The following is a 249,488-nucleotide window of genomic DNA, read 5'->3' as shown; positions in this document are numbered from 1 at the left end:
CAAGAAGGAAAGAATTCTTGCTATTTTTTTTCATAATTTACTATTTATGATGTATTTAAGTGTTTTATTAAGGACACAGTTCTGTTAGGGGTGGGAGGGAATATTTGAGGGAGGGCTGGGTCTTAGGGAAAGGAATGGGGGATCAACATTTTATGAAGTGTCACTATTTGCCTCTACTTTGTATTGTTCAGAAATGGCAAATACAATATAAAAGTGATACATGGTTTTAATGTAATAAACTTTAATCGGTTATTTAGATCTCTTATTTCTTCTGATTCTTTTTCATATACCATCTGCTCACCCTCCTACTCCACCACCCAGGCTCAGTTTTGTTCGTGTTGCCCTAAACAAAGGCTGCATACTTTCCAGCTTGCAACACTGCAGCTTCACTCTTAAGGCTTTATGTCCGTATGTCCTCTTCCTCAGCAACCCCATTGTCTTCACAAGGAAAAGCAGTGAATGAATATGAGGGGAATTACTGTAGGTCTCTTGCCTAGGTTGCAACCCAGTTTAACAGGGATTTGGAGATTCAAAACTCATTTTACTCAGGTTTAAGAAGAAAGGAGAGGGACAGTGGGAAAGGTAAGTTTGAGGTTGCTGGCCTTAATGATTCCCTCCCTTTCATTCCCTTGACCTGGCCCTAGGGTGTCACTCTTAGAAGATCATAGAGATTGCTTTCTTTAGCTGTTTTCTTTTGTGAAGTTGAGCTGAGGTTCCTTTACTTTGATGGGAAACTAGACAAAAAAGTAGGGGCGGGCCAGGCGTCATGGCTCACACCTGTAATCCCAGCACTTTGGGAAACGGAGGTGGGTGGATCACCTAAGGTCAAGAGTTCGAGACCAGCCCAGCCAACATGGCAAAACCCTGTCTATTGAAAATGAAAATTAGCAGGGGATGGTGGCGTGTGCCGTAGTCCAAGCTACTTTGGAGGTCAAGGCTGGAGAATCGCTTGAACCTGGGAGTCAGAGGTTGCAGTGAACAAAGATCGCGCCACTGCATTACAGCCTAGGCAACAGAGTGAGACTCTTGTCTCAAAGAAAAAAAAAGGGGGCGGTGAAGCTCATTCTGAGGCATGAAGATAGGGAACCTTTGGAGAGAAGCAGTTAAGCAAACACAGCTGCTTTTCATACCACTATTCCGTATCTTGATAAGGTCATTCTGCAAATATTTATAGAGCAGCTAATGAGCAATGCATGGAGTAGTTGGAGATCAAAGAAATAATTGTCCTTCAAGAGTTTCTAGTTTCCAGGAGGAACACAAATACACAAAAACAATGTATTATATGTGAGACAGCTACTTAAGCTGTCTGAAGGTGGCACAGAACATAAAAGGGGGAAAAATTAACAGTTATGTGGGATAAAAGTGTTAGAGAATGTTTCACTTCCAGCACGAAAATGGCCAGTTTTTGAGAACAAGGAAGAGATCATGGTGAGAATATTGGAATAGGTATAGTTAGAGGCAACATTGGGAACCGTGAAACATTTTTTGCCCCTAATAGGATGCGATACAAAATAATTGAGAGACTAACAAAGTTTCATCAGAATTAATAGAGGATTGACCGGGTCCAGTGGCTCACATCTGTAATCCCAGCACTTTGGGAGGCCAAGGCAGGTGGATCACTTGAGGCCAAGAGTTAAAGAGCAGCCCGGTCAACAATGTGAAACCCCATCTCTACTAAAAATACAAAAATTAGGCCAGGCGTGGTGGCTCACACTCGTAATCCCAGCACTTTGGGATGACAAGGCAAGCAGATCACCTGGGATTGGGAGTCCGACCAACATGGAGAACCAACATGACCAACATGGAGAAAACCCGTCTTTACTAAAAATACAAAAAATTGGCCAGGCGCGGTGGCTCAAGCCTGTAATCCCAGCACTTTGGGAGGCCGAGATGGGCGGATCACGAGGTCAGGAGATCGAGACCATCCTGGCTAATGCGGTGAAACCCCGTCTCTACTAAAAAATACAAAAAAACTAGCCGGGCGAGGTGGCGGGCCCCTGTAGTCCCAGCTACTCTGAGGGCTGAGGCAGGAGAATGGCGTGAACCCGGGAGGCGGAGCTTGCAGTGAGCTGAGAACCGGCCACTGCACTCCAGCCCGGGCGACAGAGGGAGACTCCCTCTCAAAAAACAAAAAACCCCCAAAAATTAGCCGGGCGTGGTGGGTGCACGCCTGTAATCCCAGCTACTTAGGATGCTGAGGCAAGACAATCGCTTGAACCTGAGAGGCAGAGGTTGCGGTGAGCCAAGATCGAGCCATTGTACTCCAGCCTGGGCAACAAGAGCCAAACTCCTCAAAAAAAATAAAAAAATAAAAAATAAAAAAATTAGCCAGGCATGGTGGCGGGCACCTGTAATCCCAGCCACTTGGGAGGCTGAGACAGGAGAATCACTTGAACCCGGGAGGCAGAGGTTGCAGTGGCTGAGACTGCACCATTCATTGCATTCCACCCTGGCAACAGAGTGACACTCTGTCTCAAAAAAAAAAAAAAAAAAAAAAAAGGGGGGGGGGGAAGCACGTACTTGGATTGGAAGAGGAATGGGGATTCTCAAAGTTTCTTTTTCTTTCTTTCTTTTTTTTTTTTGATACAGAGTTTCACCATGTTTGCCAGATTGGTCTCAAACTCCTGGCCTCAAGTGATTTGCCCACCTTGGCCTCCCAAAGTGCTAGGATTACAGGCGTGAGCCACCGTACCCAGCCCAGATTCTCAAAGTTTTGAATTTGATTTTCCCACAGCCCCAGCCAGTCCTCCTTTTGTCTGAAGAAGGAGAAAACTTTTTTCCCTAATAGAAATTGGAGGTTAACATGTTTTAGGCATAAATGTTCTGCTTCCCTGACCTTGTCACTCAGAGTGTACTCAACTACTGAGTGGGGTGGTGTAGATAATCCTCTTATGATCAGAGGGTCCCTCTAGCGGTGAGCAGCGACTAGCGCTTATTCTCTAGCTATATCCTCTAATTTATATTCAGATACAAGTAGGGTCTATTAGTATAAAACTTCTAACTAAAAGAGAAATTAAAATCATAGGATAATAAAGTTGGAAATCGTCATCTGCTCTGACATTTTACTCTTAAGCATGTCAATCTCAGCTATTCTGAAAAGTATTCAGAGATGAAGTCTCATTCTTTATTAGTTTTTCTTTTTTTGAGACAGTTTCACTCTTGTCGCCCAGGCTGAAGTACAATAGCACGATCTTGGCTCACTGCAACCTTCGCCTTCCGGATTCAAGTGATTCTCCTGCTTCAGCCTCCAGAGTAGCTGGGACTATAGGCACCCGCCACAACACCTGGCTAATTTTTGTATTTTTAGTAGGAAGGGGTTTCACCATGTTGGCCAATATCTTCTCGATCTCCTGAATTCGTGATCCGTCTGCCTCGGCCTCCCAAAGTGCTGGGATTGCCCAGCCTTGGTTTTCTTTTTTAGAGTCTTGTTCTATCACCCAGAGCAATCCCAGCTCACTGCAGCCTTGACCTTCTGGGCTCAGGCAACTCTCCTACCTTAACCTCTCAAGTAGCTGGGACTACAGGCCCACACCATCACAACCAGCTAATTTTTGTATTTTTTTGTTGGGACGGGGGTATCCAGGCTGATCTCGAACTCCCGACCTCAAGTGATCTGCCCACCTTGGCCTCTCAAAGTGCTGGTATTACAGGTGTGAGCCACCATGCCCAGCTGGCCTTTATTTTTCATTATGGAAATTTCCAAACCAAAAGTAGAGTAGTATGGTGAACCACTGTGTACACATAACCCAGCTTCAATAATTATCAACATAAAAGGCCAGTGTGGCCGGGTGCAGTGGCTCAAGTCTGTAATCCCAGCTTTTGGAGGCTAAGATGGGAGGCCCGGAGTTTGAGGTTGCAGTGAGCTATGTATGATTGCACCACTGCTGCATTCCAGCCCAGTGAGACCTTGTCTCTTTTGTTTTATTTAACACCCTGTCTCAAAAAACAAAACAATTTGTTTCTTCCAAAGGATTAAATCCCAAACTTCATATACTTTTTTTTTTTTTTTTTTTTTTTTTTTTTTTTTTTTTTGGGACGGAGTCTCGCTCTGTCACCCAGGCTGGAGTGCAGTGGCCAGATCTCAGCTCACTGCAAGCTCCGCCTCCCGGGTTTATGCCATTCTCCTGCCTCAGCCTCCCGAGTAGCTGGGACTACAGGCGCCGCCACCTCGCCCGGCTAGATTTTTGTATTTTTAGTAGAGACGGGGTTTCACCGTGTTAGCCAGGATGGTCTCGATCTCCTGACCTCGTGATCCGCCCGTCTCGGCCTCCCAAAGTGCTGGGATTACAGGCTTGAGCCACCGCGCCCGGCCTATGAATATAACATATAACCCTTAATAAAGATTCCTTTTATAATGGTGACAACTTTAACACCATTATCATGCCTAAAAAATTATTTAATATCAAATATCCAGCTGATGTGATGGCTCACACCTGTAATCCCAACACTTTGAGCCTTTTTTTTTTCAGAGATGGGGGTCTCACTATATTGCCTATGCTGGTCTCAAACTCCTGCGCTCAAACCATCCTCTCACATCAAAAAATTAAAAACAAATTAGCCAGGCTTGGTGGCATGCACCTATAGCCCCAGCTACTCAGGAGGCTGAGGCAGGAGGATTGCTTGAACCCTGGAGGTGGAGTTTGCAGTGAGCTGAGATCAGGCCACTGCACTCCAGTCTGGGTGAAAGAGCAACACCCTGTCTCAAACAATAAAATTTTGTAGAGATAGAGTCTGGCTGTGTTGTCCAGGCTGGCCTCAAACTCCTAGCCTGAGTTGATCCTCCTGCCAGGGCCTCCCAAAACGCTGGCATTATAAAACCTAAGCCATTGCATCAGGCTTTAAATGTAATTTTTGATTAACAAACCAAAATGGTTTAGTGGTTTGTTCTTTGGGAGATTAATATTTAATTGAGTTGTCAAATCTTTTCTGGGCTTAGGGAATTGTAAAGATTAAGACACGTTGCTGGCCAGGTGTGGTGGCTCACGCCTGTAATCCCAGCACTTTGGGAAGCTGAGGCGGGTGGATCAACTGAGGTCAAGAGATCGAAACCAGCCTGGCCAACATGGTGAAACCCCGTCTCTACTAAAAATACAAAATTCGCCAGTCATGGTGTCACGCCCTTGTTGCAGTAAGCCTAGATCGAGACACTGCACTCTAGCCTGGGTGACACAGCGAGACTCCTTCACCTCAAAAAAAAAAAAAAAAAAAAAAAAAAGACATGTTGCCTAGTTAAATGGGGGAGGAGATAAATATACAAATAAATTCAATTCAAGGGTATAAGGGCTTGTTGAATTAAAATTCTACAGGGAACTGAGGGCTGTAGAAAGTCATTAGTGATCTCTACACTGTTTTTTTTTTTTTTTTTTTTTGAGACGGAGTCTCACTCTGTCCCCCAGGCTGGAATGCAGTGGCGTGATCTCTGCTCACTGCGATCTCTGCCTCCCGGGTTCAAGCGATTCTCTTACCTCAGCCTCCAGAGTAGCTGGGATTACAGGCGTCCGCCACCACGCCCAGCTAGTTTTTTTTTTTTTTTTTTTTTTTTTTTTTAAGATGGGGTCTCACTCTGTTGCCCACGCTTGAGTGCAGTGGTGCAATCTCGGCTCACTGCAACCTCCGTCTTCCGGGTTCAAGTAATTCTCCTGCCTCAGCCTCCCGAGTAGCTGGGATTACAGGCGTGCGCCACCATGCCCGGCTAATTTTTTGTATTTTTGGTAGATACAGGGTTTCACCATGCTGGTCAGGCTGGTCTCGAACTCCTGACTTCCTGATCCGCCCGCCTTGGCCTCCCAAAGTGCTAGGATAACAGGCGTGAGCCACCGCGCTCGGCCGATCCCGGTACTTTTTAAAAATGACGAAGCTGGAACCGACACAGCACTTTCAAAGGTTCCTCCATAGCTCCTCTGAGATCCGGCCAGCGGGAAACCCCAACTAACTGCAATGGCAGGGAAAGTAGAGGCTAGATCCTGTTTTTTGTGTTACCGCAATTCCCTTCAACTACCCACAAGAAGCCCATTTGTTTGGCGGCGCCTACAACTCCCAGAACGCAACACGGGGGACGGAGGCGGAAGCTGCTGGCCAAGCCGAGGTCTGTGATTGGTGAAGAGCGATGGGCCAATTGGAGGAGTTGTTGTTAGGCCGTCCCGGAGAACCGGTCGGGAGGGAGGAAGGTGGCAAGATGGTGTTGGAAAGCACTATGGTGTGGTGAGGAGCTACCTCGGGGCAGGAGGGGTACAGCTGGGTCCCGGGCGCGTGTGGCGCCAAGGCAGGGCGGGCCTGGGGTGGGGGCCGGGGACTCATGGGCGAGAGGCGGCCCTGGGCCCGGAGGTTAGGAGCCCGCTGGAGTCCCTGAGTCATCCCGGGGCCGTGGAGTGGCAGACAGTCCCTGGTTACCCCTCTCACCCCCAGGGGGACGGTCATTGACCGGTCATTCCTGCTGCCTTTCTCTGTTCTAGCGCCGTCTTCTCTAAAGCACCCCGGGTCTGTCCTTAGCCACAGTTCTGCTTCTCGGACTCATCGTAATAGTTTTCTGCCCTCCTTTCTTCGCAAAATAATGTCTATTAGGAAAATAGATTATTAATCCCTTCCTCTCCCCATTCCCTCGTCTCTAACTTCATTACCTTTCCCTGTGTCATCTTCAAAGGTACCATTTACAGATTGCTTTTTATGTATCAGTCATTTTGTTTATCTCACTTAAACCTCACAACCACACCTTAAGGTAAATTATCTCTCCATTTTACGGTTCAGGATACCGAGTCTCAGCGATTTTAAGTCATTTGTCCAAAATCACACAGCTAGTTAAGTGGTGGAGTCAGGATTTAAACCCAGGGCTGTCTGACACAAAGGCTTTATCCGGTGAGGTAGCTGTCTTCGCCAGTCTCAGGCTTGGGCTGAGTACCTATCAGGAGTCACATTAGATGGGGAGCACATAAATTTTTGCAGGATTTCAAGAGTTCCTTCTACCTGTAATCATTGAATGTAATACAGAATAGTTGACGAACACAAATCACCAATTGGGTGAGACAGACACTTATGAGATTTCGTCTTTTTAGTTTTTGGGGGGAGCATAGCGTTGCCAGGTAACATACAGGATGCCCAGTGAAATTTGAATTTCAGATAAACGATGAATAATTTTTTTTTGAGACGGTCTCGCTCTGTCGCCCGAACTGGAGTGTAGTGGCCCAGTCCGGCTAACTGCAGCCTCCGCCTCCTGGGTTCAAGTGATTCTCAATGATTGAACTAATTTACACTTGCACCAACGGTATACCAGTGTTCTCTTTTCTCGCAACCTTGCCAGCTTCTGTTATTTTTTGACTTTTTAGGATAGCCATTCTGACTGGTGTTAGGTGGTATCTCATTGTGGTTTTGATTTATTTGCATTTCTCTAATGATCAGTGATACTGAGGTTTTTTTCATATGCTTGTTGGCCGTATAGTATGTCTTCTTTTGAAAAGTGGCCAGGCGCGCTGGCTCAGGTCTGTAATCCCAGCACTTTGGAAGGCCGAAGTGGGTGTATCACCTGAGGTCAGGAGTTCCTGACTAGCCTGGCCAACATGGTGAAACCCTGTTTTTACTAAAAATACAAAATTTAGCCAGGCGCGGTGGTGGGCGCCTGCAGTCCCAGCTACTTCGGAGGCTGAGGTGGGAGAATCGTTTGAACCCCAGAGGTGGAGGTTGCAGTGAGCCGAGATGGTGCCACCACACTCTAGCCTGGGCGACTGAGTGAGACTCCCTCTCAAATAAATAAATAAATGTAAAGTATCTGATGTCTGTTTATGTCCTTTGCCCACTTTTTTTTTTCCTTTTTGAGATGGAGTTTTGCCCTTCTTGCCCAGGTTGAATGCAGTGGTGCCATCTCAGCTCACTGCAACCTCCGCCTCCTGGGTTCAAGTGATTCTCCTGCCTCAGCCTCCTGAGTAACTGGGATTACAGGTGTCCACCACCACGCCCAGCTAATTTTTTGTATTTTTAGTAGAGACGGGATTTCATCATGTTGGCCAGGCTGGTCTCAAACTCTTGAGCTCAGATGATCCACCCGCCTCAGCCTCCCAAAGTTCAGGGAATATAGGTGTTGAGCCACCATGCCTGGCTCCTTTGCCCACTTTTTTTTTTTTTTTTTGGCTCTTACTGCCCAGGCTGGAGCGCAATGGCATAATCTCGGCTCACTGCAACCTTCGGCTCACCGCAACCTCCACCTCCCGGGTTCAAGCGATTCTCATGCCTTAGCCTCCGGAGTAGCTGGGATTACAGGCATGTGCCACCACACCCAGCTAATTTTGTGTTTTTAGTAGAGACAGGGTTTCTCCATGTTGGTCAGGCTGGTCCCAAACTCCCGACCTCAGGTGATCCACCCGCCTCAGCCTACCAAAGTGCTGGGATTACAGGCATGAGCTACTGTGCCCGGCCCATCTTCCAGAATTTTTATAGTTTTGAGTTTTACAGTAATTCTTTAATCCATCTTCAGTTAATTTTTGTGTATTGTGTAAGAAAGGGGTCCATCTTCAATCTTCTGCATATGGCTTGCCAGTTATCCCAGTACCAGTTATTGAATAGGGACTCTTTCTCCTCACTGCTTTTGTCAGCTTTGTCCAAGAGCAGATGGTCATAGGTGTGCAGCCTTATTTCTAGACTGTCTATTCTGTCCCATTGGTTTCTGTGCCTGTTTTTGTACCAATACCGTGTGGTTTTGGTTATTGTAGTCCTGTAGTAGTAGTTTGAAGTTGGGTAAAGTTGCCTCCAGCTTTGTTCTTTTTTTTTTTTTTTTTTTTTTTTTTTTTTTTTTTTTTTTGAGACGGAGTCTCGCTCTGTCGCCCGGGCTGGAGTGCAGTGGCCGGATCTCAGCTCACTGCAAGCTCCGCCTCCCAGGTTTACGCCATTCTCCTGCCTCAGCCTCCCAAGTAGCTGGGACTACAGACGCCCGCCTACCTCGCCCGGCTAGCTTTTTGTATTTTTTAGTAGAGACGGGGTTTCACCGTGTTATCCAGGATGGTCTGCGATCTCCTGACCTCGTGATCCGCCCGTCTCGGCCTCCCAAAGTGCTGGGATTACAGGCTTGAGCCACCGCGCCCGGCCTCCAGCTTTGTTCTTTTAGCTTAGGATTGCCTTGACTTTTCTGGCTCTTTGTTGGTTCCATATGAATTTTCAAATAGTTTTTTCTAGTTCTTTGAAGAATGTCCTTGGTAGTTTGATAGGAGTAGCATTGAATCTGTAAATTGCTTTGGGCAGTATGGCTTATTTATTTATTTATTTATTTATAAGACAGAGTCTTGTTCTGTCGCCCAGGCTGGAGTGCAGTGGTGTGATCTCAGCTCACTGCAACCTCCGCATCCCAGGTTCAAGTGATTATTGTGCCTCAGCCTTCCAAGTAGCTAGGATTCCAAGCACCTGCCACCATACCTGGCTTATTTTTTGTATTTTTAGCAAAGATGGGGTTTGGCCATGTTGGCCAGGCTGCTCTTGAGCTCCTGGCCTAAAGTGATCTGCCCACCTCAGCCTCCCAAAGTGCTTGAATTACAGGTGTGAGCCACCATTCCTGGCAGTATGGCCATTTTAATGATACTGATTCTTCCTATTCATGAGCGTGGGATGTTTTTCCACTTGTTTGTATCTTCTTTATTTGAGCAGTATTTTGTAATTCTCATTGTAGAGATCTTTTATCTCCCTGGTTAGTTGTATTCCTAGGTTTTTTTTTTTGTATGTTTGTTTTGTTTGTTTTTCTGAGATGGAGTCTCGCTCTTGTTGCCCAGGCTGGAGTGCAGTGGTGCCATCTTGGCTCACTGCAACCTCCGCCTCCCGGGTTCAAGCGATTCTCCTGTCCCAGCCTTCCGAGTAGCTGGGATTACAGGCGCCTGCCACCATGCCCGGGTAATTTTTTTTCTGTATTTTTAGTAGAGATGGGGTTTCATCATATTGGTCAGGCTGATCTCGAACACCTGACCTCAGGTGATCCGCCCGCCTCAGCCTCTCAGAGTGCTGAGATTACAGGCGTGAGCCACCACGTCCAGCCAAGATATTTTATTATTTTTGTGGCAGTATGCACATAGTTCTTTTTTTTTTTTTTTTTTTTTTGAGACGGAGTCTCGCTCTTGTTGCCTAGGCTGCAGTGCAATGGCGCGATCTTGGCTCACCGCAGCCTCCACCTCCCAGGTTCAAGCGATTCTCCTGCCTCACCCTCCCTAGTAGCTGGGATTACAGGCATGTGCCACCATGCACCGCTAATTTTGTATTTTTAGTAGAGACAGGGTTGCTCCATGTTGGTCAGACTGGTCTCGAACTCCTGACCTGGTGATCCGCCCTTCTCAGCCTTCCAAAGTGCTGGGTTTACAGGCGTGAGTCACCACTCCCGGCAGTATGCACATAGTTCTTGGCCCCATGTGGGGCATCATGGGGAACCTGCTGTTGATGTGACTGCCCTACACATGTGCCATTGTATTACCCTTTTTGAGTGTGCTTTTTTTTTTTTTTTTGGGAGACAGGGTCTCATTCTGTCACCTAGGGTGGAGTGCAGTGGTGTGATCTTGGCTCACTGCAACCTCGACCTCCTGGGCTCAATTGATCCTCCTGCCTCAGCCTCCTGAATAGCTGGGGCTATAGGCACACACCACCATGCCCAGCTAATTTTTGTATTTTTTGTAGAGAGAGGGTTTTGCCATATTGATCAGGCTGGTCTTAAATTCTTGGGCGGCTCAGGAGAGCCTCCCTCCTTGGCCTCCCTAAGTGCTGGGATTATAGGCATGAGCCATTACACTCAGCCTGTATTCTCTTTTAAAATAAAGGTTTTGGCGGTAATCCCAGCTACTTAGGAGGCTGAGGCAGGAGGAGGGGTTAAGCCCAGGAGTTTGAGGTTACAGTGAGCTGTGATTTCACCACTGCTCTCCAGCCTGGGTGACACAGCAAGATCCTGTCTCAAAAAATATGTGAAATGGCCAGGTGCGGTGGCTCACACCTGTAATCCCAGCACTTTGACAGGCTGAGGCGGGCGGATCATCTGAGGTCAGGAGCTCAAAACCAACCTGGCCAACGTGGAGAAACCCTGTCTCTACTGAAAATACAAAAATTAGCCGGTGTGGTGATGCATGCCTGTGGTCCCAGCTACTCGAGAGGCTGAAGTGGGAAGATCTATTGAGCCTGGAAGGTTGAGGCTACAGTGAGCTATGACTGTGTTTGAACCTGTGCCTGCGCTTGAAACTGTGCCTCAACACTATCCTAGACAGGTTGAGTATTCCCTATCTGAAATGGCTAGGACCAGATGTGTTTCGGATTTTGGATTTTTGTCAGATTTTGGAATATTTACATTATATTTAACCAGGGGAGTATTCCTAATCTGGAGGTCTGAAGTGCTCCAGTGATAATTTCCTTTGAACATCATGTCAGCACTCAAAAACTTTCTGATTTGGGGCATTTTGGATCTCAGTAGTTTCTGATTAGGTGTACTCAACCTGTATTCCCTTTTCTATTAATACTTGTTTTTCAGTACCTTCTTAATTACCTCTCTTTACCATTTTTGATTTATTGCCAGACAAAGCATACTAAAGAAAAAAAATTGCCCCAAGCTCCAATTTTTCTTGCCGATAGAAATGAGATGTCTTGGCCAGGTGCTGTGGCTCACACCTGTAATCCCAGCACTTTGGGAGGCCAAGGCAGGCGGACTGCATGAGTCTAGGAGTTTGTGACTAGCCTGGGCAACAAAGTGAGCATCTCTGTAAAATGAAAAATAAATGAAAATTTTTTTTTATAGAGACCGGGTCTCCCTATGTCGTCCAGGCTGTTCTCCAACTCCTGGACTCAAGCGATTCTCCCTTCTCGGCCTCCCAAAGTGCTGGGATTACAGACGTGAGCCACCATGCCCAGCCTAAAAAATAGATAAAATTTTAAAAAGAAATGAAGGCCAGGTGCAGTGGCTCACACCTATAATCCCAGTACTTTGGTAGGTTGACATGGGTGGATCATCTGAGGTCGGGAGTTCGAGACCAGCCTGACCAACATGGAGAAACCCTGCCTCTACTAAAAATACAAAATTAGCGGGGCGTGGTGGTGCATGCCTGTTATCCCAGCTACTTGGGAGGCTGAGGGAGGAGAATTGCTTGAACCTTGGAGGCGGAGGTTGCGATGAGCCGAGATTGTGCCATTGCACTGCAGCCTGGGCAACAAGAGTGAAACTCTGTCTCAAAAAAGAAAGAAAGAAAAAAAAAGAAAGAAATGAGGTATCTCATCTAGGGCACTGCTTCCGTCCATTAGCACAGGTAGAACCTTAACTATTAGAGCTCTTAGGGACCTCAGAGGTCATCAAGAATTGATCCTTATAGGAGCTTATATAACTGCATCACTTATCTGCCTTCTTTTGGTCTTTGAGAAACTCGAGATTATATGTCACATTATCTGGATCCTTTTAGATCATGAAAAGTTGCAGGGATCTAAGGTGAGACTTCACATCCACAAAACCTCATTTTTACCATTCACTTCAGCTGTTGAAGCTGTTAAGCATTTAATGAGATGATTGGATTGTACTTTTCTGCACTCAGTGCTGCCAAGTGTGTTATTTTATAGACTTTTTTTTTTTTTTTTAGGTAGTGGCACGATCTTGGCTCAGTGCAACCTGCCCCTCTCGGGTTCAAGTGATTCTTCTGCCTCAGTTACCCGAGTAGCTGGGATTACAGGCGCCCGCTACCACCCCTGGCTAATTTTTATATTTTTTAGTAGAGACAGAGTTTCACCATGTTTGCCAGTCTGGTCTCAAACTCCTGAGCTCAAGTGATCTGCCTGCCTGGGCCCCCCAAAGTGCTGGGATTACAGGTGTGAGCCACCACGCCTGGCCCTATTTTATAGATTTTTTTTTTTTTTTTGACGGAGTCTCACTTTGTCGCCCAGGCTGGAGTGCAGTGGCGTGATCTCAACTCACTGCAAACTTGGCCTCCCGGGTTCAAGCAATTCTCCTGCCTCAGCCTCCTGAGTAGCTGGGACTACAAGTGTGTACCACCACGCCTCGCTAATTATTGTATTTTTAGTAGAGACGGGGTTTCACGATGTTACCCAACACTGGACGCTAACTCCTGACTTCAAGTGATATACCCGCCTCCACCTCCCAAAGTGCTGGGATTGCAGGCATAAGCCACCATGCCCAGCCTATTTTATAGATTTTTTTTTCTTTTTTTTTTGAGACGAAGTTTTGCTTTTGTTGCCCAGGCTACAGTGCAATGGCGTGATCACCGCAACCTCCACCTTCTGGGTTCAGGCGATTCTCCTGTCTCAGCCTCCCAAGTAGGTGGGATTACAGGCATGTGCCACCATGCCCAGCTAATTTTTAATTTTTAGTAGAGACAGGGTTTCTACATGTTGGTCAGGCTGGTCTTGAGCTCCTGACCTCAGGTGATCTGCCCGCCTCGGCCTCCCAAAATGCTGGGATTACAGACGTGAGCCACCACGCCCAACTATAGATATTTTTAAGTTACCTTCTTCATTTCCTATATTTGGATTACTGCCATTTAATGGGAGGGTTAAATTATCCATGACAAAGCTTAGTAGCACTTAAGTACAGCTTATAAGAAGGTGCTGTGGTTCATCAGTAGATCACCACCTTTGGAGCTCATCAGAATCACTTTGTAAAGATTTAAAAATTTTTTCGGCTGGGCACAGGTGAAACAGGTGATTATCTGAAACACAGATAACAGGTGGCTCATACCTGTTATCCCAGCACTTGGGGAGGTAGAGGCAGGAGGATCACTTGAGCTCAGAAGTTCAAGACCAGCTTGGGCAACATATTTAGACCCCTGTCTCTACAAAACAATTTAAAAGGTAGCTGGGCATGGTGGCTCGCACCTATAATCCCAGCTACTTGGGAGGCTGAGGTGAGAGGATCACTTGAGCCCAGGAGGTGGACGCTGCAGTGAGCCATGAGTGCACCACTCTACTCCGCCTGAGTGACAGAGCAAGACTCTGCCTCAAAAAAAAAAAAAAAAAAAAAAAATTCCTCATTGGTTATTCTGAGTCAATAAATGTGGGCTAAGGCTTGATCATCTGTATATTTAAAAAAGGAAAAAAAAGCTACATGTGATTCTATGAAGACTGAGAGCTGCTGCTATAGGGGGCCCCTGGAACTGGAGAGAAGGTTTTGGAGAATTTCTACATTTCTTCTCTCTTGTCCTTCAACCCTAATCTGACAGTGTGGACAACAGTGAGTATATGCGGAATGGAGACTTCCTACCTACCCGGCTGCAGGCCCAGCAGGACGCTGTCAACATAGTTTGTCATTCAAAGACTCGCAGCAACCCTGAGAACAACGTGGGCCTTATCACACTGGCTAAGTATGAGGGACAGAGGAGGAGGGGACTCAGTAGGTGGGTGGTGGTTACATGCTACTCTTCTGTAGATTCCTTGAGGCTGCTTTTGCCCATCACCTTCCTAGATGGCCTTCTTCACTTTTTAGTGTAAATGTTAATAGCAACTTGTTTTTTGTATTAACCTGCTTGGTTTAATTTAATTTAATACAGTACAGAAGCTAAATCTCCTGGGGTGAAATTTCTGTTTCTTTTTATTGTTTATTGGGCAGGGCTAGGGTAAGGGGTGAAATTTCATAATATATTTTAAAGTCAGTGAAAAGTGATTTTGGGCTGCGCACAGTGGCTCACGCCTGTAATCCCAGGAGTTTGAGACCAGCCTGGGTAACGGCAAAACCCTGTCTCTACTAAAAATACAAAAATTAGCCAGGCGTGGTGGTGGGTACCTGTAATCCCAGCTACTCAGGAGCCTGAGGCAGGAGAATCGCTTGAACCCGGGAGGCGGAGGTTGCAGTGAGCCAAGATTATACCACTGCACACCAGCGTGGGCGACAATGAGACTCCATCTCAAAAAAAAAAAAAAAGAAAAAAGAAATTTTTGGATTAGAGCCCCAGGCATATATCACACATCCTTTTACCCTAAAAGTGTTTTGTTTTAGGAATTGATAATTCTTAAATGAGTAGCGTCCCACTCCAGTGTACATACTGTTAGCTGGGAAAATGGGTCTGGAGGTGGAGAAGACAGGAGAGATACAAAGTAGCATCATTATTTTGGTGGATTCTCAGGGCCCTGTGAGCCTTTAAAAGGAGTTAGGGGAAAACATTTGGAAGTAGAGGGCAGGTTTCTTACAAAGCCAACCACTTAATTATTTCTGTGCTTGGTTTCCATTAAATACTAGATGTTTGATTAAGAAGAATAGGGAGGCTGAGGCAGGAGAATGGCATGAACCCAGGAGGCGGAGCTTGCAGTGAGCTGAGATCCGGCCACTGCACTCCAGCCCAGGGTGACAGAGCGAGACTCCGTCTCTAAAAAAAAAAAAAAAAAAAAAAAAGAAGAAGAAGAATAGAGGCCAAGCACAGTGGCTCACACCTGTAATCCCTGCATTTTGGGAGGCCAAGGCGGACGGATCACTTGAGGTCAGGAGTTCGAGACCAGCCTGGCCAACATGGCAAAACCCTGTCTCTACTAAAAATACAAAAATTAGCCGGGCATGGTGGTGCACATCTGTAATCCGAGCTATTCAGGAGACTGAGGCAGGAGAATCACTTGAACCCAGGAGGCGGAGATTGCAGTGAGCCAAGATTGTGCCACTGCACTCCAGCCTAGGTGACAGAGCAAGACTTTGTCTCAAAAAATAAAAAAGAAGAATAGAGATCACAGTTAGAATAGAAATAGTGGTTATTATCCAGGTCTCTAAAGAAAACTCGGCCGGGCGCGGTGGCTCAAGCCTGTAATCCCAGCACTTTGGGAGGCCGAGACGGGCGGATCACCAGGTCAGGAGATCGAGACCATCCTGGCTAACACGGTGAAACCCCGTCTCTACTAAAAATACAAAAACTAGCCGGGCGAAGTGGCGGGCGCCTGTAGTCCCAGCTACTCGGGAGGCTGAGGCAGGAGAATGGCGTAAACTCGGGAGGCGGAGCTTGCAGTGAGCTGAGATCTGGCCACTGCACTCCAGTCCGGGCGACAGAGCGAGACTCCGCCTCAAAAAAAAAAAAAAAAAAAAAAAAAAAAAAAAAAAAAAAAAAAAAAAAAAAGAAAACTCAGACACAGTTTAGAGGTACTTATGCTGACCTGAACTCACTGAAATGCTTTTCCTACATCCCAGTGACTGTGAAGTGCTGACCACACTCACCCCAGACACTGGCCGTATCCTGTCCAAGCTGCACACTGTCCAACCCAAGGGCAAGATCACCTTCTGCACTGGCATCCGCGTGGCCCATGTGAGTCCTACTGGGTTCCCTGGACTGTTTCTCCCTGCTCTGAGGTCCTGCCTCCATCATACTCATTTCTCCCCTGGATTCCTGAGCTAGGACCAGAGCAAGAGAAAGTTAACTTGGCATAGAAAGTATATGGGGGATGAGTCAAGGGTAGTTAAGGGTTGTGAAGGGAAAATTCCCTAGAACTGAGAATTAAGGCTGGGTGTGGTAGCTCACGCTTGTAATCCCAGCAGTTTGGGAGGCCAAGGGAGGAGGATTGCTGAAGGCCAGCAGTTTAAGACCTGGGCACATAGCGAGACCGTGTTTCTCTTTTTTTTTTATTTAAAAAAAAAAAAAAAAAAAAGGCTGGGCACGGTGGCTCACACTTGTAATCCCAGCACTTTGGGAGGGTCACCTGAGGTCAGGAGTTTGAGACCAGTCTGCCCAACGTGGTAAAACTCCATCTTTACTAAAAATATTAAAATTAGCCAGTACTCGGGAGGCTGAGGCAGGATAATCGCTGGAACCCAGGAGGTGGAGGTTGCAGTGAGCCGAGATCGTGCCATTGCACTCCAGCCTGGGTGACAGAGCGAGACTCCATCTCAAAAAAAAAAGAGAATTAACCTCCCTTCTTTATGCATAGAGTCATAGCAAAAAGGGAGGAATTGGGGGTGTTAAATCTTGTGTGAGCGTGATGGTAGATGGTATACTTGAGGTAGAAAGAAACTAAGAAAAACGGAACCGAGTGACAGAGGAAAGAGCTGAGTGATTTCTCTGATTGACTCTGAGAACTTCCTCTCCCTTTACAAGCTGGCTCTGAAGCACCGACAGGGCAAGAATCACAAGATGCGCATCATTGCCTTTGTGGGAAGCCCCGTGGAGGACAATGAGAAGGATGTGAGTCCAAGTGGCAGCTGGGGAATGTGGGCAGCCAGTGTTTGGGACTGAGGTCTTTCATCCCTCAGGAGAACCTGGCAGAGGCATCAGGCTCATCACTTTGGGGAAAGGTGAATGTGGAGAATTCAGTTTTTCTGTTGTAGGACCTTGGGGAGGTCAATAGAGTTCTGTATGCTTTTATGTGGCAGGTCCTTTCCCCCCTCGAGTATGGAACAGATTTCTTGATTTTTCTCCCCTTCTTCCCAGCTGGTGAAACTGGCTAAACGCCTCAAGAAGGAGAAAGTAAATGTTGACATTATCAATTTTGGGGAAGAGGTGAGTAGGGACTGATTGGAGGGCATTGACTTAATTTGGTTATAAACAGAATGGTCCTTAACCCTGAGGAGTGCGGGCACTGGAGCAGAGTAGTATGGAAATGGCAAAGAACAGGGAGCAAGGCCTGAAGGAGGGCATCCTGTGTTCTTTCCTCACCAGGAGGTGAACACAGAAAAGCTGACAGCCTTTGTAAACACGTTGAATGGCAAAGATGGAACCGGTTCTCATCTGGTGACAGTGCCTCCTGGGCCCAGCTTGGCTGATGCTCTCATCAGTTCTCCGATTTTGGCTGGCGAAGGTGGTGCCATGCTGGGTCTTGGTGCCAGTGACTTTGAATTTGGAGTAGATCCCAGTGCTGATCCTGAGCTGGCCTTGGTGAGCAAATGTTGACCCCAGGTAGAGCCCAAAGGCCCTTTTTTGTTCTTTTCTGGCACACACATCACAGAGCTTCTACTAGGCTGAACAGTCCTAGACACTCCCAGTACCTCATATTCCAAGACCTCCTTTTGCCCCCTCTTCCCTATACTTCTGTCTGATCTCTAGGAGCACCAATGTCAGACGCTTTCTTGTTCACTCCTCCTAATGAAAACCAAGCCTTCTCCCAAGTCCTTTTTAATCCCATACCACTGCTTATCCCTCCAGCTTCTCTGTGTGATAAACCAGAAGCTGCACCTTTATGTTCCTTTCCTACACCCCAACTGACTTTCCCAGCTCCCTGTAGGAGTGAGGGCAGGGGAGCCCTGATTGTGCCCTGCTCTTCACCAGGCCCTTCGTGTATCTATGGAAGAGCAGCGGCAGCGGCAGGAGGAGGAGGCCCGGCGGGCAGCTGCAGCTTCTGCTGCTGAGGCTGGGATTGCTACAACTGGGACTGAAGGTGAAAGAGGTGGAATCTGAAGTCCTGGGACTGTGGGATGCTAAACATTGAAAGCTGGGTGTAGGCACTGCAGGGAGAGTGTAGAGGTCTGACAGAGTAGGAATATGTGGGAGGGCCGGGCTAAGGGAATGGCTTTGGAGGCTGGCCTGTGTGGATATGGCATCAGTTCTACCCTGCTCCTCTTTTCCTTTTCCCAGACTCAGATGATGCCCTGCTGAAGATGACCATCAGCCAGCAAGAGTTTGGCCGCACTGGGCTTCCTGACCTAAGCAGTATGACTGAGGAAGAGCAGATTGCTTATGCCATGCAGATGTCCCTGCAGGGAGCAGGTGAGCCAGAGCCTGGGGGGTGCCTAGGCAGAGGGCTGGGATGAAGAAATGTAACTGAACAGAGTGACCTCTCTTCCTCAGAGTTTGGCCAGGCGGAATCAGCAGACATTGATGCCAGCTCAGCCATGGACACATCTGAGCCAGCCAAGGTGAGACCCAAACCTGCCCCCCCGTCAGGTTTAAAGTCTTTGAATTTAGATCCTCATCCCTCTGAGGCTGGGAGCATTTCTACCATAGCTAAGTCCTTTGAGGAGCAGAGGGAAACACATGGATATGCCTTTCTTACATGTAAACCTTGCTAAGGTAGCAATGCTAGTGGGCAAAGTTGGAGAAATGTCCTCATGTTCTGTAATTTTCCTTCCTTGCTGGTGGGAGCAGCCTGGGCAGTTCTCCAGGATGTCTACCCAGGAGGGAGAAAAGAGGGTCTGGGAAAAAGAAAAAGGAGAACTGGGTGTCTTGAGAGCAGGAAACCTCAGTGTGATGGAATCTGTTTTTCTCCTCAGAGCTCAATTAACAGAGTTCTCAGCAGGCGCCTCCTCTATTTGGTCAGTAATAACTGTTTGCATTCATGCCATATAAAGGATTTTGCTGATTTGTCCTTTCCTTACCTCGGCCAGAGGTGCCCGAATCCCCACACAGTCAGAAGGCAGGGGAGCTCCAGCAGCGGCATGCTCCTGTCCTTCACACCTGCTTACTCCCTGCTGCTCCACACCCTCCCCTGAGCTCACACTGCCTGTTTGCAGGAGGAGGATGATTACGACGTGATGCAGGACCCCGAGTTCCTTCAGAGTGTCCTAGAGAACCTCCCAGGTGTGGATCCCAACAATGAAGCCATTCGAAATGCTATGGGCTCCCTGGCCTCCCAGGCCACCAAGGACGGCAAGAAGGACAAGAAAGAGGAAGACAAGAAGTGAGACTGGAGGGAAAGGGTAGCTGAGCCTGCTCAGGGGACTGCATGGGAAGCACGGAATATAGGGTTAGATGTGTGTTATCTGTAACCATTACAGCCTAAATAAAGCTTGGCAACTTTTTTTCCTTTCTTGCTTCAAATAGTGATGGTTTTGAGTCTGAGAGAGGGGAGGAGCACCTGGCCTAAAGGAGAGCCTTCCTTGTGGAGTTCTCCATGTCTCTCTTTCCACCTATCTGGGCCTCCTAATGTGCCGGGATTACAGGCCCAGGAGCCATGTTTCCATTTCTAATGAACGAAGACCTTGTTTAAACCACCTTCTTGCCAATAACTTTTACTCTGCACTCTGACACAGCTGAACCCCAAGCGTGGAATGGCACTCAACCTTTTCAGTTTTTTCATGTGTACTTCTTTTTTTTTTTTTTTTTTTTTTTGAGGCGGAGTCTTGCTCTGTCGCCCAGGCTGGAGTGCAGTGGCCGGATCTCAGCTCACTGCAAGCTCCGCCTCCCGGGTTCCCGCCATTCTCCTGCCTCAGCCTCCCAAGTAGCTGGGACTACAGGCGCCCGCCTCGTCACCTGGCTAGTTTTTTGTATTTTTAGTAGAGACGGGGTTTCACTGTGTTCGCCAGGATGGTCTCGATCTCCTGACCTTGTGATCCGCCCGTCTCGGCCTCCCAAAGTGCTGGGATTACAGGCTTGAGCCACCGCACCCGGCTTTCATGTGTACTTCTAAGGTTCAGCAAGTTTAGGTTATTTGGCCAAGGATATTTAGCTAATGAAGAGGTAGAACCAGGATCAAAATCCAGACTTGTCTCAGACTTGTCTCACCAGTTGAGTCACCACCAAACAGTAGTTTCCCATTGCTCGCTGCCTTCAGTGACCCTGGTCAGCCCTGCAAGTCAGTTCCTTGTAGCAACTACTATACCTTCCTCTACTCCCCCATTACTCTCAACAGAAGCCTGACATCTTTACAGAGTCAAGGCCTTGAGGCAGGAAGCTCTGGCTCCCTCCCTCCCGCCAGCACCTCCCTGCATCAGTTATGCTGTTTCCCGAATATCTGCTGTCCTAAACACCCTCCTGGCGTTTTCCTCTCAGTGTACACGCATCAAATCCACACTACAAGTAACCTTACCTTGAGACTTTATATCATACTGTTTAAATATTTCACAAGGAACATCTATTCCCTTTATAATTTTTTTTTTAAGTATTTTTTTTTTGGCTGGGTGTGGTGGCTCACGCCTGTAATCCCAGCACTTTGGGAGGCCAAGGTGGGCAGATCACAATGTCAGGAGTTCAAGACCAGTCTGACCAATATGGTGAAACTGTCTCTACTAAAAATACAAAAAAAAAAAAAAAATTAGCTGGGCATGGTGGCACACGCCTATAATCCCAGCTACTCAGGAGGCTGAGGCAGGAGAATTGCTTGAACCCGGGAGGCGGAGGTTGCAGTGAGCCGAGATCGTGCCACTGCATTCCAGCCTGGGTGACGGAGACTCTTGTCTCAAAAAAAAAAAGTATATTTTTTTAAATTTTAAAGTCTGTGCTCTGTCACCCAGGCTGGGGTGCAGTGATGTGATCATAGTTCACTGTAGCCTTAACCTCCTAGCCTAAAGGATCCTCCTGCCTCAGTCTCCTGCGTAGCTGGGACTAAGGGACACACTACCACACCCAGCTAATTTTTTTTTTTTTTTCTGAGATGGAGTCTCACACTGTCGCCCAGGCTGGAGTGCAGTGGCACTGTCTTGGCTCACTGCAACCTCTGCCTCCCAGGCTCAAGCGATTCTCATGCCTCAGCCTCCCAAGTAGCTGGGACTATAGGTGTGTACCACCATGTCAGGCTAATTTTTAATTTTTTTATAGAGATGGGGTCTGTTTCCCAGGTTGGTCTTGAACTGGGCTCAAGTGATCCTCCCACATTGGCCTCCCAAAGTGCTGGGATTATAGGTATGAGCCACCGTGCCTGGCCTATACAGTTTTAAAAGTTAGATTTGTAATAAAAATTGGTAGGGTCCTGCCCCAACCCTCTGCAGTGTTGAGGCCTACTCCCAGAAGTAATTTAACTTCTTTAGCTAGCTCTTCCTGTACTTACTTCCTTATTCCCAAAGAATGAACTTATATGGCTATTTCTTAATTTTTCCATTTTAGCCATTATCTATACTATTTACTATAGAATATTATAATTTATTTTTTGTTGTTTTGGAGGCAGAGTTTCGCTCTTGTTGCCCAGGCTGGAGTGCAATGGCATGATCTCTGCTCACTGCAACCTCTGCCTCCCGGGTTCAAGCGATTCTGCTGCCTCAGCCTCCCAAGTAGCTGGGATTACAGGCATGTGCCACCATGCCCGTCTAATTTTTGTATTTTTAGTAGAGACGGGGTTTCACCATCTTGGCCAGGCTGGTCTTGAACTCCTGACCTTGTGATCTGCCTGCCTTGGCCTCCTGAAGTGCTGGGACTACAATGCCTGACTAATTTTTATATTTTTTTTTGTAGAGACATGGTTTCGCCAGGTTACCTACACTGGTCTCAAACTCGTGAGCTCAAACAGTCTGCCCACCTCAGCCTCCCAAAGTGCTGGAATTACAGGCGTGAACCACCACACCCAGCATTGTTTTTGTTTTTATTCTTTTACTGTCAGAAATAGAAACCTCCTCTCAAATTGGTCAAATACAGTAGGTAACCTGTTAACCTCATGTGATGGCCTCCTGAGCTTGCTCCAATGTGGATTGGTTGTCCTAAACCTGCTGCAAAGTTGCAGTTCTGGCCCTTCCCTACACCTTCATCCTGGGAATCACTTATTTCCTGGATGCCATGTTTTGGTTTTCCTTTGTTTCATCCTCTGTTTTAGCAGAATTTGTCATCCAGTAGCTTCCTGAGAAAGGCGCACAGCAAGTTTATTTTGTGTATGCCTGAAAACATCTTGGCAGAGTATAGAATTCTACATTTAGGCCGGGCGCGGTGGCTCAAGCCTGTAATCCCAGCACTTTGGGAGGCCGAGACGGTCGGATCACGAGGTCAGGAGATCGAGACCATACTGGCTAACACGGTGAAACCCCGTCTCTACTAAAAATACAAAAACTAGCCGGGCGAGGTGGCGGGCGCCTGTATTCCCAGCTACTTGGGAGGCTGAGGCAGGAGAATGGCGGGAGGCTGAGGCAGGAGAATGGCGTGAACCCGGGAGGCGGAGCTTGCAGTGAGCTGAGATCCGGCCACTGCACTCCAGTCCGGGCGACAGAGCGAGACTCCGCCTCAAAAAAAAAAAAAAAAGAATTCTACATTTAAAATAATGTTTCTTTAGATTTTGAAGGCATTGCCTCATTGTTTTCAGTTTTCTTTTTGTTTGTTTTTATTTTTCTCAATGTTTCAGCATCCAGAGGAATCTTGTTTGTTGGTGTTGAGACAGGATCTCACTTTGTCATTCAGGCTGCAATGCAGTGGCAGGAACACGGCTCAGGCTGACTTGCCGCCGCTACCTCCGAGGCTCAAGCAATCCTCTTGCCTCACTATCTCAACTATATGGGACTACAGGTGCATGCCACAACGCCCATCTGGACTTTGTATTTTTTGTAGAGATGGGGTTTCACCACATTGCCCAGGCTGGTCTGGAACTCCTAACCCTAAGTGATCCGCTCACCTCGGCCTCCCAAAGTGCTGGGATTACAGGCGTGTGCCACCTCTCCCATGGCCTGTATTCTAGTTTTCAGGGGGTATTATTAAGAAACTAGGGCTGGGTGTGGTAGCTCATGCTTGTAATCCCACACTTTGGGAGGCTGAGGTGGGAGGATCACTTGAGCCCAGGAGTTCAAGAACAGCCTGGGGAACATGGCAAGACCCCATTCCCCCACATTTTCTTAATTAAAAACAAAAAACAAATTAGCTGGTTGTGGTGCAGTGCACCTATAGTTCTAGCTACTCATGAGGCTGAGGTGGGAGTATCACTTGAGCTCAGGGGTCCAGGCTGCAATGAGCAGTGGTCACGTTACTGTACTCTAGCCTGGGCAACAGAGCAAGACTGTCCCAAAAAACAAAAAAAGCATCCTGTTTTTGTATCATGGGTGCAGTATCTTCTCTTGTATACATATATTTTTTTGATACAGAGTCTCATTCTGTCGCCCAGGCTGGAGTGCAGTGGCATGATCTCAGCTAACTGCAACCTCTGCCTCCTGGATTCAAGTGATTCTTGTGCCCTAGCCTCCCGAGTAGCTGGGACTACAGGCATATGTCACCATACCTGGCTAATTTTTGTATTTTTAGTAGAGACAGAGTTTCACCATCTTGACCAAGTTGGTCTTGAACTCCTGACTTCATGATCTACACCTGCCTCGGCCTCCCAAAGTGCTGGGATTGCAGGCGTGAGCCACCGCGCCTGGCCAATCTTAATTTCTACGGATAGTAATTGCAGTTTTAGGGTATTTTCTTCTGGTCCCTTCATTATCTGTTACTCTCTGGGCTCCTCCTCTTTTGGCTTCTTTTTATGTTGGAGACTGCCTTCAGCTCTCAGATGATTCTTGGCTGTCTGTCCCCATTTAAGAGAGAGCTGCCTGGAAACTCCATGGATGGGGTGCACAGAGACTGTCATATGTGGGCTTCCCTGGGAGTAAGGACGGAGAGAGCAGCCTTTGAGTTCCTGTCGGCTTCTCCTGAGTCAGTCATCTCCAAAAAGGAATTTTCCAGTCCTCCTTCCCCTGCTTTCAGAGGACCAAGGACTTCTCTGTGCCTGAGCCTTTCGGTTCTAAGACTGATTATTTCGTTCTTTATTGGCTCTTCACTCCCTACATTATGAGCAGAACGGAAAAATCCCCAAACTTAAGTCGGTTATCTTGCACATCTGGCTTTCCATTTATCAAACTAAATCTCTCATTTGCTGTAGTCTTCTCTTTGTCCTTGTGCTTTTTCATGTCTTAGTTTTTGTTTACTTATTTTTATTTATTTATTTTTTTGAGACAGAGTCTCGCTCTGTCGCCCGGGCTGGAGTGCAGTGGTTCGATCTCAGATCACTGCAAGCTCCGCCTCCCGGGTTCACGCCATTTTCCTGCCTCATTCTCCCGAGTAGCTGGGACTACAGGTGCCCATCACTACGCCCGGCTAATTTTTTGTATTTTTAGTAAAGACGGGGTTTCACCGTGTTAGCCAGGATGGTCTTGATCTCCTGACCTCATGATCCTTGGCCTCCCAAAGTGCTGGGATGACAGGCGTGAGACACTACGCCCGGATATTTTTTGAGACAGGGTCTCACTTTGTTGCCCAGGCTGCAGAGCAGTTGTGCCATCATGGCTCACTGCAGCCCTGGCCTCCCAGGCTCAGGTGATCCTCCCACCTTAGCCTCCCTAGTAGCTGGGACTATGGGCACATGCCACCATGCCTGGCCTTTTTCACTTCTTTACTCTTATTTTGATGTGATTTCTAGGGTGAGCCGAGATAAGCTCAATTCACGACATATAACTAGAAACTCTTCCTTAAGTTCAATTACCTAATTCCTCTAACTCATAAGGTGGTTGTGAAAATTAAAGGTGGTTATGTGTGTGTAACAAGATGGTGAAAGGTTTTTCTGGTTGTGTTGGAGTTTGAGCTGAGTCTTAAGGACAGAAGTGCACACAGAAGTGTATTTTTTAGTAGAGACAGGGTTTCACCATGTCAGGCTGGTCTCAAACTCCTGACCTCAGGTGATCCACCTGCCTCGGCCTCCCAAAGTGCTGGGATTACAGGCGTGAGCCACTGCGCCCAGCCTTCCTTTTCTTTTGAGACAGGGTCTCATTCTGTCACCCAGGCTGGAGTGCAGTGGTGTGATCCTGGCTCACTGCAACTTCTGCCTTGTGGGCTCAAGTGATCCTCCCACTTCAGCCTCCTGAATAGCTGGGACCACAGACAGATGCCACCACACCCAGCTAATTTTTGTATTTTTTGTAGAGATGGGGTTTGCTATGTTGCCCAGGCTGGTCTCAAACCCCTGGGTTCAAGCAATCCGCCTGCCTCGACCTCCCAGAGTTCTGGGATTACAGGCGTGTGCCACTACATCCAGCCTTAACTGCTTTGTAAGGCAAAATAGGGAACTATCTGACTAAGTGCTTCGCAGGTACTAAGGGTTACCAGCTTTCCAGCCTGTACTGGGTATATCATTCCTGATAACTGCCTAACCCACTTTTCCTAAGCCAATGCCAGATTTTATTTATTTTTGTTTGTTTTTGGTTTTGTTTTTGAGACAGGGTCTCACTTTGTTGCCCAGGCTGGAAGGCAGTAGCGCAATCTCGGCTTACTGCAGCCTCTGCCTCCTGGTTTCAAATGATCCTCCTGCCTCAGCCACCTGAGTAGCATGTGACACCACGCCCAGCTAATTTTTGTATTTTTAGTAGAGACGGGGTTTTGCCTGTGTTGCCCCAGCTGGTCTCGAACTCCTGAGCTCAAAGCAATCCGCCCACCTCGGCCTCCCAAAGTGCTGGGATCATAGATTACAGTCATGAGCCATATGCCCGACCCCTATTTTATTTTATTTTTTGAGATAGGGTCTCACTCTGTCCCCAGGGCTGGAGTGCAGTGGCATGATCACAGCTTACCGCAACCTTGACCTCCCAGGTTTAAGCAATCCTCCCACCTCAGCCTCCCAAGTAGCTGAGACCTACAGGCAGGCACCACCATGCCCGGCTTATTTATTTATTCATTCATTCATTCCATGAACCAGCTAATTTATTTATTTTTAATTAATTATTTATTTTGAGACAGAGTCTCCTCTGTTGCCCAGGCTGGAGTGCAGTAGTTCGATCTCGGCTCACTGCAACCTCTGCCTCCCAGGTTCAAGCAATTCTTCCTGCCTCAGCCTCCCGAGTAGCCAGATTACAGGTGCCTGCCACCACGCCCGGCTAATTTTTGTATTTTTTAGTAGAGACAGGATTTTGCCATGCTGGCCGGGCTGGTCTTAGATACTCTTACTTGACTACTTACTTGCAGTACTAATTATGAATCGACTTGGAATTGCATTTATGTTTGTAACAGAGACTAGAAGTAACAGAGACTTAAACAAGATGGAAGTTAATTTTTCTCTCAAGGTAATGAAATCTGGATGCAGGCAGTCCAGGGCTCATCTAGTGTCCCCAGGAATTCATCAGGTTCCCAGGCTGCTTTGCATCCTTGAAGACCTCTGTTTTTCTCCCTGCTCTGCCATCCTTAAAGGCCTGTGTTTGGCCGGGCACAGTGGCTCATGCTAGTCCTAGCTACTTGGAAGGTTGAGGTGGGAGGATCTGGGAGGATCCCTTGAGCCTGGGAGGTTGAGGCTGCAGTGAGCCTCGAACGTGCTGCTGCATTCTAGCCTGGGTGACACAGTGAGAACCTGCCTCAGAAAAAAAATGCTTTGGCTTTCTCAATTTGCCTGAAAAATCACAAGATCACAAGATCCTTTAACCATCAGGCCTGTGTTCTAGACAGGAAATAAATAGGAAGGGGAGAGGAGAAAATGATTGAAAGAATTAAAGGGAGCATATGCCAGCTGCTTGACCTTCTTTAATTTTTATTTTTATTTTTACCTTCTGGTGCTCTCCTTGTCTCCCTGCCTCTACAGAGACAAAAAATAACAATAATGATATAACAATTAGCTGGGCATTGTGGCATGCACCACTAGTCCTAGTTACTCAGGAGGCCAAGGTGGGAGGGACTGCTTAAGCCAAGGAATTTTTTTTTTTTTTTTTTTTTTTTTTTTTTTGAGACGGAGTCTTGCTCTGTCGCCCAGGCTGGAGTGCAATGGCCAGATCTCGGCTCACTGCAAGCTCTGCCTCCCGGGTTTACGTCATTCTCCTGCCTCAGCCTCCCGAATAGCTGGGACTACAGGCGCCTGCCACCTCGCCCGGCTAGTTTTTTGTATTTTTTAGCAGAGACGGGGTTTCACCATGTTAGCCAGGATGGTCTCGATCTCCTGACCTCGTGATCCGCCCGTCTCGGCCTCCCAAAGTGCTGGGATTACAGGCTTGAGCCACCGCGCCCGGCCAAGCCAAGGAATTTGAGGCTGCAGTGAGCCATGATGATGCCAGTGCACCCTATCTTTTTTTGTTGTTTTTGTTTTTAGTAGAGATGGGGTTTCACCGTGTTAGCCAAGATGGTCTCGATCTCCTGACCTCGTGATCCACCCGTCTCGGCCTCCCAAAGTGCTGGGATTACAGGCTTGAGCCACCGCGCCCGGCCAAAGTGCACCCTATCTAAAAAAAAAAAAAAAAAAAGAGTTTGAGGGGGCCAGGTACAGTGGCTCATGATTATAATCCCAGCACTTTGGGAGTCTGAGGCCGGTGGATCATGAGGTCCAGATCAAGACCATCCTGGCCAACATGGTGAAACCCCATCTCTACTAAAAATACAAAAATCAGCTGGGTGTGGTGGCATGTGCCTGTAGTCCTGGCTACCCGGGAGGCTGAGGCAGGAGAATCACTTGAACTGAAGAGGTGGAGGTTGCAGTGAGCCAAGATGGTGCCACTGCACTCCAGCCTGGTGACAGAGTGAGACTCTGTCTCAAAAAAAAAAAAAAGTTTGAAGCTGAATTATTAACATACAGGTTTAATTACTGCATCTTCCTAGTGAATGGAAACATAACAATGTAGTAACTCTTCATGACTAGTTAATACTTTTAGTCTTAAATTTTATTTAATCTAATATTAACACAGCTATACCAACTCTGTTTTGTGGTTAGTGTTTCCCTGGCATATATGTTTTTCTATTCTTTTACTTTTAACCCCTCTAGTTATTTTTCTTTTTTCTTTTTTTTTTTTTTGAGACAGAGTCTCACTCTATCACCCAGGCTGGAATGCAGTGGCATGATCTTGGCTCACTGCAGCCTCTGCCTCCCCGGTTCAAGTGATTCTCCCGCCTCAGCCTCCTGAGTAGCTGGGATTACAGCCCTGAGTAGCTGGGATTACAGGCGCCTGCCACCGCACCCTGCTAATTTTGTATTTTTAGTAGAGACAGGATTTCACCATGGTAGCCAGGCTGATCTCGAACTCCTCAGCAGATCCGCCTGCCTTGGCCTCCCAAAGCACTGGGATTACAGGTGTGAGCCACTGCACCCGGCCAAGCCTCCAGTTTTCTTTGAGAATGTTATTCTAACCCACCCTGCGTGGCTAATTTTTGTATTTTTTAGTAGAGATGGGGTTTCACTATGTTGGCCAGGTGGGTCTCGAACTCCTGACCTCAAGTAATCCGCCCAACTCGGCCTCCCAAACTGTTGGGATTACGGGTGTGAGCCAACACGCCTGGCCAGATACTATCACTAGTATCTCATATAAGCAATGTTGATGTAGCTTTACCCACAAATCTGCTAATCTTTTTCTCACCAATTATTGCTTCACAAACCATTCTGGGATAATTTTTATTTTTCTGGAAGTAAATCCTATTTTTTTTTTTTTTTGAGACAGAGTCTCTGTCACCCAAGCTAGAGCGCAGTGGAATAATCTTGGCTCATTGCAACCTGCAACCTCTGCCTCCTGGGTTCAAGTGATTCTGCTGTCTCAGTATCCTGAGTAGCTGGAACTACAGGTGTGCACCACCACACCCAGCTAATTTTTTTGTATTTTTAGTAGAGATGGGTTTCACCATGTTGGCCAGGCTGGTCTCGAGCTTCTGGCCTCAAGTGATCTGCCTGCCTCAGCCTCCCCAAAGTGCTGGGATTACAGGCATGAGCCACCACACCTGGCCTAAATCCTATAGTTCTTTTAGTGAAGATATGTTGGTAGTCAACTTTCTCAGTTTTTGTTTGTGTAAAATGTCCTTGTTTCATCTTCATACATAAATATATTAGATATAGAAATTTGAATCTATGAATATATTCTCCCAGCACATTGATGATATAATTCTACTGTTGGGTTTTCACTGTTGCTGTACAGAAGTCAGGTATCAATCTAATTGCTATTTTTACTTTTATTTTTATTTTTTTGAGATGGAGTCTCTCTGTCACCCAGGCTGGAGTACAGTGGCGTGATCTTGGCTCACTGCAACCTCCATCTCCTGGGCTCAAGTGATTCTCATGCCTCAGCCTCCCAAGTAGCTGGGACTATAGGCACATGGCACCATGCCCAGCCTCTAATTGCTATTTCTTTGTAAGTCTTTTTTTTTTCTCCTGAGCTGATAAATGATTATAGTATCTTTGTTTCTGATGTTCTACACTTTCAATATAATGTGTCTGGGTATAGATTTATTTTCATATGTCATGCTTGGGATTTGTTGGGATTCCTGAAACTGAAGACTAATGTCTCATCAATTTCATAGTACTATTAGCCACTAACTCTTTTTTGAGAGTTGGGGTCTTGCTCTATTGCCCAGGCTGGAGTGCAGTGATGCAATCATGCTTCACTGCAGCCTCCAACTCCTGGACTCAAGCAATCCTTCCCACTTCAGCCTCTCGAGTAGCTGAGATTACAAGCGCATTGCACCGTGCTTTGCCTTTTTTTCTTTTGAAGTGATGTCAAACTTACATAAAAGTTGCATGTATAGTCCAAAAGACTTTTTTCCCCCTGAATCATCTGAGGGTAAGTTGCCAACTTAATTGCTCATTATCCCTGAATACTTTAGTATATATTTCCTAGAAAAAAAAGACATTCCATTACATAACTAGAAGACAATCACACAAATCAGAAAATTAGCACTGTTATATTACCACCATCTAATCCTCAGATTTATCAACTAGCCCAATAATGGCATTTATAGCAAAGAAAGGAAAAAAATACAGTTTAGAATCTCATGTTGCATTTAACTGTCACATCTTTCTAAATTCCTTTAACCCAGAAAAGTTCCTGATCTTTCCTTGATTTTTATGACCCTGACACTTTATTTTTATTTTATTTTATTTTATTTTATTTATTTATTTTTTGAGATGGAGTCTCGCTCTGTCGCCCAGGCTGGAGTGCAGTGGCCGGATCTCAGCTCACTGCAAGCTCCGACTCCCGGGTTTACGCCATTCTCCTACCTCAGCCTCCCAAGTAGCTGGGACTATAGGCGCCCGCCACCATGCCCGGCTAGTTTTTTGTATTTTTTTAGTATGGACGAGGTTTCACCGTGTTAGCCAGGATGGTCTCACTCTCCTGACCTCGTGATCCACCCATCTCGGCCTCCCAAAGCGTTGGGATTACAGGCTTGAGCCACTGCGCCCGGCCTATTTTATTTATTTATTCATTTATTTTTTGAGACAGAGTCTCGCTCTGTCGCCCAGGCTGGAGTGCAGTGGCGCGATCTTGGCTCACTGCAAGCTCCGCCTCCTGGGTTCACACCATTCTCCTGCCTCAGCCTCCCGAGTAACTGGGACTACAGAGGACCGCCACCATGCCCGGCTAAGTTTTTTGTATTTTTAGTAGAGATGGGGTTTTACTGTGTTAGCCAGGATGGTCTCGATCTCCTGACCTTGTGATCCGCAAGCCTCGACCTCCCAAAGCGCTAGGATTACAGGCATGAGCCACTGCACCCGGCCTATTTATTTATTTTTGAGACAGTCTTGCTCTGTTGCCCAGGCTGGAGTGCAGTGGCACCATCTTGGCTCACTGCAACCTCCATCTCCTGGGTTCAAGTGATTCTCCCGTCTCAGCCTCCTGAGTAGCTGGGATTACAGGCACCTGCCACATGTCCAGCTATCTTCTGTATTTTTAGTAGAGTCAGGGTTTCACCATGTTGTCCAGGCTGGTCTCGAACTGCTGACCTCAGGTGATCTGCCCGCTTTGGCCTCCTAAAGTGCTGGGATTACAGGCGTGAGCCACTGTGCCCGGCCAGACCCTGACACTTTAGAACATTACAGTCCAGTTATTTATTTATTTATTTTTTATTTTGTTTTATGACGGAGTCCCGCTCTATTGCCCAGGCTGGAGTGTAGTGGCGTGGTCTTGGCTCACTGCAAACTGACTCCTGGGTTCATGCGATTCTCCTGCCTCAGCCTTCTGAGTAGCTGGGAATACAGGTGCCCGCCACCATGCCTGGCTAATTTTTGTATTTTTAGTACAGCCAGGGTTTCACCATGTTGGCCAGGCTGGTCTCGAACTCCTGACCTCAAGTGATCCGCCTGCCTTGGACTCCTAGAGTGCTGGGATTACAGGCATAAACCTGTAAAATAACTGGCCCCAGACAGTTATTTTGAATTGCCCCTTAATCTGGATTTGTCTGATGTCGGATTCAGGTTATGCATCATTGGCAGGGATAGCACAGTGATGGTGTTATTCTCGTTGTGCTGTATCAGATAGCACACGGTTTTAATTTGTTCCATTTTTTCATAATAATAAGGGGTGAGTGGGCAGAGTACAGATAAAATAATATTGGCCCTGATTTGACAATTGCTGGAGCTGGCTGATGATTACCTGGAGGCTCATACTTTTCTGTTTACTTTTATGTGTTTAAAATTTTTCAGAATATTGAAATATATGTTTTAAAATCTGAAGCAAAGATATTTAAAATATTTTATCTAGCATATTAAGGCACAGTGGTACCAAGTGGGATTTCAATGTTGTTGCATTTACTATAATGCTGGGAAGGGATGATCTTCAAATTTAAAAAATATATGTATGCAGTCTAGGCTCAACCCATAGGTCCACAGTTTGTAGTTTTTGTCCTAGAAAATGAAAGAGTATGGACAGTGGCTCACGCCTGTAATCCCAGTGCTTTGGGAGGCTGAGGCAGGAGGATAGCTTAAGCCCAGGAGTTTGAGACAGCCTGGGCAACATAAGGAGACCTTGTCTCTACAAACTATATATACACACATATATATTTTAATTAGTCAGATGTGGTCACACACACCTATAGTCCCAGCTACTCAGAAGGCTGAGCGGGATAATTGCTTGAGTCCAGGAGTTCAAGGTTACAGTGAGCTATGATGACACCACTGAACTCCAGCCTGGGTGACACAGCAAGACCCTGTTTGTTAAATAAATTGAATAAATAGGCCAGGTGGGCTGGGTGTGGTGTCTCATGCCTGTATTCCCAGCACTTTGGGAGGCCAAGGTGGGTGGATCACCTGAGGTCAGACCAACCTGACCAACACAGTGAAACCCCATCTCTACCAAAAATACAAAATTAGCTGGGCATCATGGCGCACACCTGTAGTCCCAGCTACTTGGGAGGCTGAGGCAGGAGAATCGCTTGAACCTGGGAAGCTGAGGTTGCAGTTAGCCAAGATCGCACCACTGTACTCCAGCCTGGGCAACAAGAGTGAAACTCCATCTCAAAATAAATAAATAAATAAATAAATAAATAAATAAATAAATAAATAAATAGGGTAGATGTGGTGGCTCACACCTGTAATTCCAGCACTTTGGGAGGCTGTTGTGGGAGGATCACTTGAACCCAGGAAATCGAGAGCAACCTGGGCAACATAGTGGGACCCTATCTCTACCAAAAATAAAAAAATTAGCTGGGCATGGTGGTTCATGCCTGTAATCCCAGCTATTCGGGAGGCTGACATGGGAGGATCACATGAGCCAAGGAGCTCAAGGCTGCAGTAAGCCGAGACTGCACCACTACACTCCAGCCTGGATGGTAGAGTGAGACCCTCTCAAAAAAAAGAAAGCCAGGCCCTCCCATGGTGGCTCACGCCTGTAATCTCAGTACTTTGGGTGGCCGAGGTAGGCAGATCACGAGGTCAGGAGTTCGAGACCAGCCTGGCCAGTATGGTAAACTCCGCCTCTACTAAAAACACACATAAAAAATTAGCCAACCATGGCAGTGGGCGCCTGTAATCCCAGCTACTCTGGAGGCTGAGGCAGGAGAATCGCTGGAACCCGAGAGGTGGAGGTTGCAGTGAGCTGAGACTGTGCCATTGCACTCCAGCCTGAGTGAGAGCGAGACTAATAATAAGAAACAGTCACAGCTCTCCTTGCTCGATTACTTTCTACAGGAACATGGCGGTTACACCACTGAGGCATTCCTCAGTGCCCAGCAAAATTTTGTGCAAAGTTGTGCTGGGTACTGCTTGGTCTGCTACCTGCTGCAAGTCAAGGACAGGTAGGTGACTTCTGCTGCTCATCCTAACATTTCTCCAGGGTTCTCTCAGTCCCTTCGTGTGTAGTTCTCAATTACTTATTACTGCCCTCCATGGCAAAGATGTGAAAAATGAAACAATATATTTTAAGCAAAGACAGGTTTGTGAAGACTATAATAATAATAATAACAATCAAGAATGAGGATAGGAGTAGTATAGGACAGAGTGGGGTGAGGCAGAAGATGGCTGCAACAAGGAAAGGTGGTGGGTGCTATTAACAGAAGGTGCTGCACCATTAATCTGGGGGTCTGTGTGTCTGTGTGTGCATCTCCAAAGATTCCTCCTACTAGCCAGGCGCAGTGCCTCACATCTGCAGCCCCAGCTACTTGGGAGGCTGAGGTGGGTGGATCACTTGAGCCCAGAAGGTTGAGGCTGCAGTGAGCTGTGATTGCCCCACTGCACTCCAGCCTGGGTGACAGAGCAAGACCTTGTTTAAAAAAAAAAAAAAAAGTGTGTGAATGTGTGTGTGCATGTGTGTATATATATATATATTCCTCTTACCCTTTCCCAGGCAATGGTTACCACAATTCTGCTACTATCACCATTGATTTACTTTGCCTGTTCTTGAACTTTATTTTTTATTTTTGTTTTATTTTTTGAGACGGAGTCTTGCTCTGTCGCCCAGGCTGGAGTGCAGTGGCATGATCTCAGCTCACTGCAACCTCTGTCACCCAGGTTCAAGCGATTCTCCTGCCTCAGCCTCCCAAGTAGCTGCGATTACAGGTGCGCGCCACCACGCCTGGCTAATTTTTGTGTTGTTAGTAGAGATGGGGTTTCAGCATCTTGGCCAGGCTGGTCTTGAACTCCTGACCTTGTGATCCACCTGTCTCAGCCTCCCAAAGTGCTGGGATTACAGGTATGAGCCACCATGCCTGGCTTGAACTTTATATAAATGGAATCATACTATATATATATATATATAGTGTATACACACACACACACATATATATAAATGGAATCATACTCTCTATATATATGAAGTTCAAGAATTTTATTTTTATTTTTATTTTTTTGAGTCAGAGTGTCACTCTTGTTGCCCAGGCTGGAGTGCAATGGCACAATCTCGGCTCACTGCAACCTCCGCCTCCCAGGTTCAAGTGATTCTCCTACCTCAGCCTCCCGAGTGGCTGGGATTACAGGCACATGCTACCATGCCCAGCTAAGTTTTGTAGTTTTAGTAGAGACAGAGTTTCTCCATGTTGGTCAGGCTAGTCTCGAACTCCTGACCTCAGGTGATTCGCCTGCCTCAGCCTCCCAAAGTGCTGGGATTACAGGCGTGAGCCACTGCACCCAGCCCATTCCTGTTGATTTAAATATCCAGGTAAATGAGTCTTCCAGGCCACTGGCCTCTCAGTCTCTTGATCTCCCCTCCTAGTCCATTCCTCTCTCCTGAATGCCTATTTCCTACCTTTTTTCTCCTCAAACTCCTAGTTTCTTCATCATCCTCACTCTTAGAGGCTGATCTTGATTTTTTATTCTTACAGAGTTTGACAACACGTGCTCTTTCTTATACCACTGGACAACAGAAACAACAAAGAGATATCCCACAGCTCCCCAGCTCCGTCGACCCATGCCCGCTCACTCTGCCTTCTCTCCCAATTATTATTCGAGAACTGTTCCTGCCCCTGTGTAAGGCAATTCCTCTGTTTGTGAACTTGACCCTCTCACTCACCTTCTGAAGAACATGGCTCCAGGAACTTTCCTTATCGCTCTGCTACTTCAGTTTTTCCTGTCTACAGGATCCTCCCCACCCGTGTACTAACATACAACTTCTTCATCTTCAAATAGTTCTTTCCTTGGGTCAGTAGAACCTGATGAGAAAAAGAGATAACTATTAAAAGAAATAGTCCTTTCTTGGTCACTCTTTTTCCTCTAGTTGCCATCTTTTTTCTCCTTCCTTCCTTTGAGAGTTTTATAGTGACTTTTCTTTTTTCCTCCTCCATTCTTTTGAACCCATTCCATGCAGGCTTTTGTCCCCACCAGTCCATCAACTCTCTCCTTATCATGATCACTGGTGACCTCCATTATGCTTAAATCCATTGGTCAATTCTCAGGTTTCATCCTATTTGATATTTTAGTGGCATCTGACTATCATTCTCTCTTCCTCTTTCTTGAGATACTTTTTAAATTTAGCTTGAAGGTTACAACATTCTCCTGGTTCCCTCCTTTCTCTTTGCTGTTCTTCTCATCTCCTTGACCTTTTAACTTTGGAGTTTCCCATGCCTCAGTCCTCCCTTGGCGATCTCATCCATTCTGACCTGGGTTTTAAATACTATCTATAAGCTGATGACACCTACATTTGTATCTCCACTTGGATGTGTAATACCTCAACATGACTAAAACTGAGCTACCGACCTAACCCCTAAAACCTGCTTCTCCTGTAGTCTTCTCAGCTCAAGAAATGGGCAATATCATGCTTCTACTTCCTCAGCCTCCAAGCTTTGGAGTCTTTTCTTTCTCTCACACCCCACTTTCAACCCTTTTAAAACGTAAGTCAGCCGGGCGCGGTGGCTCAAGCCTGTAATCCCAGCACTTTGGGAGGCCGAGACGGGCGGATCACAAGGTCAGGAGATCGAGACCATCCTGGCGAACACGGTGAAACCCCGTCTCTACTAAAAATACAAAAAAACCCTAGCCAGGTGAGGTGGCGGGCGCCTGTAGTCCCAGCTACTCGGGAGGCTGAGGCAGGAGAATGGCGTAAACCCGGGAGGCGGAGCTTGCAGTGAGCTGAGATCCGGCCACAGCACTCCAGCCTGGGCGAAAGAGTGAGACTCCGTCTTAAAAAAAAAAAAAACAAAAAAAACAAAAAAAAAACAAAAACGTAAGTCAGGCCACCATGTCATCTGTCTCCTTTTGATGGCTTCCTATCCTACTCTGAGAAAATGAGAAAGAACTTCCCATAGCTTCCAAAGCATCCCATGACCCAACTCAGTCCTCCCTCCCACTCTGGAACACACTCCCCACCTGAGCACCTTGTACTTGTTCTTTCTTCCTGGAATGTTCTTGTCCCAGATAGCTGCATGGCTCACTCCCTCATCTCCTTCAGACCTTTACTTAACCACCATCTTCTCGGAAAGGCCTTCATTGTCCACCCTATCTAAAATTGCAACCCTCCCACACTTACTGTCATCCTTCCCTGCTTTTTTTTTTTTTTTTTTTTTGAGACGGAGTCTTGCTCTGTGCCCAGGCTGTAGTGCAGTGGCGCAATCTCTGTTCACTGCAACTTCTGCCTCCCGGATTCAAGCGATTCTCCTGCCTCAGCCTCCCAAGTAGCTGGGACTATAGGTGTGTGCCACCATGCCCAGCTAATTTTTTGTATTTTTAGTAGAGACGGGGTTTCACCGTGTTAGCCAGGATGGTCTTGATCTCCTGACCTCGTGATTCACCTGCCTTGGCCTCCCAAAGTGCTGGGATTACAGGTGTGAGCCACTGCACCTAGCCGCCTGCTTTCTTTTTTGATTTTGTTTTTAAATTAATACTTTATTTTTTACAGCATTTTTAGGTTTACAGAAAAACTGAGCACAAAATGGGAGTTCCCACATATCCTCTCTCCAGTTTCCCGTTGTTATTATTTTGAGACAAGGTCTTGGTCTTTTGCCCAGGCTGGAGTGCAGTGGTGTGACTATACTTCACTGCAACCTTGACCTCCAGGACTCAGGTGATTCTCCCTCCTCAGCCTCCCAAATAGCTGGGACCACAGGCGTGCACCACCATGCCACACTTAAAAAAAGTTTTTTTGTAGAGATGGGGTCTCTCCATGTTTTTCAGTTTACTCCATTATTCATTAATATCTTGCATTAGTGTGGTACATTTGTTACAATTGATGAACCAATATGGATACATTATTATTAAGAGACAGGGTCTCACTTTGTTGCCCAGGCTGGAGTGCGGCAGCAGGATCATAGCTCACTGCAGCCTCAAACTTCTGGGCTCAAGGGACTCTCCCGCTTCAGCCTCTTGAGTAGTTAGGACTACAGGTGTGCGCCACTGTACTCTGCTAATTTTTCTAATTTTGTTGTTGATCCTCCCACTTTGGCCTCCCAAAGTTCAGGTATTACATGTGTGAGCCACCACGCTCACAGGGTTCAGTCTTTGTGTTGTACATTCCGTGGCTTTTGACAAATGAATAATGCCATGTATTCACTATTATGGTATCATACAGAATAGTTTCAGTGTCCTTAGAGTCCCCTGTGCTCCATTTATTCATCTCTCTCCCTCCACCTGAACCCTTGGCAACCAACCACTGATTTTTTTTTTTTTTTTTTTTTGAGACGGAGTCTCGCTCTGTCGCCCAGGCTGGAGTGCAGTGGCCGGATCTCAGCTCACTGCAAGCTCCGCCTCCCGGGTTTACGCCATTCTCCTGCCTCAGCCTCCCGAGTAGCTGGGACTACAGGCGCCTGCCACCTCGCCTGGCTAGTTTTTTGTATTTTTTAGTAGAGACGGGGTTTACACGGTGTTAGCCAGGATGGTCTCGATCTCCTGACCTCGTGATCCACCTGTCTCGGCCTCCCAAAGTGATCTTTTTACTCTCTCTAGTTTTGCCTTTTCTAGAATAGGCAAATAGTTGGAATCATACAGCATGCAGCCTTTTCAGATTGGCTTCTTCATTTATTCACGTGCATTGAAGATTCCTCTGTCTTTGCATGGCTTGAGAGCTCTATTTTATTCCTTGGCAGCTATCATTTCTAATATTTATTGTTTGTCTTCTCTTTAAGAATGTGTGTTTCATGACAGGGCTTCTTGTCTGCTTTGTTCACTGCTGCATCCCCAGTACCTGGAATAGTACCTCCTTCCATGGTTGTGCTAAGGATTACATGAATTATTAATGATATACATAAAGTTTTTCTTTGTGTGTGTGTGTGTGTGTGTGTGTGTGTGTGTGTGTTTTGAGACAGGGTCTCGCTCTGTCTCCCAGGTTGGAGTGCAGTGGTGCGATCCCAGCTCACTGCAGCTTTGACTTCCTAGGCTCAAGCGATCCTTCCATCCCAGCCTCCCCAGCAGCTGGGATCACAGTCGCCTGCCAACACCCCTGGCTAATTTTTTTTTTTCCAAATATTTTGTAGAGGCAGAGTCCTGCGATGTTGCATAGGCTGGTCTCGAACTCCAGGGCTCAAGGGAGCTACCCACCTAGACTTCTCAAAGTGCTGGGATTACAGGCGTGAGTCCCCCATAATATTATGTGTATATGAGTAGTAACTGTTATTCCGTATAGGGAGACCAGAAGAGGAAGTGGAAATGGAATGCCGGTTGCTTACATAGGGACCCTTAAATAGTCCTCAGAGAAGGAAGAACACCTGAGCTGGAGCGACTGGGAGCAAATGCAGGCGGACTGAGCACACAGGATGCAAGGCTCCAGGAGGAAAGGCACACTAATCCCAACTGCCAATTACTTTACAAAGCACGTTTACATTCTAAAATCATTTAATCCTCACAAAAATAATATTGTCAGGTGGTATTATAATCCCCGTTTTACCCATGAGAAAACAGGATCTGGGAGGTTGAGCGACTTGCCCATTGCCATCATAGGGCAAGTGGTGGCTCCAGGATTCCCATCCATAAGTTCTGACTCATACTTCAAAGGAGCTCGGAAACTGCCCGGGCCCGACGGGGAGTCCTGGTTCCGGTGTCCTGGGACTCCTGGGCAGGGTAACAAAACCACTTTTTTTGTTTTGTTTTGTTTTGTTTTTGTTGAGACGGAGTCTCGCTCTGTCGCCCAGGCTGGAGTGCAGTGGCCGGATCTCAGCTCACTGCAAGCTCCGCCTCCCGGGTTTACGCCATTCTCCTGCCTCAGCCTCCTGAGTAGCTGGGACTACAGGCGCCCGCCACCTCGCCCGGCTAGTTTTTTGTATTTTTAGTAGAGACGGGGTTTCACCGTGTTAGCCAGGATGGTCTCGATCTCCTGACCTCGTGATCCGCCCGTCTCGGCCTCCCAAAGTGCTGGGATTACAGGCTTGAGCCACCGCGCCCGGCAACAAAACCACTTTTAAAAACCCTGCCTGGCGCGGTGGGTCACACCTGTAATCCCAGCACTTTGGGAGGCTGAGGCGGGTGGATCATTTGAGGTCAGGAGTTCGAGACCAGCCTGGCCAATATGGTGAAACCTCGTCTCTACTAAAAATAAAAAAATGGCCGGGCGTGGTGGCTCACACCTGTAATCTCAGCACTTTGGGAGGCCGAGGAGGGCAGAGCACGAGGTCAGGACATCCAGACCATCCCGGTGAACACGGTGAAACCCCGTCTCTACTAAAAATACAAAAAATTAGCTGGGTGAGGTGGCGGGGGCCTGTAGTCCCAGCTACTCGGGAGGCTGAGGCAGGAGAATGCCGTGAACGCGGGAGGCTGAGCTTGCAGTGAGCCGAGATCGCGCCACCACACTCCAGCTTGGGCGACAGAGCAAGACTCCGTCTCAGAAAAATAAAAATAAAAATAAAAAAAAATTAGCTGAGCGGGTAGTGTCTGTCGCACACCTGTAATCCCAGCTAGTCGGGAGGCCGAGGCTGGAGAATCGCTTGAGCCTGGGAGGTGGAGGTTGCAGTGAGCCGAGGTCCCGCCACTGCACTCCAGTCTAGACTACAGAATGAGGCCCTATTTGAAAAAAAAAACAAAAGACAAAAAAAACTTCGCCAAGGTAGGGAGCAAGTGGCTCACGTCTGAAGGATCGCTTGAGACCAGCCTGGGCAACATGGCAAAACCCTGTCTCTACAAAAAATTAAAAAACTAGCGGGGCGTGTTGGCTGTCTCTTGTAGTCCCAGCTACTCAGGAGGCTGAGGCGGGAGGATCACTGGAGCCTGGGAGGTTGAGGCTGCAGTCAGCCGTGATCGCACTACTGAATACCCATCCGGGCAACAGAGTAAGACTGCCTCAAAAAAACTATTAAAAAAAAAAAACACCATGCAGTTAACGAGCGGCTGCGTGCGCGAGGTGGCACACTGGGTTTGCAGACGAATTCTGCCAGTTAGTGGTATTAGAACATTAAAGAGATTCATTTTCCGAGCGACTCCTCCCTTTCCCCCGCCTGCAGGGGGCGTGGCAACAAAGCGCGGGAAAACTCGACCTTGACCCCACCCCCCACTCCTTGCTGGGGGCGGGGAAAAGGGGAGTTCTTAAATGGGAAATGGAGCTGGTGGGGTCCCTCCAGCCCATACTTAGGAAGCCTATCAGTTGCCCCTTTAAGACCTCTTTGGAAATGGCCCAGGCCACGCCAGCACTCCTAACGTCGCCTCCCCCGCTTCCGGTCCGCGAGCACTTCCCAACCTTTAGGTACCGATTCCTTCCACGCTCGGAATCCCGTGCCCCGTCCACGCCCTCCCGCAGAGGGAGGAGCGACGGGTTACGCTGTACCCCAGGAGCTGGCCCGTGCGAGGACCCCATCCATCAGATTATATGGCGACTTAGACGGTGGGAAGACAGCGAGGAAATGGTCAGCGGATGACGTAATGTTTGGGGTGGCGTCCCATTCTGTGACTTCTGCCCGGCATTAGTGACACGGATTTAGCTTGAAACAGCGCAAAAGGACCTACACTTCCGTCCTGCACTCTGACTCAGTGCGGTTCTGCTCAAAGCGCCCACCACACAGAAGCTGGATTCCTTCGATTCGCGAAAGTGAACTGCAGCTTCAAGCTTCGAGCGGCCAATAGGGAGCGAGGGGCGGAGATGCACCTGGGCGCTCCCCTCTCCAGTAGGAAAGCCGGGAGCAGGCTGGCTTCTTTCTAAGCGACAGTGGCGGAGGCCAATCGTTTCCGTGACTTGCAGATGGGGCAGACGGACCCTTCCGCAGCCAATGGGGAGAGGTATCTTCAGAGGGCCTCGGCCCCTTGCCCAATGAGCATAAGAGGACTGTGCGGGGCTAGTTCCGAGCGGCAGTACTTAGGGCCAACCCAGTGCGGGGCTGGGAGGGGCGCAGGGCTGAGCGAAGGGGGCAAGGGCCAATGGCGAGTGCGAAAGCGGGCAGCCCAGACCGAGAGCGCGGAGGGAAGAGAGGGAGGGGGGGAGGCTGAACCGGAGAGAAGCAGGAAGTAGCGGCGGCCGCGGGGAGGGCGGCGGTGGCGGCGGCGGCTGGAGTAGGGTAGAGACTGCCGGGTCTCGGCCCGCACCAGGAGCGGAACAAGTAAGCGTGCCTGGGGTAAATACCCGCCCTTGGCTCCGCCCCCTGGGGGGGGCGGGTAAATACCCCCGCCCCTCCCCCACTTGGTCAACTACCCCCTTCTCCGCGCCGCCCCCTGGGGCGGCTTCTAGGAGGGCCCAGACACCGCCTCCATCCATTGGGGCGGATGGGCAAAACTCCAGGCCTGTTGAAAGCACAGCCCCTAGCCGGGTAAACCCTCAGGAAGGTCGAGAACCCCAAGTCCTGGCGCCCCCAGCTCGAGAGGCACCCGAAGTGCGGCCCGGAGATTGGAGGCTGCGGGATGTCGCGACCTAAAATGGTGTCCGTTCCCGGGTATGGGGGCGGGGGGACTGGGCCAGGCCGTAGCGGAACCTGCACCCCGACTTGGCGCGGGTCAGCGTCCGGGCCCGGGCAAGACTCAGGCTTGCGCCCCTGGCCCCATGTGCACCCTCCGATCAGTCTCCCGTGCTCTAGCAAGCCTCCGGGAGTCCGCCGCGGAAGGAGCCTTCGCTGCGCCCGGAGGCGAGGGGACGAGGTCCGAGTTGGGACGCGGACCCCGGCTAGAGAGCTGAGAGTCGCGCAGAGACCGCCCCCTCTCTCCTCCCCTCTTTCCCGGCTCCCCACCCCATCCTGTGTAGTCCTGGGTCCCCAGGTGCTGCGCAGCAGGTACCAAAGGGCCTGGCCCTGGCTGAGGCCCGGCCTTCGCTTCGCACGCCGGTGCGAGTGAGAGAAGCGCCGCGCGCCTCAGTTTCCCTTGTAGTTTCTCTTGTGTACACCCCGCCCCCTCCTCGCAACCCAGGACTTGCTCCCCGCGCCGGCCCTCGGCAGATGGCAGGGACTTAATTCCGCCCGCTGCCCAGCTTGGCCACAACCTAATCGCCGCCAGCCCCTCGCCCTCCTCTGTCTGCGCTGCAGGCCTTGGGCCCGGGCAAAGGGCAGTGGAGCCCCCACTCGACCTGGGTCTGTTCAGCCTTTTCCTGTTCAGCCTCTGGCTTTTGGGGAAGCACAGAGGGAAAGGGGGCGGGGGAGATAGGAGCCCTAGAGACAGGGCTCAGCAGTCGCAGGAAGGCCTGATCTTCCTTGGCCTTGAGCTCGGCGACTTGCTTGGTCGACTGCTCTGAGTGGGTGGCCATCGGATGACCTCTAAGTCACTGGGACTCCCAAGAGGGAGGTGGCTGGCGGCGGGGGGGGGCGTGCGGCTGAGTTCGCAGGTGTTTTCTAGTCTTCGCTGGTCTTCGCTGTACCAGTCCACTTTTCTGAGTACCTGAATGGAAGGTAGCTCAGGCCTCTGATCAGGAGGGAGCCAGGCTTAGGAGCCAGGCCCATAGGGACAAGGGGTTTTGTTTAAACCCAGAGTCTGCAGAATTAAATAGGGTGGGAGTGAGAGAAGGACTCCCCCTTTGTCTGGTTGGTATCCTTTGCCCCCACCCCCACCTTAGTCCCAGGAATCCCAGCTGCCACATGCTGCGACTGTCTCTAGTTACAGTATGAAGGCTGGAGAGAAGTGGGAGAACTGGCTTCGAGAAATGGCCTGCAACCTGGGCACGGAATGGATAGGGATAGATTCTTTAGTTGCTTCTTCGTAGATACAGATACACTCATGGGGAGACACTGGTAGGGGACAGACCTGGGTCTCCCACAAACTCTGAGCTGGCCTGCTTGTTTGATTAGTGCCACAGAATTTTTGTGGGATTTTTAATTTTATTTTTTGCACTTGTCTAGGTTGAGGTTAGGTGAAACTTCCTGGGCTACTGTTGCCACAGGAAAATGGAAAGGGTGAGGAGTTTAAGTTAGGGAATGGAATGGGGTGAGGAGCTCGGAGCAGAAATGATGGGTGAGGGGTGAGGGAGCCTGGCTTTTCCCCCCTGTGGCAGCTGTGCTGGATAAGTGTGTACCCTGGGAGTTTTAGCCTCGAGAGAGCAAGATGGGGAGGGATGGCGAAGGAGGGGCTGGCTAGGGGAGGGCCAGGCACTCTGGGGAAGGTAGTGAGCGAGCAGCAGGTGTTTGTGACAGGAGAAGCCTAGGCTGGGGCCCTTGTGACCAGGCTGCCATCACCATTTTCCCCTCTGTCTCTTCTCTTTGTCTCTTTCTGTTCCTGTGTCTTATTTTTTCCATCTTGATCTCTTGGGTAATTTCCTTAAGTCCTTTTCTCCCTGCTGACCAAGCTAGATCTCCAGGTGCCAGTGATGGCCCCAGGTGCCCTAGACTTGATCCTACATGACCCCTGACTCTTGCCTTTGACCCCAGCCCTAGAGTTCCAGGGGTTATTCCTTTCCAGCTCCTCCTTGACCTGACATGTCCTTGCTTGGTTCATCTGGAATAGTAAATCGTATTCTCGGTGTGATTCTTACATTAGCAATTTCGTATCGTGCTCAGAATAACCCTGTGATATATAGATTCACTTGTGCTTTCTGTCTTGTCTTTTCTTTTTCTTCTTTTTTTTTGAGACAGGGTCTCACTCTGTCACCCAGGCTGGAGTGCAGTGGCGTGATCATGGCCCATCACAGCCTCGACCTCCTGGGCTCAGGGGATCCTCCCACGTCAGCTGGGAGGCATAGCTGGGAATACAGGCATGTGCCATCATGCCTGGGGAGTTTCACCATGTTGCCCAGGGTGGTCTTGAACTCCTGGGCCCAAGTGATTGACCTCCCAAAGTGCTGGGATTACAGGTGTGAGCCACCACACCCGGCCATTCGTGTCCTCTTTCAAACAGCAAAAGTAAGGCACTGAAGAAACTTGCTTGTACTGCAGGCCCCTGATAAAGCTGAACGAGGATCATTTCTTAAGTCTTGGCTTACAGCCTTGCCCCTTTGTACACATAGCCTTTCAAATCTCTGTGGACCCCGGAAGATCCATGAAGAATATGAATTGATTCCATGAGGACATGAATGAGCCCTTAAACCTAGAGGATCATGTACATCATCCTCCTTAATAATAGTATCGATTATTTGGTTCTGTGCCGGGCACAGGAGGGGATGAGCTGGTTTCCACCAGGATGCTCACTGAGCTCTATTACCCTTCCCTGTTCCTGTATTTCTTCTTCTTCTTTTCTTTTTTCCCTGAGATGGAGTCTTGCTCTGTCGCCCAGGCTGGAGTGCATGGCACAATCTCGGCTCACTGCAAGCTCCACCTCCCGGGTTCAAGCAATTCTTTTGCCTCAGCCTCCCGAGTAGCTGGGACTATAGGTGAGTGCTGCCACGCCCAGCTACTTTTTGTATTTTTAGTAGCCACAGGGTTTCACCAACTTGGCCAGGATGGTCTTGATCTCCTGACCTCGTGATCCGCCTGCCTCTGCCTCCCAAAGTGCTGGGATTACAGGTGTCAGCCACTGTGCCTGGCCCCCTGTATTTCTTTTTGAGACAGGGTCTTACTCTGTCCAGGCTGGCGTGCAGTGGCATGATCTTGGCTCACTGCAACCTCAACCTCATGGGTTCAAGTGATTCTTCCACCTCAGCTTCCTGAGTAGTTGCTGTTACAGGCATGTGCCACCACACCTGTCTAGTTTTTTGTATTTTTAGTAGAGACGGGGTTTCACCATGTTGGCCAGGCTGGTCTCAAACTCCTGACCTCAAGTGATCCACTTGCCTCAGTCTCCCAAAACACTGGGACTACAAGCATGAGCCACTGCACCTGGCCCCTTCCCTGTATTTCTGAGAACTCTCTTTTCTCCTGGTTTCTCTGGATTTTGGAGCCTGCCAGGGTATGGACACTAACCTTCTTCTGATTTTAGGGTTTGGCAAACCTAGCAGCTCTGTAGGATTCATGCTGTGGTGGAGGTGTACCTACGTTGGAGTGCATATGGGTTCTGAGAGAGGATAAATATGGAGATGCTGAGGAAAGAGCTCCAGGATCTCTCTTCCAGACATCTCAGTTTCTCCTTATTCCTGTTTTCATCAGGTCTGGGACCTGCCGATATGGGGGACATGAAGACCCCTGATTTTGATGACCTCCTTGCTGCCTTTGACATCCCTGACATTGATGCGAATGAAGCCATCCATTCTGGGCCAGAAGAAAATGAGGGGCCAGGAGGCCCAGGGAAGCCAGAACCAGGTGTGGGAAGTGAATCTGGAGACACAGCAGCAGCCTCAGCTGGGGATGGCCCTGGAGTTCCAGCCCAGGCCTCTGATCATGGCTTGCCACCGCCAGACATTTCTGTAGTCAGTGTCATTGTCAAGAACACTGTGTGTCCTGAGCAGTCTGAGGCCCTGGCTGGAGGCTCAGCAGGGGACGGGGCCCGGGCTGCTGGGGTAACTAAGGAAGGGCCTGTGGGGCCTCATCGAATGCAGAATGGTTTTGGGGGCCCTGAACCTCCCCTCCCAGAAACCCCCCACTCTCCTGCTCCTCCCAGTGGGGGCACCTGGAAAGAAAAAGGCATGGAAGGCAAAACTGCCTTGGACCTGTTTGCTCATTTTGGCCCTGAGCCAGGGGACCACCCGGATCCCCTGCCTCCCTCTGCACCCTCTCCCCCTCAGGAGGGGGCTATGACCCCACCTTCTTTCCCCTCTTCCTTTGAGCTGGCCCAGGAGAATGGCCCAGGCATGCAGCCACCTGTTTCTTCCCCACCGTTGGGGCCCTTGAAGCAGGAGAGCTGCAGCCCCCATCAACCCCAGGGCCTAGCCCCACAAGGCTCAGGCTCCAGCCCTGAGGCCACGGACATCCCTGCCAGTGCCTCGCCTCCCCGAGTTGCTGGGGTGCCCTTCTTCAAGCAGTCTCCAGGGCACCAGAGCCCTCTTGCCTCCCCCAAAGTGCCCGTCTGTCAGCCCTTGAAGGAAGATGATGATGAGGGGCCAGTGGACAAGTCTTCCCCAGGAAGTCCCCAGAGTCCCTCTAGTGGAGCTGAGGCTGCAGATGAGGACAGCAATGACTCCCCTGCCTCCAGCTCCTCTAGGCCTCTTAAGGTGCGGATCAAGACCATTAAAACATCCTGCGGGAATATCACAAGGACTGTAACTCGGGTCCCCTCAGATCCTGATCCACCTGCCCCCTTGGCTGAGGGGGCCTTCTTGGCTGAGGCTAGCCTCTTGAAGCTATCCCCTGCAACACCTACTTCGGAGGGGCCAAAGGTGGTGAGCGTACAGTTGGGTGATGGTACAAGGCTGAAAGGCACTGTGCTGCCTGTGGCCACCATCCAGAATGCCAGTACTGCCATGCTGATGGCAGCCAGTGTGGCCCGCAAAGCTGTGGTGCTGCCTGGGGGGACTGCCACCAGCCCTAAGATGATTGCTAAGAATGTGCTAGGCCTGGTGCCCCAAGCCCTGCCTAAGGCTGAGGGGCGGGCAGGGCTGGGGACTGGGGGACAGAAGGTGAATGGTGCCTCAGTGGTGATGGTGCAACCTTCAAAGACAGCTACTGGGCCGAGTACAGGGGGCGGCACAGTGATCTCACGGACCCAGTCCAGCCTGGTGGAGGCCTTCAACAAGATCCTCAACAGCAAGAACCTGCTCCCTGCCTATAGGCCAAACCTGAGCCCACCAGCTGAGGCTGGGCTGGCCCTGCCTCCCACCGGCTACCGCTGCCTGGAGTGTGGGGATGCCTTCTCGTTGGAGAAGAGCCTGGCACGGCACTATGACCGCCGGAGCATGCGCATCGAGGTCACCTGCAACCACTGCGCCCGCCGCCTGGTCTTCTTCAACAAGTGCAGCCTGCTCCTGCATGCACGTGAACACAAGGACAAGGGGCTCGTTATGCAGTGCTCACATTTGGTCATGAGGCCCGTAGCCCTTGACCAGATGGTGGGGCAGCCGGACATCACACCCTTGCTGCCTGTAGCTGTCCCACCTGTCTCTGGACCTCTGGTCTTGCCTGCCTTGGGCAAGGGTGAGGGGGCCATCACCTCCTCTGCCATTACTACAGTTGCTGCTGAGGCCCCTGTCCTGCCACTCTCCACTGAGCCGCCTACTGCCCCTGCCACCTCTGCTTACACGTGCTTTCGCTGCCTGGAGTGCAAGGAGCAGTGCCGGGACAAGGCTGGCATGGCAGCTCACTTCCAGCAGCTCGGCCCCCCTGCCCCTGGGGCCACCAGCAATGTGAGTCACCTTTCACAGCCCTTCTGTGGGGACAGGATCTAGGAAGGCGTTGGGGGCTTGGTTAGAAGTAATAGAGACAAGACACTCTTCACCGACTTTCCTTGTTTAACCCACTCGACAGGTGTGCCCAACCTGCCCCATGATGCTCCCCAATCGCTGCAGCTTCAGCGCCCACCAGCGCATGCATAAGAATCGACCCCCCCATGTCTGTCCTGAGTGTGGGGGCAACTTCCTGCAAGCCAATTTTCAGACCCATCTCCGGGAGGCCTGTCTGCACGTCTCTCGCCGTGTGGGATACAGGTGCCTCTCGGACCTTCCTCCACAGAACTGGAGGGTTTCGTGTGTCCTAGCCTCAGCCTCAGATGGCCTTTCAAGATCCCCCACCTTCCCCACTGTATCTCTCAGCCCTGTTGTTTTGGCAAACTCAACCCTGAGATAGTACATTCTGCTTTCCCATCGTCCCCCATGGAGATGGGGGCAAGCAGGGCCACCTCTGGAGCTCCAGCTGTCCCTCGGCAGCCTCCCTTGGGGAATGGCCTCTGCACCTCTCTCATTTCTGCATCCTGCTCATGCTCCACTACTGATTTCCTTCTCGTAGTCTATCCAGTCCCAGAGAATAAATGTGTGGTCCCAGGTTGGGCATGGAGATGCCTCCCACCTCACCACAGGGCCTCCTGCTTCCTCCCTAGGTGCCCCAGCTGTTCAGTTGTGTTTGGGGGTGTGAACTCCATCAAGTCCCACATCCAGACGTCGCACTGCGAGGTTTTCCACAAGTGCCCCATCTGCCCCATGGCCTTCAAGTCTGGGCCCAGCGCCCATGCCCACCTCTACTCCCAGCATCCCAGCTTCCAAACTCAGCAGGCCAAGTGAGGCCCCGGGGGAGGGATGGGCTGGGCCAGGGAGGCAGGGCTGGTGGGGTGCAGGAGGGGAGGGGCTGCACCCGCCCCTGCCTGATGTCTGCATTGTCCTCACCTCAGGCTGATCTACAAGTGCGCCATGTGTGACACAGTCTTCACTCACAAACCCCTCCTCTCCTCACACTTCGACCAGCACTTGCTGCCCCAGCGTGTCAGTGTCTTTAAGTGCCCATCTTGTCCTCTGCTTTTTGCCCAAAAAAGGACCATGCTGGAACATCTCAAGGTACAGGAGCAGAGGGATGGGGGATGGGGGATGGGTGCTTAGCTGTACTGACCTGGGACTGGGGCTACATACTTCAGAAGTGGGGGGCTTTGGCACAGCCAGGCCCTCTCCCACAACAGCAACCTCCCTTGTCTCTTCTCACAGAACACCCATCAGTCTGGGCGCTTGGAGGAGACTACTGGGAAAGGGTCCGGGGGTGCCCTGCTGACCCCCAAGACTGAGCCTGAGGAGCTGGCTGTTTCTCAGGGAGGGGCAGCCCCTGCTACTGAGGAGTCGTCTTCATCTTCAGAAGAGGAGGAAGTACCCAGCTCCCCTGAGCCCCCCCGTCCAGCCAAACGGCCTCGGCGGGAACTAGGGAGCAAAGGCCTCAAGGGTGGCGGTGGGGGGCCTGGAGGCTGGACCTGTGGCCTGTGTCACTCCTGGTTCCCTGAGCGTGACGAATATGTGGCCCACATGAAGAAGGAGCATGGCAAGGTGAGTGAGCCCCAAGGGAGTACCATGGGCTGGGGGCAGCATTGGGACTGCCAGTGTGACAGTGGGGACGGGGTCCTGGAGCCTGGCTCTGACATTTACCCATGCTCTCCTAGTCAGTGAAAAAGTTTCCCTGTCGCCTTTGTGAGCGCTCCTTCTGCTCCGCCCCCAGCCTGAGGCGTCATGTCAGGGTCAATCACGAGGGCATCAAGCGAGTGTACCCCTGCAGGTAAGTCTTGCTCCCCGCTTTCTCTCCCTGCCCAGCACGTGACTTTCCCTGTATGCCAAAGTACCTTTGCACCTGCGACGTGTCTAAGTGGCCTGATGGTTGGGGTCTCCCTCTGCTCCAGCAGCCCCCTCATCAGGAGCAAGGACCTTGGCCTTCGGGCTGTGCCCCTGCTGCCATCCTGTCCTCTCCCATTTCAGGTATTGCACAGAGGGAAAACGCACCTTCAGCAGCCGCCTGATCCTGGAGAAACATGTCCAGGTCCGGCACGGCTTGCAGCTTGGGGCCCAGTCCCCTGGCCGGGGGACCACTTTGGCTCGGGGTTCCAGTGCCAGAGCCCAGGTAGGCAGAGGCCCGGCCTGCTGTGCTAGGGCTTTGAGTGGGAACCTGGAAGGTAGAGACTGTGGCCTCAGGAAGCGAGCGTGGGGGTGCCAAGGACAGTGGGGATGGTGGTAAGGCCCAGTTTCTTCCACTTTTCTTCAGGGGCCAGGTCGGAAACGCCGCCAGTCCTCTGACTCTTGCAGTGAGGAGCCTGACAGCACGACACCGCCAGCCAAGTCCCTCAGGGGCGGACCTGGATCTGGAGGCCATGGCCCCCTGCGCTACCGGAGCAGCGGCTCCACAGAACAGAGCCTCATGGTGGGGTTGAGGGTGGAAGATGGTGCCCAGCAATGCCTCGACTGTGGCTTGTGCTTTGCCTCCCCTGGCTCCCTGAGCCGTCACCGTTTCATCAGCCACAAGAAGAGACGGGGTGTGGGTAAAGCCAGTGCCCTGGGGCTGGGGGATGGGGAGGAAGAGGCCCCTCCATCAAGGTCTGACCCCGATGGTGGAGACTCACCCCTGCCTGCCTCTGGAGGCCCACTGACCTGTAAGGTCTGTGGCAAGAGCTGCGACAGCCCTCTCAACCTCAAGACCCACTTCCGCACGCATGGCATGGCGTTCATCAGGGCTCGGCAGGGGGCTATTGGGGATAACTAGGCCCCAAGCCTGGGACTGACCAGCCCCTTCCTCTTGGAGCCTGGTTTTCCCTGCTGCTGCCTGATCCCCTGGCTGGGGAGTTTCATTAACATTAACATTTTGTTAATTCCTCTCTCAAACCTGAAGAAAAGCTTTTGAGGATTATTCTAGTTATTTGCAACCTCCCTTTGGGTTTGGCCCTGGAGTCCTAGTAGAGGGGACCCTCCATTCCTCTTTTCTGAGCCCAACACTAATTACGCTCCTGCTGCAGAACCCCCAGTGTGGGCCTGGGGGTGGGAGGATGGGACTTAGGTATTCCTGCTAGACAGGTTCAGGGAAGGACTGATGGGGGTGTCACGGATGGACACATCCCTCCACAATTCCTTCAGGCATGGACTGGAAATTTCCTCCTCTGGGCCAGGCCCTACCCTAGTGCCCCCTCCCCTCCAACTCACTGGCACTCAAGCCCCCTACCCCTGCAGTGCCTTTCACTTCTTTTTTTCCCCAGAAATCCAGGGGGGGTGGTTGGTGGGGATGAGTCCTGTCAAGGGGGCCACAGGAGAGGAGGGGACAGGCTCTCAGGAATCCTTTATTCTTGTAGTAATAATACTAACAGTGGGGGAACTAGGGAGAAAACCAGACCATTAAAACTGTTTTTGGTCTAATCTCCATTCAGGCCTCTCTTTTTCTGTTACTTGGACAATGTGAACTTGAAGCGGGTGAGAGAACATGGAAGGCCCTTTCTTCTCAGGGAAGAGGTGGTGGTGACCAAGACAGGCAGGGAAAAAGCAGACCTCTTTCTGTGTGGTGCCTTTTGTATCTTGGACACTGAGGCATCTGTTCATACCTCATCACCCATCTACCCCCAAAAAACCTGGAAATGACACAAGTGGCTAACTAAGGACTTTATTTCAAACAAAAATTAAAAATAAAAAATTGAGCTCTTTTCCCTGGGTTTGGGGAAGGAGTCAGGGTAGGGAATTCCCCATGGCTAGGCCAGAACCCTCAGAACACTGGAGGGCTGTGGGAATTCCCTTCCTTGCCCATAATGGGGAACCTCAGCAAGTGCAGGGCCCACGCAGCGCCCGCCAGCAAGGGGAGCTCAGGCCAGGGGTCGGTCCCTGGGAGGGGTAGAGCTGGGCAGCAGCATGGCCAGTGGCCAACCACAGGATCAAGTCCTAAGTACCGAGAACCTACTCTTCCCCGCTTCCTGGGCCCCAGAACGGAATAAGAGGATGGCCTGTGGAAAGAACCTCTCAAACCCCTATAAGGAGAAGAAAGGCCCTGGCATCCCTCACATTCGTCGCCTCTGTTTTCTGGAGGGCAGTGAGTCCTGGAGTCTGTCCGGTGGTAATACTGACACAGAGCAGGAGGGGCAGGGAAGCCCCAGCAAGTCTGGACCCCACAGCTGGCTCTCCCACCCCCTGGCAAGCTCCCGCAGTTACCACATGATCCTTTGTGTTTCTTGCCTTCCATTTCCCTTGGTTGGATGGTTGGGTAGGTGGGGTTTCCTGGTTTGGGGTTTCTCAGACAAGGGCCCTCTAGGGAGGGTGCCCCGGACCCCCCAGCACTCCTGGGCTGAGGAGCGTGTCACATGATGCCGTTGGTGAGGTACTGGAAGCCGTCATAGAGTTTGGTGGTGATAGACCGCATACTGCCATCCACCATCTGCTCCACCAGCAGCTGCAGCTGCTCCTCAGTCATGCTCATGTGGAACCTCTCTTTGAGGTTTCGAATGGTGCTGGAGCCATGGAAGCAAGGAAGCTGAGAACCTGGGGGAAGCAGTGGGGGTTCTGGGTCATGGATGGATAAGAGGGAGGGGCAGTGGTGCCAGCCACAGCAAATAGAGCTGGGGTATCTGAAGTGCCCTTTCCCTCCCACCTCAGGTCCTTGATGGTGTGGGTACAGTTTTGCTTGGGCAGAGAGAAGGAACCAACAGGACCCCTCATCATCCCACACCTAAGCCCCTCTGTAGGTGAGGGCATGTGGGCAGAGGAGGGAAGGGGACCAACACCACATCTCCCTCAGTAAGGGTGGAAGGGCCCAGAGGGCAGGCTGGGAGGAGGCTGAAGGGAGTGGGCCCTGAGCTGGGCACTTATCTGGTTGCAGACCTCTGCCTATGCTACGTCTGACACTCACAGATGACCTGGGCCACCGTCATCATGGGGCCAGATGGGGATGATCCTGAGCAACGGCGACAACCTGTGGGGTAGGGTCAGGAATGGGGAGGGGGGAGACTGGCAGCTCAGACCTGGTATACACCTGGAGCCTTGAGGAGGGGGATGAGGACAGAAGGGGGTCCTGAGCAAAAGACTAGATGGCAAGACTGTAGTGGAAGGAGATAACGATGAGAGGAGAAGTACTTCTCAGAGCTGAACAGTGGCAGAAGACAGGGCAATCAGAGGTCATAGTGGAATGGAGAAGAGAGATGGAAGGAGACTGAGAAACTCAGAGCTGGACAGGGGTGGGGAGGTGAGGAGGGACCAGGAGGCTGTAAATGAGCCTGTTTTCTCCCTAAAAATGCCGAGGAGGCGGGTGCTGCTATCCCCTTCCCCAACCTCCTGGACTTAGCCTTACCAGGGTCAGGAGGAATGTCCTAAAAGAGAAACAAGGCACTGGACCAGAGCTAGGAACCCTCTGGGAACCCCCCTCCCTCAACCCGAGTCTTGGGGTGGGATCAGCTTTCTTATGCTCCAGGGCTCCGACTTAAAGGGGAAGCCTGAGGCACTATGGCACCGACCTCACCCCAGCCCCACCTTGCTGCATGATCTCCACGATCTGCACCACCTTGTCCATGTGTTTCCGAGCGGCAATCAGCCCTTGCAGCATCAACATCTTATAGTAGTTGAACATGTCGCCATCCAGGCCGCCCATCACCTGGAAAGGGAAGAAAGTGTTGTGTGCACAAGGGGACTTACACCAGGGATGGTCCCTGTCCTCACTGGCCTACCAGAACTACTCCTCCTCTTGGGGCCCTGTCATTTCCCCCCTTATCAGGCAGGAAGCTCCCAGGAACTCCTGCCTCACCCCTAATTACTGCCTGTTCTGTTCATCCCTAATTTGCAGGGAGCCCATCAGCTCCCCCTCCCATGACAGAGAAAGAATACAATGACCCCAGAGGCACCTCTCCTTCTTGACTCACATCCACAAACTCTGTGGTCAGCTTAAAGGCTGACGTCTCAAAGCCCAGATTTCGGGGTGAGCTGGAGAGGATGAAGCCAAAGTCGATGTGGATGATGTGTCCTTCTGCGTCCAAAAGGATGTTCCCATTGTGTCTGAGGAGGGGGAATACACGAGAGGAAGAGGCAGTAGTAAGTCTGACTGAGGCTGGAACCTCAAGCAGCAGTACACTGGCCACATGACACCAGGCAGGGGGGTCCCCTGCCATGTTTCCTGCTGCCTGTAACTCCAATCTCCTGTGCAGTTTCCTAGGACCTAAAGCTATCAGTGGAAAGAAAGGAAATCAGAAAAGAAAACTGCTAACAAAGGCTATGGGGTCTGAAATTACTATTAATAATTTAATAAAAATAGTTTAAGATTCTCCCAATTTCCCAGAAATTGCACTTCTGGCACCCAAACTATCCCAATCTAGTAGATAATCCAGAAGCAAGGAAAGAGGGCCTCTGAAGCTCCAGCCAGCTGTCACAGAGGCCAAGTGCGCTATCCAGGGGAGGCTCCACTCAGAGCCTGTTTACCTGTGGGTTATTTGTAACTCCTGTCAGCCCACTGCAGATCAGTGGCCTCACCAGAAGGGAGCAACAACAGAGGCAAGCGGGCTGAGTGGAGCTGAAAGGTAAAATAGAGTGGGGGCTTCAAGGGGTAAGTTTTAAATCACTTACGTAAAAAGTCTCAGGAGGCAGTACTACAGGGCAGCTGCAGAAGAGTTAAAGGGAGATAAATTCCAGGTCTTTGTGATTCCCACATGAATGGCCAGTAGCAGAAGGAACAATTAACATGCTAAGCATGTGAGGCCTGGCCTATTCAACATAACCGGCCTCCTCAGTGTCAACAGAGGCTTTGTTAGGCTAAGAGCTCATGGTCTGAGGGCCACCTTCTCTGGGGTTGGTTTGGCCAAAAAAGCAGGGACAAAAGGAGAACCTACTCCCACCTGAGTTCTTCCCCTCTCTGGGAAAACACTAAAGATTTAGCAATCCACGCACAATCTTGTGAGCCAGAATGGTTCTAGGAGTTGTCATGATTCAACCTCACATTTTACAGGTGAAGAAACAGAGGCTCTGAGAGAGGAAGTGATTTACTTGCCCAAGGTCCCAAACCCTCTCTTTTCACTACCAGAGTTAGCTCCAGCTGGAAAGCTGCTTAGGACTACTTCTGAAGTAGTTAAAGAGATCCTAAAGCCTGACTCCAGTATGGCGCGTCATTCATTGTTGCCACTTCTTTCCAGTGGTTGATTCCATTCATGGCTTGACTATATTCTTTTTTGAGGTACTATGAACGGCTTAACAGCTACCTGCCCTCCTCTATCCCTCCTTTTTTAGAGGATGGACTTTCATCTTCCAAACATACTAGTTTCCTAAAGGAAAGCCCTGGGGCCTGACTAGTGCCAGCTTCCCTGCCACCCATTTACTCAATCCCAGGACTGAGCTCTAGGCTCCCTGGGCCCTGAGTTCAAAATCCTGACACTTCGAGATAGTCTGAAGCTTGCAATCAAATTCCTTATAATTACATTCTCGGCTGGGCACAGTGGCTCATGCCTGTAATCCCAGCACTTTGGAGGCTGAGGCAGGTGGATCACCTGAGGTCAGGAGTTTGAGACCAGCCTGGCCAACATGTTGAAACCCTGAAACCCTGTCTCTACTAAAAATACAAAAATTAGCTGGGTGTGGTGGCACATGCCTGTAATCCCAGCTAATCAGGAGGCTGAGGTGGGAGAATCACCTGAACCCTGGGAGGCTGAGGTTGCAGTGAGCCGAGATCACGCCACTGCACTCCAGCCTGGACAACAGAGCAAGACTCCGTCTCACAAAAAAAAAAAAAAAAAAAAAAAAAAAATTACATTCTCCTATAGCTCTCAAATGCAGAGCCTGGGTCCATTTGTAGGGCTGGCAGGGTGGAATGAGCACAGAGTCTAATAGCTACCTGACTATTTCCCTCATGAGGAAACACGTATCTGACAGGGTTTTCATCTGGTTGAAATATAAGAATGTCAGGCCATGGAAGAACTTAATAGATGCTAGATTTCCTTTTTTTTGAGACGGAGTCTCACTCTGTCGCCCAGGATGGAGTACAGTGGTGCGATCTTGGCCCACTGCAATCTCCACTTCCTGGGTTCAAGTGATTCTCCTGCCTCAGCCTCCCGAGTAGCTGAGAATACAGGCGCCTGCCACCACACCCGGCTAATTTTTTATTTTTAGTAGAGATGGGGTTTCATGGTGTTGGTCATGTTGGTCTCGAACTCCTGACCTCAGCTGATTCGCCCACCTCGGCCTCCCAAAGTGCTGAGATTACAGGCGTGAGCCACCACGCCCAGCCTAAGACTAATTTTTACTTTTATTTTTTGAGATAGAGTCTTGGTGTCACCCAGGCTGCTGTGCAGTGGTGCAATCTTGTCTCAATGCAACCTCCACCTCCTGGGTTCCAGCAATTGTCCTGCTTCAGCCTCCCGAGTGGCTGGGATTACAGGCATGCGCCACCACGCCTGGCGAATATTTGGTATTTTTAGTAGAGATGGGGTTTTGCCATGTTGGTCAGGCTGGTCTTAAACTACTGACCTCAAGTGATTCACCTGCCTCAGCCTCCCAAAGTGTTGGGATTACAGGCGTGAGACATTGCGTCCGGACTAGATGCTAGATTTCTAATAAGCTGCTCTGTTAGCTAGCTAGCTAGCTAGTTATTTTGGTATTTTTAGACAGGGTCTCGCTCTGTTGCCCTTAACCTCCTGCTCAAGTGATCCTCCCACCTCAGCCTCTGAAGCAGCTGGGACCACAGCTGTATCCCACCATGCTCGGCTAATTTTTGTTTATTTTTTTGTAGATAGGATCTCATTAGGTTGCCTAGGGCTGGTCTTGAATTCCTGGGCTCAAGCGATCCTCCTGCCTCGGCCTTGTTAGCTAGATCTTCTTTTTTTCTAAGACTTGCCCTGTTGCCCGGACTGAAGTACTGTGGCATGATCTTGGCTCACTGCAATCTCTGCCTCCTGGGTTCAAGCAGTTCTCCTGCCTCACCTCCCGAGTAGCTGGGATTACAGGTGTGTATCACCAAGCCCAGTTTATTTATATATATACTTTTTTATTTTTTTTGAGTTTGAGTTTCACCCTTGTCGCCCAGCCTGGAGTGCAATGGCGCCATCTCGGCTCATTGCAACCTCTGCCTCCCGGGTTCAAGTGATTCTCCTGCCTCAGCCTCCCAAGTAGCTGGGATTACAGGCACCTGCCAGCATGCCCAGCTGATTTTTTTTTTGTATTTTTAGTAGAGACGGGGTTTCACCATGTTGGCCAGGCTGGTGTCGAACTCCTGACCTTACGTGATCCGCCCACCTCAGCCTCCTAAAGTGCTGGGATTATAGGCATGAGCCACCACCTAGCCATTGTTAGCTAGATCTTTTTTTTTTTTTTTGAGACGGAGTCTCGCTCCGTCACCCAGGCTGGAGTGCAGTGGCCGGATCTCGCTCACTGCAAGCTCCGCCTCCTGGGTTTACGCCATTCTCCTGCCTCAGCCTCCCAGGTAGCTGGGACTACAGGCGCCCAACACCTCGCCTGGCTAGTTTTTTGTATTTTTTAGTAGAGACGGGGTTACACCGTGTTAGCCAGGATGGCCTCGATCTCCTGACCTCGTGATCCGCCCGTCTCGGCCTCCCAAAGTGCTGGGATTACAGGCTTGAGCCACCGTGCCCGGCCTGTTAGCTAGATCTTAATGGGCCACCATGTTACTGGAAACCCCAGCAGCACCGGCCACTGCATTTCCGCGTTCCCAGTACAGCTGCCCTATGCCGAGGCAGAGACGGAACTCGTGGGGGCATTCAGGGCAGAGACCCTGGGTCACTGTTGGGAGAAACTCTGAGAAGGCAGGGCCTAGGTGGCGTAATTATCTTTGTACATTATCTGCCTCACCTACATGTGTAGTTAGGTTTCATCAAGGTCATGTGATATTGAAAAAAAATGACAGCTCTGGGCAAAACAACAGACACTTAAAAGCTGTGGAAATCATATGCTGGAATAAGAAGTGAGAAGAGTTCATGGCTGAGAGTTTCCACTTGATCTCCATCATGTTTCTCCTTTCTGCTCTCAGTCACTAACCACTACCCTTAGTGCCAGGCCCTATTATCTCTCGCTTTGTTGCTAAACGCCCAATTACATCCCCCTTCACCCACCATGCCACAGGGCATTTACTCAACACAGACTGAATCATGTCATTCCTCTGCCTGCAAAATAAAACACCTAAGCTTCACAATGAAGGCCCTTCTTCAACTGGCCTCAATTTACCTGCCTGATGGTACCACCTCCTATTCCACTGCCATGCAGTGCAGTCTGTGCTTTAATCACATTCAATTATTTCTTCTAGCTGGGATGTACCTTCTCTGAAGCTTCCTCTGTCATCATTCTCCCTTGTTCTTGAAGACCCTGCTCACTCAAACCCTTAGTCCTCCCATAAATCCTTCATTTCTTTGCCCTTTTACCCTAGTTCTTATTAGTCTGCCTCCTGACTTAATGTCATGTGAACACATCTGTCTCTGCTTAAAATATATTGTTCCATTTTTCACATCTTTGCCATGGAGGGCAATAATAAGTAATTGAGAACTACACACGAAGGGATGGAGAGAACCCTGGAGAAATGTTAGGATGAGCAGCAGAAGTCACCTACCTGTCCTTGACTTGCAGCAGGTAGCAGACCAAGCAGTACCCAGCACAACTTTGCACAAAATTTCGCTGGGCACTGAGGAATGCCTCAGTGGTGTAACTGCCATGCTCCTGTAGAAAGTAATCGAGCAAGGAGAGCTGTGACTGTTTCTTCACCTGATGGATGGACACAGCATTGACCACTGGTTCAATCATGCCACTATCAGCCGAAATCACAAGAATCTTGTATGGCTTGATCCAAAGGGGCACTCGCTCCTGTTCCCAAATGGACTGTGAGGAGACATGGAGGATACAGGACTCTTATCTTTCTCCAAACTAGAGAAGGAGGCTAAAACACCTCCCTTTCTCTAACCTCTCTCCTTGCTGGCACTGGATTCCAAGCCACCAAGTGAGTAAGACTCACTTAACCCAGTGAGAATCAGGGAGTTTTGAAAGGAAGTCTAGGGCCTGACAAAGTCAGGAAACTACACTTAGGTATGTGGGAAAAGGTATCACATAAGTAGAAAGTCCAAGAGAGGCAGGGAGAACAGGGAACTTCACTATCCCCTCTCAAGCAGGGAGAATGGGAGCTGTAAGTTCAAATAATAAGAAAAAAGAGGCCAGGTGCGGTGGCTTATGCTTGTAATCCCAGCACTCTGGGAGACCAAGGAAGGTGGATCACCTGAGGTCAGGAGTTTAAGACCACCCTGGCCAACCTCAGTAGAGAGTGAAACCTTGTCTCTACTAAAAATACAGAAATTAGCCAGGCGTGGTGGTGCATGCCTGTAATCCCAGCTACTCAGGAGAATCGCTTGAACCCAGGAGGTGGAGGTTGCAGTGAGCCAAGATTGTACCACTACACTCCAGCCTGGGCGACAAAGCGAGACTCTCACCAAAAAGAAGGAAAAAAAAAAAAAAAAAAAAAAAAAAAAAAAGAAAGGATTTAGGTCCAGAGAAGACTTCTCTGGAAAATGAAAATATTTATATGGTATAAAGAACAGTATTTAGGCCGGGCGCGGTGGCTCAAGCCTGTAATCCCAGCACTTTGGGAGGCCGAGATGGGCGGATCATGAGGTCAGGAGTTTGAGACCATCCTGGCTAACACGGTGAAACCCCGTCTCTACTGAAAAATACAAAAAGCTAGCTGGGCGAGGTGGCGGGCGCCTGTAGTCCCAGCTACTCGGGAGGCTGAGGCAGGAGAATGGCGTAAACCCGGGAGGCGGAGCTTGCAGTGAGCTGAGATCCGGCCACTGCACTCCAGCCTGGGCGACAGAGCGAGACTCCGTCTCAAAAAAAAAAAAAAAAAAAAAAAAAAGAACAGTATTAAGCAAATTAAGTGGCTTGCAGGTGACTAACCCAGGGGGATCAGAAGATCAATATTTCAGCATACTATAACCTACCTGCTACAGACCATTTGGGAAGTTTTTTTTTTTTTTTTTTTTTTTTTTGAGACGGAGTCTTGCTCTGCTGCCCAGGCTGGAGTACAGTGGCCGGCTCTCAGCTCACTGCAAGCTCCGCCTCCCGGGTTCACGCCATTCTCCTGTCTCAGCCTCCCGAGTAGCTGGGACTACAGGCGCCCGCCTCGTCGCCCGGCTAGTTTTTTGTATTTTTTAGTAGACGGGGTTTCACTGTGTTAGCCAGGATGGTCTCGATCTCCTGACCTCATGATCCGCCCGTCTCAGCCTCCCAAAGTGCTGGGATTACAGGCTTGAGCCACCGCGCCCGGCCTTGGGAAGTTTTTATGTTGTTTGTTTTTTAAAGGGGGAGGACCAAATTATTATTATTTAAAAATTTGGGCTGGGCATGGTGGCTCACGCCTGTAATCCCAGCACTTTGGGAGGCCGAGGCGGGTGGATCACGAGGTCAGGAGATCAAGACCATCCTGGCTAACACAGTGAAACCCCGTCTCTACTAAAAAATTAGCTGGGGAGGCTGAGGCAGGAGAATGGCGTGAACCCGGGAGGTGGAGCTTGCAGTGAGCTGAGATCACACCACTGCACTCCAGCCTGGGTGACAGAGTGAGACCCTGTCTCAAAAAAAAAAAAAAAAAAAATCGATTACAACCAATTATGTTGGCATTAAAATTAGAGGCATTAAGTTTGAATAATGGATATATGCCAAAAACCAGAAATTGAGTTTGGCAAAAACAGGAAAGGAAGTCTTCCAGTAATTTCAGTTTAGAAATCAATTTAGAGAAATGAACCCCATGTTTACAATGATCGTGCCACAGATTTAAACTTCAGTAGTGCATTAGTAAACTTCACATTTAGATGTTCAGTTTGAGATCTGATAGCATTTCTTGAAAAAATCTCAGTGTCTTGTATAAATAAATTGGTCTTCATGTGCCTTAGCACACACTTAACACTAGGAGAAGGTGGGTCACTAAACTTTGCCTTAGCAAAATTTTGTTTTTGGCTCACTTCAGTTAGAGATGCTGATTTCTTCGGCCAGTCGTGGTGGCTCACACCTGTAATCCCAGCACTTTGGGAGGCCAAGATGGGCAGATCACCTGAGGTTGGGAGTTCGAGACCAGCCTGGCTCACATGGAGAAACCCTATGTCTACTAAAAATACAAAATTAGCCGGGTGTGGTGGTGCATGCCTATAATCCCAGCTACTTGGGAAGGCTGAGGCAGGAGAATTGCTTGAACCTGGGAGGCAGAGGTTGCGAGATCGCGCCATTGCACTCCAGTCTGGACAACAAGAGCAAAACCCCATCTCAAAAAAAAAAGAAATGCTGATTTCTTCAATTGGTCTTACTATGTTGATCAGGCTGGAGTGCAGTGGCTATTCAGTCTCGATCCTTTTACTGATCAGCACAGGAGTCCTGACCTGCTCCATTTCCAACCTGGGCCAGTTCACCCCTTCCTTAGGCAACCTGGTGGTCCAGGTCCCATATTGATGACGAACTTAGCGCGGAAACCCAACTGGCATAGCGGACTATAGCCCAGAACTCCTGGGCTCAAGACATCCTCCCGCCTCAGCCTCCTGACTAGCTGAGATTACAGGCCCATGCCAGGGTGCCAGCCCATCTTGGAAGTTTTGATCTAAAAGGCAAACACAGCACTCTAAAGTTCAGACTTGGAACAGGGCAGATGCAGGTCACAAAAGGGCCAAAAGAGGCCGCTGTGGAGTTGTTCCTATGGCTATTCTTCCCAGGGGAAGTTGCACTAGCTTTTCTTTACTCTGCTTTTGTTTTAGACCTGGGCAGGAAGGTGGTCCCCAGCAGAATAATCTGTGTAGTCACCTCAGGTTAGCTGGAGTTGGGCTGAGTTCCCCTCCTCTCTCCTTTTTTTTTTTTTTTTTTGACAGAGTCTTGCTCTGTCGCCCAGGCTAGATTGCAGTGGCGCGATCTTGGCTCACTGCAACCTCCACCTCCTGGGTTCAAGCGATTCTCCTGCCTCAGCCTCCTGAGTAGCTGGGATTACAGGCACCTGTCACTGTGCCCAGCTAATTTTTGTATTTTTAGTAGAGACAAGGTTTAGCCATCTTGGCCAGGCTGATCTTGAACTCCTGACCTCGTGATCCAACTGCCTCGGCCTCCCAAAGTGCTGGGATTACAGCCACTGTGCCTGGCCTCTCCTTCTCTTCTCTTACCTGCAGTTGCTTCAACACCTGAAAGGCCAGAAGCTCTTGCCGAAGGTCATCCCCACACTTGACAATGACTGACAGGAGCCGCCAATTGGGGAGATGGCCATAGGGGGAGCCCTCTCTGATCCGCCTGTGAAGAGAGAAGTAAAGGGTGTCAAAGGTTGATGCCACAGTGAGGACAAGAGACATAGGTTCCACAAAAAATCCCAAGCAAATGCCCCATAGGGCAAGGACCCAGACAGCCTGCGAGTCTGACAGATTTTTTTGGAGGCTGATGGACAATAAAGTTGGTACAGTGAGCCCTTGCAACTGCCTCTGAGCTTTGAGAGGTGTTCAGAGACCCACACCGAACTCACCGTACTTTCTCCTGCCAGGGCTCTTTGAGAGCAACTGCAGAAGGATCTTCTGGGTCTCGTTTGAAGGCTGTCGGGGTATGAGCCAGCTGTTCCGAAAGGCGCCGGCTGTCAGGAAGAAAATACATCATTTGCTTGGAGGAGCTACCCACAAGCCCCATGCCCAGTCTATACTGACATTTCCTGCACTGTCTCCTGGATTCTGGGCACACGAAGGTAGGAACCCAGGCTGAACGGGACTCATGGAAGAAAACATAACCAGTGACAACTTTTTGCTAACTTAGTGATTGTAGTCATGTTAAAATTAAGATTACCAGGCTCTCCATATTCTTCTACCAAGACTGATTCAGAATGGGTGTCTCTAGAATCTGCATTTTTTTTTTTTGATAAGAGTTTTGCTCTGTCTCCCAGGCTGGAGTGCAATGGCGTGATCTCAGCTCACTGCAAGCTCCGCCTCCCAGGTTCACGTCATTCTCCTGCCTTAGCCTCCCAAGTAGCTGGGACTACAGGCGCCCGCCACCACACCCGGCTAAATTTTTTTTTGTATTTTTTTAGTAGAGACGGGGTTGCACGTGTTAGCCAGGAGTCTCGATCTCCTGACCTTGTGATCCACCCACCGTGGCCTCCCAAATGTTGGTATTACAGGTGTGAGCCACCGCACCTGGCCTAGAATCTGCATTTTCAACAAGGCCTCCTTCCTCCCTCTGGATTCTGACAAACAGTTGCTTTGAGACCCCACTTTGAGACACACTGCTCGAACTCCTTCCTGGGGTGCTTTTTTTTTTGAGATGGAGTCTCGCTCTGTTGCCCAGGCTGGAGTGCAGTGGTGTGATCATGGCTCACTGCCAGCTCCGCCTCCTGGGTTCATGTCATTCTCCTGCCTCAGCCTCCCCAGTAGCTGGGACTACAGGCGTCCGCCACCACGCCCGGCTAATTTTTTTGTATTTTTAATAGAGGCAATGTGATCTGGCCATACCGGATGTCCCCTGCTGCAATGAACACAGGCTCCTTGCTCTCCTGGCTAGTGATGCTGTCCACAGAGAACTGGGAGATGTTGTCACAGCTGTTGGTATGCACTTCGGGGAGCTGGAGATAGCAGGGGAGTGCTGGTCAGAAGTGCTAAGTATAGGTCTCCTGTCTTTCCCCTCCTGCTTGCTTGCTATCACTGCAGCATGCTCATCCCTCCCTTTCAAACTCTGCTTATACACCATGTTGATTACTTGGACCCCAGGCTGCCCAGAGCAGCATTTCTCAACATGTGAACTACCTGCATCAGAATTACCCAGAATGCAGACTCCCAGGCCCCACCATCAATCTGAATTAGAATTACTGGGAATGGGATCTGAAAGTCTGAATTTTTAACAAGTTCTCCAGAAGACTTCCAATGCACTGAAGTTTGCAAACCCCTGCCAGGACCATCATAGGAGCTCAAAATTTCAGCCTCACTGAGAACCCCTCAAGGTTAGGGATGTGTTCTCCCCTAGAGTCCAAAGCAGACCCTCCGCAGACTAGCTTCTGACAGTTTTTCTTCAATCTAAGTCATTCAATCTTATCTTCTCATCTCTCTCTAACTACAGAATATTCTACCAGACCCCAAGGCCCATGTCAAGTCTCTTCTCTCCTTTATACCAGAGAATTTCTTCTCAACTCCATTTGTCACCTAGTACACACTGCTTTGTTGTATATCTAAATTTTTTTTTCTTAAATGTCTAATTTCTCCAATTGGACTGTAAGCTCAAAGGCAGAGATTCTGTCTTTTGGCAGAGTGAAACCTGGCTGTGGGGTTTTGCTCCACCTCCCGGGTTCACGCCATTCTCCTGCCTCAGCCTCCCGAGCAGCTGGGACTATAGGTGCCTGCCACCTCGCCCTGCTAGTTTTTTGTATTTTTTTTTTTTTTTTCAGTAGAGATGGGTTTTCACCATGTTAGCCAGGATGATCTCGATCTCCTGACCTCGTGATCCGCCCGTCTCGGCCTCCCAAAGTGCTGGGATTACAGGCTTGAGCCACCGCGCCCGGCTGTTTTCTTTTTTTTTTTTTTTTTTTTTAAGATGGAGTTTCGCTCTTGTTGCCCAGGCTGGAGTGCAATGGTGCGATCCTGGCTCACTGCGACTTCCGTCTCCCGGGTACAAGTGGTGATTCTCCTGCCTCAGCCTTCCGAGTAGCTGGGATTACAGGTGTGCGCCACCATGCCTGGCTAATTTTTTGTATTTTTATTTTTATTTTTATTTTTTTTAATTTTTTTATTTTTTTTATTTGAGACGGAGTCTCGCTCTGTCACCCAGGCTAGAGTGCTGTGGCCGGATCTCAGCTCAGCTCACTGCAAGCTCCGCCTCCCGGGTTCACGCCATTCTCCTGTCTCAGCCTCCCGGGTAGCTGGGACTACAGGCGCCGCCACCTCGCCCGGCTAGTTTTTTTGTAGTTTTTAGTAGAGACGGGGTTTCACCGTGTTAGCCAGGATGGTCTCGATCTCCTGACCTCGTGATCCGCCCGTCTCGGCCTCCCAAAGTGCTGGGATTACAGGCTTGAGCCACCGCGCCCGGCCTTTTTGTATTTTTAGTAGGAATGGGGTTTCACCATGTTAGCCAGGCTGGTCTTGAACTCCTGACCTCAGGTGATCCGCCCACCTCAGCCTCCCAAAGTCCTGGAATCACAGGTGTGAGCCACCACGCCTGACCCTGGCTGTGTTTTTGGTTTGTTTTGTTTTAAGACAGGGTCTCACTCTGTCAGTCAGGCTGGAGTGCAATGCTGTGATCTTGGCTCCCTGCAGCCTCCGCTTCCCAGATTCAAGTGATTCTTATGCTTCAGCCTCCCAAGTAGCTGGGATTACAGGTATGCTCCACCACACCTGGCCTTTTTTTTTTCTTTCGAGACGGAATTTTGCTTGTCACCCAGGATGAAGTGCAGTGGCGTGATCTTGGTTCACTGCAACCTCTGCTTCCTGGGTTGAAGCAATTCTACTCCCTCAGCCTCCCGATTAGCTGAAATTACAGGCACATGCCACCACGCCTGGCTAATTTTTGTATTTTTAGTGGAGATGGGGTTTCACCATGTTGGCCACACAGGTCTCGAACTCCTGACCTCAGATGATCCACTCGTCTCGTCCTCCCAAAGTGCTGGGATTACAGACGTGCGCCACGATACCCGGCATAATTTTTCTATTTTTAGTAGAGATGGAGTTTCACTTTGTTGGCCAGGCTGGTCTTGAAATCCTGACCTCCAGCGATCCACCAACCTCAGCCTCCCAAAGTGTTGTGATTACAGGTGTGAGCCACCGCACCTGGCCAGCTGTGTTAATAGCTCTACATAAAATTCTGCTCTGGCTCTTCATGCCCCAGAATAAAGTCCAAGTTTCTTTCCCCAGCTTACAGGGTCCTTCCTGTAGTCTGGTCCATGCCCACGTGTCCAGTCTTATTCTTCACCACTTCTTACCCCACACCTGCACATCACAGCCAGACAAAATTTCTTTCAGTTCCTATAATGGCCCAAGCTCCCTTTTGTCTTCTGGCCTTTGTACGCAGTGTTCCCTCTGTCCAGCAGTCTTTGTCCAGCTAATTCCTACCCATGCTTCCAGCCTCAGCTGAGAGATTATTTCCTCCAGGAAATCTCTTGTGATGCCTGCCCTAAGTCTGGTGCTCCTATAATGTCCTATCCTTTCCACCATGACCTGGCTCTCACCACACTACAACTCTTGCTTACTGGCCTTGTTCTCTTTCCAGTTAGGTCATACACCCCTTGTAGGCAGGGGCCAAGTATTGTTCACTAGCACATAGCACTCAGGTCCGGCACATAGAAGGCCCTCAATAAATATTTCTTGAATGAATTAATGTATGACTTCTCATCCTCTGTTATTCTATGACAATTTTATATAGGTGTTCAATAAATATTTTCATTAAATTTCCCTCACTCCCCTTGGCCTAGAAGTTCCTCTTTACATTTAAATCTGAATTCTTTCACCAGGAAAACGAGCTCTACCTGAATCTATTCCAGACTACAGTTGTTCAGAGCTTTCTCCCTCTTACCTCTCACTACCTACACCACTCATTTGGGTACTTGCCTTACCCTGCCTTGGGATATGCTGCCTTGTTTCCAACATAGTGACAGCTCCTGGAGAAAGCTCCTGTGCCCCAGCATTACCTCCTTGAAGCTTCCTCACCTCCACTTGCAGCTCGCCTATGTCATCCACCGACCAGGCCTCATCATCGTTGTCATAGTTGGGCACAGTGCTGAAGCTGCCAGCTCGCTGCTCATGAGTAATACCACATTCGGGCAAGTTCTCTACGGACCTCGTACTCCGAATTCGGTTCTCAGGGATTCGGGCAGGGACACTGGTGGTGTCAAAGTTTTCACATTCAAGGACTTCCACATAAATCAGGTAGGGAGCCTGGGGGAAGAGTGAGAACAGTATTTGCAACTTACTTCCACCACTCACCCCCAAATCTCAACTCCGTTAGCAAGGTTCTTCCTGCCGTCCTTTCTCCTAGTTCCAGCCTTCCTCCAATAGTCCCCTGAAACTACGAACAAATGTTTCAACTGAGCTCCAAAATGTACAGATGATGCATTTGGGCCAAACCACTCTAGACTATCAATTACAGCCTGTAAGGGAGGCCTAGATGCCTCTGTGGGCTTGTCCTAAAGACAGGGCCCAGGGAGCTACAGTGGACAAAAAGACTGGGACAAAGCTGGGTACTGTCCCAAGGAGCATCCCAAACTTCAATATTTCCTTTGAAAGAAAAATATGGGCCAGGCACGGTGGCTCATGCCTGTAATCCCAGCACTTTGGGAAGACGAGGCGGGTGGATCATGAGGTCAGGAGTTCAAGACCAGCCTGGCCAAGATGGTGAAACCCCGTCTCTACTAAAACTACAGAAAGTAGCCAGGCACGGTGGCAGGCGCCTGTAATCCCAGCTACTCAGGAGGCTGAAGCAGGAGAATCACTTGAACCTAGGTGACAGAGGTTGCAGTAAGCCAAGACTGCGCCACTGCACTCCAGCCTCAGTGACAGAGTGAGACTCCGTCTCAAACAAAAAAGAAGAAGAATCTGAACCATGAATATCATGAATATTCCAGTCAGCATACACATTCAGCTAATTCTCTCCAGTGTGAATTGGGCATCCTTCTCTCCTTCTGTCTGCTCACTCTGATCAGAAAAGGTCTTAGAAACAAAATATTTCTCTATGCTTATGGTTGCTGTATCTGCAAAGCTCAAGAATTATAGAAGGGCTGGAGAAGAGCTACCAAAATGACCATAAGGTGTGGTGAAGAACAATTCTCCTAAGACACAGCAAGAAGGAAGCTAAAAAGATTAGGTTTCTTTGGTCCAGAAAAACAAAGCCCAAAACAAAGGAGGGCTCTCAAAATCACAATCGCACTGAGACAGGGTCATGGTCGACATATGCATCATGAACTATGACGGGAGACTAGGATGTTGGTGGGGGCATCACTGGTCATACACACAAACCCTGAACAACCATGGGTGAAGAGTCACATCCAGGGTAGGGGTTTGGGCCAGAACCCATCTACCTTGTCCTTGGAGTTGAGGACAACAGCCTGTGTGTGGGGTACACGGACCACGTGGTGGTCAAAGCCAGCAGTGGGCAGCCAGACTCGGGCAGGGAGCTTATGGTTGAGCAGGGAGAGCTCTGAGATCAGCCTCTGTGTCTTCTGCTCTTTGGTGGGGAGTGTGGCCAGCCGCTTGCCGATCGCCATCAGGGACTTGATGAATTCTCTCTCAGGAGCCAGTCGAACAGGCTACAGGGGTTTGGGGTAAGACAAAAGATAGTGAAGAAACCATATAATACAATGGCCCACCCACTCAGTCACTCCTGGCCATGCAGGCCGGGGACCCCAGTATCTGGAGAACTTCCAGAAAGGAACTGCTTTTTAGTCTTAGTAGGCGCTTCCACCCACCCTTCACAGCTCGAATTGAGAATAGCCAGCACATTCCTTCCCTATAGGCTATCCTTGAGGGTAAGGGAGGCCATGAGTCCAGGTAACTAAGATGCACCCCTCTTCTCTTGAACTTGGGTTCCTTAAGGACTGTACCAAGGCTTCAGAGTGAGCAGGGGGACAACATCTGGATAGGTTAGCCAGGGGCACAGACAGAAGAGCTGCTTACATCTGAATTGTTTCACCCTTCTCAAGAACAGGGTTGTCCCTCTCCCCATCTGGATCCCTGGGCTAGATCTCTGCCGAGGGGCTCTGTCAAGTCCCGCAAGGCTAGAGAAGGGAGCCCCACATCAATATTTCCACTTTCTTTTTTTTTTTTTTTTTTTGAGACGGAGTCTCGCACTGTCGCCCAGGCTGGAGTGCAGTGGCTGGATCTCAGCTCACTGCAAGCTCTGCCTCCCGGGTTTACGCCATTCTCCTGCCTCAGCCTCCCGAGTAGCTGGGACTACAGGCGCCCGCCACCTCGCCCGGCTAGTTTTTTGTATTTTTTAGTAGAGACGGGGTTTCACCGTATTAGCCAGGATGGTCTTGATCTCCTGACCTCGTGAGCCGCCCGTCTCGGCCTCCCAAAGTGCTGGGATTACAGGCTTGAGCCACCGCGCCCGGCCCAATATTTCCACTTTCAAAGAGGGAAGATGCTCGTCATTCAAATTACTTCTGTTTATTTCCATGGTATCCCCCTGTCCATCCCCCAATCTCTTACAAGGCATCAGTGCACATGCAGGGGATGGAAAGAGTATGAGCCGATGAGCAGACTTTGCATTAATCAAGGAGAAAGAAAAAGCAGATGGAAGGAGGCAGGTGGATGGAGAAAGCAACAGCTCCTTTTAGCCCTTGATGATGGCCCTGAAGACCTGTCTCTTTTAGTGACTCCTCTTTGGGTCCTCTTCCCCTACCTCTCAGTGACTAGGTTCCCCATATGAATTCCCTGCTGTGAGTTTGGCTCCTTGTGCTGGGCAATTCAGTCATCCTCAGAACGAGCAAGGTTGGTCTGGGAAGTAAGGTGCAGGTGGGGAAAAAGAGGGACTCAGCTAGACATGAAGAAGGGCTCTCTTCCCAGTCTAAGCCCTTCTGCTGTAAGGAGCATTTTATCAAGATAGCCACCCAACTCCCTATCCCATCTCCCCTCAGCTGGATAAGAACAATCTCTCCTCCTCTTGTAGAAACAGCATGTGACTCACCAAGCCTTTCTCTCCCTTTCCATGTGTCTTGCTTAGTTTCTGGATTGAGAATTTCTATCCTTGCTCCCTCGCACTCTAAAAGAGCTTCTTTTGAAAACTGGGAAGTATCAGGTCTACCTCTCCATGTGCAACAGTGCCAGGATTCAAAGGAAAAGCTCAGCGTGGCCTTTGCCTCTTGGGAGATGACTCAGAATGCCACATAGGGAATGAAAGAGGATGTCTGAATCCTTCAGGAATGCTTTAGGTGACATTGTTGGAAAGAGAAAAAGAAAAGGAAAACAATGGAATTGGGTTTCTAAGGTCCCTGAAAATATCCTGGGGGTAAAAGAGAAAGAAAATAAGAGGAAATTTGAAGACTCACTTCTTCCTTCATCTGAATCCACTCAGATGGCAACTGATCTCTGTCCCAAGGACCCTCTACCCCCAACCAATTCATAATCATCTTAGATTAGAAAAGGCAGAATTCCTTCCCATTCTCAAATCAGCATTTGGGTTAGGGGCCCCTAAGTTACGTGAGCATGTTGGAAATGTGACCCCAGGCCTCAAGAGAGAGGCTCTGCCACGTGGGAGGAGATAGGAATCATGACTGAAAGGGGATCAGCACAGAACAGAGAAAACTGATTTGATAGACAAATCAAATAGAAAATATAAAAAAAATCATCCAAACTCCCAGAGGTCCTGCATTTCCTCTCAAGTCTTTGCCCAGCAACAAGGTCCAAGACTCTGTGGGACCAAAGGGTCATGGTTAGTCCAGAGGGAACAAGAAAGGAGAGGGGATTATGGAACATCCTGGGCAGTGAGCTGGAAAAAGGGAAGAACTCAGACCTGGAAAAAATGTGGTTGAAGTTAAAAAAGAAAACCAGTTGTGGGGAGGCAAAACTTTCCTTCAAGCCAAGTCCTATTTGTTTTTGGAGTCAGCTCACCAGCACAGGGCCTCACATTTAGAAGATTATTAATAAATATTTCATAATCTGATGGCAGAAGCCATGGGGAAAGGGTTCTGGGTGGGAGAAACAGGACACTGGGGGTTTCTGCTAGGCAGTTTTTGGCTCCAATCCAGGAGTGAATTCTACCTCTCTCCCAGCTGTTTGCTCCAGACACTCAGGAGCTGGGGGCTGAGCAGCACTATACTCCAGCTGTCTCTGAGAGAAGGATCAGCTGAGCCTGGGCTCTGGCTTTCCACCACAAAGGTCAGGGAGAGCAGATCTGGGAGGTCTGGGAGGGAGGAGCTGATCTCCCAGGAAGAAAAGGGGCATTTTAACTTCAGCCTTGGCCTGGGGGCTCAGAAGACCTGGGGACGGAGAGGAAATGCAGCCATTGGGGGAGCCTGCCACCCAGTCCCAGCCTGACCCCACTTACGGAACTGAATGAATTATCAATACTCTCGGTGCTGGAGGAGAGCTCCTGGGAAAGGGCCAGAGGGCAAAGGGAGAAGGAGGGGGTGGGAAGGGAGGGGAGAGAGACAAAGGTAAAGAATTTAGCTCCAACTTGGATCGTAACTGCTTCTCTAGTGAAGTTCTACCTTTCTGCTTTAATAAAAGAAAGTCAGCTCAGACATGCTACTTGCCCAGATGCGTGACCACTTGTGGGAGATGCTGGAAGGGCAGCTCAAACTTTAAGGTCAGAAGGACTGAAGAGACAAAGCAGCCTCTGCTTTTCACTTTACTCCCTTCTATTCTCAACTGAGTGGATCTTCCTTCTAGGCCAAAGCTCTACAGCTGGGTCCCTAGGGCAGTAACTGTACTGCCAAGCTTCCCTGCTCTTTTTTTTTTACCCACTCACATGCTGTCAACCAAGTCCTTCTCCATGGGAATCACCACAGGACTGAACTTAACAAGCTGCATGGCTCCCATAATACTGGAAATCCCATGTTCCTTCAGCTTTTTGGAAATCTCAGGGAGGAAGAAAAGCTGAACTTTCAGTGGCAGGTATACCTCTTCTCTAATTAGCCTCATTATCACCCTGGGAAGCTGAATCCCAACCTTGAACCTGTGTGACAAAGAGCATGCTAGACCAATGAGCCCAAAATCTCTGGGCTGGATGCTGATGGGAGAGAAGGATAAATCAATCTCCTATCTACCAAAACTCCTTAGGCTTCCTATCAGGCTATCCACATGACAATCAATATATTACAATTTTTGATATAAGTTGGGGAGTTAGGTCCTAGCTATATCCATCTAGGCTGGATAGTCAGCTGTCCTATTTCCAGCCCAGAGGATTTATCTAAACATCACCCCATTCCTGTGTCATACGTGTCTGTGTGAAAAACAGGGGAAAGAGATGGTGTCAAACTCTCACTCAGCAGCTCTGAGGAAACACTCATACACAGGGTTCATCCTGGGTTCTGTCCAACATTGTCTACCAGGGCAGGGAACGGGGCAGCACGTGTGCACAAATCTAGGTTGGGAGGACGTTGGTGTTGGGGGGTTGGACTTAAAAGACAAAGTCCTAAGAGCTCCCAGGGCAGGAGGGCAATGGTCAGTGAGTTTCTACTCTGAAATCTGCTGAGTAGATTCAAGCATCCACTTGAACTCAGTTCCATGGTTTCAGTTCTATTCTAGCTGGAGGTCCTATAGTCAGGTCCTTCCTTCAAGAATGTGGGGACTGGAGCACTTTGAGGGAGAAGCCACACTTGGAAACATGCCCCTAAGGCAACAACTCTTCCATTTTGGGTAGAAGATGGTGGGAGAATTAAGGCAGTGAGGATGTCAGAGTCTATTATGACTTAGTGGTTCTATTTCTACCTATGAGCTGGTTGAAGAAGGAACAGCAGGCAGGATATTGGCTCCCCAGCAAAGCTCCAGCTGATTCTCACAGACAGGTCCTGTCTGACTCATTAACAGCCCTGGGGGAAGGGAGGTATATCATAACCTGCTCCTCTCCTCCTACTCCCTGGGCTTGAGTCACTCATACTGAGTCAGCTCCAGGGAATAAAGATGAAGCAAGAAGCTGACATCACACCACATCAAGCTAGAAGGCCTACTGGGGCTTCTAGTGTGACATGTGGCAGATTTCTCTGTACAAAGGTTGCAGTTCTGAAAAGACAAAGCTAATCTACTAACAGTGTCATTATGTGGGGGAGGGTGTGGTACCTAAATCACTCTCTCCTCTTAGCTCCCCCATTCTATACCAAAACATTTGCCATTTGGTTACAAATGGGAGGACAAACTGCCTGAGCAGAGTTCCCCAACTAGGCTGACAAAATGGCTTTGAAGAGGCAGGCTTTGAGGAGCAATGGTGGAAAATGTGAAAAATCAGCGCAAAGCCTTTTGACTGTGGGAGACAGTGTAAAGGATTCCTCATAGTAAGAAAGAGAACACTGTGAGAGGTGAGCAGAGAACAGCTCTGCAGGGAGACCATGGGCAGGAAGAGAACTGTACATGCTGACCCTGAGCCTCTTCTTTGAGGCCCGACCTCACCCTTGGGAGCTCCTCTACTGGTGGTGGGAGCACAGTATTAAACTCAGAACCTAAAACGAAAGCAAGAGATTGGAAGCAGAGTGTTAGGGTCTACCTAGAGATTCTCCTAAAGTATCTCCACTCAGGCGTTAATTATGTGCCTCATTTCAGTAAGCTGTATACTTCCTGCTTATGGCAGAAAACAACTTTTTCAAGAGAGTCACAAACTAAACAGTTCCCTAGATACTGGGGTTTTCATTATTACTTTACATGTTCCGAGAGGGAAGGATAACATTTTATCCCCCATCCTCCACAGCCTCTAGCACATGGCTTTGCACATTGTACAAGGTCAATAACTACATGTTGAGTGAATGAATGTTACTTGAAAGGGAAGAAGGATAAGTAAACGGAAAACCAATTCCTTTGGTATTTAGGGGACAAAGGCCTTGACAGACATATCCTCAAAATGCCAAAGGGGCTGGGTCTAGTCACTCATGCCTGTAATCCCAGTGACTTGGGAGGCTGAGGCGAGAGGATCACTTGAAGCCAGGAGTTTGAGACTAGCTTGGGCAACACAGCAAGACCTCATCTTTACAAAAAATTTTTTTTAATTAGCCAGACGTTGTGGTACACAGCTGTAGTCCCAGGTACTTGGGAGGTTAAGGTGGGAGGACTGCTTGAGCCCAGGAGTTAAAAGCTACAGTGAGTTATGACTGTGCCATTGCACACCAGCCTGGGCAACAGAGCAAGACCCTGTTGCAAGAAAAAGGGCGGACAGACAGATGGACGGGTGGGCGAAAGGAAGGAAGGACGGACGGACACACAGAAGGAAGGAAAAGGGTTGGGAGAGACCCCTGTGCTGGAGACTCTAATGCTTAGAAACCTAGTGATATTCATGTTTCTCTCTGTCTCTTTCTTGCTCTCCCATTTTCTGAGGAACCATAGTGAATTCAGGTATTTCATTCTGTCAGTATCAGATAACACTGGAGTGCCTGGGAACATAGTATCTCCTTCCTTTCCTGGATCTAGTGACCCAAGATAAGGAGTCAGGTTGGAAAGAATGGCAGCTACAGAACCCACCCTAAATGACATAAGTATTCACCTAATACCTGCCTCTCAGTGCCATCCATAATCTTATCCTGGAGTGGGAGTTAGATGCAAGGGAAGAGGGACCAAGGATCAGCAGAGTAAGAGAAGTCCTGAGGCCTCATATTTTCTGGTCCTAAGACGAGCGCTACAAAATGGATACAGAGAAAAGCCAAGCCTGACAAGAGGCAGCAAGGAATTCACTTCCAGCTGCTCACCCTCTGCTACAGGTTTGACCCCAAGATGAGACAGCTATCCAACCCTTTATGTTCCACCAGAATCTGGATGACTCTTCTTGTTCTGCAGCAACTTCCCTTCATGACCCAGGGCTCTGCTGCCAAGCTCAACCAGAAATGAAAATGGTCCATTCTAGCTCTGACAACAGTTTTGGCTTTGCCTGTGCATGGATGTGGAAGCTTACATGGCCATAGCCTGGGCCGTTCTTCCCCACATGGCTTCTAACAGCTGGGGACCTCGGGAAGTACATATTGAGAAACAACCAAGGCAGTTCAGCTGAATGATTATGAGCACCAGCTGGAGATTTGAGTCCTGGTCTGACATTCACTAGTTGAGGGACCTTGGGCAAAACATCTAATCTTTCCAAGCCTCAGTTTCCTCGTTGGTAAAATAATACCTGTGTCTCAGCATGGTTGTGAGGATTAAATGTAAAGTACTTGGCAAGATGCCTGGCACATAAGTGCTGAATAAATGTTAGCACTTTTAACTTTACCATTATTAAATTATCCTAACAAAATTCCAAATTTCCAGAGAGCAGGCTCTATAGTTTCCCTCCCTCTCCCTTGTCTCTAGTCACTCTGACTTCCCTCTATTTGAAAGAAGTCCCATTGTATCAAAAACATGGGTGGGTTATATGTCCCACAGAGGCAGATGCCAGGACCATAGCTATATGCATTTTTCAAAAAGTGCAAATTCCTACTTTTTTTCTCCCTTCTTTTCTAGGCTGGGCTGGAGGCCAGGAGGGAAGCCTGGCCAATGGTGAGTCAGAGAGGAGGACTGGAGCACCATTGTCTGGCTAGGACACCAGGTCACTGACACTTGGTAGTTCACTGGGCAGCTTTCTCTGCTATCTGTCCAGATGTGGAGTGAAGAGTAGGTATAACCTATTCACGTGGCCATCTCTTTCCTGCTCTGTATCCTAAATTATACCTCCAACTGCTGTTGTAGCTTCCTCTTCTTCCCAGCCTCCAGGTCCTTGACTAGGTACTAGATTTACTCTATACTAAGAGTGCTTTCTCTTCCCTTTGTGCTTCTCCCAAATGGTATGGGAAAGATACCAGCAAGGCACTCTTTCCCACAAGGAAAGGCAGGCAATAAAGGCATTCTCCAGATACCTCAGTGATAGAGAATGAACCTTACACTTATGTCAACAAAAGGTAGGATCTTCAGAGGGTAGTGAAAAGGGATTAGATTGTGAGTAGGAGTGGCCAGGAGAATGAAGCTGATATTCTATCTAACATCTCCCCTACCCCAGCACACACAAAGACAACAGCACCTTTTCCTTTCCCACAGATGCTTCTCTGAGAGCTATCTCAAGTCTCAGGTCAGGGTGTGGAGGGCTTCTGACACAGTTCTCATTAACACAATAGGTGTTAATGGAATGGCAGTTTGTTTGTTTATTTATTTGAGACGGAGTCTCACTCTGTCGCCCAGGCTGGAGTGCAGTGGCGCGATCTCTGCTCATTGCAACCTCTGCCTCCTGGGTTCAAGTGATTATCCTGTCTCAGTCTCCCAAGTAGCTGGGATTACAGGCACCTGCCACCATGCCTGGCTAATTTTTGTATTTTTAGTAGAGGTGGGATTTTGCCATGTTGGCCAGGCTGGTCTCACACTCCTGACCTTGTGATCTGCCTGCCTCAGCCTCCCAAAGTGCTGGGATTACAGGCGTGAGCCACTGCGCCTGGCCAGTGCAGTTTAATAAAAATGATTTGGGACACCATCAGGAGCATCAGCCTTACCATTACCTACATGACCTGAGGCAACTCACTTTCTCTCTCTGGGTCTGAGTTCCTCCTTTGTAAACTAAGGCAGTCAAAATACATGAATTCTAAGGTCTTTCCATTTTAACGTTCCGTGCTTTTATCAGTGAAATGAAACAGAGGGAGGACAGAAAGAAGAGCATAACCCTGTGTGTATATAGGAGGCATCATGTCTCCATGAAGCCCTCCACCACCTTTTGTCTCTGGCCCTCCCCAGAATTTTACCTCATCCTCATTCTCCACTTTAGGGTTGCTGGCTGTTCGTTTCAAGTTGCTGCTGAGACTTATGCTGGCAGTGGCATCTGACTTAGAGCGCTGGTGAGTCCTTTTGGAGGGAGAGAGCCCTGTGTCAGGGGCCGGGCTCAAGGAGGGCAGCTCCCTCTTCCTGTGAGCTGGCTTTAGCTCATCTGAGAGGATCAGCTTCCGTAGCTTGGTCCCACGGGAGTGTCGCTGAGTGGAAATGTGCATGTCTGAAGAGTAGGCCCCAAGCAACAGGGCACACTGGAGGGAAAAGTTAATGCTCTGGCGGCAACGGTGGACTATGTAGGGCTTAATGGCATCACCCACGTCCTCATCCATGTGGATGTACATGTTAAGCAACTGGGGTAGATAGAAGTCCACGTCCTCATTGCGGAAGTAGAAGAGCCGGTTGCCGATGTAGGCTTGTACTCCAGGCTCCTTGGAGTTATACAGGTATGAAATGGCCATGGAGATGTCAAACAGTTTTGACTCAAACAGCCTCAGGAGCCAAGACTGTTTAGCTGAGTTGTTCTGCCGCCGTCTTCTTGCTCCTTTGGCTGTGCCTGAGGCCACCGTGGCCCCCATCTCATCTTCCTCCTCCCTGATCTGGGCAGGTGGATCATCTAGGCAACGGATCTCACTGTCCACACCATCCCCATTGACCAACTCCAGTGGGGTGCCTCTGCTAGAGACTGCCACGCCTCCACGCAAAAGCTTGACCTTCTCCAACACCTCCTGGCAGGCCTTCTGGGCCACCTCAGGGTCAATCACTGATAATTCCCCGACCCCCTCCGTGATGACACTTAGCAGGGACCCCCCATTATTCCCTGGTGGGCCAGAAGTGGGCTCAGAAGTTGGCTTCAGGGTGGCAGGCTCCACTACTGTATCTCCCATGGCCACAGCCAGACTTCGAGCTTCCAAGCTACAGGAAGAGGGAGAGAGAAAAGAACAGAAAGGGAGACACATACACACACTGGTTAGTGGTGCCATCCTCAGGTCTTCCCTCTGCTATGACACCTTCCCAGGCACCTCCTCTTTTTGTCTTCCTGGACTCCTTCAAAATCAGATAAGAAGACATCTCCTAGGAAGCTTTCCTGACTACTTCCACTTCTGATTACATTACTCATCATTCCTCCTGTACTTAGTTACTCAGCTTAGCCTCTGTTCTTAGCTTATATATGTGAAATGTTGTTTTGTATAGGTTGTATTTATATAGATTTACAAATTCTTTTTTTTTTTCTTGAGCCAAGGTCTTGCTCTGTTACCCAGGCTTGAGGGCAGTTGCACAATGTGGGCTCATTGCAACTTTGACCCCTGGGCTCAAGCAAGCCTCCCACCTCAGCCTCCCAAGTAGGTGGGACCACAGGTGCACACTACCATGCTTGGCTTATTTTTAAAATTTTTAATCTTATTGTTTTTGAGACAGGGTCTTGCTCTGCTGCCCAGGCTGGAGTGCAGTGGCATGATCAGAGCTCACTGTAGCCTTGATTTTCTGGGCTCAAGCAATCCTCCCATCTCAGCTTCCCAAGTATCCAGAACTACACACATGTGCCACCATGCCTGCTTAATTTTTTAAATTTTTCTGTAGAGACAAGGTCTCACTATGTTGCCCAGGCTGGTCTTGAACTGAGCTCAAGCAATCCTCCCTCCTCAGCCTCCTAAAGTATTGGAATTACAGGCACAAGCCACCATGCCTGGTGATTTACAGATTCTTTGGGTAGACTGAGAAGCAATTCAGGTGTTATTCCCTTGTTCCCTAACTCTTCAAATACTTTTCTATCCGCTTGCTCTTCTTGTCTCCCTTTAAAAGCCTGCTATAACCTTTTCTTTTCCTCTTTAGACTATATTTCATTACTCATATAACATTCTACACACAGGTCCTGTGCATCTCGAATCTTTATTTTTGTTTTAGAGACAAGTCTTGCTCTGTTGCCCAGGCTGGAGTGCAGTGGCGTGATCATAGCTCACTGTAATCTTGAACTCCTAGGCTCAAGGCATCCTCCTGCCTTAGCCTCCCGAGTAGCTAGGAATACAGGTGTGTGCCATCATGCTCAGCTAATTAAAAAAAAAAATTTTGTGTATAGATGGGGTCTTGCTGTGTTGCCCAGGCTAGCTCTGAACTCCTGGCTTCAAACAATTCTCCCGCCTCAGCCTCCCAAAGCACTAGGATTACAGGCGTGAACCACCATGCCCAGCCATCTTTATTTAATATTAAAATCTTGGCTGGGTGTGGTGGCTCACGCCTGTAATCCCAGCACTTTGGGAGGCCGAGGCGGGCAGATCACGAGGTCAAGAGATCGAGACCATCCTGGCCAATATGGTTAAACCCCATCTCTACAAAAATATAAAAATTAGCCAGGTGTGGTGGTGGGTGCCTATGATCCCAGCTACTGGGGAGGTTGAGGCCAGAGAATCACTTGAACCTGGGAGGTGTAGGTTGCAGTGAGCCGAGACTGCGCCACTGCACTCCAGCCTAGAGACAGAGTGAGACCCTGTCTCAAAAAAAAAAAAAAAAAAAAAAATTAAAGTCTTTATATATTTTTCTAGTAACAGGTATTTTTTACCTTCCCTTTTAAACTCAAAGCTTCCAGAAAATAAGGGCCAGCAAATATCATGCCAGGCTTCACTTAGAAGAAGGCAGCTCTGAAACAACTATCATCAAGCCTGAAGAAGCTGTGCCATTTCTCTGGTTGTCTGACATCATGACATCACACCCTCTTTCTCCAGTGCTGTGGCTGCTGACATATAATGGAAAGAGTTCTGGACTTGAAGGCAAATAGGCTGGGGTTCAAAATCCTCATTCAGCCTTTTAGAAATGTGCAACTTATGCAAGCCATGTATCCTCAACTGCAAATTGGGAAAAAACACTTCCTTCTCATTGTTGCTGTGTGGAACAAATACCATCAGGTGTACGAAAGAATCTAGCACAGTCTTTGGTACACAATAGTACTCAATAAATGCTAGTTGAGGCTGGGCGCAGTGGCTCATGCCTGTAATCCCAGTACACTGGGTGGCCGAGGTGGGTGGATCACTTTGAGGTCAGAAGTTCAAGACCAGCAAGACTCTGTCTCAAAAAAAAAAAAAAAAAAAAAAGAGAAAAAGAAAAAGAAATGCTAGTTGAATCCTCATGACCTAAAAGGTTACTAACCAGTGTGTATGTAACATAGAACTTATATTGTTCTATAAGGGAAGTGAAGAGTTCCAACTGTTTTGAGAATCTTCCAAAAATACTTATGACATTATGACAGCCTTCTCTGCCCCAATACCACTCCCTCCACTGTCATACACACATTCTAACAACTGGAGGGGCTGTGAAAAGGCAAAAAGAAATCAGGCTAGGACTTATAGATCTAGGCCTTCCAAAGAACAGGGAGGAACAAGAGTCACAAAACAAAGAACACCTCCTCTAGAGGAACTGTTGGAAGTTTAGTGAAGGAACACTGCTGACCAAAGCCACTGCTCTCCAAGAGTAATCCTTCAGGGCCTCACCAAATCTGGAATCAGTGCAGAACAGGGGGAAATTTCATCAGATCAACCTGGCTCCAGAATCTGACTATAGCTAACAAAGGACTCAGAGGTCTCTTCACAAAAATGCTAATAGAGTGAGTCTAAGACACACTCAAGAGCATGAGCAAGAGGAAGAATTTTGTAGAGTTGGAATACAGGTTAATTTCCAAATATTAGTGACATCACCTTCAACACAGGTGAGGCTGGATGCAAATACTTTGGGTAGGTGGAATAAGGAGGCCTAGAGATTCTTTAGTCCTTCTGGGAGGCAGTTTTCCACCACCACCCTTCCAGTGTCTGTTCTTGTACCTCTGAAATGTTAAGGTTACTTTTTTTTTGAGACAGAGTCTTGCTCTGCCGCCCAGGCTGGAGTGCAGTGGCGCAATCTCGACTCACTGCAAGCTCCGCCTTCTGGGTTCACGCCATTCTCCTGCCTCAGCCTCACAAGTAGCTGGGACTATAGACGCCCGCTTCCACGTCCGGCTAATTTTTTGTATTTTTAGTAGAGGTGGGGTTTCACCGTGTTAGCCAGGATGGTCTTGATCTCCTGACCTCGTGATTCGCCCGCCTCAGCCTCCCAAAGTGCTGGGATTACAGGCGTGAGCCACTGCACCGGGTCCAAGGTTACTTTTCACTGCCCATTATCATATAGTCCAGCTCCCTGCCTCCCAGCAGTCACCACTAAAGTTTTGCAGAAAGATGGATGGGGAACTCTTCTGTTCTCAGAGAACACCAAAAAAGGCTACTTCCGTTTCTTTCTGCCAACTCTGCCAAGCAAGTTCATTCCTGAATTTAATATCCCTGATGTAGCTTGAGCTTGGTATTGGTAAGAAGGTGGCAACTCTTTCACTATGCTCTCTCCCAAAATTAGGTAGTGCCCTGTGAGCAGTAGAACTAGCATGGCTGCCCATGTGGATCTGTCTCTACTCGCAACTGTGAGTTGCACGGCAATAGTAAGAAGGAAGCTTTAATCATTCCCGGCCACGCCTTCGTAGGGCACTCTCATCAGAGGGTCACTGATTCAACTGGGACCACTACTTTTTAGGTCTGCTTAGAAACTCATGTGATAGCCTCAATCATCTTTAAACAATCAACTTCTTTTTCTCAGTCTCTATGGTTGGTACATCCTTTCCTCTCCCTCTATTCCACAGACTTTTAAGTCACTGAAAGCTCCTAGAAGTCCACTTTTCAAAATTTTCAGGGGAAATATAGTTCACACATTCTCCCACATATAGTGTCTCAGACCTCACTAGAAAGTTTAGCAGATGCCTGCCTCAATTAACTACGATTGGGATTATTACCAGCACCAGGAAGGCAAATAAGGATAGTATCACCTCTTTTATCTCACAGGCAAAAGAAAAACTCCCAGGGCTCAACTAAGAATCACATCACAGTATTCAGAGGATTTTGCTATGGAACAGACTCTCCCTCCCGGCAGCTTCTACTCCTCAGGGAGCCAGACAATGTTGAGAGGTGCAGGAAAAACAGACTCCTCTCCTATGTAAGCAGCTCTGCCACTAGAAACCACCCAACTGGAGCTGGGCCTCTTCCCTGGCCTCTCAGGAACCCAGGCACTGCCTGCATCTGAAGCAAGTCATATGGAGAAGAAGGTGTTGAAGGGAATAGGGTTAAATTGCTTTCTATTTTATTTTATTTTATATTTTATTTTATTTTATTTTATTTTATTTTATTTTATTTTATTTTATTTTATTTATTTATTTATTTTATTTTATTTTATTTTATTTTATTTTATTTTATTTTATTTGAGACAGAGTCTCGCTCTGTTGCCCTGGCTGGAGTGGAGTGCAGTGGCACAATGTCAGCTCACTGCAACCTCCGCCTCCTGCGTTCAAGCGATTCTCCTGCCTCAGCCTCCCAAGTAGCTGGGATTACAGGCACCCACCACCATGCCCAGCTAATTTTTGTATTTTTTGTACAGACAGGGTTTCACCATGTTGGCCAAGCCAGTCTCAAACTCCTGACCTCAGGTGATCCGCCTGCCTCGGCCTCCCAAAGTGCTAGGATTACAGATGTGAGCCACCGTGCCTGGCCTTATTTTTTATTTTTTTTGAGACAGGGTTTCACTCTGCTGCCCAGGCTGGAGTGCAGTGGCATGATCTCAGCTCACTGCAACTTTCACCTCCCAGGCTCAAGCAATTCTCATGCCTTAGCTTGAGTAGCTGGGATTACAGGCACGTACCACCATGACCAGCTAATTTTTGTATTTTTAGTAGAGATGGGGTTTCACCATGTTGGCCAGGCTGGTCTTGAACTCCTGGCCTCAGACTCCCAAAGTACCCGCCTCGGCCTCCCAAAGTGTTGGGATCACAGGCATGAGTTCCTGGCCTATTTTTTTTTTCCTTTTTTTTTGAGACAGGGTCTGGCTCTGTTGCCCAGGGTGTGGTGCAGTGGTGAGATCATAGCTCACTGCAGCCTCCACTTCCTGGGCTCAAGTGATCCTTCCACCTCAGCCTCCCAAGTAGCTGGGACTACAGGCATGCACCACCACACCCAGCTAATTTTTGTATTTTTTTGGTAGAGACAAGTTCTCGCCATGTTGGCCAGGCTGGTCTCAAACTCCTGGGCTCAAAGTGATCTTCCCGGCTCAGCCTCCCAAAGTGCTAGGATTATAGGCATGAGCTACCACACCCAGCCTGCTTTAGCAATTTAAATAATAAAAGATGGCCAGTGTGGTGACTCATGCCGGTAATCCCAGCACTTTGGGAGGCCAAGGCAGGCAGATCACCTGAGGTCGGGAGTTCCAGACCAGCCTGACCAACATGGAGAAACCTCGTCTCTACTAAAAATAAAAAATTAGCTGGGCTTGGTGGTGCATGCCTGTAATCCCAGCTACTCGGGAGGCTGAGAATCCCTTGAACCCAGGAGGCGAAGGTTGCAGTGAGCTGAGATCACGCCATTGCACTCCAGCCTGAACAACAAGAGCGAAACTGTCTCAAATAATAATAATAATAGTAGTGATAATAATAAATAGGCTAGGCACGGGTAATCCCAGCACTTTGGAAGGCCGAGGCAGGTGGATCACAAGGTCAAGAGATCGAGACCATCCTGGTCAATATAGTGAAACCCAATCTCTACTAAAAAGACAAAAATTAGCTGGACATGGTGGCACACTCCCGTAGTCCCAGCTACTCAGGAGGCTGAGGCAGGAGGCTGAGGCAGGAGAATCGCTTGAACTTGGGAGGCGGAGGTTGCAGGGAGTCCAATCGTGCCACTGTGTGCTCTCCACCCTGGCAACAGAGCAAGACTCCATCTCAAAAAAAAAAAAAAATGGGAAAGGGATTCTCCAAAACCAAAATCCAGATATGGTTCTCAACATCAGTTCATTCATTTTCTTTAATTTTTTTTAATTTAAAAAATTGTTTTATAGACACAGGGTCTCGCTCTGTTGCTCAGGCTGGTCCTGAACTCCTTGCCTCAAGCAATCGACCTCCCAAAGTGCTAGGATTACAGGTGTGAGCCACTATGCCCAGCCTGGTTCATTTATTTTTGAATGCCAAGAAAATATGCCTCTGTGGGCAGGACGTGGTAGCTCTCGCCCGTAATCCCATCACTTTGGGAGGCCGAGATGGGCAGATCACGAGGTCAGGAGATCGAGACCATCCTGGCTAACACGGTGAAACCCTGTCTCTACTAAAAATACAAAAAATTAGCCGGGCTGCTGGTGGGCACCTGTAGTCCCAGCTACTCGGGAGGCTGAGACAGGAGAACGGTGTGAACCCGGGAGGTGGAGCTTGCAGTGAGCCGAGACTGTGCCACTGCACTCCAGCCTGGGCAACAGAGTGAGACTCTCTCAAAAAGAAAAAAAAAAATGCCTTTGAGGGTAACTGTTATAAAGAAAGTGAAAGGACTAGAAAGCAAAAGAAAAAGTGAAGGAAAAAGTCCTGTATTCAACAGCCTTCCCCTTCTAAGTCAGAGGAATAAGAAAAAGTGACAGAAGACAATCTAAATTTTTAATATTAAATGACTCCTATGGCCTTCAAGGGAGTTCAGACAACTGAGGCTCTACGCTTCACACTGGGAACCTAAATTCTCCTTCCAGTTAGAATGGAAGGGAAATGGAAGAGGCCGCCCTTGTTCCACAGCCTAACAGCTGGCCCCTAGGAAAAGGGAGTGGAAGATGGGAAGTGTTGACAACTGACTGAGTTCCACAGCTCCCAACTGGGCAAAGTAGGGAATTCTGGTCTGAGTGACAAGGAATTGTTGCAGGCCAGGCAGAGCAGCAGCTGGAGAAAACAGAAAAGATATACACTTATATCGGTTAACCTAGCTCCCCATTTCCTATCACCTCGAAAGATTCTAGGGAAACAACTTTCTACTGGCCTCCACTGAAGGACTTATAGGATCAGTCTCTGCTAGGACAGAAGGGTAAAGAGCCCCAAATCAATCCCCTCACCCAGTTAATCACCATTCTCTTTTGCAAATCTTTTTCCATGGACTAGATAAATATGGATTGGTTTGAGCCAATTCTGATATTTTTATGTTCTTATATTTTCATATAATGGCTTTAAGAGATCATCTGATATAGTGAGTGCCCTGCTTCCAAGCAGGCAGGCAGGCTCAATTTTCCTCCTTTTAAAGCATCCTTTATTTCCCCACACCTCGCTTTTTTTTTTTTTTTTTTCCTTTTTCTTTTTTAAGAGACAGGTTCTTACTCTGTTGCCCAGGTTGGAGTGCACTGGTGGAGTCACGGCTCACTATGTGATTTCTGGTTGGGGATGCTTACAAGGAGGAAAGCTTCTTCCTGGCCTCAAGCTATCCCCACCTGGGCCTCCCAAAGTGCTGAGATTACAAGGCATGAGCCACCACAATAGTCTCCGCTATCCATTTTTTATACATCTTATAATCCTCTGACATGGATCCACAAGAAATGGAAAAACAGGTAAGGAAACCAATATCTGACATTCATTCTACAAGGTGAATTAAGAGAGACTGTCAAAAATTAATGGAAAAGAAAGAGAGGTTCAAATATACTAAATATTATTTAAAGTTACACAGGTGTCCAGTAGAAGAAATAAAAACGATGACATAATTACGTAAATGAGGGGTATATCCTCTAAAGCTAAATCCTCGTTTGTAACAATAAGTAAAGAAATAGAGGAACAAAGAGCCAGGCGCAGTGGCTCGTGCCTGTAATCCCAGCACTCTGGGGGGCTGAGGTGGGTGGATCACCTGAGGTCAGCACTTTGTGATCAGCCTGGCCAACACGGTGAAACCCCGTCTCTACTAAAAAATACAAAAAATTAGCCAGGCGTGGTGGTGGGTACCTGTAATCCCAGCTACCTGGGAGGCTGAGGCAGGAGAATCACTTAAACCTGGGAGGCGGAGGTTGCAGTGGGCCGAGATCGCTGTAATCCCAGCACTCTGGGAAGCCAGGGCGGGTGGATCAACTGAGGTCAGGAGTTTGTGACAAGCCTGGCCAACATGGTGAAACCCCATCTCTACCAAAAAAGGCAAAAAATTAGCCAGGTGCAGTGGTGGGCACCTGTAATCCCAGCTACTCAGGAGGTTGAGGCAGGAGAATTGCTTGAACCCAAAGGCAGAGGTTGCAGTGAGCCAAGATCCTGCCACTGCACTCTAGTCTGGGCGACAGAGTGAGACTCCATCTCAAAACAAACAAACAAACAAAAACAACAAAAAAACAAAACAAAAAAACAAAGAAACAGAGGAACTAGCATTTTATCTAAAGCTATGCTGACAACCTTCAGAACACTGAGATAATTAAAGAGGTTAACTCTGTGAGAATAGGAGTAGGGATGAACAGAAACAGGACTGTTGTTTTTCTTCATAAACTCTTTGAGTACCATTGGATTTGTTACCAAATGCATGCATTCCTTCAAAAAAATTTTTTTTTGAGATGGAGTCTCGCTTTGTCACCCAGGCTGGAGTGCAGTGGCGCCATCTCAGCTCACTGCAACTTCCGCCTCCCAGGTTCAAGCGATTCTCTGCCTCAGCCTCCTGAGTAGCTGGGATTACAGGCACATGCCACCACACCTGGCTAATTTTTGTATTTTTAATAGAGACAGAGTTTCACCATGTTGTCTCGAACATGCCAGGCTGGTCTTCAACTCCTGACCTCAAGTGATCTGCCCACCTCGGCCTCCCAAAGTGCTGGGAATACAGGCATGAGCCACGGTGCCAGGCCCAAAAATAATTTTTTTTTTTTTTTTTTTTTTTGAGACGGAGTCTTGCTCTGTCGCCCGGGCTGGAGTGCAGTGGCCGGATCTCAGCTCACTGCAAGCTCCGCCTCCTGGGTTTATGCCATTCTCCTGCCTCAGCCTCCGGAGTAGCTGGGACTACAGGCGCCCGCCACCTCGCCCCGCTAGTTTTTTGTATTTTTAGTAGAGACGAGGTTTCACCGTGTTAGCCAGGATGGTCTCGATCTCCTGACCTCGTGATCCGCCCATCTCGGCCTCCCAAAGTGCTGGGATTACAGGCTTGAGCCACCGCGCCCGGCCCCAAAAATAATTTTTAAAGAGAGGTTGCTCCTCAAAAGAGACTCCATATCATCTTTGGCTGCCTGTTCTGCTGTTGAGGAGTATCTCCTCAAGTTTTAAGGTCTAATTCAAACCTTCCTTTAAGGATGTCTCATCTCTCCCCTTTGACCTCAATGGTAAAGGTAGAGATTGAGCACTCCTTTTTCCTTACAGAAACTCAGGGCCCGGCAGTCAAGCCAGCTCCAGCCCTACCAGGATCCAGGTAAATGCTGACACAAGGCCCCAGAGAGTGTGGGCATTAGAGGAGAGGGCATTCTCAAGCAACTAGCAGGAGGGTAGGGAAGGCAGTGGTCTCATGGTAGTTAAGTCAATATTGATTCAGGCTGAGAACTCTGTGCAGAGCCATGGAGCTGGTATAAGCAGATTCCAGCCGGACAGCCCAAGCCAGCTCTGGGAGCCACTACTGAAACAGATAGATGGCAAAGAAAGCAGCCTGCGCACTCACCTCTCTCTGAATTGTTCCTCCCTACTGCGGGTCCCAAATACACTTAGACTGGGTCCCCTCTTGTCCCATGCCAATTATTGAAGGGTTCCTCCCAAATCTCTTCCCCAAATCAAGGAATCTCAATTTGCTGCTTTGCATGGTGTTCAGCATTCTCATGGAGTGTGGACCCAACTCTAAGAAGAAAGCAGGGAAACGAGAGGAAATATGATTTCTGGTTGGAGATGCTTCCAAGGAGGAAAGTTTCTCCTTTTTTCTTTTTTTTTCCCCCCGAGGCAGAGTTTCACTCAGTCACCCAGGCTGGAGTGCAGTGGCGTGACCTCGGCTCACTGCAATCTCCGCCTCCTGGATTCAAGTAATTATCCTGCCTCAGCCTCCTGAGTAGCTGGGATTACAGAAGCCCACCACCATGCCTGGCTAATTTTTTGTATTTTTAGTAGAGACGGGGTTTCACCATGTTGGACAGGCTGGTCTCGAACTCCTGACCTCGGGTGATCTGCCTGCCTCAGCCTCCCAAAATGCTGGGACTACAGGCGTGAGCCACTGCGCCCAGCAGGAAAGCTTCTTCTAATAAGGGGAATTATGAGGAGATTGTACCATGGCTAACAACAAGGAAGAGAAAGGAAGTGGGATAAGATGACATAACTACTCCCAAACAGGCCTAGAATCAGAAACTGAATGGAATCTTATGTGCCCTTTCACTATCACAGGCTGAGAGAGACATGACAGCAACTAGTTGCCTAAGTCTCAGTTCACTCCAAGTTCTCTTTTCCAGCCAGTTTCCTCGAAGTGCTTTCCCACAAACATACTTTCCACCTATAGAATCTGGAGTTATGGATCAAGTACAAGAGGAACAGCACAGAAAATCAGCCACTTAATGCACTGGGCGAAAAAGCAAAGCAGATGAAAGAAGCAGGCCTGGAGCTTGTCTTTCAAAGTGACTTACACCCCTGGTTGTGGACTAGAAACATCCGACAAAGATCAAGGTGAAGGAAAATTCTCTAGATGACTAAACCACTAATAAATACCTTTTGCCTGAGGAACCCAAAATGTTTTGTAAACAAATAAACCAAATCTGATTTTTTCCCCCCAACCCACGTCCTGCTACCAACTTATTACTGCACTGATGCCTATAGAGAGTGGGCCACTTTCCAAAAGGATCGCTTTAGAGGTCAAGTGAGGAAGTCACATGCTGAACCCAGGAGTCCTGATTCTGAATGTATAAGCTCTTTCCATTGTCTCATGTTCCTTTTTCCAGTCACACCCTTACCCCACTCCAGGCCTGAGTTCTTATGGAACCCCAACCAAAACTATTCTAGTAAACCACAAGAGTAAACTGATTCCTCATGGATCTGGACAGGGGTGGGAAGGCACTCTATTCTGTGATTCCTTTAACAAAAGCCTAAAATTAAATAATCTGAAACAAGATTTCTCACAATCTCATTCCATTTCCACGCAGGCCTGTTCATCCCTCCTAGTGGCTGCTCCGGAGTAGTCAACCAAGTGTAATCTGATAGGGACTTCTTCAAAACTTGCTCCGGCCTTCAGAAACACCCTTCTGTCCTGAATGGCCTGAGGCAGCTGAGGCTCCCCCTGTTCACAACACATTTTTCTTCTTAGTTCAAGGTTTAGTTGATCCTGAAATAAGTGGTATGTGGAGATAAAGAGTGTGACAGAGAACGCAAGAAGACCACGGGAAAAACAGAGCCAAATGTCACAAGGATCAGCAAAATCCTTGAAACTCGAGGGAGGTGTCAAAGTTAGAAATCCTGAATGGGAAGGGCACTGTCAAACCTCTCCCCTACAGACAGAAACCTCTAGAAGGTTGGGTGATTGAGGAGGGACAAAGAGAAGCTAAAGAAAGTTAAGGGTAGGGATCATAATGCATCCCAGAGAAGGGTGAGGACGAGGTTCAAAGTAAGAATATAAATGGTACTTTGGGATTGATGACAAGGGCCCGAGATCCCTTGAGGAGAAGGGAACGGGCAATTCTTGGAAGCCAGGAGCTGGCTGGGTGGGTGGGTGACGGTGAAGTAATGGAATCAGAAGCAGCACAGGAAGACAGGGATACAATCTTTAGCTCAGGGAAATGGGAATCCAGTGCTGGAGTTGCACAGGAACATCGGAAGAAAAGGGCAAACCAGGAAAAGAGATAAAGGTGGAGTCCATGGAATAGGTTTGGGGCAGGGGCAGAGACGACGAGGAAGGACAAGGATGGGCCTATGGGAGTCGTCTGATGTGGAAAGGGTTCATGACTTAAAAAAAGAATAATTCGAGATGTAGGCAACAGGGATAAGAGTAAGGGAGGGGGGAATCCCCGAGGCAGAGGGAGGAGCTAATAGAAGAGGAAGCCAAAAAGCGGAGGAAGACCCCAGGCCTGAGAGGAAAGGGTGGAGAAGGAACCCGGGGTGCAGTTGACACCAGGAGGACAGTTTCGTAGTCGAACTCAGGTGGACAAGACTGTGCGGGACAGGGTGGGAGAGCGACCACCCTCCCAACAGGGCAAAGGTGACTCATGGAGGAGGAGTAGCTTACCTCTGGGGGACCCCCGCGGAGGGGGTGCGGGCAGTCGCGGTCGGACTGCCGACACCGCCGCCTCAGCAGCAGCGACCGCTCCCGGGTTCCATTGGCCGCCTGCGCTTCCCTGACAGCGGCCGCAGCTGCTGCACCAGGCCCCGGCTGCGGGGCTGCCCGCGTCGCCGCCTGAGGGGGCCTTCAGGCTGCCACAAGTTCGACCGGGCCACACAACCTCCTCTTCCTTCCTCAGTACAACCACGACCAAAAAAATAAAATAAAATAAAATAAAATAAAATTCCCCAGCAGGTCTCGATGTAGTATTCTTCTCCTGAGTCCAAGCCAAGCCCTTCTTCCCAGGATACGCTTTCCTGCTTCTCCAACGCTCAGGACCCTACCAATCCCATAGTAATCTAAGGAGTCGGATGAGCTGCCCGGAACATGCCTGTTCAGAAATAGAAAAGGGGACGGGGAAAAGATGTTTGGAAGCTCGCGAGGGAGAGAGGGCGAAGGGAGGAGCTTACGGGTGGGAGGAGGGGACAATCTTTAGGAAGCGGGCCTAAGCGATAGTGTTTGCGAGGCTAAAGAAGCCGAGAGAAATAAAATTTGCTGCATAAGTAGGGTGAGCTGGCGGGCGTGGGTGCCCTGTTAGAGAAGTATGGACATATGCATACTTCCAAAATTATATTAACATGCAAATTATATGTAAATGACCGTTTGAGTAACCAACCAAATTACCGTAATCAATGACTTTTCCCCATCCCCTACGCTACAAGACTCCCTTAGTAAATCAGGCCGTGGGATGGACGCTGGGTTTCCAGAAGGGCGAGCAGGAAGACGGCGGACGGGGAAGAAGTTCTCCCTCACAGCCCTTTTCCTACTCATCTTTGAGGACGATGCGGAGGTTAAACCCCTTAACGTTTCGGGAATGGCGCGGTCCGACCGCGTCAGTCTTTCGCCGTTAGAGAGGCCCGACTCGAGGCCGTGGTTCTGCCTCCGAGGTCACCACCAGCCTGGGCAGCCTGTGACCTCCAGCATCCATACGCCGAGCCTTCCTGGGAGGGGCTGGACAGGGCCAGGTTGGGAGAGGTGAGTGAAATGACAAAGGCTTGGAGGGCACAATCCCTTCTTCCAAACAAAACGAAGCCATATTAGGCGAAACAAATAAACAAAAACACGCCATGCAAAAGGCCTCTGGTGTTGCTTTTGCGTAATTTTCGTTTGTTTGTTTTGTAAAGACAGGGTCTTGCTATGTTGCCCACGCTGGTCTCGAACTGCTAGCCTCAAGCAATCTGCCGACCTCAGGTACCAAAGTGCTGGGATTATAGGCCCGAGTCACCTCACCCAGCCAGCTTTGTGTATTTTTCGGTTAACATTGTTGATTTAGAGCCCTCTTTGTCCTCAGAACCTCTGTCTCAGCGTCTTTCCTAGGGCTTTACTTAATATTCAATGCCCCTCATTAGGGCCTTACATAATACATTGAGGCTAGTTATTTGAGCCCGGGTCTTGAATGTCATCGTCCCTGCCACTTACAAGCTGTTTGATTTGGAATAACTAATGTAACCTCTTTGAACCTCAGTTTCTATGTCTACAAAGAAGACATATGGATGAAGTAATATTAGCTCATTACAGGGTTTTGTGAGGATCAAGAGAGTACAAGTTGCTACTATAATACTTTATTATTAATTATTGGGACAATCATACAGGATAGATGATGAAAGATTCACTACTACAATGTTTAATTGGAAGGCAGAATAAAGTGTAATAGCTTGAAAATGCCTGTGTAAAACATGCAGAATGTACAACAGAACAAATGGGGTACCTAACCTAATTGTTGAAGGAACATAGTAGAGTTTAAGTTAATTTGGAAGGCCTATATGTGTATGGACACACACACACACACAAACACATCCGTATATGGTAAATGAATGAATGGAAGGCTTCTTAGAAATATTGTGAGTCAGGTCTTAGAATAGATATTGGATATAACCCAGCAAATTAAAAGACGAGTGAACATTCTGAAAGCAAAAAAATTGTATGTTGAAGAATAGAAATGGGAATTTGTTCATTATCATGAGGAGAGGGCAAGCAGACAAGCTAGGTTAAAGTGGGAGTACAGTATGATAGATGAACAAAGAATGGGGACAAGAGTGCCAAAGATAGTTTAAATTTGTCGGCTGGGCACAGTGGCTCACACCTCTAATCCCAGCACTTTGGGAGGCTGAGGTGGGCGGACTGCTTGAGCTCAGGGGTTTGAGACCAGCCTGGGCAACATGGTGAAACCACGTCTCTACAAAATATAAAAATTAGCCTAGCTAGCATGGTGGCATGCACCTCTAGTCCCAGCTACTTAGGAGGCTGAGGTAGGAGGATCACTTGAGCCTGGGAGACAGAGGCTGCAGTGAGCCAAGATCATGCCACTGCACTCCAGCCTGGACAATGGAGTGAGACCCTGTCTCAAACAAAATAAAAAATTATCGGCCTGGCATGGTGGCTCACGCCTGTAATCCCAGCACTGCACTCCAGCCTGAACAATGGAGTGAGACCCTGTCTCAAACAAAATAAAAAATTATCGGCCTGGCATGGTGGCTCACGCCTGTAATCCCAGCACTGCACTCCAGCCTGAACAATGGAGTGAGACCCTGTCTCAAAAAAAATAAAAAATTATCGGCCTGGCATGGTGGCTCAACACCTGTAATCCCAGCACTTTGGGAAGCCAAGGTGGGTGGATCAACCAAGGTCAGGAGTTTGAGACCAGCCTGACTGACATGGTGAAACCCCATCTCTACTAAAATACAAAAGTTAGCTGGGCATAGTGGCGCATGCCTGTAATCCCAGCTACTCGGGAGGGTGAGGCAGAAGGATCACTTAAACCTGAGAGGCGGAGGTTGCAGTGAGCCAAGACTGCACCATTGCACTCCAGCCTGGGCAACAGAGCGAGACTCCATCTCAAAACAACAACAACAACAATTCTCACCACTGGTCTGGAGTGGGGGGAATCAGCAGTCCACATGTTAGGCCCACTAGCTCTTGGCCAGTTTCCAATCAGCTGTCCCGCAAATATCATGAGGCGATGACCCTGCTTTAGCCTAGAGTTTAAAATGTCATGTATCCCCTCAAGGGATAGCTTTCCAAACAGCCACAAGACTAACCTTTTGAAACACTGTAGAAAGACATGTGACAACCTTTTTTATAGTAGGAATTTTTCTTATTTTCCAATGACAGAAAAAATTTCAGGAACATCTCTGTTCAAATTTGAAGCAGGAACTTTTTATAGCTAGTCAGCTATAGACCACCCCACTAAAAATACACACACACACACAAACATAAATAGAAGAGTTTAAGTTTCCTATTTATAGCTCTAAGGGTTCATATGTGTAAATTCTTCCCTTCCCTCCCTCCCCCTTCTTCCTCCCTCCCTCCCTTCCTTCCCTTCCTCCCTCCTTCCTTCCTTTGCAGAGTCTCGCTCTGTCACCCAGGCTGGAGTGCAGTGGCGCGATCTTGGCTGAAGGGATCCTCCGCCTCCTGGGTTCAAGTGATTCTCCTGCCTCAGCCTCCTAAGTAGCTGGGATTACAGGCATGCGTTGCCATGCCCAGCTAATTTTTGTATTTTTAGTAGAGACAGGGTTTCATCATGTTGGCCAGGATTGTCTTGATCTCTTGAATTTGTGATCCACCCGCCTCGGCCTCCCAAAGTGCTGGGATTACAGGCGTGAGCCACTGTGCCAGTCCCATATGTGTAAATTTCTTTGCATCCTTTTATGACTGTCTTTCTGCCTTTTTCTGGAGGTTTTTGTTTGTTTGTTTGTTTTGTTTTTTTATCATCTTCTGTTTTTTGTTTTTGTTTTTTTCTGAGACAGGGTCTTGCTTTGTTGCCCAGGCTGGAGTGCAGTGGTGTGATCTCAGCTAACTGCAAACTCTGCCTCCCGAGTTCAAGCGATTGTCGTGCCTTAGCCTCCCAAGTAGCTGGGATTACAGGTGCACGCCACCACACCCAGCTAATTTTTGTATTTTTAGTAGAGACAGGGTTTCACTATGTTGGCCAGGCTGGTCTCGAGTGATCCGCCTGCCTCGGCCTCCCAAAGTGCTGGGATTACAGATGCACAGCACCACACCCAGCTAATTTTTGTATCTTTAGTAGAGACAGGGTTTCACCATGTTGCCCAGGCTGGTCTCGAACTTCTGACCTCAGATGATCTGCCCACCTTGGCCTCCCAAAATGCTGGGATTATAGGTGTGAGCCACTGTGTCTCTACCAAAAATCACAAAAATTAGCTAGGCGTGGTGGTGTGCATCTGTGGAAAGACTTAGGCAGAAGAATTGCTTGAACCTGGGAGGTGGAGGTTGCAGTGAGCTGCAGTCATGCCACTGCACTCCAGCCTGGGTGACAGAGTAAGACTCTTACACACACACATACACACAGATTGAATGCAGAAGCAGATATGAGAACCGTCTGACATGAAAGAAATTTCCCCCTTTAAAAACAATGCCAATTGTCTCACTGATTTTTTTTCTTGTTTTGGAAAATATAGTTATTTTTCGAAAATGATTTAGTTAAAATATATATATGTATATATATATATTTTTTTCTTTTTCTTTTTTTTTTTTAAATTGAGACGGAGTCTCACTCTGTTGCCCAGGCTAGAATGCAGTGGCGCCATTTCAGCTCACTGCCAACTCCATCTCCCGGGTTGGAGCCATTCTCTTGCCTCAGCTTCCTAAGTAGCTGGGATTACAGTCACCCACCACCACACCTGGCTAATTTTTGTATTTTTCGTAGAGACAGTGTTTTACCATGTTGGCCAGGCTGGTCTCAAACTCCTGACCTCAAGTGATCCACCTACCTCATCCTCCCAAAGTGCTGGGATTATAGGCATGAGCCACCACGCCCAGCCAAAAATGGTTTTTAAATAAATATTTTGACTAAGTTATGTTTTCCTTCCCCACATTTGTCTTTTTTCTCCTCGGTTGTCAAATTGTAAAACTGAATGCTATTCTTTCCCCTCATGTTAAATTTAAAAGCATAACATTTGTGGCTGGGAATGGTGGCTCATGCCTGTAATCCTAGCACATTGGGAGGCTGAGGTGGGTGGATCACCTGAGGTCAAGAGTTCAAGACCAGCCTGGCCAACACGGCAAAACCCTGTCTCTACTTAAAAAAAAAAAAAAATACAAAAATTAGCCAGGCCTGGTGGTGGGTGCCTGTAATCCCAGATACTCAGGAGGCTGAGGCAGGGAGAATTGTTTAAAACCAGGAGGCAGAGGTTGCAGTGAGCCGAGATTGCATCACTGCACTCCAGCCTGGGTGACAGAGTGAGACTCTGCCTCAAAATAAAAATTAAATTAAATTAAAAAGCTTAACATTTGTGATATGCTCTAAAATTTCTCACTTCACTGAACCTATTTTTAGAAAATTATCTTTTGATTAAAAAAAAAAATCACTTACCTCTATGTAAGATCCCAAGGAGCCACTATAGGTGTAGATGGTTTTGCACTTGGATGGTGGGTGACCCTATGGGAACCTATGCTATCCTGTGTACACATGGAGCCTCTAGCTTTGGTAGGAAGGTATGTATGTTTTGCACATTGAGGTGTGGGGAGGGCAGGAAATTACCAACAGAGTAAGATAATGTCATTTATTTGTCTTGTTTACAAACTGGGGAAAGAAGTTGGCTTATTCAAAAGTCAGTAAAATACGACTCTAGTTATATCTTTTTTTTTTTTTTTTAGGACAGAGTCTCACTCTGTTGCCCAGGCTAGAGTGCAATGGTGCAATCTTGACTCACTGCAACCTCTGCCTCCCAGGTTCAAGCAATTCTCCTGCCTCAGCCTCCCGAGTAGCTGCAATTACAGGCATGAGCCACCACTCCCAGCTAATTTTTGTATTTTTAGTAGAGACAGGGTTTCACCATGTTGGCCAGGCTGGTCTCAAACTCCTGGACTTGAGATCTGCCCGCCTCAGCCTCCCAAAGTGCTGGGATTACAGGTCCGCGCCTAGCCTCCAGTTATATTTTAAACACCCTTGAGTTAAAGAAACTTTTATGAGAGTGAATTTTTTTTCTGAACAATATGTGGATACTTAGATACATAGGCTTTTTTTTCAGGGTAATGAAAAAGAAGCCAGCAGTTATTGCTTGAGCCCCCTGCTGTGTATGAATACAAACATTAACTCATTTATTCCTCATTACAAGCAAATGAAACAGATTTTATTCCATTTTATGGAAACTCAGCTTCAGAATAGTTAAGTCACTGTGGGTTTGTTGTTGTTGAGACAGGGTCTCGCTCTGTCACCTAGGCTGGAATGTAGTGGTGCCATCTCGGCTCACTGCAGCCTTGACCTCCCAGGCTCAAGTGATCCTTCCACCTCAGCCTCCTGAGTAGCTGGAACCACAGGCACACAGCACCACGCCCAGCTAATTTTTTGTATTTTTTTGTAGAGATGAGATCTCGCCATGTTGCTGAGGCTGGTCTCGAACTCCTAGGCTCAAGCAATCCTCTGCCTCACCTCCCAAAGTGCTGGGATTACAGGTGTGAGCCACGCTGTCTGGCCTGATTATTCCAGTAAACAAATGCCTCCCTATGAACTTTTTTATTTTTAGAGATGAGGTCTTGCTCTGTCTCTTAAGGCTGGGGTGTAATGGCACAATCATTGTTCACTTCAGCCTTGAAATCCTGGACTCAGGCAGTCCTCCCACCTCAGCCTCCCAAGTAGCTAGGGCTACACGTGCATGGCCCGTTGCCTGGCTTTATGAACATTTCTTTTCTTTTCTTTTCTTTTTATTTTAGACAGGGTCTTGCTCCTTTGTCACCCAGGCTGGAGTGCAGCGGTGCCATCTTGGCTCACTGCAGCCTCTACCTCCTGGGCTCAAGCACTCTCCCTACTTCAGCCTCCCAAGTAGCTGGGTCTACAGGTGCACACCACTACGTCTGGCTAATTTTCCTGTAGAGATGGGGTTTTGCCATGTTGCTCCTAGGCTCAAGTAATCCTCCCACCTCAGCCTCCCAAGTAGCTGGAATTACAGGCCTGGCTCCACTGTACCCAGCCTGAGCATTTTTTTTGAGATAGATTCTCCCTCATGTCGCCCAGGCTAGAGTGCAGTGGCGTGATCTCGGCTGACTGTAACCTCCACCTCCCAGGTTGAAGCAATTCTCGTGCCTCAGCCTCCCGAGTAACTGGGATTACAGGCACACGCCACCATGCCAGGCTAATTTTTCTTTTGTATTTTTAATAGAGGTGAGGTTTTACCATGTTGGCCAGGCTGGTCTTGAACTCCTAACCTCAGGTGATCCGCTCGCCTCAGCCTCCCAGAGTGCTGGGATTACAGGTGAGCCACCATGCCCAGCCAACCTGAGCATGTCTTAAGAAATACTGTGAGATATATGTATCTGTATCCAGCCAACTCTCCGTATAAAACGCTGAACAGATTTTTCACATAGGATGGAATCAGCAGGATGTTTCTGGATGAAGAAGTAGTGCTACTGAGAAACCACAACATTAAGTAAAACACTTAGACAAATATACAGTGACATTAATTCCCCCATTTATTATGCTGTGTGAATGTAGCATTTGCTTTAATTTCTGAAGAAGGCTGATTATTAGCTACAAAAATAAATAATAGATTCATTCATTTAAGGCCATAGACTACACATATAGTGTTTGCCTTGGTTTAATAGCAAAGGTTATTTCAAATTCTAGCAAATTTATGATAGAACTAAAATGAATGATAGAACTGGAAAAGGTAATGGGAGTGGAGAACGGGAAATTGTGGAGAAGAAGAAGAGTGAGGAATGGTAGGGAGGAAGTGGCACTCCCCCAAATCTTAGTTTAGGCCTTCATCTAAAAAACTGAAGATTGTTTAAACTACAGAAGAATAACTTGTTTCATATTTTTAAAATAGGGTGGAAAAGGTTACTTTAAAACCCTGTAACACTCATTAAAATCTCAAAATCATTGAGTGCTGTGGTATTCTAAAGTGAATGGATTCATCCTCAATCTCAGTCACGGTAAGGACAATATTTCTTTGAATGCGTCTATCTATTCTATCACCAGTGGTTTATTTTACCATATACCTGTTACCTCTCATCTGTCTGCATCGTGGTCCAGTCCTTCATCTCCTTCCACATGGATAATGGCAACAGCTGCCTGGCTCATTCCTTTAACTCCAGTTCCTCCATCCTTTAATGCAAACTTCATGCCTTTCATTCATTCATTTACTCAACCAACAGATAACTATAATGGTTGTTTATTCTGTTTATTTTACTTTAATTAATTATTGAGACAGGGTCTTGCTGTGTCACCTAGGCTGTAGTGTAGTGGCACCATCTGGGCTCACTGCAGTCTTTTTTTCTTTTGAGATGGAGTTTCACTCTTATCACCCAGGCTGGAGTACAATGGTGCAATCTCAGCTTACTGCAACCTCCGCCTCCCCCGTTCAAGCGATTCTCCTGCCTCAGCCTCCCGAGTAGCTGTGATTACAGGCGCCCCCCACCAAGCCAGGCTAATTTTTTTTTTTTTTTTTTTTTTTTTTTTTTTTTTGAGGCGGAGTCTCGCTCTGTTGCCCGGACTGGAGTGCAGTGGCCGGATCTCAGCTCACTGCAAGCTCCGCCTCCCGGGTTTACGCCATTCTCCTGCCTCAGCTTCCCGAGTAGCTGGGACTACAGGCGCTCGCCACCTCGCCCAGCTAGTTTTTGTATTTTTAGTAGAGACGGGGTTTCACCGTGTTAGCCAGGATGGTCTCGATCTCCTGACCTCGTGATCCGCCCGTCTCGGCCTCCCAAAGTGCTGGGATTACAGGCTTGAGCCACCGCGCCCGGCCGCCAGGCTAATTTTTTGTGTGTTTTTAGTAGAGACAGGGTTTCACTATGTTGACCAGGCTGGTCTTGAACTCCTGACCTCAGGTATCTGCCTGCCTTGGCCTCCCAAAGTGCTGGATTACAGGCATGAGCCACTGTGCCTGGCATTTTTTTTTTTTTTTTTTTTTTTTTTAAGACAGAGTCTCGCTCCGTTGCCCCGGCTGAAGTGCAGTGGTGCCATCTGGGCTCAATGCAACCTCAGCCTCCTGGGTTCAAGCTATTCTCAAGCCTCAGCTTCCTGAGTAGCTGGGATTACAGGTGCCTGGCACCACACACGGCTAATTTTTGCATTTTTAGGTTTCACCTTGTTGGTCAGGCTGCTCTCGAACTCTTGACCTCAAGTGATCTGCCTGCCTTGGCCTCCCAAAGTGCTGGGATTAGAGGCATGAGTCACATGCCCGGCCTCACTGAAGTCTTGAACTCCTGGGCACAATTGATCCTCCCACCTCAGCCTCCTGAGTACCTGGGACTATAGGCACATACCACAATGCCTGGCTAATTTTAAAAAGCGTTTTTTTGTAGAGGCAGGGTCTCACTATGTTGCTTTAACTCCTGGGTTCAAGTGATTCTCTTGCCTCGGCCTCCCAAAGTACTGGGATTACAGGGATGAACCACCACGCCCAGCCTTCTTCTAGTTTATTTCTATTGTTCATACACATCACATCTGCCTAACAGGTCTCTTTGGGTTGTACTGCCATGCCACATCCCTACACTTGTTTTTCCTATAGTGTCCTCTTCTTTTTCGCCTATCCAAGCTCACTCTTAAGGGCCTAACTCAAACCTGCCTTTTCCATGAAGCCTTCACAAATTACTAAGCCCAAGCTGATGTCTCTGAATTTACAGCTCTTATGCGGTAGAGTATTATGACTTAGTTCTTTTTGTTTTACAGTATGTCTTATGTTGTTTTGTCCTTGCTTTGTGAGTTTGACTTGTGCAGCTAACTCCTACTCACATCTACAGGGAAGTCATCTCTGATTCTTGCCTGACACACATGATCTCTCTCTGGGCTCCCTTAGCACTCTGTGCTCACTACTTATATAACTCACAGTGTGCTGTGATCATTTATTTGTCCGTCTCCCCAGCTAGAATGTTTGAAGTTGGGGTCTGCGTAAACCAGCTTCTAACAAATGCCTGACACTTAAAAAACAAGAGGGAAAATATCAAAACCACAGGAAAGGACTCCTACTTCTGGCAGCATGGATAAGAGAAAGGGCTATCCCATTAAAATACAACTAGATTCTAGATAATTCACAGCAAACACACTTTTTAGCACATTGCTGAGTTCATTAGAAAGATAAATCACTAAAAAAAAAAAAGTACAGGCCAGGCACGGTGGCTCATGCCTGTAATCCCAGCACTTTGGGAGGCCGAGGTGGGCAGATCATGAGGTCAGGAGATCGAGACCATCCTGCCTAACACGGTGAAACCCTGTCTCCACTAAAAATACCAAAAATTGGCCGGGCGCGGTGGCTCAAGCCTGTAATCCCAGCACTTTGGGAGGCCGAGACAGGCGGATCACGAGGTCAGGAGATCGAGACCATCCTGGCTAACACGGTGAAACCCCGTCTCTACTAAAAATACAAAAAAAAAAAACTAGCCGGGCGAGGTGGCGGCGCCTGTAGTCCCAGCTACTCGGGAGGCTGAGGCAGGAGAATGGTGTAAACCCGGGAGGCGGAGCTTGCAGTGAGCTGAGATCTGGCCACTGCACTGCAGTCCGGGCCACAGAGCGAGACTCCGCCTCAAAAAAAAAAAAAAAAAAAAAAAAACCCAAAAATTAGCTGGGCATGGTGGCAGGCACCTGTAGTCCCAGCTACTCAGAAGACTGAAGCAGGAGAATGGTGTGAACCCAGGAGATGGAGGTTGCAGTGAGCCGACATTGCGCCACTGCACTCCAGCCTGGGTGACAGAGCGAGACTCCACCAAAAAAAAAAAATTAAAAAAAAAAGTTGAAACCTATATAAAGGAAGAGCAACATGGAGTAGTAGAAGTAGGTTTGCCCTGAGGACAAATGCCAGTGTCAGCATGGTGATTATAGTCTAAGCCTTGGGCCTAAGCCAAGGGAAGGGAAGAAAAACCTGCAACTCCTGAATTAAACCTGGACTCTTGAAGGGCTAACATAGTTCCAGGTTTATGCAAATGCAAATCCTCTCTGGAGGGAAGTATTCCTAATTAAGGTCCTCAGGATTCCCACAGATTAAATTAAACAAAATATGAGTTCAAAACCCCAAAATATAAAATAGGCCAGGCACACTGCCTCACACCTGTAATCCCAGCACTTTGGGAGGCCGTGGCAGGTGGATCGCTTGAGGCCAGAAGTTCAAGGCCAGCCTGGCCAATATTGTGAAACCCTGTCTCTACTAAAAATACAAAATTAGCCAGGTGTGGTGACGTGTGTCTGTAATCCCAGCTACTTGGGAGGCTGAGGCAGGAGAATCCCTTGAACCCAGGAGGCAGAGGTTGCAGTGGGCTGAGACTGCACCACTGCACTCCAGCATGGGTGACAGAGCGAGACGCCATCTCAAAATAAAAAACAAAAAAACAAAAACCACCAAATATAAAATATACAAGTAAACAAGCTACCATGAGCAGGAGAAAACAACAAAACAGATTTAGATATCCAAGGTAAGTTACAGAATATAAAATAACAATCCCAACACATTTCAAAGAATTGGTGTCATAGACACTGCATTCTCTGAACACAAATGATTAAGCTAAAAATCAGTATCAAAAAGATACAATTTTAAATCTCCAGATATTTGGAAGTTTATAAAACATTTCTAAATAGTTCATGAGTCAGAAAAGTCATAAAGGTAATAAAAAATACAGCACAGAAAAACATGTGAAATGTAGAGAAACAAGTTATTAAAAACTTAAAATAGTAAAGAAGATAGCCTGAAAATTAATTGGCTAAGTGTCTAAATGAATATGTTGTAAAGGAATATAAAATTAAACCTAAAGAAAGCATAAAAAAGATAACTATAGATAAGATCCATAATTAAAGAAATGGAAAAAAATACATAAGGGAGAGGATTAACAAAGCTCAAAGTAGCATCTGAAGATATATGGTAAAATAAATTTCTGGTGCAATTGCTCAAGACCAAAAAAGGAGGCACAAGTAAACAACAGAAATGAAAAGGAAGATATGCTTACCCACAGAGCAGAGATAAAAAAGAAACAAGGCGAAGAGCGGTGGCTCACGCCTGTAATCTCAACACTTTGGGAGGCAAAGGCAGGTGGATCACTTGAGATCAGGAGTTCAAGACCAGCCTGGCCAACATGGTGAAACCTCCTCTCTACTGAAAATACAAGAATTAGCTGGGCCTGGTAGCACACGCCTGTAATCCCAGCTACTCCAGAGGCTGAGACAGGAGAATTGCTTGAACCCGGAAGGCAGAGGTTACAGTGAGCTAAGATCGTGCCACTGCGCTCCAGCCTGGGCAGCAGAGCGAGACTCTGTCTCAAAAAAAAAAAAAGAAACTAGAATAAATATATGAACTTTGTGTTAAAAAAAAATACATGAAATGCACAAAACCCTAGAATAATACTTTACCTAAGCTGACTCAAGAAGGAATAGAAAGCCCAAATAGTCTATAATTATTAAAGAAATGGAATCAGTAGTTAAAATTATTCCCACAAAGAAACATCAGTCTCAGATAGCTTTACAGGTTTTACCAAACTTTCAAGGAATAATTTGTTTCAATCTGATATAAACTCTTCCAAAGAATAAGACAAGAGGGAACAGTTCCCAACTTAGAGGGTATATAAACCAAAGGCCCATGTGTAGAAGCCTCTTTAAAAATGTTACTGAAAACAAAGGCAGTAACATATACAAGAATGTTCATAGCAGCAGTTTGAAATAGCAAAATACTGAAAACATCCCAAATATCCATTGATAGGTGAATGGATAACTTGTAGTTTATGCACTTGATAAAATATTATGCAGATGAAAATGAATGAATCATAGCTATCTACAATAGCATGAATGAATCTTAGAAACAATGGTAAGTGAGAAAAAGCAAACTGCAGGGGACTATTAGAGTATAACAGGCCGGGCGCGGTGGCTCAAGCCTATAATCCCAGCACTTTGGGAGGCTGAGACGGGCGGATCACGAGGTCAGGAGATCGAGACCATCCTGGCTAACACGGTGAAACCCCATCTCTACTAAAAAATACAAAAAACTAGCCGGGCGAGGTGGCGCGTGCCTGTAGTCCCAGCTACTCGGGAGACTGAGGCAGGAGAATGGCGTGAACCCGGGAGGCGGAGCTTGCAGTGAGCTGAGATCCGGCCACTGCACTCCAGCCTGGGCGGCAGAGCGAGACTCCGTCTCAAAAAAAAAAAAAAAAGAGTATAACATAGCTGGGCATAGTGGCTCATGCCTGTAATCCCAGCACTTTGGGAGTCCAAGGAGGGCAGATGGCTTGAGCCCAGGAGTTCCAGACCAGTCTGGGCAACATGGTGAAACCCCATCTCTACTAAAAATACAAAACTTCAGGCGTGGTGGCGTGCACCTGTAGTCACAGCTACTGGGGAGGGTGAGGTGGGAGGATTGCTTGAGCCCAGGAAGTGGAGGTAGCAGTGAGCCGAGATCACACCACTGCACTACAGTCTGCACGACAGAGCGAGACCGTGTCTCAAAAAAAAAAAAAAAAAAATTCTGTAAAGCTAAAAAACAAGGAGAATTAAATACATTTTTAAAATTATATATACATATACGGTTTAAAAAAATCTATAGTAGATGATAGACATGAAAATTAAGGACAGTGGTTACCACTAAGAAGAGGCAGGGGACAGGCTAGGGAGGAACACAAACACAATGGTATTTCAAATGTTTTAATGTATAAATTGTGTTATGGGTCATAGGTACTCATTAGTATGCTTCATAATTTATTCACATTAGATATACTCTTTATAGATACCAAATATTACATATTATAATTTCTTTAAATCTGCTCTGGTGGAAATAGATGAACACATGAAGTCTCCCTGAAAGAAAATCAGTGTTTTTGGGGAAGAACCAAGATTCCCTGACAGAAGCTACCCTATGTAGAGGACAAAGTAGGTCTTCAATAAATATTAGTTGGTTTACTGCTTTTCCCAAGGATACATCTGGAGGGTCTGCATTCCTTTCTCATTGGTGCCGCCTGACCACAGAACTAGCTCTTTCCCTGACATCTAACCTAAACCCCGCAATCCTAAGTCCTGACACGTATGACAAGATGCTGCCACCTGGTGGCTACAGAATAGATTTAATGAAATGGCTAGGAAGTCTTTCATGCTAGCTGGTGGAACTGGCAATAGGGTGAGAAATAGGGAAGCAGGAATGAGGAGAAAACAAAAATTAAGAAGCAGGAAAAGGAGCTCCATCTCTAAGATGGAGGTAGAAAAAAAGGGACTATCGTCTAAATGAGACTGGAGAGTCCCTACAGGAAAATGGCTTCCCTCTCCTTCCTTCTGAGACTAGAAACAAGAGGAAAGAGGCTATAGCTTGTATTGAGGGAAATGCAAGACTGAGGAGAAAAAAAAGCAGGTCTAGCTGATCTCAACTTAGCAAGCTAAAATAATAGTAGCCTGGTGTCAGCGGCCACCCAAGCAACTGCATGCTCCTAGTTTCCACATGGGGAATCCATGTGATTTTGGGGAAGCTGACCCCACCCTTTTCCCCAAAGGTGTAGTCCATGGTGTAGAATAAGCAAATTAGCATGTACCATCCTCCTGGCCACAATGATTGGTCAGGGGTGGACATGTGACCAGGCCTAATCAGTGTGAATGTTACGGCTTTTGCTGAGATTTCTGGTACAGAGATGCCTTCTTTTTCTGATTGGACATAAATGGGGAAACGTGTAATCCCAGGAATGCTAGCAGCCATTAAGTGGCCCAGACTTAAGATGGTCCTACAGAAGATGCAACAGTGAGAAAAAAAATTAGTCCGGTAGAGACATACTGAGCTACTGGGTCAGGCTTCACCTGGAGCGAGCACTACCTATGGACTTTCCAGTTACATGAACCAATAAACCCTTTTTATTTTAAGCCAGTTTGAATTAGGTTTTCTGTGATTTAAAACCAAAAGATCCCTAGCCTATACATTCATCATAGCCCATTCCTACCTTCCCACAGGATAGCACAGGGAATACAGGTAAGGTCACTACAGATTTATTGGTTATACTAAAGCCAAGGGTATCAAGCTGAAAAGGTCAGAGGCAGCAACCAGGTACTAAGTAGACTGGGTGACTCAGCTGTCTGTACAGAAGAGAATGGACTTCCTTAGGAAAAGAATAGCCAAATGAGAAGCAAGTGCAGAGAAGGGCCTCTACTAGGCAAAGTTAATGCAGGGATACAAACACTCTTCCCCACAGACCTATATCATGGGGGTGTTGCTTTGGGGTCTTTATGCTCCTGGGATAAGGAATTTTGAAGCACATGCTCCTTTAAGTCTTTATTACGCTGTGGTGCAGTGCCTACCTCTCCCTTTGCCAAAGGAAAAGCCTCCTTTTGGCTTCTGCTGCCTCTGATGACACTCACTTTTGAGGGGACCAAGGGAATTTTATCTTCTGCTTCTTTGGTATGCCGGGAACTGGGGCCCCTTCCTCCTTTGGAAACAGTACCATCTTCCTGACCCTGGGCAAGCACTGCCCTCTTTTCAGCCTCTCCCATTGGCCCTGGCCTTTCTGCCCCTCCAGCTGAGTTGCCTTCCCCTCCTAAGCCCCATGTCTCCCATGGTAACCTTGAGGACTGGGCAGAGTCCATGGCAGCCCCTGACTTCTGAGGGGTAGAATTCCTTTCCCCACTACCACCTGACTTTTTTCGAGGGCGCCCCCGTTTCCTTTTGGCATCACTTGCTGTATCCTCTATATCCTGCTTTGCTGCTTTAGCTGGTGGATCCTGCCCACTGGCCTCACTCACAGGTACTTCAGCTGTCCTCTTGACACCCTTGTCATGTGGTCCTGGTTCACCACCTATGCCTACCTCTCTGTTCTCTGTGCCCCGGGGCTGAGTGAGTCCCCCAGGTGGAGCTCGCCCAGGCCCAGGCCCAGGCCCAGGCCCAGGTCCAGGTCCAGGCAAAGCAGGAACAGTTGGTAAGATCATGTTAATGATGGGTACAGCTGCTGGGGGTGCCCCGGCCCTACTAGAGAGAGGCAGTGTAGCCACTTTCAGGGCACCTGAAGAAAGCCTGGGGGCCAGAATAGGTGGAGAGACTGCGATAGGTGGAATAAGCGAGCGAGGGGCCCGGGGAAGGAGCAGAGGCAGCCGAGCCACTAGGGCGTTAACCTGCAGGTTATTGGCTCCTGGGGCTGAGCTCTCAACTACACTCTTCTTCCGCTCTCCACGTGCGAGAGGGCCAGCCCCAGTTCTGGCTTCCAGATCCTTAGGAGGCTAAAAGGTAAAGAGAGGAACACAGTAAAGTGTGAAGACTGAATACTGGAGGAAACACAGACGCCAGAGGCACAGGAAGTGGAAAAGCATGGGACCCAATAGGAAAAGGATATACTAAACCCCCAGCCCAGGACAGCGAAGTCAGGGCCACTGACTTCCTTACCTGGGCCAGTCTCTCCAGCTTCTTGTGGGCTTGTGAACCCTCTGGGTTCTCTACACCGTTCTTTGGTTTAGATGACCGTTCCCGAGGTGCATGTTCATCCTCTTCTGCAGAGGTGCCAAAAAGGTAAGAGTGAAGGTGAGGAAGAAACTGAGGAATAGGGGAGTGAGGCAATTCTGATTCACTGACTGGTAGAGACAGGAAATGGGGTGCTAAAGCATGTCTTAGAAGGGTCTCCAGGAAGAGAGGGCAAATCCAAGGTGTCTCTATTCTGTGTGTGGGAGGGCCACTGAAGCTGCAAGTGGGTCAGGGTTGCTGAGACATAAGGGAGGGTCCACCCACCAGCAAGCCCCATGGCCTTAAGCACATGGGCATGTGCAGATCGGGCAGAGATGAGATGCTGCTGTAGCAGGAAGCGGGCGACCTCAACGATGGAACTGAAGGACCGTTTCAGGATCCGCTCTGCCCAGTCACAGGTCAGGGCACAGGCTGCCTCCACCAGTTCATCTCGAGGTGCTGGGGTTACTTCTGGGCCCATTTCTGGCTGAAGTGGGGAAGGACATGCCCAGTCACACTCCAAATTAAATAACCCTTGTCCCCTCTCTTGAAGTGACCAAAGACTATTGACCAAAGCTGAGACCAGACTGGGGACGGGAGTAGCCTCTACCTATCTCACTGCAGAAGCCCACAAGTTCTCTTCATCCTCTCCCTCAGCTACAGGGTTGGCAGAAGGGAACATCATACCTAGAAGCTACATACATAATGACTGAGGCTGTTAGCCCTCAAAACATGCCCCAAAGACCTCTGCCTTTTACCTGGGAGAGAAGAGTAGAATTGGAGGGTGATTTGGTACTTACACTCTCAGAACCCTTTAGGTCAAGTCCAGGCAGGGGTGGCATAGACACCAAGGTCTTCCTTCGTATGCCACTGTAGCAATATCTGACGCAAGTTAAAGAGCAGCCAACACATGGCGATCTCCAAACCCCTTGAGCAAGTTAAGCTGTTCCACTCCTGGGTCTCCACATCCTAAGTCTTCCTCCCAGGTCCTCCACCCCCAACCTCTCTAGTCAAGGATACTTGGACTGGCCCCGGCCACCAAGCCTTCGAGCTTTGATGTCAGGGAAGATCTCTCTGATGATCTTGCCAAAGTTGGCTGTGCTGAGTGGGCGGCAACAGGCGAGACTCTCACAGTACTTCCTGAGAGAGAGGGGAGCAGAGTGGGAACATACTCAGAGAAGGAGGCCATGGGTAGGCTCGAAGGGTCCCTAGGGATCAAGTGTGAGGAACCCTTTAAGAAGGCAGGCTTTAATCAAGGCAGGAAGCTCTTCATGGGTGAGGGGGTCCTATGCCCACCAATCCACTCACCCCACCACCCACCCTTCCACCCACCGATAGGCATCATAAACACTTTGCTTTGGCAGACAGGTGTCAGTGTGCTCTTCCAGGTGGTTGCGGATCCACCTATAGGCATACATGTACTCCTCATTGCTCAGTGTACTTGGCTCTGAGCTACAGAAACAAAAGGAACAAGCATTACTAAGACCCTAACAGTTGTCCTGGTTCTTCCCAAACTACCACTTCAGTAGTGCTGGACTAAAGTAGTTCACCCAGAATCTACCTTTCCCTGGTAAACCAAGTCAGGGTGGGGACCTTACCTCTTCATCAAGGACGGCAGTTACGAGTCTTCCTATTTACCTCACCCCTTCCCAGTGAAACTTTTTCTAAGAATCAGAACCTCTGCCATCTAAAACTACCATCAAACCTACCTTTTGTCTCCAGTGCTGGGTCCTGAGGGGAGCTGAAGGTAGAGATACAGCTTGTCATTGTCAGAAAATTTCTGCACATCTTGCTGAGGTAGGACAGAACAGAGGCAGGAGAAATAATGAGGCCAAGAAGGACCCAATGTAGGACCCTCTGATTCCCACCCCAAAGTGTAGCCGGCTTAGAGGGTGTCAGACTGAAAAAGGACCTTAGAAATTATTTGACAAGGCTGGGCGCGGTGACTCACGCCTATAATCCCAGCACTTTGGGAGGCCAAGGCGGGCGGTACACAAGGTCAGGAGATCGAGACCATCCTGGCTAATACAGTGAAATCGCGTCTCTACTAAAAATACAAAAAAAATTAGCCGGGAGTGGTGGCGGGCGCCTGTAGTCCCAGCCACTGGGAAGGCTGAGACAGGAGAATGGCGTGAACCCGAGAGGTGGAGCTTGCAGTGAGCCGAGATCGCACCACTGCACTCCATCCTGGACCACAGAGCAAGACTCCGTCTGGAGAAAAAAAAAAAAATTATTTGACACTAGGTGCTCTGAGGAGCCCTGTAGGCTACCACAGCGAGGAGGGGAGTAGAGGAGATCAGCTCTGAATTCATCTCTGCTGCGCTTCTACACAAGTGCTCACAGAGATCAAGTGAGAGGCACAAAGTCAAACTGGCAGCAAATTTGCAAAGCCAAGTATCTTCTGACAAGACAGACGACCCTACCTCTCCCACATCAACGTTTTGTTGATGCCCATCATCCTCACATCCTCCTCCCTCAGCATTTCCATCCCTCTATTGCCCTCTTCCCCAACACACTTACCAGGATTCCCTCTACTTTGTTCTGCACGGCCTTGCTGTGGGGAATAGGAGAAAGCTGGAGGTCACACACGAGGTTTTCCCCCTCTCTTTATCTGACTGCTAAGGAGGGAAAAGGGCTGAAATGCCCAGCAGGTGCTCAAGTATTGCTACAATGGCCAAGAATCTCCCTCTGCTCCCACGCCCTTGCTGAGAGGCAGTTCATCTACAGCCAAAGTGAAGTGCTGCAGGGATCTATACTCAGGTCTTGGACAGGATTTGGAGATGTGATCAGTACTTACGAAATGGTACCTCGGAGCCTTTGAAGAAGGGTGGTAGGTTCCCCAGCCTCAGCACCACCTGGAGGGGGCCTTCCCCCAGTCTTGGGGCTCTTAGCATCAGGCTCATCTTCTGCCATCCCGGCATGAGGGCTAGAATTGAGAGGGACAGGCATAAAGATGTAACTCACACTGGCCTTCCCTTCAGCTGAAGGCCCCAGGGCACTCCTCATCTCTTTACCCAGAAAGGCAGAGAAACAGAAACAAAGCCTCCGAATTTCCCCAGTGGTCTTTTTCTCACCACTTGCCTTCTCCGAAAATTAGAAATTATTCCATTACTTCGCCAGGCCCATATATACCCAAAGAGATCTTTGCCATCTCCATTCTATCTGCCCCACCTTTTTGAAGTCTCCTAAATCTGGAAAACTGTAAAGGAAGAGATAGGGAGATTGGGAATCCATGTTAGCAAGAAATTTTCATTTCTGCCTCTGACCCCATACTGCCCTCCTCCCCCTCAAAAACAACAACAGCCACAAAACAAAGTTCTCTAATTCTCAAAAATACTCCTCACCATTGCATATGCTTGGGAGGTCAGAAAGGATACTAACATATTCCGCCTTCCTAGGCTTGGAAAAAAAACTGGGCCCAAGTTCTCATTACTTAATCTCTCCACGACTTCCCCCGCTGCTCCCCCTCCCCACGTCGCCGGTCCCTACGTCATCCCCCACAACAGCCCATCCAGAGGCGCGCCCCCACCTCCTTCCCTTCCCCCTCCATTCAATCCCCGGTTTCTGCAAAGTGGAGGGGGGGTGGGGCGGGGTAGCGGAACTCATGGGCTGGGCGTCAGAAACCCGGCAGGGGAATGGGGTCCCAGATTCCGGGCACGTGCACATGGGTGAAGAAGCTGTTGAAAATACAGCTACAGTCTTTTTCTGCTCTCCTCCCAACTCATCTTGCCCCCTCCCTACCTCTGAACAGTCGCCTTCCAACACAAGCAACAATAAAGGTAAGGGAGAAAGAGAAACTACCTCGTAGCCACCTCCACTCCGGCCCAGCCCCAAGGTCCTGGCCCAGCCGGCTCGTGCGTTGCTTTATTTTCCTTTTTCTGAATGGTTGTAACAGCCGCGATCTGCCTAGATACACGGGCGGCCTGCTCTGTCATTGGTCACTGCTGCCACCCCGGAGACAGAAGGCGCCGGGCTCGTACCGGCGGGCGCTGAAGTCTGCCTGGTAACAGAATCTGATTGGTCAATAGGGGAGGGAAAATCCAAAATTGGTCTTATTTGAGTCAAGAGGGGGAAGTCCGGGTTGGGTTTCGGTTAAAACTGGGGTCGGTTGGGACTGCAGGTCCCAAGAGATTTTTCTCTTAAAGGGACCGCAGGATGAAAGAACGGGTGCTCATCTCCCTTTGGAACTGTCTTTTCTTTTGCCCTCCCCTTTTGTGTTTCAGTTTAATCTACGGTTCTCAGAGCTGCCGGAAGAGAAGAATCAATGGATGATAAAATAACTAGAAAATGATGGGTAGGAGTAATGGAAGTTCGCTGTAAGCTCCTATAACCCCCCATCCATCACAATCACCACATGCCTAACACAACCTGCAGACACACTCACTCGCAACAGACCTGCAGTCTGGGCTCTTTCCTTCTTGATGGAGGCCTCAAAACCTCAGCAGTTGTACCACATTAAACTAAAATGCTTTTTCCCTGTTAGTATTTCTTGGTTTCCCGTGTGTACTTTCCTTCCAAGGAGTTGCAAATGCATTTGCATCCCCATAGTTCTGCAGTCGGTGAACCCTGGAATTTTGATGGACTCCCACGGGAGTGCTGGATGCCAGAGGAAGTTTTTACCCTCAGGGAACATTGTACTGAACAGGTTATGGGTTCTTAACCCTCTTCCTTAAGACGTTTTAAGGTTATGAATCAGACGAAAGCAATGGGCCCTCTACCATGAAAAATGCACACACAGACCAAGTTTTGCATCTAATTTCAGAGAGATCATGGACTATCGGTTGAAAGCCTCTTAAATGGATGTATTTTGTTTTGCACAGCGGACATGTTACAACCAAAACTGTATTTGCCGTCCTGACATCTAATACGTTCTCCAGGCTCATCATTAATGTGCTTTTGTAAAGAAGACAGCAGTGCTGCCTGAGCTCATCACCATTGCCCTTTACAGCCTGCCTTTCCCTATTACCAGCTTCTATGAGTACTGGGGGAAGCCAGGAGATTGTGGAGTTGGGGGAATAAGGATATATTGGCAAGAAGATTTTCTTTTTTCTTTCTTTCTTTTTTATTTCTTTGAGACGGAGTCTCACTCTATCACCCGAACTGGAGTGCAGTGGCGCGATCTCGGCTCACTGCAATCTCCGCCCTCCGGGTTCAAGCGATTCTCCTGCCTCAGCCCTGAGTAGCTAGAACTACAGGTGCCTGCTACCACGCCCGGCTAATTTCTTTCTTTTTTTTTTTTTTTTGAGATAGAGTCTCACTCTGTTGCCAAGCTGGAGTGCAGTGGCACAGTCTTGGCTCACTGCACCTTCCACCTCCTGGGTACAAGCGATTCTCCTGCCTCAGCCTCCTGGGTAGCTGGGATTACAGGCACCTGCCACCACGCTGGGCTAATTTTTGTATTTTTAGTAGAAATGGGGTTTCACCATGTTGGCCAGGATGGTCTCGATCTCTTGACCTCATGATCCGCCCGTCTTGGCTTCCCAAAGTGCTGGGATTACAGGTGTGAGCCATGGAGGCTAATTTTTTGTATTTTTAGTACAGATGGGGTTTCACCATGTTGGCCAGGCTGGTCTCGAACTCCTGACCAGCCAGAGTCAGATTTATTAAGCAACAGAAAAGCTCTCAGCAAAGAGGGGGCCCAAAAGAGGGTTGCCAGCTATGAGGCTGAGTGGAAGGGTGAGGAGGGCGGCTTATGGACTGGGAAGGGGAGGAGTGTGCTGACCGGGCCTGCAGGCTATCTTGGAGAAAGCACCACTCAGAAAGAGGTATGATAGTGTAAAGAACCAATTGGAGGCAGAAGTGACAGCTTGGCTCAACAACTTGGCCTGGAACCAATCTGGGGCTGAAGTGATGATTCACCCTATGTAAATGAAGACTCCCCCTGTGGCCAATCACAGAAAGGTAAGCATATGTAAAATAGGTGAAAACTAAGAGACTAAGGTGTGCCAAAGAGAGAGAAATATGTCCAAGAAAGGAGTGGTATTTGTTCATCTGGGACACTATTACACATTGCCTACTAAGATTGGGAGTGATTTATCTTTTATTTTTTAAGACGGAGTCTTGCTTTGTCACCCAGGCTGGAGTGCAGTGGCACAATCTCCGCTCACTGCAACCTCCACCTCCCGAGTTCAGGCAATACTCCTGCCTCAGCCTCCCGAGTAGCTGGGATTACAGGCTCTGTCACCACACACAGCTAATTTTTTATATTTTTGGTAGAGATGGGATTTCACCATGTTGGCCAGGCTGGTCTCGAACTCCTGACCTCAAGTGATCTGCCCATCTCGGCCTCCCAGAGTGTTGGGATTACAGGCGTAAGTCACCGTGCCTGGACTTCTTTTTTTTTTTTTTTCACCACTGAACTCCAGCCTGGGTGACAGTGAGCCTCTGTCTCAAAAATAAATAAACGAACAAACAGCTGGGCACAGTGGCTCATGCCTGTAATCCCAGCACTTTGGGAGGCTGAGGTGGGTGGATCACTTGAGGTCAGGAGTTCAAGACCAGTTTGGCCAATATGGTGAAACCCTATCTCTACTAAAAATACAAAAATTAGCTGGGCTGTGGTGGCGCGTGCCTGTAATCCCAGCTACTTGAGAGGCTGAGGCGGAAGAATCACTTGAACCTGGGAGGCGGAGGTTGCAGTGAGCCTAGATGGCGCCACTGCACTCCAACCTGGGCAGCAGAGTAAGACCCTGTCTCAAAAAAAATAAGTAAAAAATAAATACAATACAATACAATACAATACAATACAATACAATACAATACAATACAATACAATACAATACAATACAATACAATACAATACAATACAATAATAAAAAATAGGCCGGGCGCGGTGGCTCAAGCCTGTAATCCCAGCACTTTGGGAGGCCGAGACGGGCGGATCACGAGGTCAGGAGATCGAGACCATCCTGGCTAACACTGTGAAACCCCGTCTCTACTAAAAAAATACAAAAAACGAGCCGGGCGAGGTGGCGGGTGCCTGTAGTCCCAGCTACTCGGGAGGCTGAGGCAGGAGAATGGCATAAACCCGGGAGGCGGAGCTTGCAGTGAGCTGAGATCTGGCCACTGCACTCCAGCCCGGGCAACAGAGCGAGACTCCGTCTCAAAAAAAAAATAAATAAATAAACAAAATAAATAAATAAATAAATAATAATACAAAGACAAACTGCAAATTGGGAGAATATATTTTGAAGACATATAACTGACAAAGGATTATTATCTGGAATTTTTGAAGACTTCCTACAAAAGAAGATAACCGCCTGGGCATGGTGGCTCACTTCTGTAATCCTAGCGCTTTGGGTGGCTGAGATGGGCAGATCACTTGAGATCAGGAGTTTGAGACCAGCCTGGCCAACATGGTGAAACTCTATCTCCACTTAAAATACAAAAATTAGCATTAGCTGTGCATGGTGGTGCACACCTGTAGTCCCAGCTACTTGGGAGGCTTAAGTAGGAGAATCGCTTGAACCCGGGGTGCAGTGAGCCGAGATTGCACCACTGCACTCCAGCCTGGGCAACAGAGTGAGACTGCCTCAAAAAAAAGAAAAAAGAAAAAAGAAAAAAAAAGAAAAAGAAAAAAAGATAACAAACTAGAAAAATGGATGGGAATTTCACAAAAAAGCAGAAATGGCTCATAAACATATGAAAAGTTATTCCCTATATGATAATCAGGAAAATGCAAATTTTAAAAGATACCATTTCACACCCACTAAATTGGCTTTTCTTTTTCTTTTTCTTTTTTTTTTTTTGAGGCAGGGTCTTGCCCTGTCACCCAGGCTGGAGTGCAGTGGCATGATCATGGCTCACTGCAGCCTTGACCTCCTGGGCTCAAACAGTCCTCCCACCTCAGCATCCTGAGTAGCTGGGATTACAGGCATGCCAGCACACCCAGCTAATTTTTTTTGTATTTTTTTTTGTAGACGGAGTGTCACCTTGTTGCCCAGGCTGATCTTGAACTCCTGAGCTCCAGCGATCTGCCCACCTTGGCTTCCCAAAGTGTTGGGATTACAGGTGTGAGCCACAGCAAAAGTTTTAACATCTGGCAATATTGAGGGTTGACATGGTAATGAATCAACAAGAGCTTTCATTCACTGTTGTGGGAGTGTAATTTGGTGTAACTGTTTTGGAAAATAGTTTAATATTACTTGGTGAAGTTGAATATGTGAGTATTTCAATTTATAGTTAATATATCAGTAATCGCTCTCTTAGACATATGCCCAAAAACACAGGCAGTAAAGTTTATAGTCTCACTGCTTGCATTAGTAAAAACTGGAAATGACCCAATATCCGTCAACCCTAGAATGATAAGTTGTGATATAGTCACTGGATAGAATGTCATAGATCAGTGGAAATTAATTAGCTACAGCCACACATATCCACTGGATGAACTTCAGAAAGTTGAAAAACCAAAACACATAAGAAAACATACAGTGCAATGCAATTTATAAATATTTAATGTCAGGCAAAACTGAACAATATATTGTTTATGGGTAAATACATATGTGGTAAAAAATAATTAATAAAAAGCAATAGAATCATGACCATAAAATTAAGGATAGAAGTTACCTATGGTGAGCAAGGGAAAAGAGGTTTGGGAATGGTTGTTTGGCAGTTAGTAACACCTTACATAGCATCTAATTTAATATGCTTGTTTTCCAATGAATGGCCAGTCATTTCAATATATACTGCCATTTTCTTCTTCTTATAACCGTTTCCTTTTGCAGTTTTATCATATGCTTTTATTGTATACTAACTTTCCTTGTATAGTTGGGTGTATTTCTGGACCTTAGCCTCTCTTTTTAAAAAATTTTAATTTTAGGTTTTTTTTTTTTTAAGACAGAGTCTCACTCTGTCACCCAGGCTGGAGCCCAGTGGCAGGATGCTAGCTCACTGCAGCCTCAAACTCCTGGGCTCAAGTGATCCTCCCACCTTGGTGACCTGAGCAGCTGAGATTATAGGCGCATGTCACCATGTCCAGCTTGTTCTCTTTTGTTGATTCTTTTTGTCTATTTCTGCACCCATAGCACACTGTTTTAGTTAATGTAATTATATAGTATATTTTGAAATCTAATGCTGAGAGTCTTCTGTTATTGGTTTTATTAATTAAAATAATTATTCCTATGTATGGAAGATTGTATTTTCCAAACGTGGCCACAACGTTTCTGGTTCCATACACTATTTCAGAATCTTACAACTTCCCTGTCAAGAGGTGGAGTCGGCCGAGCGTGGTGGCCTGTAATCCTAGCACTTTGGGAGGCCAAGGTGGGCAGATCACTTGAGGTCAGGAGTTCAAGACAAGCTTGGCCAGCATGATGAAACCCTGTCTCTACTAAAAATAGAAAAAATAGAGAAATTAGGCTGGGTGCAGTGGCTCACACCTGTAATCCCAGCACTTTGGGAGGCTGAGGCAGGTGTACTACCTGAGGTCAGAAGTTTGAGACCAGCCTGGCCAACCTGGAGGAACTCCGTCTCTACTAAAAGTACAAAAAATTAGCTGGACATGGTGGCGGGTGCCTGTAATCCCAGCTACGTGGGAGGATGAGGTGGGAGAATTGCTTGAACCCAGGAGGTGGAGGACGCAGTGAGCCAAGATCATCCCATTGCACTCCAGCCTGGGTGACAGAGTGAGACTCCATCTCAAAAATAAATAGATAGATAGATAGATAGATAGATAGATAGATAGATAGATAGACACATAAATGAAAGAAATGGAGTCTAGTCCCTGTTTCCTTGAATCTGGGAAGGTCTTTGTGACTGGCTCAGTAATTGGAATGTGGGGGAGGTGATGCTGTGTGACTGCCAAGTGTCGGCTGGAGTAGATGACACGCCTTCACCTTTGCTGCTCTCTCTTGGAACCCAGCTACCATGTTGTGAGGGAGCCAAGCAGCCATATGGAAAGGTCATGTGTAGATATTCTGGCCCCAGCCCCAGCTGAAGGTCCGAGTGAAAGCAGCGTGAGTCTCCAGACATGTGAGTGAGTGAGCTATCAGATGATTCTAGCCTCCAGCCTTTAAGCTCCCTCCACTGACACCGAGCAGAGACAAGCTATTCCTGCTGAGCCCTAACCAAACGACAGATCTGTGGGCAAAAGTGATGTTGTCATTGCTTTAAGCCACTAAGTTTTGGGGTAGTTTGTTACACAGCACTAGGTAACTGGAACACTATACATTCGCATTTCCGGTCTAGCTTTAGAAATAGCTTGTCAAGTTTCATAAAAAATCCTCACCCCTCTGAGGTAACATGTTCTGATAAGTATCCTCTCGTATTCACTTCCATGTCATTGCAAACAGGACCACTTAAATAGAGGTTTTGTTTTGTTTTGTTTTTTGAGATAGAGTCTCACTCTGTTGCTCAGGCTGGAGTGCAGTGATGCAATCTCGGCTCACTGCAACCTCTGCCTCCCAGGTTCAAACGATTCTCCTGCCTCAGCCTCCTGAGTAGCTGGAACTACAGGTGCGCGCCACCATGCCCAGCTAATTTTTGTGTTTTTAGTAGAGATGGGGTTTCACCATGTTGGCCAGGTTGGTCGCAAACTCCAGGCCTCAAGTGATCTGCCCTCCTTGGCCTCCCAAAGTGCTGGGATTATAGGCGTGAGCCACTGTGCCTGGCCTTAAATAGAAGTTTTTTTTTTTTTTTTTTTTTTTTTTTTTTTGAGGCGGAGTCTAGAAGTTTTTGTTGCTATTGTGGTTGAATTTGTTTTTAAAACTGGGGATTATACTATAGTTATAGAGTTATTCACACAACTCTACGATTACTTTTTTCCATGAACAATGTGTTGCACACATTCCTCTAGGTCAGATAGTATTGAGGGTAGAGAGTCTGCCACACATCAAAATCAGGAAGTCAGGGAAGGGACTCCTAAGAGCATGCCAGAGGATGGCACGGAGCAGATATCCAGAGCATGGAGCCAGCTGGTCAAACACTTGGAAGATGAAAGTGGGAGGGCTGGATGCAGGAATGCGAGAAGGAGGACTTCACTAATTCCTGAGATGAGTGCAATTGCCCGATGCTGTCTTTTAGAGACTTACTGGAGAGCAATGTGTGAGATAATGCTTGAAGGACCAACGATGGGATAGACATCTCCCAATGCTCTCTTATCTCCTTTGTACTGGTGGACTGGCACTACAGCTTTTCTGAGGGTGTCCTTGAGCTCAACAAACTTTCTAGAACCTTCTACATGACCTTATAAGCCATGGTGTTGGCAGGAGATCCTAGGTGATATGGTAGACTTTTCCCACAGCACACTCCCCAGCTTTGCTATTCTTGCTCATCTAGCCTGGTTCTGGGGTGTGGGGTAGAATCTTTGTGAGTGCCGCACAGAGAAGTGGGTGCAGCTACTCAGGAGGCTGAGGCAGGTGGGTGGGTACCCTTTCCACATTGCTGGTGCCTGGGTTGTGTGTTACAGGAGGGCCTCTTGTTTTTGGAGTCTGTTTCGGTGACGTAGGGTTAGACATAATGAGAGGACGCCAAGATCAGGATAAACGTGAATAGGATTTTAAGCTTTTATTATGAAAAAGATTTCTTTCTTTAAAAAAATTAGTTTTATTGTGTATATTTAAGATAGACATAGTGTTACTATAGTGAAGCAAATTAATATATACATCATCTCACACAGTTACTCTTGTTACTCTTTTTTTTTGGTTTTTTTTTGGGAAGAACAGCTAAAAACTATGAAAAATTTCAAACATGTAAGAGGAGAAGGAAGAATGTAATCAACACCCACATACTGCTTGACCACATCCTGCTTGAATGATCGTCCACATCTGATCATCTTTTTTTTTTTTTTTTTTGAGACAGTCTTGCTCTGTTGCCCAGGCTGGAGTGCAATGACATGATCTCCAACTCACTGCAACATCTGCCTCCTGGGTTCAAGGGATTCTCCTGTCTCAGACTCCCTGGTAGCTGGGATTACAGGCATGTGTCACCACACCTGGCTAATTTTTTGTATTTTTAGTAGAGACAGGGTTTCACCATGCTGGCCAGACTGGTCTCGAACTCCTGACCTTGTGATCTGCCCACCTTGGCCTCTCAAAGTGCTGGGATTACAGGTGTGAGCCACAGCGCCCGGCCCCTTTTTACTTTTTCTTTTTTTTTTGAGACGGAGTTTGGCTCTTGTCGCCCAGGCTGGAGTGCAGTGGCGCAGTCTCGGCCTGCAACCTCTGCCTCCTGGGTTCTAGCGATTCTCCTGCTTCAGCCTCCCAGGTAGCTAGGATTATAGGCACACACCACCATGCCTGGCTAATTTTTGTATTTTTAGTAGAGATGGGGTTTCACCATGTTGGCCAGACTGGTCTCAAACTCCTGACCTCGGGTGATCTGCCCACCTTGGCCTCCCAAACTGCTAGGATTACAGGCGTGACCCCCTGGGCCTGGCCCTGATCTTTTTTTGTTTTGTTTTGTTTTGTTTTGTTTGAGACAGAGTCTCGCTCTGTTGCCTAGGCTGGAGTGAAGTGACGTGATCTCGGCTCACTGTAACATCAGCCTCCCATGGTCAAGAGATTCTCTCGCTTCAGCCTCCTGAGTAGCTGGGATTACAGGCGTCTACCATGAAGCCCAGCTAATTTTTGTATTTTTAGTAGAGACGGGGTTTCACATGTTGGCCAGGCTGGTCTTGAACTCCTGACCTCAGGTGATCTGCCCACTTCAGCCTCCCAAAGTGTTGGGATCACAGGTGTGAGCCACCACGCCTGGCTGATCATCTTGTTTTATCCATGCCTCCTCACTCTAAGTTACTATAATGCAGACATTCATTATATTGTATCATCTTTAAATACTTAGGTATTTACAGTAAATAATTTAATGTGACTAAAAAACAAAGACTCTCTTTTTAAATAATGCCCAATGCCATTATCACACCTAAAAGTAAAAAATTATTTCTCAATATCATTACACATCCAATCACTGTTCATATTTCTCTAGTTTTCTCAAAAACTGTATTTTTCTCTTGATAGGTTCAAATCAGGATCAGCAAAGGTCACACACTGCATTGTATTTGGTTCGGTTAATGTGTTTCCCAATTCTTTCTAATCCATAGTCTGTCTCTCTCAATGGGTCTGTTGAGACAGGTCATTTGCTCTATAAGATTTCCCAGGCCGGGCGCGGTGGCTCACGCCTGTAATCCCAGCACTTTGGGAGGCCGAGACGGGTGGATCACGAGGTCAGGGGATCGAGACCATCCTGGCTAACACGGTGAAACCCCGTCCCTACCACAAAATAAAAAAAATTAGCCGGGCACGGTGGCGGGTGCCTGTAGTCCCAGCTACTTGGGAGGCTGAGGCAGGTGAATGGTGTGAACCTGGGGGGGGCGGGGCTTGCAGTGAGCTGAGATCCGGCCACTGCACTCCAGCCTGGATGACAGAGTGAGACTCCGTCTCCAAAAAAAAAAAAAAAGATTTCCCACATTCTGCATTTTTATTATTGTATCTTTATAGTGGTGTTTGTTTGTTTGTTTGAGACAGAGTCTGGCTCTGTCACCCAGGCTGGAGTTCAGTGGCATGATCACAGCTTACTGCAATCTCCACCTCCTGGATTCAAGCAATTCAAGCAGGATGATGGGTATGTGTATGTGGACGTTTATTACATTCTTCCTTCTCCTCTTGTATGTTTTAATTTTTTCATAGTTTTTAGCTGCTCTTGCCAAAAAAACAAACAAATGAGTAACTATTTGAGATGATGTGTGCCTGTGGTCCCAGCCTCAGCCTCTGGAGTAGCTGGGACCGCAGGCACATGCCACCATGCCCAGCTAATTTTTGTATCTTTTTGTAGAGAGGGAGTTTTGCCATGTTGGCCAGGCTGGTCTTGAACTCCTGAGTTTAAGTGATCTACCCAGCTTTGTTGCGGGAAGTCAGGGACCCCAAACAGAGGGACCAGCTGAAGCTGCGGCAGAAGCACATAAATTGTGAAGATTTCATGGACATTTATTAGTTCCCAAATTAATACTTTTATAATTTCTTATACCTGTCTTTACTGTAATCTCTGAACATAAACTGTGAAGATTTCATGAACACTTATCACTTCCCCAATGAATACCCCTGTGTTTTCCTATGCCTGTCGTTACTTTAATCTCTTAATCTCATCATCTTCTTTGTAAACTGAGGAGGATGAATGTCGCTTCAGGACCCTGTGATTGTGTCAACTTCACAAATTGTTTGTAGAGCATGTGTGTTTGAACAATATGAAATCTGGGCATCTTAAAAAAAGAACAGGGTAACAGCAATGTTCAGGGAACAAGAGAGGTAACTTTGAACTGGCTGCTGGTGAGCCAGATGGAACAGAGCTATATTCCTCCTCTTTCATAAACAAATAGGAGAAATATCGCTGAATTCTTTTTCTCAGCAAGGAACATCCTGAGAAAGAGAATGCGTCCTGAAGGGAGGCCTATAGACGGCCCCTTTTAAGGCATCCCGTCTTCTATGGTTGAAGCTGATGGGATGAAATAAGCCCTGGTCTCCTATGGTGCTCCCAGGTTTACTAGGATGGGAAAATTCCCACCTAATAAATTGTGGTCAGACAGGTTACCTGCTCTCAAACCCTGTTTCCCGATAAGATGTTATCAATGACAATGTGTGCCGAAACTTCATTAGCAATTTTAATTTCTCCTCATCCGGTGGTCCTGTGATTTCACCCTGCCTCCATTTGCTTTGTGATATTTTATTACCTTGTGAAGCATGTGATCTCTGTGACCCACACCCTATTCGTGCACTCCTCTCCTTTTGAAAATCGCTAATAAAAACTTGCTGGTGGCCGGGCGCGGTGGCTCAAGCCTGTAATCCCAGCACTTTGGGAGGCCGAGACGGGCGGATCATGAGGTCAGGAGATCGAGACCATCCTGGCTAATACGGTGAAACCCCGTCTCTACTAAAAAATACAAAAAACTAGCCGGGCGACGAGGCGGGCGCCTGTAGTCCCAGCTACTCGGGAGGCTGAGACAGGAGAATGGCGTGAACCCGGGAGGCGGAGCTTGCAGTGAGCTGAGAGCAGGCCACTGCACTCCAGCCTGGGTGGCAGAGCAAGACTCCGTCTCAAAACAAACAAACAAAAAATTGCTGGTTTTATGGCTCGGGGAACATCACGGATCCTGCGGACATGTGATGTCTCCCCCGTACACCCAGCTTTAAATTTCTCTCTCTTATGTTCTTTCCCTTTATTTCTCAACCCAGCCAAGACACTTAGGAAATAGAAAAGAACCCATGTTAAACATCGGGAGTGGGTTCTCCCAATACAACTTGGCCTCCCAAAATGCTGGGACTACAGGCGTTAGCCACCGCACCTGGCCTAACTTGTTCTTCTGTTCCTTGTATCTCCTATAAACTGATGAGAGACCTAGAGGCTTGATCAGACTCTTTTTTTTTTTTTGAAATGGAGTTTCGCTCTTGTTGTCCAGGCTGGAGTGACTGCAATGGCACGATCTCGGCTCATTGCAACCTCCCGGATTCAAGTGATTCTCCTGCCTCAGTCTCCCAAGTAGCTGGATTACAAGTATGTGCCACCAGGCCTGGCTAATATTTTGTATTTTTAGTAGAGATGGGGTTTCACCATGTTGGCCAGGCTGGTCTTGAACTCCTGACTTCAAGTGATCTGCCTACCTTGGCCTCCCAAAGTGCTGGGATTACAGGCGTGAGCCAACACACCCGGCTCCCTTTTTTTTTTTTTTTTGAGACTGAGTCTCACGCTGCCACCCAGGCTGGAATGCAGTGACATGACCTCAGCTCAGCAAAACCTCCACCTCCCATGTTCAAGCGATTCTCCTGCCTCAGCCTCCCAAGTAGCTGGGACTACAAGTGCACGCCACTATACCTGGCTAATATTTGTATTTTTGGTAGAGATGGGGTTCACCATGTTGGTGAGGCTGGTCTCGAACTACTGGCCTCAAGTGATCCACACGCCTCCTCCCCCCAAAGTGCTGAGATTACAGGTGTGAGCCACCATGCCCGTCCCTTTTGCTCGTTTTCTAACTGGAGTGTTTGTTTTTTTACTGTTGAGTTTTTAGAGATTTTCATGCATTCTAGATACAAATCTTTTGTCAGATATGGCATGAGTCCTTTAGACACAGCCCCAGTTGTCTTTTTTTTTTTTTTTTTTTGAGTCTGGCTCTGTTGCCCAGGCTCGAGTGCAATGGCGTGATCTTGGCTCACTGCAAGCTCCACCTCCCAGGTTGAAGTGATTCTCCTGCCTCAGCCTCCTGAGTAGCTGGGATTACAGGCGTGTGCTACTTTTTTTATTTTTAATAGAGATGGGGTTTCACCATTTTGGCCAGGCTGGTCTCAAACTCCTGACCTCAGGTGATCGACTCACCTCTGCCTCCCAAAGTGCTGGGATTACAGGCATGAGCCACCACACCTGGCCCCCCAGTTGTCTTCAGTAGTTTCCCTGCCTTCAGGTATGGCAATTGCTCTTACCAGAATGAACAAGATGAATGGGATGGAATATTGTTGAGTGGAATTTTAAGCTTTTAGGAAGAGATAGAAATGATGTAGAACTACATTATCCTTTCTCATTCTGAAGAACTTTGGTTATTGAAGAGAACAGGGCAGAGACCAAGGAGAGAAACTTATGGTAAAACCTTGTAAATCCCAAGGCTCCCTGTAACTCCCTACTCATCTTGAGCACTTCCTTTATATCCGTTTATTCATTAAAGCATACTAAGTGCCAACATCCAAGCTAGGTACTGGGAATTAACAGAGAGTTTCGATTCAAAGAGACATGTGTTTATGATGAGGTTAAGTGCAGCAGGCTTTGTGGGTGTTAAGATGGGCCCCTGACCTGGAGGAGCCAGGGAAGGAGGTTTCCCAGAGGACATGAAAATCTGGCTTGGATGGCAGGTGAGGCAGAAGGAGGGAATCGGGACTCCAGTTGAGGTGGACGTCTCAGAGAGCATGTTTAAAGGCCTCAAAGGGAAAGTATGGTGTATTCCTGAGGTGGTGAGACCATACTGGGGGTCCTAGGCTGCTCCAGTGTTTAAAAGAAAGATACCTTTTCAGAAGACTGAAAAGAATGTAAGTCAATACCTGAATGTTGTTTAATATTGTCTAGGTAGAGAATAAAGGAGTCAGCAGAATTACCATTTGGGCTGGGCACGGTGGCTCATGCCTGTAATCCAGCACTTTGGGAAGCCGAGGTAGGCGGATCTCTTGAGTTCAGGGTTTTGAGACCAGCCTGGCCAATATGGTGAAACCCAGTCTCTACTAAAAATACAAAAATTATCCAGATGTGGTGGCACATGCCTGCAATCCCAGCTACTTGGGAGGCTGAGACAAAAGAATTGCTTGAACCCAGAAGGCAGATGTTACAGTCAGCCAAGATCATGCCACTGCACTCCAGCCTGGGTGACAGAGCAAGACTCTATCCAAAATAAAATAAAATAATAATTACCATTTGGCTGCTGTCTCTAAGGGTCCTGAAATTTCTATTAGATTCCTTCTATAAAAAATTGAGCCAGGTGTGATGCTTACGTTAGGCTGCAGCGAGCCGCAGTTGTGCCACTGCATTCCAGCCTGGGCACCAGAGTAAGACCCCGTCTCAAAAAAAAAAAAAAAAGAAAGAAAAAGAAAAAAAGAATTGAAGCCTGGGCATGGTGGTTCACTTGTGTAACCCCAGAACTTTGCAAGGCTGAGGCAAGATGATCACTTGAGCCCAGGAGTTTGAGACCAACCTGAGCAATATAGGGAAACTTTATCTTGAAGAAGAAGAAAGAAGAAAAGAAGAAGAAGGAGGAGAAGGAGGAAGGAAAGAGAAAAAGAGGAAGAAGAAGGAGAAGAAAGAAGAAGAGGAGGAGGAGTAAGAAGAAGGAGGAGGAGGAGAAGAGGAAGAGGTGGAAGAGGAGGAGGAGAAAGAGGAAGAGGCAGAGGGAGAAGAGGAAGAAATGAAGAAGAGGAAGAAGAAAGAAGAAGAAGAAGAAGAAGAGGAGGAGGAGGAGGAGCACCTAGCACAGGGAAAGGAGACATCTCTGAGTAAGGTTCTAAAATACCATCTGGGTGAGGAGACAAGAGTGCCATGGCCTGGCCTGTTGGATTGGTTCACCATGGTGTTCCTAGCCCTCCTGTGTGGTAATATTCCTATATTCTAGGTAGAGGTGACACATTTAACCTCCTGATATGGTTTGGATCTGTGTCTCCATCATATCTCATGCTCAGTGGTAATCCCTAGTGTTGGAGGTGGGGCCTGGTGGGAGGCCTCAAAGGCATTTCAGAGACCTTTGCAGCAGCTCCTCCCATCACAGGCCCAGAGGCCTAGGAGGACTGAATGGTTTTGTGGGCCATGTCCAGGGCCCCCCTGCTCTGCACTGCTCCCTGCATTCCAGCTGCTCCAGCTCCAGGCCGTGGCTCAAAGGGGCCCAGGTATAGCTTGGGCCACTGCTCCAGAGAGTGCAAACCTAAGCCTTGGCAGCTTCCACGTGGTGTTAAGCCTGAAGCTGTGCAGAGTGCAAGAGTTGAGGCTTGGGAGCCTCCGCCTAGATTTCAGAGGATGTATGGAGAAGCCTGGGCTCCAAGCAGAAGCCTGCTACAGAGGCAGAACACTTATGGAGAACCTCTACTAGGGTGGGGTGGAGGAGAAATGTGGGGTTGGAGCCCCCACACAGAGTCCCCACTGGGGCACTGCCTAGTGGAGCTGTGAGAAGAGGGCCACTGTCTTCCAGACCCCAGAATGGTAGATCCACTGCCAGCTGGCACCCTGTAGCTAGAAAAGCCACAGGCACTCAACACCAGCCCATGAGAGCAGTCATGGGGGCTGAACCCTGCAAAACCACAGGGGCAGAGCCCAAGGCCTTGGGAGCCCACCCCTAGCACCAGTATGCCCTGGATTTGGGACATGGCATCAAAGGAGATTTTTTTTGGAGTATTAATATTTAACAACTGCCCTGCTGGGTTTTGGACTTGCATGGGACCTGAAGCCCTTTCATTTGGCTCATTTCTCCCTTTTGGCATGGGAGTATTTACCCAATGCCTATACTCCCATTGTATCTTGGGAGTAACTAACTTGTTTTTTATTTTACAGGCTCATAGGTGGAAGGGACTTGCTTTTTCTCAGATGAGACTTTGGGCTTTGGACTTTTAAGTTAATGCTGGAATGAATTAAGACTTTGGGGATTATTGGAAAGGCATGATTGTATTTTGAAAGGTGAAAAGGATGTGAGATTTGGGAGGGGCCAGCAGCAGAATGATATAGTTTGAACCTGTGTCTCCAACAAATCTCATGTCAAATTGTAATTCCCAGTGTTGGAGGTGGTGTCTGGTGGGAGATGACTGGATCATGGGGGATGGGTTTCTCATAAATGGTTTAGCACCACCCCACCTTGGTACTATCCTCGAGATCATGAGTGAGTTCTCCTGAGATCTGATTGTTTAAAAGTGTGTGGCACCTCCCCCTCACTCTCTCTGTCTCTTGCTCCTACTCTGGCTATGTGATGTTTGTGCTCCTCCTTCACTTTCTGCCATGACTATAAGTTTCCTGAGGCCTCCCGAGAAGCTGGGTAGATGCCAGTGTCATGCTTCCTGTAGAGCCTGCAGAACCATGAGCCAATTAAATCTCTTTTCTTTATAAATTACCCAGTCTCAGGTATTTCTTTATAGCAATGCAAGAGCAGCCTAATAAACCTTCCAACAACTGAGTTCTCCCAGTAGTCTTGCCATCAGTGGAAATTTATTACACTATACAGAACAGGGGTCCTGGGGTCTCCTGTGTGTGAGGGAGCATATTACATTGTCTTGGGAGTGATGGGTGAGATTTTTAGGTTCATTAAAAGAAAGCATGGGTTTAAAAAACAAAACTTCAGAAATACCAATGTATATTCTCTACCCCCAGGTCTCCTTGTGACAATCACCCCCAAAATTTTCAGATTCTGTCTGGCCATAAAAGTGAGATTTTGGCATTATTAGCATCACTGGTGTGAACTAGTTACCATAACCCCCCCAGAGGCCTCTTTAGCCTTTTCTTGTGCAAGATACAAAGCATAGACAGAAGAGGAGACATAGGCCTCGGGCCCCCGAAGACAAGGCCATCTGAAGAACAGGGTCACCAGTTTATTTCTTGGTGCCTCCAAGAGCTCATGGAAAAGCAGCACAGTGAGCAACAAGCAACAGTGGTCAGTAAATGGATACCACTCAACACGTTACCACAGTCTCAGCTTGGCTGTGTGGTACATGCTGCCAAGGGTTGGGTGCCAAGAGAGAGCAGAATGAAGCCAGGTCCCCAAGGAAGTGAGGGCTCAAAATATGGACTGAGGGTGATGAGGGTGGTGTTCAAATCCAGATGTCAGAGCTACAATCGCCCCCAGGGTAGCGGAGTTCATGGGCGAGGGCTGGGCCTAGAGGCTCCTTTCCGAAGTCCACCAGGAAGTTGGGGTTCAACTTCAGCCCTCCTTTTACTGTGTCTACATCAACCTGCAGCATCACAGAGCCTTCCCTGGTGGAAAAGGGGAACGGGGTAAGGGAGAAGTCAGAGGTGGCTGCCCCCGTTCCCTAAGATTTTAGGGGAAGGCTCCTGAGGAACAAGGAATGACCAGGGTTTCGATGGGCCATCTGTGTGGTGGGGTACAGGGGTCTCCCTAAGGAGTCTTCAGAAAGCCAAACGACCCCTCTGAAAGAGGAGGGCTGGGGAGGTGAGCCCATGTGTCTGCTTCTCACCTGATGAGATCAGGGTAAAACTGCTTGTCCCAGGCGCTGTACAGCGATGTGGTCACGTAGAGGCGCTTCCCGTCCAGGCTGAGCTGGATCATCTGAGGGCCTCCAGCCACCCGTTTTCCCTTGGGAAAACCAGGGGTCAGAGCCCAGGGTAACACACAGATCCTAGGTACCACCCCAGGCACCACCCCAACCCCAAGAGCATGCTCAGCTGCTCCCCCACATATTCCTCAAGCTTGGGTCTGAGGGGTCCAGCAAGTAGGGGGAGAGGCTCTTACCTTGACCACCAGGGGCTCTGGCTGGGACTTTAGTTCCTGGTCCTCTAGCACTTGCACGGGGCCTCCCTTAACGATGCTGCCCCCGAGGAAGAGCTGGATGAGGAGGTGCAGAGGATAAGGAGGACCGTAGTGGGAGACGCACATGTTGTAGGAAGAGCAGCTTGCCTGACTGGGATCCCTCTTTCCTTTCAGACATTCTCTGCATACCCATCCCTGGCCTGGACAGTCCTGGGCCTGCGCTGTCCCACAGCCCACATGTCTGCTTTTTCTGCACCTCCCTCATCATCCTCCAGCTGCTTCAGACCATCCACCCCATCCCCAGATTCTCTTATCCTTCCTTCCTTCCCTTCTGCTCCTCCTGCCAGGGCCCCCACCTGTCCTGTGAGGCGGGGCCTCTGTGGGTCAGAGATGTCATACTGCCTCAGGTCCCCGTGGAGCCAGTTGCTGAAGTAGAGGAAGCGGTCATCCAGGGACAGCAGGATGTCGGTGATCAGGCCTGGGGGTGGGAGCGAGTAGAGCCTTTAAGGACTCTTGTTTCCCAGGCCAAGAATCAACTTTCCCATGCCCTAGGCACTCACCTGGCATTTCGGGCAGCAGCCAGCCCTTCACTTTCTTGGGGGGCACCTGGATCACCTTCTCCACTGACCAAGTACCTCCCTACATTGAGGGGTGGAGGGTTAGGCTAGCAGAGAGGTAAGCCTATCAGAATTGGGGACTGGGGGTTAGATCTGGGTTGCCCAGACCTGGGAGGGAGAGAATAGATGACCGGCCTTCTTGCCACTAGGGTCTAACTCCATGCAAGCCCCTTTAGGCAGGGGTTGTGTCTGCTTCATCACTGCATTCCCAGAACATAGCACAGTGCCCAGCACAGAAATTCGCTGAGTAGTTTTTCAATGAATGAATAAATATGGCCAGTTAGGGTTCAGGCAGAAGTTGGCCTACCACTGAGAGAAGAGAGACAAGGCATGCAGCCTCGTTTTTTTCGTTCCTGGAGATGCCTGGGAGCACCATTACAGAAGCCTGCTTAGGTATAGCTGCTGACAAAACTACTGGGAGGGGAGGGCCAGAGGGCGTATGTCACCTCGTTCTTGTAGAAGCGCTGGATGGTGGAGCTGAGTGCGCAGCCCACAAAGCCTTGGGCAGCATCTGGGTTGTGCAGGAAGCGGATCTCCAATGGAATAAGCCCATCTTTTAGAGACAGGGTCTGCACGATCTCATGGCGCTGCCAGTCCCATACATATAAGTGGCTCCCGTACAGCCCTAGGGTGGGAGTGGGGCCGGAGGATAGGCTCAGCATCAGGGGTTGGAAGGCATGGGCAGACAGGCCACCAATCAGGGCAGAAGGTTAAGAAATGGATTGGAGGGATCAGGAGGACGCTTGAGCAATCTGAGCATGCAGTGCATTCTATGCCATCTCCCTCAGATTCTGGGGCTACAGGAGGGAAGTGCAGGGGTGGGAGATTTGGAGCAGAAAGCAAGGGGATGTGGGCCCAAGGCTCCTGCTGGCCCGTGGGGGGATTCTCACCAGCCTCCACATCAGCGGGGTTGAAGCCATCTCGTAAGACATTGGGAGCTGCCCACTCAGTGCTGATCATGACATTGTGTCGAGGCTGGTACCAGAAGTCATAGCCCAATGGCGCAGCACCCCCAGGTCGCTCCCATGTCCCCTTCACCTCAAATGTCTCCCCATCCAGCAGCACAAAACCCCCTGAACAGGGAAGGAAGTAGGGTGGCAGGTAGAGGCAGTAGAGACACTAACTCTACCCTCCAGCCCTCTCCCCCAGGCATGTCTAAGAGGCTGAAAGCCCATTGCCTCCACCTCCACTGCTGGATTTGCCAGCTCGTTAAATTCAGGCATCCAGGGCTGGGGGCACAGTGGCTCATACCCGTAATCTCAGCACTGTGGGAGGCTGAGGCGGGCGGATCACTTGAGGTCAGGAGTTCAAGAACAGCCTGGCCAACATGATGAAACCCTGTCTGTACCAAAAATACAAAAAATTACCCAGGCATGGTGTCACATGCCTGTAATCCCAGCTACTCAGGAGCTTGAACCAGTGAGGTAGAGGTTGAAGTGAACTGACATCGCGCCACTGCACTCCAGCAGCCTGGGCAACAGAGCGAGACTCCATCTCAAAAAAAAAAAAAAAAAGGAAAAGAAAAAGTAAATAAAAAATTCAGACATCCAAAGGGCCTCACCCAGGCATTCAAAGGTGGCCAGGTGGCAGGGGGTGCTTTACCGTAGTGCCCCTGTCTCCTGGCAACTTCATCCCTCTCTCAGACCACAGCAGAAATGTTTCTCCTACGATGTCTTCTGGGACTCAGTACCTGGTATTCTGTTGTCCAGCCTCCCACTTTTGGAGTGGGATTCCTCCCAGAGTCTAAGCTCCATTCTGCTCACTACATTTTTTTTGAGATAAGGTCTCACTCTGACGCCCAAGCTGAAATTCTGTGGTTCAATCACAGCTCATTGCAGTCTCGACCTCCCTGGGCTCAGGTGATTCTCCTACCTCAGCCTCTTGAGAAGTGGGGGTTACAGGCCTGCACCACCACACCCAGCTCATTTGTGTATTTTTAGTGCAGAGTTGCCAGTGCCAACTCTGTATTATCAGCAGACAACACACAGACGGGGTTTCACCATGTTGGCCAGGCTGGTTTGGAATTCCTGAGCTCAGGCGATCCGCTGGCCTCGGCCTCTTGAAGTGCTGGGATTACAGGCGTAAAGCACCACACCTGGTCTGTTTTGACTATAACTTTGTACTGAATTCATCAGTAAAGATTCATCTTAATAGAAATATTCAAAACTGAAGTTACTGGCTAACATTTAAAATACTGACTGGGATCTAGCTCACTGGTTCGCCTTGGAAAGTCATTCCATCCTTCCCCTTCCATTCTGCTCCTCCCACAGAAAAATGCTTCCCACATTTCACAGCTGTGGAAGTTTTCATGAGCACATATGCTGGCAGGTACCTTTGCCATTGCCCTTGAGGTCTCCCAGGGAGCTGATCATCACCTCCCCGCTGGCCAGGCAGTGGCTGGTGTGGAGAAAGGCCAGTTCGCACTTGGCATGGATGTCCTTGGGCTCAATGACCTGAAAGGGGTGGGGAATGGTGTCAGAATCATACAGGACTGGGAGTCCCTGCTCTTAACCTCCATACTCCCCCTACTTCTATCTGCTGACTCTGTCATCTTTTCCTTCAAAACATGGACACAACTCTCCCTGTGGGAATATGACAAAGATTCAGTCTGGTAACTACTACAGAGCAGCAAGGGAAAGTCAGAGAGATTGCTAATAACTCCCCGGGCAGAAAGCACTGACTTTTCCCCATGTGTCCTGAAGGCACACGCAGCCCTGTGAAACCATAAGCTCTTCCAGGGCTGGCCCACACCAGCGTTAACTCTGTATTACCAGTAGACAACACAGTAAGTGCTTGGCACCAAGAATGCACTAAACAAAGTGTTGGGAGGGACTGGAGTTTGTAAGAGAAACCCTGAGCTCCTAACCGCATGGGGGGAATAAATGGCTCCCTCCCTCTCTCAGAGTGAAACAAGAAGCCTCCTCCCTCTTCTCCAGTGCCCTGGTCACCGTGCTGGAGGGTGATGACCCAGAATGCCTGGGTAGACTCTGCTCTGAGGTCCAACCTCCCTCCCTGCTGCCGAGCCAGATCCTGTGTAAGAGCTGGAGGCTGCTGGTTTAGGTCTGGCTTCCTGCCCGTAAGCTGCCTGGGGTGGCAGGTGTCTTACGGTCTACTGAGCTGGCAAGGGCAGAAGACATGCCTTGTGCAGCTTTGGGGCCCGGGGCTCAGAGCCCACGTCCACCACATAGATGCGAGAGGAGATGAGACTGGGCAGCACCAGCTTGGTGCGCGACTTGGTGCTATCACTGAAGCAGCTGCTGCAGGTGTTCCATCCTGAGTGATGCAGCTCATCCTTCAGGTTGGGCATGGGCAGCCGGTGGATGACCTAGGATGCGGGGAGATGGGGTGCTCTTTCAGGCCACGCCTCTGTCTGCTTCTGTGGACCTATTTTGGTTTGGAAGCACGGCACAGGCTGGATTTCAGCACTCCCCTTGTCCCAGGTTGAGCCTGCACATCCATACCCAGGGAGGGCCAAGAAGGATGGAGCTGGGAAGGGGGGCCTCAGGGCCAGGGAGGAGGGCAGCTACACTCTTTTTTTTTTTTTTTTTTTTTGAGATGGAGTCTCGCTCTGTCACCCAGGCTGGAGTGCAGTGGCCGGATCTCAGCTCACTGCAAGCTCCGCCTCCCGGGTTTACGCCATTCTCCTGCCTCAGCCTCCCGAGTAGCTGGGGCTACAGGCGCCCGCCACCTCACCCAGCTAGTTTTTTGTATTTTTTAGTAGAGATGGGGTTTCACCGTGTTAGCCAGGAGGGTCTCGATCTCCTGACCTCATGATCCGCCCGTCTCGGCCTCCCAAAGTGCTGGGATTACAGGCTTGAGCCACCGCGCCCGGCCAAGGCAGCTACACTCTTAAAGTAGCTGGTGTCCAAGCCCTGCCTTACCTGGCAATACTGGGGAGACTTGGGGTCAACATCCACAGTGGCCAGGTAATCTGGGGCCTCAGTGCCGGTGTTTCGGTAAATGCAGGGCAGGTAGACAATCTCTTCTCTGGGTCCTGCAGGGTAGAAAGCAGACAGCAGGGACGACAGGGTGGGAAGGAAAGGTGGGGGAAGTGCTGGGTGTGCCAGAGGGTGGGGGCTAAGTCTGAAGTCCCTCCACCCCTAGCTGTGGAATCAGTTGTAGGGCGCTGACTCTCAGACCATGGGCAATTACCTTTCATGGCCTCCAGAGGGGTGGAGTAGCCGGGTCCACAATTCCCACATTTTGCAGCTGTGGAAGCAATGGGGCACATTGGCTGGGCCACGCTCTGGAGGGTGAAGGCTCCCTCCCCACATCCTGCAGCATACATCCCAGTGGGCCACAGCAGTGCGGCTGGCCTAGGTCCTCAATCCAGCCTCATTGCTCTGGCCTGTCCTCTCTGCCCCCTCAGAGCCCTGATGAGGGTGAGGTTGTGCTGGGAAGAGCTGGAGACACATGACCTGAAGGTAGACAGACAGTCCAGCAGGGCCCAGGGAGGGCCGGAGGAGGGCTGATGCAGCTGGGGTCGTGTGGTATAGTGAATATGACACAGACTCGGAGCCCAATCCCAGCCCGCCACTGACTAGCCAGGGGAACTTGGGCAAAGTACTGAAGCTCCTCGACCTCAATTTCTGCATCCTCTGTAAAATGGAGATGGTAAGAATTCCACAGTGGGCTTTTACAAGAAGTAAACACAAGGATGCAGTTGGTGTGCAGCTCTCTGCTTGTCTGGTCAAAGCTCAGGCACCCCTGGCTGTTCTTGGGGAGCCACTCTCAGGGAGAGAGCGTGGCGCCTGCTCAGTTCCCTTCACCAAGATGTTTCTATATCCGGGGGAGGCCAATTCCTGCTTTTCTCTCCCCTGGGTCCTGATCCCAGGCTGCTAGCCAAGGGTTGGATTACATAACCGAGAGTCTGGGGCTAATAGCAGCTGGAAGTCCTCAGGCCGGTTTCTACCCATGGGTGTGCCCCACTTCCTTTATCTGGAAAGTGAGGTGTTTGGCCCAACTCTGGAGAGCCCAGAGGCCTGCCCACCAGAGAGGTAGGGCACCCTCCCTATCTCTGAAGTCTGGCAAGAGGGGCCACGCTAATCTCCAGGATGGAAGTCAGCAGATGTGCAGCAGGGCTGGGACATCACAGCTGCCAGCACCCTGCTTCACTGTCCCCAGTCTGCACACCCCTCCCCCACCACCCCGCTGCATTTCCCAGCTTAGCCAAACTTTCTGAGGAAGGTGGGCAGAGGCACTGCTGGGAAGTGGGATCCTGGGCCCTGACTTGGCTCCATTCAGCAGAGGCTGGGGCCAGGGTGCCTTTCTATACCCTGTAATCCCAGCACTTTGGAAGGCTGAGGCAAACAGATTACCTAATGTCAGGAGTTTGAGACCAGCCTTGCCAACATGGCAAAACCCTGTCTCTATTAAAAATACAAAAATTAACTGGACGTGGTGGCGTACACCTGTAATCCCAGCTACTTGGGAGGCTGAGGCAGGAGAATCGCTTGAACCCGGGAGGCGGAGGCTGCAGTGAGCCGAGATCGCACCACTGCACTCCAATCTGGGCTACAAGAGTGAAATTCTGACTCAAAAAAAAAAAAAAAAAAAAGTGAATTACTGTGTAAATATGGGAAGGGCTGTGCCAGAGGACAGGAGAATGCCAGAGAGTGCTTGATGCCCGGAAAGAGGGCTGGAGGTGGGGGCAGGGAGAGAGAGAGAGAGAGATCCAGTTCACAGGCGTTAAGGAGACTGCTTCTGCTACAGAACCTTGCTAAGTCGGGGCTTGGCACCAGATGCCAGGGGGTGGGGAAGGAAGTTGCTGGATACAGAAGGGAAAGGAGATTAAAAAACTCCAAGACATCAAGACAGAGATACAAAAACTACAAAGCCAGGGAGAAACAGAGGGAAGTAAAGGTGCAGAGGAGGAGCTGCCCACTCTGCAGCCTCTGCTCACCCCACACACCACACCCCAGCAACCCCAGCAACCCCAGCCCCAGCATTTCGCAGGGTCAGGCCCAGCATGCCACTGCAGCCCCAGGGAGCATCATTACTCTTTCTGGGGAATACCCCCCATCTGACTTATCTCAAGCAAGATCTCAGAGCAGCTTTGGGTTTGGGATGGACCCACGGAAAGCTCAAGTGGGTTTTCCATGCCAGGCTGGCTGCTGGGCATTCTGCCAGCTGAGGAAGAGCCAGCCCCAAGTGGGGAAGGACCTCCCAACCAAACCCCAATTCCTTCTTAGCCTGGCACCCAGGAGCCCACGGATGGAGGAATAGCAGGGCCAAGGGGGATTTAGGGGTGGAGGAGGCATTGAAACAGGTCCCCAGTGAAAGAGCGTGGGGGTCTCTGATTTCCCTCCCAAAGAGCTTTGCTGTGTGGAGTAGCTAGAGAGTGATCTGGGCACAGAAAAGCTTGGACTCCCTACCTCCCTGGAGTGCAAAGTTGGCCCAGGGCTGAAATCAGGATCATCTCTTTTCTATGTGAGGGCCAGGGACCAAGTGGTGTTCTCTAAGAGCACCCCCATCTGATTTTCCCAGCTGCAGAAAGGCACCCTGGCCCCAGCCTCTGCTGAATGGAGCCAAGTCAGGGCCCAGGATCCCATTTCCCAGCAGTGCCTCTGCCCACCTTCCTCAGAAAGTTTGGCTAAGCTGGGAAATGCAGCGGGGTGGTGGGGGAGGGGTGTGCAGACTGGGGACAATGAAGCAGAGTCCACTGCTCCCTCCCCAGCTACCCCCTCAGGTTTTCTAGCATTTTCTGGGGGAGGGCCTTCCAAATTAGGGGCAGACAGAGCAGGCAATGTGTGATTGGAAGCCCCTCTCCTTACCCATGCTGCCAACTGGTACACTTTGATCCTGGCAGGTTTGCTGTGCTGGTGTTAGAGGCCGCTGTTCCAGGGAAGGAGCAAAGGGAGGGAATTTATACAACCAACTGGGGGTGGGGCAGGGAAGGAGGAGGGCCCAGGCTGTAGCCCAGAGTGAACTACTCAGGGCAGCTGGCCAGGATACTCTCAAGTGGCCTAGGGCAACTGGTGTTTGAATTATGGGGTGTGCGTGTATGTGTTTAAGTGTGCATGTGTGGGAGCCTCTGCTTGCTTGCTTGCTTGCTTGCTTGCTTTCTTTCTTTCTTTCTTTCTTTCTTTCTTTCTTTCTTTCTTTCTTTCTTTCCTTCCTTCTTTCTTTCTTTCCTTCTTTCTTTCTTTCCTTCTTTCTTTCGTCCTTTATTTTGACAGGGTTTCACTCTTGCCCAGGCTGGAGTGCAGTGGCGCGATCTTGGCTCACTGCAGCCTCTGCCTCCTGGGTTCAAGCGATTCTCCTGCCTCATCCTCCCGAGTAACTGGGATTACGGGCACCCACCACCATGCCCAGCAATTTTGTATTTTTAGCAGAGAAGGGATTGCACCATGTTGGCCAGACTGGTCTCAAACTCCTGACCTCAGGTGATCCACCCATGTCAGCCTCCAAAAGTGCTGGGATTACAGATGTGAGCTGCCGATCCCGGCCAGCTCGTGCTCTTTAGTGAGTGTGTAGATCTGTGTGTCTGGGCATGTGTGTGTTCCTGTATACCTGTGTGTTGCTCGTGCATGTACCTGCATGAGTGTGTATCTGTGCCTGTGTGTGAATTTCCACCTGTGCGAATGTGCCTGTGAGTGTGCTTGTGTGTATTTGTGTGTGTGTAAGTGTGTGTGCGCCTCTGTGAGTATGTGCCTGCCAGAGTATCTACGCCTGTGTGGACATGTGCATAAGTGCCTGTGTATGTGTAGCATGTGGCTATGTGGCTGTGTGTGTGCTTGTGTAAGCCTGCACACGTATGTGCTCCTGTGTCTCCAAATGCTCATCTTTGTATTTGGATCTGTCTCTTGGCATTTAGGGGCACCCAGGACTGTGGGCCCATCTGCTCCTACCTCCATGGCCAGGGTCATCTCTTCCCTAAGATTGCCCTCTTATTCCAGATGTTCATACTCTTTGGATAAAAGCTCTGGGGTGAAGTTTTTATTGGTTAGGAAAAAGAGTAAAGTCTGGGCTTGAGATTGCAAGTAGAATACAAGGTTTCCAAACCAGAGTGGAGGGAAGGGGAGCAAAATTGGGCCTTGGTGCATTGGGTGTCTGTCTTCCTGGCTCCCATCAGTGAGTGATCATGTGCCCATCAAGGAAGACTCCCTGTGGCTGCCCAGGGCAAGGGTCTTCTCTTGTTTTCTTTTCTTTTCTTTTTTTTTTTTTCTGAGACACAGTCTCACTCTGTCGCCCAGGCTGGAGTGCAGTGGCCGGATCTCAGCTCACTGCAAGCTCCGCCTCCCGGGTTCATGCCATTCTCCTGCCTCAGCCTCCCGAGTAGCTGGGACTACAGGCGCCCGCCACCTCGCCCGGCTAGTTTTTTTGTATTTTTAGTAGAGACGGGGTTTCACCGTGTTAGCCAGGATGGTCTCGATCTCCTGACCTCGTGATCTGCCTGTCTCGGCCTCCCAAAGTGCTGGGATTACAGGCTTGAGCCACCGCGCCTGGCCAAGGGTCTTCTCTTATCCCCAGCGCCACTGAACCCCTCTTGGCTCCATCCTGCGTCTATCATCCTCGCCATTGTGCCATCAGCCTGCCAGGCATCACAGAGAGCCTTGTGTGTACAGCTGCCCCACAGGGGAGGCCCCGAAGGCTGTGTCCTTATCTTTGCCTGCTTCCTCCTGTCCTGGCTACCTCCACTTACCCTGCCTTCACCCTTCCCTCTGGCCCTCCCCTCTTCCTCCTCCTGAGGTCTCTATCTCCTGCCTCTTATTCTCCAGCTTCTTGGCTTGGGGTGGTCCACCACCCAAGATCTGAAAGAGAAAGAAACCTTATCCCCACCTTCTCATAAAAAATTATTCAGTCATTAACTAAAAAAAAAAAAAAAAAAAAAAACACACAAAGCTGTTATTTTGTTTGTTGTGGTCTGTCATTGACTACCTCTTTCATGCTCCTGAGCTCTGACTTGGCTGGTCTCTGCAGCTCCGCCATGACACCCCTCACCTCTGCCTGTGGATTTCTCCCTGAACTCTTGCTCTACTGTCAGCAAGGTGGTTGGGGAAGTTGTCCTAATCTGGGTTGCAGATGGAGGCAGTGAAGGTAGAGGGGTGATTCTCCTGCCTCAGCCTCCCGAGTAGCTGGGACTACAGGTGTCCACCACTACACCTGGCTCATTTTTGTATTTTTAGTAGAGACGGGGTTTCACCATGTTGGACAGGCTGGTCTCGAACTCCTGACCTCAGGTGATCCACCCACCTCAGCCTCGCAAAGTGCTAGGATTATAGGCCTGAGACACCGTGCCCAGCTGACCTGGCTAATTTTTAATTTTTTTTTAATAGAGATGGGGGTCTCACTATGTTGCCCAGGCTGGTCTCAGACTCTTGGGCTCAAGTGATCTGCCTTGGTCTCCCAAAGTTAATTTTGGATTTTAAAAAAAATAATAAGTACTGCTTTTGTAACTAAAAGCTCAAATAAATATATTAAAAGAAAAACTATAAGGAAGATGAAAGGAAGGATGGAAGGTCACATGCAGTGCAGGTGAGGGCTACAGTGAGGGCCCATGCTGGGGAGAAGGACTAGCCCCAGTCCCTTTTGAGCTACAGCTCTCCCACCCAGCTGCCCGTCCTTTCCTCTGGAAGACACGCATGTGTGTGGCCATTCATTCATTCATTCATTCTTGTAATCTACAAACCTTTCTGGAGCACCTCTTTTGAGCCAGATATAGTAGACAAAGTAGTGAACAGGGCAAAGTTGCTGCCTTCATAGAGACGACTTTTTAGGGGGGATAACTGATAATCATGCAAATATACAAACAAATAAAATCACTTCAGATAAGTGCTATGAAGGAGTAGGGTAATGTAGGGGTTTAGACTGATGCAGCATTAGGTGGGGTTATGTAGGGGTTTAGACTGATGCAGCATTAGGTGGGGTAATGTAGGGGTTTAGACTGATGCAGCATTAGGTGGGGTTGCCTGGTATGCATGGGTACAGAATTCTATGCAAACAAACAGCATAAAAGAACTAAAACAAACCAAGAAACACAAAGGTGTGCAAAATGCCTGTAAGGCATAAAGATAGCAGCCTGTGGAGGTCTGAGGCAGGACTGGCTGGACAGGTTGGGGTTTTCACCAGCTAAGTAGAGTTTCGGAGCCCTGTTCTGCTCATTTCTCCTTATATTAACAGACCAACTCCTCAGGGGTGTGTAGCAGATGTGAAGGGAGTAGCATTTAATGAGAACCTGCTACCAGAGGTGACTGGTGCCAGGCCGGGCCCTACACACTAGCAATTAGCTCAGGTTCTGCCCATGGCACACCTGGAGAGGTTAAATGCCTTTTTCTTTCTCTTTCTTTCTTTTTTTTTTGAGACAGTCTCGCTCTGTCGCCAGGCTGGAGTGCAGTGGCATGATCTCGGCTCACTGCAACCTCCGCCTCCCAGGTTCCAGCTATTCTCCTGCCTCAGCTTCCTGAGTAGCTGGGATTACAGGTGCACACCACCACACCCAGTTAATTTTTGTATTTTTTAGTAGAGATGGGGTTTCACCATATGGACAGGCTGGTCTCAAACTCCTGTCCTCGTGATCTGCCCGCCTTGGCCTCCCAAAGTGCTGGGATTACAGGCGTGAGCCACCACACCCAGCCTGTAAATGCCTTTTTCTTCGTCTTACATTCAGGAAACAGAGTTTTCCCAATTCACTCCGTTGCCCACACTTAATGCACTGTCTCTGAATGACAGTGAGTTCAAAGCCTGCTGCTCAGGATAATAACGGCTCAAAGAAGAGAAATAATTTTTTTTTTTTTTTTTTGAGATGGAGTCTCGCTCTGTCACCCAGGCTGGAGTGAAGCGGCACGATCTCCGCTCACTGCAAGCTCCGCCTCCCGGGTTCACGCCATCCTCCTGCCCCAGCCTCTCGAGTAGCTGGGACTACAGGTGCCCGCCACCTCGCCCAGCTACTTTTTCTTTTTTTTTTTCTTTTTTTTTTTTTTTTTTGAGACGGAGTCTCGCTCTGTCACCCAGGCTGGAGTGCAGTGGCCGGATCTCAGCTCACTGCAAGCTCCACCTCCCGGGTTCACGCCATTCTCCTGCCTCAGCCTCCCGGGTAGCTGGGACTACAGGCGCCGCCACGTCGCCCGGCTAGTTTTTTGTAGTTTTTAGTAGAGACAGGGTTTCACCGTGTTAGCCAGGATGGTCTCGATCTCCTGACCTCGTGATCCGCCCGTCTCGGCCTCCCAAAGTGCTGTGATTACAGGCTTGAGCCACCGCGCCCAGCACATTTTCATATTTTTATTAGAGACGGGATTTCACCGTGTTAGCCAGGATGGTCTCGATCTCCTGACCTTGTGATCTGCCCGCCTCAGTCTCCCAAAGTGCTGGGATTACAGGCGTGAGCCACCACACCTGGCTGAAATAATTTTTTTTTTAAACGCCCTCTGCCAGGGCTGTCTATAAAAAGCATGATTTGAGAACCACTTAGAGGACTTTCTCCCCACCACCAATCCACTCAGAAATGTCCTCCCTTTGGCCTGCCTTCGATGCTTGAACCTTCACAATAGCAGTTGATTTCTTTGTGTTACTACGAGATGACCTCTTCTCACCTCCTGGCTACAGTGAATGTCTCTGGAGTGGTAACACTTTAAGCTCCTAGTACTGCAGCACCACTCAGTTTTATCAGAAGCATGCCTCCCAGTGGGTAGTGCTGAAGAGTGGCTAGGGGCCTAATCATATCCAGGGAGATGCTAAGGTTGGGGACGGAAGGTGTTTAAAAAGCAAATGTTATCGTCTTGACTACTTTACCTCTATCACTTAAAGAGAAGGAAGAATAAACCAGTGAGGTGGCTCACACCTGTAATGCTAGCACTTTGGGAGGCTGAGGCAGGTGGATGCCTTGAGCTCAGGAGTTCCAGACCAGCCTGGGCAACACAGTGAAACACTTTCTCTACAAAAATTACAAAAATGAGCCAGGTATGGTGGTGTGCACCTGTAGTCCCAGCTACTCGGGAGGCTGAGGTGGAGGATCACTTGAGCCTGGGAGGCAGAGGCTGCAGCAAGCTGTGATCGTGCCACTGCACTCCAGCCTGGGTGACAGAGGAAGCTCCATCTAAAAAAAAAAAAAAAAATTATAAGCCATTTTGTTTCAATTATGCCTCCTAGCCTCCCTCCACCCTGAATTTTTTGAAACATTGCTTTAATGTTTCAGAATATATCTCTTTAAAATAGGAATTCCGGGCCGGGCGCGGTGGCTCAAGCCTGTAATCCCAGCACTTTGGGAGGCCGAGACGGGCGGATCACGAGGTCAGGAGAAAAAGGAAAGGAAAGGAAAAAGAAGGGTCTGACTAGAACAGAAATTATGTATCTTGTTACACATTTAATGCACAAGAAGAAAAGAGGAGATGGGTTTGAAAACCAATTATGCAGACTAGAAGAGGTAGCAGCAACTTTGGTTACAAGGACACAGGTGACGCTTGCCATCACCAACCCCCGCTCTCCAACCTTTCTCCTGTGCCAAGCCTGGCTCCAGAAGAGCTGAGACAAGAGCCATAAAATGGCTTTCATGCAATAATCTCCACTTTTACAGAGGCCCACTTGGCTAGCACCCATTCATTTAAGAGTCCCGAGAAGAAAGAATTACATCAGTCTTAGTTAATGGCCCAAATTAAGCCATCAAAACCCCTAGTAAAGCTTCTATTTTGAACATGTTACAATACTTGAAATAAAATTTCCAAAGGAAAATAAAAGCCTTTCCATTCGGGGGTGGGAAGGATCGTTGGTCCCTGGGGTCATATCCCTGAGTCACAGTTTCTCTACTGAGGCTCAGGACGGGCAGAAACAAATCCCCTTCTTTGGGGAGCCCAGGCCTCCACTTTCTCACCTCAGCACCTGAATGCTGCCTGAGAAGAAGGTAGGGGATCCTTCTCCTAGCATCCCAGAAGGACAGGAGGCCGGAGACTTTGGGAGACATGGCCTCAGGTCTACATGGAATCGGGAGGAGGCCCGGGTAAGGGCTCCACTGCCCATCCTGCATCTGCTGTCTTTGCTGCAATATACCTACGTGGCTGGTTTCCTTTACAGTCTCCCCAGGGTCACGTCCATGTGCAGGAATGCTAAAAGTGCTATGGGATATGGGAGCCCCAGATTTCCTTTCTCATCTTTTCAAAAGGCTGCTCAGAAACCAAAGTTTAAAAAGACTTAAAGTGAAAATAATAGCTGTTCCTAATATACAGTGATCTTTAACAAATCAACGGGAAAAAGATAAATTACACAAAGAAAAACATTCCAAGGATATGAAAATGCAATATAAATGGCTAATGACCATAAGAAAACATACCTGGTCTCATTAGCCATTAGAGAAATGCTGGTTAAGGCAACAAAAAGATATGATTTTCAAAAGTAAAAAGACTGATAATATTCAGGATCAGGAGTGTGGGGAAAAGGGCCACTTGTGTATTCTACTGACAAGACCATAAAATGGTGGAACATTTTTAGAAGGAGATTTAGCAACATCTAGCAACATTTTAAATGGAAATCCACTTTTAGTGATCTACTTTATGGAAATCGATAAGTATATAAATGTATATATATAGGATGTTCATTGCAACAATGTTCATAATAGTGAAAGGTTGGAAACAACCAATAGGGGAATGGTGAATTATATTACGGGACATCCGTAGTACGAAACACCAAGCCCCTTAATGTGTAGTTTTCTATATACCAACACAGAAGGCTATCAAGAAATACGGTGGAGGGGTGGGGGAAACCAGAAAGTATAATCACATTTTTTTAAAATATTTTTTTTGAGACAAAGAGTCTCACTCTGTCACCCAGGCTGGAGTGCAGTGGTGCCATCTTGGCTCACTGCCACCTCCGCCTCCTGGGTTCAAGCAATTCTCCTGCCTCGCGTCCCAAGTAGCTGGGATTATAGGTGTGTACCACCATGCCTGGTTAATTTTTTTGTAGTTTTAGTAGAGACGGGGTTTCGCCATGCTGGCCAGGCAGTCTCGATCTGCCTGCCTCAGCCTCTCAAAGTACTGGGATTACAGGCGTGAGCCACTGTGCCCAGCCTCATTTTAATTAAAACTATGTGAAAATGAAGCTATATAGTTTTAACTAGTTAAATTTATATTTATTTATTTATTTATTCATCCATCTGTATGTTCATAGAAAAGGATTTGGCTTGTGATGCCAGTATTTTGGGAGGCTGAGGCAGGCAGATTGCTTGAGCCCAGGGGTTCGTGACCAGCCTGGACAACATAATGAGACCCTGTCTCTATAAAAAATTAAAACAATTTAGACCTGGCAGGCTCCTGTAGTCCTAGCTACTTCGGGGGCAGGGAAGGAGTGCTGAGGTGGGAGGATTGTTTAAGCCCTTGGAGGTCGAGGCTGCAGTGAGCCGTGATTGCACCACTGCAATCACGGCTAGTCTAGGTGGCAGAGTGAGACCCTGTCTCAAAAAAAAAAAAAAAGTAGGCCGGGCACGGTGGCTCACTCTTGTTATCCCAGGACTTGGGGAGGCCAAGGTGGGCAGATCACAAGGTCAGGAGATTGACACCATCCTGGCTGACAAGGTGAAACCCCATCTCTACTTAAAAAAAAAAAAAAATATTAGCCAGGCATGGTAGCAGGCACCTGTAGTCCCAGCTACTTGGGAGGCTGAGGCAGGAGAATGGCATGAACCCGGGCGGCGGAGCTTGCAGTGAGCGGAGATTGTGCCACTGCACTCCAGCCTGGGTGACACAGCAGTCTGCTGGAGATGGTGCCAAAGGGCAAACACCGAATCCCAGCGAGCCCAACATGTAATGATGGTTTTGAAAGAAATTCAAACTTGTGCCAGGCGCGGTGGCTCAAGCCTGTAATCACAGCACTTTGGGAGGCCGAGACGGGCGGATCACGAGGTCAGGAGATTGAGACCATCCTGGCTAACACAGTGAAGCCCTCTCTCTACTAAAAATACAAAAACTAGCCGGGCGAGGTGGCAGGTGCCTGTAGTCCCAGCTACTCGGGAGGCTGGGGCAGGAGAATGGCGTATACCCGGGAGGCGGAGCTTGCAGTGAGCTGAGATCCGGCCACTGCACTCCAGTTGGGGGACAGAGCGAGACTCCGCCTCAAAAAAAAAAAAAAAAAAAAAGAAATTCAAACTTGTAAATAAGGAAAGGGGAAATGTAGAGGACTACGTGCTCACAAACAAGACATTCCCGATAAGTCCTGCTCTTGCAAACAAAGCAGGGCGTTCCTTCCCTGCAAACTGGGAGGACAAAGGAGCCAGCTGCAAACGGCAGACCCTGGGGGCTTGTTTATGTGTAAACATCTTGAAAATCCAGAAAGTCAGGGAAAGGTCAGAAAAACAACAATGTGTCTTGTGACGTGGTAACATTCCACAAACGACTGTATAAAATAAAGCAGAGCGTGCTGGCTCGGGGCGGCCGCCGTGTTTGTCTTGTCTTGTGTTGTCTTGTGTGTTCATTCCTTTGTTTAGGTAACACGCGGACCCCAACAGTAAAGAAAAGAATCTGTAGGCCGGGCGCGGTGACTCAAGCCTGTAATCCCAGCACTTTGGGAGGCCGAGACGGGCTGATCACGAGGTCAGGAGATCGAGATCATCCTGGCTAATACGGTGAAACCCTGTCTCTACTTAAAAATACAAAAAACTAGCCGGGTGACCAGGTGGGCGCCTGTAGTCCCAGCTACTCGGGAGGCTGAGGCAGGAGAATGGCGTAAACCCGGGAGGCGGAGCTTGCAGTGAGCTGAGACCGGGCCACTGCACTCCAGCCTGGGTGGCAGAGCAAGACTCCGTCTCAAAAAAAAAAAAAAAAAAAAAAAAAGAATCTGTAGAGATAAAACTTCCCTTATCATGCCACATGTGCTAACAGTGGTTACCTCAAGAATTGGATCACAGGGAACAATTTTTATTTTTCACATATGTGTCAAATATATATTTTTAAAATTTTTTATTGTTTGGAATACATGTATAAACAATTGAAACAGTGAAAGAATACAGTAGCATAAAAAAAATTGCATTTAGACTTGGGTCCCATCCCCAAGATACTTTATAATATGTATATATATAAAAGTTTCCAAAATCTGAAAAAAATCTGAATTCTGAAACACTTCTGGTCTCAAGCATTTTGGATAAGGGATACCCAACCTGTAATAATAAAAAATAACAACAGCTATCATTTATTAAATATGTGGTACTGTTCAAAGCACTTAGGGATAAAGAAAGATAAATGAAACACATCCACCGCATATAAAAGTTTTCCGTGTGCCGGATACTTCTCTGAGCTCTTTGCATGTTCTGCCTTTACTTACACAGGGTTTACAACATCCCTATGAAGTGGGTATTTTCATTATGCCCAATTTACAGATAAGGCAGTTACAGCATAGAAAGAGGAAGTAACTCATGCAAAGTTACACAGCTAGTGAGTGGCAGAGCCCAGGATCTGAAGCTAGGCAGTAGCTTCAAGCTCTGGCCTGGGACCTCTATGCACAGAAGTTCGCAGCCCTTTCAGATAGAATGCTTTTGTGTTTTGTTGCTTGGGTGGCTGGCCAGCACATTCAGCCCTTTCTATATTGGTTGGGAGGCAAAAGGCCAGATACTCACCTTCCTAGGCTTCAGGCCTCCTTGCTGCTAGGAGCAAGCATGTGACTTGGTCTTGGACACAGCCAGGTGTGCCCACCGGGGACTCTGACACAAAGAAGTAGGGAATGGGTTCTGGTTGCTGCAGGGAAGGCTGGTGTGCGGGTGGGTCACCATGCTGCAGAAGCTCCCAGGGTCCGGTGCATGTCGTGGTGCCATGGCAGCACATAGAATTTGAGGGGCAGAGGCAGTGTCCTTTCTGTGGGATCTAGGACAAGAAAGGGCTCTCTGGCTGCAACCACTTCTGCCACTGGGGCCTTATGATCAAGCAGATCCAGTGATGCTTGGTGAGTTGGGGTGATCCATGGGATGAGGCAGGCAAGAGCCAGAAGGAGAGTCCCCAGGGTGACCCCAAAGGATTGAGCCCAGCCCATTTCAGCAAAGAACAGTTTTCTTGAAAAACAGCCTCTTCTGAGCTTCTGGGTCTCAAGAGAAAGCGAACATGAGAGGATGGGACAGCAGGTGGCCTTTGACTCAAGCCTCCTTATCTGACCCAACTAGCCCAGGAACAAGGCCAGGAGCTCCTCATCCTCAAGTAGAACTGGGCTTAGCCTGAAAGGAACCCTGAGAGTGAAGCTGCCAACAGCAGAGAGAAGCTGCGGAGTCACCTGGCTAACCCTGTCTTGCCAATACCTTCTCCCCTCAGTCTGCCCCAAGAGCTTCAGAAGTTATACATGAAGGCTACGGAGAAGAAAAACATTCTAGGCTGGGTTACAGGTGTCTGGCTCTCCACTATATACCATCACCAGCCAGAAGTGGTCTATTATTAAGAGATTAACAACACAACAAGAATTTTAGAACCAGACTCTGTGTGAATCCCACTTCTACCAGTTACTAGCTTTATGAATCTGGGCAAATAATTTAACCTCGCTGTACCTCAGTTTCCTCATCTCTAAAAGACAGAAAACGAAATATCTACTCCCTTCATAGGGTGTTTTGAAAATTGCATGATGATATACATAAAGCTCTTAGACAAGCACCCAGAACCTAACATATGCTGTGTTATTGTTGTTGCAGCAATACAGCCCTCTGAGAAAGTTCTAGAGATCTGTTGAACAACAATGTGAAGCACCTAACACTACCGAGCTACACATTTAAAAATGGTTACGATGATAACTTCAATGTTTTGTGTTGTTTTGTTTTGTTTTGGTTTTTGAGTTTCGCTTTTGCTGCCCAGGCTGGGGTGCAATGGCTTGATCTTGGCTCACTGCAACCTCCGCCTCCCGGGTTCAAGTGATTCTCCTGCGTCAGCCTCCCAAGTAGCTGGGATTACAGGCTCATGCCACCACGCCTGGCTAATTTTTTGTATTTTTAGTAAAGATGGGGTCTCACCATGTTGGCCAGATGGTTCTTGGACTCCTGACCTCAGGTGATCCACCCGCCTCAGCCTCCCAAAGTGCTGGGATTACAGGCATGAGCCACTGTGCCTGGCTGAAAATGGAAGTTTTTAAACATAGAATTTTCTAATTACATTTTTCACTTTCAGGCGGCTGTGGTGGCTCACTCCTGTAATTCCGGTGTTTTGGGATGCCAAGGTCAGTTGCGATCAGGAGTTTGAGACCAGCCTAGGCAACATAGAGAGACCCCCATCTCTTAAAAAAAAAAAAAAATCAGCCAGGCATGGTGGGGCACACCTGTAGTCCTAGCTATTTGGGAGGCTGATGCAGGGGATTCCTTGAGCTCAGGAGTTTGAGGTTACAGTGAGCTGACGGTGCCGCTGCACGTCAGCCTGGGTGACAGAGCAAGACCCTGTCTCTGGAAAAAGAAAGGAAAGAAAATGAGTGGTCTTTTTATTAAATTGCAGATAATTAGAAATGCCTCTTTATTTAAAAAAAATAAAATAAAGCCGTTTTGAAAGACGGCCTTAGAAGTTACTGTCATTGCATTGGCCACGTTGCCTTGGAGGAGACACAGTCTGAGGGTCTGCCCTGACTCATGAGCAGGGCCGATGCTTTGCTGGGTAGACAGACTTGGATAGAACAAAATCAAAAGGCTAGTGAAAGGGGGTTTGGGAAGAAGGCCTGTGAATGGACCTCACAGGAAGAGCCCAGAATGCAAGAATATTTGTGTCTAGCGCCGCCATTCAACCAGCAGGCCCTCTCCCTGGAGGGTGCTTGTGACGATGGAGGGTGAGGCGAGCCTGTTCTGTGGATGTCATTGTTTTCTTACTAGGTAGTCCGTGAACAAAGAGGTCGTGGTGGCGAGAGCAGAGGCTGCACATGGCCTTGCCAGCATGGACCTCCTCTTTCTGAGTCAGACTCAGTTGGAGCCACTGCTAAAGACACAGAAGCCACCACAACAGTCCACCACCTGGGGAAGGGTTGTTTCCGCTACTCTCTGCCAACAAACAGGGAGCAGCAATGCATTCTCTTTCGAAGGCAGTTTCATATTTCTAGGTTTGGATTTGCTTTCTCTGGCCCGATACTGCCACCATCACCATCTACAGACATCCTGGGTGTCTCATACACCATCACAGTGCCCCACACTGAGTTACCACTTCTGACAAAGGGTCTCACTGTACAGTGAAAGATGGGTAATGATACCCAGCGTGTGAAGAGTCCTGCAGGTGTTAACCCATCTTCACAGCAAACACACAGAGCTAGGCACTATTATCAGCTCCATTCTACAGATAAGGAAACTAAGTCACAGAGAAGTTTCATAAATTGCCTGAAGTCAATTGTGAGTAGTGAGGCCCGTATTTGAACCCAGATACTATGGCTCAGAGTCCATGCTGTGAACCCGTGGGAGTCATGGATCTTACCAAGTACCTCGTCCCTCAGAAGCAGCTGACCTTAGGGAAGACTCAGTTATGGCAAAACCTTCTGAGGTTGGAGTGCTGGCCACAGAATGCAGTTTATGCCCTGAACCTGCAACCATTCTGCAGCAGCATTTCTCTCTCAGCCGGAATTCATGGTGGGCCCGGGAGCAGAGCGGTGGAAGTGGAAGTGAGGCCTCTCACAACTGCACCTCATGACTCATTCACAACATTTTCACGTGCAGTCCCATGACGCCGAGCTCTGCTAGGTGGGAGGTTTGATGCCCCACAGAGATTTGCTTCCACAAAAATAAGCATTGAACTGGAACCTGAGACAGCTACCTTGCTCTTCTGGGCTCCTTATGCCACCGAGTGAACAGGCAGACAAGGAGGAGAAGATGTGAGCTGTGGTGATCAATCTTGACATCTTGATGATTTACAGGAAAAAGAGTTGCTGTTACACAGCAGGGCCAGGGAGGAGGGTGGGTGGAACCCTGAGCAGCCCCCAGGAATATCTTGTACCACCATGTCCAGTGGTTAAGGTTAACAGAAGATGAAAGCATGAGATAACCAATACTTCAGGTCCTCTAGGAGCGAAGGTTTAGGTCACTCCATGAGGAAAGAATCCCAACCATCTTCAGTCCTGGCTGTGTTAACACAGTGGTTAAGAGGTTGCGCTCTGGTCCCAGACTGGCTGGGGTTCAAATCTGTGTGCTAACTCTGCTGGCTGTGTGCCTTTCTTTACGTTAGTTTGCACATCTATAAAATCGAGATGATAATAATTAATATCTCAAATGGTAATTTTGAGAATTAAATGAGTTAATACTTCTAAAGCACTTAGAACAAGTTCTGGCATGTAATAAACACTCTATAAATGTCACCTATTATTAAGTCAAAGGAATCAGAAGCAAAAGGGAAAAGTCATAAATACCAGCTATAGCCTCAGGATCAGTTGGGAAAATGAGACTAGGACACACAAAACCCTGTACAGAAATGCTTATGCCAGTTTTATTTGTAATAGCCAAAAACTGGAAAGAAAAACCTCAGATACCCTTCAATGTGTGAATGATTAAATGAACTGTTAAGTCCAGGCCATGGTGTATTACTCACCAATAAAAATGAATGAATGATTGATACACGCAGTGACCTGGCTGAATTGTCAGAGAAGCATGCTGAGTGAAGAAAGTTAATCAAGAGGTTTCATACTGTATGATTCCATCTAAAGAACTTTTTTTTTTTTGAGACAGTCTTCCTTTGTTGTCCAGCCTGGAGTGCAGTGGCATGATCATGGGTCACTGCAGCTTCAACCTCCAGGGCTCAAGGGATCTTCCCGCCTCAGCCTTTCAAGTAGCTGGGACCACAGGTGAGTGCCACCACACCCAGTTAATGTTTAAAAAAATTTTTTTTTGTAGAGATGGTGGCTGGGCATGGTGGTTCACGCCTGTAATCCCAGCACTTTGGGAGGCTGAAGCGGCACATAACATAAGGTCAGGAGTTCGAGACCAGCCTGGCCAACATGGTGAAACCCCATCTCTACTAAAAATACAAAGATTAGCTGGGCATGGTGATGCATGCCTGTAATCCCAGCTACTCAGGAGGCTGAGGCAGGATAATTGCTTGAACCTAGGAGTTGGAGGTTGCATTGAGTGGAGATTACTCCACTGCACTCCAGTCTGAGTGACAGAGTGAGACTCCAGTCTGAGTGACAGAGTGTCTCATAAAAAAAATTTTTTTTGGTAGAGTTGGGTTTTTGCCATGTTGCCCAAGCTGGTCTCAAACTTCTGGGCTCAAGTGATCCTCCTACTTCAGCCTCCCAAAGTGCTGGGGTTACATACGTGAGCCACCACACCCAGCCTATAGAACACGGGTCCCTAACCCTTGGGCTGCAGACTACTACTGGCCGTGGCCTGTTAGGAACCAGACTGCATAGCAGGAGGTGAGCCACAGGCAAGCTTTATAACCTGAGCTTTGCCTCCTGTCAGATCAACTGCCACATGAGATTCTCATAGGAACGCAAACCGTATTGTGAACTGTGCATGCAAGGGATCTTTGTTGTGCACTCCTTATGAAAATCTAATGCCTGATGATCAGAGGTGGAACAGTTTCATCCCAAAACCATACCCCACCCCCCACATCCGTGAAAACATTGTCTTCCATGAAACCCATCCCTGGTACAAAAAGGTTGGGGACGATTGCTATAGAACATTTTTGAAATGATAATATTATAAAGATGAAGAACAGACAGTGGTTGCCAGGAGTTAAGGGAGTGTGGGGTTGGGAAGGAAGTGCATGTGGCTGTAAAAGGGATCCTTGTGATGATGGAAATGTTCTATAGCTTGACTGTGCCAATGTCAACATCCTGGTTGTGATAAAGTACTATAGTTCTGCAAGACATTATCAGTTGAGAGAAACTGTGTAAAGGGCAATCTTTCTGTTATTTCTTACAACTTCATGGGAACCTGTAATTATCTCAAAATACAAAGTTTAATTAAAAAAATGATAATATTTATTTATTTATTTATTTATTTTCCTCTCGAGAGGAAGTCTCGCTCTGTCGCCCAGGCTGATCTCAGCCTGGGCATGATCTAGGCTCACTGCAACCTCCGCGTCAGGGTTCAAGCAATTCTCCTGGCTCAACCTCCCAAGTAGCTTGGATTACAAGTGCCTGCCACCATGCCTGGTTAATTTTTTTTGTATTTTTGGTAGACACGGGGTTTCATCATGTTGGCCAGGCTGGTCTCAAACTCCTAAGCTCAGGTGATCTACCCACCTTGGCTTCCCAAAGTGCTGGGATTACAGGCATGGCCCACCTCACCCAGCCGAGAACAGGAATTTCTACTTATATTTCCTTCCTTACTGTGTTGTGTGTGTTTGTATGTGTGTGTGTTTAATTTGTAGCATTTGCCAGTTTCTGTGGTGTAAATACTAAGTAAGCTAACATTGTGATATCACAAAAAATGGAATTGGAAAGGCACAAGCAAGATTAACAGGCCAGGGTGCGGTGGCTCAAGCCTGTAATCCTAGCACTTTGGGAGGCCGAGACGGGCGGATCACAAGGTCAGGAGATCGAAACCATCCTGGCTAACCCGGTGAAACCCCGTCTCTACTAAAAAATACAAAAAACTAGCCGGGCGAGGTGGCGGGCGCCTATAGTCCCAGCTACTCGGGAGGCTGAGGCAGGAGAATGGTGTGAACCCGAAAGGCGGAGCTTGCAGTGAGCTGAGATCCAGCCACTGCACTCCAGTTTGGGTGACAGAGCGAGCCTCCGTCTCAAAAAAAAAAAAAAAAAAAAAAGATTAACAAGCCAGTTTAGACCAACACAACTTTTCTGCCCTATTAGTTGGGCACAAGTTAGAAAGGTTGATAGTATCTCCTGTTGGAAAGGTGAGAGAGAAGGGCCCTCATGCATTATTAATGGTATATGCATTGAAGTGCCCCTTGTTTGAGGGCAATGCTGTTCATAACTTTAAAAATATGAGATGTCATACTTTTTGACTGAAAATTCAACTCTTGTAGGATTCCATTTTATAGAACTACTTAGGTGCATAAATATACAAAAATAACTGTCATTGCAGCATTATTTGTAACAGTGGAAACAGAAGACTTTTCATTAATAAGAGAATGATTAGGCCAGGTCCAGTGGCTCACACCTGTAATCCCAACATTTTGGGAATCCAAGGCAGGAGGATTGCTTTAGCCCAGGAGTTGGAGACCAGTGTGGACAACATAACAAGACCTTGTCTCTATTTAAAAAAAAAGAATATTAGTCTGGCGTGGTGGCACACCTGTACTCCCAGCTACTTGGGAGGCTGGGGCAAGGAGGATCGCTTGAACCCAGGAGGTTGAGGCTGCGGTGAGCTGTGATCACACCACTGCACACCAGCCTGGGTGACAGAGCAAAACTCTCAAAAAAAAAAGCACTTGGGAGGTCGAGGGAGGCGGATTGCCTGAGCTCAGGAATTTGAGACCAGCCTGGGAAAAATGGTGAGACCCCATGTCTGCAAAAGATACAAAAATTAGCTGGGTGGTGGGCACCTGCAGTCCCAGCGACTGGGGAGGCTGAAGTGGGAGGATGGCTTGAGCCTCTGGGAGTTGGAGATTGCAGTAAGCCGTGATCTACCACTGCACTGCAGCATGGCCAACAGAGCCAGACCCTGTCTCAAATATAAAATAAAATAGGCCAGGAGCAGTGGCTCACGCCTGTAATCCCACCGCTTTAGGAGGCCGAGGCATGCGGATCACCTGAGTCAGGAGTTTGAGACCAGCCTGACCAACATAAAGAAACCCCGTCTCTACTAAAAAATACAAAATTAGCTGAGCATGGTGGCGCATGCCTGTAATCCCAGATACTTGGGAGGCTGAGGCAGGAGAATTGCTTGAACTTTTGAGGCGAAGGTTGCAATGAGCCGAGATCACGCCACTGCATTCCAGCCTGGGCAACGAGAGCAAAACTGCATCTCAAATATAAATTAATTAATTAATTAATTAAATAAAATAAAAATTAGCCAGGCGTGGTGATGCGTGCTTGTGGTCTCAGCTACTCGGTAGGCTGAGGCAGGAGGATCACTTCAGCCCAGCAGGTTGAGGCTGCAGTCAGCCACGGATTGCACCACTACACTCCAGCCTGGGTGACAGAGTGAGACCCTGTCTTAAAAAAAAAAAAAAAAAAAAAGGTTAAATAGTTCATAATATATCTGTACTGTGGAATATCGTGAAGCAATTACAAGTTAAGTAGACCATACAGGAAAGGAGGGCCAAGACATTTGAGAGCAAAAAGCAGGCTGCTAAACTGTATATAACATGATTCCATTCCAAAAAATAAAACAATTCTGTTTGCATGTGGATAAAAACAGTCTAGAAAGACACAACAAGATATAAATGAAGGTTACTTGGGAAAAGAGTGAAGTTGGGTAATGTTTACTTTGTATATTTATTTATTTGAGAAAATTTTGCTCTTGTTGCCCACACTGGAGTGCAATGGTGTTAGCTCATTGCAACTTCCAACTCCCAGGTTCAAGCGATTCTCCTGCCTCAGCCTACCGAGTAGCTGGGATTACAGTCACCTGCCACCATGCCCAGCTAATTTTTGTATTTTTAGTAGAGACAGGATTTCACCATGTTGGCCAGGCTGGTCTCGAACTCCTGATCTCAGGTGATCTGCCTGCCTTGGCCTCCCAAAGTACTGGAATTACAGGCATGAGCCACCACTCCAAGCTTATTATTACTATTATTATTATTTTGAGACAAAGTCTCGCTGTGTAGCCCAGGCTGGAGTGCAGTGGTGCAATCTCGGCTCACTGCAACCTCCACCTTTTGGGTTCAAGCAATTCTCCTGCCTCAGGTTCCCAAGTAGCTGGGACTACAGGCACCTGCCACCACGCCTGGCTAATTTTTTTTGTTTTTTGATTTTTGTTTTTTTTTTTTTTTTGAGGCGGAGTCTTGCTCTGTCGCCCGGACTGGAGCCCAGTGGCCGGATCTCAGCTCACTGCAAGCCCCGCCTCCCGGGTTTACGCCATTCTCCTGCCTCCGCCTCCCGAGTAGCTGGGACTACAGTTGCCCGCCACCTCGCCCGGCTAGTTTTTGTATTTTTAGTAGAGACGGGGTTTCACCGTGTTAGCCAGGATGGTCTCGATCTCCTGACCTCGTGATCCGCCCGTCTCGGCCTCCCAAAATGGGATTACAGGCTTGAGCCACCGCGCCCGGCCTTTTTTGGATTTTTAGTAGAGATGGGGTTTCACTATGTTGGCCAGGGTGGTCTTGAACTCCTGACCTCGTGATCTGTCCACTTCAGGCTCCCAAAGTACTGGGATTACAGTCATGAGCTACTGCGCCTGGCTGTACCTATCCTTCTTGGGAAGGCTTTCCAGGTATTTGAAGGGACTTGGGTGTTGTCATCTAAGCTGTCTCTACATTAGGCAGCACCCCAAGCCCAGTAATGCTGTGGTCCCTGCAGCCTCATAGAGGACCACCTTTGTGGTCTTGAATAAGAGCCAAAAGAATTCTCTGGACTACCAGGTAGCAATTCCTATTCTCTCCTTGTACTTTCTTCCAAACAAAGTCTTTCTCAAAGTCTCAAAGCCATATGTAGTGGCATAATGATCTTGCCTGTGAATAACCACTGCTCTCCAGCTTGGGCAACATAGTGAGAATTCATCTGTCAAAAAAAAAATTACAGTAATGCTAAAATCTAAAATCGTATTATAACCTCTCCCAACCCACCATTTCCCTCTCCAGGGACCAACTTACTCCCTTCCTCCCCTTTCCCCAGGAAAGCCTACTTCCTGCTTTAATTCCATTATAATTGGCAGATTTCATATTTATTTATTTAGAGACTGAGTCTCACTCTGTCACCCAGGCTGGAGTGCAGTGGCACGATCTCTGTTCACTGCAAGCTCCGCCTCCCAGGTTCACACCATTCTCCTGCCTCAGCCTCCCGAGTAGCTGGGACTACAGGCGCCCGCCACCTCGCCCGGCTAATTTTTTGTATTTTTAGTAGAGATGGGGTTTCACCGTGTTGGCCAGGATGGTTTCAATCTCCTGACCTTGTGATCCACCAGCCTTGGCTTCCCAAAGTGCTGGGATTACAGGCATGAGCCACTGCGCCTAGCCACTTTCGTTTGCTGGAAAATGTTTCAGAAGTTCCTTCGTTTTTTCCCAGAGTGTCATTATAAGTAAGACTATACAAAACTCATTTTCAACTGCCACCATGAGCCAATTTTACACATATGCTTGTGCGCACACGCACACACACACACACATGCACATACACATCCTTAGTGTTGTTTTGTGTGTTTAAATTAGCACAAATGGTACCATATCATATATGTCATTCTGTGGTTTATCTGGTTCACTCAACAATGTGTTTGATATATTAGGCTCTTTCCTTTAAGTTACCTTGTAGTACTCTTTTGTAATAATATACTGCATTTTATCTACTCCCCCCCTTGATGAGCATTTAGACTGTTTCTATTTTTTTGCTATTACAAACAATGCTCTGATGAAAATTCTTGAATCTATTTCCTAACGTGTACATGTGAGTGTCTCTATGTTATAGGTTTATTGGGTGATTTAGCATGTATAGTTTTCAGTTTTATTAGGTGCTATCAAGTTGTTTTCCTTTTCTTTTCTTTTTTTTTTTTTTTTTTTTTTTGAGACAAGTTTCACTCTTGTTGCCCAGGCTGGAGTGCAATGGCACAATCTCGGCTCACTGCAACCTCCGCCTCCCAGGTTCAAGTGATTCTTCTGCCTCAGCCTCCTAAGTAGCTGGGATTAAAGGGACCCACCATCAAGCCCGGCTAATTTTTGTATTTTTAGTAGAAACGAGATTTCATCATGTTGGCCAGGCTGGTTTTGAACTCCTGACCTCAGGCGATCCGCCTGCCTTGGCCTCCCAAAGTGCTGAGATTATAGGCATGAGCCAGTGCGCAAGGCCTTAAACATTGCTTCAAACCTCAGTGACCTTTGCCTAGAGGTGTAAAGCTTGACTCTAATCTACCCTGACTAAAGGACAATGACTCTGGAGCATAATCTTGGCAGGAAGCATGTTAGAACTGCCCTTCTAATTGTGCGTCTCTGATTTTGTTTGATTTAGCACAGATTAGGGAGAAATCTGAATATCCATCATCAGACAGGTTCACTGGTCAGAGAAAGGTGTGGAGGTTGAGCACAAAATTTCCTCTCCCTACTCCAGAACTTGGGAGTTACACAGTTCAGTGAACCCTTGAAGGTGGAATATCAGAGGAACAGAGGGCACAGAACTGGATGTGTAAACTGTTGATCTTCTGGGCATTCCTGGTTGTGAGCTTTCCCAGTATGACAGGTGCTCAGCACGGGGTGGGCCAGGCCTAGTGGTTCAGGGGAATAACGTGTTCTGAACGTGTCTTTATTCTTTTCAACTTTATTATTTTTATTTATTTATTTTTTATTTTGAGACGGAGTTTCACTCTGTTGCCAGATTGGAGTGCAGTGGCATGATCTCTGCTCACTGCAACCTCCACCTCTTGGGTTCCAGCGATTCTCCTGCCTCAGCCTCCTGAGTTGCTGGGATTACAAGCGCCCACCACCATGCCCGCTAATTTTTGTATTTTTAATAGAGACGTGTTTGCACCATGTTGGCCAGGATGGTCTCGATCTTTTGACCTCGTGATATGCCCTCCTTGGCCTCCCAAAGTGCTGGGATTAGAGGTGTGAGTCACCACGTCTGGCCTTATTTTTATTCCTTATTTTTGAGACAGAGTCTCGCTCTGCCACCCAGGCTGGAATGCAATGGCACCATCATGGCTCATTGCAGCCTCGGCATCCTGAGTGCAGGCCATCCTCTCACCTCAGCCTCCTGAGTAGCTGGGACTACAGGCACACACCACCAGGTCTGGCTAATTTAAAATTTTTTTTGTAGAGATAGGGTCCCATTATGTTGGCCTTGAACTTGAACTGCTGGGATCAAGTGAACTGCCAGCCTTGGCCTCAGAAAGTGCTGGGATTATAGGGGTGATTCTATCAGAAAGTGCTGTGCCTGACCTTATTTTAAACAATGTCACCAAAGGGCTGAGGAAGGAATGAGGACTAGATGAACTAAAATTTCAGAGAGGAGAGAATTTTTCTGAGGTGAGTTGAGTATATGTTTAGGATTGAGTTTAACCTAGACAGAATGCCTCTCCTTGGGAAGACCACCAAAAGTTTCTGGTGGTCATGCAAAGCAACTTGGAAACTTAGGGGGCCTCTAACTATGGCCAGTTTTACCTGTGGAATATTTGCTGAACACTGGGAATGTGCAGGAGCCTGGAGAGTCAGGCTAAAAACTCCTAAAAGGCAGACTGAATCTCCTATGGTCTGTAATTACTGATTTTAAAAAGTAGATCTGGCCGGGCGCGGTGGCTCAAGCCTGTAATCCCAGCACTTTGGGAGGCCGAGACGGGCGGATCACGAGGTCAGGAGATCGAGACCATCCTGGCTAACACGGTGAAACCCCGTCTCTACTAAAAAATACAAAAACTAGCCGGGCGAGGTGGCGGGCGCCTGTAGTCCCAGCTACTCAGGAGGCTGAGGCAGGAGAATGGCGTAAACCCGGGAGGCGGAGCTTGCAGTGAGCTGAGATCCGGCCTCTGCACTCCAGTCCGGGCGACAGAGCGAGACTCCGCCTCAAAAAAAAAAAAAAAAAAAAAAAAAAAAAAAAAAGTAGATCTGCTGAGGCAGAGCAAGGAGAAGAGCCTCAATTACTCAATTGGTCTTCTCCTCCTCAAGATATTTGCCAGATTTTGAGTCTGCATGAAGTAGAAGCCTGGAGACCTAGCTCAATATCATTCCGTATTTCAGGGCAGAGAGGATGAATACCTGTCCAGTTTTCAATCAAAGGTTGTGAGAGGCCGGGTGCAGTAGCTCACACCTCTAATCCCAGCACTTCGGGAGGCTGAGGTGGATGGATGGCATGAGTTCAGGAGTTCGAAACCAGCCTGGGCCGCATAGTAAGACCCCCACCTCTTAAAAAAAAAAAAAAAAAAAGAAAAAGAAAGAAAAATTAGCCAGGCATGGTGGCACGCACCTGTGGTCCCAGCTACTCGGGAGGCTGAGGTGGGAGGATCACCTGAGCCCAGGAGGTAGAGGTTTCAGTGAGCCATGATTGCACCACTGCACTCTAGTCTGGGTAACAGAGCAAAACAACAATAAAAGGTTGTGAGAAGGGGGGTGAATCAGGCTGAAACAGCAACCCAGTCCTGACACAGTCTAATCCCAGATTGAATTGAAGTGATCAAATCCTTACTCTATCTGCCTAATAGAAAAAAGGGAAAACTCTCTCTGGTAGAAGATAATATGATATGACTCCTCTACATTTACTCATAATTTCTGGCAAACAATACAAAATTGTAAAACTTGTAAAGAGAAAAGTAAACGTGACCAAACGTGACCAAAAAAAAAAAAAAAAAAAAAAAGATAATAGAAGCAGACCAACAGATGATCCAGATATTAGAGTTAGCATTCAAGAATGTAAAATAACTACTATTAATATGTAAGGAAAATAGAGAAAATGATGAATATATAGATGAAAATATGGATCATTTAAACAGAGAAATGGAATCTATAAAAAAGTCAAATGAACGTATTAAAACTGAAAAAAATCTGAAATTAAGAACTCAGTGTACAGGTTTAACAGCAGATTGGGTACAGCAGAACATAGGATTAGTGAACTTGAAGACGGATCAGTAGAAAATACTCAAACTGAAGGACAGAGATTAAAAAAAGAATAAAAAAGAAAAAGGAGGAAGATTAGGGGTAAGCTAAAATATCTAGCATACATACAATTGGAGTCTCAAAAGGAGAAAAGAGAGAATATTGGGCAAAAACAATATTGGAAGAGATAAAAACAGTAGTGCAGCCATGGATAAGCTGGACATGTTTTCTTTCTTATCTTCCTTTTATAGCCCTTGAGGCCAGATAATTTTCCAAACTGATGAAAGATATCAACTCACAGTCAAGAAGCTTAGCAAACCCAAGCAGGGCAGATACAAACAAAACCATTCCTAAGAATATACTAGTAATACTGTTAAACACTGGCCAGGCGTGGTGGCTCATGCTCATAATCCCAGCACTTTGGGAGGCTGAGGCAGGTGGATTACCTGAGGTCAGGAGTTCAAGATAAGCCTGGCCAACATGGTGAAACCCCATCTCTACTAAAAATACAAAAATTAGTCAGTCAGGGTGGCATGTGAACCTGTAATCCCAGCTACCTGGGGAGGCTGAGGCAGGAGAATCTCTTTGGAAGTCTGCTTGAACCCGGGAGGCAGAGGTTGCAGTGAGCCAAAATCATGTCATTGCACTCCAGCCTGGGCAACAGAGCAAAACTCCATCTCAAAACAAACACAAAAAAACAAACAAAAAACTATTAAACATCTTGAAGTCAGAGGGAAAAAAGCCACATTACCTTCAAAGAAACAACAATATGACTAACAGGTAAATTTTCAACAAAAACAATGGAAGCTGGCTGGGTGCAGTGGCTCACACCTGTAGTCCTAGTACTTTGGGAGATTGAGGCAGGCAGATCACCTGAGGTCAGGAGTTTGAGACCAGTCTGGCCAACATTATGAAAACCCATCTCTACTAAAATTACAAAAATCAGCTAGGCATGGTGGTGCATACCTGTAAACCCAGCTACTTGGGAGGCTGAGGCAGGAGAATCGCTTGAACTCAGGAGGTACAGGTTGCAGTGAGCTGAGATCGCACCACTGCACTCCAGCCTGGGCAACAGAGTAAGACTCTGTCTCAAAAAACAAAACAAAACAAAAAACCAAAAAACAAACAAACAAAAAACCGGTGGCAGCCAGGAAATGCTGAAATAACACATTTAAAGTTCCAAAAGAAAGTAACTATCAACCTGTGCCAAAGGATAAATGCTACAAAAATAGAAGTTTAAGAAAAACACTTTTACCAAAACAATCTTGAAGAGGAACAAAGTTATAGGTCTCATATTTCCTGATTTCAAAACTTTGACAAAGCTACATTAATCAAAACAGTGTGGTACTGTCATAAAGATAGACATACTGGCCAGGTGCAGTGGTTCACGCCTGTAATCCCAGCACTCTGGGAGGCCGAGGTGGGCAGATCATGAGATCAGGAGATCAAGACCATCCTGGCTAACACGGTGAAACTCCGTCTCTACTAAAAAATACAAAAAATTAGCTGGGCGTGGTGGCGGGTGCCTATAGTGCCAGCTACTCAGGAGGCTGAGGCAGGAGAATGGTGTGAACCCTGGGAGGCAGAACTTGCAGTGAGCTGAGATTGTGCCACTGCACTCAAGCCTGGGCGACAGAGTGAGACTCGGTCTCAAAAAAAAAAAAAAAAAAAAAAAAGACAGACCAATAGAATAGAATAGAGAGCCCAGAAATAAACATTCACATAATGATCAAATGAGTTTTGGGCTTTTTTTTTTTTTTTTTTTTTTTTTTTTTGAGACGGAGTCTTGCTCTGCCACCCAGGCTGGAGTGCAGTGGCCGGATCTCAGCTCACTGCAAGCTCCGCCTCCCGGGTTCACGCCATTCTCCTGTCTCAGCCTCCCGAGTAGCTGGGACTACAGGCGCCCGCCTCATCGCCCGGCTAGTTTTTTTTGTATTTTTTAGTAGAGACGGGGTTTCACCGTATTAGCCAGGATGGTCTCGATCTCCTGACCTCATGATCCGCCCGTCTCGGCCTCCCAAAGTGCTGGGATTACAGGCTTGAGCCACCGCGCCCGGCCGTTTTGGGCTTTTTTTTTTGAGATAGGGTCTCACTCTGTTGCCCAGGCTGGAGCGCAGTGGTGCAATCATAGCTTATCGTGGCCTTGAACTCCTGGGCTCATGCAATCCTCCTGCCTCAGCCTCCCAAGTAGCTGGGACTATAGGCACATGCCACCATACCTGGCTAATTTTTAATGTTTTTGTAGATATAGGATCTCAGTATATTGCCCAGGCTGGTCTTGAACTCTTGAGCCCAAGAAATCCTCCTACCTTGGCCTCCCAAAGTGCTGGAAATACAGATGTGAGCCACCACACCCAGCCTCAAATGAGTTTTGGCAAGGGTGCCAAGACCATTCAATGAGGAAAGTAGAGTCTTTTCAACAAACAGTAGTGGGAAAACTGGGTATCCATGTGCAAAAGAATGAAGTTACAGCAATACAAACATTAATTCGAAATGAATCAAAGATTTAAAGTAAGAGCTAAAACTGAACTCTTAGAACAGGGGAAAAGCTTCATGACATTGCATTTGGCAATGATTTCTGGAAATGACACCAAAGTCAGGACAAGAAAAGAAAATAAATAGGACTACATCAAAATTAAAAGCTTTTGTGCATCAAAGGACACTTTGCAAGACAGACTCAGTTCCTGCCTTTATGGAACTTTTAGCTTAGTAAGGCAGACAGTCTTCCAAGTTATGACGAATGCTATGAGAGGTGTTACAGAATTGAATTACAGAGGATATAAAACTTCAAAAATCCTCAGGGGATCCTCAAGGCAGACCCATATACTAGCGCAGCCATGGATACATTGGATATGTTTTCTTTCTCATCTTTCTGTTCTAGTCCCTTGGGACAGACCTTGAGTAAGTCAAGAAAGAATCCTTAACTGTATTGGAGTTGAAGGTTCAAATCCCATTCTCTTAAGAAGTGGAGTAGCGGGCTGAGCGCGTTGGCTCATGCCTGTGATCCCAGCACTTTGGGACCTGAGGTGGGCAGACCACCTGAAGTCAGGAGTTTGAGACCAGCTTGGCCAACATGGTGAAACTCCATCTCTACCAAAAATACAAAAATTAGCCAGACATGGTAGTGGGCGCCTATAATCCCCGCTACTCAGGAGGCGGAGGGAGGAGAATTGCTTGAACCTGGGCAGTGGAGGTTGCAGTGAGCCAAGATGTCTTGTGTCTTGTTCTCACCTTTCGAATATTGCATCATCAGTAGTTAGCAGTTTGCTTTCTCTGACATCCTACTCTCAGGCTGGATGGCTCTGGATCCTCTCATTTAAATAAGTATTTTATATATAGATAAAATATATAGCTATATTACCCCACTGGTAACATAGCTTCTAAAAGCTCAGGGTCACATCCCTGAGGTGACCCTTTCCCGCCTTAAAGTGTCTGCCTGAGAAAACTCAAAGTTGCCAAAATAAGGGCAGCTTCCTTCCTTCTTTCCTTCCCTCCCTCCCTCCCTCCCTCCCTCCCTCCCTCCCTCCCTTCCTCCCTTCCTTCCTTCCTTCCTTCCTTCCTTCCTTCCTTCCTTCCTTCCTTCCTTTCTCTCTTTTTTTCTCCTTTCTTCCTTTTTTTCTCTCTCTTTCCTTTCTTTTCTTTTTTTGAGATGGTGTTTCGTTAGCTCTGTTGCTCAGGCTGGAGTGTAGTGGCGCAATCTTGTCTCACTGCAACCTCTGTCTCCTGGGTTCAAACAAATCTCTTGCCTCAGTCTCCCGAGTAGCTGGGATTACAGGCGTGTGCCACCACACCTGGCTAATTTTTGTATTTTTTGTAGAGACGGGGTTTTACCACGTTGGCCATGCTGGTCTCGAACCCCTGACCTCAGGTGATCCGCCCATCTAAGCCTCCCAAAGTCCTGGGATTACAGGCATGAACTACCACGCCTGAGGTGGGCAGATTTCTTGAGCTCAGGGGTTTGAAACCAGCCTGGGCAACATGGTGAGATCCCCCCCGATCTCTACAAAAAAAAAATACAAAAATTAGGCTGGTCATGGTGTCTCACACCTGTAATCTCAGCACTTTGGGAGGCTGGAGTGATAGGATTACCTGAGGTCAGGAGTTTGAGACCAACCTGGCCAATGTGATGAAACCCCGTCTCTATTAAAAATACAAAAAAAAAAAAAAAAAATAGCTGGGCATGGTTGTGCACACCTGTAACCCCAGCTACTGAGGAGGCTGAGGCTGGAGAATTGCTTGAACCAGGGAGGTGGAAGTTGCTGTGAGTTGAGATCGTGCCACTGCACTCCAGCCTGGGCAACAGAGCGAGACTCCCTCTCAAAAAAAGAAACAACAATAACAACAACAACAAAATTTAGCCGGTTGTGGTGCCTGTAGTCCCCAGCTACTCGAGAGGTTGCAGATGGAAGATCACTGGAGCCGGGGAGGCATAGATTGCAGTGAGCCAAGATCACGCCACTGCACTCCAGCATGGGTGACAGAGCCAGACCTTGTCTCAAAAAACAAACAAAAGACACGTAAGGACAGTGTTGAGGATAGTATCCTCACTAGTCTCTGCGGGAGGATGGAATCCTAACTTCCATAACTGCCAGCTAGCAGACATCACTGACCTAAGCACATTTACATTGACTAATTCTGTAAATGTTCACTTCCCTGACTCTAATGACCCTCTGTCTCACCGTCCCCTAACCTCGTTTTCCCTATGAAATACCCATTACTTGTATACAAATTGCAGTCGAGTTCAGTTCATGCTGAACTCTTTTTCCTTATTGCAGTAGTTACTACTGATTGAAATCTGTCCTTTCCACTTTATTGTCTGGCTTTGTTTATCTTTGACAAAGTTCACCAATTTGATTCAAGACACTGTTTCCAGCCCCTGCTATGGAGTTACATTGAGAAGGAAACCTCTGGAATTTAGTTTCACCCCTACACTTTCAGTGGAATTTTTCTGCTTCTTTAGAGGTGCGCAAGGGCCCTTGACAATAAGGAAACTTTCAGACTTGTCCAAGGTCCCACAGAGAGTGCTTGATCCACCCGAGCTATCACACCCCACAGGGTATACACAAGAGTATACATTAATACTTTTTTTTTTGAGACAGGGTCTCACTCTGTTGCCCAGGCTGGAGTGCAGTGGGGCAACCTCAGCTCACTGCAACCTCCCTTTGGTTCAGGCAATTCTCCCACCTCACCCTCCCAAGTAGCTGGAATTACAGGTGTGCACCACCACGCCTGGGTAATTTTTTTTGTTTGTTTTTGGTGTGTGTGTGTGTTTTTTTTTTTTTTGAGACGGAGTCTGGCTGTGTCGCCCAGGTTGGAGTTCAGTGGCCGGATCTCAGCTCACTGCAAGCTCCGCCTCCCGGGTTCACGCCATTCTCCTGCCTCAGCCTCCTGAGTAGCTGGGACCACAGGCGCCCGCCACCTCGCCCGGCTAGTTTTTTGTATTTTTTTTTTTTGAGACGGAGTCTTGCTCTGCCACCCAGGCTGGAGTGCAGTGGCCAGATCTCAGCTCACTGCAAGCTCCGCCTCCCGGGTTCACGCCATTCTCCTGCCTCAGCCTCCCGAGTAGCTGGGACTACAGGCGCCCGCCTCGTCGCCCGGCTATTTTTTTGTATTTTTTTAAGTAGAGACAGGGTTTCACTGTATTAGCCAGGATGGTCTCGATCTCCTAACCTCGTGATCCGCCCGTCTCGGCCTCCCAAAGTGCTGGGATTACAGGCTTGAGCCACCGCGCCCGGCCGTTTTTTGTATTTTTTAGTAGAGATGGGGTTTCACCGTGTTAGCCAGGATGGTCTCGATCTCCTGACCTCGTGATCCGCCCGTCTCGGCCTCCCAAAGTGCTGGGATTACAGGCTTGAGCCACTGCGCCCGGCCTGTTTTTGGTTTTTGTAGAGATGAGGTCTCACCATGTTGCCGAGGCTGGTCTTGAATTCCTGGGTTCAAGTGATTCTCCTGTCTTGGCCTCCCAAAGTTCTGGGATTTCAGGCATGAGCCACCCGGTGGCACCGGGCCCTGATTCCTTTTTTATTCTGACTTCAAGATTCAGTTCTACCGTTATCGGCTGTGTGACTGGGTAAATCACTACACCGCAAGCCTTGGTTTCCTATTTATGAAATGGGTCGAATAATGCCTGCCACGTGGGGCTGCTCTGAGGCGTACAGATGTAAGAGATCCCGTGTCCACTGATATTTTCATGTGGGCTTTTTGATAATGATCCAAAAGGAACATGAGAACTGTGAATTCTCGGCCGGGCGAGGCGGCTTACTCCTGTAATCCCAGCACTTTGGGAGTCCGAGGCAGGCGGATCACCTGAGATCCGGAGTTCGAGACCAGCCCGGCCAACATGGTGAAATCCCCTCTCTACTAACAATACAAAAAATTAGCCGGGCGTGGTGGCTCATGCCTGTAATCCCAGCTACTTGGGAGGCTAAGGCACGAGAATCGCTTGAACCTGGGAGGCGGAGGTTGCAGTGAGCCGAGATCGCGCCACTGCACGCCAGCCTGGGGGACAGAGCGAGACTCCGTCTCAAAAAAAAAAAAAAATTGTGATCAGCGTCTTTTAAGTGGCCACCTCCCCACCCCACCTTCATGCCTCCCTCCTCCTTGAATCGTGTGTTAGAACGCTGTGATCTGGTCCAAACTCCACGGAGATGCGATGTGAAGCGAAGTTGGGCGAGTTCAACTCCCTGTCTCGGTCGCCACCTAGGATTACGGCACGTTCAGCTGCGACCTCATCAACATGGCTGCTGGAATTCGCCTACAGGAAAAAGAAAGAAGTGACACTGAAGGATCACTTCCGCTTCCGTTGGCGCAAGCGCTTTCATTTTTTCTGCTACCGTGACTAAGATGGAAGCGTTTTTGGGGTCGCGGTCCGGACTTTGGGCGGGGGGTCCGGCCCCAGGACAGTTTTACCGCATTCCGTCCACTCCCGATTCCTTCATGGATCCAGCGTCTGCACTTTACAGAGGTCCAATCACACGGACCCAGTAAGTTCTCCGCGCTTTCGCTTGCATAGGGGGAGGGACCATGGGGCCTGGTGCTGCCGGCCGGTTTTGAGAGCCCGGGGAGGTGAGGCGGGGACCCCGGGCGGGGGCGAACGGCAGGGGAGCTCGGGGCGCAGAGTCCTGGAGAATGCAGAATAATTGGAAGGAATTGTAGAAAATCAGAAGCGGAGCTCAGTGCGCTGAAAGAGGGCGCAGGCCATCCCCCCCGCTCAGCTCCCACCGTTCTCACTCTTTAGGAACCCCATGGTGACCGGGACCTCAGTTCTCGGCGTTAAGTTCGAGGGCGGAGTGGTGATTGCCGCAGACATGCTGGGATCCTACGGCTCCTTGGCTCGTTTCCGCAACATATCTCGCATCATGCGAGTCAACAACAGTACCATGCTGGGTGCCTCTGGGGACTATGCTGATTTTCAGTATTTGAAGCAAGTTCTCGGCCAGATGGTGTAAGTCATCCAGAGAACAGGAGAGTGGTTCCCAAGTAGAGAGGGGAGTCCCTGTTTTTTATTCCCTTCGATGGAATGTGGGGACTTGATGTTGCAGCGGGGGACTGGGACAGTTGTTGGAGGTGGGCGATCTAAGAGTGTTTGCAATAAAGTTTTTGGCATTAGGAGGTGTAAAATGGGGGAAGGTGTGTTTTGGGGATGGGTGGAGACCCCGACTTAATTCTCTCCCTTTTCTCACAACCTATTCCTTTTAAGGATTGATGAGGAGCTTCTGGGAGATGGACACAGCTATAGTCCTAGAGCTATTCATTCATGGCTGACCAGGGCCATGTACAGCCGGCGCTCGAAGATGAACCCTTTGTGGAATACCATGGTCATCGGAGGCTATGCTGATGGAGAGAGGTTCATATGAATACAAATAACTTATTTCCTTTACCACCCAACCTAGTACCTGTGTAGTATCTCTTCTGTCTCTTCTCCCCAAGTGAATCCCATTTTAACTCCGACCCCGTGGTCCCCTTCTTCAGCTAAGATGAACCTAAGGTGAAATGAGTTTTGATCCATTGTGTCCTGTTAGCTTCCTCGGTTATGTGGACATGCTTGGTGTAGCCTATGAAGCCCCTTCGCTGGCCACTGGTTATGGTGCATACTTGGCTCAGGTAAGTAGTGAGTCTAGAGGTGGGGAAAAGGGAAGACAAAAGGAAATAGATTAGTGGTTGTCTCCTTTTCTCCTGAAATTCTGATATGAGGGATGGGCTGGGATCCCTATTACTGGGCAGATGGTTTTCTTTGTAGTCTGGGGGCTGTAGGTGTTGACACTGATTCCAGTGACAAGATGGCATGTCTGGGAGTCAGTAGACATGCAAAGAGAGGACACCCTAGAACTTCCTCTTGAAGTGGCTCTTAGCTTATTAGTAAGCAGAGTTCATTCTGGTGAGGCATGAGGCAGAATGTCATCTTTTCACTCTCATGCTTTTTATACCATAGATTTGAGACAACTAGCCTGTTATTCAGCCCAATATCTACCATGGTTTTCCCCAATCTCCCTAGCCTCTGCTGCGAGAAGTTCTGGAGAAACAGCCAGTGCTAAGCCAGACCGAGGCCCGTAACCTAGTAGAACGCTGCATGCGAGTGCTGTACTACCGAGATGCCCGTTCTTACAACCGGGTGAGGGATGTGCTGGGAACCTAATTGGTGGGCTCTGAATCCTTGCAATCCCTGGGTCTCTATGCTTTGAAGAACAGATTGCCTCACTTGTCTAACTCCTATTTTTACCCTGGGGAAGACCTCCACTTGACCTTTCATTTAAGGACTTAAGGGGTGGGCATTATTGAATGCTCTGCTTTTTTCCAGTTTCAAATCGCCACTGTAACTGAAAAAGGTGTTGAAATAGAGGGACCATTGTCTGCAGAGACCAACTGGGATATTGCCCACATGATCAGGTTAGTAATAGGAAAAAAATTGGTGACAGATTTGGGAGGTCTTTGGCTTACACTAAGTTGGGCTTTTCTGGGAGACTCACCCAGGAAAATGGGTGGAGAGGGTTTTGGTTGGACGGTACGGCCCTTTGTAGGAATTGATCCCTTTATGCTTCACAATTTTATTATTCTCTCTTCCTTTTTTAGTGGCTTTGAATGAAATACAGATGCATTATCCAGAACTGAAGTTATACCCTACTTTTAACTTTGAACTTGGCTGGTTGAAAGACAAGACTCTTCTTTTGTAAAGTAAATAAATTCTTCAAAATGCTTGCTGAGTGGTTTTTGTCTGACTGGGTCACACCAAGTGCAAAACTGCTGAGTACTGCTATGTGCCATCTCCCTCCTTGGAGAACCCTTAGGGTCTTGCAGCACATCAAGAATTATCTGCACGATACAGAAAGACACACTAGCGTCATTTGGAGCTGTATTAGAAGCAGAGCTTCCTGTAGAAGCGACTTAATTTTTGTGTGCTAACTGGCTTTTTGTGTTCAAATTCGCCTCCCAAATCTTCCCCCACTACACTGGATTATCAAAGAATACAGATTTCTTAATGTTGGCTGTGATTTTCATTAAAATAACACTTTAAAGATAATCTAGTAGAGCTGTTCTGCCTCAGGTTACCCTCAAGTCAGCTGGGACATCAGCCATCCCTGGAATGGTTCTAAACCTGAATATTTTAGAGACAAAATTCTCAATTCTGTTGCCCAGACTGGAGTGCAGTGGCATGATCGTAGCTTACTGCAGCCTTGAATTTCTGGGCTCAAACCACCTCCTGCCTCAGCCTCCCCAAGTGCTGGGATTACTGGCATAAGCCGTCATGCCCAGCCTGAATTTTTAAAATGAACACTGTAGGTGACTCTGACACATATCCTCTTCAAACTTCTTGAGAAAGAAAATATAGGCAGCAAATTCAAAGTATAGAACTTTAGTGAGAGAACTGAAGGAAAAACCATCCCTCCACTTGCATTGTCCATAACAACAAACTTGTAAAGCAAAAGAAAACAATTGAGCTTTCAACCTGAAACCTCCAAACATTCAGTCTCAACACAGAAAATAGTCAATAAATACATGTTTATTGATTAAACTGAATTATAAAAAACAAAACCAAAAAAAAAAATTTCCTTCTACTACTAAGCCATGCAGGCAGAGTCCACAAAGACAACTTCCTGGCCAAAACCCAGCTGATCCACTGTTGGTATTATGATCTTTAAAAAAAAATTACCCATCAAGAAAGTCAATCGTGTGCAGAGGACAGGAACCCCAGCTCTGCTAAGGCTGTGGCTGCTGCAGAAACTACCAGAGTAGGATTAGGTTGTTGTAGATAGAAGTGACCAATCAGTTCTTGAACTTTCTCAAAGGCAAAGGCTGACTTCAAAGTCCATAGTCAATAAAATGGCATCAGGCAAAAAGCCGGGGAAGAGAAGCCCAGATGGATCCTTAGTTGTTTTCAGATGTCAAGGGTTCACAAAGCTGGCCAAGCTGTTTCTGGAAGGGACTTTTCCAGTTCACTATATTATAGTGTGCTGGGGGATGAAAAAACAAACAAAAAAGCAGGGTGGGGTGGGAGAAATGGGTGGTAACAAATGTCACACCTGTACCACCAGGCCCATCACATCTTGAGCATATTTCCCAGTCTGTGAAAGCCTATTAAACAGGGTCACCTAGAAAAAAAAACAAGTTTATAAATCCATTTCCCCTCATTTTATTAAATGTTCCACTTATGTACATTTTAAAGACGAACCATTTACAAGCTTGTGCAGGTTGCCTCCTTGGCTCACAGGAGGGGAACATTGTTGAAAAGTCTCAGGATAAACAGAAGACTTGGTTTTTTGCTCCTTTTCTCTGTACGGTACAGTACGTTTTGGTTTAAAATCATGAGTACATACAATTTAAAAAATCCCTCATGCAAATTGTAGAAAAAATTTTTTCCTTGAAGCTGGCAGTGAAAAATAAAGATTCATGTCATTTTCTTTGTGCACACCCCTGTGTGCTTCTTCCTATCAGATTCTTCCCTAAGTATTAAGAGAAATAGGGGAAAGCCACAGAGTACGCTGGATTTCAACAAGTGGTCTGTCTTGTCTTTTTGAAGTTCAACACTTCTCGAACAATTAGCTCCTGACTATAGGACCGGCAATCCCTTAAACAGGCATGTTCGCCATTTAACAGGATGAAGTTCAATAAAGTAGGGACTGCCCCTGGGGGCTTACAGGATGAAGACTCAAACTGGGAATGGCTTCCACGCTAAAACTGTTTGATCACCTCAGTACCTCTTGCTTGCTAGTAACACCTATATGATCCTTTGTCCAGAGTGATGGATGGTGTGAGAACAGGGAAAGGGGCCAAGGATCACAAGTGCAAAAAATATTGTTTATGTCATGTTTTGGAGGGAAAGTGGTGAGGAAAAGACAAATCTATTCATTCTGGATAATTAAAGGTGGTTTCATGCATTTTTAAAGCCACAATTTTATATCTAGGGTTGCTGTAGAAACCAACATCTCTGGAGAGGGAAGGCAAGAAAAGGAGAAGGAAGAGAGAGTTCAGTGGGACTTTTTTTTCCATTTTCATTTTTATATAAAAGTGTTAAGACCACAATGAAAAAAGTTTTTATCCATATATATAATAAACCAGTTTGTGAGCTACATAATTTGTCTTTCCCATCTTCAGAAATGTTCTCACATTGACAATGATTAGATAGCATCATGCCCAAAGACAATGGCCACACAATAAAACAAAAAAAAACCCAGAAGTACTATGATACAATCGAGGTAAAAGGGGAAACAAAAAAATTTAACATTCGCCCACAAATTTTTTTTTTTTTTCTTAATTTTGTCAGAAAAATACCAAACACAGTGATTTAAATTTAAAAAAAAAAAAGTCACAAAAACCTGTTTTTAGCAGAAGTGAATGACCAATGGGCCAGCTCCTTGGCTCAGATGTGATTACTATTGGTTTTCCTAATTAATCCACAAATCCACAGGGAAGTGTAAGTCAACTTCAGGGGGGAGTGGTGGTGTAAAATTAAAAAATATAAACCAAATACCCCACCTGGTATGCCCCCTTTTCCCTAAGCCCCTTTACCCTCCCTTACATGTTCCCACCCCCACTCCACACCCCCTCATGACCCCACACTCAAATCTCCATCAGATCTAGGTCAGCTTCTTCAAAGCCATAGAAAGACTCGGTCTCACTTTCACCCTCAAAGAGCTGGTGAAGGCTTTCAGGCTCAATTGTCTCTTCAGGAGATGATCTGGGTCGTGGAGTGGAAGACTCAGAATGTTCCCCACTCAGCTTCAGTTGCTCCTCTAGGGAGGCAATTAGCTCCTCCTGCATGTCAGCATTTCTTGTAGGTGAGTTAATGTTGCCATCAGGGCCAGGCAGAACACTAGCCACCAGGAAGGAGCGCTGAACTAGCTCTGGACAGTCCCCAATGACACCTAGCACTTCACCCAGCCAGACAAGCACCAGCTGAAGCAGGACATCAGAATCACATGCAGTATCTGCCATTTCCCGAGCCTGTTCCTTCCACTTTTTATGCAGGAAGTTCTTGACAGTTCTTTTGATGCATACATCTAATGGCTGAATTTTGGAGCTACAGCCTGCTGGGACCACTGCAGGCAAAGTGCTAGAGGCACTAAGCATAGCCAGTACCTCTTCTGACAAGTGAGTGCGATGACAGTCCATCACAAGCATGCCTTTGCTGCGCTGGCAAGCTGTGTGCTTCTGCCACACTCGAGTTGACCACAGCTCCATTATCTCATCATCACTGTAGCCACTCTCCTTTGCCTCTAGCAATATGGAATCTGGCATGTTAGCAGGCTGATCCATCTGCCCTCTGTAGAAAACCAGGGTGGGAAGGACAGTGCCATCTGCCAGAATGGCCAGGACTACATCACACCAAGGTTCCCCTGTGCCCACTGTCTGCAGGGCATTCTCCTTTCGGTCATCACTGCTCAGCACCTCTGTATCCAGGAACAAGGATATCTCGTCAATAGCCACAATCATAGACAAGGGTAAGTCCTGGTTGTGAATCTGCCGTTGTACAAATTCAATGAAGAGTCCTGCATTCTCTGCCACATCCTTAGGTAGGGTGTGGGCCACAGCTCGCCGGGCATGGGGAGTCAGGTGATGCCGCAGCATGAAACGCACAGCCCACTCATAGGAGATCTTAAACCCCCCTTCCAAAGAACGTCCTATTTTGGTGGCCTTCTGGAACAAGGTCTCCTCATTTACAGGTAGCTGTTGTTCACGCTGGGTTAGCACCCACTCAGCCAGTTTCTCTTCTGCCTCAAAGCTTAGATATTTGCCCTCTAGATTCTCCCCCTGGGAGGCCTGGAAACGTCGAAGCCAACGCCGAATACGTCGCTGGGGATTTCGGAAGTGTTCAGCTGCCTGTTCTGTATTGCAGCATAGAGCAAACAGTACTACTCGAAGCTTCTTCACAGACAGCTGCTCCTTTTTGCCAACCCCACTACCACCACCACCTGATGCTGGTTCAGGTTCCTGGGTGACTGGGCTCCCTTCATCCTGATCATCAACATTCAGACATTCAGCTCCCTCTGTAGCCAATGGTGGAAGGGCTAAAGGCTGTGGGTGAGTGGGGGTTGGTGGTGGGGTTGCAGTTGAGGCTGGTGATGGGAGTGCTGGGGCTAAGGGAGTTGGTAGCTCTTCATGCTCAGCTGGGGTGGCCCCCACAGATTTCACAGTGGCAGCTTTGTTAGTGGGGAAGGAAGGAGGAGGGTACATATTCTTCACGTTCCGGTCATGCACTCGGTCACGAGTCTGGCCATGCCTACAGGGGTGAGGAGCAAAGAGAGGAGGAAAAATCTCAGTTCAACTAGGAAATTGAAATAATAATAAGATAATAATAACAAAGAGTAAACACACTGCAAACCAGAAATTAAATTGTGAGGTGAGTGAGTTTTTGTTACCTTGAGTGAGCTATCCAAGTGAGTCCTATGGAAAATGAAACAATAAAAAAAGTTAGCTCAGTGAAGAAATAAGCCCTCCAAAGACAGTGCCCTGAGATTTCAACTTACTACATAAAAATATGCTGTTCACAGTGACCAACTTTCCCAGTGTGTTTTTTTTTTTTTTTTTAATTGAGACGGAGTCTCGCTCTGTCGCCCAGGCTGGAGTGCAGTGGCCAGATCTCAGCTCACTGCAAGCTCCGCCTCCCGGGTTTACGCCATTCTCCTGCCTCAGCCTCCCAAGTAGCTGGGACTACAGGCGCCCGCCACCTCACCCGGCTAGTTTTTTTTGTATTTTTTTTAGTAGAGACGGGGTTTCACCGGCTTAGCCAGGATGGTCTCGATCTCCTGACCTCGTGATCTGCCCGTCTCGGCCTCCCAAAGTGCTGGGATTACAGGCTTGAGCCACCGCGCCCGGCCACTTTCCCAGTTTTACATAAACTTTAGGTCGGAAGGTTTCCAATTTGGTACAGTACATCTCAACGGTGAATGAATGAGGCCAGGTAGGCATGCTCCTGATGCATACAGTATGAACCTGTATCTTTTTTCCTCCCCTTGCTCAACTAATCCCCATCTCTCCTCCTTACCCCGTGGCAGGATGCTGCTGGATCTGTGAGAGGGGTTGAATACCAAATGCTTGGCCATAGCATCACCCACAGAGGTGACAAAGGTACATGAAGTGCAGGCCAGCTTGATTCCACTAAAAAAGAGAATCGAGAATATGTAAGAGAAATACAGCAGTGACACTTGAGACCATTAAGCTTTGAGGCTTAAGAAAGAAAAGGAATGCCCTCCCACTTTCTCCTTTTTCTGAAATTAATTCACATAACCACCTCTCCAAATAATGAAAAATCTGAAAATTAATTAATGTAAAAACCTGAAAAATTAAGATGCTGCCAGTAAGTTTTTTCTTACCTCACAGAATTTTTAAACAAAGCCAAATACTTGGGGCTCTTCCGTGGAACATGATTGCTGAGAAAGACAAAGAAGTGGTATGAGTTATGGAGTTCTGGTGGCTAAGCTAGAGATCACCAGCCAGTGACAATCCCCCCAACAAAAGAGACGCTTCTTCAGTGCATCCTCATCTCAACCTAAGCCAGTTTTCCTGTCACCATGCTTCTTAAACTTTAATATGCAGACGAGTCACCTGAGGATCTATTAAAATTCACATTCTGATTCAGTAGGCCCAGGGTGGGGCTGAGAGTCAGCATTTCTAACAACCTCCCACCTAATACTACTGCTACTTGGCCCTATGAAATTAGAGCACAGATCATCAAAACCGAAAAAACAAAGCCTCTCACTCTGCTAGGAGAGAACAAATAGCTCTAAGAGTTGAAGGAGGAAACATATTAGGAGCAGGGGAGAAAATGAAATGAGTGCTCAAGAATCTGGCTGGGACCAGGTGCAGTGGCTCACGCCCATAATCCCAGCACTTTACGAGGCTGAGGCGGGTGAATCACCTGAGCTCAGGAGTTTGAGACCAGCCTGGCCAACATGGTGAAACCACATCTCCACTAAAAATACAAAAAAATTAGCCAGGTGTGGTGATGCACACCTGTAATCCCAGCTACTTGGGAGGCTGAAACAGGAGAATCACTTGAACCCAGGAGGCAGAGGTTACAGTGAGCCAAGATTGTGCCATTGCACTCCAGCCTGGGGGACAGAGCAAGACCCTGTCTCCAGAAAAAAAAAGAAGAAAAAAAAGAATCTGAACTCTCAAGCTAAAACACTGGTTAAAAAACAACTTACTTGATCATGTGGTTGGCATAAGCTCGAGAGCAGCAGGTGCTATAGCGACACAGAGAGCAGTGTACGTAAGTAGGGAAATGATTAGGGAAATCTGGGATCTCGAAGCTGCACTCCAGGCATGTCTGCCGGCCCATGACACTCCTGTGGGAAAAAAGAAAGAATTCTCATTACTGCCTCAGGAGTCCCCAAAATGTAGGATTTTCAGACAACAAACCCTGCTAAAAAGCTACCAGATTGCACTGTGTATCAGGAATAATCCTGCCCACCCAGTCCCCACCCGCCCAGCACTTAGAAGAAGGTGCTGACATTTTCCTAACAGCTCTCTTCTGGATGCTGCGCTGGACAGGGGGATAAAGGAAGACAGGCAGAGGGTCCATTGAGGAGGTCAGCGGTGCTGCCTCCTGCAAGGCGCTGGGAGGTGTATCATTAGAGGATACAGGAACAGTTCGTGGCTGCCCTCGGGAAGCCCGGATTGTCACCTGAGAACCAAGGGAAGTAACAATGAGACATAACCCACACTGAATTTCAGAAGACTGAAAATCTCTATTCCTCCCTCCCTGAGCCTATAAGACACTGGTAAACTCTTTACCTTGGTGCCTGGCTTCAAGCCCTCCAGCTGCTTGGGTTTACGGAAGGTTTTATGGTGTTGAAGCTTGTGTTCAATTTTGTCCTTGGCAAAGAGAAACTGCAGCCGGCATTTGTTGCAGTGATAAACATTTCTCTTCTGAAGTGGGGGAGGGAAAAAAAGAGACAAAATCCCTTAAAGGTTCCTAATAAATTTTCTTCTTTGAGGAGAAAGCAGATCAATGTCAACCATATCATTCTTCCCACCTTTCTGTTGATAATTTAAGACAGTAAGAAAGAAATATGCAACATGACCACAAAACCTACCACTGAGAATCATCACCTCCCATGATCTCAAAGAAAGATGGTAGATTCTAGTCCAGGATGACTAAGTTCTCAAATCATCCGTTCCTGACTTGTTTAACAATTTGAATGAGTGATGTAACCTTTATTTGTATTGTATCTTTACATTGCTGACAACTGGACATTCTTTTATTTAAAAAAGGACAATGTACATAGTAAAGTCGTACTTTTTTTTCTGTACTCTTCTAACTTTGCTTTCAACTCCGACACTCAGTTCCCTTCCATACAAATGACTTATTACCGGTTTCCTGAGGATGCTTTCGTGGGCAGTCTACACATGTAACTGTATCACAAATACATTCATATCCAAACATTACCTGCCCCGCCCCCCTTTTTTTGACACAGGGTCTCTCTCTGTTGCCCAGGCTGGAATGCAGGGGCATGTTCACAGATCACTGCACGTCCCAAGTAGCTGGGACTACAGGCATGTGCCACCATGCCTGGCTACTTTTTGTATTTTTTGTAGAGACTGGGTGTCACCATGTTGCCCAGGCTGGTCTTCAACTCTTGGGCTCAAGTGATCTACCCACCTTGGCCTCCCAAAGTGTTGGGATTATAGGTGTGCACCACTGTGTCTGGCCCCCCCTTTTTTCCCTTTCCTTTTTGTAGAAATGTTGTCTCACCATGTTGCCCAGGCTGGACTCCACCTCCTGGGCTCAAGTGATCCTCCCACCTCAGCCCTCTTTTTTTTCTCCTTTTAATACAAATGATAGCACTTATCTTGCTGTTTTCCCATGTAACACATCAGTATATACAGATATGTCTCCTGGTGAAACCATTTTGAGGATTCAGTCTGCCTAGTATTGAAGTTCTTCAAAAATAGAACCCATGTCTATGATTTTCTTTAGTACGATAACAACTTTAGGCTGAGAGACAATTTCCACGCCCCTATTTGGAAATATAGTTGTGGTAGACGATCAGCAGTCACTACTGTGCAAAGGAGACTATGAGCGTAATAGGGTGCATATGTTTGTGTGCATATGTATGTGACTATTAAGCACACATTCTCCATTTTGAATCCTCTCTTATATACCTTTCACTCTCCTCTAGTGGCTCTCTTCTTGTAGTATTTTAAAACGAAGTCATAGCTTTTCATCTTATAAAGTAAATAAACAAAAGCAACAAGAAATTCTTCTTTGCCACTTCTTCCTCCGGATTTACCTACCCTGGGTGTCCTCCCTTTTTATAAATAAACTTCTTTAAATACATCATCTTCATTTCCTTACCTCTCATTCATTTGTTCTGCTGAAATCTAACTTCTACCCTACCAACCAACAAAATGGCTCTCATCAATGTTGCTAAATTAAAGGCCTGTTTCTAAGTCCTTATGTTGCTTGACACCTTCCTGTAACATACGACATTTTGATCACACCCTTTTCTTTAAAACACTTTCTTCTCCCCAGTTTCCTTAATGTCAAGACTCTTCTGGCTTTCCTCCTAGTACTATGGTGGTTGCTCTACAGATAAGAGACTTCAAATATCCTAAGCCTTCTCTTATTCTCAACAGGGTTGGGGGGCCCATGGCATTTAAGTTTAAAATCTACAGGATTTATATAACGCTGATACCTAAATATCTTTTCTGCAACCCAGAGTTCTCTCCCAGGCTTCACATCTATTATCCAACAGCTACACTTGACATCCACAGATGCTGCTAACTTACAATATCCAAACTCATGATCTCCCCCCTCACAAATATACTTTCTCTATTGTTTCTATCTCAGCAAATAGTTCCCTCATTCACCCAGCTGCCCAAGACAGAATCTTAGGCACTGTTCTTAACTACTGCATTGCTACCTTCACCTAATCCATCTCTACATCATAAATATCACAAATCTTCTGAATATCTCTCAACTCTACCCTCTTTGTCTTCATTTCAAAAGCCAATAGCCGGTATCCTCTCTCACCTGAACTACTGAAAAAAGCCTTCTACCTGGTTTCCCTAACTGTAGTCTCAATCTCCTTTAATCCATTCTCTGCAGTACAAGCAGTATAAAATCTTTTTTTTTTTTTTTTTTTTGAGACGAAGTCTCACTGTGTCGCCCAGGCTGGAGTGCAGTGGCGCGATCTCAGCTCACTGCAAGGTCCGCCTCCCGGGTTCACGCCATTCTCCCGCCTCAGCCTCGGAGTAGCTGGGACTACAGGTGCCTGCCACCACGCCCGGCTAGTTTTTTTTGTATTTTTAGTAGAGATGGGGTTTCACCATGTTAGCCAGGATGGTCTTGATCTCCTGACCTCGTGATCCACCCGCCTCAGCCTCCCAAAGTGCTGGGATTACAGGCTTGAGCCACCATGCCTGGCCGCAGTATAAAATGTTAACTAAATCTGAACACATCACTCCAGGGCTTAAAACCCCTTTAATGGCTTCCCAATGACTTCTTTTCATGGCTTAAAAGACCCTCCATGATCTGTCCCTGCCTAACTTCCAACTCCTCTGTCTCTTACACCCTACACTGAATCTCTCTCTCAATTTCTTGAACCTCCATAATCTTGCTTTGTGCGTTGGGCACACTGTTCTTCATCTTATTTCATCTGGCTCATTCTTATTCATCCCTCAGGTATTGAACAACACTTCTTTCTGGAAGCCTTACTAGGCACCCAGAATAGCTATGTGATTTTCTATATCCTATACTTTCCCCAACACAGTACTCTTCATGTTTTATTGTATTGTTTGCCTTGTTTACCACTAAATCTCTAGCATCTAGACTGGTACATGGCACATAAATGAATTCAATCAATTTCTGCAAACATATGCATATTACAATCTCTGCCCAAATTATTTGCCTAGCTCAGCCCTGGCCCCAGCATCCATGTTTAAAAAAAAAATAAAGAGAATATGGGAATTGCTTGGTGCCTAGTACCTGGTGCCTCATGTAATGCTGTTGGAATGCATTGCCATTTTTGAAGACCTTCAGGCAATAAGGGCAGAGCAGATGCCGGGTATCCTCATGGATCATCCGAAAATGCACGTCTACCTCAGAGTAGAGTGAGGAGCGATATTGACACACCTGAGTCACATAAGAGGGAAAATAAGGCTAAGAATGAAGTGAACAACTGAGAGGCCTTAAAAAAAAAAAAAAAAGGTAGCAACAAAAACTTTTAAATAAAAAAAAAAGTTTTCCCAAATGCATAGAAATCGAATTATTTTTCTGACTTTGTAATGCTGGGCTATGTCTGTGATAGATTTAGCTATTACTTTAAAAACAGGAAGGGACAGGAAAGTCTAAGAACAATCCATGTTCTATAACTAAGAAAAATAAAGCCTTTTCTGTGAATTTCCAAAGGGCACGTTCAGGAGACAGACACTCCCTTAGAATATGCACATGTTCCCTGGCTAGTCTACTTGTGGACATGTTCTTTTATGTTTTTCTCCTGCATGGAAACCCTGAAGATAAACTGTGTTTACTATTTCTTCTATACCTACTCGGAGTTCCTAAACTGAGTGTATGCAGTAGGTATTCAGCAATATTCATTAGTAGATTCTTTGTGTTCTGCCTGAGAGCAAAACTGCTAAAACTCCCTGGAGAAAAAGGCAATACCTGGCAAACATAAGGCATCTCTCCAGGCTTATGAGTATCCTTCATATGCTGGAGAAATAGTGGCTCACTTTCAAACGCCCACTCACAGATCTTGCACTTGGCTGTAAGAAGAAAAGTAATCAATAAATCCACTTGAGAATAAGACGAAAGTCCTGCTGACTCACAATCTTTATTTTCTCTGACTCCTTTATTTTCATTTTCAACAATCAGTAAATCACAGGTCGCTTCTGTTCTTTCTTTAAATGGCTCCACCTTAACATTTGTGTTGCTGATAATCTTATGTATGTAGCTCAGACTTCTTACCAAAGCTTCGTTCTAGATCTTATCTATAAGACATTTTAAATTGGTTATTCTATCATCAACTCTAACCTAATTCAGCATCCTTCTGGCTTACCAGTGTTTCCCTTTTTCCTTTCCTCATTTCTTCCTGAGCTCAAAATTTAGGCACTATCTCAGACTCCAAACCCTGTATTCTGTCACCATTATTTCAAACTGCATGTAGGAGCTGTCACTTCTCTATTCTTATAGGCAAAAACTTGGTACTGGCTCATATGATTTCCCACTGCTAATCCGCTGGCCTCCAACACTTCCTACTCTCTTTGAAATTGTCCATTTTGTCAAGCTTATGAGAAAAAATTTTGACAAAGTTTTATGACACAAATTAACAATTTTGTCAACTTATGAGACAATTTTTGGTAATTTCATGTTGGCCAGGCTGGTCTCGAACTCCTGATCTCAGGTGATCGACCTGTCTCAGCCTCCCAAAGTCCTGGGATTACAGGTGTGAGCCACTGTGCTTGGCAACCCCCCGCCCTTTTTTTTTAAGAGACAGAATCTCACTCTGTTGCCCAGGCTGGAGCATGATCACAGCTCACCGCAGCCTCCTGAGTAGCTAGGACTATCCTTTGAGCTCAACCGAGCCTCCCGTTTCAGCCTCCCAAGTAGCTAGGACTACACTGGTGCACCACCATGTCCAACTAATTAAAACATTTTTTTTTGTAGGTACAGGGTCTTGCCATGTTGCCCAGGCTGGTCTGAAACTCCTGGCCTCAAGCAATCCTCTGTCAATCCACTTTAGCTTCCCAAAGTGCTAGAATTACAGGTGTGAGCCAGTGTACCAGTCAATTTTGGTAAGATTTTTAATTGCTACATATTTTGAATTATATAGTATAGCAAAAAGACATTATTTACATTTTTCTCACTTTAATTGGAATTAGTTTCAAGTTTTTGCAAATAAAAAAACTGGAAGCTTAAAACCTTGGGCATTTACTGGACAATGTCTAACCTCCCCCCATCGGCTCCCTACACCCCAGCCAAAGAAATATGAAAAGAGTTGAAATCTTTTTTTTTTTTTTTTTTAACTACCTAGAACCCTGGATTTTTGTTTTTGTTTTGAGACAGAGTCTCGTTCTGTCTCCCAAGCTAGACTGTAGTGGTTCAATCATGGCTCACTGCAACCCTGACCTCCCAAGCTCAAGCAATCCTCCCATCTCAGCCTCCCACAAGTGCCAGAATTACAGGTATGAGCCACTGTGCCTAGCCAAGTAATTTTTTAAAGTAAAACAAACAAATAAACAAAAGCCAGGGGTTCTTAATCTGGGGTCTATGGAACAGGCCTCTAGGAACCCAGGTATTCTCTGAAATTATTTGCAAAACACTAAAATGTAGATTTTTTTAGGAAGAGGATTCACACATTTCATATTTTTTCTCAAAGGGGTCTGCAACTCCACTTAGAAACACCGTATAGAGGTACATTAGGTGCTATGAGGACATGGATAAATAAGAAATTCTGCATAAAGGAATGAGGGAAAGCTATAATAACATAAAAAGCTGAATTGTCAAAGAAGAATGGGGCTCAGCCACCCAGAAGAGAGGACCAAGAGAAAAGCAGGAGGAAAGGCAAGTAGGTATGAAAGTTAACCACATGTTTGGGAAACAGTTAACTAGCAACATGACAATATTATCTCTTTTCCACCCACCCCGATTTGTTTACCTCTTTCAGTTTTTTTTTCTTTTCTAGAACACCTTTAAGCAATCTTTTGTCCAGGCCTTTCTTACTCTGTTTTCCCTGGGCAATCTCATTCAATCTTTCTCCTATAATCTATTTATCAGCTCTATTTTCACAGCTGTCATGCAACATCAATAATAAAAAATACTTATTAAGCAATTTCTAACGTACAAGCATCATGTTAAGATTTACATGGTTGGCTGGGCGCGGTGGCTCATGCCTGTAATCCCAACACTTTGGGGGACCGAGACAGGTGGATCACCTGAAGTTGGGAGTTCAAGACTAGCCTGACCAACATGGAGAAACTCCGTCTCTACTAAAAATACAAAATTAGCCGGGAATGGTAACGCATGCCTATAGTCCCAGCTACTTGGGAGGCTGAGGCAAGAAAATTGCCTGAACCCGGTAGGCAGAGGCTGCAGTGAGCCAAGAGGGTACCACTGCACTCCAGCTTGAGCAACAAGAGCAAAACTCCCTCAAAAAAAAAAAGAAAAAAAAAAGATTTACACGTGTTATCTCAAGAAAACTAATGAGGTAGGAACTCAAATATAAGTGGATTTAAGAGATCTCTGGTAACCTTTGACACATCAGTTCTACAGGGGAAGGCGCTAATACAGAAAAAGATTCAAGAGGGAGAATGAATTGATTCTCCATAGAGGCTATCCTAACACTGTCCCTCTGAGCACCATCACACTCATTCCCTCCTTAACACCTAACACAGTCTCCTACTTTGAGGAATTAGGCATGAATAACTATAACTTCTGCTGCTTGTTTTGCAAACTATGGAAGGATAGATCTCTTATATCTTCCTAAGGCTCATCCAACCCCATCATGCCACGTATTCCAAGATTTTTTCAATTTGTTTTCCCTGTCTTGAATCTTCCCCACCCCCGACAGTTTCCGACTCCCAAACATGGTTAAGCTCCCTAAAGCATCCTTCCCTCAATCCTATTTCTTCCTCAGTCTATTTTTTCTCCTTTCCACTAATGCAAGATTTTTTGAAAGATTAGAATAACCTACATCTGTTACCTTTAATGAGATGCTCAGGAGGTGGAGGTAACGATGCCAGGAGGAAAAATGTTAGAATATTTGAAGAAATGGGCGTGGTGGCTCACACCTGTAATCCCAGCACTTTGGGAGGCTGAGGCGGGTGGATCATGAGGTCGGGAGATTAAGACCATTCTACCCTGGCTAACATGGTGAAACCCCATCTGTACTAAAAATGCAAAAAAATTAGCCGGGAGTGGTGGCGGGCGCCTGTAGTCCCAGCTACTCGGGAGGCTGAAGGCAGGAGAATGGTGTGAACCCAGGAGGCGGAGTTTGCAGTGAGCTGAGATCACGCCACTGAACTCCAGCCTAGGCAAAAGATCAAGACTCCGTCTCAAAAAAAAAAAAAAAAAAAAAAAATTAAAAAAAAAAAAAAAGAATATTTGAAGAAATGTACCTTAAAATAGCCACTATGGGTCGGGCGCGGTGGCTCAAGCCTGTAATCCCAGCACTTTGGGAGGCTGAGACGGGCGGATCACGAGGTCAGGAGATCGAGACCATCCTGGCTAACACGGTGAAACCCCGTCTCTACTAAAACACACACACACACACACACACAAAAACTAGCCGGGCGAGGTGGTGGGCGCCTGTAGCCCCAGCTACTCAGGAGGCTGAGGCAGGAGAATGGCGTAAACCCGGGAGGCGGAGCTTGCCGTGAGCTGAGATCTGGCCACTGCACTCCAGCCTGGGCAACAGAGCAAGACTCCGTCTCAAAAAAAAAAAAAAAAAAAAAAAGATAGCCACTATGGAAAACAGGAATAATAACTAATAGTCTTAACCATTTTTTAGTCCCAAATCTGAGAGTAACAAAAGCTATGCAGCTTCTCTCCTGAAAAATGCACACACACAGGAAAGGTTTCCATGTAATTTCAAGAGGGGTTCACAGGACACCTTACCACCAAGCAGGTTAATATTTCTGTATTAGACATAAATATTAAAAGACTATGAATCAGGGCCGGGTGCAATGGCTCACACCTGTAATCTGAGCACTTTGGGAGGCAGAAGCGGGTGAATCATCTGAAGTCAGGAGTTCAAGACCAGCCTGGCCAACATGGTGAAACCCTATTTCTACTAAAAATACAAAAATTAGCCAGGTGTGGTGGTGCACGCCTGTAATCCCAGCTACTTGGGAGGCTGAGGCAGCAGAATTGCTTGAACCTGGGAGGCGGAGGTTGCAGTGAGCTGAGATCACGCCACTGCACCCCAGCCTGGGTGACAAGAGCGAAATTCCATCTAAAAAAAAAAAAAAAGAAAAGAAAAGAAAAGAAAAGAAAACTATGAATCAGACAGAGTGTGGAGGCTCACACCTGTAATCCCAGCACTCTGGGAGGCCAAAGCAGGTGGATCACTTGAGGCTAGGAGTTCAAGACCAGCCTGGCCAACATGGTGAAATTCAGTCTCTACTAAAAATACAAAAATTATCTGGGTGGGATGTCGTACGCCTGTAGTCCCAGCTACTTGGAAGGATGAGGCAGGAGAATTGCCCGAACCCAGGAGGTGGAAGTTGCAGTCAGCTGTGATTGCATCACTGCATTCCAGCCTGGGTGACAGAGTGAGACTCAGTCTCAAAAAAAAAAAAAAAAAAAAGACTATGAATCAGCATTATGCAAACTTATGAAAAGAACCCTCGGGCCATACAAGCTCCTTCAAGTCATTGCACTGCTCTGAAACAAGTGTGAATAAAAATGTAACGCTATTTTTTTTTTTTTTTTTTTTTTTTTTTTGAGATAGGATCTCACTCTATCAACCATGCTGGAGAGCAGTGGTGTGACCATATCTCACTGCAGGCTCAAATTGCTGGGCTCAAACGATCCTCCCACCTCAGCTTCCTGAGCAGCTGGGGCTACAGGCACATGCCACCGCACCTGGCTAATTAAAAACAAACAAACAAACAGAGATAGAGATAGGGTCTCACTATGTTCCCCAGGCTGTTCTCAAACTCCTGGGCTCAAGCAATCCTCATGCGTTGGCCTCCCAAAGTGCTAGGATTAGTGGCATGAGTCACCATGCCTTGGCCTGTAATGTTATTAAGATGATACTGTTATCACAATTAAATATAATGATCCACTGATATTCTGGAGACAACTCAGAAAATTTTAAAATAAACTAGGTATTGAATGATATTAAGGATTTCTAATTAATTCTGTTAGATTTTTTTTTTTTTTCGAGATGGAGTCTTGCTCTCTCACCAGGGTGGAGTGCAATGGTGGGATCTCAGCTCACTGCAACCTCCATCTCCCGGGTTCAAGTAATTCTCCTGCCTAAGCCTCCCAAGTAGCTGGGATTATAGGCGTGTACCACCACACCCAGCTAACTTTTTGTATTTTAGTAGAGACGGGGTTTCACCACGTTATCTGGGATAGTCTCAAACTCCTGACCTCATGATCCACCCACCTCGGCCTCCCAAAGTGCTGGGATTTACAGGCGTGTGGCACTGTAATTCAAGCGATTCTCCTGCCTCAGCCTCCCAAGTAGCTGGGATTACAAGTCCGCACAACCATGCCTGACTAATTTTTTGTATTTTTAGTAGAGACAGGGTTTCACCACATTGGCCAGGCTGGTCTTGAACTCCTGACCTTAGGTGATCCGCCCGCCTCAGTCTCCAAACGTGCTGGGATTACAGGCGTGAGCCACTGCGCCCGGCCTATTAGATCTTAACAAAGGTACTATGGCCAAATACCAAAAAAAAAAAAAGCTTTATTTTTTAGAGCTACACATTAAAATATTTAGGGGAAAAATATCATGATGTCTACAATTAATAAACAATTCAGAAAATAAAAGGGAAAAAATCCCCCAAAATATTAGCATGTAAAAATTAGCTATTTTTTGAAAAGGTATCTGCACTCCCATGTTTATTGCTGCACAGTACACAATAGACAAAATATGGAAACAATGTAAGTGCCCATCGACAGATGAATGAATAAAGATGATTTGGTGGCTCTGCACAGTGGCTCATGAGGTCAGGAGTTTGAGACCAGCCTGAACAACACGGTGAAACCCCATCTCTACTAAAAAAATACAAAAAAATTAGCCGGGCGTGGTGGCACGTGCCTGTAATCCCAGTTACTTGGGAGGCCGAGGCAGAAGAATCTCTTTAACCCGGGAGGCGGAGGTTGTGGTGAGCCAAGATTGCGCCACCGACCTTCAGCCTGGGCAACACAGCAAGACTCCTTCTCAAAAAAAAAAAAAAAAAAGATGTGGTATATATACTCAGTGGAATATTATAGACATAAGAAAGAATGAAATTCTGTCATGCAGCAACACGGTTAGAACTGGAGATCATTAATGTTAAGTGAAGTAAGCCAAGCACAAAAAGACAAATATCACATGTTCCCACTCATATGTGGGAGATAAAAGAAAGTAGATCTCATGAAGAGAGAGCAGAATGGTGGTTACCAGAGGCTGGGAAGAGCAGGGGAGTAGGGAGTTGAAGAGAAGCTGACCAATGGGTACAAATACATGGTCTGAAAGAAGAAATAAGACTTAGGGCTAGACAGATCAGTAGGATGACTACAGTTTACAATAACCTGTTGTACATTTCAAAATAGCTAGAAGAGAATAATTTGAATGTTTCCAGCATAAAGAAACACATATTTAGAATGATGAATATTCCAAGTACATTGATTTAATTTTTACAGATTATATGAATGTATTAGATTATCACATGCATCCCTAAGCCATGTACATGTATTATGAATCAATTTTTTTTTTTTTAAAGCTACTTTTGGGCTGGGCACGGTGGCTCATGCCTGTAATCCCAGCACTTTGGGAGGCTGAGGCGGGTGGATCACAAGGTCAGGAGTTTGAGACCAGCCTGGCCAACATGGTGAAACTCTGTCTCTACAAAAAATACAAAATCCCAGCACTTTGGGAGGCCGACGCAGGTATATTATTTAAGTCCAGGAGTTTGAGACCAGCCTGAACAACATGGCGAAACCCCATTTCTGCTAAAAATAAACAACAACAAAAAAATTAACTGAGCATGGTGTCACATGCATGTAATCCTAGAAACTTGGAAGACTGAGGCACAATAATTGCTTGAATCTGGAAGGTGCAGGTTACAGCGAGCCAAGATCACACCATTGCACTCCAGCCTAGGTGACAGAGCGACTGTCTCAAAAAACAAAAGACAAACAAAAACCAAAAAGGCCAGGCTAGGTGGCTCACGCCAGTAATGACAGCTTTGAGAGGCCGAGATGGGTGGATTGCTCGAGCTCAATAATTTGAGACCAGCCTGGGCAGCATGACAAAACTCCCATCTCTACAACCCCCCTCACCTCCCCCCAAAAAAACCCCAAAATTAGCTGGGCATGGTGGCATGTGCCTGTAGTACCAGCTATTGAGGAGGCTGAGTTGTGAGGATCATCTTAGCCTGGGAAGTGGAGGTTGCAGTGAGCCAAGACTGTGCCACTGCACTCCAGCTTGGCTAACAGAGTGAGACCCTGTTTCAAAAAACAAACAAACAAAAAACTACTTTCATGCCAGATCTGTCAAGGGTGCAAAAAAGGAAGTGACAAAAGACTGCAAGAATAAAATTGATATTACTAAGGAAAGGTGATTTTGGTAAGTATAAAATTTTGTCCTAAGAGACTCAAAAATTAAGTCAGGGAAACCAAGAGAAAAAAGATCAATGAGGGTTTACATTGTTTCTTTTCCATAAGGAAAAGCTTATCTTCCCTCTGTGGAATTTTATTATTTGTGGAATTTTGGAGTAACAAAACCCACCCACCATATTATGCGTAAAAATGAGTTAGGTACCCAGCCTGGGTAACACAGCAAGACCCTGTCTCTACCTCCAAGAAAAGGAATAAATTAGCTGGATGTGGGGGCGTACGTCTACAGTCCCAGCTACTAAGGAGGCTGAGGTGGGAGGACTGCTTGAGCCCAGGGGTTTGAGGCTGCAGTGAGCTATGATTGCATCACTGCACCCCAGCCTGGGTGGCAGAGCAAGACCCTGTTGTCTCAAAAAACTGGTGTTTTCACTGAGAGGTATGGATGAGTTACTCTGGCTTCACACAACTGACAGTGAAGAATCTTGAGTCCTATTCTAGACCAAGCTGGCTATCCTGGCACTACACTGCAGTGTCACCATTGATTCTTTTTTTTGAGATAGAGTCTTGCTCTGTTATCCAAGGTGGAGTGCAGTGGCATGATCATGGCTCACTCTAGCCTTGACCTACTGGGTTCAAGCAATCCTCCCACCTCTACCTCCTGAGTAGCTAGGACCATAGGCATGTGCCACCACACCCAGCTAATTTTTTTTTTTTGGAGAGCCGGGGTTTCTCCATGCTGCCCAGGCTGGTTTTGAACTCCTAAGCTCAATCTGCCTGCCTCAGCCTCTCAAAGTGCTGAGATTACAGGCGTGAACCACTGCACCTGGCCCGGTTGATTCTTTTTTTTTTTTTTAAGTTTAGTATTTTTTTTATTTTTATTTTTCATTTAATTTTAATTTTTTTTTTTTGAGATGGAGTCTCGCTATGTCGCCCAGGCTGGAGTGCAGTGGCGCCATCTCGGCTCACTACAAGCTCCGCCTCCCGGGTTCACGCCATTCTCCTGCCTCAGCCTCCCGAGTAGCTGGGACTACAGGCGCCCGCCACCATGCCCGGCTAATTTTTTGTATTTTTTTTCAGTAGAGATGGGGTTTCACTGTGTTAGCCAGGATGGTCTCGATCTCCTGACCTTCTGATCCACCCGCCTCGGGCTCCCAAAGTGCTGGGATTACAGGCGTGAGCCACCGTTCATTTTATTTTTTGAGACGGAGTCTCGCTGTGTCGCCCAGGCTGGAGTGCAGTGGCGTGATCTCGGCTCACTGCAAGCTCTGCCTTCTGGGTTCACGCCATTCTCCTGCCTCAGCCTCCTGAGTAGCTGGGACTACAGGCACCCGCTACCACGCCCGGCTTTTTTGTATTTTTAGAAGAGATGGGGTTTCACTCTGTTAGTCAGGATAGTCTCGATCTCCTGACCTTGTGATTCGCCCGCCTCGGCCTCCCAAAGTGCTGGGATTACAGGCGTGAGCCACCACGCCTGGCCCGGTTGATTCTAATATACATTCTACTCCCAAATGATTAGTCCAAAGTTCCACTGTCTAATATGGTGGCACCAGCAACATGTATCTAGTGAACACTTAACATGTGGTAAGCTCGAATCCAATTTAGATTTGTATTTCAAAAAATCTGTTTTTTAATGGAGGAAAAAAGAATGACAAATATCTCATTAATTTTAAATTTTGAGTTCATGTTGAAATATTTTTAATATACTGAATAAAATATGCCGTTAAAATTAATTTTGCCTATTTTTTAAAACTTTACAGTAGACCCCCTTTGCCAATGGGAAATATATGTTCCAAGACCTCCAGTGCATACACGAAACCTCAGATAGTACTGAACCCCATACATACCATGTTTTTTCATATATATATATATACACACACACACACCTATGATAAAGTTTAATTTATAAATTAGGCAAAAAGATTAACAATAAAAAATTATATATAAAAGGACAATTATAACAATACACTGTAATAAAAGTTATGTAAACGCAGTCTCTCTCAATAATCTTACTGTACTGCACTCACCTAGTTTTGGACTGTGATTGAGACTAACTAAAATTGAGGATAAGGGAGCACTACTGTATTTAAAGTGAAAAAAATTAAAATTACCCATGAAGCTTGCATATTTCTACTGCCTAGTGTTAGTGTAACCCATTAATGTCAATTCCATTTCCCTTGCCAATAAATAGTCAGTCAAAGAGATATAGACGGAAAGCAATTCTCACTCATACGAAAACAGATTCAAGAAAGAAAGATGGGAAGATAAGGTCTCTTCTTTGTCTAACAATTTTTTGTCTGGACATAGTGCCTGACACTTACACAGTCACCCTGCTATGAGCCAGAGACAAGAGAATTATTGAAAAAGAGCAGGGCAGTCAAGTTCTAGGCTGAAGCATCCATTTCTGTATCTCTCAGTTAAATGATATAAAAGATATTCTTATTGTTTTATTTTGTTTTGAGATAGAGACTCGCTCTGTCATCCAGGATGGAGTGCAGTGGTGTAATCTCAGCTCACTGTAACCTCCACCTCCTGGGATCAAGTGATTCTCATGCCTCAGCCTCCTGAGTAGTTGGGATTACCGGCGTGCACCACCACACCCAGTGAATTTTTGTATTTTTAGTAGAGATGGGCTTTTGCCATGTTGGCCAGGCTGGTCTCCCCTGGCCTCAACTGATCCACCCACCTAATCCTCCCAAAGTGCTGGGATTACAGGTGTGAGCCACCACACCCAGTCCTTGTTCTTTAATTCATTTTTAGTTAAGGATTTTCATTTGCAGCAAATGCTTCCAGATAATATGCATATGTCTTTTATGCTTTTGATCATGCTGTTTTCAATCACCTAAAAGCTTTTCTTACTACTTTCCATCCGTCTAAACCTTTCTTAAATTTAAGCACAACTTTCTCGGAAACCTAGCCACAAGGATTTTTTTCCCTTCTCTGAACTATTTCACCTATCAGTGATAAAAATGTCTGTTTATAATATGCTATCTTGTTCTCACATTTTCCTATATTTACATAATTTTTGTCTTTACAAAAAAACTGGAAATCCCGTAAAGGACATCAGAAGTATTCTCAACACTGGGCTTAAATCCTCACAATGTCTTCTTAGTAGAGGTGTATTTAGAGGTGTGTGCTCATAAGCAAGTGACTTAATTTCTTTGAGCTTATGTTCAGCTTACATCTATCTATAAAATGTACAGTGTAGAAAACATTCCAGCTCAACTTGTATTTCATTGAAAGCACTGTCTTAATGATAAAGTACTTAATAATATTAATCTTTATTTTTTGGAAGATGGAATTTTGCTCTTGTTGCCCAGACTGGAGTGCAATGGCATGATCTCAGCTCACTGCAACCTCTGCCTCCCGGGTTCAAGCGATTCTCCTGCCTCAGCCTCCCGAGTAGCTGGGATTACAGAAGCGCCCACCACAATGCCCGGCTAATTTTTGTATTTTTAGTAGAGATGGCGTTTCGCCATGTTGGCCAGGCTGGTCTCAAATTCCTGACCTCAGGTGATCTGCCCACCTCAGCCTACCGAAGTGTTGGGATTACAGGCATTAGCCACCGTGCCCGGATATATTATCTTTTTTTTTTTTTTTTTTTGAGATGGAGTCTTGCTCAGTCGCCCAGGCTGGAGTGCAGTGGCACGATCTCAGCTCACTGCAAGCTCCGCCTCCCGGGTTCATGCCATTCTCCTGCCTCAGCCTCCCAAGTAGCTGGGACTAACAGGTGCCCGCTGCCATGACCGGCTAATTTTTTGCATTTTTAGTAGAGACAGGGTTTCACCGTGTTCGTCAGGATGGTCTCGATCTCCTGACCTCGTTATCTGCCTGCCTCGGCCTCCCAAAGTGCTGGGATTACAGGCGTGAGCCACCACGCCCGGCCCATATTATCTTTTATCCTACTTAATTTCTTTGAGCTTATGTCCAGCCTACATCTATAAAATGTACAGTGTAGAAAACACTCCAGCTCATCTTATATTTCATTGAAAGCAATGTCTTCATGATAAAGTACTTCATAATATTATCTTCTATCCTACATAAAACCTATCAGGGTATTAACTAAAGTGGATGAGCAAATAGATGACTGTTCCTTCTATAAAGAGACCTAAGAAATAAATTCATTATGTTTGTTTTTCTATAGTGGTTCTGAATCAAGGCCCCTAATAATTCAGGATCTAAGACTGAACTCAATCCATGCTTGAACAAAATAAAAGTCAGGCTTGTAAAAAAAAAAAAAAAACAAGGTGAATGAAGTAAAGAACTGGCTACAAATATGAAAAGTACTTCCTCTACACTGTTACCCACATGTAAATAAATATAATGGGCTCCCCCCAGCGCCATTCAATGAGTGAACGGCAAGGTATATTCCCCTAGAGTTTAAGAGTTTCCAAACTTACTAGTAGATTCATAGGGACTATGAACATTTTCCAAGTGGCACTGAAGCTGGAAGGGAGTGGAAAACTGGCGGTAACAGTGCTGGCAGATAGTGTGACCATCTACCTCACCGTTCTGCTGATCGAGTTCTACGTGGTGTTTCATATGGTTCATGAATCTGTAATAAAGCACAAAGAGAAAGTACAGAAAACATAAAAAATCAGTAGCCTTTTAGAAATACAATGGTAAAATCACAGAACAAACATTATCTACTCCCCTCCATTCCCCAAACTTCCTGTTTGGGATATCCTTTTCTGAGCCCAGAAAGATAGTGAGTTCTTGAAACTAAGAGAGTTCTGTGAAAGGAGATGTACTGGTTTCCTTTACTCGATCCAGTGACCTTTTGTTTAATACCACAATATCTCCTTCTATAGTCCTAGTTACTGATTCAAAGATAACCCCAGCAAGATTGCATAGTAGTTAGGTCCATTCTCCAAAGAGAAAGACTTAAAATATATAAGAAAATGTAAGTCTTCTCTTGTCCAAGGTAACCTCCAAGGCTCTTCAACACTTACCGAATATTGTTTTTTAGCCTTTTGGTACAATGTGGGCATCGGAAAGATGTGGCGACCTTAGGGAAATTTGTGAGCTGGGCTACTTTGCCACCATCCCGTCCATAGTAGAAGTCATCTACAAGCATAATGAGTTTGGTCTGGACGGCATCACCCACGTTCTCATTTGGCTCTGGTACTTTGGTAGGTGGTGACAGAGCAGGAATAGGTGTAGAAGAGGGTGTGGAAGCAACAGGAGCTGTTTTCTCAGGGGATGGGGGCTTTGCTGCTGATGGGACACTGGGTTCTGAATCCAGGGACTTTCCTTTCTTCTGGTATTCAACCATTTCTGGGCAACAGTACTATAAAGAAAGACATCTGATCATTCTGGTTATCCTGGGGGCTAGAATGTGCTAACTCCTTAACTTCACTACCATTCCTTGTTAACGGTTTGGTTTCAGGTATTCTCATTCAGCTTTCACCCTTCAGTCTTTCAGTGTTTCCAAGTTTCACTCCTTTTCTAGAGTATATCCACAGCCATATGCCACCCAAACACCATACTTTGTACTTCTCCCTCCTGCCTGTCTTAGGTCCCTTAATCATTAGTATAACTCGGCTCTGAGCTCCCTGGCAAAAAACATTTTCCAACCTTTTTATCTGGACTAATACCAAAAAATGAAAAGCTAAAAAAATGGAAGTAAGAGCTCCCAATTCATCCAATGATACAATTAACAGAAAATGAACTGAGGCCAATATGGTTTGAGTCCTTATTACCTATAAACCTGTTCTTCTGTGTGGTTTCAAAATCTACTATGCTAAGAAAGTAAGATCACATATGTTCTGATCTATTTGAGGGTCTTTAAATGTATCCCATCACATTCCAAAGTACACAGCTCTTTTAAAAACAGACCAAGAGAAACAATAACCCTTTAAAAAGCTTCAGTCATTTTAGAGCCCCTGCTTCACAAGCTTCCAATATTAATGAAGGTAAATGGCAGAAGCCACTTAAGCTGGATCACAGGTGATATCACTTACACACATGTGACCTCTCAAAGCTTCAGTAACACGAAATTGAGCATTACACCGTGGACATATTTTCCGTCCACCATCCTGGAGGTCAAATACTGGGATGGAAGAGGTCACTGAAAAAAGTAAGAAGAATTGATAAGATTAATACAATGACAGTGGAAAAAGATTACTAACCTTTTGGGAAAAGGTCAAACACTCCCTGAGAAATATATAAAAAGATAAGCAAGCATGAGAGATCACTATGGTTTTTTGTTTGTTTGTTTTTTTGAGACAGGGTCTCTCAGTCTGTTGCCCAGGCTGGAGTGCAGTGGCACGACCACAGCTCACTGCAGCCTTGACCTCCCTGGGCTCAAGATCACTATGTTTGAGGCACGTTCCTTTTACTGTTCTAACTCTAGGCCAGGGGTCAGCAAACCACAGCTCGCAGATCAAATCCAGCCCAGCTGCCAGTTTCTGTTTGGCCCATAACCTAAGAATAATTTGTATGTGATTTTTTTTTTTTTTTTTTTTTTTGAGACGGAGTCTTGCTCTGTCGCCCAGGCTGGAGTGCAGTGGCCGGATCTCAGCTCACTGCAAGCTCCGCCTCCCGGGTTCACGCTATTCTCCTGACTCAGCCTCCGGAGTAGCTGGGACTACAGGCACCCGCCACCTCGCCTGGCTAGTTTTTTTTTTTTTTTGTATTTTTTAGTAGAGACGGGGTTTCACCGTGTTAGCCAGGATGGTCTCGATCTCCTGACCTCGTGATCCGCCCGTCTTGGCCTCCCAAAGTGCTGGGATTACAGGCTTGAGCCACCACGTCCGGCCTGTATGTGATTTTTTTGTTAAGGTTTTTGTTTTTGTTTTTTCAATCTTGCAGAACTGAAGTTATATCCAATAAAAAACTCTCCCCTCGCCTCCAACCCGGCAACCACCATTCAACTTTGTCTCTATGAATTTGACTACTCCAGGTACCTCAAGTAAGTGGAATCATATAGTAATTGTCCTTTTGTGACTAGCCTATTTCACTTTAGCATAATGTCCTCAAGGTTCAACCATGTTGCAGCACTGTTGTAGCAGAATTTCCTTTCTTAAGCCTGAATAATATACCATTGTATGTGAATACCACATTTTATTTATGCCTTTATCAGTTGATGGACCTCTGTGTTGCTTTCACCTTTCAGCTATTGTGAATAATGTTGCAATGAGCATAGGTGTACAAATACCTGTTCTAAACCCTGCTTTCAATTCTTTTGGGTATAGAACCAGAAGTGGAATTCCTGGAGCATACAATTCTATCATTTTTAACTTTTTGAGGAACCATCACACTGTTTCCAAAGTGGCTGTATCATTTTATATTTCCACCAACAGTGCGTAAGGGTTCTGCTTTCTCCACATCCTCAACAATATTTGTTATTTTCCGCTTCTTTGCTAGTAGCCATCCTAATGGGGGTGAGAGGGTACCTCATTGTGGTTTTGATTTGCATTTCCGTAATGATTAATAACGCTGAGCACCTTTTCATGAGCTTATTGGCTATAACTTTCTTTGGAGAAAGGTCTGTTCAGTCCTTTGCCTACCTTTTTTTTTTTTGAGATGGGATCTTGCTCTGTCGCCCAGGCTGCAGTGCAGTGGCACGATCTCGCTCACCACAACCTCTGCTTTCCAGGTTCAAGCAATTCTCCCATTTTAGCCTCCTGAGTAGCTGGGAATACAGGCACACAACACTGTGCCTGGCTAATTTTTGTATTTTTAGTAGAGACAGGGTTTCACCATATTGGTCAGGCTGGTCTTGAACTCCTGACCTCGTGATCCACTTGCCTTGGCCTCTCAAAGTGCTGGGATTACAGGCATAAACCACTGCACCCAGCCAATCCTTTGCCTATTTTTTTTTGTTTTTTTTTTTTTTGTGAGACGGAGTCTCGCTCTCACCCAGGCTGGAGTGCAGTGGAGCCATCTCGGCTCACTGCAAGCTCCGCCTCCTGGGTTCATGCCATTCTCCTGCCTCAGCCTCCTGAGTAGCTGGGACCACAGGCACCTGCCACCGCACCCGGCTAATTTTTTGTATTTTTAGTAGAGATGGGGTTTCACCGGGATGGTCTCGATCTCCTGACCTCGTGATCTGCCCACCTAGGCCTCCCAAAGTGCTAGGATTACAGGCGTGAGCCACGGCGCCCGGCCTCCTTTGCCTATTTTTAAAAAAGGTTGTTTGGGAATTTTTTTGATGTTGAACTATAGGAATTCTCTATATATTCTGGATGTCAACCCCTTATTAGAGACATAATTCGCAAATATTTTCTCCCATTCTGTGGCTTCCCTTTTCACTGTGTTGATAATGTCCTTTGATGCACAAAAGTTTTAAATTTTGATATAATTTAATTTACCTATTTTTTTCTTTTCTTGCCTATGCTTTTGGTGTCATATCCAAGAAATAGTAATCATTGTCAAATCCAGTATCATGAAGCTTTTTGTCCTATGATTTTTCTAAGAGTCTTATAGTTTTAGTTCATTTAGGACTTTGATCCATTTTGAGTTAATTTTTGTATTTAGAGTAAGGTAAGGTTCAACTTCATTTTTTTTGGACACGGATATCTAGTTTTCCCAACACCATTTTTTTTTTTTTTGAGACGGAGTCTCGCTCTGTCGCCCAGGCTGGAGTGCAGTGGCCGGATCTCAGCTCACCGCAAGCTCCGCCTCCCGGGTTTACGCCATTTTCCTGCCTCAGCCTCCCGAGTAGCTGGGACTACAGGCACCAGCCACCTCGCCCGGCTAGCTTTTTGTATTTTTTAGTAGAGACGGGGTTTCACCATGTTAGCCAGGATGGTCTCGAACTCCTGACCTCGTGATCCGCCCGTCTCGGCCTCCCAAAGTGCTGGGATTACAGGCTTGAGCTACCACGCCCGGCCAGCCAACACCATTTTTTAAAGGTTTTTACCTTTTTTTGAGATAGGGTCTCGTTCTGTTGCAGTGGCATGACCACGGCTCACTGCAGGCTCAACCTTCTGGGTTCAAGCCATCCTCTCACCTCAGACTCCTGAGTAGCGAGGACTGCAGACATACACCACCACACCTGGCTAATTTTTTTTTTTTTTTTTTTGGTAGAGAAGGGATCTCACCATGTTGCCCAGGCTGGTCTCAAACTCCTAGGCTCAAGTGATCCTCCCACCTTGGCCTCCCATAATGCTGGGATTAGATGTGAGCCACTGCATCTTGCGGTTTTTATTTTTAAAAGGTTGAAATAAAAGAATAAAATTTTTCGACACATGAAAATTTTATGAAACTTAAATTTCAGTCCATAAATAGTTTTTAGTGGAGCACAGCCATGCTCATTCGTTTATGTACCTGTGGCTGCTTCCACACAACAGCACAGCTAATAGCTGCAACAGAGGCTATGTATCGTGCACAAAGCCTACAAATTTACTACTAGACCCTTTACAGAAAACATTTGCTGACCCCTGCTCTAGACCATCGAAAACCCTCATGCTCATATTCTCAACCTGAAGATCTCTCTACCAAATCCCATCTTTAAAACCTTGTTTAGAAATCCATCTCTTCCATGAAGTTATCTTTCATTATCTCACCAATCTCTTGATCAATCAATTTTACTAATCTCCAAAGCACAATTACACACAGAATTTCTTGGAGCTGATTCAGTTACACGTTTTATAAGTGACTTTCTCCTTACTAAAGTTTCTATAAGAACAAACTACAGCAGCTATATTTTATTTTATTTCTGTATTTCTGAGTATAGAGCTCTGATACAACGAACGCTTTAGTAATGTTTTTGAATGACTGGCTGCTCAGGGTCTTTCAGGTTATTGTACCTTTCATTGATGACTCAGGTCCGCTGGTTCTTTGAGAGCCATGAGCAGAGCTGTTGTTGGACACCACCACTGGCCCAGCACTCTGGCCCAGGGAAGGGATTGTGTTAAGGGTATTCACCAATTTGGCCACTTCATTGCTATTTTCACCTGTAACGCCAGGTCGCTTCACAGTGACAAAGCTGGCAATGCTCACTGCAGGTGGAGAGGGGAAGGAGGGAGCTACGGTGACCAAGTGATAATCATCTGTTCTCCACCCTCCATCCCATCCTAGCTCTGCCATCTCCTCTTCCCAAGCCTTACCTAGCTTGGGATTCGTGGTCTGGTTTGACTGGCCAGGAGACTGAACAGCTAGTTGCCCCAGTGAGGTTGGCTGTGTGGCAGTGGGAGTGGTGGAAGTGCTGGGAGTGGACTTGGTCTGCTGGGACTGGGACTGTGGGACGGTGCTTCGAATGGTAAGAGTGGCCGGGATGACGGTGGTGAAGGTGTTGGTGGTGGGCCTCACAGGCATTGTGGAGCCTGGCCTCACAGGGGTCATCTGGGAGAACACTTGTGGAACTCCAACTGTCGGCTTAACAAACTGGGTACCTGGGGCTTTAAAAGAGAGATAAAGTACCAGATCTTGGTCAGTGAGCTCACCTATAACACATTCTCCCTGCCTTTACTGGAAAGATTATTTCCCCAAACTGATGGATGATCATCAGAGGTTTCCAAGAGTAGTATAGATTCTAAAGACTAAGAAAGCACAAGGTGTCCACGTTGACAAAATAAATTAGCCTGGGTAGCCTAAAAACATTTAGTTAAGACTCCCATCTACTCCTCCTAAAACACCTTACTACACTGCCTTTTTAATTCTAAGAATACAATTAGCAGCTTGACCTTGGTACTGGAAGAAAAGAGTGGGAGGCAATATGGGTGTATATAGGCCAAATGGCAAACCTGGTCCTGAAAAAAGAAATCAGTCTTTCTCAGAATACTAAAGGAGTCTTCCGTCCTTTCCTATCAACTCAGAAGACAGACTATGTCATTCTACTAGGATGTCCCAAAGGAGAATGTCTACTGGCTCAACTGCAGACGATTCCACTGAGAAAAATAAAGAAATACCAGGGTAAGCTGGTCAGACTGAGGGCTAAAAACCCCTGTGGGCTATGAGAACAAAAAACAAAACCTTAGGAAGACAAGCTACAGAGGTACCCTTACAAATAGCTAAATTAAGATACTCTTTTTTGGTCTGAATTGTAGTAAACTTATACATGCTAAATAGAGCAATGGAAAATTCTAAGATTTTAAAAAATTATCCTTCTCAGAATCTTTTTTTTTTTTTTTTTTTTTGAGATGTAGTCTCGCTCTGTCACCCAGGCTGGAGTGCAGTGGCCGGATCTCAGCTCACTGCAAGCTCCGCCCCACGGGTTTACGCCATTCTCCGGCCTCAGCCTCCCGAGTAGCTGGGACTACAGGTGCCGCCACCTCGCTCGGCTAGTTTTTTGTATTTTTAGTAGAGACGGGGTTTCACCGTGTTAGCCAGGATGGTCTCGATCTCCTGACCACGTGATCTGCCCATCTTGGCCTCTCAAAGTGCTGGGATTACAGGCTTGAGCCACCACGCCCGGCCTTCTCAGAATCTTAAAAAACAAAAAAACTATCTAGCAGAATCTTAAAAAAACAACAAAAAAACTATCTAGTCATTGACAGTATTTATCCATAAAGGGAATGGTCATTTGTTTATATCTAAAATCCATGCTATAAAATTAAAACAAAGTTTATAATCCCACCGTGCAAATGAGGAGATGTGTAAGGAGTGAATTTGTGAGTTTGCATTAATAACATTTCTCCAGGATAACAAACTTAATAGCTGACTAAATACCACTTACAGAAAAACAACTGTAAACTCTGTTTTACTACTTCATGAAGGGTGGTAAAAAGCTAAACAGACCACCCTGGCCAGATTTTTAAAAATTGGGCTTAAATCATTAAGATTTTTATATTTTCTTTAAATATACTTACTAAATGACTTAGGATATGTAGAACAACAAAAACAAATCTTCTGGATGCCGGTTTACTCCAAATGGATAGACATTTTTCCTTACCTGGAACTAGTGTAATTGGTCTAACTGTTTGGCCTTGCTGTACGTTCAGCACAATCCCAACCTGATTCATTGCATTTTGTACAGGCCGGACATTCCTTACAGGAAATCCCTGTATTAAAAAGCAAAATGATCTTTAACATGGAGACCAACTAACACTAACAAACATTGCAGTATGACCTATATCCAAAAAAATTCCCATACTCTTACTTAATGGTTCTCTCTCTAGAATTACAGCTTTTAAATGACTGAGATGGAAAAGTTTAGGAAATTCTGGCAAACTTTTGAGTAACAAAATATCAAAACTAGAGAACAAGCTTTGGTACACATGAGCAAAAATAAAAACCTATTCCCTGACTTAAGACAGCATCGGTTTAAAAAAACCTCATCAACACATTGGCTCCCTAAAGTGCTAAATGAAGAGAAGTGGGGGTGGGGGAGGGGAAGAGCAATGTTCACCAGAGTGATTCAACATACAAACAATCCTAAGAAATTGTTCCCAAAGTCTACTTCAAAGGCCACCAAACCTTTGGCAAATTCATAAGAATTTACAACTCAGGAGGCCACAGGCAAAGAGAAGCATTTGCCTTTAGAATCAGGCTTTCAGAATTAGGCTTTCAACTTCAATTCAACACATTATATATCAAATAAGTCATCTTCCTTGTCTCCCAAAGGTCTCCATGAACTCCACCAATTACATATATACATCTCCAAAAGTTAACTAACTCATCCCATGGGAAGAGGAGCAGTCCAAGCAAAGGGTGAAAAGCCTCAAGAGCCAAGCATTAAGGCTTCCTAATCCAAGCTTTCCCACTAATTTCTGCCTAGACTTTAATCAAATCACTTAATAAACTTCTAAGGGGTTTAAAGAAGATATTACCCAGCCATGCTATCTATGCTGGGCTTTCCACAGTCAACATCAAATTGCAGAACAGTAAATGAGAAAGCCAGGTCAAGAAACAAGACTTAGAACCACTTCTAATGATGCCAAAGACCCTAAGTCAGAGCTTTCAGAGGTTCACAGTCTTTCCTCTAGCAACCTCGGAATTCAGAGTCCTACTCACCTGCGTAGTGATAAATATTGGTTGTGAGGCCACAGGGGAACTAGTCACATGATTGGCATTCTGCATGACCTGAACAGGCCTCAATACTGGTTGAGTAACCATTGTGCCCAGACCTGGGGCTGGATTCTGGGTCAGGATGAGTGGCTGTCCACCTTGCTGGACCAAAGGATTGCCAGCTAAAGGGTAAAGGAAGAAAAAAAAAAGGAATGTTAGAAACAATGTTAAACCCACTTTATTTTATTTTATCTGATTTACTTTATTTTATTTTATCTGATACAGGGTCTCACTCTGTCACCCAGGCTGGAGCGCAGTGGCACAGTCATGGCTCACTGCAGCCTCAACTTCCTGGGCTCAGGCGATTCTTCCACTTCAGCCTCCCAAGTACAAATCCGTATTTTATTAGAAACAGAAATGGTGTCCTATATGCCAAAATATTCAAGACTGCCACTCATCTCAGGTTTAATGTGACCAAACTCACCAAAAAATTAAGCTTCACCCAAATCTACAACTAACAGAAAAACAGACAGGTAGGGGAGGTTCACTAACACTTTACCCATATGTCTTAACTGGGGATGAAAGACACATTTAGAGTTCTATGTGGCTAGTATCCTGACTCTCATGATTTAAGTGACCACATGTAATCTCCTCCACCAAATCAGCAGAATAAAATATGTTGTCTTTTTTCCATATTTTAACTAGGTAAAGCCTATTTTATTAGAATATAATTTGTTAGCTAATCCCCCTTAATTTTTTAAAAACAATATTCATCAACAAACATTAATTCAGCAAGTACACAGAATCTAAAGAACGGTTTCTCTTCCTAGTGAGTTAAATCCGAGAAATGCAAAATTCTTTAAGCAACCACTGGGAACCCAGAGACTGACAGGCTACCTACTGTAGCCTTTCTCTTTATGTCATCAGGGCTGATAAACAGAAGACCTGGACAAAAACTAACCCACACCAAGTAAAAATGACATGATTTCAGAAGATAATGATTGATTCATGAATAAATATTAATAAACTGGGCTATTTATTATTGAAATATCTTAAATTCCTTTCATTTGTGAGACAATTTTATAAATATTTTTAAGTCCCCTATTGCATGACATTTGGTGAAAAAGCCAATACTAAGTTTCCTGATTTACAAAGAATACTCAAAACCAGATAGAAAATTTCAGAGCGCCAATATACCTAAGCTGAAGAGTCAAGCAGCCCAGGCATGGTGGCTCACGCCTGTAATCTCAGCACTTTGGGAGGCCAAGGCAGGCAATCACTTGAGGCCAGGAGCTCAAGACCAGCCTGGCCAACATGGCAAAACTCCGTCTCTACTAAAAATACAAAAATTAGCCAGGCATGGTGGCGCATACCTGTAATTCCATCTACTTGGGGAGCTGAGGCAGGAGAACTGCTTGAACCAGGGAGGTGGAGGTTGCAGTGAGCCAACATAGTGCCACTGCACTCCAGCCTGGGCGACAGAGCAAGGCTCTGTTTCAAAACAACAACAACAACAAGAAGAAACAAAAAACCAAACAGTCAAGCAAAATATGGCCCCAACTTTTTACCCAAAATCACCAGAATGGGATGGGCCCCTCTGAAATGTATGTTCCACCTGGCAGGTTATATCACCACAGTTAACCACAAAGCTAGACCACCAAAGGAATAGCCATGTAGGTGGCTACTAATGGGCCAACAGTGGCTTATCTCATACTCTCTCAGAAACTGAGAGCTCTTCAGTAGACTAGACCCTCAGTTACTGAGCCAGAAGACTAGTGATTGTAGAGGCAGATAGATAAATAAAACAGAAAATTCCAGCAAGTTCTATCTATGTTAAACTATACTGGCAAGTTATCGATGGTGGGTTTTTAATTTTTTTAAATGTTTTATTATGGAGAAGTCAAAACATACATAAAAAGAGAACACTACAGTGAACCCTGACGTAACCACCACCCTGCTTCAATAATTATCAAGTCTTATTTCTTGATAAGAAATAAGACTTGATATGGCAAGTCTTATTTCTTCTATACCTTCTACATACTTAATAGTTCCCATATCACTTTAAAACAAGTTCTAGATCGTATCATCTATAAGTATTTCAAAATGTACCTCCTACATAAGAACTTCAAAAAAAGATAAAATACCAGCATAACTCCTGAACATTATAATAATTATTCAATATCAAATACCCAGTCAAAATTCAAATTTACTTGTTTGTATTTTTTAAAGAATTTGTCTGGCCGGGCGCGGTGGCTCAAGCCTGTAATCCCAGCACTTTGGGAGGCCGAGACGGGCGGATCACGAGGTCAGGAGATCGAGACCATCCTGGCGAACACGGTGAAACCCCGTCTCTACTAAAAAATATAAAAAAACTAGCCGGGCGAGGTGGCGGGCGTCTGTAGTCCCAGCTACTTGGGAGGCTGAGGCGGGAGAATGGCGTAAACCCGGGAGGCGGAGCTTGCAGTGAGCTGAGATCTGGCCACTGCACTCCAGCCTGGGCGACAGAGCGAGACTCTGCCTCAAAAAAAAAAAAAAAAAAAAAAAAAAAAAAAAAAAAAAAAAAAAAAAAAAAAAAGAATTTGTCTGAATCCAGTTACAAAATGTTTGCGAAGTGCAATTGATGAACATAAGTCAAGCCTTTTAATCTATAGGTTCCCCAACAATCTCTTTCTATCCTTTTGAAATTTATGGTTGAAAAATATTGACTAAGCAAAAGTCTGTATTTTCTAGTCATTATTTTAACTGCTAGGACAAAAGAAAATAAATTATCTCTTATTTATCCTAATTCTAAAAATTCTTAAGGTAATTACTAGCTCAACATCCCAATTAAATACAAGAAGGGAAAGATGGAGGCTTTTTTCATTTCTGTGAAATCAGTCAGCATTAGCAAGTCTCTTAAAGACAGACGAGGTTTCTATGAAACCTGTAAATACCATTATAAAGAATTTTAACAGCATTTTCTGCAAATATTTTATCTCATATCAGAGTCAAGTTTAAATTTTGGTGGATTGTTAGAATTTTTCCAAAAAGGCCGGGCAAGGTGGCTCACGCCTGTAATCCCAGCACTTTGGGAGGATGAGGTGGGTGGATCACCTGAGGTCGGGAGTTTGAGACCAGCCTGACCAACACGGAGAAACCCTGTCTCTACTAAAAATAACAAAATTAGCCAGGAGTAGTGGCGCATGCCTGTAATCCCAGCTACTCGGGAGGCTGAGGCAGGAGAATTGCTTGAACCCAGGAGGCAGAGGTTGCGTTGAGCCGAGATTGCGTCACTGCACTCCAGTCTGAGCAATAAGAGCGAAACTCCATCTCAAAAAAAAAAAAAAAAACAGAATTTTTCCAAAAACATGGTACAACGAAAAAGTGGTTTTCTAAGACCAGATCAGATTCACAATGCAACGGAAAGCAAAAGCCAGTCTATGGAAAGTCACACTGGGTAAATTATACTTATTTAGAAGCATTTTAATGATTTCTGCAATCTTATTAAATCTCTGCTCAAAGGAATTCCGCCAATTCAAGTGTCTTACGAGGTTCTATTTCCAGAGGATGAAACAGGCTATCAGAATTCTGGTGCTTAAAAAAAAAAAAAAAAAGCCTTTAAAAGGATTATCCAGCCTAGAGCAGTGGTATGTACCTGTAGTCCCAGCTATTTGAGAGACTGAAGCAGGTGGAACACTTGAGCCCAGGAGTTTTGAGTCCGGCCTGGACAACACAGTGAGACTCCCATCTCAAAAACAAAACAAGGCCAGGCGTGGTGGCTCACGCCTACAACATCAGCACTTCGGGAGGCCGAGGCAGGCGGATCACTTGAGGTCAAGAGTTTGAGACCAGCCTGGCCATCAAAGTGAAACCCCATCTCTACTAAAAATACAAAAGTTAGTTAGGTATGGTGGCACATGCCTGTAATCCCAGCTACTTGAGTGACTGAGGCACGACAATTGCTTGAACCTAGGTGGTTGAGGCTTCAGTGAGCCAAGATTGTGCCACTGCACTCCAGTCTGGGCAACAGTGTGAGTGTCAGTCTCAAAAATAAAAAATGAAAAATAGCCAGGCATGGTGGTGTACACCTGTAGTCCCAGCTACTTGGGGGGCCGAGGTGGGAGGATTGTTTGAGTCTGGGAGGTGGAAGGTGCAATGAGCCAGCCATGTTCGTGCCACTACTGCACTCTAGCCTGGGCGACAAAGTGAGACCCTATTTCGAACAAAACAAAGAAAACCTAACAAACAAATGAAACAAAACAATCCACCTCGCTGACAATGAATTCCAAGAGTTTTGTACTTCAGACGTCATATGGTATCAAGCACATTATTTTTTGAGACAGAGTCTCACTCTGTCACCAGGCTGGAGTGCAGTGGCGCGATCTCGGCTCACTGCAACCTCCGCCTCCCGGGTTCAAACGATTTCCCTGCCTCAGCCTCCTGAGTAGCTGGGACTACAGGCCCAGCTAATTTTTTGTATTTTAGTAGAGATGGGGTTTCACCATGTTGGCCAGGATGGTCTCGATCTCCTGACCTTGTGATCTGCCCACCTTGCACATTATTAATTAAAAAAAAAAAAAAAAAAAATCAAAGAATTATGCAACTAACTTTCTCCCTCTAAGTTTGCTCTCTCTTGATTTCCTTCATTTCTTTTCTTTTCTTCACAAGGAGTTTTGCTCTGTCACCCAGGCTGGAATGGCGTGATCTCGGCTCCCTGCAACCTCTGCCTCCCAGGTTCAAACGATTCTCCTGCCTCAGCGTCCCTAATAGCTGGGATTTCAGGCATGTGCCACCACACCTGGCTAATTTTGTATGTCTAGCTTCTTTCTCAGCATTATGTTTTCAAGGTTCATCTATGTTATAGAATGTATCAGTATTTCATTCCTTTTTATGGGTCAATAATATTCCATTGTGTACATATACTACATTTTGTTTATCCATTAATTGATGGACACAGGTTGTTTTTACTTTTAGCTATAACAAATGATACTGCTATGAACATTAGTGCACAAGTTTTTATGTGAACATATGTTTTCCATTCTCTTGGGTATTCAGGTACGAGTAGAACTGCTGGGTCATATGGTAACTCTATGTTTAACTTTTCGAGGGCCAAGTGAGGTGGCTTATGTCTGTAATCTTAGCACTTTGGGAGGCCAAGACAGGCAGATTACTTGAGGTCAGGAGTTTGAGACCAGCCTGGCCAACATGGTGACATACTGTCTCTGCCAAAAATACAAAAGTTAGCCGGGTGTGGTGGCAGGCACCTGTAGTCCCAGCTACTCTGGAGACTGAGGCATGAGAATCGTTTCAACTTGGGAGGCAGAGGCTGCAGTGAGCTGAGATCGCGCCACTGTACTCCAGCCTGGGTAATAAAGCAGGCTGGTGTGCAGACTCCGTCTCAAAAAAAAAAAATAATACATGCCACAAACACCTTCCAGTTTGTGGTTTGTCTTCTCAGGGTTTTTTTTTTTTTTTTTAAATCACATCTTTAATGTAGTTCTATTTATCAATTTTACCCTTTATGGTTAGCTCTGTTTTTGTATTTGGTTTAAGAAATCTTTCCCTCTTCTGAGATCACCTATTTTTTATTTTAAATTTCTAAACTTTCTAAAGCACACTAAGTGAAACAATACTGAATTGTTTAAAAGTTATTCTCATTTGCTGGCTGGGAGCAGTGTCTCACGCCTGTAATCCCAAAACTTTGGGAAGCCATGGTGGGTGGATCACTTGAGGTCAGGAAATTAGAGACAAGCCTAGCCAACATAGTGAAACCCTGTCTCTACTAAAAATACAGAAATTAGACGAGCATGGTGGCGCATGCCTGTAATCCCAGCTACTAGGGTGGGTGAGGCATGAGAATCGCTTGAACCTGGGAGACGGAGGTTGCAGTGAGTCGAGATTGTGCCACTGTACTCCAGCCTGGGTGATGGAGTGAGACTCTGTCTCAAAAAAACAAATGTTATTCTTATTTGTTATGTTACTAATGTAGTAAAGCAGATAATATACCAATACAATTAAACTGAAGGCTTAAAGGGAAACTGGGTTGTAAGAGGCAATATTTCTCATTCGCTTTATTCTGAAGCCATATCCTTAAAGTTGGATTAGCATTTCAAGAGTTCCTAGGCTGGGCGCGGTGGCTCACGCCTGTAATCCCAGCACTTTGGAAGGCCGAGGTGGGCAAATTACCTGAGGTCAGGAGTTCGAGACCAGCCTGGTCAACCCTGTGAAACCCCATCTCTACTAAAAACACAAAAAACTTAGCTAGGCATGGTGGTGCATGCCTGTAATCACAACTACTCAGGAGTCTGAGGCAAGAGAATTACCTGAACCCAGGAAGTGGAGGTTGCAGTGGGCCGAGATCATGCCACTGTACTCCAGCCTGATTGACAAAGGGAGACTCCGTCTCAAAAAAACAAAAAACGAAAAACAGGAGTATCTGATGAAAAAAGTTACAGAACTGTATGTATTTTTTATATACATATATAAAGTGAGATAAATTAGACAACTGCAATTAATTTAGGCTTATCTATGGATGAATTTTTTTGGAATATACAAGACTGTGGTTACCAGTCTATACCCACTGTCTTCTTTTTTTCATGAACATGGGTTATGGGTTAACATTTTAATTTAAATATTAGAGGCTTTTGAAGTAAATAAAGTCAATTTATACTTTTTAGAAAAAATTAGTACACTGGCCATAGGCAGGCTCAAGAATCAAGGGTACATTCAAGGAGTCAAGGAGACCAGGTCATCTCAGCATGTCATACGATGATGCTCAGCTGGCCTGGCATGGTGGCTCACTCACAACTGTAATCCTAGCACTTTGGGAGGCCGAGGAGGGAGGACCGCTTGAGCTTGGGAGTTTGAGACCAGCCCAGGCAACATGGTGAAACCCTGTCTCTACAAAATTTATAAAAGTTAGCCAGGCATGGTGGCATGTGCCTGTAGTCCTAGTTACTTGCAGGGCTGAGGTGGGAGGACTGCTGAGCCAGGGAGGCTGAGGCTGCAGTGAGCTGTGTTCACGTCACTGCACTCCAGCCTGGGTGACAAAGCGAGATCCTGTTTCGGGGGGGAAAAAAAGCACAGCCATCTCAGTATGGGCCTTGGAACCTTGGGATCAAAGAAAAGGTTAGGTAAGCTGGTTGCTAACAGAACTTTAACAGTTTAAGAGACACACAGGACTAGTCCTGTGGTAGTGGGTTATCAGAACTTATAAACATTAGTGTCACTAAAGTTGGTATACAACTCCCCCACTGCTAAATTTGACTGGCTTAAAAAAAAAAAAAAAGAAATACACAGGAAAGCAATATAATACAGTAGAAATCCCGAAAGCTTTGAAGTCCAGAGAATTCAAATCCAGTTTAGTTACTTAGCAACTATTAAGTTATTACTTATAACTAAAGCAAATTATTTAGAAGCTCTAGGCCTCAGTTTCCACATCTATAAAATAATATGAATCTTTACATAAATGGTTCCCCATCTTTATATACACAATGGTCCCCATTTATAAGGTTTTTAGAAGTCTAAAGATTTCCCATAAAATAATCATATTTTCAGTACCCAAATACTGAAAACCTTTGGAAATCATGGAGGTTTTAAAGTTTGATAATACCTAAAGTTGGTAACAACATGGGGAAAGAGCTATTGGTGGGCACTTATTTAGAGCAATCTATTAGGATAACATGACAACGTCTATCAAATTATAAACACCTGATCCAGCAAATCTCACCTCTAAGACTTTATATTGCAGATACGTTTTACACAGTGGGCAAAGACACATGCCTAAGAACGTTAACCACAGCATCATTTGTAATCACAAAGGATGGCGACCCGAACAAATGTTCGACAACAGGGGAATGCATATATAAATGGTTATATCCCCAAATTAAAAACCATACACTCTTGGGGCCGGGCGCGGTGGCTCAAGCCTGTAATCCCAGCACTTTGGGAGGCCGAGACGGGTGGATCACGAGGTCAGGAGATCGAGACCATCCTGGCGAACACAGTGAAACCCCATCTCTACTAAAAAATACAAAAAACTAGCCAGGTGAGGTGGCGGGCGCCTGTAGTCCCAGCTACTTGGGAAGCTGAGGCAGAAGAATGGCGTAAACCTGGGAGGCGGAGTTTGCAGTGAGCTGAGATCCGGCCACTGCACTCCAGCCTGGGCAACAGAGCGAGACTCCGTCTCAAAAAAAAAAAAAAATAAAATAAAATAAAATAAAAACCATACACTCGTGTAACAGCAATATAAACTGATATAACATTTCTAGATGGCCAATCCAGGAACAATACTGATCACAACTCTTAAAAACTGTGATGATCTTTAAGCCAACAGTTTGTTTCAGAAATATATTCGCAGAACTAATTAACGATGCGAGAAAAGATGCAGAGATAGGAATGTTCACTGAAGCTCCTTAAAACAGCAATATACCCTCTTACAACCCATTGTTAATAAGTTAATCAAATAATGGGAAATAGTCATCAAAAATGTTACAGATGACTATTTATTAAAATAAGATACTCACTATTAAGGGGAAAAGGCAGGCAGAGTAATGTACAACTTGTATAATCTTTTTTTGTAAAAAGAAAATCACCTGGCCGGGTGCGGTGGTTCAAGCCTGTAATCCCAGCACTTTGGGAGGCCGAGACGGGCGGATCACGAGGTCAGGAGATCGAGACCATCCTGGCTAACACAGTGAAACCCTGTCTCTACTAAAAAAAATACAAAAAACTAGCCAGGCGAGGTGGTGGGCGCCTGTAGTCCCAGCTACTCGGGAGGCTGAGGCAGGAGAATGGCGTAAACCCGGGAGGCGGAGCTTGCAGTGAGCTGAGATCCGGCCACTGCACTCCAGCCTGGGCGACAGAGCGAGACTCCGTCTCAATTAAAAAAAAAAAAAAAAAAAGAAAGAAAATCACTACATATAACATATAGATGTATATAAAAACAAATATTGTACAGAATAAAAGTAACCACCAGTTATCTTCAGGTGGTGGGATTATGGTTAAACATTTTTTTTCTTCCTTTTGAATTTTTTTTTTACTTTATAGTTTTTCTACAAAGCATGTATTATTTCTGTAGTACTAAAGCTGTTTTAGTTTTAAAGGAAATAAAATAATTTAAAAATGAAGTCCCTTGCAGCAATGCAATGACTCTATGAAAGTGCCTACCTTCAGTTATGAATCTTGAGATATAACTGGTCAACTCATCTTCGGAGTGTTAGAAACAGACATCAGAAATTAAATAGAAACCAGTACTATATAGCCTTTCTAGTAAAAAAAACAAAAACAAAAACAAAACACTAAAAACGCTAGTCTTTCACCATTTCTTTCATGTAGACAACAACCCTATCCTATCTTCCACACTCAGGAACCAATAAGCAAATGAATCTGCCAGAGAAAATACAGAACTGCCCTGGGAAAATTCTTACCAAACTAATGGAATTTTTGTAATTAAAGAAACAAAAACAACCAACCAAACAAACAAAAAAAGCCCCAGATCTCTTTAACAGTTAGGAATTTTGGGTTGACATTTTCTCTCCTAGAAATTATCAGTAGCAAGAATCTACTGCTCTCTCACTTGAAACACCAGTTATCGAGTCAGCACTAACTTAGAAGGAATAGCACCATCTACAGAAATCACTTCCATATCAGAGAATCATTACTAAATTCATTTTCCAACTAGTAGAACCACATCTGTACCTAACTAAACAGGCATGGCTGCCCCTGAGACCTTTTTTATTCTTTCACCCCTCTAGCCCAGGATTATTATTTCCCAATAATCCCACTTACCATTGTTGTTGGCAATTAGTGTGACAAGAGTCTTCTTTGTACTGTCGCTGTTCTGTGCCCCGCTGCTACTAACGGTGGTGGATGTAGAGAGGTGCCCAGCAACAGAAGCATGGGCAGCGATGGGCACTGGAGCCGAGACTGGCTGCTGGCTCACAGAAACTGTGGGGAAGGGGAGGCACAGTCACTTGGAGACAGGGACAGATGACACTAAAGGATACTGCTCTAACCTTCCCTTTCCATCTTGTTGTGGATCTCTATAGCCAAAAAGTTTCCTGTTTCATAAATCCAACTGTTCATGTGATTTCTCCTCCTACTTAACCCTTAGTCCACCATTTAAACACAAACCCTTCTTCTTTGTCTCACATCTCCTGGTTAATTAGGTTACATCACTGAGCCCACTGAACTGGGATTTTAATACTTTGCTTACATAACACTAGCAAACCTCTACGACTCAAAGGTTTATTATTACCACTAGTGGTATTCATAACCATGCACATTAAGCCATCCAAAAAGACCTTGAACTGTGCCCTATTTCAGCCTAAACCAATGCCATCTTCAGGTCTCAAAACAGGAAAGATAAAAATAAAGAGCAACTGGTACAATTAGGGGAGCAAAAGAACTACCACTCATTTTCTGCATTCAGGGCAATCTAGAATTTGACTCAGCAGTATCACCTTTATGAAAGAAAAGCTAACAAGCCTAAATTTGTAAACTGTCCATGAAGGCACACAAGGCAATTTCTACTCTGCTCACAAAGGAAACCAAGTTCAAGTAAAAGAAAACAAAACAAAACAAAAAAGACTATGGGAACCTATTTTTGACTGGGTACATAAATGAGCACTGACACACACACACCATCACTTTGAATTCTTGTTCATACATCTTTTAGTAAGAAGACTGCTAGATATTTGATAAACACTGGTTAATCCAACCTTCCGATGTTTTCAATGAAATAAATATATAATTTCTAGCTATATGGATGAGGAAACTGAGGTTTTCACAGACTACAGCATGGGAAAAAAGGTAGCACCGGTGAGTGCCACAATGAGGTCTCCCTGGACTCTTAAAAGTCCTTTTTCATCTCACACTTTGTTAACCAAAATACCATTCAATTTAATTAATTTAAATCATCTAAGATCAGAAGAGCTTTTGTTACCTGTGGTAGTTTTATCCACTGAATTATAATCTTCAACTACAGAGTCCTCAATGACATCACTGATTTTCTGCCACGGCTCCAACTCCTCCTCCTCACATTCCATGAACAGGTCGGTGTCTGCCATGCTACAAGAAAAACATTCAAATAAGATATGGGCCTAAGAATAGGAGATACTGCTTTATACAAAATATGAAATCAGAACTTTGACTCCTTTGGCAACCTACCTCCTTGGGCTCCTTTATCATATCCTCTAGCCTTTCTCCATTTCCAAGGGTTCAGAATTACAACTTTTATTCTTGAATATTAGAATCCATTGCACAGCAAATTATTTAATAATTAGGGCTACAGGCCAGGCATGGTGGCTCCGCCTGTAATCCCAGCACTTTGGGAAGCCGAGGCTTCCACCTGAGGCTGGGAGTTACAGAACCAGACTGGCCAACATGGCAAAACCCTGTCTCTACTCAAAATACAAAAATTAGCCAGGCGTGGCAGTGCGCGCCTGTAATTCCAGCTACTTGGGAGGCTGAGGCACGAGAATCGTTTGAATCCAGGAGGCGGACGTTGCAGGGAGTTGAGATCACAGCACTGCACTCCAGCCTGGGGGACGGAGTGAGACTCCGTCTCAAAAAAAAAAATAGGATTATAAAAGTTTAGGCCAGGCACAGTGGCTCACGCTTGTAATCCCAGCATCTTGGGAGGCTGAGGCGGGTGGATCACGGGGTCAGGAGTTCAAGACCAGCCTGGCCAAGATGGTGAAGCCCCATCTCGACTAAAAATATAAAAATTAGCCGGGCGTGCCGGCAGGCGCCTGTAATCCCAGCTACTTGGGAGGCTGAAGCAGAAGAACTGCTTGAACCCTGGGCGGCAGAGGTTGCAATGAGCCAAGATCGCACCACTGCACTCCAGCCTGGGCAATAGAGACTCTGTCTCAAAAACAACAACAACAACAACAACAACAACAACAACAACAACAACGTTTAATGTGTAATACCCAGGGCCAGGGTCAGGATGAGGACAGTGAGGTGAGTCAAGCAAGTGCAGGATTGGATTCAGTCTTTATTTAAAATAGATGTTTTGTTCATTATGGATTGTTCTGCATTAACACTGATCTTTTAAAAATGATGCATTAAAATGCATTTATTATGATTACTGAACCTCTCTGTACTCCTTTAAATTTTGCACCAAAGATGAGAACCTCACTTGTCATACTCTAGTCCCAGTCCTACTACTACCTTGTACATCTAGTCTAGGAAATTCTGGAGGCTATTCCACTGTGATTTTAGAGTCAATCCTTAATTTGAAAACACTGCCTAAATTACATGTTACTTTAAAAAATTAAAGTCTGAGCTGGGTGCAGTCGCTCAAGCCTGTAATTCCAGCACTTTGGGAGGCCGAGGTGGGCGGATCACCTGAGGTCGGGAGTTCTAGACCAGCCTGACCATCATGGAGAAACCCTGCCTCTACTAAAAATACAAAATGAGCCGGGAATGGTGGCACATGCCTGCAATCCCAGCTACTCAGGAGGCTGAGGTTGGAGAATCGCTTGAACATTGGAAGTGGAGGTTGCAATGAGCCACAATTCATGCCATTGCACTCCAGCCTGGGCAACAAGAGCGAAATTCCGTCTCAAAAATAAATAAATAAATAAATAAATAAATAAATAAATAAATAAATAAACAAATAAAGTCTGTATCTCTGCAATGCAAATGAAGAGTTATTGCTATTCTACCCTCGAGTAACAGTTTACTAAGGGTCAGTTTCCTTGTGTTGGAAAGCGAGTACTATTGTTGTTCAATGTTCAAACACAGCCTTTACTGCAAAAGCTCTAAGTGTCCTTAGAGACTTAGTAATTCTGCTGCTACATCCATAAGCAAAAACCAAAACCAACCAACCAACCTAACCATTCTGTTTACTGAATATAATTAGTTAGGGCCATTCAACTTGACAGTAGCAGTTTGCAAAATGCCCAACAGATGGCATTGTTACCCTTGAAAATTAAAAATATCTTGCAATGCCCCAGTGATTTAGCTACAGCCAGGGGGAGTTTGGGTTTTAATGAGTAAAGTGTTTAACTGGATTCTAACTGGTCTTTCATCTTCTATTTTAATTATTTGTCTTTCTAAACCATGAAGCGGGTGAGGAAAGAAAAAGATCTAAGAGATCAACTTAAATTCTCTTATTTTCAGGCTTAATTATATGAAGACAATACTAGCCAGAAACTGAAAAAAAAAAATCAAATCCATATCACAGGTATTCTCTGAGACAAAGACAACACATGCCTTTATTTTCCAGTCTAATTCCACCACAAAATATATTTTAAACAATTTTTTCCTTAAATACTTACTTTTATTCCATTGTTATTTGCTGTGTAACTTTCTGACAGCTTAGAGTCAACAGATAATTAATGCACAAATATCCAACACCCAGCAGAATGAATATAAACTGTGGATAATAACCTCTGCCGATGTTTTTCAAGGACCTACTTTTGTCCTGACAAAAGTAGAGTTTGACAAGCAAACTCTCCACACATATGAAAACTTTGCTTTGGAATACGAAGAGCTATCAGAATACAAATTGTGGTTTTCAATGTCATGCCTGTGGTTATTTTAGTAGCATATCCAAAAGGGTGTACTTTTATCTTAAGTATTCGTAATACCTTAAGAGTTTCAGTTCTTTATTTTATAAAGCAATGCATTTTAATAAGAATATTGAAATTTCTTCCATTTGATCTTGAGAGAAATGGAAAGAACTCCAGCTTGGGTAACATAGCAAGACTCCATCTCTACAAAATTTTTAAAAAAATTAGCCAGGTGTGTGGCACACACCAGTGGTCCCAGCTACTTGGGAAGACGAGGTAGGAGGATTGCTTGAGGCCAGGAGTTCGAGGTTACAGTGAGCTCAAGGTTACAGTAACTGCAGTGGTGCCATTGTACTCCAGCTTGGGCTGGAGAGCAATAAGCCATCCCTACAAAATAAAAAAATGAAAAACAAATGGAATAACCAAAAAGGGTAGATCTGAAAAGATGGCAAAGAAAGATGTTTATGTTCTAACTACTTTTTAATCAAGTGAGAAAAATATGTCTTCTCCTTAGGTATGCGTACTGCCAAGATATCCAATGTAAATTAAAAGACTCAAAATGAAAAGAAAATCCAACTTGGCCGGACACGGTGGCTCACACATGTAATCGCAACACTTTGGGATGCCAAGAAGGATCATTTGACGTCAGGAGTTCCAGACCAGCCTGGCCAACATGGTGAACTGAAACCCCACCTCTACTAACAATACAAAAAGTAGCCGGACGTGGTGGCACATGCCTGTAATCCCAGCAACTCGGGAAGCTGAGGCAGGAGAATCGCTTGAACCCAGGAGGCAGAGGTTGCAGTGAGCCAAGATCGCGCCACTGCACTCCAGCCTGGGCAACAGAAGCCAGACTCCGTCTCAAAAAAAAAAAAGAAAAGAAAAGAAAAAAAAGGAAATCCAACTTATGGGGAAATATTTTCATGTTTTTTTTAACAACACAGAAGATGGAGTTAGCTAATAAGGTTTGTCAACTCAGAAAATATTAGGTCTGCTGATTGAACGTATTTCACAAACGTACCCACAAAGCATCTCTGAAAGACACTGAAGCCAAGTTTTTCAAAACTGTCCTTGATTCTGACCTACACTTTGCTATCTCAGGATGTGATCAATTCCTTTCACTTTCAGCATCTATAACTCAGGGTCAAAAACATGATACAACAGAGATACAGCAACCTAATGTAAATACTCAGCAAACCAAAAATAGAAAATGCAAATTTAGATCCTTCTTCTAGTTTTCTAGTTATTAAAAGGAAACCTTTACTAACATAATAAAATGCAGTATTTAATATTTCTATCAAGATTCTCAGGAAACACCCCAATTCTCTGTGGTCTTTCAAGTGATCCATGGCATACAATCTCCTTTCAACTTTTTTTTTTTTTTTTAAAGCCCCAATCAGGGCAAGGACAGCCTTTCAACTATTTTTGAACAAAGAGCACAGGAATTACTAAATATGCAGTGTTAACATGTACATTCAGATTCTGAAAATGTGCCCCCCACCAAAAAAAAAAAATAGATCTTCCAAAACTATCATTCCACACATTTAACCTCCTTCTATACCAAATCTTTCCCATAAGGGAAAAAACAAAACAAAACAAAACAAAACAAAACAAAAAACCACAATGCATTTATTCCCCCTCTTCCCTAATTTCTTGCTATGAAGGACTGGATACTTATCACACTAAAAAAAAATTATGTTGAAATGTAATCCTTAATTAAGGGGCATTTTAATTTCTCATTTTTTATTTCAAAACTGCCAAATAGAAATGCGAATTTCAGGTATTAAAGGCCAGCCCATAGTGAATACAGTGCTACATCAAGAAGAAAACGGCCAGGCACGGTGGCTCATGCCTGTAATCCCAACACTTTGGGAGGCCGAGGCAGGGGGATCACCTGAGGTCAAGAGTTCGAGACTAGCCTGGCCAACATAGTGAAACCCCATCTCTACTAAAAATACAAAAATTAGCCAGGTGTGGTGGCACATGCCTGTAATCCCAGCTACTCAGGAGGCTGAGGTAGGAGAATCGCTTGAACCCGTGAGGAGGAGGTTGCAGAGAGCTGAGATCGTGCCACTGCGCTCTAGCCTGGGCGACAGAGCGAGACTCCATCTCAAAAAAAAAAAAAAAGAAATAAAAAAAGGAAAACTTAGATGGGCAGTAAATTTGGGACTCATACTGCAACCAAGTGAAGAGGCAAATTTTCATACTACAACTATGAGTCTCTGAATCAAGACTGTAGTGGTTCCTTTTCTGCTATTTTTAATGAGATACAAATTTTAATTGAATACAAAAGTTTAGTCACATACGTATCTGTCACTCAGTTTCAAAAACTATCAACTCAAAATGGATTCCTTCATTTATGCCCCCACTTCCCCATATTATTTTGAAGCAAATCTCTAAAACATCATATTCACAAATATTTTGGTATGTAGCTCTGAAAGATAAGGACTTTAAAAGATTATAGTTTAAAAAAATTGTATGGCCAGGTGTAGTGGCTCAAGCCTGTAATCCCAGCACTTTGGGAGGCTAAGAGGGGCAGATCACATGAGGCGAGGAATTTGAGACCAACTAGGCTAACACAGTGAAACCCTGTCTCTATTAAAAATACAAAAATCAGCCAGGTGTGTAATCCCAGCTACTCAGGAGGCTGAGACAGGAGAACTGCTTGAACCCAGGAGGCGGAGGTTGCAGTGAACCGAGATTGCGCTACTGCACTCCAGCTTGAACAGCAGAGCAAGACTCCATCTTAAAAACAAAAAAATTGTATTACCATTACATGCCTAAAAAATTGATAATCCCTTAATATCAAATATCTAGTCACCATCCAAATTTCTTTTTCTTTTTTTTTTTTTTTGTGAGATGCGGTCTCATCCAGGCTGGAGTACAGTGGCACAATCTCAGCTCACTGCAACCTCTGCCTCCCAGGCTCAAGCAATCCTCCCACCTCAACCTCTTGAGTAGCTCTAGGGACACAGAGCTAACTAACTTTTGGGATAGCCAAGAGCCACCATGTCTGGCTAATTTTTTGTATTTTTTTGTAGAGAGGGGGTCTTACCATGTTGCCCAGGCTGGTCTCAAACTCCTAGACTCAAGCAACCCACCTGCCTCAAATTCCCAAAGTGCTGGGATTACAGGGATAAGCCACTGTGCCCAGCCTTTGATATGTGTTGATCCATGCAGTTACCTTTACAGATACTCATCGTGTCCTATTTTGGCCAGTGGGAATGTCTTCAGTTGGCTGCTGAGTCCTTATGACACACCCTAGTATCGTTTGATAAAATCTTTGCTGACAGTAAAGATGTGTCAGCTCATCTCATACATTTCCTGTCCCAGACCTAGAACCAGCCATTTCTTCAAGGAATGATACTGGTGGGGAATGAGTTTCCAAGACCACAATAAAAGGCTAGGGTCATTCTTGCTCATTTTAAATAAAAAATTACCTCCATACGAATCCCCAACTATTAGCTATCTTCAACTTTGCTCTTGTATCATCTGATGGAAACATTTCACATCCACAAATACATTTCTTAGAAACTTAAAGAAAATTCTTCCTCCTGAAATTTTTACTTGAAATGTTTCAGTCTTATATTTATTAAACTACTCATTATTTCCCCTCTTATCCTATCCTATGTATTCCCCGAACAAGAGACTTAGATCATCAGGAGAATTTATATGTAGTTAAGAAATTCTGGCTAGGTGTGGTGGCTCACATCTGTAATCCTAGCACTTCGGGAGGCTGAGGCGAGAGGATCACCTGAGTTCAGGAGTTTGAGACAGGCTTGTGCAACATAGAGACACCCTGTCTCTATTAAAATTTTTAAAAACTTATTTTAAAAAGATAAATTTTAAGAAGAATATAATCAAACGATCAAAGATTAGCAAAGAGGACACATTTAGTTTAACCAAGCCTTTTAGCAAGTAACTTTTCAAGACTATCTTTTCTTAGGCTGAGGTGGCAGAACTGCTTGAGCCCTAATTGTTTGAGCCCAGATGTTCGAGACTAGCCTGGGCAATTTGGTGAAATCCCATCTCTACAAAAAATAGAAAAATTAGCAGGGTGTTGGTGGCATGCACCTCTGTAGTCCCAGCTACTCAACAGGCTGAGGTGGGAGAATCTCTTGAGTCCAGGAGGCGGAGGCTGAAGTGAGCTGTGTTCGAGCCACTGCACTCCAACCCAGGCAACAGAACAAGACCCTGTTCTCAAAAACAGACAAGCTAACAAAACACACAAGCAAATAAACAAAATTATCTTTCCTTGAACAAAGGATATAGACAGATCATGTCAAACATTTCACACAAAACTCTCAACTATTCCTAAGCTAATAGAGATCTTTTTCAAGCAAATGAATGCAGGGGGCAGCAGAAGGGGAAAACAGAGATTTAGATACAGCAGAAAGTCTACACCTTTACTTTCAAAACAAGAGCTCATTTCTAACCTTCTATAAAATTTCCAGTAGCACTGAAAGAGTTCATCATATTCCAGAGTTCTCCAACATATATCAGGCACAGCCCAAGCTACGCACTACATCTGCAGAAGGGATTCATTCAACAGCTGTACCTAGCTTACATAAAGGGAAACCTAGTTCACAAAAGACATAAATAAATAAGGAATCTTCATAGGTGACAATGAATTTTACCAGAGGTCAAGTTTGCCCCCCCAGAGGGCATTTGGCAATGTCTAGACATTTTTGGTAGTCACAATCGGGGTGGGGATGAGGAGAGGTGTTACTGACCTATCTAGTGGGTAGTGGCCAGGAGTGCTACAAAACATCCTACAATCCATAGGATAGCCTGGAGAGCATCTGTCCCTAAATGTCAATAATGCCAAGACTGAAAATCACTGATCAAACTGAATACATGTTCTGAAAACGAGCGCAATTAAAAAAAAATCATCCCACATTCTATACATAAAGAACTATCGTTTCTTTTTAAAAATATTTGTCCTCTCAGGCCAGGCATGGTGGCTCACGCCTGTAATCCCAGCACTTTGGGAGGCCGAGGTGGGCAGATCACGAGGTCAGGAGATCAAGATCATCCTGGCCAACACAGGGAAACCCCATCTCTATTAAAAATACAAAAAATTAGCCACGCGTGGTGGTGGGCGCCTATAATACCACCTACTCAGAAGGCTGAGGCAGGACAACGGCGTGAACCTGGGAGGTGGAGCTTGCAGATTGCGACACTGCACTCCAGCCCGGGTGACAGTGCAAGACTCCATCTCAAAAACTCTGCAACAGAGCAGAACAAGGTTTTTATGAATTATTCAAATGGTTATATCATATGTTAAAAATTGTTAATAAAACCCATATATACCTCGTTTGCTTCATCCTGTAATTACCTACCTGTGAAACTTGATTTTTTTTTTTTTTGAGATGGAATCTTGCTCTGTTGCCCAGGTTGGAGTGCAGTGGCGTGATCTCGACTCACTGCAACCTCCGTCTACCGGGTACAAGTAATTCCCGTTTCAGCCTCCCAAGTAGCTGGGACTACAGGTGCCTGCCACCAACGCCAGCTAGTTTTTGTATTTTTAGTAGAGACGAGTTTTCACCATATTGGCTAGGCTGGTCTCTAACTCCTGACCTCAGGTGATCCACACGCCTCGGCCTCCCCAAAGTGCTGGGATTACAGGCATGAGCCACTGCACCCAGCCAGAAACTTGACTTTATCTTCATATTCATCCGACAACTTTTAGGCCACTCTTGTTCTTACCCAAGTACATATTTTCTCCTAATAAAACAAGAGCATCATGATGTTCACCCTGTAAAATTATGGTTTTATGGTTGTTTGCCACTATCCATATTGGCTGGTGAATAATTTTTGTGAAAATAATTTTCAGGTTCTTTTGTCTAATCCCCAGTTTTAAGTTTAAATTAAAAATTTTTTTTTTGAAACAGGGTCTTTGTTGCCTGGGCTGTAGTGCAGTGGCGCAATCTCAACTCACTGCAGCCTCGACCTCCTGGGCTCAAGCAATCCTCCTGTCTCGGCCTCCCAAGTAGCTGGGACTACAGGAATGTGCTAACCATGCCTGGTTAATTTTTGTATTTTCTATAGAGTTTTGTCATATTGCCCAGGCTGGTCTTGAACTTCTGGACTCAAGGGATCTGCTTGCCTTGGCCTCCCAAAGTGCTGGGTTTTACAGGCATGAGCAATCACGCCCAGCCTTCCCAGTTCTAAATTTTTTCTAGTTGTGGCCCCTTTACAATTCCTCTACAGGTTACTTTTGCTACGTATAAACTCTTCTTGCTTCTTCAACTTCCAAATCATTTTTGCAGAGAGCAGTGAATCAAAGTGACAAAATGGAAACCTATTTCTATATTCTTCCTTAAAAATCTTATTTATGGTTGAACTTAAAAGTTACAGTAGCTCTGTATCTCAAAAGCCAAAGGTTATGATCGTAATATGTTTAAATAGAAAAACATTAGCCAAGCCTGGTGCCGTGGCTCATGCCTGTAATCCCAGCACTTTGGGAGGCCGAGGTGGGTAGATCACTTGAGGTCAGGAGTTTGAAACCAGCCTGGCCAACATGGTGAAACCCCGTCTCTACTATTAAAAAAAAAAAAAAAAAAATTAGCCAGGTGTGGTGGCACATGCCTGTAATCCCAGCTACTCAGGAGGCTGAGGCAGGAGAGTCAGTTGAACCTGGAGGTGGAGGTTGTGGTGAGCCAAGATCGCACCACTGTACTCCAACCTGGGCAACAGAGCGAGACTCTGTCTCAAAGGAAACAAAAGAAAAACATTAGCCAACGAACTACTGACTAATAATTCACATTACTTATCAGTTGTTTTGTTTATGGCATCTTTTGGCAAACAAATAAGAAAAGCCAAAAACAATGTATGAAGTATTACTGACAATAATATTTAACCTGAATCAAATCAATGATTTATTTATTTTAATTAATTTTATTTTTTTAATTTTTTGAGAAGGAGTTTCACTCTTGTTGCCCAGGCTGGAGTGCAATGGTGCGATCTCAGCTCACTGCAACCTTCATCTCCTGGGTTCAAGCGATTCTCTTGCCTTAGCCTCCCAAGGAGCTGTAATTACAGGCATGTGTCACCATGCCTGGCTAATTACATATTTTTAGTAGAGATGGTGTTTCATCATGTTGGTTGCGCTGGTCTTGAACCTCAGGTGATCCACCCGCCTCAGCCTCCCAAAGTGCTGGGATCATAGGTGTGAGGCACCGCACCCGGCTCAAATCCATTATTTAAATTTAACTTTCCGTTTACAAGAAATACATCGGCCGGGCGCGGTGGCTCAAGCCTGTAATCCCAGCACTTTGGGAGGCCGAGATGGGCGGATCACGAGGTCAGGAGATTGAGACCATCCTGGCTAACACGGTGAAACCCCGTCTCTACTAAAAATACAAAAAAACTAGCCGGGTGAGGTGGCGGGCGCCTGTAGTCCCAGCTACTCCGGAGGCTGAGGCAGGAGAATGGCGTAAACTCGCGGGCAGAGCTTGCAGTGAGCTGAGATCTGGCCACTGCACTCCAGCCCAGGCGACAGAGCAAGACTCCGTCTCACAAAAAAAAAAAAAAAAAAAAAAAAAAAAAACAAAGAAATACAGCAATAAAAGAACAAATTAAGTATCACCACAAATAAATAATGAGATAAATCCAGAAGGTGGGACATTCTAGAAGGAAATAATCGAATGCAGAATATGGAACATTCTATAAAACTAATATAGTCTCTTCAAAAATGTCGATGTTCAGCTGGGCGCTAACATTGACACCCAGCCACCACGTTGGTCAGGCTGGTCTTGAACTCCTGACCTCGTATCCACCCGCCTTGGCTTCCCAAAGTGCTTCGACTACAGTTGCGAGTCACCGTGCCCAGCCTCTTTCCCCTTTTCACATGTGTGAAATTTTCTTAATAAAAACTGAGGTGGGGTAGGAGGGGGTGGTACTACCTACTCATATCTTAGCTGTGATATTTTGTACTGGTCCATTCTGCCATACCTCTTTGGTATTTACTAAATAACTGGTATCCTTGTTGGCTGAATTTCTTGATTTATTCCCACGATCAATTTTCACATAACTTGTATATATACATTTCTTTTTTATTTTTATGCAGGCATTTTCACTTAATATACATTTCTTAAGACACAGAAAAATAGTTAAATAAGAAATAACAAATTAAGATGGATTATGTAGGCTACCAAGGAAGTACATTACTTTCTTCTATTAATCCATTATTTGACATCTTGGTAACCTAGGTGGTTTCTCTATTTTGTAGTAATTGTAACACGATTTTTGTGCACTCAATAGGTTTTACTTAACACTGCAGGCTCACACAGAACTATTAGCAATACTCAGTCTCTTGTCTCATCCTTCAATCCATAATATGGGAGTACCAGATAAATACCCTCCCGGGGGGGAAGGGGATTATTTCTTAAATGCTGGCGAATATGGTAGTCTACTTTATACTAAGGCCCTATATAATGAGCTAGTCAATAAAGTCTATATAATTGTAAAGGCAAGCTACAAACAGACCTTTGAAAACAATGTACTATTTAAAAGCAGCAAAAAGAATCCTGCAGATACACCTGCCTACTTTTAAGGTATTTAAAGGCCAGCAACTGTTGCCTATCTTCATCTCAAAGAAAATCAGAAAAAGATCTGTTTTCTACAACTCTCCTAACATACTTGGTTCTTGAAGCTCTGAATTCCTTTGTCTTGTTCTTTCATAGCTGTAAAGCCCAGAAACGAAGAACGAAGAATCCAGAAATGAAGAATTTGGTATCTAACATTTTCAATTTACTGCCAGTACACACCTGCCCAAAAATCAACATAAAAAGAACATTTGGAACAGGAAAAATATTTTATAGAAAACAAACATTTTAAGAACACCACTTTCTTGTTCCAGGGTGAAAAATAAACGACGATAATCCTCAACATAACTGGTAATTATGTTTTCAAGTTACCTCAATTTTTGGCTCTAAAAAGGACTAATACCAGAAAACCTATAGGGCTGAATACTTAATATGTGTATAAAACTAATTATAGTTAAACATGTAATAAGCTTTTATTTATTCCATCTTTTGCACAGCCCATTTTGTCCCTCACAACATCTAACTGTTGTAGTACCTCACATATAAGAATCATATGGGTTTTAAGTAGTCTTAATAACCTAAAATTTCCAAACTCAAAATACTTTCTTCTTGTCTGGTAGCCAATCCTGTATCAAGAAACACTCAAATATTTAGTTCTGTGCTCTTACTAAAACAAGTAAAGTAAGCAACGAGTTCTCTTTTCTAAAGGGGTCAATATTCAGGAGTCCCTTTCCCAAGAAAAATATCTAGTACGATGGAAAGCTTTTCTTCGATGACAGTTGTGTGTTGCCTAAATTCCATTTTTATGCTTTCAATTTCTTTTAATTCTGCTAAAACCTAGCAATAGGGTAGTGTCTCTCTTCTGCTTTCCTCCCCTTCATTACATATAAAAGTATGTTTTTCAGTTGGGCACGGTGGCTTACGCCTGTAATCCTAGCACTTTGGGAGGCCAAGGCGGGTGGATCAAGAGGTCAGGAGTTTGAGACCAGCCTGGCCAACATGGTGAAACCTCATCTCTGGAAAAATACAAAAATTACCCGGGTGTGATGGCGTGTGCCTCCTGTAATCCCAGCTACTCAGGAAGCTGAAGGAAGAGAATCACTTTAACCCGGGAGGCGCAGGGTGCACTGAGCCGAGATTGAGCCATTACACTCCAGCCTGGGTAATGGAGCGAGACTCCATCTCAAAAAAAAAAAAGAAAAGAAAAGTTCTGTGGATATGGCTTCTTATCACCAACAAGAATACCAAGGAATCTATCAGAATGTTACCATACTGATATCATGACAAAGGCATTAACCAGCTCTAGGATTTGTAATCAATCAGCTCTAAAGTTTGTATTTTACAGATAAGGTCAAAACAGTGGTTTAGAAAGACTAAGTAACTTCCTCAAGGCTACAGTTTGTAAATATCCCAGTTCGTATTCAAAGTAAGCTTCTTTTTGCTTTAGAACTCTTCCCCAGGTCACTGCCTCTTCCACCAGCTTCAACTATTTATAAATTCTCCCAAAGTTCCCCAGGGGAGTTAGATTTGAATTATTTAAAGAGCAGAAACACAGGACTGACCGAATTATTCTCATTTTTTTGACCCTTAAAATTATTGAAGACGCCAAAGATCTTTTATGTGAAATTTATCTTTCCACATTTACCACATTCAAAATGTTAAAATATTTATTAATATATTTTAAAACGAGCCCATTACAAGTTAACATAAACAACATTTCAACAAAAATTACCTTCCCTCCAAAAAGTGAGAAAAGTAACACTTTTTTTTTGCGTTTTGCAAATCTCTTTTATGTCTAACTTAATAAAAGATGGTTGGATTCTCACAGTTACTTCTGCAATCAGTCTGTTGCTATATGTCATTTTGGTTAAGTATATAATGAAAATCTAGTCGGAAAAGGAAGAAGTATTTTAATAACCTTTTCAGATAACTGTGGATATTGGTAAACACTAAAACTCTGAACAAATGGTAGTTTCTTTTTTTTTTAAATGAATAGAGACAGGGTCTCACTATGTTGACCAGGCTCAACTCAAACTATCCTTCCACCTAAGCCTTCCAAAGTGCTGGGATTACAGGAGTGAGCCAAACTACTATGCTAGGCCAAATAGTAGTTTCTTAAAGGATAGTAACATTTTGGAACCTGAAACCATATCAATCCACTTTTTTACTGTTAAAATCCATTGCTATATCTGGTATTTTCAAAGGCTCTTTTACTTTTGCTTGATTTTGCAACATCACGCGTTGGTCATCTGCAAAATACAGATTTACTAAGTTATGCCCATCTTCCAAACGACATTTTCATTACACAACATTTTTAAATATTACAGTCCTTAACCACTGATATCATAAGGGAAATTTTTTAAGTACTAGGAAGCTGTCAAACTCCAGCTGTCAACTTTTTAAAAATTCTAATTTTCACCCAAATTTTATCACTGGTAATAAATACTGTCAATTGTTTTCCTAAAAGTGACAAGCTCACTTCATTTTCAAGAAATACCTGCCAAATACTAAGTGTGAAAAACCACAGTTTGCCAGTCGTTCTTTCAAGTAAAAATGGTACTCCATGATATAAGCCACTCACAACCCAATCCCACAAATGCTTTTCCCTCATGACAACAATCACACCTCCGTAGGCAGCATAAATGCTTTATCCATGTTTATTTCATCTCAAATTCTTAAAAATTAAAAAGACAGGCCCGGTGCGGTGGCTCAACCTGTAATCCCAGCACTTTGGGAGGCCGAGGCGAGCGGATCACAAGGTCAGGAGATCGAGACCACGGTGAAACCTCGTCTCTACTAAAAATACAAAAAAAATTAGCCGGGCGCGGTGGCGGGCGCCTGTAGTCCCAGCTACTCAGGAGGCTGAGGCAGGAGAATGGCGTGATCCCGGGAGGCGGAGCTTGCAGCGAGCCGAGATTGTGCCACTGCACTCCAGCCTGGCTGACAGAGCGAGACTCCCTCTCAAAAAAATAAAAAATAAAAAAATAAAAAAATAAAAAGACAAGTAGTCAAAAGCTAAGATTTAATAATAACAGGCGGGGCACGGTGGCTCAAGCCTGTAATCCCAGCACTTCGGGAGGCCGACGCGGGTGGATCTCCTGACGTCGAGTTCGAGACCAGTCTGGCCAAAATGGTGAAACACCATCTCTATCAAAAATACAACCCGGGAGGCATACAACCCGGGAGGCAGAGATTGCAGTGAGCCGAGATAGTGCCACTGCACTCCACCCTGGGCGACAGAGCAAAACTCCATCTCAAAAAGATAAACATACAATAATAAATTTTACTGCTTCAAGGGCATTCTCAAGCAGTTTGGTGCCACTGACTTGCTTTGTGCTAAGGTACCGTCAGTAGTTTTACCCAGCACTGCTTTTGAACCATCAGTGTATCAGTGAAAATAATAAATAGCATCATACTATTATTTTGAAAATAGTTATGACCTTGAGGCTCCCCTGAAAGGGTAAGAGGAGATCCCCACAGGTCATCTGTCCACACTTTGAGAACTGCTTTCCTGTATTATACCACTACTTCAAGATGGGAGTGGAAACTCTAAATCACGTTCGTCCCAAGAATCCATTCTGTTACCTCCTTAGTTTGAGATACACCAACACAGCTCTGGAAAAGGGAAGGAAATCAAGGGCACAAGGTGTCATTTGTTTCAACATCTTGAACACTTTTATGTTAGACCAGTAATTCTCAATGTAGTAGTCACATTAATCAGTCTCAGCCGCAGGACTGCTCATTTAAAAATGTAGCGATGACAACCCCCCTCTGCTCCATTCGAATAAATTTGGGGATGAGGCTCCCCCAAATTGTACGCTTAACAATCTTCGAGTTACTTTTTATGCACCCCGAAGTTGAGAACGATTGTGCTAACAGGTCGAAGTCAGAGTTCAAGCTCTCAGACCCTGAGCAATGGTGTCTCGAAATTAATCGTTTGCCAAGGAGCAGCCCTCCCTGCCCCCTCCGTTTCCCTTTCCTCTAGTTGGGTAAATGCCTACAAAAGTAAAATCCCGGCCGGGAGCCGTGGCTCACGCCTGTAATCCCAGCACTTTGGGAGGCCAAGGCGGGCGGAGCACCTGAGGTCAGGCGTTCAAGACCGGCCTGGTCAACGTGGTAAAACCCGTCTCGACAAAAAATACAAAAATTAGCGGGGCGTGGTGGCACATGCCTGTAATCCCAGCTACTAGAAAGGCTAAGGCAGGAGAATCACTGGAACCCGGGAGGCGGAGGTTGCAGTGAGCAGAGATCGTGCCACTTGCACACCAGCCTGGGCGACAAGAGTGAAACTTAGTCTCAAAAAAAAAAAAAAAAGTAAAACCCCATTTCTGTGGAGTTTTGAGCTGCGGTGAGAGGTGTCCACGGGCTTGGAGGGACGGGCTACACCGCCTGCATCAAGACAGCGGCTGCTCTGAGATAGTCCAACTGCATCTTAATTTCCATTTTGAAAATGAGACTGGCCACCAAATGACTCTGAGGACTCATCAGCACTACCTTTTTCTGAACTAAGAATGTCCAAGACAAGTGCTACTAGCAGTTTGAGAGAATCCCACATCTGGAGAAGGAAATCAGAACACGCAGAAAGAGGGAAAGCAAGTAGATTAATGACAGTAGTCCTTTGCAAAAGCTGCCAAGAATCTAAAGAAAATAGTCCCCGAGATAAACATGGCGCCCACCGCGGCAGGACATAATCACCAGAAAATAGAGATTCCCCGCCCCATCCCATTTTATAAATCACGGCGCCATCCCTAAAGAAATTTGGGGGCCGAGGGAGGAGAGTTCGTAAACTAGCTGCAGTGCACTAAGGGTTAGGATGTACTATTAGACCAAGAAGAGATTACATAACAAGGCATTGGCTCAGCAATCACTCATTTTCCTCCTCCCGCTCAAAACGAGCGCCCCACTCCTTCTCCGAGCGGGGACGGGGCGGGGAGGGCCGCGCACCCCCACCCCCAGGGGCCGCTCCGCCGCCGCCCGCCCCCGCCGCCGCACGGCCTCGCCCCCTCCTCCCGCAGCGCTCCGCCGTCTCGCCGCCGCCCGCGCCCCCGCCCCTTCCCCAGCGGGCCACCGCCCGCGCCCGCGCCGCCCACTCCTCCGAGACGCCTCGCGCCGGGCGTGCGTGTGGACGTCGGGCTGTGTGCGGGGCCGTGGGGCGCGAGTGCGCGCGCGCGCGCCGCGACGGGCGCCGGGGGCGGGGGTGGCCGGCCAGCCGGCAGGCAGGGGCCTCCGCCGCCGGCCCTTCGCGCGGCTCCCGCGGCCCGGAGCGCATGCACACACACTCGCGCTCGCGCACCGCGGCCGCCCCTGCCGCGGGCCGCGCCGCCACTCGCGGTGGGCGGGGGCGCGCGCCGCCGGCCCCCCGCCCCCACCCCCGCGCGTACCGGCCCCATCCCCCTCTCATTGTCTCGCCTCGGAACACCTCGCCCAGCGAAAAGATAACGGAACCCCCGGGAGCAGGGGGTGGGGAGAGAGAAGGCTCGCTCGCTCACTCACCTCCCGTGGTCGTCGCCGCCGGTAGTCTGACCCGAGAAAGGCGCCGTCGCCTTAAAGGGACCTTACACCCGGCGCCAGAAGGGGGTGGGAGCAGGGAGGGGACAGGGGCTTGGGGGGAGACGAAGAAGAGGTAACCGTTGAAAGCTCGTCTCCCCAAGGGTGAAAGGAAGCCTCCCTCGGGTTCGAGTGATTTGGGGTGGATTTTTTTCCCGAGGGGGGCGGGGGGGCCCCGAGGGAGGGGGGTGGGGGGGCCAAGGAATGCGGCTCCGTGTACGGGAGCTGGCGCGGGGGAGAGAGACGCCGACTCCCCCCACCGACCCTCTCGCCCCGCGGAGGGATACGGCTCGTCACTTCCGCCCTCCCCTTTTTCACGGCCTCCCAATTGGTCGGAGCGTGCTGCACGTCATGGGCTCATCCAAACCCCTGCCCGGGCTTCTTTTCTAGTCAAGTTTGGCTGGGCCTGCAAATAAATAAATAAAGGAAAATATTTTTTATAATGAAAAAAGAATAATTAGTTTCAGAAGCTATATCTGAATTTTGGTGAGAAAAATGAGACTCCCAAAGAAAATATTCCCCAATTTACTTGCCTAGAATTTCCAAGGAAGTGTTGGGAGGCTCCCCCACTTTCCACTCAAGGCTTAGACCCAGTCAAGAGGGGAAGTTCATGATACAGGCCAGGTGGTGAGGCCCAGTGGCACCAACAACTGTCATTGGAACAAAGAACAAAATGGCACTCACTCTTTCTCAAGAGACACTCGGCCCAAGTAGCCTTGTGGCTGTGGCCTTGTTTAAGTGAAGAAATTTTAAAAGCCATTTTGATCCTCAAGCCCTTCTAGATCCTGGAAAGAAGTGGCACACGATTGTTAAAGCGATTATTGTGATGGAAACTGCTTTGCTTCCATTGTGACTAGATTCAGCAGAGATCCCCAGTTCTAAGAAACCACACACATTCCACATACTTAGGCTTTTTGCTGCAATCAAGGCTGAGATGGGTTGGCTCAAAGAAATTGGTTGGTCCACTCAAACGACCATCCACCTGTTTATTCTTCCCCAAACAAAAACTACCTCTTCTCAGGTAGCTGAGAAATTTTGTCCTTTGTTGCTTTCTGAGATTATAAAAATGTAATATTTTCCTTGAATATTTGAAAATGTTTGCTATTTAAGCAATACACAAATGTTTGCTTCAAACCAAGTACTTGGTGCAGAAAGGGGAAATCCAGAATTATGTTTATTCATTCTCTTTATATACACACTCCATTCGAACCACCAGACTGTGAAAATAGGCAGTGGAAGTAGGCATTCCAAATTGTATGCACCTGCCCGTGCACACACACATACACACGCTGCCACCACCCAGCTTCATTACATTTCATACCAAAACCATGTGAGTGATTTCCACTAGTGTGGGATGCTTAGGAAGGACTTCATTAGTTGACTGAGAAGAATCCCTATCCTTCTGAAAATACTTCTGAAGACTTTCCAGACCTGATCTGGAGAAGCAAGCCCATGTTAAGATTATGGGATCAATCACCAAAAGACTACATGAAACTCAAATCCTATTTTATGCTGTCGTGTAATTACTTTAATTCATTATATATATCTACATTATGTATATTACGTTACGTATTATTAACCTTTGAAAAATTCCAACATATTTTCCCATGCTCTGTCAATTTATTCTCTCAGCCAATGAGATCTAGCGCAGACTATGCCATATACCGTTGACCAATAACCATTAGCATGCTTTATTGAAAATGGATCATGCATCCATTCATTGATTCAATAAATATTTATTGGGGGCTGGGCATGGTGGCTCACACCTGTAATCCCAACACTTTGGAAGGCCAAGGGAGGAGGATCACAGCAGTCTGAGGCCAGCCTGGGCAACTTAGCAACATCCCATCTCTACAAAAAAAAATTTTTGTTTTGAAACAGTCTTGCTCTGTCGCCCAGGCTGGAGTGCAGTGGTGAGATCTCGGCTCACTGCAACCTCCGCCTTCTGGGTTCAAACAATTCTCCTGCCTCACTCAGCCTCCCAAGTAGCTGGGACTACAGGTGTGTGCCATGATGCCTGGCTAATTTTTTGTATTTTTAGTAGAGATGGGGTTTCACCATGCAGGCTGGTCTCGAACTCCTGACTTCGTGATCCGCCCACCTCGGCCTCCCAAAGCGCTGGGATTAGAGGCGTGAGCCACTGTGCCCAGCTCAAAATTTTATTTTAATTAGCTGGTTGTGGTATTCCTATATACTTGGAAGACTTGGGAGGATCACTTGAGGCCAGGAGTTTGAGACTGCAGTGAGCTATGATGACACTACTGCACTCCATCCTGGGAGGGACAGAGCAAGATCCTGTCTCAAAAAAAAAAAAAAAAAAAAAAAAAAAAAACAATTACTGAGTACATGTGCTAGGCACTGTTTTAAGTGCTGGGAATACAGCAGCTGCAACAACAACAAATCCCTTAATTTGTGGGATTTACACTCTAGAGGGAAAGAGACATAAAATATACATATAAACAAATTGTTCTATTATATATTGTTAAATAACAAATGACCCCGAACTGAGTGGCTTGAAACAACAATTTCATTATCTCGCATGGCTCTGGGAGGTAATTAGGCTCAGCTAAACAGTTCTCACTTGGAGTCTCGTGTGCAGTGGCTAGGGCTGAAGTAATCTCAAAAGCTTCCTTACATGTCTGGAAGTTGAGATTGACTGTTGGCTTGGACTGCAGCTGGGGTTGTTGGCAGAACATTTACAAGTGGCTTCTCCATGTAACCTGGGCTTCCTCGTATCATAGTGGCTGAGTTCCAAGACTGAGTGTCCCAAAAGGACCAGACAGAGATGGTGACCTAGTCTCAGAGGTCATATAATATCACTTCTATTACAATTACAGGATGGAGAGCATAGATCCCCATCTCTCAGTGGGAATAGTGGAACTGTCACATTGTAAGAAAGTGTGTGGAAAGGGAAATCTTGTGGCCATCTTGGAAAATGCAATCTGCTATACATTATGTAAATAAATATGTAATATATGAAATGGTGATAGGTGCTATGAAGGGTAAAGGGCAGGATAGGGGAATTAGGCGTGTGGTGCAGACATGGAGGTGGAGAAGTTGCTATTTTATGTGGGGTGGTTGGAGAAGTCCTCATTAAGGTGACATTTGGGCAAAGACCTGAAGAAAGTGAAGCTACCTGTAGTGAAAATGAAGCTGCTGGAGGATTGTAAACCAAGTAGTGACACGGCCTGACTCACATTTTTAAAGGATCACTGTGGCTGCTTGTGAAGAATAACTAGTAGAGGCAAGGGCAGATGCAGGGAGACCAGATAGAAGGCTATAACAGTAATCCAGGCGAGAGATGATGGTAGCTTGGACCAGGATGGGAGTTGGGAAGCTGCTGCTTCAGGTGGTTGAGTCTGTGGCGTGTTATTTACTCCTCTGTAACCTATTTTTCTGTCATTTAGTTTGTGCCCTGGGAGACAGTTTTGACCCATAATGTCCAACAAAATGAGTGATGGTGCTATCCCTGCCACCAAGAAATAGAGAAAGACTATCCTGCTGAATGTAAAAGTGGGAGTTTGGCAGGATCTGGAGGCACCTTTGAGGAAATGGGTGAGGAAACAGAGGGTAAAGATCAATAGGCAATTAGGGAATGGAGTGTCTTTTGATGTTGTTAAAGGTATCCTGGCCGGGTGTAGTGGCTCATGCCTGTAATCCCAGCACTTTGGGAGGCCGAGGCGGGTGGATCATGAGGTCAGGAGTTTGAGACCAGCCTGGCCAACACAGTAAAACCCCATCTCTACTAAAAATACAAAAATTAGCCAGGCATGGTGGCACATGCCTGTAGTCCCGGCTACTCGAGGGGCTGAGGCAGGAGAAGCGCTTGAACCTGGGAGGCGGAGGTTGCAGTGAGCCGGGATCATGCCACTGCACTTCAGCCTGGGCGACAGAGTGAGACTCTGTCTCAAAAAAAAAAAGAAAAAAAAAAAAAAGGAAATGATGAGCAAAGACATTTTACACCTTCAGAGGATTTCAAGAAAACTCTGCCACCTTACAACACTGGTGCAGCACTTCAAAAGAGACTATACAGTTAACACTTCTATTTCCAGAAACGTATTCCCTGTGCTAAAGAGGGAATGCCCATATTAGTTTGGACAGTGTTGGAACATTTTGCTGTCTTCAGCTAAAACACAGGTTTCCGGAGTGAAGTAACAGAACTGATAGCTTTGGTCTCTCTTTTGGACCATCTGGAAAAAATGGCTTGAACCATCTTGATGTTGATGGGAAACCCAAGTAGTAGGACAAATAACCTGAATCAGATCCTTAGAAATCGACTCATATGTGCCTCTATAACATACTGGGGAGGAGTCTGAAAGCCAATCCAGTCTGATGTGTTGAAGAAATTGGATCCTAATAGTGGTACTCCTAAAAATTATCCCAGTGTTCAGTAGCCAACTTAGAAACTTTTTCTAAGAAAGGAAGTCAAAGGTTAATGGATGTCCCAAGCTGAGCTTTTCACAGTTAGATAGCTGGAGAGTGTTTCTTTTCTACAGTTTATGGAAATACTTATTTGCTTCCTTGGCTTATGGTTTCTGCCATGAGTTGAAAATTGGGGCTGGGCATAGTGGCTCATGCCTATAATCCCAGCACTTTGGGAGGCCGAGGCAGGCAGACCACCTGAGGTCAGGAGTTCAAGACCAGCCTGGCCAAAGGTCTTCAGTGGAGATGGTGAAACCCCATCTCTACTAAAAATGAAAAAAAATTAGCCAGGTGTGGTGGCACACACCTGTAATCCCAGCTACTTGGGAGGCTGAGGCAGGAGAATCACTTGAACCCAGGAGGCGGAGGTTGCAGTGAGCCAGGATTGCACCATTGCACTCCAGCCTGGGCAAGAAGAGTGAAACTCCATCTCAAAAAACAAACAAACAAACAAACAAAAAACAGAAAACCCAAAACAACAACAACAGAACACACAAAAGAAAACTGGAACCACCTGTAGCTTGGAGAATATCAAAGAAGAGAGACAAATGATTTCAGCATGTCTTCAAAAGCATTGAGTCATGGATGCCCTCTGTGGCATCATTTTGCTGATATGCAGACCTAATCACTTATCATTCAGGTTCAGTGTGAAGTTGACTGGTATGTGTTGGGGCGGGGAGTAGGGAGGCTCAGATAGTGAGGTTAGTCCAGGCAGGAATAAGCTTTGTGGGAGATAATGCCAGATTTCTTTAAGAAATGGGTAACAGCCAAACACGATGGCTCACGCCTGTAATCCCAACACTTTGGGAGCCCAAGGCGGGCGGATCAGAAGGTCAGGAGTTCGAGTCCAGTCTGACCAAAATAGTGAAACCACATCCCTACTAAAAATACAAAAAATTAGCCGGGTGTGGTGGTGCACGCCTGTAATCCCAGCTACCTGGGAGGCTGAGACAGGAGAATTGCTTGAACCTGGGAGGGGAAGGTTGCAGCAAGCTGAGATCACGCTACTGCATAGCATCCTGGGCCGTAGTGTGAGACTCTGTCTCAAAAAAAAAAAAAAAAGAAAGAAAGAAAGAAAAGAAAAGAAATGGGTATCCCACTCTCTATAATGTACACTTAGGGTTGTCAAAGCTGGGAACTCAAAGAGAACTACTCATTTCGGAAAACGTAAGAGAAAAACAGTAGACATTTTTACCATCTGAGCACTCCCAGATGGAAAAGATGGATAGCTGATTGCACTGAGCCTGGGATTCAGCATGTGTGTAAGTCAGCCTGTGTGGTGGAAAAGAAAACACTGAGGTGCTTAACTTGACAGGCAAATTGCCATGAAATAAAGGGCAAGTGGAGATCTACATTTGACCAATGTCAAATAAAAACTGGGAAAGTTAACAGCTGCGGCCAGATTTTATTTAGGAATATTATTTGCTACCTTCTTATGTTTAGAGGAGTTGGGGACTTTCCTAGAGACACAGGAGGTGAGAAAAAGCCTAAGGAAGTTCTCAGACTGTTTTTCTAAAGGAAGAATTCTTCATTAGCTTTCAGTAAGAAGCAATTAAGATCTGTCTTCAAAATATATTGCATAAGAAATGCATGAGCAGCAATGTTATCGTCATCAAGACCTCACTGTGAGTTGCTGCATGGTTTCATAGGAGGTAATGATTTAGTTTAACTTTGAATTAAATTAATATTTTAAAGAGATACCCAGAAGCAAAGCTATACTTGTCTAATCTAGGTTGTTGCTACGGAGTTGACCAGGTATGGTTATCAAGTAATTAAATTGACTCCATAAAGCTTCATGGCAAAATAAATTGGACTATTTTATAGACATGCTTGATATATGACTTATTCCTGATAATGAATTGCAGAGTAAAATGTAATACAAAGTTCCTTTTCCTCTAGCATACATTCTTTTTAAATTTAGCCGTGTTTATATTTTATTGTAGTCATGGATAATTTTCAGAATGCAACTGTGGATAGTAAATAGCTTTCCAATTCATTTTTTTGAAGGATATGATGATTAATATCGTTGTTTTACAGATAAGAAGATTGAGATATCATTCAGAATTAATTTTTTTTTTTTTTTTTTTGAGACTGAGTCTTGCTTTGTTGCCCAGGCTGGAGTGCAGTGGCATGATCTCGGCTCACTGCAGCCTCCACGTCCCCAGTTCAAGTGATTCTCCTGCCTCAGCCTCCCAAGTAGCTGGGATTACAGGTGCCTGCCACCACACCCGGCTAATTTTTGTATTTTTAGTAGAGATGGGGTTTCACCATGTTGGCCAGGATTAAATTTTTTTTAAAGGTTTCTGCTGTAGATAAGTGGTCATGTCTATTTGGGTCTTCTCTTATTACTGAATATGTACAATAGGAGTTAGAGGTGGCAAAGGGGCCATCTCCCATGACAGCAAAAGATCCATTTTTAATGCCTTTTCTGTTACCTGAAACATAAAGGTAATAAAATCTGACAACGTGAGAGTGCTACGATTCACCAGTTTAAAAACATTTTATAGGAGGATAATGATTTAACTTTTGTTCATCCAGGAAATAATTCTCATTTCTCAGTTTTCATGTAAATGTAGCTGTGTGTATAAGTGCTGTACATCAGGTGTGAATATGAGTTTTCTCTTTCCTACATATCTTGCTTCCTGGCAGGCTCTGATCTCTGTTTCTCTTATTCAGAGATCTTATTCCTAGCCTAGAAAAGTGAATCTTGCTGGGCGCGGTGGCTCTTGTCTATAATCCCAGCACTTTGGGAGGCTGAGGTGGGTGGATCACGAGGTCAAGAGATCAAGACCATCCTGGTTAACACGGTGAAACCCTGTCTCTACTAAATATACAAAAAAATTAGCCAGGCGTGGTGGCGGGCCCCTGTAGTCCCAGCTACTCAGGAGGCTGAGGCAGGAGAATAGCATGAACCCAGGAGGCGGAGCTTGCAGTGAGCTGAGATTGCGCCACTGTATTCCAGCCTGGGCGACAGAGTGAGATTCCATCTCAAACAAAAAAAAGAAAAGAAAAGTGAATCTTAACCTTTTCTGCATCATGACCCCCTCAGAAATCTCTATAAAAGCTATGAATTTTCTCCCCCGGAAAAATGCACATTTGTACATACACACAACATTTTGCAAGCACTTTCAGACTTGAATCCTGTTTCTGGGTGTGTTCATGAACCCCATTGGATAAGATGCTTCTGGCCAGGCACAGTGGATCACACCTGTAATTCCAGCACTTTGGAGGCCGAGGTGGGTGGATCACTTGAGGTCAGAAGTTCGAGACTAGCATGGCCAATATGGTGAAATCCTGTCTCTACTAAAAATACAAAAATTCGCCAGGCATGGGGGTTCAGGCCTGTAATTCCAGCTACTCCTGAGGCTGAAGCATGGGAGGCAGAGGTTGCAGTGAACTGAGATTGTGACACTGCACTCCTCCGTGGGTGACAGAGCAAGACTCTGTCTTGAGAAAAAAAAAAAAGAGATGCTTCATTCCCTGTCTTCCTAGAGAAATGATACATTTCTCAATAATCCTATATGAACATATGTGCCCAAAGAACTAGAGTTTCTTCTCACTCTTAACATGTGACTTATTATTATTATATTACTGTTACTATATTACTATTATTATTATTATTGAGATGGAGACTCACTGTGTCACCCAGGCTGGAGTGCAGTGGTGCGATCTTAGCTCACTGCAACCTCTGCCTCCCGGGTCCAGGCAATTCTTTTGCCTCAGCCTCCCGAGTAGCTGGGACTTCAGGTGCATGCCACCACACCTGGCTAATTTTTGTATTTTTAGGAGAGATGGGGTTTCACCATATTGGCCAGGCTGGTCTTGAACCCCTGACCTTGTGATCCACCCACCTCAGCCTCCCAAAGTGCTGGGATTACAGGCGTGAGCCAGTGTACCCGGCTATTACTATTATTATTTTCTTCCTTTATCTTTGCCCAAGATGTTCTTCGACATCTAGGAAAGTCCAGGAACCTCTAGAACCCCAAAGATGATCAGATAGTCTAGCTACTTCAGCCAGTTGAGTTGATATAATTGGCATTAAGGAGGTTATTTTGATTCTCCAACCTTGCAAGAATAGTGGGTCTCCTGGGATGCCTGCCTTTACTACAATGACTGTGACTCACTGAATATTCATGTACTCTCATTTCCCAGCCTCTCTTGTAGTTGTATCAGGGCCCCACGATGATTGAGTCCTTGTAAATGGGAATGTAAGTGCAATTGATGGATTACTTCTGGCCCAGAATGTTATTCCTAGCCTAGAAAGTGAATCTTAACCTTTGTGTGTGTGTGTGTGTGTGTGTGTATGTGTGTGTGTGACGGAGTCTCTCTCTGTCCCCCAGGCTAGAGTGCAGTGGCGTGATCTCGGCTAACTGCAAGCTCCATCTCCCGGGTTCACACCATTCTCCTGCTTCAGCCTCCCAAGTAGCTGGGACTACAGGCGCCTGCCACCCCGCCTGGCTAATTTTTTGTAATTTTGGTAGAGATAGAGTTTCACCGTGTTAGCCAGGATGGTCTCGATCTCCTGACCTCGTGATCTCTTAACCTTTTTTTTGTATTTTTTAGTAGAGATGGGGTTTTGCCATATTGGCCAGGCTGGTCTCGAACTCCTGACCTCAAGAATGTTCTGGGCCAGAAGTAATCCACAAATTGCCCTTCAATTTAAAGGTTGATATGCCTTCTCTTTTCCCATCAAATGAGATGGTAGAACCACAGTATGGCAGCATCCTAGATTCCCGAGTCGCCCCACAGAGTTGAACTAGTGAGTTGCCCAGAATACATCAGACTTCACCAGAATAACAACAAAAAAATTTTATTGTGCTAAATCACTGAGATTCCAGGATTAATTTGTTAATGTAGGATAGCCTAATTATACTGACTAATAAACGGGTATAAAGGTTGGACTGAAAAAATAAGAAGTTCCCAGGACACTTTTATGGTTAAGAATGTGAGACAAGGCCAGGTGCACTAGCTCACGCCTGTAATCCCAGAACTTTGGGAGGCCAAGGAGGGAGGATTGTTTTGAGTCCAGACATTCAAAAGCAGCCTGGACAACATAATGAAACCCTATCTCTACAAAAAGTAAAAAGTTAGTTAGGTGTGGTGGTGCATGCCTGTAGTCCCAGCCACTGGAGAGGCTGAGGTGGGAAGACTGCTTGAGCCCAGGATTTTGAGGCTGCAGTGAGCTACGATTGTGCCACTGCACTCCAGCCTGCATGGCAGTGTGAGACCTGTCTCTAAACAAAACACAACACAACAAAAAAGAATGAGAGACAACGTGGTGAATTGGATAAAGCCTGATATTAGTTACATTCCAGGGTTGTTATATTAGAGATATAATATATAAAATGCCTAGGCCAATACTTTACAGTAGTTACTCCATAAATGGTAGTTTTTACTAATAATTCTTAAGATACAAATATTTTATGGGACATGATAAAATTTGACTATACTCATGGATGACAGGCTCACTATTCTGATTCTTCCCGAGATTTCTTACCTTAAGGTATCTCTTCTAAATACTTTGGGTCTTGGGCTCAAGCATCTTTTATAAAATTGCTTGAAGTAATAACTTCCAAGAAATACGTAGTTATTGTTCTTAATCAGTCAAGCATTTAGTAAAACCCTACTATTTCTTAGACATGTTAATTAACAAAATATCATAATAGGTAACGTAATATTGCCACGTGTTAATTTGTGTGGCCCGGGCAATTAAATAATATGACATATAAAATGATGTTAAATGTATGAGACAGACAGTACCTTCGGGGAAGAGATAGGAAAGATCTGTGCAGGCTCAAGTCTTCGGTGAAAAATTCTTGAAAGGAGTGGACTTAGACCTTGTCTTAAAGAAGGGGCAGGATGTAGATAAATGAGGGAAAAGAAGAAAGGCATTCCAGGTGGGCAGCAGATTGGTAAAGTTACTGACAAAACCCACAAAGAGGCCAGGCGTGGTGGCTCATGCCTGTAATCCCAGCACTTTGGGAGGCTGAGGTGGGCGGATCATGAGGTCAGGAGTTCAAGACCAGCCTGGCCAACATGGTGAAACCCTGTTTCTACTAAAAATACAAAAATTATCCAGGCATAGTGGTGTGCACCTGTTATCCCAGCTACTCGGGAGGCTGAGGGAGGAGAATCGCTTGAACCTGGGAGGCAGAGGTTTCAGTGAGCCGAGATTGTACCACTGCACTCCAGCCTGGGCAACAGAAAGAGACTCTGTCTCAAAAAAAAAAAAAAACAAAAACAAACAAACAAAAAAAACAACAACAATGAAAAAACAAAAACAAAAACAAAAAACCTAAAACATTAGGTTGAATCATGTAAAATTACTGGTTTTTTTTGTGGGTCAAAAACAATCTAATATCAGCAGTTTCATATCATTTGACCTAATAAAAGCAGCATTTGTGGAACGATACTCTGGACGTTTCAACTGTATTGGTAATGTTTCATTTTTTATACTGAGTGGTAGGTTTATAGATTCTTTATATTACTTCTTAATTTTTCTTGTGGTTTTAAATATTTCATAATCATCTTTTTAAAATAATTTAAAGATTAGCAAAAAAAAAAAAAAGACTTAAGTCTCATCGAATAATTTAAACAATCTCTTTATGTAATGCTTATTCTCATTAGGAAAATAACACCTGGTTTTCTCAACATCCTCAGACATTCATCCTTTTCTCCAGCTTTTCTCCAATGTGGTGTCCAGTTGTATTGGGGACAAGCATGGCTTGTGCAACATTATGATAAAGAAGAATCCAGAGGGCCGAGTGTGGTGGCTCACGTCTGTAATCCCAGAACTTTGGGAGGCTGAGGCAGCGGATCATATGAGGTCAGGAGTTCAAGACCAGCCTGGCCAACATGGTGAAACCCTGTCTCTACTAAAAATACAAAATCAGCTGGGCATGGTGGAGTGTGCCTGTAGTCCCAGCTATTTGGGAGGCTGAGGCAGGAGAATTGCTTGAACCTGGGAGGTGGAGGTTGCAGTGAGCCCAGACCCTGCTATTGCACTCCAGCATGGGCAACAAGAGTGAAACTCCGTCTCAAAATAAATAAATAAATAAATAAATAAATAAATAAATAAATATAAAGAAACAAAGAAGAAGAATCCAGAGACCCCAAGTGGAATGTTCTTTCACTCTTCTGGCCTCTGGGACAATGTCCCTTCTCCATCTGCCTACCGCTTGCCCCACTGGTGTTCGCGGTTGAAATTTGTGGTTCAAGACCATGTGGATACAACTTGTGAGCTGGCCCCACTCAGGTTACCCAGGCCTCGTGGCTCTCCCTCAACCTCCTTTCAACTCTTTGGCTCTACAGGTCCCTCTAAGTTTGTCTGAGAGGCCCCTTTGGTTCTGAACTTGGGGTGGTTCACTCCGCAGTCGTCGCTGCAGTGTCACCTTGCCCCACTAAGGCTGCCTCCTTCAGCAAACTTCTCAGCCACTGTGGCTCTCCCTCACAGCACCCCAGGAAAGCGGGACTTCAGGGTCCCCTTCTGCCATACTATAGTTCACTCACACTTTGATCTGATGTGCCGCACCACATGAGGGTACAAGGCATGCCTGACGTGGTGGCGCACGCCTGTAATCCCAGCTACTCAGGAGGCTGAGGCAGGAGAATTGCTTGAAGCCAGAGGTGGAGGTTGTGGTGAGCCGAGATCGCGCCATTGCACTCCAGCCTGGGCGACAAGAGCAAAACTCCGTCTCAGAAAAACAGAAAACAAAAAACTAAAAACTGTCAATAATTACTATTTTAGTTGTATTATTATTATTGTTTTATCATTTTTGTTGTTGTTATTAATATCCTTAGTGGGCAAGTGGGTCACTATTGACAATGGGGAGTGTTTCCCAACCATCAACACCCTCACCCACACATACACTTAGGCTTTCTTTCTTTTTTTTTTTTTTTGAGATGGAGTTTCACTCTTGTTACCCAGGCTGGAGTGCAATGGCACCTTCTTGGCTCACTGCAACCTCTGCCTCACAGGTTCAAGTGATTCTCCTGCCTCAGCCTCTGGAGTACCCAGCAGCTGGGATTACAAGTGCCCACCACCACATCCAGCTAACTTCTGTATTTTTAATAGAGACCCCATCTCTATTAAACCCCTTTCACCATGTTGGCCAGGCTGGTCTTGAACTCCTGACCTCAAGTGATCCACCTGCCTCGGCCTCCCAAAGTGCTGGGATTACCGGCATGAGCCACCGCAAATGGCCCAATTTGGGCCTTTTAATCCAAATGTTAAGCCAATGAAAATGGCCAGATTGGAGTGTGTGTAATGGGAGAAGGAATGGGTGTAAAGATAGAAAGTTTCAGTAACAAACTGGAGCCCTTGTTAGCACGACAGAGAGCTCCTCTACTTGAGAAGGGACAAAGTCAATTCAAGACCTTTGGGCTTTCTGGCTGGATGTGGTGGCTCATGCCTGTAATCTCAGCACTTTGGGAGGCCAAGGTGGGTGGATCACCTGAGGTCAGGAGTTCGAGACCAGCTTGACCTATATGGTGAAACCCCGTCTCTACTGAAAATACAAAAATTAGCCAGGTGTGGTGGCATGCAGCTGTAATCCCAGCTACTAAAGAGTCTGAGACAGGAGAATTGCTTGAACCCGGGAGGCAGAGGTTGCAGTGGGCCGAGATTGCGCCACTGCACTCCAGCCTGGACGACAGAGCAGGACTCCATCTCAAAAAAAAAAAAAAAAAAAAAAAAAAAAAGACCTTCAGGTTTTCATATAACCTGTAGGGGAGAATAAAATTTTAGAAATAAATAATAAGGGAAAAAAGATACATAAAAATTCAAAGTTTAAAATAAAGTAAAACAGATCCATGGGGGTATCTGAAGACATGATATTCCAGTAACTCAGATTTCTCTGGGACTGCACTGGAGGCAGATCTTTCAGGCACATTTGTAATATGTCCACTGCCCAGGGGACAGGATAGAACAAGAGCCATAGAAAACAAGGGGAACTTGGCAGAATTGCCTTTGTATTTTAAGTTATAGCTTTCCTTACTGAAATAATAGCTTTGAAAGAGACAAATTATTCACAAATTATTAGTAGGAAACGTTGAGATGGGAAGATGATAAGCAAGAAAGGTAATTAAACTCTGTACTATTCTTAAAATGAAATACTAAGTACAGAGGAATAAATTAAATGACTTTTCAACCTTTCCAATCTAAGCATCCTTAAAAAGTTCCACTGTCTAGCACAGTGGTTTTTAAACATTTTTTGACAGCCACCCACAGTAAAAAGTATATTCTACATCTTGACTGGTTACACACAAACACACAGTACTTTTTCATGATTCAGATTTCATGAAAGACTACTGATACTCACTATGTGATAGCTTTTTATTTTATTACACCTCTTTTTTTTTTTGAGACAGTGTCTTGCTCCACTGCCCAGGCTGGAGTGCAGTGGCTTAAGACATGGCTCACTGCAGCCTCGAACTCCTCAAGCAATCTTCCTGTCTCAGCCTCTGGAGTAGCTCTGGGACCACACATGGCTAATTTTATTTTTATTTATAGAGACAGAATCTCCCTATGTTGCCCAGTCTGGTCTCCAACCTGGGGCCTCAAGTGATCCCCCTGCCTCGGCCTCCCAAAGTGCAGGGATTACAGCTTGGGCCACTGTGCCCAGTCCTTCCTTCCTTCATTCCGTCCTCTCCTTCCTTCCTAATACTGCTTGTCAAACTGATTTTGCCACCCACGATTTGAAAAAGAAGGTCTAGTGGATTATCCCAATCATTAACTATTTCTGGGGGTTAGCTTACCTTTCCAGAATACAGAATAGAATTCAGCAAACTGCCTCAAAGAGCAGTTTCTAGATTTGACTTCTGCCTCTAGGGTTTATGAAGTCATTCTTAGGTGACCTGGATTTCCCTACACGTGAACCTTACGACGTGGGAGCCCGGGGTAGGGAGGGACAGATAACATGAGAATCAATAGAAAGAACTGCAAGGTCTGAAGACAAGAACCATTTGTCTAGTGGAGTCTATTTTATATCCAGTTTTTTAAAATCTCCATTTAAGATATTTAGCTTCAACGTGCACCTTGACCAATTAATCCAACAAACAAAACTCTGGCTTGGGGGCCCAGTTACTAATTTTCATGGAAAGAGACCTCTGTTTTTAGAACCAGGGCTCTCCTGGGTCCCTCTCACGTCCCCAGCCGTTGTCTGGCCTCGGGTAACTTTTCCCTCCAGTTTGGTGGAAGGTTACATTAGAAGAAAATAGTCCCTACCGTCTAGAAACTTTTCAGGAAAAAGGGCGTTGGACGTGCGGGTGGGTGGGTATACCGGGAAGGGACAGCTGGAGCCGCGAACGCACGGGGGCCCGCGGCGCGTCGGTGTGGAGGCCGCGGGGCGGCAGGAGGCACTGGGAAGCGAGGGTGAAGAGCACCGGTCCGGAAAAGGGCAGTGTCCGCCCTGCGCTCCTCTGCTGCCGCCTGCAACCCGGGAGGGAGAGGCGAGGCTCTGTAGAGTGGGATTCGAGGTCTCCTGAACCCTCGAGTGGGCTTGGGTTTTCAGGAGCCGCCTTTTCTTACTAATCATTTCTCTTTGTCATCATGATCTCTTGGCCTCAGACTGAGTTAAGGGAACCATAGTAGGAGTGCAGAAAATGAGGTGACCTGGAAGGAAAAAAATGTGATGTTTAAAATATAGTTTTTCCTACTTCCTTTTTCTCTCTCAAATTAGTTTAGATGTAAATAACATTTTAACAGGGCCCAAGATCAGGCTCCCAGGCTCTGGCTTCTGGTCTCACTTGACTCCGGAATAAGGTTTTGGTGTGCTAGTAATTTTGCCAAATGGAGGCCTATTCCCCAACACATCACCCTGGTGAGTGATGAACATTTCTGTAGGTGATGACTTGGAGTCGTTTTATTTCATTCTAATACATGCCCCTGCTTCAAGTGGGTAAAATTATATTTAGCTCAGCCCAGGTTTAATTCATATTATTTAAAAATGTCAGTGGCAAGTAATTTACGAGCTTCTCTTTGTTAAGATTTTGGAAATTTTGCTTTATTGAACTTGCATTTTAAGTATTTTTTTGCTGTGTCCTTAGCGTACATAGAAAACAACCTCTCACTGTCTCCTAGTTGGCCCTGTCAACAAACATTTGGGAAGTGCTTAGTTCAGAATGCTGTCAAATTAAACAATCTGATGTACTTGTTAATTTCATTACAAACGGCAGTTAGGATTTTATATACATATAGTCTGTACCGTGCTATATACCAGAAATCTTTGTAAAAATATAGGGACCCAGTTTTATTCTTCAGTGAAAGGGAGTTAATCTCCTTTTGGTGTTGTGCATTTAAAAGGATTTAGGATGTAAGAGGCTCATTAAATGATAGCTGTTAGTATTATTTATCTTGATATCTTCCAAAGAGCTTTGCACATGGTGAACACTAAGAAATATTGGTTGAATGAATGAAGGTGCCATGTCCCATACTGTAGTATACACAGAGAAAAGACCAGGATGGGGACTGTAGCGCAGTGATTTCATCAGTGAAGCTTTGTGTTTGGAAGTGTCCCTCCTGCAGCCCTTTTACCAGATGCAGGCTCCCTTGACCTTGGATTGTGGTTCACTTAAAATTTTCAGGGGAAAAAGTGTGCCTAATTAGCTAGTAGGACCTAACCTCTTGTCAAGATGGAACTTGAAAAGTTTGTCTAAGTATGGAAAAGCTAAGCTCATTTGACACAGATCACGGGAAGAAAGATTTCTACATGTTATTCAAGTTATTCACGTCAAAAGCGATTAGGGGGCCCCAGCTTCCATTACATCATTCATTAGGAAAATGTGTGCTGGAAGCACTGCAAATCACATGATTTGATGGAGGCATTGAGACTGGGTTTCTTGTGTGTCTGCCCTGGGCCATATTCAGTTTTTAGTATGCTTGGAAAAGGCTGAAGCAGAACATGGAGATCTAGTTTATTTTAATGCCGTCAGACGGCTAAATGGTGGAAACTTGTTGAAGAGATATACTGAGCTGTTTCCTTAGATTGAAGACTTCAGAGAATTAATCAACAGGGTTCTGAGAGATACAACATGCCAGACCCCTACTGACTCATAAGAGTGTACTTGCTTACTGATATGATGTGATAGCTGAGCACAGTATATGTAAAGCTGCAGGGGAGTAATACAAGAGCAGTGCTGATGCATTCTAAGACATGCAGGTGTTGAGATGAGAACTGGCCGTGACAACTGAGTCAGCCAGGCACTGGACTCATTTCCTTTTGCTTACCCACCCTGAGCTCAATAGAAGCACAGACGTTGACAAGGTGCTGAACTATTTGGTGAAAATGAAGTCACAATTTTGGAAGAGCTCCACTGATTTTGATGTGTAGGTACTGTTTCACGCTTTAGCTGTTGCTTTTAAAATGCACACCTTAAGATGGTTCTCGCCCGGCGCGGTGGCTCAAGCCTGTAATCCCAGCACTTTGGGAGGCCGAGACGGGCGGATCACAAGGTCAGGAGATCGAGACCATCCTGGCTAATACGGTGAAACCCCGTCTCTACTAAAGAATACAAAAAACTAGCCGGGCGACGAGGCAGGCGCCTGTAGTCCCAGCTACTTGGGAGGCAGAGGCAGGAGAATGGCGTGAACTTGGGAGGCGGAGCTTGCAGTGAGCTGATATCCGGCCACCGCACTCCAGCTTGGGCGACAGAGCCAGACTCCGTCTCAAAAAAAAAAAAAAAAAAAAAAAAAAAAGATGGTTCTCGCCGGGCACAGTGGCTCACGCCTGTAATCCCAGCACTTTGGGAGGCCGAGGTGGGCGGATCACGAGGTCAGGAGATCGAGACCATCCTGGCTAACACGGTGAAACCCCCTCTCTACTAAAAATGCAAAAAATTAACTGGGCATAGTGGCGGGCGCCTGTAGTCCCAGCTACTTGGGAGGCTGAGGCAGGAGAATGGTGTGAACCTGGGAGGCAGAGCTTGCAGTGAGCCGAGATCACGCCGCTGCACTCCAGCCTGGGTGCTGAGTGAGACTGCATCTCAAAAAAAAAAAAAAAAAGATGGTTCTCAGTTATCATGCTCTTTCATTCCTAGAGCAAATAGCCTAAAGTGAACCACATCTATAAGAAGACAAATATCCCTGTAGAGACATTTGTAGATAAATTGTGGAAGAATTCTAAAATTTTTGGTCAGATTTTGGGGAATGTTTGAGTCCAGTTAGTACAGAAAGTACATTCTGTTTTATGAAAATAGCAACAGTGACGTGAAAAGATAACATTAATGTATATCTGTAGTCAGAAATTGAATGTGCCCTGGCTGATTACAATTAATTTATTCATTGAATGCATATTTATTGAGTACAAGGCCTTAGAGATTCCTCAGGTAACAGTCTGTAACAGTGCCATTCCATAGGAATGTAATGAGAGCCACACATATAATTTAAAATTTTCTAGTAGCCACATTAAAATTTTAAAAACTGATAAAATTAATGTTAATAATATTAATATATTTTATTTCACCAAATATATCTAAAATATTATCCTAATACACAATCAATATAGTTTTATTGTTGTTTTTTATTTTTGTTTTTTATTTTTTTTGAGACAGGGTCTCACTCTGTCACCCAGGCTGGAGTGCAGTGACACAATCATGGTTCACTGCAGCCTCAACCTTCTGGGCTCAGCTGCTCCTCCCACCTCAGCCTCCTGAGTAACTGAGACCACAGGCATGTGCTACCAGCTAATTTTTTGTATTTTTTTTTGTAGAGACAGGATTTCCCATGTTGCCCAGACTGGTCTCCAACTCCTGGGCTCACACGATCCACCTGCCTTGGCCTCCTGAAGTGCAGGGATTACAAGCGTGAGCCACTAGAAATTATTAACAAATTATTTTACATTCTTTGTTTTGAATTAAGTTTCTCAAATTTAGTTACAGCAAATCTCACATTGCACTAGCCACATTTCAGGTACTCAAAAACTACATGTGATTAATGGTTACCATACTGGGCAGTCCATGTCTAGAGAGAAATATAAAAGTGTAATTTGTAAACAGGTAAACAGATAATTTCTTTTCTTTTCTTTTCTTTTCTTTTTTTTTTTTTTTTTTAGACAAGTTCTCACTCTCCCAGGCTGGAGTTCAGGCTCAGTGCAGCCTCCACCTCCCGGGCTCAAGCGATCCTCCCACCTAACCTCCCCAACTCCCCACCCCAGTAGCTGGGACTACAGGCGGGCACCACCATGTCCAACTAATTCTTACAGAGATGGGTTTTCACCATGTGGCCCAGACTAGATAATTTTAATTAAATGTGATAAAGGCTATGATGAGAAAAGTACACTCAGCATATAAAAGGGGCTTAGTTCCTCCAGTTTTTCCTCCTAAAATCTCACAATTCTCTCTGCTTCTCTGCATCCTACCTGCCATGACTCTAATCTAAGCCAGATTATCTGTCTCCTAGACTTGCACAACAGCTTCTGAAATTGTCTGCCTGCATCTGTCCCTGCCCCTATTTGCAGATAAAGTGAGCTTTTAAAAACCCCCTTCAGGTTATGTCATCCCTCTGTTTAAAACCTTAAATATATGATGAACACATTGGACAAGTGTGAGATGATGTACATAAAGCGCCCAGCCCAAAGGTTCTGCTCACTGAGTTTAGTTCTGCTCGCTTGTCCCTTTCACTCTCTTTTTTCTGCCTCTTACTTTCCTCCCCAGCTCCTTCCTCTTATCACCTATCAGTCTCTTATCATCTGAATTTCTTTTTTCTTTCTTCCCTTGTACTTGCTTTCCATTTTCTTTTCTTCCATCTTTACTTTCTCTCCTCCCAGCGTTAGTTTATTTTAATATAGAATTTAAATAGATTTAGAAATTCATTCTTTATTTACTTCTGAATTCCAAGTTCTTCATTTAAAAATCAAAAGAGCACCGGTCATGGTGGCTCACTCCTGTAATGCCAGCATTTTGGGAGGCCGAGGCAGGCAGATCACCTGAGGTCAGGAGTTCGAGACCAGTCTGGCCAACATGGTGAAAAACCATCTCTACTTAAAATACAAAAATTAGCTGGGCGTGGTGGCAGGCGCCTGTAGTCCCAGCTACTCAGTAGGCTGAGGCAGGAGAATCGCTTGAACCCAGGAGGCAGCAGTTGCAGTAAGCCGAGATTACGCCATTGCACTCCAGCCTGGGGGACAAGAGCGAGACTCTGTCTCAAAATAAATAAATACATAAATAAAAATAAAAATAATAAAAAGAACTTGGCCAGGCGTAGTGGCTCACACCTATAATTCCAGCACTTTGCGAGGCCAAGGTGGGTGGATCACTTGAGGTCGGGAGTTTAAGACCAGACTGGCCAACATGGTAAAAACCCATCTCCACTAAAAATACAAAAATTAGCCAGGTGTGGTGGTGCACGCCTGTAGTCCCAGCTACTGAGGAGGCTGAGGCAGGAGAACTGCTTGAACCTGGGAGGTGGAGGTTGCAGTGAGCCAAGATCATGCCAGCCTGAGTGACAGAGTGAGACTCTAGCCTGCACTGCAGCCTGAGTGACAGAGTGAGACTCTAGCCTGCACTGCAGCCTGAGTGACAGAGTGAGACTCTGTCTCAAAAAAAAAAAAAAAAAGCTTGACCTTTTATCAGGATTAAATTAAGATGCTTTTTACTTCAGCATGGTCTTCAGTTAACTTTTTTTGTAGGTTGCAGAGCTTCTTTAGAAAAATGCATATAGTGTCCTAGAAGGAAGAAAACAATCCCCTTCACATTTTATAGGGAGAAAATGGTGTAGTCACTTAGAAAGGGTCATGTGGTGATTTGAAACAAGTCAGAAGAACCCAGGCTCTCACCACAGCCCTTCCTCTCTTAGGCAAATTTCTGCCTGCTGGCAGTAGAGCAGTGAGGCAAGTTAATTATTCAGTGTCTGTGGAGGTCAATAAATAAATGAAATACCTAATTAAATAAACTTTTGGAGTGCTGAAAGCAGGCAGTTTCCTTAACTCAACACAGTTCCTTTGGAGGACCAGTTATCTTCCTTGAAAGAACAGCCAATCTAGCCATATGGGCTGTTTTCTTTTAGTTCTGAGAAGGTGGATTTGTGACCCTCTGTGTATTCATTTTTCTGTTTCTGTCTCTGACATAGACAACTCTGCCAGGTGCCAGCACTCCTTCTACCTCCGCTGAAAACAAGGAGACATCCTGAAATTACAGAAGGAAGAAAGGAAGTTACAATTCAAGAAGGACTTCTTGCTGCCAAGGCATGGTAGACACCAATACAAAACAAATGAGGGAGGGTTTTAGCCTAGAAAACATGTCTCTGTGGAGAAAAGACCCCCCATCTCAGGTCTGGCCCAAGGGAGGACCTCCCTCCGGTAAGGCTTGGGCATTCAGATTCAGAATCAACTAACATTTGTTGAGCAGATACTGCATACAAACAGCTCCATATACATCTTCTTCTATACTATTTTAATTTAAGAAAAGCCTTCCGACGTTTTCCCAAATGGAATCTTATCTTGAAATGAGACTCTGCAGACTTAAACCAACTACAGAAACACTTTAGTATTAAGGTGTCACCCACGCTGAAACATTTTCCCTAGCTTTGACCATTGGTCTGTGAATATCCAGAGCCTGTTTACCACATTCCATTCCAACAGCTTGTTCTTAATCTCTCACTTCAGAGATTTACTGAGCTCTTTCTGAATGGAATTACTGTTGTGAAAGAAACAGTAGCAGCATGTTAGTTAGGATAGACTAATTGCTATAACAAATAGACCCAAATAAGAATAATGGCTTGCCCGGGTGTGGTGGCTCACACCTGTAATCACAGCACTTTGGGAAGCCAAGGTGGGAGGATCACTTGAGGTCAGGAGTTTGAGACCTGCCTGGCCAGCGTGGCGAAACCCCTGTGTCTACTAAAAATCAAAAAAAATTAGCTGGGTGTGGTGGCCAGCATCTGTAATCTCAGCTACTCAGGAGGCTGAGGCAGGAGAATCACTTGAACCCAGGAGGTTGGGGTTACAGTGAGCTGAGATCACGTCACTACACTCCAGTCTAGGTGACAGAACGAGACTCTGTTTCCAAAAAAAAAGAAAAAAGAGAAAAAAGAAAAAAGAATAATGATTCAGATATAATAGGCATTTATTTCTTGCCCTTTGGGTGGCAGGGTACTTCTCCTCCATGCAGCTATTTCGGGAATTCAGGATATGAAGTCCTGTCATGCAAAAGGCATGGAAGAGCATATGCGGGAAATTTTTATGGGCCTAGAAGTAGGGTACATCCCTCGAAGTGGGCTCCACAGATTGGTGTTGGTTTGCAAATAGTTTGTTACTGGTACTTGACAATGTAAGAATAGAAATGGAAAGTAAACCTTTAGAAAGCTTTATAGCAATCTGGGGCCAGGCGCAGTGGCTCACGCCTGTAATCCCAGCACTTTGGGAGGCTGAGGTGGGCGGATCACTTGAAGTCAGGAGTTAAAGACCAGCCTGGCCAACATGATAAAACCCCATCTCTACCAAAAATACAAAAATTAGCTGGGTGTGGTGGTGTACGCCTGTAGTACCAGGTACTCAGGAGGCCGAGGCAGGAGAATCGCTTTGAGCCCAGGAGACGCAGGTTTCAGTGAGCCCAGATCACACCACTGCGCTCCAGCCTGGGCAACAAGATCGAAACTTCGTCTCAAAAAAAAAGTTTTATGGCAATTTTGATGGAGTAATTGTCTGTTGAATCTAAAATTTAAAAATTGGAGCTGGGTGCGGTGGCTCATGCCTATAATCCCAGCACTTTAGGAAGCCGAGGCAGGCAGCTCACTTGAGGCCAGGAGTTCGAGACCAGCTTGGCCAACATGGTGAAACCTCATCTCTACTAAAATTACAAAAATTAGCTGGGCATGGTGGCAGCCACCTGTAATCCCAGCTACTCAGGAGGCTGAGACAGTGAACCCAGGAGGTAGAGGTTGCAGTGAGCTGAGATCACGCCACTGCACTCCAGCCTGGGTAACAGAGTGAGATTCCATATATATATTTTAAAAAGGCTTAACTTTTTTTTTTCACAATGAACGTTTTGTATTTTTAAAAAGTATTAAAAAAAAACTGAACTCACTGCCTTCAGACTGTAGGAATATAAGAAAAAAAAATTGAACTCACCATTGGTAAAGGATCATAAAGTTTCTATGACAAAGGAAATAGATGCCCTGATATTAAAGAGACAACAAGAATTTAAAAGACCTTTAGTTTTCAGGAACCATCACTAAAAAACTCTGATTCTGAACCCCCAGAAATGAGGCAAAGATAATAGATGAAATGTTTCAACCTGTGTTAACAAATAGTGCAATCAGAGGAAAGGACAGGAGCAGCACAGAGAACAGCATTGCCAATTTTAAGAAATGAGGGAAACCACCCTACCCAAAATTCATCACCTTTTTCTTGGAAGCGGCCTGGAAATTAAGTACAACTTGAAAAACAGGGACTAAAAGAACATTATATTAAATAACTCTTCCCGCTGGGCATGGTGGCTCATGCCTGTAATCCCAGCACTTTGGGAAGCTAAGGTGGGCAGATCACGAGGTCAGGAGTTTGAGACCAGCCTGACCAAGAGACCAGCCTGGCCAATATGGTGAAACCCCATCTCTACTAAAAATACAAAAATTAGCCGGCCGTGGTGGTGGGTGCCTGTAATCTCAGCTACTCAGGAGGCTGAGGCAGGAGAATTGCTTGAACCTGGGAGGCAGAGGTTGCAGTGAGCCGAGATTGCGTCATTGTGCTCCAGCCTGGGTGACGGAGCAAGACTCTGACTCAAATAAATAAACAAATAAATAAATAACTCTTCCCTTAAATATGGTCTGGCCACAGGACCAAATCTGTAAACATAGGGTAATTTTTTTTCTATGGTAATGTAAAAAGTCAATTAAATTTCCTTTCTTTTTCTCTGTTTATGATTCTTCATCATTCAGCTTAAAAAGTCAGGTAATCTTGGCCGGGTACGGTGGCTGACGCTTGTAATCCCAGCACTTTGGGAGGCTGAGGCGGGCAGATCACCTAAGGTCAGGAGTTTGAGATCAACCTGGCCAACATGGTGAAAACCCCATCTCTATTAAAAAAACAAAAATTAGCTGGGCATGGTGGCAAGCACCTGTAATCCCAGCCACTCAGGAGACTAAAGCAGGAGAATCTTTTGAATCCAGGAGGCAGAGGGTGCAGTGAGCCAAGATCGCACCACTGCACTGCAGGCTAGGCGACAGAACGAGACTCTTTCTCAAAAAAAAAAAAGTTAGATAATAAAAAGACACTTTTTACTGTTCTAAATTATAGGATTTGCAACATTGTTTCTATCTAATTCAGCACCATTTTACAATTTTATTTAAAAGCAGTTTGATTGGATGGGCATGGTGGCTCACACCTGAAATCTCAACACTTTGGGAGGCTGAGGCAAGAGGATTGCTTGAGCCCAGGAATTTAAGGCCAGCCTGAGAAACATGGTGAGACCCTGACTTAAAAAAAAAGGCGGGGGGGACGGGGCGCACACACACACACAAAAAGCAGTTGATTCAGGCCTGCCTTAGGCTGAAAAAATTTCCTACTTTCCTATGGACAGTACCTCAGCTTGGTCCAAAATATTTCCCCCATTACTGTTTCTGAAAAAGGATGTCAGAGATGCTATTTCAAATCACTGAAGACTAAGTTGGGCCTGCTAATGTTGGAGAGAATAAATTTGAAGGCAAAGAAGGTTTAACCTCAACCCTGCTAAGTATCCTGTTACTACTGGCTAGGAGACGACTATCAGGAGTTTAGGTCTTCTTGGTCACCAAAGCCATCTGGCCATGGGACAGGGCCCTGCTACCTTAATTTATCTTCTACCAAAGTCTCACCTTCAGAAATTCTTCACTAAAAATTATTGGCTGGGTGCAGTGGCTCACGCTTGTAATCCTAGCATGTTGGGAGACCAAGGAGGACAGATCACCTGAGCTCAGGAGTTCAAGACCAGCCTGGACAACACAGCAAAACCCCATCTCTACAAAAAATATAAACATTTTGGCCAGGTGTAGTGGCTCTGACCAGGTGCAGTGGCTCATGTCTGTAATCCCAGCACTTTGGGAGGCTGAGGCAGGTGGATTGCTTGAGTTCAGGAAGTTAAGAGACCAGCCTGACCAACATGGTGAAACCCAGTCTACTAAAAATACAAAAATTAGCCAGGCATGGTGGCAAGCACCTGTAATCCCAGCTACTTGGGAGGGTGAGGCAGGAGAATGGCTTGAACCTGAGAGGCAGAGGTTACAGTGAGCTGAGATCACACCATTGCAATCCAACCTGAGTGACAGAGCGAGACAGTCTAAAAAAAAAAAAAAAAAAAAAATTAGCCAGGCATGGTGGCACATGCCTACAGTCCCAGCTACTCAGGAGGCTTGAGCCTGGGAGGCAGAGGTTGCAGTAGGTTGAGATCATGCCACTGCACTCCAGCCTGGGTGACAAAGCAAAACCCTGTCTGAAACAAACAAACAAAAAAATTGAAAAAGCA

General features: G+C 46.4%; 7 protein-coding genes and 1 long non-coding RNA gene across 35 annotated transcripts; 4 read left to right on the top strand and 4 right to left on the bottom strand.

Annotated features, from left to right (window-relative positions):
* The first annotated feature begins 6,097 nt into the window (after positions 1-6,097).
* PSMD4 (proteasome 26S subunit, non-ATPase 4) lies at positions 6,098-19,655 on the top strand. Of its 3 annotated transcripts, none has more exons than XM_010387195.2 (10): positions 6,098-6,201; positions 14,157-14,297; positions 16,100-16,214; positions 17,001-17,087; positions 17,334-17,402; positions 17,562-17,777; positions 18,168-18,276; positions 18,474-18,605; positions 18,687-18,754; positions 19,349-19,655. In XM_010387195.2, the coding sequence occupies exons 1-10, from the start codon at positions 6,107-6,109 to the stop codon at positions 19,517-19,519; spliced, it is 1,203 nt and encodes a 400-aa protein (XP_010385497.1). In that variant the 5' UTR covers positions 6,098-6,106; the 3' UTR covers positions 19,520-19,655. The 3 variants fall into 3 exon arrangements, with proteins under 3 accessions (XP_010385497.1, XP_010385496.1, XP_010385498.1); XM_010387194.2 differs by having other exon boundaries at positions 18,168-18,285; XM_010387196.2 differs by having other exon boundaries at positions 6,177-6,228; positions 18,168-18,285.
* A 21,104-nt stretch (positions 19,656-40,759) lies between these two features.
* Positions 40,760-51,085, top strand: ZNF687 (zinc finger protein 687). 2 transcript variants are annotated; one of them, XM_010387182.2, is made up of 9 exons: positions 40,760-41,280; positions 45,492-47,620; positions 47,742-47,920; positions 48,310-48,486; positions 48,598-48,760; positions 48,905-49,234; positions 49,348-49,460; positions 49,658-49,799; positions 49,941-51,085. In XM_010387182.2, exons 1-9 carry the CDS (start codon positions 41,271-41,273, stop codon positions 50,433-50,435), a joined length of 3,738 nt encoding a protein of 1,245 aa, XP_010385484.1. In that variant the 5' UTR covers positions 40,760-41,270; the 3' UTR covers positions 50,436-51,085. The 2 variants fall into 2 exon arrangements, with proteins under 2 accessions (XP_010385484.1, XP_010385485.1); XM_010387183.2 differs by lacking the exon at positions 40,760-41,280 and adding an exon at positions 41,447-41,597.
* Positions 50,991-89,630, bottom strand: PI4KB (phosphatidylinositol 4-kinase beta). 10 transcript variants are annotated; one of them, XM_010387185.2, is made up of 14 exons: positions 88,998-89,630; positions 87,899-88,100; positions 75,984-76,920; positions 70,637-70,681; positions 67,671-67,898; positions 66,304-66,531; positions 63,127-63,236; positions 62,154-62,258; positions 61,804-61,927; positions 58,233-58,498; positions 53,557-53,689; positions 53,171-53,291; positions 52,554-52,616; positions 51,305-52,186 (listed from the first exon to the last, which is right to left on the bottom strand). In XM_010387185.2, the coding sequence occupies exons 2-14, from the start codon at positions 87,904-87,906 to the stop codon at positions 52,005-52,007; spliced, it is 2,550 nt and encodes an 849-aa protein (XP_010385487.1). In that variant the 5' UTR covers positions 87,907-88,100; positions 88,998-89,630; the 3' UTR covers positions 51,305-52,004. The 10 variants fall into 10 exon arrangements, with proteins under 10 accessions (XP_030791318.1, XP_010385493.1, XP_030791322.1 ...); XM_030935459.1 differs by lacking the exon at positions 52,554-52,616 and adding an exon at positions 86,466-86,638 and having other exon boundaries at positions 88,998-89,625; XM_010387189.2 differs by lacking the exon at positions 52,554-52,616 and having other exon boundaries at positions 88,998-89,626.
* A 13,014-nt stretch (positions 89,631-102,644) lies between these two features.
* Positions 102,645-109,394, bottom strand: RFX5 (regulatory factor X5). Of its 10 annotated transcripts, none has more exons than XM_010387174.2 (11): positions 109,220-109,394; positions 108,500-108,617; positions 108,216-108,344; positions 107,939-107,972; positions 107,128-107,210; positions 106,751-106,870; positions 106,439-106,558; positions 106,219-106,300; positions 105,704-105,905; positions 105,365-105,468; positions 102,645-105,201 (listed from the first exon to the last, which is right to left on the bottom strand). In XM_010387174.2, the coding sequence occupies exons 3-11, from the start codon at positions 108,329-108,331 to the stop codon at positions 104,191-104,193; spliced, it is 1,872 nt and encodes a 623-aa protein (XP_010385476.1). In that variant the 5' UTR covers positions 108,332-108,344; positions 108,500-108,617; positions 109,220-109,394; the 3' UTR covers positions 102,645-104,190. The 10 variants fall into 10 exon arrangements, with proteins under 10 accessions (XP_010385476.1, XP_010385479.1, XP_010385482.1 ...); XM_010387177.2 differs by having other exon boundaries at positions 108,493-108,617; positions 109,220-109,310; XM_010387180.2 differs by having other exon boundaries at positions 108,590-108,617; positions 109,220-109,308.
* On the top strand, positions 108,937-109,903 carry LOC104681043. Its single transcript, XR_750532.2, has 2 exons — positions 108,937-109,197; positions 109,642-109,903. It is a non-coding gene; the product is annotated as an uncharacterized LOC104681043 (long non-coding RNA).
* Positions 109,904-125,416: 15,513 nt separating this feature from the next.
* SELENBP1 (selenium binding protein 1) lies at positions 125,417-133,812 on the bottom strand. Of its 2 annotated transcripts, none has more exons than XM_010387165.2 (12): positions 133,723-133,812; positions 131,102-131,158; positions 130,831-130,943; positions 130,089-130,274; positions 129,282-129,402; positions 127,840-128,022; positions 127,396-127,574; positions 126,893-126,971; positions 126,689-126,810; positions 126,315-126,407; positions 126,040-126,158; positions 125,417-125,818 (listed from the first exon to the last, which is right to left on the bottom strand). In XM_010387165.2, the coding sequence occupies exons 1-12, from the start codon at positions 133,724-133,726 to the stop codon at positions 125,656-125,658; spliced, it is 1,419 nt and encodes a 472-aa protein (XP_010385467.1). In that variant the 5' UTR covers positions 133,727-133,812; the 3' UTR covers positions 125,417-125,655. The 2 variants fall into 2 exon arrangements, with proteins under 2 accessions (XP_010385467.1, XP_010385466.1); XM_010387164.2 differs by having other exon boundaries at positions 131,102-131,367; positions 133,723-133,789.
* A 29,418-nt stretch (positions 133,813-163,230) lies between these two features.
* PSMB4 (proteasome 20S subunit beta 4) lies at positions 163,231-165,630 on the top strand. The gene is made up of 7 exons (XM_010387163.1): positions 163,231-163,418; positions 163,673-163,879; positions 164,135-164,281; positions 164,457-164,538; positions 164,930-165,046; positions 165,233-165,321; positions 165,505-165,630. Exons 1-7 carry the CDS (start codon positions 163,279-163,281, stop codon positions 165,515-165,517), a joined length of 795 nt encoding a protein of 264 aa, XP_010385465.1. The 5' UTR covers positions 163,231-163,278; the 3' UTR covers positions 165,518-165,630.
* A 782-nt stretch (positions 165,631-166,412) lies between these two features.
* On the bottom strand, positions 166,413-224,923 carry POGZ (pogo transposable element derived with ZNF domain). Of its 6 annotated transcripts, none has more exons than XM_030937225.1 (19): positions 224,583-224,923; positions 207,963-208,087; positions 206,807-206,965; positions 197,045-197,220; positions 195,984-196,092; positions 194,200-194,490; positions 193,900-194,118; positions 190,108-190,214; positions 189,097-189,434; positions 188,545-188,699; positions 176,540-176,640; positions 175,862-176,008; positions 172,666-172,800; positions 172,383-172,555; positions 172,077-172,217; positions 171,243-171,299; positions 170,915-171,027; positions 170,289-170,313; positions 166,413-170,149 (listed from the first exon to the last, which is right to left on the bottom strand). In XM_030937225.1, the coding sequence occupies exons 2-19, from the start codon at positions 208,084-208,086 to the stop codon at positions 168,490-168,492; spliced, it is 4,230 nt and encodes a 1,409-aa protein (XP_030793085.1). In that variant the 5' UTR covers position 208,087; positions 224,583-224,923; the 3' UTR covers positions 166,413-168,489. The 6 variants fall into 6 exon arrangements, with proteins under 6 accessions (XP_030793085.1, XP_030793088.1, XP_030793087.1 ...); XM_030937227.1 differs by having other exon boundaries at positions 167,047-170,149; positions 193,900-194,091; XM_030937226.1 differs by lacking the exon at positions 224,583-224,923 and adding an exon at positions 219,184-220,117 and having other exon boundaries at positions 168,490-170,149.
* Between the last annotated feature and the right edge of the window lie 24,565 nt (positions 224,924-249,488).

The sequence above is a fragment of the Rhinopithecus roxellana genome, chromosome 8 (assembly GCF_007565055.1).
Source record: "Rhinopithecus roxellana isolate Shanxi Qingling chromosome 8, ASM756505v1, whole genome shotgun sequence".
Lineage (NCBI taxonomy): Eukaryota > Metazoa > Chordata > Mammalia > Primates > Cercopithecidae > Rhinopithecus > Rhinopithecus roxellana.
The sequence above is the reverse complement of the archived record's forward strand: the minus strand, read 5'-3'. Positions and strand labels throughout refer to the sequence as shown.

What these genes read in the sequence shown, in the direction of transcription:
- RFX5 (XM_010387174.2), bottom strand. Translation starts at nt 108,331, where the DNA reads ATGGCAGAAGATGAGCCTGATGCTAAGAGCCCCAAGACTGGGGGAAGG. An exon ending in CCCAGCACTGGAGACAAAAG is followed by an intron (nt 106,871 to 107,127) that starts GTAGGTTTGATG and finishes TTGTTTCTGTAG; the next exon opens with CTCAGAGCCAAGTACACTGA. An exon ending in GGTGGCCGGGGCCAGTCCAA is followed by an intron (nt 106,301 to 106,438) that starts GTATCCTTGACT and finishes AACTTGCGTCAG; the next exon opens with ATATTGCTACAGTGGCATAC.
- PSMB4 (XM_010387163.1), top strand. Translation starts at nt 163,279, where the DNA reads ATGGAAGCGTTTTTGGGGTCGCGGTCCGGACTTTGGGCGGGGGGTCCG. An exon ending in CAAGTTCTCGGCCAGATGGT is followed by an intron (nt 163,880 to 164,134) that starts GTAAGTCATCCA and finishes ATTCCTTTTAAG; the next exon opens with GATTGATGAGGAGCTTCTGG. An exon ending in GGCTATGCTGATGGAGAGAG is followed by an intron (nt 164,282 to 164,456) that starts GTTCATATGAAT and finishes GTGTCCTGTTAG; the next exon opens with CTTCCTCGGTTATGTGGACA.
- PI4KB (XM_010387185.2), bottom strand. An exon ending in ATTGCAGCAGGGGACATCCG is followed by an intron (nt 62,259 to 63,126) that starts GTATGGCCAGAT and finishes TCTTCCTGACAG; the next exon opens with CCGGCGCCTTTCGGAACAGC. An exon ending in CCCTGGCAGGAGAAAGTACG is followed by an intron (nt 61,928 to 62,153) that starts GTGAGTTCGGTG and finishes CTCTCTTCACAG; the next exon opens with GCGGATCAGAGAGGGCTCCC.
- POGZ (XM_030937225.1), bottom strand. Translation starts at nt 208,086, where the DNA reads ATGGCAGACACCGACCTGTTCATGGAATGTGAGGAGGAGGAGTTGGAG. An exon ending in CAATATTTATCACTACGCAG is followed by an intron (nt 196,093 to 197,044) that starts GTGAGTAGGACT and finishes TTTTTAATACAG; the next exon opens with GGATTTCCTGTAAGGAATGT. An exon ending in CAGCAGCATCCTGCCACGGG is followed by an intron (nt 170,314 to 170,914) that starts GTAAGGAGGAGA and finishes CATTTTCCATAG; the next exon opens with GACTCACTTGGATAGCTCAC.
- SELENBP1 (XM_010387164.2), bottom strand. Translation starts at nt 131,237, where the DNA reads ATGTATGCTGCAGGATGTGGGGAGGGAGCCTTCACCCTCCAGAGCGTG. An exon ending in CCTCAAGGGCAATGGCAAAG is followed by an intron (nt 128,023 to 129,281) that starts GTACCTGCCAGC and finishes TTCCCTGTTCAG; the next exon opens with GGGGTTTTGTGCTGCTGGAT. An exon ending in AGCGCTTCTACAAGAACGAG is followed by an intron (nt 126,972 to 127,395) that starts GTGACATACGCC and finishes CCCTCAATGTAG; the next exon opens with GGAGGTACTTGGTCAGTGGA.
- ZNF687 (XM_010387182.2), top strand. An exon ending in TTCCAAACTCAGCAGGCCAA is followed by an intron (nt 48,487 to 48,597) that starts GTGAGGCCCCGG and finishes TCCTCACCTCAG; the next exon opens with GCTGATCTACAAGTGCGCCA. An exon ending in CCATGCTGGAACATCTCAAG is followed by an intron (nt 48,761 to 48,904) that starts GTACAGGAGCAG and finishes CTCTTCTCACAG; the next exon opens with AACACCCATCAGTCTGGGCG.
- PSMD4 (XM_010387194.2), top strand. Translation starts at nt 6,107, where the DNA reads ATGGGCCAATTGGAGGAGTTGTTGTTAGGCCGTCCCGGAGAACCGGTC. An exon ending in TTGGAAAGCACTATGGTGTG is followed by an intron (nt 6,202 to 14,156) that starts GTGAGGAGCTAC and finishes CTAATCTGACAG; the next exon opens with TGTGGACAACAGTGAGTATA. An exon ending in CTGGCATCCGCGTGGCCCAT is followed by an intron (nt 16,215 to 17,000) that starts GTGAGTCCTACT and finishes TCCCTTTACAAG; the next exon opens with CTGGCTCTGAAGCACCGACA.